General features: G+C 41.2%; 10 protein-coding genes and 1 non-coding gene across 22 annotated transcripts in view; 6 read left to right on the top strand and 5 right to left on the bottom strand.

Moving 5' to 3' along the window:
• The window catches only part of st3gal3a (ST3 beta-galactoside alpha-2,3-sialyltransferase 3a), a 28,736-nt gene extending 20,393 nt beyond the window's left edge, over positions 1-8,343 (top strand). For all 4 annotated transcript variants that reach the window (XM_086224256.1, XM_086224254.1, XM_086224252.1 and 1 more), the window contains 3 exons: positions 2,792-2,938; positions 3,290-3,436; positions 4,955-8,343. In XM_086224256.1, the coding sequence (XP_086080382.1) occupies positions 2,792-2,938; positions 3,290-3,436; positions 4,955-5,059 (399 nt within the window). In that variant the 3' untranslated portion in view covers positions 5,060-8,343. The remainder of the gene's footprint in view (positions 1-2,791; positions 2,939-3,289; positions 3,437-4,954) is intronic.
• A 57,682-nt stretch (positions 8,344-66,025) lies between these two features.
• rad54l (RAD54 like) lies at positions 66,026-73,388 on the top strand. Of its 2 annotated transcripts, none has more exons than XM_086223476.1 (18): positions 66,026-66,300; positions 66,400-66,489; positions 67,062-67,116; positions 67,213-67,273; positions 67,361-67,496; positions 67,584-67,653; positions 67,738-68,026; positions 68,317-68,441; positions 68,541-68,691; positions 68,776-68,902; positions 69,481-69,555; positions 69,691-69,821; positions 70,018-70,128; positions 71,259-71,382; positions 71,484-71,562; positions 71,646-71,825; positions 72,218-72,381; positions 73,075-73,388. In XM_086223476.1, exons 3-18 carry the CDS (start codon positions 67,099-67,101, stop codon positions 73,274-73,276), a joined length of 2,043 nt encoding a protein of 680 aa, XP_086079602.1. In that variant the 5' UTR covers positions 66,026-66,300; positions 66,400-66,489; positions 67,062-67,098; the 3' UTR covers positions 73,277-73,388. The 2 variants fall into 2 exon arrangements, with proteins under 2 accessions (XP_086079602.1, XP_086079601.1); XM_086223475.1 differs by having other exon boundaries at positions 67,006-67,116.
• A 570-nt stretch (positions 73,389-73,958) lies between these two features.
• On the top strand, positions 73,959-84,740 carry lrrc41 (leucine rich repeat containing 41). Its single transcript, XM_086224636.1, has 10 exons — positions 73,959-74,186; positions 75,216-75,302; positions 75,405-75,463; positions 75,544-76,342; positions 78,111-78,329; positions 78,851-79,015; positions 79,257-79,355; positions 79,873-80,001; positions 82,019-82,091; positions 84,406-84,740. The coding sequence occupies exons 1-10, from the start codon at positions 74,075-74,077 to the stop codon at positions 84,623-84,625; spliced, it is 1,962 nt and encodes a 653-aa protein (XP_086080762.1). The 5' UTR covers positions 73,959-74,074; the 3' UTR covers positions 84,626-84,740.
• A 1,432-nt stretch (positions 84,741-86,172) lies between these two features.
• On the bottom strand, positions 86,173-191,900 carry arhgap39 (Rho GTPase activating protein 39). 2 transcript variants are annotated; one of them, XM_086224310.1, is made up of 11 exons: positions 191,776-191,900; positions 123,224-123,649; positions 108,915-110,196; positions 102,615-102,779; positions 100,835-101,020; positions 97,902-98,115; positions 96,452-96,525; positions 94,552-94,751; positions 92,938-93,029; positions 92,152-92,321; positions 86,173-90,487 (listed from the first exon to the last, which is right to left on the bottom strand). In XM_086224310.1, the coding sequence occupies exons 1-11, from the start codon at positions 191,784-191,786 to the stop codon at positions 90,293-90,295; spliced, it is 3,015 nt and encodes a 1,004-aa protein (XP_086080436.1). In that variant the 5' UTR covers positions 191,787-191,900; the 3' UTR covers positions 86,173-90,292. The 2 variants fall into 2 exon arrangements, with proteins under 2 accessions (XP_086080436.1, XP_086080437.1); XM_086224311.1 differs by lacking the exon at positions 191,776-191,900 and having other exon boundaries at positions 123,224-123,441; positions 123,585-123,649.
• Positions 191,901-203,253: 11,353 nt separating this feature from the next.
• On the bottom strand, positions 203,254-203,325 carry trnah-gug (transfer RNA histidin (anticodon GUG)). The gene has a single exon. It is a non-coding gene; the product is annotated as a tRNA-His (tRNA).
• A 759-nt stretch (positions 203,326-204,084) lies between these two features.
• Positions 204,085-210,942, top strand: LOC147250065 (calreticulin-like). The gene is made up of 9 exons (XM_086224181.1): positions 204,085-204,282; positions 204,955-205,056; positions 205,769-205,972; positions 206,111-206,205; positions 206,299-206,508; positions 207,930-208,043; positions 208,207-208,350; positions 208,475-208,567; positions 210,125-210,942. Exons 1-9 carry the CDS (start codon positions 204,189-204,191, stop codon positions 210,338-210,340), a joined length of 1,272 nt encoding a protein of 423 aa, XP_086080307.1. The 5' UTR covers positions 204,085-204,188; the 3' UTR covers positions 210,341-210,942.
• A 4,480-nt stretch (positions 210,943-215,422) lies between these two features.
• On the bottom strand, positions 215,423-235,203 carry LOC147250064 (uncharacterized). The gene is made up of 3 exons (XM_086224069.1): positions 235,106-235,203; positions 219,876-220,180; positions 215,423-219,027 (listed from the first exon to the last, which is right to left on the bottom strand). The coding sequence occupies exons 1-3, from the start codon at positions 235,147-235,149 to the stop codon at positions 218,015-218,017; spliced, it is 1,362 nt and encodes a 453-aa protein (XP_086080195.1). The 5' UTR covers positions 235,150-235,203; the 3' UTR covers positions 215,423-218,014.
• A 6,440-nt stretch (positions 235,204-241,643) lies between these two features.
• ubxn6 (UBX domain protein 6) lies at positions 241,644-249,563 on the top strand. Its single transcript, XM_086224070.1, has 11 exons — positions 241,644-241,871; positions 242,402-242,559; positions 243,449-243,513; positions 243,623-243,751; positions 243,866-243,963; positions 244,086-244,161; positions 244,801-244,885; positions 245,169-245,388; positions 245,879-246,009; positions 246,148-246,296; positions 247,055-249,563. The coding sequence occupies exons 1-11, from the start codon at positions 241,789-241,791 to the stop codon at positions 247,178-247,180; spliced, it is 1,320 nt and encodes a 439-aa protein (XP_086080196.1). The 5' UTR covers positions 241,644-241,788; the 3' UTR covers positions 247,181-249,563.
• A 765-nt stretch (positions 249,564-250,328) lies between these two features.
• On the bottom strand, positions 250,329-264,010 carry chaf1a (chromatin assembly factor 1, subunit A (p150)). Its single transcript, XM_086224068.1, has 16 exons — positions 263,288-264,010; positions 262,166-262,213; positions 260,700-261,325; positions 260,200-260,262; positions 259,789-260,033; positions 259,598-259,679; positions 258,819-258,887; positions 258,504-258,721; positions 255,846-256,029; positions 255,602-255,682; positions 255,413-255,514; positions 255,084-255,333; positions 254,000-254,153; positions 253,454-253,775; positions 253,259-253,343; positions 250,329-251,287 (listed from the first exon to the last, which is right to left on the bottom strand). Exons 1-16 carry the CDS (start codon positions 263,391-263,393, stop codon positions 251,175-251,177), a joined length of 2,748 nt encoding a protein of 915 aa, XP_086080194.1. The 5' UTR covers positions 263,394-264,010; the 3' UTR covers positions 250,329-251,174.
• Positions 264,011-264,698: 688 nt separating this feature from the next.
• Positions 264,699-269,756, top strand: scamp4 (secretory carrier membrane protein 4). The gene is made up of 7 exons (XM_086224067.1): positions 264,699-264,849; positions 265,387-265,413; positions 265,525-265,653; positions 265,743-265,899; positions 266,838-266,939; positions 268,127-268,244; positions 268,378-269,756. Exons 2-7 carry the CDS (start codon positions 265,407-265,409, stop codon positions 268,564-268,566), a joined length of 702 nt encoding a protein of 233 aa, XP_086080193.1. The 5' UTR covers positions 264,699-264,849; positions 265,387-265,406; the 3' UTR covers positions 268,567-269,756.
• Positions 269,757-270,342: 586 nt separating this feature from the next.
• On the bottom strand, positions 270,343-288,038 carry LOC147250060 (semaphorin-4E). 7 transcript variants are annotated; one of them, XM_086224058.1, is made up of 15 exons: positions 287,739-288,038; positions 283,063-283,207; positions 281,567-282,081; positions 281,185-281,327; positions 279,993-280,055; positions 279,495-279,593; positions 276,668-276,767; positions 276,271-276,381; positions 275,979-276,130; positions 275,677-275,849; positions 275,305-275,461; positions 274,992-275,214; positions 273,915-274,030; positions 273,541-273,757; positions 270,343-273,446 (listed from the first exon to the last, which is right to left on the bottom strand). In XM_086224058.1, the coding sequence occupies exons 3-15, from the start codon at positions 281,673-281,675 to the stop codon at positions 272,692-272,694; spliced, it is 2,418 nt and encodes an 805-aa protein (XP_086080184.1). In that variant the 5' UTR covers positions 281,676-282,081; positions 283,063-283,207; positions 287,739-288,038; the 3' UTR covers positions 270,343-272,691. The 7 variants fall into 7 exon arrangements, with proteins under 7 accessions (XP_086080184.1, XP_086080186.1, XP_086080188.1 ...); XM_086224060.1 differs by having other exon boundaries at positions 283,101-283,207; XM_086224062.1 differs by having other exon boundaries at positions 281,567-282,078; positions 283,101-283,207.
• Between the last annotated feature and the right edge of the window lie 320 nt (positions 288,039-288,358).

Below are 288,358 nucleotides of genomic sequence, written 5' to 3'. Positions count from 1 at the left end.
TATTAATACACTGTGGCAAGCCAGTGGTCACTATACAACTCAAAGTTGCATACAAAGTCGTGCCAGGTGAGCAGAAAAATCTGAAGTCAATACTGGCAGCTGCATTTGTGGTTAAGAAAAACAAAAACATAGAGCGATACAACAGACAGCCATGCTGTGACTGATGATCATAACAACTGCAGAGGGATGTGAAAACCCCTGTGACAACAAAGATGTACCTAATTCAGCAAGGGAGCAACTGTGTTCCATCAGATAGATGCTGCTGCAGTTTTATCTCTAGTCTTACAAACTCCACTTATTAAGACCAGCAGGTGGCAGAGAGACATTAAGAGAAGACAAATATGTGACCTGTCTCCTTCTGTCATTTGCACAGATGCACATCACTGAGTCTATTTGAACAAGATCTTCAAGCGACTTCGGCTAATTCCATCATGTCTGTGGAATTTCATTGTCCCCTTTACAACATTTTATTTCTTACCTGTTTTCAAGCAGTCCAATTTATTACAAATGGGATCTAGCGTTCTTAGCTGTCATGATACAGTGTACTGTACTACTGTCTATATAACCGTTAACGAGCACTTGAGGGACTTCATTCCACTTTAAGCATATAAGGAGAAAATAAACCCCAGCATCTTCATCACTGAGGCCACTGTCACAATCTGTTCTTTGTCTTTGATGTGATTGCATGGATCAGGTAGTTGATGTCTGCTTTATTAATGTGCTAATCAGTGCCTGTGTTTAGGATGTGATCTCACACACTTCTCTTGAAGGTGAGATTTTGTTGGTGCAAGGTTGTTCATTCTTACTTGCTCTCACTTTCAAATACTTAAGATTGCACAGCAGTTAATGTATGAGTATATAAATGTAATAATTACATACCTGCTTGGTAATACTGCCTGTGTGCCTCAAAGATTATAATCTTTGACATCAGTGCAGCATACCTAGGCTGGCTCCTCTGCCTGTGTCTGTTCTCAGACCTAGCTGTGGCTTCTGGTTTTATAGTTGTACGTGCTTGAGTGGGAATGTAACACATTCCTGCAGCCAGAGTCACAACATACCTGCTTTACACTCAAATGTCATGTTTCTTACCTTACAGACGAGCAAGTTGGAGCTAAGCAACCTCTGCCAAGGCCAAATGCTCACTTCTCTTTTATGTACAAATCCCCGTCCGGCCCCATAATTAAAAATATCACCAAAAGTATTAGAAATATACCTGAATTATCTCATGACATTCCATGTAATATTGCCAGAAAAAAAGAATGGAAATTACACAAAAAATTGCCCTATTAAGTGAAAAAGAGCAGCCCTTTGAACCACAGTTAATTGTGTTGGTCTTGGCATCATTTAATTTAATCCACAGAGAATGAGATGATTTCCAAGAATCAGTTTATCAACACAAGTTATGATTAAGAGGAAATGAGCTTTAGATAGGTGACACCATGCAGATTAGATGTACTTTATAACAGTTGTCTTGTGTAAATGCATGTACCCATTCACTGTCAATGGAGGATTGAGGGACAGCTTGTCATTTGATCATGTCCACCATGTGCAGGTGGTTTCCATGGACTTGTGTCCTCCCAGCTCTGTCAGCAGAGGAAAGGTGTTGGGTTCTCAATTCAGAGGAGAAAAATGGTATCCATTAGACAGGATTACTGACTCATTATTGGGCAGCATGGCTCGGAGTTAGAGTGGCTGTCTAGCAACCGAAGGGTCGCTGGTTCTATCCTCACTCCCCCCAGTGACTTTGTTGAAGTGTCCTTCAGCAAGATACTGAACCCATAATTGCTCCTGAAGAGTAGGGTGAATGGGTGAATGAGACAACACTGTAAAGCGCTTTGAGTGCCTTTGAGTGCTGCTAAGGTAGAAAGGCGCTATATTAAAATGAGTCCATTTACCATCAGTCAGCCAGAAGCTTCCATTCTAACATCTAGCAGGGTAACAGTGTTATTTTAAAGCGCTAATGGCTCATACCATTGCTGTTTGTTTTCTCCTTGCCCCTCACTGCCACATACCTCTGGCCCATCCTAGTAACTGTTCATAAAGGGTCAACAGGACTTACGGGCATGCTGTGTAATTAGTGTAATGGTTCCAGGTATACTGATACAGGGGCTTCCTTTTCTGTCTGACTTTGTTTGCTCCTCTTGTTTTTCATCAGCGTTTTAATGGAGTTGACCTCCACCCCCAGACCTCCTCTCAGGTATTGCTTTTACTGGACAGCTCCAGCATCATCATGTTTTCCATTAACCTTCTGCTTTGGAGCAAGGGTTCAGGAATATTTGTATCTTTGTTGATACAAATCACCCAGCATGTACACGTCAACATGTAGATAATAAAATGTTATTAATTTATATTCCTTTTAAAATTTACTTAAGAATTTGCTGTATAAAATATTCTGTTCCTAAGTAAAGAAAATAAGAATAAAGGATCAAAGTTCACTTACCCCAGCAATCATTTATAAATTACCCCAGCATTAATTAACACCTTAGGGCATTTTTTAAATTTGGTGTGAAGATGAACTCAAGGATGAACTGATTCAATTTTGATGTGAGAAGGAATGACATCCAGGAGAAACCTGTGTGTAATTCTTGCAACAGCTTTGGAGACGTATTTTCTTGTTGTGCACCACATACAGTATATTAGCTAAAGTGACTCTGGACAGCATGAATGTGAACTTCAGATGACCTGGTTGGTGAAGGTATGAAAGCCTGAGGCTGTGATTCTACTTTGTGGTTGACGATGTTGTCTGCCACACTAACCACGCTGTTTAATTTTCTCATGCTTTGCCTTTCAGCACAACACCGATGGGTTCTGGAAGTCTGTGGCCAAGTACGTCCCGAGGGAACCTGGTGATATGCGCATCTTGAATCCCTACTTCATCCAAGAGGCCTCCTTCAAGCTGATTGGCTTACCCCACAACAATGGACAGATGGGCAGAGGGGTGAGAAACCTGCAGTTGGCCCGCCAGTCAATTTGTGTTCAGTTCTAGGCAGGGAAGTTGCAGCTACAGTGAGATATTATGGTCAGGCCTGGAGGTCTGTGGGTGGACCTCCCTGTTTGTCTGTTTGCATTAGGAAAGCCTTAGTGAACACACAGCAGACACAGATTCAGTGTTACCATTAGGCTCATAAATAGAACCATGTTTTCCATTTCCCATCTGTACGATAGCCATATAATAACTATAGTGTGCAAATGATGCTCCTATGAGAGTACCCTCACATGTATACTACATACTGCAGGTCATAGTTCACTTACCTGTTTAATGGAAACTTCCCTCACATCTGTTTTTCAGAATATTCCAACCCTGGGGACAGTTGCTATAACCATGGCCCTTCATAACTGTGATGAGGTTGCTGTGGCTGGCTTTGGCTACAACATGAGCACCCCCCATGCTCCTCTTCACTACTACGAGAAGATCAGGATGTCAGCCATCAGAGAGGTAATCAGATCTCATGAGGAGCTGAAGAAGAGCTAGTGTGAGGCACAGCACACTGAAGCCATCTGACAAACTTTTCTTTGACTGTGATGTATTGGCATGGTTGGAAGAAATGAGCTTCTGTACATTACAGTTGCATGAGCAAGGGCAAGTGCTATCTGGTTTGCAACAAGCCATGTTGCAGCACAATGAGGGCGTAAGAATAGGAAAGAAAACCTGCTTCTAAAAACTTAGATTTTTATTTTTGAATTATGTACTATAACTCAAGTTAAAATTTGGATAAGCAACTTTCACTTGTAGTGGAGCATTATTTGACCAGGAGTAGCTTTATTTGACATATGTAAGTACTGCTGGTGTGTACTTTGACTTTTGGACTCTTGGAAATTGTGATGAATTGATTAATTCATTGTGAAAATAATCAGCATATTAATGCTGCCCTAGCTGCAGGATTTCCAACCAAATGTTGGGCTGTCATGTTCAGCCCAGTGTCAATGTAAGCATGCTCAGGCTAGCAGGCGAGTGGGGAGGAGGCACAATAATCTTTCTGAATGGTGCAAGGTAGCATGACCAAATGTGAGTGCGCCCTCTCTCACTTCACCAACTCTTGAACTAATGTGCAGTTTAGACAGACTATTCTTCTACCTATTCCCCAGGAGTGTGACCTTATGTTTCTTGCAATGCTTACCACTCTGGGGACACAATACCCTCACAGTGGTCAGCCCTCTGGGTTAGGGATAGATTTCCAGGTTTACACTGAGATGGAACAGCTTTCTTTTAAAATGCCTTGAAGTCCAGGATTTCCCCAACCTCCAAGCCTCCAGGCCTCCCAGTAGACAGGGGTGTGTATGCCAAATCTTGGGTGTGTTGCTGGGTACTGTCTTTGAGAATAGCACAGTTCTAGCAGACTACAGTGGCTTAAGCAGTCATTCAATCCGCCTCCTCAGTACACAGTCTCCCCTGTGCCAATGAATCACTCTCCGCCCGGGTTATTCAGACATGCATGCATGGATAGATTTGCAGCATTTTTGAGAGTGCAGGGTGAGCAGGTTGATAACATAACTTACATAGGAATAGCTAAAAAAGGTTAAAAAGCTCAGACTGAAATGCCTCGCTGTTGTCTGAAGCCATGTGGAGGACAAAAGAATGCAGCTCTGCACAGTGACAGTGTACAAAAACAACCTGGACCAAATTTTAAAAAAAAAAAGGATACTTGCTAGAGCTTGTATCAATTTAAATATGTTCATTTAGATTTTAACACAGCCTGAAAACAGGAAAGTGTCCTTTTAACATTGCTTTTTTGTGATGGCTATTGAGGTGGGGTGTTTGTCACCCTGTGTGTAATCATGTATATGCGTAATGCCTTTGTATCGACCTTTATTCTAAATCTGTTATATGTCTGTAATGTGTTAAATATGTGTGTGTGTGTGTGTGTGTGTGTGTGTGTGTGTGTGTGTGTGTGTGTGTGTGTGTGTGTGTGTGTGTGTGTGTGTGTGTGTCTGATTCCTTGTCTGTGTCTTGCAGTCATGGACTCACAATATATCGAAAGAGAAGGAGTTCCTGGTGAAGTTGGTAAAGGCTGGTGTTATCCAGGACTGGACAAATGGGATCTGTGGTGCAGGATGCTGATGGCCTTCACGAAGCTTCATGCTGCTCCCCTCCACTTGACAGAAAACAAGAGGCAAAACAAGACTGTGTGGACCATCTACCTAGCAGAGAGCCTCTGTAACACATGGTGGGCAGTGCAAAGAGTCAGGCCATTTGTATAGGAGGACATATTAAAGCTGCTGCCCTCTGCAGTATAATCTAGTACTTAGCTCTTCCTAGTAGAAGGTCGGCTTATATTCACATGGCCATTTGTTGCCCTAGATGGGTGCACATCGGTAGCGTTGTGGATCGATCCAGCTACTGGGCCAAGCGCCCCACCGACTGCAAGTGTAGCAGGTTGAAAGAGGAGAGGATGAGGATGCGGGGTTTAAACATGAAGCCAAGAATACCTCGACAAGTGTCCTTCTGTTCATAACTGAATGTCATCTGCATCACTCATATCCTGTTATTTATATCTTGGAGTTTTTGTGTTTACCAGGGTGCCCACTACATGACACCTGATCCAACCGTCCTGGTCCAGGCTGTTCAGAGTGATATGACAGTTATCACAGTCAGGTTTGTTGAGTTGCTATGTTTGAGTCGTGAATAAGATAACAGATCTTGTTCAGCAGCATGTCCATGAAACACTCAATGATTCTAACAGTTTTCAGCCAAATTTGTTTTGTTTTTTTACACACAGCACGATATTCAAATCTATGAGGCCTTTTTACATTAAGTGCAATTATTGTGTTGATTAATTTGCCTGTTTTTTAGCAACCAAAACCTTACTCAATAAGGTGACATGTTATTTTTAAATACAGCATTTTCATCCTTTCTTCCAAATTCAGTCTTCTCAGATGGATCTCATGACAATGTGGTGTAATAGCAGCATATCAGAAGTCTGTCTGCCCTGTTCAAACCCATTAAGAATACAGTGATAATCTGCATTCTGCTCCAGTTAGCTGTCCAGTGAAATCACAAATGTATGGACTTGTAGTTTATGAAGGTTGCTCAGGTACGGCATACTTTAACACAGATTCTAGATTAGAGGCAGAGAATGCAGGTTTAGATGAAAAGCTGAACTGGCTGTTGGCAAATAGACTCTAACAGTGGCTCTGGACTAGTCTCTCCTGTCCACTGGGATATGTTGTTGTGATAATTGCCACATATGTCAGAGGCTCTACTCAAACCTTGGTCAAACCTCCCCAAGACACTTAAACCTGCTCACTGTCATCACGCCACTGTAAAAATTGACATGCATGGATTAAAAGAACACACCAACTTTGTGGGAAACATGCTTATTTTCCATCATTTCCAGAGCCAGACAGGCAGATAGTCTTCTCTTCTCTCTGGTTCATTACAGAGCTCCATGATCCCAGTGGACAGCTGACAGCTGGTTAGCTTAGCTGCAATGAATGCTAACAGTGGGGTCGTAGAGAAAAACATCTCTAAAGTAGTCAAATCCACTTTCCTCAAAAAGAGTGTTTGCCTGCATTTTTCTGTTATTTTACCAGATAAATACACAGAACTCTTTGGACTGCCTTTGGGTCCCCTTCCATCTTGTTCTCTCAGCATCCAAAGCCTGCAGATGCTCCTCTGTGTACATCCCCCTCATCCCCTCTTATAAAATCCTACATGATTATTAACACCAGTCCCTCTTCTTGTCATCAACAAATGTTGGGTTGTGTTGACCAAAGTTATAATGGGGCTTTTGAGACGCCGCTTTAAATCACTGTGCTTAGTCAGGGAAGTATTTACGGGTACGTATCCGACTCTAAAATGATTACATCAGTTTGTTAAGAAAACAAGTGGACAGAAAAAATCCATTCCACATTCAGAACCTGCAGCTTTCTATTCCAAATGCTGTAAAACACAAGGTTGGTCAAATAATCTGTACACGTTCAAAAAGCAAACCATTTGAAGACACGCTGGTACTGAAACTCACATCAGAGACCTGACAGAGCCAAAGGGAGCTGCCCTAGTGAATAATTATTAATGCGTCACACTATCAATAAATCATCACGTGCATTAATAGAGATCATCCTGTATTTCCGTCTAGCTCATGAAATGAATCCTCTCCCACTACAGTGTATTCAGTCACAGCTGATCTGGCTTGTGAAGATTTGACACGTGTCTGGAGTTGACTTGTCTTTTAACCCTGCTTAGTTTACCTGCAGCTGCTGTCATGGCAGCAAGTCCCTGAGGCTTGACCTGCAAAAAGGTGCAGCTTATTCCAGTAAAGCTGGATCAGGGGCACCACCCCCAATCATGAAAAATGTCTTCTTTTACTATGTACACCAATGAATAATTCATATTTTAAAGTATTGAGCAGGTACTAAAATGTGTTTTCATCATGTTAAGTAATCCAGGATCAAATATCTACACATGGCAGAAAAAAAATGAAATGTATAATTTTTGATCATTACATTTTTTTGATTTCATTCTTGCTTGTCTGGTGTTGTTTCGCCAATTTCTTGGTGATTTTTCTTGTATTTTTTTTCTTTAATTTGCACGTTATTTTCGCTCATTTACTCATGGCATTTTGTTTGATGCAGATATTAAATTAATATACTGCTTGAAAAAAAAATATTAAAGTGAGACAAACCCAGGTTTAAAAAGAAAAGCCATAAAACAAAACTTACACGCAGCTTAAACAAAATATCTCTGGAGTTAATCACTTTAAATGGGAATACCAGACTTATTGGGAGTCAACTTAATCTGCATTGGGAGATTTACTAAATTTCATTCAGTTAGAATAAAAATTTGGCTGCTCTTAACAATAAGGTTACATAAATAACAGTTTGTTAATGCTTACTTGAACCATGGAGAATCAAAGGGAAGTCAGGTGAAACATTCAAATCAGTAGTCCATAGTCCTACCTGTCATACCTGAGGCGTGTTGTTAGAAGAACAGGTTCAAGGCTTCTTGACTTGGGATTGCAGTACATTGAATCATTGATTTTGTATGGACATGAATAAAAAATCAGTCAGGTTCATTATGCTGATGCTGCCTTTAAAGACCCACCCACTTGTTCTTCAAAGCTGTGTCTCTTTCTCTGATTGAGCACACCTTTGTGGGTCAGAAATGTTCCCCTGAATCATCTCATTCAGCCTAACTGGCTAATTTCTCAGGCCCTCACACAGCACATGATAGTCGGTGTTACTGTTATAAAAATCACATTCTCTTCTCAGCTGTGTTCTAAACTATGTTTGCTTTGCTTTATATACACTGGCTGGCCTGCATAGGTTCTGCTCACATCACTGTTGGTGGATGCTGGTCGGACGCTTTAACCAAAGTATATTCATGTATTTATTGTCAAATGTGAACAGTTGAAAAAAATAAAGTTTGTTCAGAATAAGGGTGCTGGACCTGGTCTTTATTTGAATTGCCTCAAACATTATTCATGTTCGATATGGATGTAAGGATTTTCAGAATGCCGCCCATTTCACAGCTTCTTATTATTTTAAATCATTCTTTTGCACTGGAACTTTGCCTCATACTGCTAGTTATTTCTCTAGGTTATCAAAACAATTGTGTGTTCCGTGCATTGAGCCACTATTTGCAATGAGGTGATTGAAAATGGGCTCTTGTGCGACCGTTGAAGCCAGGCTTTTCTTCACCTGTAAAAAAAAAATGCATTGGTTTTGTATAATTTATGTGTGAAAAAAGCCATGAAGGCAGTTTGTTTTTTGTTTTTTTAGATGTTAGTGTAAATGCTACAGTAGCATAGAATATATCAAAATTGGTATGTCTGTATTGAGAGAGAGTCTCTTCCCCTGACTGGTTCAGTGAAGTTAAATGTTCATTATTCAAAAAGAATCAATTCTTTCTGTAGCATGCAGGTTCAAAAAAACATTCGAAAAAAGTGTGAGAAACAAGTAACTTCTAAAAACGTGTAAGCCTGAGTCATAAAATCACATGCAGCTCAAAATGAACATACATTATTATGTTGTGCGAGCAAAGCTAAGAGGACAAACTACTGCTGCTGGTTACCACCTTGCAGCACCCAGAAAGAAAGAAGTCATTGTAAGAAACCAGCAATTTTATAGAAGGCTTCCCTCTAAGGATTCCCTAACAGAACAGCTTCAGAGACCCTCCACAGATGTTGCACACTTTAACCTCAAGGTAGGGAGCCTTCCTCTGTACCTCATGCATATTTCTCTAGCTGTTGTTGCTGCTAATACAGGAAATGCTATATCATATCATCATCAGTAGGTTAAAACCTCTCTGGTACCTTCTAATAGTAGACCTGTCTGATCATAACTCTCATTCATAAGCCTGACCCACTGCTTATCTTTCTTGACCTGTAAAATGTAGTTTTTCATCTCCTCAGTCTTTATCGAGGAAAAAAAAAAAATTATCGACAGCATTTGAAAAAGAATGATAACTGATCTGGAATTACTCTTTAAATATCTGAGAAAGTCTGTTGGCATTTTTACAGAAGGCTGTTGTTGGTTGTGAAGAATTTAAGTTAAGAATTTGTTGAGAGTGAGGGCAGGAAATGTATGCATAATAGCTGGGATAGAGGAAAGACTATTGAAATGTAACATGAGAGTTATACACTGCAAATCACAATGCATAAAGGATATATGCAGGATCTCTATTCAAGAAAACAAATGAACATATCGCAGTGATTGTGTCGGCCTCATCAAGGCTAAGGTGCCGCACTGTACAACTGATCCTGCATTTACTTTGGTGGGTTTTCTTCTTTTGTCCTTTAAATTGGTAACCTGAGTAACAAACATTTAACGCTGCAGTTCCTCTCAACTTTAACTTTAGAAGGTTGTGATATTTACAACTTGGTGGGTTTTTTTTTCTGACTCCACTCATTCACACGAACAAGTATGCATGAAAGTTCTCAAGCGTTTCAGATTCATTTCTAGGAATTTTTCCAATGAATACAACCTTTGGTACACAATCAAAGCTCAGGGTGGCTTCTTGTTTTAATTAGTTTGAGAAGTGTAACATCGACACTTTGAAAGTTTAAGACAGTTTTTCTGGTATGGAAAATCGCTCACTGCACTTTAACTGCAGTTCATGCCAGAGCAACACAGGGATATAAACGGCACGCAAGCCAGCTTTTGACAGTTTAGTTCTAGTTCGAACAGTTTTACATTGTTCCTATGATATTTGTTTTTTGTCTTTGATCATTCCCTATGTATCTGTGTAACTTATGATAGGTCAGTTAACGTCTATGTGCTAGGAAAATGTTGTCAAAGGAACTAACTCAAGATGGAGAATAAGATATAGACCGTGGGTGCAGGGATAGACTTTCAGGAAAGAAAGGTTTCTTCATTTGAACAACCAAGTTTTGATCCATGATGGGTCTTCATCAGCTCATTAGCTAAACTATAAGGTGCTAATGAGTGCTAAGGGTTCATTTATTTCAATTCTTTACTGAAATGCTAGTGCTGAAACCAGGATATCTTGTGTCCTAACTAGATAGGTCTCATCAGCTCAGTGTCTCAGGACAGAGGGACACTTGAGAGGACCAGCAGTCTTTTTAGTAACTGAAGCATCACTCCGATTCACACCTGAGCAGCCCATGTTGGGGCCAAGAATTACCCCTGACCCATTTCAATTTCACTTGAGTCCCTTAGAGAATCTGTATACCTCTCCACTGAATGATTGTAGAGAATATTCCCATAGAGAATAATCCTCATAAATTCATGAAGCTCAAATGTAAAGTATAAAATATGTTCAAAATACTTTTGCAGAGCAATCAGCGAAGCAGTGCAGAGACAGCATGAGGACTTGCCTTGCCTGTAGCAAAAGCAGCTCAATCAATGTACCTGCATGTTGGATCAAGTTGATTTGCTGCTGGTTGTGACAGCGCTGTCCTGAAATACCTGGCAGTCAAAGAGCAGTCGTGCAAAAGCCCTGGATAATGAAGCAGATAAATACAGTGTCCTGGAAAATTGCAGATGGTTCACACAAGTCAGTTTTTCACTGATTCTTTGATCACAACAGTTTAGAGCAGGACACTCCTTGGTTTGTGTGCTTGCTCTTGTCACGTTCTTTCAGCGGACATTCCTCTGCCATGACTCACATCTTCAAAGCTGGAAATCATGCTATTAAGATCATTTCAATATCAGCCACCCCCCACCATGCACTTAGCGGTGGCTCATGTTGGGTTTTATGTAAGTAAAGAAACAACACATGGGTCAGAGTAATACTGGAAATCGAGTGGGCCAGAATCCAGTCCTCAGGCCTGAAGCCTGGGTCACTACAAAAATGTTTTGACAGGCTCCCGCCTGCACCCCAATTAAATCAAAATTAAGCATGACAGCAGGCTGGGAATATTCCTGCCTATGACCTTCGCCATCAGTTAGCATGCCTCATGTTTAACAGAAAGTGGTGGGATGCACTTCATCTGCATGAAGCAAAACATTCTTACCAGAGTTATAACACTGAGTTATTTTCGCTGTAAATAAATATGAATGACTTCTTTTCCTGAATTATCACATTGATGAACTTACAACCAAACACAGTGGTAACATTTAAGTGGAGTATGTATTGGCCATTTATCAACATTTTTTCACTCCAGTCTAGTATTTCTTCTTAAACATGATGTGCAAATAAAAATTGATTTCAGCGCAATTACATTGACATTGCAATATCAATTATTGTTGAGCTTCCTCAAAGGAAAATAAATATGTTTAATTAAGCTTTTCTAAATCCAAAAAAGCACAAGATTCACTGACATCCTGTTGAGTTTGACAATTAATAATAATCACAATATAATACAATAATGGTAATATTGAATTTTACTTATGTGGTGCAACAAATGATCTCAAAGTATTCAGAACAAAACATTGAAAAATGAGAAACGACTGGATGTAAGGGACAAATTAAGGAGAGACATGTTGTTCCTAACTACAGTGTTTGTGAATCCAGAGCTGATATGTTTAATCCCAACAGAGACGTTTGAGCTAACAGCAGATGTCAGAATGATTTGCTGACTACTGTTATCAGCAAGGGACTATTAGCAGTGTCCACAGCCAGGGTGCCTCACTGCTCATGAGCGCTGCAGCAAAACTTGAATGATAACCATTCTCAAGTGAGCGAGGTGAAGCGAAATTTGGATTTGCATTTGGTGTAGATACAACTTTGTACTGGAGTCCAGCCCAAAAACTGCGTGAAGACCGAAAGCTCATAAAGATCAACAGCAAACAAACTTTTGAATTTGCCAACAAACCATTTGTTCACACGTTTCAACACTGGAGACTTCATGATATGACCTATTTATATGACTACACATGCTGCAGTGCAAGTGATGAGTAGTATTTCTTTTCAAATAACAACTGACACTTCCTGGCAGAAACTAAACATACTATAAGTGTAACATCCCAGTGTGAATCCAGATTTTGTACTGTGGCCCTGCAAACACATTTAGACGGTGTGACATCACAAACAGCTTTGCTATGGCCACAAGAAGCAGGTGGCCACTATTAAAAGAGGATCCTTGACCTGGACATGTTCTCTGACTGTATGTTGGGGGTCATTGGGTGAGTGCACACAAACAGAAGCTCCTCACTTCTATGTAGGTGGCCTCGGGATGACAGCTTGGGAATGGTGAGGACATCGAGGGACAGCGGCCACATACCAGTAACAATGGCTAGTTTGGCTCCGGTGGCAGACAGGGTTTTCACCTCATCTGTGCAACCTGAGCCCGGTCAATCGTCCCAGATCATGGTTTTGTTTTAATTAATCCTGGGGCTGCCGGCCGGCTGAGCTCTGCTCTGCAGCTGAGTGTGGCTGCACAGGCTCAGGTAGCATTCTCCTTTATTCTTGGTGACAGTGCTTCTGTGCTGGCTTAGGCCATAGTTCAGTCCCCTGGGAAAAGCTACTCTCCACAGTAGTACGTGGGGGTCCCTGCAGCTGGAGTCCTTACGTCTGTCTTTACCTTCCATAACATCAAGACAGCCAGGAGGGACCCTGCCAACTGCTTCTTTATGTTTTGTTTTTTACTAGGTAACAGGACACTTAGACAATTGTGGTCATTCCCAAAATGATGCGTCTGCACTCACCATCTCATTTGCAGAGAAAATGCAACTCCAGCAAACACACACTCCTGCTGCCTGGAGCTTTTCAAATGAACCTCAGTGCCATAGATCATATCAAACACTTCCCCTAAACCACAACTGAGTACTGGCAGTGTTCAATCTGCCAATTTGCAAAAGTAGCATTCAAAGAGAAATGAATCTCTTTACTCTTGACTGACATTTTTGTGAAGGAAACACACCTTTGCATGGAGTGCAAAAAGCTTGCACGGTTATTTGAATGTGATCAAATCTCATGAACGTGCAAAGTTATGCTGAAACATCAGGACCACACTGCCTCTGCAATCACCATCTCTCTTGTAGAGAAAATGGTGCTCTATCACAACTATGTAGAATTTATGACAGTAAATTACACTTAGTTTTAAACAAAAGAGCTTCTGAATCAAAATTAGGATCGCTTGTGAAGAAATACTGATGTAAATGTCAAGCCATGTCGCATAACAGGACAAAAACCAAAGTAGAATGCTTCACTATTTATCAAGTGAAATGATCATATCTTATATCTTTGAACAATGAAAACTGGGGTTGTGAGTTGATTTGAAGGGGATATTAACGTTGGCTGTTCCAAAAATGGAATCACACTAAGTGATGTATGGTGACGAACAAAGCGCTGTCCAGCGTGACTACCCTCTTCCTTTTGTGTAATATAGTCATGCCAGTGTTGTGATATAGGCATGCCTCGCTGCCTCTGGACCATGGCTACTCACCAACACTGGTAGAACTGTTGATTCAAGGAAGCCAGCCAATATTCCTGTGTTGATGCCGCTCTGTAAGGAGGAATGGGTTAAATCCCTCCAAGCTGATCAACAAGGCTGATAAACCGATATGCTTACCACATGTTTAGTTGATGTTATTGCTGCAAAAAAGGGAGCATACCATTTTTTTGGACACACTTTCAATTATTTTCTTTCTATTTCTATTTATTACCTTTAGATGCAGCCAGGAATGAGTAAAACTCTTGTCTGGTAAAGTGCATCCATCCATGAGGCAGACAGTTTTAGCATCAACTCTCACTTCCCCCTTAGCCCCCACTGAATCTTAAAATTTTCACAGTCTTTTATTCTGGTCCAGGTTATTTAGAAATAACCTCTTCATCGTTTGTTTTTTTACATGTTTAGAACCTTGATTGATAAGGAAACTGAACATAAGTTACACACCAACAGAGAATTAAGAAGCCACAGCTTGCGTGTGAAACAGGTGTTTTCTATACTTTCAAGCTTGCAGGGCAAGTATAGATGACAACATCGCTGACACTGGCAGATGTACTAAGTGGGTCTGACATCGTGATAGATGTAGCATGCTAACAGGGAGAAGGCCACTGGGTCAATTCAATCAGGAGACAGAACTGAATGATGACATTCATTTATTGTACTTCCGATGTAGTGATCATTCGTCTTGACAAAAAGTATTTGGAGCTTAGACTCCTCAGGGAAATATCTATAATCATCAAGTCATCTACCCTGAGCAGTATCAGATAAGATAGAGTGCAGACACTGGTGGTGGATGCTGACGAATGAGACGGAAGGGCTGATCAAGACAAGGAAATGAATCTATGAAGACTCCGTGGTGAAGGGGAAGTGAAGGCTGAAGGGCAGAGACAGACAGAGAGAGAGAGAGAGAGAGAGAGAGAGAAAGGGAGACCAAAAATGACGGCAGTTTATGATGAAGAAGAATGAAATAGTGACCGCTGATGAACCGCTGATGAACAGCTGATACAGCGGACAGGAGGGTGCTGTCTGATTTGAATGGAGCAGTGCCTCAGTCAGTCTCATTTTATAAAAAAAACTGTCCACTTGATCAGCTTTATTGCATAAGAAATCTCCAGGCCACTTGTGCAAGGGGTTAGACTGTCCTAACTTTGGGATTTTTGAGTTCTACTATGAACTATGAATCAACTTTTGTCAGTTTACAGTGAAAAAACTGACAAAAATGACAAAACATTTCTTTAGTCAAAGTTTCCGAGGACCAAGTATTTTCTCGACTTAAGAGGAGTCTGCTGCTGATGTTCCGAGGGACAAACACATAACTCAAGATTCAAAGAGTAATTCATTCAATTTAATTTTTCCTTTTTGTGTGACTGCACATAAAGAATTGGCTGTTCAGTTTGGATAAAGACTAATGAAAAATAATGGTAAAAAAAAAAGTATAGTTAAAGTTAAATTTAAGGGTCTTTTCTTTCTCTTTTTGGTCCTCTGTGCAAAGTTGATCTGAAACATGAGATGCTGCAGCGATGCCTTTAAGTGCGGGGTGACTTCTTTGATAAACACCTACTTGTCCCAGCGTAGTGAGGCACGACTTTACTTCTTGCCCAGTCATTTGAAAACAGGCTGCATCTCTCACCACCGTGGAATAAGACATGGAACGCTGTGCACTTTCAGCAAAGGGTGCCCATCATGGGTAACTACATTTAGCTCACAGTATTGCTCATAAGTAGTCCATCAAACATCAATCAGCCACAGCTGACAGAAGCAACCTCATCCTCTCTCTAACATCATCACCACATTGAACATCAGAAATGATGGTGCTGGTCACTCACAGAAGCCATGCTTGGGCTTTTTCCACGCTGGTCTGACAGCAGGAGCGAAGCAGTACAATCGCCATGGCTGCCCACAGAAGGCTTTGGTCTGACATCAGCTCTGTTGTTAGCTTTAATGTTTTGTTACCTTTGTGGCAAGACCTAGTTGAGGGTCTGCTGCAGCCGTACCACAGCCATACATTGTATGATATTGAGTAAGCCCGTGTTTTTAGCGTGCACAGTGGTTTTGTCCCTAAATGCATTCAGATCTTAACCTAAAATATTTCATTTCAGCCAAATGCTGAAAAATGTCACACCAGCCTAATCAATGGCGTCACCTCTGCCTAACCAACAGCACTTGATTATTAGTGGTCCACAACTTGCTGGGTCCAACCACCACCCCAACCTCCCCGCTAATCTGGACTTACTCTTCTATTAACGACAGAGACACGTGACAGAATGTGATGAAACAAATTGGAATTTTAAGTTCATGAACTCAAATCACTATGTTTAATTTTGTGAGTATTACACAAACTGCAGTTGGACAGGGATGCTGCAGCATCCTGAAGCCCTTGAGACTTGGATTTTATGTTAACTATCATCTCTTACAGTCTGGGTCTCATTCCAGTTACTTGACTTTAAAGCAGAAATCCTTTAAATTAGGAAACCTGATATTTTGATATCCACAATCACGTAATCAGTTGTGCCAGTTTTGCATGTCAAAATTGGATAAAACTGATTGAAATGCAAATTTTATAAGGCATCCACCTCGTAATGTAAAATTTTTCTTGTATTTTGATTCTGATGTTCATCCTAAATTCACCTTTCCACCATAATCTGGATTACACTAACTTCAAAGATATCTCAATCCTACAAGACAGCTTTGAGCAACAAATGGATTGACAGAATTATGTGATTTAATCAAATCTGAGAAGACAACTTTCTTTGTATTCAACTTCTGGAAAAATGGTGGACCTACACATCATGACTGCAGCATTATGCCACCAGACAGGAAGGCATTAGGAGGACCATGTGTGACCACCCAAGATAAGAGTGACCCTTGTCACCCCTTGCTGAGCTCCAGGTGGCCAGTCAGTCACAAAAGGTTGGTTTAAGACATCAGGTCCTTGAGAGCATGATCAGTCTCAGTAAGGAGCAGCAGAGAGTCCCATAGTATTGCAGCATTACCAGCAGTGTTGCCTGACCTCAGGGTGTGTACTGATTGCAGGGTAACATTCAGCTTTCATGCACTCATGGATAATCAGAGTTGTTTTGTCAAGATGCTTCTGTCTCTGCCTGCCTGCTCCCTGCATCATCTGCCAGTTGTAATTGGCCATGACTGAGGATGCATGTGAAGCTCAGCTCTCATCATTCTGTCACTCATTTGCTCTTTTGAAAACAGGCACATGTGTTGCTTTTGGCTCGGAAGTCACTTCTAAGTAGTTAACAAACATAACTACATCAAATAACTCATCGGGTTTCGATAAGAGATGGGTTTGAAGTTTGTTCAACTCCTCCTGAGATCCCATTTCCTTCACATTATTCATCCTGCACTAACTCACTGTTTGTGCAGCTGACACCCCTACACCTGAAAATACATCATTGTAGCAGAGGCCAAATTGACTTTAGATGAGTATGGAAGTAAAATCATTTCAGCCATCAATTCTTTCCTTAAGGGTTAAGCCATCACTCTGTGAGCAAGAAAAAGTTGATTATATCCTTTGGGAAGTGCGGAGGAGAGGACTGATGATGTAGGGTTTTATTTTAGAGAGATTTATGGGAAAGTAATCAGCTGCAGTTGGTCAGACTCGGATGAGAAGGGAAAACTGAAGGGAAGCAGAGTTGAGCCATCATATGAAAATGCAAGTGATTGAATGTACAACTCATCACACATGGATTTGGGAACACATGGGAAGAAAAAAACTGTTGCTTGAAAGTAATTTTGTTCTGAAGAATTCAAGCAGCCTACGGCGAGGTTATAATGTCATTATCTCTTTTCAATCCTGTGGTCTCTTTCTTACTCTTCCCTTGTCTCTTTCAACACAACCAGTCAAGGCAATTGAGCCTGCTTCTTACCTGAGATCTCCATGGTCTGTAGTACAGACAGTACAGTGATTGAGCTGAGTCCAGAACTTCTCTACATGAAAAATGCTTGGAGATAACTTCTGTTAGAATTTGAATTAAAAAAGAAAAAAGAACTGAATAGAGTTTGCTCATGATGTTTGTATCCAGTGTAAATGTTTTCCAGTTTTTTGAAAATTCCCTGACTTACAGGCCCACTCAGTGGTGGTATAAAGGAGAAATGAGGCCAGGGCAAATTTACGCGGATAAATACATTTTGGGATAAAATACCACACTGCCGGTAAATGCATAGTACTTAGCTTGGAGCACAAACTAAATTAATTCTAGTTTTCACAAGCTGGTCAATTTCTAGTAATGTCACTGGGTTTTTAATGCACAGAGAGGAGGGGACAGAAAAGGGGTCGAGGGTTATAAGAATCATTACGAGAACCCTTTTGGAAACAAGAAAATGCGAGGGTCCTTGATAACACTGCCACATCATCGGTATTGGTAGATATTGGTAATACCTTTCAGTCACTGTCCAGTAGAACTAAATTAACTAAACTAAATTCATGTCGCTAAACATTTGGTGTGAATGTGATTGTGTCATTGTGTGTAAACTAGGCGTCGCTGTGACATTAGTGGTATGCCCTTGCTAAGCGCTGCACTTTTGTTGCCAGGTGTGTGACCCCGTAAAGGCAACGTTTTTTGACAACTATCATAGTAAAGTTTGTTTGTCATGCCGCTGACTTGAGTGCGCCAATTTATCAATAAAAAATGGACTTTATTTACTGTTATGCATCGTGGGCTCCATCTAAAGACTAGCCTCTAGCTTCTGGAATGCAACACTCAGCAAAAATATTTAACATCATCAGACACTGGTGATGAGGGTTAACCAGGTTAGTCCTAGGTTAGACATCATTGTAGCCTACAGTGGAAGACAGGCCTCCTTTAATTGATCTGATGGACGATATTCATATCAGTCCAGTTTACCTAAAGTCTCCTCTTCTTTGACCATCAGTGATGATAGATTTATAATTTGGGCTTTTCCAAATGATTAGGAAATAAAGAAAAGTTATTTTTCTAATTAACAAGATATACTTGTGATTTTCAGTATGTACAAACTAATACAAATAATAATAATAATTATACAAACTTTTTTTTACCTAGATAATATCCATCCATCCATCCATTTTCCATTTTCTTCCGCTTATCCTGTTAAGGGCCGCGGGGGGGGGGGGGGGGGGGGCTGGAGCCTATCACAGTGACTTTCAGGTGAGAGGTGGGGTTCATCCTGGACAGGTCACCAGTCCATCACAGGGCCAACACATAGAGACAGACAACCATTCACACTCACAGTCACACCTACAGTCAATTTAGAGTATCAATCAGCCTCGTCCCCTCTTGATGTCTTTGGACTGTGAGAGGAAGCTGGAGTACCAGAGAGAACCCACACAGGAACAGGGAGAACATGGAGACTCCACACAGAAAGATCTCGTGCTCAAACCCAGAAGCTTCTTGCTGTGAGCCGACAGTGCTGACCACTGCACCACCATACCACCCTCCAGATAATATCAACACCTTGCATCCTTGAAAAATGTCACTTACATCAATTGATTGTGACATCTATCTGTTTTCAGTTTATGATAACAAGCTCTTCAACTGTCAATTGAATAGAATTGAATTGAAGGATCTGTTTTCCAGAGTATAATTTGAAAATGGGTATGGGATCACATTTCACCAAGATCCAGAAAGTTGCGTGATGTTAAAATATTTTGGATGACAGCAACCCTGACAGCAAGAAGGTTCCGGGTTCGAGCCCCTTTTCAAGCTCAGGGTCTATCTGTGTGGAGTCTCCATGTTCTCCCTGTGCCTGTGTGGGTTCTCTGTGGGTACTCTGGTTTCCTCCCACAGTCCAAAGACAAAGAAATGGGGACGAGGCTGATTGATACTCTAAATTGACCGTAGGCATGGCTGTGAGTGGTTGTCTGTCTCTATGCGTTGGCCCTGCGATGGACTGGCGACCCGCTCTCGCCTTAAGGCTGCTGGGATAGGCTCAAGCCCCCCTGCAACCATTAACAGGATAAGTGGTAGAAAATGAATGAATGAATGGAGATGGATGGATGGATGGATACTTCTAGCAGTAGTCATTATCACTGTACTTGCAGGGAGCCTTTGTAACATATAACACCCAGATGGTCTGGGAAAGCCTGGCATGATTGGAAGGTGTTTACAAGGGAAAGTTGAAAGCCAAGACTTTTTGAGCATGTTATCTTTCTGTATTCATAAGTTCTACAAGTATCTCTGGAATATTTAGCAATAGCAGATGTTGTTGTGAAACATGTTCGACATGAATAAATATGTGGCAGGGGAAATGCATGCGGGGTCACTCCTCAGTGCCCCTCTGAGCTGCTGTCTCAAGCCCTGATGCCCCTGTCGGGCCTGGCATGATACAGCCTTTCAAGCCAGGAAGGGACCCTGGTCGACGGATCGTGGCGGGGTCAGGCTCCAGCAGCGATCAGCCAGCCATCACTGCCCATAGAAGGAGCTGCGGCCTTCAGAGGGTTTTAATCTTTTGTTTTTAGCTTGGGGGTGGTTGGAGATGCTGTGTGCGGGGGGATCAGTGCGTGCAATTGTGTGTGTGTTTGTGTGTGTTTATGTGTGTGTGTGTGTGTGTGTGTGTGTGTGTGTGTGTGTGTGTGTGTGTGTGTGTGTGTGTGTGTGTGTGTGCCACAATCAGGAGAGGGGTTTGAAAGGCTGCAGTGGAGTTTTACTTGAGTCCAAGCCAATCTTGATAAGTCACATAGGATCGAGGGTTGCACACCAGTGCTTGCTTGCAGGAAATGTGTTCTTGAGACCTGTGTGCCATTTGACTGTAGCCAGACTGTTCGCTGTCAAACAGAGTTTATCATTTAAAAGGGCACTGATGTGTTTGACCACCAGATGAGTCTGTAAGATATTATTCTTTCCGTTTTATTTACTAGTTTATACTTCAGGTAACCAAACCTGCTCAGGCAGCATTTTCTGAGTCATGGCAGTTTTGCAGCGGAGGTAACAACATGATGCTTCCTGGTTGGCACTGTTGCCTTACAGCATGACGGTCCTAGGTTCAAGTCCCGACTGTTCCTTTGCATGCTCTCCAGTATCCCCACCATCAGAGACATACATGTTGGGTTAAGCCCCCTTTTCGTGCTCCTAACCAAGACATTGGCACTGGCCAGTTGGACCTTGCGCCTCTTTGGCTGCTCACTGCAGAGGATGGGTTAAATGCAGTGGGCACATGTTGCTGTATACATACATACCTTCATACACACATACGTGTGTGTGTGTGTGTGTGTGTGTGTGTGTGTGTGTGTGTGTGTGTATTCAACAACAAAGAGTTCTCTCTTGATAGTTAGAGCTGATATGGAATGGATTCATTTACAGATTTTCCATTGAATGTCATGGTTTATTTACTTAAATAAAAGAGACGGATTTCATGTCTACCACAGTCTTCACACCACTCATTATGCCTTAGATTATAATTTTTTATGCTGATTTACTTAAATAAAACCCATGCGTATGTCACGTCAATGTAACATTGTAAGTATTAAGTACCTGCGTAAATAGATAAGTAATTACTGTACTCCTGTAAACACATGTATGTGGCTTTACCTGAATTAGGTGGGTTAAGTGGGCTGAATCCCAAGTGGGCAACATTCTACCCATATGGGCTCTGTATGGAGCCCATCAAGGGCCCGGTGCTGACCAATGAGCTGTCTCCATTAAAACTGAGGACAAAATTGGAAGGGCCAGTTGGGTATCCCAGATGGACCCCATATGAATGTGCTGGCTGGGAAAGGAATGCAGACCTCCACCAACACTAGTTTAGAAACCCGCTTTATTGCAATGCTCAATTGCAAGATTAAAGCACTGCTATGCTTTTTTTTTCATAATCTAAAGTTTCCAACAGAATTTTATAGTTACACTGGTTTGACATTCAACCTTTAAGCTCTGTACGTTTGATTCTGTTCTTTGTTTCTAAAACTAGACACAGCAGTCTTGCTAGTTAGGTGATCACACCACACAATATATCCTGTTAATGGTCGCAGGGGAGCTGGAGCCTATTCCAGCATTCTTTGGGCGAGTGGCGATGTTCACCCTCGACGGGTCGCCAGTCCATCGCAGGGCCAACACATAGAGACAGACAACCATTCACACTCACAGTCACACCTACGGTCAATTTAGAGTATCAATCAGCCTCGTCCCCTCTTGATGTCTTTGGACTGTGGGAGGAAGCTGGAGTACCAGAGAGAACCCACACAGGAACAGGGAGAACATGGAGACTCCACACAGAAAGATCCCGTGCTCAAACCCGGAAGCTTCTTGCTGAGAGGCGACAGTGCTGACCACTGCACCACCATGCCTGTCATATTGTCCACCACCCTGTAATGTCCAGTTCAGGTAAACATACCCTGATTAAAATCATCAGTGCAGAAGTCCTTTCAGATATGAAAAGAAATGGAAGAGGATGTTGTAGAGAAAGCTGAGGGGGGAAAGAAAACAGAAAATAGAACCTCACCCATTGCTAATTTGACAGCTTGTCTTGGCCCATGCTACACCCTTCCACCATGGTTAATGAAAAATGGCCATGAGATTTTTACATAATCTTGCAAATAAATAAGCAAACAAACACAGGGAAACGAGGCAGAACTTCCTGGACAGAGGTACTAATGCAACAATCCAGCATCAGTAAATCAAATTCACTTTGTCCATGCTGGGATGTAAACAATGGATGTGTTTACCATTTTCTACACACACACACACACACACACACACACACACACACACACACACACACACACACACACACACACACACAAACAAACACAACTGTTTAGTTGACTTTGAGGAGTACTTCCTTTTGTAAATTAAGGATATATCTCCCTGGTGATAGTTCATTTTGATTCCACAGTAAGCAATGTCATGACGGAGGATGGAATATGACAACACACACACATCTGGACATAAAGCTTCAGTCACCTGTCTTGCAGCAGGGCACATGGCGCGTCACGGCTCGCCGCGGTACGGCTGCTCTCTGCGCTCATTGTCCCGCAGGATCAGCTTCGCGGTCAGTCACTGAGGGTGTCTACAGCCATGAGGAACACCGACACCGGGACTGCGCCACAGGACATAAGCAAACAGCCAACGCACAGCTGCGCAGAGAAGATCCAAGAAGTGTGTGTGGATTATTACTGCGAAAACACGCTACCAGCAGGCTTTTTACACTCACGTCCATGATCGGGAGGGAGGGAAAACTCTGCCAAGGTAAGATTACTGACATTACACATACTGTGTTCAGACACTGTTAGAGCGCTTAACTCAGCTCCGTCTGAAAGTTTCTGACGCTTACAGATAAAACCCAAACCTCGTGTTGTAGAGATGTACAGTATGTAATGATCGATCTCATAGAAATACTCAAATGACTTGGACCTGATATACGTGTGAAGTTTGAATTCCACATTGCAATGATTCCTTGTCTACTATTTACACCGGATCATTATTTTTGATTTGAGCACATCTATAACTATACATAATGTTCAGTATGAAGGAATGATGAAACAGAGGGGGCAAATAATTTCAATGAACTATTATTTTGTAAGGGAAGCAGATGCGTGTTTAAATTGTTTTTTTGTGTGTGTGTGGAAGGTCACGTGCGGCATGCATAGGCCTATGAATATAAATGTGTAGATTTTATTCTCTTGAACATTGATATGAAAGAATTAACCCTGTATGTAAAGAATACACATAGCTTCATCCATCTGTTTCCTGTATCCAGCTGTCCTGGAACACAAATTATTAATCACTGGATGATATTACAATGAGTAATGACTTTTGGCTAATAGATATACAAATATAAGCCCCAGGGAATCTCCAACTGCACTTGATTGTTCAGTTTCAGTCTTATACAATAAAATAGCATTGTTAATTTCTAATTTGTCTTATGAATACAAACCTGAGATATTCAAATAACGATCATAACTGTCATAAAGTGGAAACATTGTGGTAGAAATTAAGTTTCCTCCTGTGGTAAAATTTTCACCGGTGTTCTTGTTTGTTTCTTGGATGTAGTTGTTTTTATGCTGTCAGAAAGTGCCTAATGTAGTATGGATGTACTGTACAATATCTTTTATTTTGACTTTACCTTTGTCTGTTTGTCATTATTTATATTCTGCTGTTATTTGAAAGAAGATGCAGAAATCATTTAAAATCTATTTTGGGCAACATAACAGACTATGATTTGGTAGAATGAGATCCAGCTCAGCAGTTACTCGCTTTCTTGTCCAAGAGTCTATTTTAAGGACATTAGTGTCATGTGTTCAGATAGTCTTTAACAGCTTGTGTGTTTTGTTTGAAGAACAAGAATCTATTTGCCAAGAATATTACATGTGAGAGAATTGAAATTTCAGATGCCTTCACTTAATAAACTTGCTTTTTTAAGTATACGAGAGCAAATGTTCACATAAATGTATGTGGAGTTAATTGCAGTTATTTTTAAATATTTTTTGTGATAATGAGATAAGTAGCCCGTGACAAAGTAATTACACAGCTTTCTCAGCTTCCATAGTTTTCTGCTGTTTCTGCATCACGTTACCTCTTAAATCAGTAAACAAGCCATTTCAAAGATATAAATGTTTGTTCCACAAAAATATTCAAACTTAAACAATGGAAATAAAATGATGTGCCAGCTTCAGTTAAGCATCGATATATATATATGTATATATATATACATATATATATATATATATATTTTTTTTTTTGTCTTGTGTTTTACATCCAGTGCACTGCTTCCATCTAATGGTGCACTTTTGTTCCTCTGCCAAAGCCAACAATGCTGTCTGTGCCACAAGGCAAGACACAGTGCGTTTGTTTTGTGGTGGACTGCATAATTCACCATGGACAGTGACAGTGGGCTGGCATGGCCACTACCACTGGTTCACATCAAAAATAGTGATTCTGATTTTAACCCGTAATTGAACTGCAGTTATTTTCTTAAATAAGAGATGGTAAAAAAATTGTACAAATTTATTTGACGATTCATCACATGTCCATGTCGCTTATGCAGGTAGCACCATGCCAACAAATATCAGAGTATAACTTGATTGCACCAATACTGACAACGAACAGCAGTTCCACTTTGCTGAATCAGTCGATTAAGAAACTATAAAAAATGCACCTGTACTCATCATCTAAAACAAGAGGACTTTTCCTGAGCCTAATTGACATTAGTAGTATTGTGATTTTTTATTATTTATTATTCATCTATTATTATTTATTTTCAAGGTTCACTAGTTTATCGACTAGTAGAAATTGTTACAGGCTGGAGCCTATCCCAGCTGCCTTTGTGCAAGAAGTGGGGTTCACCCTGGACGGGTTGCCAGTCCATGGCAGAACCAGCACATAGAGACAGACAACCATTCACACTCACAGTCACACCTACAGTCAATTTAGAGTATCAATCAGCCTCGTCCCCTCTTGATGTCTTTGGACTGTGGGAGGAAGCTGGAGTACCAGAGAGAACCCACACAGGAACAGGGAGAACATGGAGACTCACACAGAAAGATCCTGTGCTCTATTTGGGGCTTGAACCTTGAACCTTCTTGCTGTGAGGCGACAGTGCGAACCACTGCACCGTGTGCTGCCCCGCTAAAGATACATTTAATGATAAATTCAAGGCAATTTTAAAACACTTTAACTTAAAAAAAGGGAATTTATTCTTATTGGTTACCTCAACATCAAGCTGGATATTGAGATTTAAAAAAAATGGTCAAACAATTCAAGAGAACTAATTAATTCAGGTCACATAAGGTCCCTTAAGAATAACCATTGACATTCAGAATCTCTTTTGCAAGGAAGCCCTGCCTGCAGCACTAAAAACTGAAAATAAATAACACAAACAAGATAAAATAGACATCAATTAAACACAACTAAAATTAACAGGCAAATAAATGAAAATGTATCAAGAGTAAAAATAACCAGTATTCAGTAACAGTATGTTTGCATTCCGCATTCAAATGGTCCTTAATTTTATTTTTATTACCCTCTATACTCATCAAAGAATCCAGTTTAAGATGCCTCTGTTACTTCCACTAGGATGGGTTTAAAAGCACTTTAACCAAAAACAGTACATGTTGGAGGAATGATAAATGACCGAAGGTTACAAGTCCTGATAGCTTTAGGAGTCGAGAGAACACAAATAGGAAGGCTGATCGAGCGTTATATCCTTATAAAGAAAAATGTACCAAGCTTCTATTCTGTGATTGTGCAAAGAGGACCACCCACCTTTCTCATACAAGCTGCAGAGATCTGTGTGAAACCCAGAAACAGACACGTCTTAATTCTGCATGATACCCTGAATCCAACATTTTCAAAGTGGACAAATTTGCAGGTATATATAGAATGTTACCATAGTCAATCATGATTAAAAAAGTCACTTTTTCTCACACAAAAAATAAAAACGACTGAACCTTGAGCTATTTTTGTGGCTCCCTTAATACAATGTTTAAAAGATAGATTTTCGCTTAGAAAAGTAGAGTAGTAGAGTATTCATTCAGTCACCTTATCATTCATGAAATGTTCCAACACACAAACTTGCTGATGCATACTTTCAGACTTTTACAGCCCTCAGTTTAGTTTTATGGACAGGAAGCAAAGCCTGATGGCTATTTGTAACTTCTTGCTCCCTACATGTTTACTGTTTACCACTTGTAACATTAAAATCCTGATTGACAGTTACAAGATGTACACAGTTGATGTTGACATTGGTGTTAGAGCACATTCTACATATATTTAGAGCCTCAGGTCAAGTTTCCTTTTTGGATTTAAATTAATAAGTGATGGATGTACAGCCCTTTGCAGTGAGCAGAACGGCTTTCCCTTTGTTTATACCAGAGAATCAGATGTTCTAAAGAATCAGATCGTTTGCTAACATAACCTTACAAAATATAATGTATATAACAAAGTGAATACTGTAGTATGAAGAGGAACTAGCCTACTGCCTGTACTGGGCCACTGTTTTTTTTCCTGTGTTGAGACATTTTCTAGCAAGTAGTCACATTATTTAGTCTATCCCAGTGAAGTTAACCAGAGCAGCATCTCTGGATCATGTGGTGATGTGATACTATTATTAACAAGTGTGTATTAAAGTAGTTTGTAAAAATATTGCAATGTCTTACCACTCATTTCTTCAGCCCACAGCAGGGCAGTGACTGGCAATAGGATGAGTTATGGGCTGTGGGCACTGCCTGATTGAGTAACAGAGGCCTGTTTTATCACAACCTGCACTAATGATCAGCAAAGTTTGTCAGGCAGGAAAACACTTTCATCCTTGTGTCTGGCATAAAGCGATTGTGATACATGTGAAGGCCCCCTTAGAACATTTACATTACAGACAGTGGCTGCTTGTTGAGGAAGACCTGGATTAGTCAGAGGACTCAGCGGTAGTAAAGGTCACCAGTAGCGAAAGGGACAACGTGGAGTTCGTTGCCCTTTCAAGGAAGGTTAGTGAAACAAGGTTAATCAATAAATTTATCATCCTGATTATATCAATATACATGGAGACATTTTCGTAAGTTGTATACGTGCCTCTAAGAGCATTGATTGTTTGTGTTTTGTGCATCTTTGTAGGGGAATCATCTTATAACGAGGCAGTTGAGATAATGCCTGAACTGCTTTACATAACAAATTGGAATATTCCCAGAGAGTGTTTCCTTGCGATGTGACATCATCGTGTAAGCCTGTGCTCTTTTCCTCTTGGTCTTTAATGGATATTCCTCAGCGTTGCTGTAACACAGTGGTGTAGTCTATGTATGTGATACACAGAACTAAGTTTCATACCCAGGATTTTAGACCCACTGACAATCATGCAAGAGTAGGGGAAACCAGGGACACCTTATCACATGGGTAAGTTGTCACCTTGCTAATATTTCCACCATCAGAGGTCACGACATAAAAGTTCAATAGAAGGACTTATGCAATTAATTACTCTGATTTCATATCCTGTCTGGGAAAAGCAAAGCACACTGTTAACTGTGGTTAGCACTAATTTATCGTTTTTTACATTCTCAAATCAGTGGGAATAACTTAACATTTATTGTAATATGCTATGAATAATATATTATAAATCCTGCATTTTCACTTGGTAGAAAGGAGACTAAAGTATTGTACTTTTACTGCCTTTATGCTTTAGGCAAATTTTAAAATATATCTATCACTAACACAAATGGCAGTTTTGGGCATTTTGATCCCCAAAAATGCCCATTAGCATCACCTCATTCTTGCATACCATTGGTTCAACCCACCAATCAATTCTAGAGGATATTTGGCCATACACAAAAGCTAGCACATGAAAATGAACCCCCTAACAAAAATAATAGAAAAGCAAATTGACCATTCTCACTCACATACCTCTTATCCACCAGGCAAAAAGGTTCATTTAGCAACATGACTTGCTAATTGTGTCCATTTATAAAAACAGGGAAACCCAGTAATGGTGATGGGGATGAGGCATTCTTCGGCCTCTCCCCCCTTGACTCATAAAAAAATGGCAACATCCATCCCTCAACATCTCATAATACAAAATGGTATAAATTCCCCAATTGATTACAACAAGTAGCATAAAGATGTCAAGTTGGAGTATTGTCCTTTACGACATCAAAGCAGAACTTTTGTTTTGCTCAGCAGAAACAACTTTCTGTGACACATCTGGTAACTAGAAAGCATATACTTCCAACAAAGTCAGCTTTCAGCCACTGACACTAAACACCCGGGTCGCTTGGAGCGTCGGTGGACACGGGTGGAAATGCCAAGTCAACCCTTTCAGAGTGCCCAAACACCCGTGCTCATCTGCGTTTTTGGTGCAGTGTGAAAGGGGCTTAAGTGTTCTGTCCCTCAGTAAAGCTGCTAGCAGTGAGAAGCAGGCCAATGTACCCTCCGCAGTGTCTGGCTGTCCCGTAAAGTGACCGTTAGGTGAAACCTAATAATATTAGGGCTTTTAATGAAGAAGCAGACTGATGCTGCAATGCGGTATAAATATCACCTCTTACATTCATTAGGTGGTCTAGAGATTAAATGCACAGTTAATAACAAGACTGGGATAGTGAGTAACAAATACATGTTTAACTCTGGACTTAAAGCAGTTGCATTTTTGTTAAAATGAGGTTGGTTAACAGCAAGTGTTCCACAGACTTAGTGTTTTTTTCTTTGTTTTTCTCTTGGCATCTTAAAATTTCTTTTTCCTATGTTGTGGTTTCTGTTGTTGGATATCTGAGCTAGTTTTACTGCTTGAAAGCAGCACTACAAGCTAGGGGACCTGTGCTCTGTCGTCTCTGATTACACAGTGATGGAGGAGGCATTCAGAGCCTAGAGGAAAAGGCAGCATTCTTATCACAAGTCGATGTCCGATCAAATCATGGTTAAGTGAAAAATGCTGCATAACAATTTTTTAATTTACTGAATGGAACAGTTGGATTCACAATACCCTGGATACACACACATACACAGTTAGGCAATTCTGAGGTACTGATGAACAAAACATCGTGCTCCTCATTTACTCCAGCAATGTGATCTGATGAAGATGAAGCCTAATGATTACAGACTGTAAATGCTTATTTATTTGTGAGCTTGTTCTCACATTTTACTTGAGGTCTTTCAGTCTAACAACATAAACAATCATTATCATTATACTGATTAACAAGAGAGCGAGAATGTAATACACATATGTTTAGAAAAACTCTACCCTCCTTTTTAGAAAATCAGGCCAGTGTGGTCCTGTTTGGTGCTCTCCTAGCAGAACCCATCTGTCTCACTCTCTCTGCCACACTACTGGTCAACACAACCATCTGTCCATTCAATATATACACACGCTTAAAATTGCTGCAGCCGTCAGTTCATTACTAGCCAAGCTTGGGTGAAGATCTGTTTGCTTTAACATTGTTAAAGTATTTGTCAGCTTGACTTGTGCAGCTTTGCAGCCTAGTCACAAACCTGAGAAATCAGGTCTATTTCTGGAAAGTTGGCTGCTACTGCTTTGTCTATAAATGTCTGTAAAATGCATTCATCAGGAAGTCTATAAACAGAGGTCTGACTGAACAGTGATGATTATTTGGGATGTTGATTCAACCATGAGAATGAGACATGGTGACGAAGAGGCCTAAAATCAGTCTCCTTTATTTTTTCTCTGTGACAGGGAAACCTGAAATGAAACATCCATCCATCCATTTACTTCTGCTTATTCCTGTAAGAAAGCAGATACAGGTGAGAGGCGGGGTTCACCCTGGACAGGTCGCCAGTCCATCGCAGGGCCAACACATAGAGACAGACAACCATTCACACTCACAATCATACCTACGGTCAAGTATTCAATTAGCCTAGTCCCCAATTGCATGTCTTTGGACGGTGGGAAGAAGCTGGAGTACTTGGAGAGAACCCACGCAGGCACGGGGAGAACATGCAGACTCCACACAGAAGGATCCCATGATCCCGGTCCCATTACCCGGGAAGCACGGTGGTGCAGTGGTTAGCACTGTTGCCTCACAGCAAGAAGGTTCTGGGTTCGAGTCCCGGCTCGGGCACAGGATCTTTCTGTGTGGAGTCTGCATGTTCTCCCTGTTCCTGTGTGGGTTCTCTCTCTCTCTCCTCCCACAGTCCAAAGACATCAAGTGGGGATGAGGCTGATTGATTCTCTAAATTGACTGTAGGTGTGACTGTGAGTGTGAATGGTTGTCTGTCTCTATGTGTTGGTCCTGAGATGGACTGGCGACCTGTCCAGGGTGAACCCTGCCTCTCACCTGAAAGCCGCTGGGATAGGCTCCAGCCCCCCTGCGACCCTTAAAAGGGTAAGCTGAAGAAAATGGAATGGATGGAATGGTCACATTACCCTTGTGTTTTTCAAACAGTGGACCCAAAAGATGTCTGTGTGTATGTGTGTGTGTGTGTGTGTGTGTGTGTGTGTGTGTGTGTGTGTGTGTGTGTGTGTGTGTGTGTGTGTTATTGTTGACGGATCTTGGTTTAATGAAGCTGAGAGGTCATGGCTGAGGGAGCAGGCATGTTGCTGTCTGAAGATGAATAGTTGACCTGAGATGCAGGAGGATGAAAACAGGGAAAACACTGAGTGGACTGAAGGCATTCTCTGAGTGTTTCTACAAATGCAAACTAAAGAAGAGTGAGGAGTGGGAGTAGATATATTGTTCCGTTTTCATTCATGGATAAGCTGCAGCTGTGCAGGTTAAGAGGAGCATCAAACAGCCAAAATCTAGAAGAGAAGAGACATCATTGATATTATCAACAATTTTTTAAAAACCTTAACTTGCTCTTGCAAATACAGTGAATATTAACATTTGAGTAGTTGTATTTCTGACACACACACAAATGTAGTCTCATCAACTCTCTTTTTTGTCTCTACAAACTCCTGTTCCTCACCTTCAAGCTTCAGTTTGTCAATTTTTGGATGCAGAGTTTAACCTGAGCTTTTTGCCACAAAATGGCATCATGTCACACATTGTTGTACCGTAACTGCAACGTCTCTCACTTTTGAAAAGATTTATAATGTCAACCGTATAACAATATGCCATCTGACCCCTTGTTATGGAATAGCTCAAAATGACATGAACAGTGAAAACATGTACTGTTGTATCTGATTTCACAAGGGGTGGCACAGTGGTGCAGTGGTCAGCACTGTCACCACACAGCAAGAAGATTCCAGGTTCGAGCACGGGATCCTTCTGTGTGGAGTCTCCATGTTCTCCCTGTGCCTGCATGGGTTCTCTCTGGTACTCCAGCTTCCTCCCACAGTCCAAACACATCAAGAGGGGACGAGGCTGATTGATACTCTAAATTGACCGTAGGCGTGGCTGTGAGTGTGAATGGTTGTCTGCGATGGACTGCCGACCCATCCAGGGTGAACCCTGCCTCATGCCTGAAGGCTGCTGGGATAGGCTCTAGCCCCCCGTGACCCTTAATAGGGTAAGCGGAAGAGTAAGTGCACACTAACACAAAATTCAAAACCAAAAAAAATTCTTGAATCCAATTTTGTGTCGTTAGTGTAAATAGAAGGGTCAACTAGCCAGAAAAAATTATATTTCAAAGTAAGCCATTTTTTGTTTAATATCTACACCAGTGAAAATGATATAAATCATCAATTTGCATTAATTTCTTTATGTTTCATCACAAATGCTGTCATGCCAAACAATTCTGTAGTTTACTAGCCAGACATTCCAAGTTATTTCAGGGAGGGACATTGACAGTTCTTGTTGAACACACTAGGTTTAAACTCACTTGAAAAGTTGTTGAACACCACTTGGACAACCTGTGGATGTACTGTATGAACAAAAGTAGATATGGCATAATCACTGCCTTTTATTCTCATTTGGCCACAAAAAATTACATCTAAAGATGAAAAGCCAAAATAAAGACATGCTTTACAGCAGACACTTTGACCGGTCACACAAAGACCTTACATCACCTCCAGAGAGTGTCAGTGGCATATGCATGCATGGATGTGCACTGGAGTAAAACACATGTGTGAGCATACCCTCTGTTTACGCTTTTTAAATGTTGACGTGAACCCGAGGGAAGCATCCGAGGGTGTTGGTTCTGGCCAGGTTTTTACTGTAGCTCTGTATCTGTGAGGCCTCGCATTCACCCCCTGAGTCTGTGGGACCAATGGGACTAATCTTCCTCTGTCTTGTAGATTGTGATCATTCCCTGTTCTCAGACTGTTTGCTTGTGTCCACCCTTATAAACATATTTAATACACCCAGATAGACCTGAGTGAAGTAATTTTGAAGATGCCTCAATGGCTTATCCTGAGTACAGTAAGCCCCGTTCAAGAATGTGGGCTGGTATTTTTCAGCACTGTAACATTTTCTGTCAGTCAGTTCTTTATGATCTCTGCCAAGGGCTGAATGTCTTCACAGCATTGGTCTGTCTGTCTTTCAATTTACAGGTAACTGAAAAAGTTGTCTATAGATTTTGATGAAATGTAGTAAGTTTCAGACATTAGGCTGAGGAAAAACAACTATATTTTTGGAAAAGAGTGCTGCAGGGATGATATATTTTTGTATTACAAACCAGGACATAGCATTGTCATGAGATCTCTCAGTCAAAAGACCATGGGATTTTATGTATAACTTTTGAAGTGTAAATGTAATCATTACAAGTACAAAGCTAACTTAATGCTTTGAACAAATAATACTGAAGACACATGAGTTTTCAGCTTCTGTTGATGTTTTAATGTCTGCTGCAACTTCTGTAGTCTCGTTTAGCCATTTTAAACTACCACTGTTTTTAAGACATATAAAAGTTTCAAAATTCACAATTGAATGACAGTTTTATGCCATAGAACAAAATTTTAAAATTTCTTCTAGCTTCTGTTTATCATTGACTTTCTCCAGCCAGTAAACGAAAGACACATTAAAAAAAATCCCACTGACTTTGACACAAGAGAACATGACTTTCAATGCTAACATCCATCCAACCATCTGTCCATTTTCTACCGCTTATCCTGTTAAGGCAAGGCAAGGCAATTTTATTTGTAGAGCCCATTTCCACAAACAGTTTGTCTCAAAGGCTTCACATGGCATCATAACAACATCCTCTGCCCTCAGAGCCTCACATCGACTGAGGAAAAACTCCATAGAAAACCCTTTTAACAGGGAAAAATCTGAGAAACCTCAGGGTGAGCAACAGAGGAGGGATCCCTCACCCAGGACGGACAGACGTGCAGTAGATGTTGTTACAGACAAGAAAACAGTTTATAACACAGAATGTGGGAAACATGGAAATGTTAATAACAGCTGAAGAGGGAAGCTTCTGGTAGGCAAGGGAGGCAGGGAGAGCGGGCCAGCTTGATGGGAGGACTGGATGGCAGACTGGTTCATGGAAGGGGAGCGCAGGCCGGTGTAACAGCAGGGGGAAAAGGGGGGGTAGGGGAGGCGATGCAGGCGGTGGTTGGTGCAGAGAGATGGAGCTCTGATGGATCTGTGGAAGCACAGAGAGACTGCAAGACACCAAGACCAAACTACAAAGTGCAACAGATAGTGATAATGGCAGTTCAAAAATGTATGGAGAGGAGGAGAGAGGAGAGAGGAGAGGAGAGGAGGGAAGAGGAAAGGAGAGGAGAGGAGAGGAGAGGAGGGAAGAGGAAAGGAGAGGAGAGGAGAGGAGAGGAGGGAAGAGGAAAGGAGAGGAGAGGAGGGAAGAGGAAAGGAGAGGAGAGGAGGGAAGAGGAAAGGAGAGGAGAGGAGAGGAGAGGAGGGAAGAGGAAAGGAGAGGAGAGGAGAGGAGGGAAGAGGAAAGGAGAGGAGAGGAGAGGAGGGAAGAGGAAAGGAGAGGAGAGGAGAGGAGAGGAGAGGAGAGGAGAGGAGAGGAGAGGAGAGGAGAGGGACCCATGTAACCAGATGTGTCCCCCAGCAGTCTAAGCCTATAGCAGCATAGCTATAAATGGTTCAGAGCTACCTGAACCAGCCTTAACTAAAAGCTCTGTCATAGAGGAAGGTCTTAAGCCCAGACTTACATGTAGTTAGAGTGTCTGCCTCGCTGACCCATGGAGAGAGCTGGTTCCACAGTAAAGGAGCCCAGTAACTGAAGGCTCTACCTCCCAGTCTTTTTAGAGATACTGGGAGTCACTAAAAGACCTGCATTCTGGGAGCGGAGTGCTCTGGTCGGACAGTAGGGACTAATGAGCTCTTTCAAATAGGATGGAGCTTTATCATTGAGAGCCTTATAAGTCAGCTGTAGGATTTGGAAGTCTATCTTAAATCCTACAGGAAGCCAGTGGAGAGAAGCTAAAGTGGGAGAGATGTGTTCTCTCTTCTTAACTCCCGTCAAAACCCTTGCTGCAGCGTTCTGGACCAGCTGAAGACTCTTTGGAGAGTTTTTAAGACATCCTGACAAGAGAGAGTTGTAGTCGTCCAGCCTAGAAGTGATAAATGCATGCACCAGTTTCTCAGCATCACTATTCCTAATCTTAGCGATACTGCGCAGGTGGAAGAAGGCGGTTGTAGTCACATGTTTTATGTGGGAGCTGAAGGAAAGGTCCTGGTCAAAAATGACTCCAAGGTTCCTTGCAGTTGTACTCGGGGTCAAGGTGATGCCATCTAGAGTAATGATCTGATTAGAAAGCATGTCCCTGATGTGTTTGGGTCCAAACACGATGACTTCAGTTTTATCTGAATTCAGATAGGGGGCTGGAGCCTATCCCAGCTGCCTTCAGGTGAGAGGCAGGGAACACCTTTGATGGGTCGCCAGTCCATCGCAGGGCTAACGCATATAAACAGACAACCATTCACACTCACAGCTATACCTACGGTCAATTTAGAGTGTCCAATTAACCTAGTCCCAACTTGCATGTCTTTGGACTGTGGGAGAAAGCCAGAGAACCCAGAGAGAACCGAAGCAGGCACAGGGAGAACATGCAAACTCCACACAGAAATATCCTGTGCTCGAGCCGGGGCTTGAACCCAGAACGTTATTGCTGTGAGGCAACAGTGCTAACCACTGCACCCCCGTGCTACCCATCAATGCTAACTTATTTCTGTGTTTTAGGACTCTTTCCTGCGGTGCTGTATTGATATGGAACTGGATCTGATGACATCATATGGAGGTATGCACTCACAGAGTGCCCTCTTGTAAGCGTATGTGTACCTCTGTAATCAAACAGAAGGTAGTGATACATCTAGTGATGTGTTTAGTTGTCAATGGTAAATAATTTGGATGTAATAAGATGAAATTAAAGCTGCAAGCAGCGTTGTTAGGGCCTGAGCCCCGGCGCGGCCTGCGGGCGTGTCATTAACGCCAGCCCGAATCCAACGGTGTCTTGGCCAAGTTTGTAGGCCTTGTAGTTTAGGAGTTAGAAGCCTGAGTCTGATCAGAGAGTGAGAGCAGAGCTGAGAGCTGGCCCTTTAAGAACCCCTCCCCCACTGCTCTGTCTTTGATCTGTGCTAGAGTGAGAGCAGAGCTGAGAGCTGGCCCTTTAAGAACCCCTCCCCCACTGCTCTGTCTTTGATCTGTGCTAGAGTGAGAGCAGAGCTGAGAGCTGGCCCTTTAAGAACCCCTCCCCCACTGCTCTGTCTTTGATCTGTGCTAGAGTGAGAGCAGAGCTGAGAGCTGGCCCTTTAAGAACCCCTCCCCCACTGCTCTGTCTTTGATCTGTGCTAGAGTGAGAGCAGAGCTGAGAGCTGGCCCTTTAAGAACCCCTCCCCACTGCTCTGTCTTTGATCTGTGCTAGAGTGAGAGCAGAGCTGAGAGCTGGCCCTTTAAGAACCCCTCCCCACTGCTCTGTCTTTGATCTGTGCTAGAGTGAGAGCAGAGCTGAGAGCTGGCCCTTTAAGAACCCCTCCCCCACTGCTCTGTCTTTGATCTGTGCTAGAGTGGAGAGCAGAGCTGAGAGCTGGCCCTTTAAGAACCCCTCCCCCACTGCTCTGTCTCTGATCTGTGCTAGAATGGAGAGCAGAGCTGAGAGCTGGCCCCCTAAGAAAACCCTCCCCCACTGCTCTGTCTTTGATCTGTGCTAGAGTGGAGAGCAGAGCTGAGAGCTGGCCCTTAAAGAACCCCTCCCCCACTGCTCTGTCTTTGATCTGTGCTCGAGTGGAGAGCAGAGCTGAGAGCTGGCCCTTTAAGAACCCCTCCCCCACTGCTCTGTCTTTGATCTGTGCTAGAGTGAGAGCAGAGCTGAGAGCTGGCCCTTTAAGAACCCCTCCCCCACTGCTCTGTCTTTGATCTGTGCTAGAGTGGAGAGAGAGGAGGATCAACAGAATTGTAGTGTGGAGAAGCTGAATAAGTCGGCATACGTTGGTCAAGAGTGACACATAATACCATATTTTTGTTGGGATTTTTGTCAGGAATGCAGTGGTGTGTTTTTAAAAGGTGTGGGATGTATGGTGTAGACGTGAGAAGCATTTGTTTGACAGTATGTACCCTGAGAAGACACGGTCTCCCCATAGGTTTCCATTGTAAGCGTGAAACGTGTCTCCCCCACTTTGACGGCTTATAAAATCCAAACCGAGTAATTCATATAAAAACCTTAAGCAACTTTTAATCAGCACAGTTGGGAGAGTAATGTGTGAAAGTTTGGAAGCGATACCATTAATGCTGAGATAATTTTGTTCGGGGATTAAAAAAAGTCCTCATTTTGACAGTTTTGTCCAATTTGTGGACATTCTGTTGTAGATAGGTGAGGGGTCAGAGTGAATGAATTTTACGTCTTCATGAGACGAGTCCAACGGTGTCGGTCCCATGTTTGTGGGACATTCTTGGGAGGAGTTTTGCGCTCCAGATTATTTTTAAATTATCTTGTAGTTGTGTGGCTCTGTAGGTGGCGCTATTGACTTTTTTGTTGTTGTTTTTTTTATTAGTGAATGTTTAGCCAGACCAGACAAGTGTGCCGAATTTCAGCGAATTTCATGCATGTTCAGGGGGTGAAATTACGTTATGCGCATTATGCACATATTGCGTGCGCTCATTGACAGCAAGAACAGTCTAGTTCCAGGTTTTGAATGGGTGTGTATGTGAAAACCGGCTCCAGGCCGTCTGGCCGAGCTGCCTCGTGGGTGTTGGGGGGGGCTGGGACACTGTTTAGTGTGTGTTTTTAGTGTTTTTAGTGCTGCTAATGTGTTGCTCTGCCGAGCAAACATATTAGGGTCTTCGCCTGAAGTACCTTCAGGCTCAGGCCCTAAAAAATACTTTTGAAATACCAATCACAAAGTTGTAGTTAAAGCCACATGCTTGATGGTGGAGGCTGTCTTGCCTGGAGCTGAGCTCAACAACATCTGCTTCATACCTGTCATGCTTACATGCTGGAAATCCGTCTTCATTATGCTCCACATAAAAAGATATATGTGGACGTCTATTAAGACGTTCCGTTAGAGTATGTTGACTCAACTGACTGAGCACAGACATGCTCTGTTTTCCTCTTCTGGGTGGACTCTTCTCAGGAGGAATCTAATCTTCATATTTGTTTATCCAGTTGAATGTCAAAAATGCTGCTACCATTATGCATGATGATATAATACAATATACATTCCTTCACACACATCCATGGATTGTCAGTTTGAGATACTTACTCTAAATGAGTCCATAGTCGGGGGCGGCATGGTGGTGCAGTGATTGGCACTGCCGGCTCCAGCACGGGGTCTTTCTGTGTGGAGTCTCCATGTTCTCCCTGTGTCTGTGTGGGTTCTCTCCAGGTGCTCCGACTTCCTCCCACAGTCCAAACACATGCAAGAGGGGACGAGGCTGATTGGATTGCTTAAATTGACCGTAGGTGTGACTGTGAGTGTGAATGGTTGTCTGTCTCTATGTGTTGGCCCTGTGATAGACTGGCGACCTGTCCAGGGTGAACCCTGCCTCTCACCTGAAAGCTGCTAGGATAGGCTCCAGCCCCCCCTGCGACCCTTAACAGGATAAGCAGTAGAAAATGGATGGATGGAGTTGATAGTCGGGCTGAGCAGGTCATTCCACACTGATCTTCTCCTGGAAATGTTTCTCGACATCAGTCTGTTACCATCCGGATCAATTTCTTCCTCTTTTCTCAATAGTTCCGAAATTTGTGTGGTTCCACACAAAGATACATTGAAAGCAAAACAATGTGGTGATCCCACAGAAGGGGATATGCTTCAATTAGGTGCAACGAACAACATTTATACCTCCTAGTCAGTAGATGTCGAACTCACTCTTGCTGTACTAATCTATTGTACTGATTGCCCTTTTGACACAACTAACCAAACATTGTCAGAGTTGGGATGGACAGAAAAGTCATGTGGTCTATTTTGTCGCAATATATTTCATGATGTTGTCACACACTAACAATAACAACATTACTGTGTAATTCTTTATTCTTTATCCTTTATTGGGATCCCCATTAGCTTCCATAGCCAGGACATCTGCCTGGGGTCTACATAAAACATCACAACATAAACAACAAACAATATTCATACAAACAACAAGTGACACTCGTCAGTCTAAATCTAAGTTACACTGAACTACTAGTTATACGATTGTACAGGAATATAAATATTAGTCATTCCAGCTGTGTGGTCTCTCGCATTAATATTTGTTTGTTTCTGCTGCTTTCGGCTTAGAAGTCCTTAACAGTGTGTCAGCCAACTCACAGGAATGGAAATATTGAAAATATTTTGAACCTGATTAATTTTTTTTTAAAATAATTAATTCACCACTGTAATATTTTTTCAAATAAACTAAGACTTTCACTCTGCTCCATTCTATAATTTCTGTGACTATATTTTTAAAAATTATTTATTTGCTTAAAATTGTTAAAGTTGTTTTCTCGTGCACCTTTAAAAGAAGGCAGTGTGGAAGCAAGTTGAGAGAAGCAAGGAAGCATGGTGGGTAATGTTTTACGAAGTAAACAGCGGTGCACAGTCGGTGCGCTAGTATTTTGCCTCAGTGATCCTTTACTCAGCCTCTACACTGGTAACCCTGAGGGATCTGGATGGATCAGGAAATTAGTACAACCGGCGGCATGGCAACACATGCTTTAGTGTCGAAGATGCCAGAGTTCTGGGAAGCCCAGCAGCATGGTTTGCTCAGACAGAGGTACAGTTTGGAGAGGAGGGAGCAACGTCTGTTGCCATGGCCATGGCAGTCGTAGGATTTCAGCCTCCTAGAGTCAATGGCCCACTGGTGTATGGTTGTACTTGGACTGGGCAATCAAGTAAAATATGTAAAATTATGTTTTCAAGGCCATTGAGGGCATGATGCATTTATATATATATATATATATATATATATATAGAGAGAGAGAGAGAGAGAGAGAGAGAGAGAGAGAGAGAGATACGCATACTGTATATAAATGCGGAGCATGCTTCTTCTAAGCTAGTGTTCTGCTGCACTTCTCCAAAGACCAAACAAAACTGAAAGCTTTTGGCTCATGAGGGAGGAGGGAGACAAAAGAAGAAGATTCAGTTGTCTAGAAACACTTGGCACCAGACTAAAACAGTAACATGCTTGTGGCTGCACCACAAAGAAACATGACAGATTAGTTTAATCAGCCTTCTTTATGGACCTCTTCACGCTTTAAACTGTGTTTCGAGGGAAAGCATCGGCCATGCAGGCAGGCTGTTGTTCATCCCATGTGCTGTCTTTTGGAATCACTTCTCTGTGTAACTTGGGTGCACTGATGAGGATTCTGCACTGACGGCCACAGCCCTGCCTAGACGGTGGTCAAGGACTGCTCCATTCAGCCTTTAGGGACAAAGCATGTCAAGCTATGTCTCAAAAGCATTATTTCAGACTTTGTTCCACCAAAAGTAGATATTCCTCTCTTCAGGGCAAATTTCCTCTGTGCGTATGGGCTACTGGTGGATGTTAAGGGCCACTGTCTGATTGACTGTGACTTTTTGTTCTTATTATTGCACAATCAGCAGACCAGAGGCTCTCAGGCTGTCCAGAATCCTGGCGGCTGCAGATGAGTTCTCCACCTCGTCGCCAACGTTCCTGATCTTGTGTGGCCCACCCTCTCAGCTACCACCATCAAACATGGGGTGGAGTATCACATCACCACCTCTGGTCTTCCTATCCAGGCCCGGCACTTAGATCCAGCCAATCTCACCATTGCCCAGGCCGAGTTTGACAACATGAAGTGCCTGGGAATCATCAGCAGGCCTGAAAGCCCATGAGCTGCACATGGCACCAGCAGAGGGTGGTGCTATGTGGGGATTACCTGGCTCAACAATGTGACTACTCCAGGCTATCCAGTCCTGCACATCCAGCACTGAGGGTGAGGATGCTTAGGTCAGCTGTGACAGGGCTGCTACTTGAAGATATCCAATTTGATGAGTCCCATACCACCCTCCTATGCAACATCTCCACATGTTGTCCATGGCCTGTTGTCCCAAGTGCATGGAGAAGGCAGCTTTTCAGGGCTTTCTATAGGATTTGTGATCTAGACAGGAAGTTGCATTACTTAGTAGCAGCCAGGTTCATTTGGTGTGGACTGAAAAAAGACTTTGGGTGAGTGGGCTTATTCCTGTGTGGAGTGTCAGCGCACTAAGGCACTAATGCGTCAAGGCACTCATTCAAAATGCCTGAACAGAGGTGAGACCATGTCATCAGGGCCTTGGTTAGGTCCCTGCCCTCTTCTCACATGTTAAAACATCTTGTCACTGTGGCAGAGAGGAGTACACACTGGCCGGAGGTTGTCCGCAGAGGTGCCAGTGGGTTCATCAGGTTGTACGGGGTTCAGCATCCTATCTGATGTTTCTTATGACCAGAGGCCCCAGTTCATGACTGAGCTCTAGAATGCAGTTGTGAACAGCCTGGGAGTGAAGCATCACCACACCAACACTTACCATATTCATATTAAGCAACTTCTGACAGTTGCTTTTGAAACATATAAAGACTTTTGAAAAAAAATGTGGTGTTCTTACGGACATTTGTAGTTTTTTTTTAGTAGAACGGAACCTTAATTTTGTGTGAACCACAAACCTTATTTTAGGTATTTAACTACATACTAATAAGAAAAAATCCCATAGTCACACAAGCTGCGATATGTGCCATTTCAATGCATGAGAAACTGAAACAGTGCATACAAACATCCATATCACCCTTACAGTCGCTGGCAATCTGGCTGTATGGTATTTACCATTTTGTTCAATACTTACTAGAGAGAATTCATAATTCAAAAATTAACTAAGACAAACAGGGTGTGAGTACTTTTCCATGTATGTTTCAGAAAAGACTTAAACCTGTGAATACATCTTGTTCACCCATTCAAGACGTGGACTGGTCCAATTTCTCTAAGGATCTAAGGAGCTTTAGCCAGTAGAATTACTGGACAACTGGGCAGAGAACTGAAGACAAAAGCCCTGAAGTTGACTGGAGTTTGAACGGAACAGCTCTTGACCAAGTCAAGACATCAAAGAAAAACAGTGCTCTGTAAATCAGAAACAAAATATTCCTGCTCAGCATTACATTTAAATGTTACTTGTAGATGACTGCAGTGCAGCACAAACAGCTGGCTGGTGGCAGGGCAGGGCAGCGTCTCCAGCCGGCTTTGAGAAGAGCATCACAGCGCTGGAGAGGAGCGATAACTCAAATTGGGCAGAAGTAGCAACAGGCGCACAAGACAAAGACTGTCAAGACAAGCTGTTGAGCCCAGAGTTGAGACCAAAGCTGTAAATTTACTGATCTAAATGATCATAAAACAGGGTGAATATTTGTGGTGTTTTATTGGGGTTGTGGGAAATTACGGTACATAATTTAGGAGCGAAGAAATAATTTTGTTTTAATAATAGCATTTACTTCCTTTCATTAATCAGCTGGGTTATGATTGAAAATTCCCTCTGAACAGAGACATGTTTCTCTAAACTGCAGACATGTGAAATCCTGTCTGATGCAACTTAATTTTTCTCAATGATAAATAGAGCAAACCACAACTGTGAAATCATTGCTCAATAAAGAGGAAGCAACACAAAGTAGCTTGTTATTGTAGTGAAAGCTGTGCTTCCTCCTACTTTTTTGAGAAACATTCCTTGAGACATTTAGAAAAGATAACTGGTGTATGATAAGATTTTTCATATTTAAATGTTATTTTTCAGATGGAAAAACCTGGTGGAGGCAGGAAGCATCAAATACCCAGCATCACCTGAAGAACTGGAAGGTGCTCATATTTTATGTGTTTTATTGTCACCAAAGGTAGGAGTTCATAGTAAAAAAAAAAAAAAAAAAAAACACAAAACAATAAACATGACTAAATAATAAATAGTTTAGCCAATAACAAACTGCATGTCTGTACTACTGTACCATGAGGATGACAAAGGGCATCATGCACCATCAAGATGTTGAAGTGTTAAGTGTAATTTTTCATGACATTAATTTGGGAAGCACATTCATCTCAAATGGTTTCACATTCAATTGGGAAAAGAATTAGATTAAAATTGGAAGTGACTTGGAAGGACTTGAACTCTGGAGTGGAAGTTTAGAGGCGACTCTCCTGTTCTAGTCAGAAGAGGCAGTTATTTGACCCCTGTGGAGCCAAGAAAGCTTTGACTGATCTTAGATCCTTGGAGTGAAAGTCAAATTGGCCACTCCTGGGTTTACGGTATGACCGTGGCTTGGAGGGACAATGGAGCACCAACCTTCACTGCCCGTAGACCAATACCAGAGTCTTGACCCAGAGGGGAGCTGCGATATGGAGACAGCAATCTGGCATCAAGTCAAGCATTTTCTGAATGGCCCCTGTGAAACACTTGATTAGATAACACATAAACTCTTCCTGATCGCATCCTACTATCTCTCTGATCTCTCTCCATAAACCCAGCCTCTGCTCAAGGGCATTTATAGTGCACTCAGTCAAGCTCGTGGAAAACAAGAAAGGTGGTCTGTCTGAGGAATGAAAGAAAGCGTCTGAGCTAAAAGCTCAAGCTCTGCCTTCGTACAGACTTGTATATCCAATCACTGATTGCATGACTGTCCAATAGACATTAAAATCATAAGATGTCACAACCTGAAAGGATTTCAGTCACTACAAGACAAACAAAACATTTCATTTGTCTGTTTTTATGATGGACAGAGAGAGAGGGCACCCAGTAGATTTTTTTAGCAGCTTGTTAGCATATACGTTTCACCACCAGCAAGTTTCCACTACACAGCTCTGATCTGGACCTTAAGTTCCTGTCAGACACTACATAGAAACTAATTTAATAAGTGATCCTAAAATATTAATCTTCTCTCTATGGCAGGAAAAGTTCACATGCCACTTAAGTAATTAAAGAGGTACAGGTGTTGGCTGCAGGTATCCCATAAGGCCATGAGGCTTCTACGGGCACAAAGCCAGGCAAAGGGAACCTGGACACAGTTTCCATCTCACACAGCTGATGGAACAGAGTGGATCAGCTTACTCACAGCAGTGCTTAGTTTCAACAATGTATGTAATACTGTATCTCACCGAATACAGTACATATTGGCGTCCACAGCCATACTACCAGATCTACCAGTAGTTTGAGCTAAATGCTAACATCTACATACTAATATTTTTATAACTGAAAAATAGTTTAAGTGCTTTACTTTCTAAGTGCTGCTGGTGTTGACTAGGATGTCATTAGTCACACAGGATTTGATTGTTAACCGTTAGATGAATTATAATTTGACCTGATAATGGCCCTAGATGAAAATTCAGGAGATTCTGATTACAAATAATCCAGTGAGGATTAACAAGACTGATGAATGTCTGTAACAAATTTTCATGACAATAATAGAAATAACAGAGGAGTATCCGGGTTAAAATACCAGCATGAACTGGCAAAAGCTGAGGATGCGACCCACCTCTGGAGCAGGAGATGGAGATCCATCCATCTCTTGCTCCGGAGATGGGTCGTCATCCCAGTCAGAATGGGAAATAGCTGTGGCCATGTTCAAGCCAGAACTGGAGATGGGTGGCTCTTGGCTTGAACAAAAAGTTACTAAGGTCAAAGATGGAATCTCTGCTGGCAACCATGCAGTCTCTTGGGTGCACAAATGGTCTCAGGGGAAGTAGATGGCTGCCGTCCAGCTGGAAATGGAAATGTCTGGTTGCAGATATGGCAACTTGGTTCACCAAAAAAATAAAAATTGTTCTGTGAACTGAAGCTAAACTTGCTTTAGCTGTTGGGTAGTTGACTTGTGTGATGGCTTGAGTATACGGTATACAGTAGCAGTATTAAGGGATTTTGTTCATGTTGATGAATTTCACAGCTCATGTAGGCTACTGGTAGGATTGTATTGTCAAAATAAGTGGAGGGTATTATACCCAAATGAGGAGGAAGAAAATGAGAACTGAAATACATCTTTAATATAAAATTGAAAACAAAACACTGGAAACAAAAACACTGGAAAACTAAACTGTCACATGGACTTTGCATGGAAAACACAGGGAAGATGAGGGAAAACAAAACAGACAGTCCAGCAAAAAAAATGAATTTGAAGACAATAAGCCTGTGGGAAAACACAAGGGCAAAGAAGGAGTGAATAGAGAAGACATGGGTGATCACACAAAAAAAGGAGGGAAGACGGAAAGCACAGAAAATCCAGACACCAATGGGAGGTGAACTTTAAAACGGGGTTGGGGAGGCATGAAAATCTACACAGAAACACTGAAGAAAAATTATGGATAATTTTTCAACTTAAAAAATTATTTCAAACACCAACAGATTGCCAAATTCAAAATCCGGTCCAAACAAGTCTGTGACAGTTTAGGGCATTTGTAAAATGTTTTGTGGTTCCTTTTAATTTTAATTTACATAGATAAATCATCAAGCCTAATAAAAGAAAAGCAACAACACAAAAGGGGCAAAATGCAGAGCATTCATATTGGAACGCTTTAGTTTGAAGGGACAGTGAGTAAGCAAGTACAAAAGTAACACTTTCTATACTCTTGCTATCAAATGACCCCTGAAGTAATCTGTTTTTTTCTTTCATCAGGTGATGCTGTGGGTAGTGGCGTCATTGCTGACACTGGTAGAAGATGTTTTTTCTGAAGAGGACAATAAAGATTCTCAGTCAGACCTGCAGCATGTCCTGAAGCAGCCCCCGTGGCTTCCTGCCATGGATCTTGAAGAGGACAGTGGCATCCACACACAGTGGCCTGAAGCCTTTGGTAACTACCTGATATTCTTGTTTCAGAAGCATTTCTTCCATCTCTTTAATATGTGAAAGAGGAAACAAAAGACTTTCATTTTGGGGTCTGCACACTGAGGATAAACCCAGACCTTGTACTTGTACTACTTTTGTATTTCTCAGGGGTTTTTCTTGTACTTATACTCGGTGTCTATGCTGCTACTGGAACCTGAATTTCCTGATGACTCTGCCCAAAGGATCAATAAAGTCCTATCTAATCTAAGACTACTACTAATATAAATTCAGTTGGCAGATGATGTTACTTCTTAGACAGTAAATAACCACTGTCTTTATGGGCTATGTCACCTTTGCCAAATGACAGTGTGGGCAAGTACCATAGCTCAAGCATATATTATCACCTCACATACCCATTCACAATACTTGTCAAAACCATCTCAGTCATGGTTGGACGAGTTCAAATGGCCAGTATTTCTTGACCACAAATACATTTATCTTCCACAGTAATTTCAGTTTGAACAAAATCAGCCATCCTGCTTTAATAGAATGACATTGACAATTGCGTGTTGATAGGTTCATTTGTAAAAGATGTTTTTATTCTTATTCATCCTGTCTAACTGATTAAATCAATTAATCAATACTGAAACCCTGATCAATAAAAATGATAGAAGGAAGGCTTGTTTAAAAAAAAACAGGTTATAAAATAAACACACTCCAGTCAATCATTTTTGGCTTGAACAGAAATGAATACTGAAAAATATAATAATGTCTCATTACACCCCAGCTACACACTCCTTACTTTCTTAAATTTCTATTGATGTGTCAAATTTGTCTTGTAGCATTACTGTAACCAGAAAAGTTGATGTTCAGAATTAGAGTCAATGAATTAATTATAGCTCCTCCTGGAACCATCACCTTATTGTGGTGGAGGCGTTTCAGGGCTTTAAGGACCCTAGGAGCTATGCTGTCGGGGGCATTTTGCTCCTGGTAGGGTCAACCAAGGCAGATTGATCCTATGCAAAGGGCCATACAAAGAATGGTTCACAAGACTCTTCTTGAGAAATCAAAGAAAACAAAGAGTTTGTGTACCCAGCCTCCTCCTCCGGCAGAGCTTCGACTGCATCCTGGGGGCAGTGGGGGACATTGAGTACGAATGGACCCTGTTCCACTCTGCCATTGTCAAAGCAGTTGTTTTGAGCTGTGGCCACAAGGCTTCTGGGGCTGGTCGTGGCAGTAATCCCCAAACCCGCTGTTAGAGCTGTCAGGCTGAACAAGAGACCTATAGGGTGTGGCTGCTCTGTGGGTCTCTAGAGGCAGCTGATCGGCACTGGGAGGCCAAGCAGTGTGCAGCCATGGCGGTTGCTAAGGCAAAAATTCGGCCGTGGGAGGAGTTCGGTGAGGCCATGGAGCATGACGTCCGCTCCAAAAAGGTTCTGGCAAACCTTCCGTTGCCTCGGGGGGGGGGGGGGGCAGGAGGCAACTTGCCCACACTGATTACAGTGGGGATGGAAGGCTGCTGATGTCAACTGGGGAGATAATTGGACGGTGGAAGGAATACTTTGAGGAACTCCTCAATCCCACCAACATGTGTTCCATGGAGGAAACGGCTGGCAGAGGACTTTGGGGGGGGGGGGGGGGTCATCAAATCTCCGGAGCAGAAGTAACAACAACAACAACAAGGTATTGAAACAACTCCACGGGGGACAGGGAATTTGCAAAACCACTCCACATGTGTTTTGTGGATTTGGAGAAGGCTTATGACCATGTTCCCAGGAGCACCCTGTGGGGGGTACTCCAGGATTATGGGGTGGATAGCCCCTTACAAAGGGCTATTCAGTCTCTCTACCAGTGGAGTGAAAGTCTGGTTCGTGTTGCCGGCAGTAAATCGGACTTGTTCCAGGTGAGGGTTGGACTCAGCCAAGTGTGCCATTTGTCAATGGTTCTGTCCATAATTTTATGGACAGACAGGTGGTGGAAGTTGTCGAGTTTGGTGGTGGAGGGATGTCGTCTCTGCTTCTTGCAGATGATGTGGTCCTCTTAGTTCCATCAAACAATGACCTCCAGCTCTTGCTGGGGCAGTTCACAGCCGAATGTGAAGCGGCTGGGGTGAGAATCAGTACCTCCAAGTCTGAGGCCATGGTTCTCAGTCAGAAAAGTGTGGCCTGCCCACTCAAGGTTGGGGGGGAGGTCCTGCCTCGGGTGGAGGAGTTTAAGTATCTCAGGATCTTGTTCACGAGTGAGGGTAGGATGGAGTGGGAGACTGATAGGCAGATTGGGGCGGCATCCACAGTGATGCGGGCACTAAACCGGTCCATTGTGACAAAAAAAGGAGCGAAGCCAAAAGGCAAAGCTCTCGATTTACTGGTCAATCTATGTTCCAACCCTCACCTATGGTCATGAGTTCTGGGTAAAGACTAAAAGAACAAGATTGCGAATACAAGCAGCCGAAATGAGTTTCCTCTGCAGAGTGACTGGGCTCTCGCTTAGAGACAGGGTGAGAAGCTCAGTCATTCAGAAGGGACTCAGAGTAGAGCTGCTGCTCCTCCATGTTGAGAGGAGTCAGTTGAGGTAGTCTGGCATCTGGTGAGGATCCCTCCTGGACGCCTCCCTCTTGAGGTTTTCCATCCATGTCCAACCAAGAGGTGGCCTTGGGGCCAACCCAGGACACGCTAGAGGGAATATATCTCTCGGCTGGCCTGGGAACGCCTCGGGATTCCCCTGGAAGAGCTGGTGGAAGTGACTGGGGAGAGGGGGGTCTGGGTTTTCTTGCTGAGGCTGCTGCCCCCATGACCCGGACCTGGATAAGCAGAGGAGAACGAGACAAGATGAGATGAAATTAATTATAGCTATATACATATTGAATAAAATCCTGAAGTAACTGTACACAATATCACCATAACAATCCCAAATGGGAATCTCCACTTTTGGTCTTTTGGCTAAAAAGAAATAAGGGCTGCTATGGAGGATTACCAACACTGTGCTTCATATTATTATGAAGGTTAAGATACTCAAAGTCTCCAGTGAACACATCAGTTGGGTAGGTCTGATGGGGATTCAGATGAAAACATCCCTGCAAACTGTCCAAGGGGCTGCTCAGACAGGGCTTCATGCACTAGGAAGACATGAATGTACTTGCACAGCAATTTATCTCATTAACAGACATTGTTACTGACATCCTGCATTCACTCCTGACTTGTTAGTTTACGTTTATTCTCTGAGTAAGCAAAAGGTTTCTTGCATGTAAACATCCTATTATCTTCCCTACTGAAGTCAAATCCAGGATTTTGCAGTGATTTGATTACAACCAGACCCCCCCCCCCCCCCCCCGCCCACTCCCACCCCAACCACCCACCCATGACCTGTTAATACAACAATTTATGGATGGAGCTGTCTCTTTAGGGGACTGTTAAAAATATCAAAATCCTAGTAAATGCTTTGAAGGCAGGAACATTCATATACTCTGTACTATAAATCTAAGACAGCAGAGCAGTATTAGGTGATTATCATTATTTAATAGACCTGGAAAATCTTCAACGTGTGGTCATTGGGTAATATAAACCACTTTCTTCCTCTAGAATGTAGGGGCCATGTTACATAGGGTGCCATTCACTGCTGGGCTTTTTGGGACACTGTTTCATCTCCATCCTTCATTGTAAATGAACAGCTAAGATGTGTTACTGAAAAAAGCTTCATAAATCTGTTGTGGAGGCCATAAAATAGCAGCATGTCACTCCAGGGTGACTAATATAGCCTCTGGAAATTTGCCTGGAAGTTCTCAACACAGAGTATGGCCTTGGTCACTTGAGCAAGTTCCATGTGCACAACAGGGTAAAAATAATCAATCCAACATGCAGGATTCTGTCACGCACTGTATTCCTACTCATAACAGCCAAGACAGCATACGATGAATGGCTATGGATTGTATGCCTGTTTATTCTACGAGACTGCTGGGTATGTAATGAAGTCAGACTCCAATGTCTTCCATGAGAAGTCGTAGTTTTTCTGCTGAAAATGACAAAAACAAAAAACAGCACAGCCCAATGCTCTGCCACCCACTACTGAGCCCACTAGAGGATGACTTTTCAGCTTGTTGTTATGTTAGAAAAGTTCAAATGACTCGTAGCAGCTATATCTGCTGATTCTTGCTATGTTTTTTTTCCTGTGACCATCATCACATCTACAGTCCTTTAGGGCTAATCACTTGTGTTGGTAAGTAGTTGACAGGGAGTTTTATCCCCTCCTAGGAAGCAATCATAACACAGCTTAAAAATGCATGATATAAAACAGTTGCAAGAACTAATTCATTAGTATACTCCCACTGTTAGCTTGAAGCGTATGACAGCTTTATTGAGAACAGCAGGGACAGCACCAAAACAACAGCAAAATTGCCTCTGCAATCACTCGTCTCCTTTGTCCAGCCATCTGCTAAGTAACACTTTGATTTAAGCTAAAACAAACAAAATATGGCCCTTCCAGGTGTGTGCTACTGTGAACAAGCGCAGATGAACATGAGTGATGTTTCATCACATTAATGCGCTGCTGTTAATGGGTTGTTGTTGTTGTTGTTTTTTTGGCTGTTTAGCTGTTCTTTTGTTGCAGTAGCTGCCTTTACCCATATATCACCATAAGCTTCAAGCTACTGTAAACAAATGTTGTTTGACCTTTCAGCATTCTGGAGACACTAAAAGGTAAAATGCAGGACGGAAAAAGCATTTTTGTGGGCTTGTACTTATGAGTACTTCGGATGCAAAACAAAATGTGGTTGTTGTTTTAGGTTGGGTTTTGTGGAATAGCACTCTGGTAAACTGTGGTTATGTTTAAATGTGCTTTTAAATAAACTGCTAAGCTTGTGTGTTTCTGTAACCTATCCAACCAGATATGCTTGGAATAAATTCGAAGACAGGGAAGAAACAGGGAAATTATTGAAACGTCTGCACACCAGAGTCTGTATCATAAATCGAGCTCTCAAAAAAGCCACTGGTGAACATGAGCAGCTCAGTCTTATTTTGATTTTGTACGTGTTCCAAGAGGGGCTCTGTAATAATAAAAGTATTGCATCACAAAAAAGTAGCAAGAGTCAGAAACATACATCCATGAGAAAATAATTAATCAGTTGCCCGTAAAAGTTATTTAATGCCAGGAAAGAAACAAGGTAGTATTGGACAAAAAAAATGAGCAATATGTAAATCCTCTGCTACTGATTTTTTTTTTTTTTTGGATGAATTCTTAACTTTGGACGAATCCAGAAGTGTGTTATTTCTCTCAAATCTCTGAGTCATTGCTGTAGTTTTGTTCAGAATATATAAAACATTTATTTTTATCCTTTACTTAAGAGGAAACCTTTGCTTTGCTCCAATATGTCATTAGACATGCAGTTCATCCCAAGCACATTGAATGAGGCCAAGGAGCAGAGGACCAAAACAGGGGCAAATTGGCTGTAGTGCTTGATACAGTTACTTTTTTTCATGTACACATTAAAAGGACTTCACAATTTTCTTGTGAGTGCAGTCTCAATTACAGGAATCATAGGAATCAGTTACCTGAACATTGCCCAATTTAGCTGAACATTGAATATTTATATAATTACATAAAATAATACAAAACTAACGGCATGTTTTAACATGGCTGAAAATGTACCTGGGCAGGGTTTGACTGGGGAGGTCCTCTGCTCTTTGCCTGGGGAATCTTTCTATGCATTTTTCTCTTCTTTTTCCTTGGTGATTACATGTTTTCTTTTTGTAAACATGAAGGCATGAACTGACAAGCTCCCTGCTGTAGATGAGAATTCTACGATGTAATTACCATTCCCAGAGGAAAAACTGCATGTGCGTGAAGAGAACGTGTAGGGCAAAGCCATTCATAGGTCAGGAAGTTGAGTCAGTCATACACCTGGGCCAGGTCTGCACAGCAGAGAGGGTAAATTTAATCTGAAATGTTCCTGGCAACTGGAAAAGTAACTTCAGCTTCTGTTGGAGTTTCGCCAGCAGCTCTGCACCCCTAGTTGTAATGACCTTGCATAGTGACAGTACACTTTACACCACTCAGCTGATAACCAGCAGAATTCCACTCAACCACTATGTCTGTTTTCAATTTAATCACACATGCTCTCCCGCTCACACATAAAACTCTCCTCTAATCCAGTGTGCGAGCTAAAGTGTGAGAAGTTTTTGACTTCAGTCTCTAAAGACCAAAGCCGACATCTGGGATATATCTGGGGTCTGTATATAATTTTCCCTAATAATTCTCTATTATTATGTGATATTGTTGTAATTAGTGCCTTCTATACCTGCTGTCACTCTCATGCAGATTTAAATATAAACGCCTCCTCATTGTTGTTTACCGCTACAGCTCGTCATTGGGCAGTTGAACCACGATACTGTTAGATTAATTGAGAAAGATGAATGATTAACCAAGCAGAGTGCAGCTAACATCAGTGGCGGAGACAGAATATTTTTTATAGGGGTGACCAGGCTGCGACCATGAATCACATAGGTGTAGCCACAGAAATCAGAAACATGGTTTTATTCATTTAGCCTGGACAGTGGCTACCTGACAGTATTAGGCCTATTCAAACTAATGACATAGCTATCGGGATGGCAGAAAACTTTATTCTATGTTATTCTAGCTTTATTCTAGGTATTTCGATATGAATAAACCTAGATCAACTTAATTTAAATCTGGGAACACAACACTGATGCTGCTGCTGGCCAACAGTTTTAATCAATCACTACAAGGTATTATTCTCACAGCTTAATCAAGCCACACGAAGCGATTTGGAAAGCAGTAGTGTTCGCATAGCATGCTAGTGCTAGAGAGCTCAATTACGTTACTAAATCAAGCAAAAACACTGTCGTTTTCAAAAGTATGAGCTTATACATAAATAACGTAGCCCCTACCTCACACTCTGTACATGCAAAAAACTCTTCCACATGGGTTGCACCCAAATCAAAACTTGTCCATCAAAGTGGGAGCCTACGCATCGGGAGAATGAGTAGTGTTTTATGTTGCAGTAAAATGCGTCCGTATGACAGCACGTAACATCAGCTAAGTGGAAGTAGCATTCCGGTGTTTTTTTCCTCGTCAAATTTTGGCCCTGTTGTCTGTGTAGGTTCTCATTCATCCAGGTCATCGTAGATCGAAGCGAAGTAAAATCTGGTCAACTGGACGCTTTGGCCCTGTTGTGCAAGTTCACACTTAACAAGGGAAAGTTCAAAACTCAATTCACACATTTAAATATGAAGTACTGTAATTTACATTCATAGTTAACAATTTTAAATTAGAACTAAGTCCACAATCACAAAAATAACCAGTTCACTTGCTTCTGATATAAATGAGCTGCTTTGAACAATCCTCTTTCGGTAGAACCTGCTCATGCTGCCCATAGAATTTCTGCCACAGTACACTTCCCTAACGAAAACAATTACTGTACCCCCCACTGAATCCCAAAGAACAATTTTAGAAATTATAAAAGTAAAATAGTGTGAGGATAACCCATATGTTATAACTCATATGTTTTACTACTTGAATAATATGAAATTAGTGCAGAAAATGAAAAAAGAGCTGCAGTAGGTGTGTGATGGATATGTGCTCATAGCATGCATGAACCAAATTATGCTGGAGTTGACAAACACAATTAACACACAACAGGAATGACAACAGGATCTCACGCACACGCACACACACACTCACACACACACACACACACACACACACACACACACACCTTTTACTACAGCTTGACACGGATGTCTCCTGTGTAGTTTAGATTTTACAAGAGGAGCAACTGTGGGCTCTTACTCTTATACTTTAGTCATGATTTCTTTTGATCCACATTCCGCAATAACATTATTTATGAATGGTTGGATGAAGTTACTTGAACTCAGTGTGTCACTACAAATTTGATTCTGATGTGATTGATGTATAGACTTGACATTTGGACCCTGCAGGAAAGATTTGCATAAAAATGTGACACTTTTTCTGCCTTAATTTGTGCTCATTTTGGTAATGCATCTCCTTAAAATATTCATATGAACTGGCTTTAGAAGCCATGACAAAAGCTTTCTTAAACTGGATCGAGATCTTTAAAACTGAGCAGTGGCTTCTTCTTTTTGTTTAGTGGAGGTTGGCAGACAGTTTTCAGGGTCATTGCTGCCAAAACTGAGGAGCGTTGTTCACTGCACTGAGAGTGAATGACATTCACATACACGTTCATATCTGCAGAATTAATCCCTTCAATTCACTCTTCACTAAAAATATGAGTTCCCTGACCATGTTCTTTCAACAACACTGGATTGGCACAATGATGTACATTTAAAAAGATTTGCAGTAAAGTAATGCTCTTTTCACACCAGAACTTTTCTCTGGGACCTGATATTGAGGTCATCGAGTGCCACGGTCATTTTTGAGTCTACAGCAAGAGATCAGATATTTCGTATGTGCATGTCAAGAATCAAATAATTGACTACCCAATTTTCACATGTTTGTCCTGTGTTTGTAGAAGACTGGACAATGATGGAAGAAGAAGATATTCATCAGGGCAGGTGGCGTCGCTCCCCCCATGACCCAAACTCACCCAGAACATCACGGCGAAACCGCAAAAAGATGAAGAGCAGCCGCGATTGCCACATGGAGAAGAAGGAAATGCGAGTACGTGACCTGGGTCTTGGCTATGACTCAGATGAGATCGTTCTCTTTAAGTACTGTGTTGGCACATGCCACAGCTCCCGCAAAAATTATGACCTAGCCCTCAAGGCGCTGATGGACAAAGGGAGCATCTCTGGCAAGAAGGTCAGCAGTCACCCCTGCTGTCGGCCTACCCGCTATGAAACTGTGTCCTTCATGGACACCCAAACTATCTGGCAAACTATTAAGTGGCTCTCAGCAGCCAACTGCAGCTGTGTGGGCTGATACAAGAGCAGAGTGTAGATCTGCAGTACACAAACACAGAAAAGCTCTTGCGTTAAAAGAGTGGGTTGCTGTCAGCCAGGCCTTTGGTTCATATGGTCTGGGACCTGGAACGGGAGTCCACAGTGCAGTGGCAGGGCTTCTCTCCACTAATGGTTTGGCTGTGGTTAATGCAGGATGGATACTGTCAGATAGGGCCTAATGGCACAAACAGGCTACCTGGACGTCTGTCACCAGACTGCAGCAGGTTGAGGTTTGTTTATATGCCACCTGCAACAAGCAATGCTGCTCCAGTCCGTTGTGGGTTATACTGATTGATGTTGATGCATTATAATTTCCTTCAGCCTAGTCCAGACTCTTTGGTGACACAAACACATTCTCTGGAGGTCTTCAGGTCTTTAGCTGTCTGGCAACCATTGCTCTGGGTCGCTGATTGTTCCTTTTCTACATGTGCAGCTTGACAAACACAATGGAATTAATTAAGAATTACTTCAGCGTTAGCTCTGACTGGTTTATCGTTTACCTGTTACCAGTCGTCATGGTGTCTTATGAGCACACTAGCTAATATATTAGCTAGTACACAAGAAAAAGCAAGCAAAAGCAGAAGCTAGGATAGGTAGAGGCTGAGTGCATGCAGACATTTGTTGCTGAAACATACAGACTCCAGGTATGAAGGGTTAGCTTAATTTTTTTGATGGTTTGTTCCAATCTCATTCAAAAGGTGGAAGATTGTGACTCATTAACCTGAAATTCAAGGAATATCAGTGATAACACAATTATAATAATTAAAGACAAATTTTACTTATTATTAGAGTGTATATGTTGAAACAACATCCAGAAGCACTGATACCAAACTAACTTGATGAAAATGTGATTCGGGTAAAAGTGAATTTTGAAGGTACAAATTCTTAATATGCATACATTAATTCAAGGCAAGGATTGTCTTGTAATTTTTAAAAATTTCCTTTTGTGTACCAGTATTTCTTTAAATATGCCAAATTCTGTATAAAAGAGTCAAAATATTAATAATATTGATTTGAAAAATACACAGAGAACGGTTTGGTGAAGCTTTATCACTTTTAATTGAAAAATACAGTCATATCAATATTTTGTTTACTTCAGTGTGGAATCACCTGAAATTAATGAAGTAGTTCCTGACACCTCAAAGGCTATCACAGCCTTATACGCTTGCAGGGAGTGGTTGTATCCAAGAGCCCAGCCAACGCTGGTCACTTCACCCTGGTACTTAGAGTGGAATTAAATAGGCATTGAAGTTAAGTTAGAATTGAAAACTGTCAGTATTTTTACCGTAGTTTATGGTTGAAATGTTATTCAGCCACAAAGGTCTGCATGTCTTAGCTGGCTAATAAAGCTGAAAAAAATGTGTTCAGGTCACTTACCAGACTGTTCATTTTTATCACTGTTTAGCTTCATTTAAATTAAAATCCACACTACAGCACTGTTTAAATATTTCTCCTTGATTGTTGTTTTATGACTTACGCTATATAATTTGCCAATTGCCGATTATCCAGTGGACCTCCATGGAGGAGCCATTTGTGATTTCTGGGGATTTTTGAACTAAACTGAAGTCTGATGATCAGCATCGCATCAACAAAAAAACTCTGTTCTGTGTTGTTCAGGACAACCAGTTTCAAGACCAAATACTATGATGTGAAGACATGCTCTCGGTATTTCTGTTTGTTACCTTTTTTTGTGAATACAGTGGTCTTCATAAGACAAGATGTTGCTTTCACCATGTGATACAACTCTACCTTTCCTTCCATGGCAGCTCAAAGTCATTCTTTCTGGTAAAGGAAAACTTTTTATCCACAAACTGTTGTCAGTCTTCCAAACAGTCACCCTCACATTCACACAGAGACATACATAGTTCAGTATTATTTATGTTTTTTCTTTGCTTAACTTGTGAATGACATATACGCTATTACATACACATACTTTATATATACTCGACAAAAGCTCTGTGGCTTCCAACAAAACAGATCTGTCTATATGCAAATTGTAAATCCCACAGTAGCTCAAGTGTTCTTGTTTCAGCTTGTTTACATTTCTGTGAACAGTTTATTGTAAGATGCCATCACAAATATAGTCACGAGCCAACCATCAGTCTCAGTGACAGCTTTTCAGCACATGGGTTATTTTAGATCTGGTGTGACATGATACTACTTTCAACCAGTCGGCCTGCAGTGTGTGCAAATGCAGGTTGAACATCACTTCTGGTGCAAATTCACTAGTTTCTTTGAAATAATAAAAACATCTATCGACATCTATCAGAACTTTAACATCCACCCACCCACTTTCTACCAGGGTAATTTAACTGGTCATGTAAATGAGGTCATATCCTATTAATTTGTCACTACTTTAATATGGAATAATTACACTATTGCAGACTACAAGGATCTACAGATTTGGGACATGTGAGTGTTACAGCATTACAATCACATTTGTGCTTTCCTCCTTGCTATAGCAAAAGAAGAGATTATGCACACTTTTAAGAACTTGTAGTATAAAACTATAATTTGGGCAGCCTTTCGATCTGTGTGGAGATCCACAAGGATAAGGACAAAAAAAGTACAGTTGTACACGCTAAGCTCTTCAAGTGGGCAGGATCTCTTCATTTTGTTCTAAGTAACCATTTTTGACCACCTGTAATCCAAACCTTGTTGTGTGTGTTTTGTGTTGAGTGTGAAGAGGAATTTTTCTCATTGTTCACGATCATTACTGTTCTAAAAATATTTTGATTATTTATGAAAAATGTAGGGCAGCACGGGGTGCAGTGGTTAGCACACTCACCTCACACCAAGAAGGTTCTGGGTTCTACCCCGGCTCGAGCACATGATCTTCCTGTGTGGAGTTATGTGTTGGTCCTGTGATGGACTGGCCTGTCCACGGTGAACCCCGCCTCTCGCCGAAGGCAGCTGGGATAGGCTCCGGCCCCCCTGTGACCCTTAACAGGATAAGCGGTAGAAAATGAATGAATGGATGGATGAAAAATGTATCCATGAAATAGTTGACATTCTTAAACCAATTGTTCATGCATGTAATTCCAAGATATACTATAACATTTCACAAATTGCCTCTGAAATCAAAATGTAATAATCACAAAACATTTGAACATTAATAGGCGGCACAGTGGTGCAGTGGTTAGCACTGTTGCCTCATAGCAAGAAGGTTCCGAGTCCCGACTTGGGCACGGGATCTTTCTGTGTGGAGTCTCCATGTTCTCCCTGTGCCTGTGTGGGTTCTCTCTGAGGACTCTGGCTTCTTCCCACATTCCAAAGTCATGCAATTGGAGACTAGGCTGATTGATACTCTAAATTCACCGTAGGTATGAATGTGAGTGTGAATGGTTGTCTGTCTCCATGTGTTGGCCCTGTGATGGACTGGCGACCTGTCCAGGGTGAACCCCACCTCTCGCCCGAAAGCCGCTGGGATAGGCTCCAGCCCCCCTGCAACCCTTAACAGGATAAGCGGAAGAAAATGGATGGATGGATGTTTGTACATTATTTCATCATACAAAAAGCTGAAAGTAGCTAATGCATTTATTTGAATTACAGTGAAATAATCACATTTTCAGATTCATGGTATGGTGACTCTTTCACTGGCACTGGATGGATTAAAAAATGCAGCAGAATCAGAGGCACACTGCTTTGACCACGATCTTCACTACAATTTGTATCATTTGTTTCAAGCTTTGTTTAACCTCAGCCCCCCTCTGTACATGTCTGTTTATGAGACTTTGTGAAACCTGTGTGGAAGACATACAGTGTGACACAAAAAGCCTTTTCAGTTTACTGACCCTCCACATCTGACCAATAAAAAGGATTTGGAACCTAAACTAAAATGTTTGCAGTGTAGTACATATTTCAGAATTTTCCCAAATATTTTTTTGTGTGTTTGCAAATTCTCAGATATTTGATATTGTTGGTAGTATTTTTTTTCAAGCTTTTGTGTTAAGCAGCCTATAAATGTAGTCTGAAAATATCCAAGTGAAACATTGGCTGTTTTCTGTTTTGTAGCTTGGCAGTGTCATGTCTATGTTCCCACAGATAACGCTGGGATTGATACAGAATCTCTACACACTTTTATTTCTAAAATTGGTGCTGCCTCACACAATCTTGCTGCTGAAACATGTCCAACATTCTCTTTGTTTTTTGTTTTGTTTTTTTGTTGTTGCTGAAGATCATGTGAAAAATCCATACAAGCTCATTCAGAATCTAGAATTCACCTGACTACATCCTGACAAATTTTATACAAACCCTCAAGAGAATTCTTTTGACAAACATTTTTGAGATAACTATCCTGGCTGTCACATACATGTTGTGATGCAGTTTCTTGGACACATCATCAGTGATAGTACCTGGGGTCACAGGGGGGTTTTGGGTCTTTCAACTTCAGACCCCCTTACCCAGGTGACCTGACCGGGAGTGATCAGTGTGTCCAAGAAACACTCAACCACTGCTTGTCCCTGGATCCACAGCCATCATGAAGCTCTCTCTCTCTCTCCCTCGGAACCTTACTGATGGCTCTCCCTTTGCATGCCCCTGTGATGCCCAGGAGGCTGTAGGCCTTGCAGAGTGACTTTCCTGCAAAGCACCTTCCCCAACCTCAATGGGCAAGCATCGTTCACGTCACCCCCGTCTGCAACACTCCTCCACCAGTTCCACGTATTTCTCTTTATTCCTCTCACTGGCTTCTTCCGTTCTCTCCTTCCAGTGTGCTGTTAGCTCCAACAAGAAAACCTGCTTGGATGTCTTTGACAGCAGGACAATGTCTGGTCTAAGTCTGGTTTCCACAAGGTTTTCAGGGAATTTCAGTTGCTTTCCCAGGTCCACCCTTAGCTGCCTGTCCTTCGTTGTTCCCAGGACACCAGTTTGGACTTTTATTCAGCGAGGGGGTGGTTCTCTGGCTCGTACGAATGAAATTTTGCACCTTGGTGGTTGTAAGGGGTTGCTCTGGTCAATGGCAGTGTTGATGGACTCAGCAATCGCCTCAAGCAGCCGGTCATGGCGTCAGCGATAGGGGCCATCTCCAAGCGCTTTAAGGCAGCTGCTGAGGATGTGCTCCTGAGTTCCTCTTCCTTGGCACAAGGGACATGCTGGAGTTTCACCCTTGCCCCAACAGAAGAAGTTCAATGGGCTGGGCAGGACATCATAGACAGACTGAGTGATGCGGTAGGGTTCAGCTCTCCACAACTTGAGCCACAAGATCTTTCTGTCTATGGCTTCGTCCCATCTGGTCCATGCGCCCTGTTGCCTCAATCCAACCCACTGGCTGGCACACTTCTCTTCAACCCAAGCCCTCAATTCATTTTGGACCCAGTCCCACCTTTCCTTGCCCTCAAGTATTTTGTAGTGGGTTGATGGAATGGTTCCAAGTCCTGCCCACCTTATCGTGACAGGTCCCACGAGGTCTCTGTGACACAGCCATGATTCAGCCTGGTGCACAGCCACCTGGGACCTCCACTTTGACAGTCCTCACCTCAATGCCAGCTTGAGATACCTTTGGGTCCTTGGATTCCTTGTACTGGAGCACTTTCCTCTCTCTAGTAACCATGAACTCCTCAGCAAGGTTGTTGATAGCGAGTGTCAGCTTTGTTCTTGTTGCTGTAGAGGGAGATGCTGCTTAGACTTCTAGGTAAGCCCAACCAACATCGAAGACAGCTGCTGACTCTCCTCTCAAACCCTTCCTACTGTTGAGATTGGAAATTCATACACCAGCAATGACCACAGTATCCTAGGCAGGATACCATGCTGGTATAACCACACCTTGAATTTCCCCAGAAGACCGGACTTGTCGACTGCAGAAAGCCAACTCCCCAGTTGTTCTTTTGTTGCCCTGATGGAAGTGGCATCCTTTAGGGAGCAGTCAAAGGTTTGTTTACAGGTTTCTCTGTGACTGATGGAATACGGGTATGTCCTAGATTGAAGTTGAACCAGTCAGTCACCTTCCCTCTCCACAGGACTAGAGACCTGGGTTTTTCCGACTTGGAGAGCATCTGAGCCCAGGTGGTTAGCCTTTCTGAGCCCTGGAAGATCCAGCTGCGTCCTGGGACTGACACCGGATCCAAACACTACACTGAACTGAATAAGCATGTGTGGATCGTGATCAGTCTCTCAAATATAACAAACAAAAACTCTCCCTTTAGTTTGATGGCCAAAGATTACACTATTGTTGAATTTTGCACATTTATAATGTCTTCTAGTTTTTAAGGTCAGTCTGTTGTACTTTTTACCCATCCAGGACTCAGGCCTGTTGACCCCTTTGTTTGCTATGTTGTATTTTCCTTCCATCGAACTTTGAACTACTTGAGTTGTTTCTTTGCCTTTTTTGATGATTAAATACCTTTTGTTTGAAATCCATTGCCTGCCGACTGCATTTGGGTCCTGTTTCCCCATTTACCCTATTGACAACAAGCAGCAAGCAACATTTCTCTGTTAAAAATTTTCATAATTTAAAGGGACTCAACTACAGTAGCCAAGAAAGTTTGTCCTGGATTAATTTGCCTTGTTAAATGTAGGAAATGTCTTATGAGTTGTGAGCTAGTTATTATCTTGTTATGAGAGATAGCAAACCTTGTTATCTTGTAGATGAGCTATATTAACCTAAAGATTAGCTTTATTATCTCAGCGTAATGAAATATTATCTAATGGCAGTTATGGCATTTCTCAAATTCCTTCTTTTATAAAAAATGTTTTCGGTTTTGCTCTGCTGCCAAGTCAGATTGTTAAAATTAAGCGTAATATTCTTCAGTGATTTATCTATGAATAAAGAAGAATGGCAAAACTGCTAGCTTAACTATGTCACAATAGAACAGAACGTGCTATTCTCAAGAGCCCTGTCTTTCACTCTTCACTAATGTCATGCAGTGTTTCAAATTTATATTCATATACGCCTCAGAATGCTTTTTGACAATACAAGATTGACAACATGTTATGTGGGGTCATCAAGAAGATTTTCTGGGTAGCCAGATTAGAACACAGCTCTGTACAAAACCCTGAAAATATTCAGTTGCTGTTGTGACGACTAAGTATACAGTATAAAGATCTTTGGACTTTTTAGAAGGTGTAGTTTTACTTTTGATGCAGCAAGTTGACTAGGCTTGCTATGCTACTTTGTACTAAGCCAGGCTAAATACAGATGCTTGCTTTGTCCAAATGGAACTCCTGACTGTGTTTATATTAAATGGGAAGTATGACTTTTCAGAAAATTTCCAGGTCCCAATTCATGATTACCATTTGTCAACAGCACAGTACAGACACACATTTCGACAAAGATATTAAATCCATCTCTGACCCTAGGAATGATTGTGCACTAGCATATTTTTGCAAATTGTAAAACGTGTCTTTAAGCGCTTCAGTGCATCTAATTCATGCAAAAACATTCCTGTATTACAGACTAGCTGTACTGAGGAAGCAAACTCAAACCTCTGGACATTGCAACAAAATATTACATCTCCACTACCGTTTATGAAGCTCTCTGTCACTGTTTAAGTTAAAACTTCACTTCTCTGTGCCATGCATCACCTTGCTTTACTGTACATCAAAGTATTTCTTGTTTAAATTTTATTTATTCATTTGTATAAAATCTGTGTTGTGGATCTTATGAATAAAATATCCCAATATATTTGTTTAGCTTTTTTCTGCATAGCACAATTCATATTTAATCAGGAAAAGAGAACCATTTACAATTAAGCGAACACATTTCAAGTTATCATGACGCTGATAAGGATTATACCAAATAGTGTATCATTTATATGCTTCTACTACTGTGCAACTTACAGCAGTTGTGAGAAAGTATCAAAGTCAGATGCATTTAAAAAATGTCGTCGTCGTCATCATCCTCTGCTTTTTCCGGTGGATCCGGGTCGCGGGGGAAGCGGCCTCAGCAAGGAAGCCCAGACTGTCTTCTCATTTAAAAAATGGAATAACAAAATAACGTAATTTAAAAAATGCATTTCCATCATACAGTTTATTTATAGACAGATTAAGGAACAAAAGTTTATTGCTTGTAAGATTATTTAGGTTTTTTTTTTTTCAATTTTACCATAAATGTATTAATGCATTTTGATTAATCAAAACATATCGTTTTCAAGCCTACAAGTATTCTGGTGACACATCCCAGACTCCAAAACTGTAGAAGCCTGGTGCAATGTTTTTGTCAAATATGCTGCCTAAACACAAGTGACTGATTTTCAAAAATATCAACTGAAGCACCAATACAATAAATAATTCACTGTTTCAGATATACATGACCTGGTTCTTCCACCCTTGAGGAAAATACAACCTATGATTTAATTTGTGTCAGTCAAGTGTAAGTTGTGACTCTTTAGATTCATGATGATAATGAGCAACTGGGTTTACATGATGTGTTGAGAAGCAGTTCATCTACATGGCATGTCTACCATCGAGTGTGAAGTGTGAATGACTGGATTAAACTGTGAGCCATCATGTTTAGCTCCACACTGTCAGGGAATGCTGCCAAGTGATGAGTGCTTGTGCCTCGTGCCCATGCCATCAGAGAGCCATTGCTCTGTACTCTCAGACCCTTTGCACCAGGGCAACTCTGCCCCTGAGATGCTGGTCAGATTTTGACCTTTACTTATATTTCATGACCTAGAATACACACTCTATACTTTAGTTAGTCTGACAGGTCATAACTTAATAATTTTTGTTTTAACACTTTAGAAAAGCAACCCCTTCAAAGATGTTTTCAGTCTTTATCAAGTTTATTGTATTCTGTTCTCTCGAATATATTCATAATTTTAGAAAATATATTCCAAAATGCACATCAGGGCAGCACGGTGGTGCAGTGGTAAGCACTGTCGCCTCACAGCAAGAAGGTTCTGGGTTCATGTCCCGGCTCCAGCACAGGATCTTTCTGTGTGGAGTTTGCATGTTCTCCTGTGCCTGTGTGGGTTCTCTCCGGGTTCTCCGGCTTCTTCCCACAGTCCAAAGACATACAATTGGGGTTTAGGCTGATTGATACTCTAAATTGACCGTAGGTGTGACTGTGAGTGTGAATGGTTGTCTGTCTCTATGTGTTGGCCCTGTGATGGACTGGTGACCTGTCCAGGGTGAACCCCACCTCTCGCCCGTAGCCACTGGGATAGGCTCCAGCCCCCCCGCGACCCTTAATAGGAATAAGCGGAACACAATGGATGGATGGATTCTAAAATGCATATTGATGACTAGTTTTGTACATTATAGATAATAAAATATTCAAACTATTATAATGTTTGTTTATCTGAATTTGTATTTATCCCACCTCCACAGATTTTAAATGCATCATTTATCTGGGTTGCTTCTATATTCCACCATTATTTCTTATAAAAAAAAAGTAAATGCCAACTTAGTTAATACAGTATAATACGACACTTATCAACAGGAATTTGTCAGCAGGTGTGCAGAATTTAATCTTAAAGTCCCCTTCAATTGAAACAATTTTTTTCATGTTCTTGTTCATTTGGAATATTTTTAATGAGGCAAAAGAGCAATTGGATTGTCAGAGAGCCATGGCGTATGAAGGCCTGAAAATTGCCGTTTTCAGCTTAAATTAGGGCCCACACAAGAAGGCCAGGGGCCAAAAATTCCCCGAGGCAGAGGTGTGCACACTCTGAGTGCTTTCTATTTGAACATAATAACTAAATTTTTATTTAGTGGGTCCCTTTTTGTTGAAGCTATTCCTGCATAGTTCAGTTGAATTTGATTTTGTATTGCTTCCTTCTTCAACTGTTATTAACATTTCCATGTTTCCAACATTCTGTGTTATAAACTGTTTTCTTGTCTGTAACAACATCTACTGCACGTCTGTCCGTCCTGGTGAGGGGTCCCTCCTCTGTTGCTCACCCTGAGGTTTCTCAGATTTTTCCCTGTTAAAAGGGTTTTCTATGGAGTTTTTCCTCAGTCGATGTGAGGGTCTAAGGACAGAGGATGTTGTTATGATGCCATGTGAAGCCCTTTGAGACAAACTGGTGGTGAAAATGGGCTCTACAAATAAAATTGCCTTGCCTTGCCTTGCCTTGCCTAACACACAAAAAACACACACACACAGATAAGGTAAATGTGTGTCACTGGGAGAGTTTGAAAGAAAAAAAATCTCCAGAGGGAACTTTTTGTTTGACTTTATGAATTAATCATCATATGAAGTTAACTATAATAGAAACCTCCATGAGGTGATAGTGCTTGATAAAGATGGAAAGGAAAGGGGGGGTCAAATGTGAACAAAACGAGAGCAGATGAGGGACTTAAAGAAAAGGAAGAGAGTGGTGCTGAAGATAGGATGGAGAAGGTTGACGAGAATTTAAATGAAGGGCAGAGGAACCATAAGAGAAAAGGACACAAAGCTATGAACTCACCATCACTTTGCAGCCAGGTACACCCTATCCCCTACCTACCTTTTCACTATTTTTTTTTATCCTGCCCTTGATCTATTCTTACTGTAAAGCCTCTAGAGATCTTGCTGAAATAGCTGCCATAATGCTCACACTACATATCATTTATTAACGTGGAACAGAGAGTTCTTGTAGTTGGGGAGCAAAATGGCACATAATGCCTTGGGGGTACGTCCAATTAATGTAGATCACTTCAGAGATGAATATTCTTGGCACATTTGCACATTTAGACATTTGGCACACATTGTGTGAGGCGTTACCTTTCAGTAGAGAACAAATTCACGCATACAGATCTTTTCCACGGTACAACAATGACATCTAGTGGACGAATACTAAGTGTAACATAACACATTCAAAGAGGAGGGCCCTTAAAACATAACATGCTCTTGTTACCTCTAAGATTACCATGGCCATTGTGTGGGGCACAAGACATTATGAAAAATTGAGAATATAACCATTAGAGAATCAAAGCAAAAAGAAATTCCTTTAATATGGGTTTAAATGTTCCATGTTTTTAACCAACATTTTTAGAGTCGTCACTATCTGATGATGGCATGAAAGAACTTGGTATGATCACAAGAAGTGGTGTTGCACAGGGTTGCCACATATCTGGTGAATTTGTGGACCTTTAGTTGCAATTGTGACAGACGTCTTACTTTACATGTCTGTGTTTGTTTACCTTAAAAGTTACATGGTGTTTCAGAGTTCAGGCCTGAGTGGCCTGTGCCATATGTTCAATGCTAAAACAATATACGCATGATCACAAGATCATTCAAATATTTCTGACATTAATTGCGATGCTCAACCCCTAGATGGCGAGATGTAAAGTTTAAGAGGTGAAGTGAATGTACCTACAAGTTGTCATGTACCTCAACAACATAACATTAGGAACTCTACAATGAAGTTCTACATAGCACACCACCATTTGAGTCTGGAACATTTCACATTCATAAAGAGCCAGCCTCACAGGATAATTCATTCAGCGATGTTATCCAATCAGGCTATATGACAACTGTTATAACATTTGCTATGAAAATATGACATTTGCTTACATTCTTTTATATCCTCGTGAGGAATTCAATACAAAAGAATCAATGGTATTTCATCTGATCATACAGGATTGTATACAGTAATATAGTTATCGTCAAAGATGTCGAATGTGATGAAGCGTTTCTCTATGAAATGTAACAGAACATACAGTATATAGGAAGGAAAAGAGAATTAGAAAAAAAAAACTGAAGATGCAAACCAATACTACATTTTAGGGCAATTTTCTGCATATCCAGCAAATGAAAGCTATTTCTGCACCATAGCAATACGAACAGGAAAAGAACTTGGAGAGGGCCCCCGGCCCCCGCTCCGTATGCAAACGCGCAACATCTTTCGACCCCAAATCACTTTTTACCTTTCACGCTTGCCGTAGTGTTGTGCAACAATTAGCGCGCAGTTTAACATTTACCGGGGTGACGTTACTGAGAACTGCAGTCACAGATTTGACTGAAAATACAACGTTATTATCTCTTTCACGGCAACAAATGTGCGTTCAAGCACTTCGTCTAATCCTAATTCTGTCGCTAGGAGTTTCACAGTTACGTAATAGGTTTAACCGCCCTTGCAATACAGTTACATTATGTGGAGGAGGCTGGCGGCTAATTGAGAGCTAAATCCATCATCCGGGTGGGGAGTCTTATTAAACAGCCACCTCGTGGAAACCAGGACGATGGTAAGCAAGCCAAAATTGATACCTCTTCACGTGACGCTATGAACGACCAATGTCGTCTCATACATTTTTCTAATACCTATGTCAAATATGAACCCTTAGAGAAGGAGCCTTGCTCCCAGTCAGGTGGCTAAACGAAAGCACGCTGGGGATTCCTGTGAGGAAGAGGAGGAAGAGTGGACGTGTAAAACTGTAAGTAAACACAAGAATGTCTTTTTTGCGATAGTTACACTGTATAGGCCCGTTACTATGAAAAGCATCCAATGTTGGTCACATCTTACACTCAAGAGTTCTATATGAATATTATGTACTTTTTAATTTCATACACCATGTTTATTATTGACACATCCACTCTGGTACAACATGTCTACTTACCTGTCCTCACTTGTTAGGACCTCCTGTTATATTTGGCATTATCAAAGTGACACAGTCAAATAGGTGATAGTGACAAAGTGAATTTGACATGAATAAGTTCTTAATTGCTGGAGTAATTAATACGTGTTTGCATGAGCTCTACAATGATTTTTAAACAAGTGTTTCATTTGTGGACGAGAAAAGAGAAGAGCAATCACATGTTTTTCTCAAAATGTTGAGCAACCTTTAAGATCGTTAGTCGTTTACAAAATAGGTACAGAGAAAGATTTTATGTACTATCATCGCTGCTGTCTGTGTGGTTGGATTTGAAAAGACTTCAATATCATTCTACAGGAGAAAAGAAGAAAAAGTGATAAAGAGATAAGAGAATGCCATGTCTCTCCATACAGAAAGTCTCTGACACAGCAGAACAACCGACTTGCATTTATGGACCCTAACAAGCACGTAAGCACTGTGACATCATTTGGAGAGGGAGTATGCATTTACTGGTTTTATTTCCATGAAATGACATGGCTCACTCAAAGAAAATCTTTCCAACAGGAGGAATTTATTCGAAGTATCCTCTCAAAGCCATTTAAAATCCCTATCCCAAATTACACAGGTAGCAGTTTTTACTTTAATGACGCTTTGCATTTTGAGTTCGTTCGGTAACAAGGGCTCAGGTTGCTTCCTTTGTGATTTCTCACAGGCTCACTGGGAATCAGGGCACTCGGTCTAAAGCGTGCAGGAGTTAGGCGAGCACTTCATGATCCATTTGCAGAGGACGCACTGGTTCTTTATCAGCCCCTTTCTCTGAGTGTTCATGACCAGATCAAAGCTGACAAGTAGGTCCAAAAGCAGACTTTCTTTTTACAAGTATGAGTAAAAATGGACTGAAATAAAAATCTGTTACTTACGTTCATTCTGTCCAGAGACAAACAACCTGTCCATGTTGTTGTGGATCCAGTCTTAGGAAAAGTGCTCAGACCCCATCAAAGAGAGGTAAAACTAGGAATGTCTTGCGTAAAGGAAGCTTGCAATGGTGAGATTCTCCTCTTTGAAAAAAGTTTTCTCCCTTTGATTGAGGGGGTGAAGTTCCTGTGGGAGTGTGTGACAGGACGGCGCATCCCAGGATCATATGGCTGCATCATGGCTGATGAGATGGGTCTGGGAAAGACTTTACAGTGCATCACTCTCATGTGGACACTGCTACGCCAAAGCCCTGACGCTAAGCCAGAAATAGACAAGGCCATCGTTGTTTCACCATCTAGTCTTGTTCGCAACTGGTATAATGAAGTTGGAAAGTGGCTGGGAGGACGCGTCACACCAGTGGCCATCGATGGAGGGTCAAAGGAGGAGATAGACAGACAACTAGGTAATTGTTCTACTTTTTATTTCACTACAAGCATTCCAGGAGCTCAATTAATGCGACACTCGTGCAGACAGATTTCAATGCTGCGCACTTGTCCACTGGGATTTGTTTTATCCTACAAAGTACATTCTTGATACAGAACATATTGCAGCATATTTCTTTTTCAGGGTTAGTACAGTATCAGGTATCATATCAGGCATTCTCATGAGAACAGGACTGTATTTTGTCCAGTATCAAATGCTTTTCACAAGTATTTATTATTAGCATTGATCTTTGTTTCCTCTGATTTCTAGTGAACTTCATTTCTCAGCATGGTTTGAGAGTACCAACCCCAATACTGATCATCTCGTATGAGACGTTTCGGCTGCATGCAGCAGTTCTGCACAAAGGAAAAGTTGGACTTGTTATCTGTGATGAGGTATTTAAGATACTTAAATTCTTATGAGTGCCATACAATTCAGAATTGTCAAGTACTGCTGATGAAATGATCCAGCTTTAATGGTGGTACATACCGTAGGGCCATCGGCTGAAAAACTCTGACAACCAGACATACCAGGCTCTAAATGTCATGAGTGCCCAGAGGAGGGTGTTGATATCAGGCACTCCAATCCAGAATGACCTGCTGGAGTACTTTAGCCTGGTCCATTTTGTAAACGCTGGGATCCTTGGTAAGAAATTACTAAATAAACTGCCAAAATACATGCGGGAAATATCTGGAGTTTGTCCTGATCCCCTTTGTTCCTTGTTGGCAGGTACAGCTCAAGAGTTCAAAAAGCGATTTGAGCTTCCCATCCTGAAGGGTCGAGATGCAGATGCCAGTGATAAAGACAGACAGGCTGGAGAGGAGAAACTCAAGGAGCTGATAAGCATCGTGAACAGGTTGGTACCAGTTACACAAAAGGGGTTTGTTTTTAGTCACAAATGATGTTATTTAAATTAACCAAAGATGCGCAACATGAAAATTGTAGTTGATAGTAGTTTCTGAAACATCAGCTTGGCTGGTATCAGTATTCTTGTTCATGTTTTGTTGGTTTTGCCTTCACCAGCTTGTTAGCTTTTAATGCTTTTATTTTCTATGATACGCTACAGAGGCACCTTTCCTCTGTCATTAAAAACGTTTTCATGTTTTTCATTGTTTTTCTTTACCCGAGATGCACAGTGTAATTTATTAGTGACATCTGATCATAGTAGTTACACTAGACCACCACTGTAAGATCTCAGTGGCAGTTAAGCTTAATTCTGTTTCTGTCTTTTTTAAAAGCTGTCCTGGCGGTTTGCAGTATTTTTTTTGAAATGTCACATAGAAAAGCACAAAGAAGTAACACATCTTGTAATGCTGTTTTCTTTTCCTCATTTTATTTAATTGTGCTTTAGAAAACCAGGATCTTTTGAGTCAGTTACTCTGAAGTGGAACTCTCTTAGACACCCTCTGAGGGCTGTATTCTCTGTCACAACAGGTGCTTGATAAGAAGAACATCTGATATTCTGTCCAAGTATCTCCCTGTGAAAATTGAGCAAGTTGTTTGTTGCAGGTAGGTTTCATTTTGCAGCAGCTTCATTTCAGGTATGGAAATATTGATAGACACATTTCGTAAGAGCTTGTATTTTCCTGTATGGAGCAATGCTGGTGAAAAAAAGATACTCCATTTAAACGTCTTGTTTTGCAGGCTGACCCCCCTGCAGACAGAGCTCTACAAGCGCTTCCTGAGGCAGGCCAAGCCCATAGAGACGCTGCAACAGGGCAAAATAAGTGTCTCCTCCCTCTCATCCATCACTTCACTAAAGAAACTGTGCAATCGTAGGTGTTTACCCTGAGCACATCTTGTTCTTGTTAAAAAAATAAATAAATAAAAATGTGTGAGTAAGAGGTAAAGCACTCTGAGTACCATTAAGGTGGGAAAGGCCTGTAAAGGCTGTCCGGTTCCAAATTAAATTCCATGTATGTTTTGACTGGCACAGTGCATTAAAAGACTGTTGAATGTTCTGTGTGTTAGACCCAGCTCTCATCTATGACAAGTGTGTTGAAGGCGAAGAAGGCTTTGAAGGGGCGCTGGATCTGTTTCCACCAGGCTATTCCACTAAAGCCGTTGAGCCACAGCTCTCTGGTAAGTACACACATTTCTGCTGTTGGTAAATATTTTAGCAACGTATGTGTACAGCAAAGACATTTGAGCTGATTCTGTGTAAGACTAGTGATAGTTTTTTTTATTATTGTTGTTCATTTCAACAATTACAGTTACGTTTTATTTTTAGGTATAAAAAATACTTAAGTTCAAGAACATAGCAGGATTGGCTTGGGATAACGGTCGACTAAAAGGACATCAACACAGACGGACTGAAATTAAAGTATAAAAAGGAAAAAAGAGGAAAATGGGAGAGGACAACAGAGACAGCCTTGGTTCAGGTCATGTCACTGTACCAGTACTCTCAGTTAATATTGCCTTTTTGAGAATGAGATTACACCTGAGTAGCTCCATGTCTCTTCTTTGGCTCATCCTACACCCCTCAACCAGGTCTGGTGAAAACCTGCCTCATAGGTTTTGCATGAACCTACAACAGACAACCACTGACAACATTATTAGATTAGATTAGAGTTTATCGCCATTTTTACAGCTTAAAAACAATTTTAAACAAGTACGTTGGAATTCTTGTGCGTGATCCTGAGTCAGTTGTAACAACAACAAAAAAACCTATCCTAAAAAAAAAAAAACAGAAAAAAACACAAGGAATGAAGAAGAACAACGTGTTGTGTACGAGGTGCTAAAATACACACAAGAAATATAAGATGTGTAGGTGCAAATGTCGCAAAATTTACAGGAATGTAACAGTCAGGGATACCCTCCCCTTATACCCTCTTGAGTGAGGAAACAAATGACAACAAGGTAATTAGTGAGCTGTAGAGGTCGCGTAAGGTTCTTTCTGAAAGCTGGTTGAGCTAAAAAGTTTCCCTGTATTCCATTCTTTGTTAAGCTATATACTACCAGAGTTTTTACAGTGCTTTTGCAACATGTACTGCGGTCAACCTGCTTTATGATGCTGATACAACTTCTAGCAAGTGGCCCTCATTTTGTAAACAGGAGTATGGATGGATTCTCCTCTAAGAAACTTGTGTAACGACTTAAAATAATGTCTTACTTAGCATAAGGTCTGTAGTCTGATTATTCATTCATATACACATGGAGTAAAACATCTTGGGAAGATGGATCTTTTTAATATGACAAATGCTTCATTCAAGGGAAAATGTTGGTTCTCGACTACATCCTGGCTATGACAAGGACAACAACCAGTGACAAGGTGGTGCTCGTCTCCAACTACACTCAGACACTGGACCTCTTTGAAAAGCTGTGCAGATCTAGAAGGTACTGTGGGGAAAGTCACCATATCATTATGTCTGAACTCAAATATCTGTCAGTTACTCTATCAGCCCTGTTCCTCTTCTGTTTTTTGCTTTTTTTAACAGATACCTCTATGTTCGACTGGATGGCACAATGTCCATTAAGAAAAGAGCTAAGATTGTGGAGAAGTTCAATAGTCCGTCTGTACGTCACAAAAACCATTAAAAGATATTGTAGTTGATGGTGGGTTGCATCCAAATGCATCTTGTTTGTTTTGTTTTTTTCAGAACCCAGAGTTTATCTTCATGCTGAGCAGTAAGGCTGGCGGTTGTGGTCTAAATCTGATCGGTGCTAATCGCTTGGTGATGTTTGATCCGGATTGGAACCCAGCCAATGATGAGCAGGCCATGGCCCGGGTGTGGAGAGATGGCCAGAAGAAGACCTGCTACATCTACAGACTGCTCTCTGTCGGTTCAACACATTAAGATTCAAAGTTGCTACAATCAATATTTGCTCTTGTCGTGATTAATCAACTGAACATGATCCAAGCCTCAGAGGTCTTTGCAGTGGGTCATAGTTCAGCTCATTGCTCAGCTGATATGTGGCAATTAAACTTGTCTGGTTTTCTGGAATGCATTTTCATGGCAAAATTCCATGAAAAAAGTAACCTTGTTTGAGGTCGTTTTTGCCCTTTTTGAAGAAGCCGTAAACAGGAGATGGGAAATGTATTCGAATAAGTCTGGACACAGCAAATCTTGAACTAGTGGCTGACCAGCTGTGTCCATGCCATTGTCTTCACTGATATTCCTTAACTATTCCTTTGTCAGTAAACATGCTGGTGTTCTTGTGTGCTTGACAGACAGGGACAATCGAGGAGAAGATCTTGCAGAGGCAGGCACATAAGAAAGCCTTGAGCAGCTGTGTGGTGGATGAGGAGCAAGACGTGGAGCGTCACTTCTCGCTGGGTGAACTCCGAGAACTTTTCACTCTCAATGAGGAGACCATCAGCGACACACACGAAAAGTAAACTGCAAATTATGCTCCCAAGTAACGTTGTTCACCATCGTGAGGGAACCAAAAGCAGCACAGAGATGTATTAAGATGGATTCAATAACATTAAAGGGTTCAAAATGGCTGTTTAAGTTACAAAAAAAAATGGTCATTTCATTCTAATGTGAGGAATATGGCCTCCTGGGCAGTTCAGGGTCTATTGTGTCACCCTCCAACACAGCTGACTACTGCCTTGGTTCCCTTGGGTAGCTGTGGCTTGGTTGGCCATGTTTTCAGGTCGGAAGCAGGATGAGCAAATGTGTCCTGCTTCTACTGACAAGTTCTCTGCTCAGTCGGGACTGCTGTTGTTTCCTGGTCTGTTTCAGAGAGTAGGTTCAACCAGATGTCAGTAAAGCACTAAGCTGTTTATTTATCATTTGCTGATCTGGTGACACTCCTTACCATCAGGTAAAAAGACAGGGCCAACAACTCCATGTCATGGAGGAGGCATGCGGTAGTCCAGGGTACCTGCCAGAGCAGTCCAGTTCAGGGCAGCTTGGAAAGCTGAACTGGATAACTGAAAGTTGCGAGAAAAACAAGAAAGGCTAAATAAAAAAAAGATGAATCCACAAAACATAAATAAATAATGTGAGTAATATTTTGTAAAATCTGCATGATGTATCACAAGATCACAGCTGACTTCTTCCTCTCGTCTGTGGTTGGTAGGTTTCGCTGCCGGCGCTGTGTGAACAGCATAGAGGTCCGGCCCCCTCCTGAGGACACTGACTGTACCAGTGACCTCTCCCAGTGGAACCACTGCTTTGACAAAAAGTACTTGAGGGACCAAGTATTGAAAGCCTCCTGGGATTCTGCCGTCTCCTTCGTCTTCCACCAACGCTCCCACGAGGACCAGAGGGGTGTGGTATAGCCAAAGAAGAGCTTCCTACCTGTACATACTGATATTTATTTGTTGTTTCGTTTTCTGATTATTTTGTTTTATCAAAACACAAAATAAAGAAGAATGACTTGTAAAGCATCAATCCATCTAAAAAGTTACATTTCCCCACCTGAATACGCTGAACGCTGGGAATGGATTTTTCTTTGAGGGCACTGACCTGGTGACCTGTCCAGGGTGAACCCTGCTTCTCGCCTGAAGGCTGCTGGCATAGGCTCCAGCCCTCCCCCCCCCCCCCCCCCCCGCGACCCTTAACAGGAATAAGCGGAAGAACATGGATGGATGGAACATTTTTCTTGTGAACAAAATCAAGTCATTTTCAGTCAGAATTAACTGTATTGCGTTAGGCTGTAATTGTAAGCGAAGGGAAAATAATGCTGACTTGTTACAAGGATGATTCACAAATATGTTTTTAAAACTATTTTCAAACAAAAACAGGGTATTAGACATGACAAACACAAATTAATATTAGAAACTGTTGAGCATAATCACACTAATAAATGAAAAGGTTGATTTTTTGACAACAATTACAACTATTTGGTTAAAATAAACACTGAAGTTCACAGTTTTTATTTTGTTCTTGTGGCAGATCTCTTGGTTCTTGCAATACGCAGCTTTTCAGAGGGCGGCGCTAGTGCACTTCTGTTGTCAAAACGCTAAAACACAAGAAGAAGTCTAGCGGTTTGACGTTTCGTACCCTCGATCGTCATGGCAGCACCTTGGTGGTCGAGCTAGAAAGCTACATATTCCACTTTCCATAAATGCCACACAATGTACGGCGCGGACCACAAACCAGATTATGGAAACCAGATGTGTCTGAAGAAGATGTGTTTCCAGGCTGTGAGGAAACATTTTGCTGCCGTGTCAACTGAGGCTGTACTCGGTGAGTAGGGAGCCTGTTATTGACGCTATCTTGTGTTTTGGTCGCATTACTGTAAAAACTCAGTGTTCTCGTTTGGAAGAACATTAATGTGTCGATGCTTGCCTTCACTCAGTACTCCTTCATGCTGCCTCTGTCCTGTAAATGAAGCCGCCATATTGGGACATTCCCGTTTTGAAGACTGGAGGCAAATGTCTATGCACAATGAATATCATCCTAACTAGCCGAAGTTTAAACCGATTTTCAAGCGGCTTGGTTTGACTAGGATGTTAGACATTTACTCATATAACACTTTGACCAATTAAAATGAAGGTTTTCATTTCATTCAGCCAGAAGCTCAACAAATGCATTGTGTGTTATGTTCCAAGAATGCATACAGTGAAATACAGTGCAGGAGTTACACATTGTAAACAACCAACATTAGTGTTGTAACTAAATGATGTTCCCACAAGCCCTGGTTACACAGCAACACATTAGCGACATAGCTAATTGACAATTATCATGAAAGCATCTTAAAGATGTTGCAATTCAACAGATTTGGCCAACTTTTGTTTTCCTACCTAACGAAGTTCATGTTAGCGTTAGTGTAAAGGATAGTTCGATAGAGGTTAAATCAGAATCAAGACCATCACTGCAAGTTTAACTTGTTTGTAACACTAACATATCGTGAAAACAACTTCATCTGTGATAGGTTCCCCTTTGTCTAGTTGTTGCATTTCATTCATTCAAAATCAATGTGAATTGAAACATTTTAAATGTTGATGAAGGCCACAATTGATATAAGCCTGTAATCTGGCCTAATTAAAATATTTCTAAATTGCCTGACCGTCCAGGTAGTCACACCTACTAGAGTGCTAGATCCACTGTCAACATTTCCAACATCAACATATGACTGAGTGTTTTTCATGTGGATTAATGTCAGGAAAAGTATTCTCTCTCACCACGGTCAGTTATTCCTGTAGCCAGATGTTTGTGTGTCATTGATGTTAAATGAATTAATGCTCACTGTGTCCCAAAACTTTATCATAACAGATCTTCCAACAGCTCTCATCAAAGATCTACTACCTCACCTGACTGTGTGTCAGCTGGATGAGCTTCAGCCTTCCCTAAATCGCAAAGGTAGGGACAGTAGTTAAGGTTACATAGTGCGTTTGTGGAATATCTTTTATTTGATTCAACAAATTCAAAGTTTCTGTTTGATGTTTCTCTGCTGCCTGTCAGGAATATCAACCTACTCTGAATGGGTTGGAATCCTCGCGGAAATGTGTAAACGTGATCGTGTAAGTGTGAAGTCTTCTCATCTCTTCATGCTGTTGCATCTAAACACCTAATGTATGGTATCCTTTATCTGTTGTTTCAGGTATTAGACTTTCACACAGAAGAAGAGGCTAAACATGAAGTAATGAGAAGGCTCTTTACGTTTGTATTCTATGGCTTCAGGAAAGGCTTAGGCTTGAGAAATGGCTTTGTCAACAGAAATGCTGCAAATTTAAACACTCCGTCCTTTCTGTGGGCTGCCGCTAACTGCATCAGGCGTTTTTTGGTCATTGCTAGCCTTCATGAACCATTTCACAGATTAACTGCTGAGCAGCGGCCTGTTCTAAACCTTTTGGAGAAGCATGTCAGGATTGTTGATGTATCACAGTTTGACGTCTCCAAGAAGAAGACTCAAGCTGTGCTGTATGTCCTCCATCGCCTGATAGACCATGGAGCAGCTAAAGAACTCATTGTAGATGGACAGTGTCCCATTATGCTGGTCTGGCTTCTGCATGGAAGGGGATCGCAGTATGTTGACTCCAAGCTAGTGAATTTGATGCACAGCAAATGCTGTACTTCTCAAACTCCTCCAAGCGGTGCGGATGGGGCCATGTGCACTTCCAGTTTTGAGACCAAGACTTCAGACGATATGGATGATAAAGGCATTCCATGCAAACTCTCAAAGTTGGATAATGTGGAGGTGGATGAATCTGACCTGACGTTGGACCCACAGGTTCTTTGTCAAGCTTTCACTCCTTGTGATGGGAGTCCAGCAGGGGTCTGTTCATGGGGACAGATTGAAAGTCTGGAGATCAGACAGTGTTCTCCTGAGAATCTCAGAGTGCTGAACTCTTCCCTGCCAACATTTTTCAGCCTGCGCTCTCTCACGCTTCACAGCATATGTAAGTATGTTAGCTAACATTCCTGTAGATGGGAGGGTGAGTATACGTGTGTGGTGGTTTTCAGGGGTCAGCTGTGTATGTGTCTCCAAACTGCTGATCAAATGATTAATTAACGGAAGAATATGCATGTCCTTGAGGTCTGGTGACAGTTGATGATCCAATTATGAATAAGATTTCAAATGACATTAGTGGTTCAGGGCACGATGCGTTTTGGATGTCGTCCGTCTGTCCACTTCTTTAAAGGCTTGTGCTAACAAGGAATCAACTGGTTGGAATTTAGGGGTCGTATGTAAGAGGTTACTATGAGCTCGCATAACATTTTAGTCAGAATTGAAGAATACGTGATGTTTGTGAAACAGTTTCACATAATTGTCACATACGATAAAGTGAGTAAAAGTGAAGACATTTTATATTCAAAGGGTTCACTGTAGCCAACAGTCCCGATCTCCCACGGGTGACAGGTTGCAGTGCAGGTCATGAATTCAGCCCTCGCCATGTTAGACGTTGGGAAATTTAATTACATTTCATCAAGTTCTTCCCAAGATATTGTGTTGATGTGAGGTGACAGTGACCTTTGACCACCAGAACACTTTCAGTTCAACAGTAAGTCTGAGTAGATTTTCAAGTTGTTCCGGAGAAAAACAACAGGATGTACGGATGGACATCCCAAAAACATACAGTAAAGCCTCCAGCCTCCCAAATGTTTTTGTGTGCCTTCTGTGACCACCTGTCTGGAGCACAGTCGTCGCCAATAGGCCAGATCGAGGCATTTGTTACAGATCTGAATTGGATCATTTGATTTAAAGCTACTCCATCGTGTTTTGGCCACTGAAAACTTGTTAAATCGTGTTGAGCATAACAAACCCCTGTGGAATGACTCGTGCCACTGTCGTCACTGGATCCATTTGGTCTGATAAAATCTGGAAGGCTAGTAGAGCAATTTGCAATTATTTATCCACAATCAAGAGGAGGGCTAACAGGGCATCGCCAGCTCAGTCAGTAGAGTATGCACTGTATGCATCCTCCCAGAGTGTCATCACACCAGCACCCCCCTGTGTGAGAGGAGTTCAATGAGCTGGTGATTTTGTTGAACTTGGCTTGAACGCAAAGGATGTTCACAGGAATATGACTAGTATTAGATCGCGAGTCTGTATCTTCACTTACCGAATTTTCACGAACTTGGATCAGGATCAGGAACCAAAAAAACCAAACTTTCAGCATAACCAATCAGATGATGCAATGGGCAGGACTTTGCTCAAGACCTCAGAGTTGTGACAGACCTGAGGAGGCTGCAGCAACACCAAAGTAGCACTTTTAAACATTTATGTTGTGTTGGCGACAGGTATAATTTCAAGATCTCCTTCAAATACGTCTTGAGGCATTTAACACCTGAATATTTCCTCCATTTGCATATTCATTTCACAATATCTTAATTCTGGATATTAAGGAGGAAATTTAGATGTTCGAAATATTTAAAAATAGCAATATAAAGGATTTTTTTTTTTGCCTCATAGTGAAGTACTAATGCTTCATGTTGTGAGTGACTTTGAATAGTGGAAATAATTGCTACACACTGCTAAGTTTAACAGGTCTTTTAAAATAATAGCAATCACAAACGTTGAATGTAGCTTTCCAGCACAATGTGGACTACAGATTGAAAAAGAAGAGGAATGAAGCCTCTGAAGAAAGCAGCTTAGCATGTTTACACAATTCCACCTCCAGAGAATCGGATATAGTGTAAGTGTGATTTTATGTTCTCTATATGCAGCGACTTTCACGGACCTGGATGTGTTTGACATGGCCAGAGCCCTGAAGCAGTTATCTGAAAGCTCCAGCAACTCCCTCGTTGATCTGAGCATCAGCGTCCTACCCCACATTGAACTCATGGACTCTCTGCTGGATGCGAGCCCCAACTTGACATCCCTGTGTGTCAAGGTTCAGACCTTTTTTTGGGCACCGCACTTTGCGGTACATCCTGCTGAGTCAGGTGGAGTCATTTTTTTGAACAGTTTGTCGAGTTTCTTTCATGATGGAAAACTGCAGCATTGTGTGACGAAAACAACAGGGCTGCCATGTCTTGCTGCACCAAACTGAAAGTTCTGAAATGATCTCTTAAGAATACTGTTACCACTCAGCCAGAAGTCAGAGCAGAGCAGGAGACATTGAACCCCATAGGGGTGAGAGCCACTCTCACACCAGAAGAAAGCTTCCACACAGGGCTTGGGGTTAAGAGTCTGAGCAGGTGGATGGCCTGGTGTTCTGCAACCCTCAGCTGAGAATTTCTGTATTGATCATTTTTGCAGTTTAAGTCAGAAGACAGAATACATTTCATGTTTTTGTCAGCTGAAATTAGACCCAAGTTGCAATAAAGCAAAACTGTTCAAACTTGAGTTATACTATACAGCTGAATGATACTCAAAAGTCTCATCGACCATCCAGTGTGATAAACTGTAGAGTGTAAGTTAAAACGGCTCACGGTTCCTGTTTCCTGTTTCTTTCTCACATCAGAGTTGCGCATTGAGAAGCTGACGATCAAAGTAGCTCAGGTCCCAACAGATCTGGACTATGTCACATCCGTGCTGAAACGCAGTCCACATCTGGCCTCACTTCATGTGGCAGGGTTGAGACCACTAACCGGCTCTTCACAAAGCCAACTCCTCACCACACTTGCAGGTAATGTGTCATGTCAGTCCTGAGAGCAGCAGTTGTCCAGCTTTTTAATAGATACACACAAAATGTCCTGCCCTTTAACAGTAGACGGCTGTGGTCTGATTAATGATGAATTGACTGGTGGAGAATAGGATCAGCAAATGAACTGATAATGAATGCAGTCATTACATTACGCCAGATGAAAATACTGCTCTTCCTTAACCAAATCCATGATGTAATGATATGTGCATGTGTCATCTGTCAGAGTCAAATCGCTCTTTGAGGAGTCTCAACCTGGAGGACTTGAATCTGTCTGAATGTCTCCCTGAGATCCTAAAACTGTTAAAAGCCCACACATTAGAAGGTAAGACTTGTGATTTGAGAGTTGTCAAGACAGACTCATTCACCAGTTTTTGCTCAATTTAGATTTGATACCAACATGCAGGGGCGGCACGGTGGTGCACACTGTCGCCTCACAGCAAGAAGGTTCTGGGTTTGAGCCCCGGCTGGAGCTCGAGATCTTTCTGTGTGAGTCTCCATGTTCTCCCTGTTCCTGTGTGGGTTCTCTCTGGTACTCCAGCTTCCTCCCACAGTCCAAAGACATCAAGAGGGGACGAGGCTGATTGATACTCTAAATTGACCGTAGGTGTGACTGTGAGTGTGAATGGTTGTCTGTCTCTATGTGTTGGTCCTGTGATGGACTGGAGGGGTATGCTGACTGCTGCCTCCAGCCCCCCCGCGACCCTTTATAGGATAAGCAGAAGAAAACGGATGGATGGATGGATGGCTTGACCAACATGTGGCTAAGACCTACTGCTACAACAACTGTTGCATTGGTTGTATAGTTGTGATGGCATCTTGCTGTTTTGCTCTTTCCTCAGAGCTGCGGTTGAATGACTGTCGTCTTCTGGAGAAGTGGACTGACAAGCAGGAAGGTTTGCAGCAGCTGGTGGCTGCTCTGAAGGCTGTACCTTCTCTCCACACGCTTGGCATGGCTCAGAATCGCCTGGGTATGTGCACCATTCACATCTTTACCAGGAGCGTTCAAGTCAGGGGCGAATCACTAATGCTGCTGGAACCTCTCTGTGTCTGGGAACCCGACATTCATCAGCTGACGATTCACAACCATTTTCAAAAATATACTGAGATCGGGATTGCTGAAGTATTTATTAGGGCAGCTTTTTAAGCTCTCTCATTTACTAGGAATGCTTATTTAAAAAAAGATTTTCCTCAACGTAACCTTGTATAAACTTGAGAACAATCGAGTGAGACAGTGCGTGGGAGGCTTCTCCTATTTTAAGGCCGTTCTTTGTCTAACCATCAACTGATAACCAATCAGATTTAAATGCTCTATTTAGAGTAAACAAGTGTGTACGACCCGAATGAATTGATTCAATTTTCCATCCTGGAATAGCAGCATGAAAAACAACAGAACGTGAGGAATCCCACATCTTCTCACACCTGCATGACAGCCAGAAAACAACAGACCAATAAACTTGGACCAACAAAGATGACGAAGTGGCATTTCGTGGCCAGACTTTCTCACGACAAAAATCTCCTGTTTGTTTTGCTGAAATCATGACTAAAGAGTTTTAACTTGTGCCAAAATCTTCAATGGGAAAATATTGAAATTATTATTAAAAAAAAAAAAAAAAAAATCCAGTTTGGTGGAAGACAGCAATGGTGGTGAAACCACGGAAAGAACTACACTTCAGTGGAATGCCCATTTACCTCAACTGGTAATCTACTGATAGTGGAGCCCAAATAGCAGCAGTTAACATTAAATGATTTAAAAAAAATAATAAAGTGATGACACATGTGATTTGTGACATTTTACACAATAAGTCAAGATGCTTCGTCTCATTGCTCCACACAAATCAATGACGCTGATACCCTTTTCACACTGAAAAATGCGTGTCAGCACAGGTTTTTGGACCCGCGTTTGCTCGGCATCAGGGTGCATTCAAGCTTCCAGAAGACCCGGGTCTGAACTCCCGTGTGAGGGCTGCGTGCCTGTGTTTTTCTCTCTCGTACGTCATCGCACTGATGATGTCATCATTACACAAAAACATCCGCCGGAACACTGAGAGATAAACGACAACATGGATCATCAAACGTTAGCGTTGTCGTTGCGTGCATTGGAATGTTGTCACTTTTGCAAAGCATACAAACTCGGGGCAGATTGGAAAATGTCCGAGCGCTAATGCAGCGAAGGAGGATGGAGTTTTTGGCGAGTCTGGAATGGAGCTGAAGAAGCTACAGGCGAAGCCTGACAGGCGGCACAGTGACAAAATCAGGATGCGACAGGAAGGTCGCGTGAAACCTGAGACGACTCAGGTTGCCTTTGTCACACTGCAGGCGAGAGAAGCCGAGCCGAGCCGAGCCGCTAAACTCACGGGTCGCTTGGTGAGTCGGTCGATCCGTGTTGAAATGCAGAGTCGACCCTTTCAGAGTGCCGAAAAACCCATGTTGACCCACGTTTTTGGGGCAGTGTGAAAGGGGCTTAACATAGTCTCTACTAATCCCAGTTAATATTTAATGAACAGCTCACATCTCAGTCATTTGTAATGAATAAAAAGAATTAGTCTGCAGATCTGAGCAGTTTTCAGCTCTTAGGGTTCAACAGCAACATCGCTGTTCTGTTTCAGTCTCATTGGGTCTCTGACCTGGTTTCCTGCAGCATGTAGCTGATAAACACACCATGCAGGGCTTGGCCTGCACCAAACAGTAGATGGCAGCTTTTTCCAGTTTAGGAGCAAGATATTTTTGTAGGAGACAAACTGGAGATTAAAGGAGAGTGAATATCAGCTTGGATTCATCCGGGGAACACAAAGAGTGTGAATTGATCCAAATGTAGGCTGGTATATCCTGGATAGTCTAATTGGATGTTTAATGTATCACTCTTTTGTCCTTAGCTTGTTTCAATTTTCCAGCACTTTCCAAAAAACTCTGCTGATGCATGTTTAAACTTTCCTGTGGAGAGAAACTTTCAGTCGTACCAACTAATGTCACTGGCTGTGTTTACAGCCAAGAACGTGTGTGTCCTGGCAGAGCTGTTCTCAGGCTCGTCGCCTAGCTCAGTGAGGAGACTTGACCTCAGGTAAGAGCGGCAGACATCGCAGGACTCCTCCTCAAGCCTCAACACGCTCCACCATACCCAACATTAATTGGTTCAGAAGATACACATGATTTCAATAAAACCATCGTGTGGAGAATCAGCTACAAACAACACCTGTTTTAAGTGTTCTTTCCATCACACAGTTTCAGACAGCTACACACACACACACACACACACCTGTTGATTTGGTGGCTGCTTTGATGCAGACTGGTAGTGGATATTCAACCCTCCTGCATATTTCCTGTAGCTCAACTGTTGGTCAACAGCATGCTTCACTCCCATGGTGCATCACTCAAAGTTGAAATACATTTGAATCAGTCCCTGCTAAACATACCCACTGGTTCTTCCACTTGTCGTTGCTCAAGTCACAGAATGTCATTGGTATTCCATGATCTACACGTTGTTGTGCACAAACACTACACATTGTTGCACACACACACACGCATGCATGCACACACAAATTATCCACCACTGCCTGCAATAATTATTTTTTCTCAAGTTATAGATATGCACCCGCCCACCACCCACAGATTAAATGTCACTCTTCATTGTGAACTGTGCAGCTTCCCTTCACTGTTTTCTTCTTTCCGTTCCTGATGCTCTGCTGCTTTGTTCAGCTCAAGACGAAGCAGTTTAAAGTCTCTCATGGAAGGCTGCCGAGCTCCAACGGAGGACAAAGTTCTTCTTTCTGCATTAAGGAGCAAAATTAAAAACTGTTGGTCATACAATGTACAAAGAAACTTTACAGAAACAGAATATCAGAGGGCCGACATCTTTTGACTCCCATTGCAGTATTAATCTGTGTATAATAGCAGGCCTTTAGGACGCTAGATCCTGACTGGTCCTGTCATTGAGATTGAGATTGTTAAATGTATTTGAAGATGCACTCACTGTATTGTTTCACTTACCCTCACAGTAGGATGAGCAAGTATGACACGCACACTGAGGCGCAAGAGGTTTAAATTGTCTGATTAAGGCCTAATGGCAATAGAAGGTTAAAATATGTCACATGTCAGAGAATATATTTCATATCTTCCTCTTAAATGATGTATAATGTCACCCTCTGCTATTGATCATCTGTTTCTAAAAACTGGGGGGTCCATCGCTGTTGGAAATTAAAGAAAAGTTTCCAACACGTTTTCCACATTTTAAAAATTGGACAGATGTGCTCTGAACTGTCCTACCTCTATTTTATGATGTAATGGAGCTACCATGGATTCCACAAGACAACTGAACAAGAGGAGGGCTGGGGAATATGACTCGAGATCAGAACCACCATTATTTCAAACTTTTACATCAGTTAAGACTAATGTACAATTTGTATACAATTTTCTATACTTTCCTTATAGTTCTCTGAAAAAACTATGCTGAGCTATTTAGGGATAGCATTAACTCACATGAGCAAGAGTCAATGCTGGTTTTGCGATACATTTTTTCGTTAAAACACCCAGATTTAAAAAATAAAATCCCAATTATGATTCGTGGATGGAAAATTTGCAAAAATGTCTCCACATTGACATAAAACTAATGGAGCCATCAAGGGTCAGCTTCCCCCTCTCAACCAGGGATCCTGCATGAATGACCTCAAATACGTCAGCCGGCATCGACAGGAAGACCAGCTGTCCTGAGCCGTAACTGAAGCATCAGCATGTTTCACCGTTGAATTTCTTGTCTTTGGCTCTTGAACTCAAGATTATAATACAAAGTTACAAAAAGTAACCAAGTCTTCCTGATTTTAGTTTGGCAGTGAAAGGCCAAGTTCCCTATGATAGCTTTTTTGGCCGTTGCGAAAAAATTCAAACCAGTTATTGCAAGATAATGTTATAGTTCTACCACAAATACCTACGAGCGCGAAATAAAGGAAGTGATGTCATTTTATCTAAAAGGTCAAAGGTCATCCTCAGTGTGACAACCTAATGGTCTGAGAAAACGTTTTCTGGCTATTGTTATCATATCTGGGAATAATAATTTAACGTAGCCAAAAAATACAATTAAAATATTTTTTTATCAAATGTATTTGAAAGCTACACAACATGATACATTGTATTAGTGTGGACAAACATGGACGTAAACTGTGACCACATAGCAAGACAGCCATAGACCACCATTCATTTATTTTTCAGATTTTGACGGTGATTGACCTTTGCTTCATGAGTCCATTCATTAACTGTAATTAGAGAGCTCTGCTGGTGCTTTCTTCTTTTGCAGTGTTTTTCCCTGAAAAGTAAATGAAATGAAACTTTTTTTAATTCCAAACTTTTTTTTTTACAGTGCTGTATTTTTTTGTCCCGAACAGCTCCAACTTCATCCAACCAGCCGAGCTGCTGGAGTTCTCCAAGGCATTGAGGACACATCGCCCACTGCACCAGCTGACCCTTGACCTCAGGAGAAACCCAGGAGATCGAGACCTTCACACATGGAACATTGCATTGAGCAGGCTCCGATCATTCTGTGTTCTCCTGGTAGAAAGTTGGAATTCTACCAACATGATGGCAGACCACATTAGCAATATGTGAACGAAGTCTGATCAAGGAGTCAACGGTGCTTGTAAAGTTTGTTTTTTTTAAAGTTCCGAATTTTGTCAGTGATGGTCGACTGGTTTTTGTTAAATACAAATTTGCAGCTAAATGACTTTGATGTGATCTGAATGGTGATTCATTGGAGAGCAACAGTGCAACATGGAAACTGCACGCTTTTGGATAACACACACACTTTCATTCCAGTGGGTCACAATTAAGTCCATCCCCTTTCTTCTGGCTGTGATAATCAAAGATGGACTAAATCAACTCCTCTCCCTCTCCATTTCACAGTGGAGCCCGTGGTCATACAAATGGCCCTGCTCTGAAAAGGCCCAATTGTGCTACAAATGTCTTTATGTGCATGTTTTAAAGTACACAAACTATTGCAAATTGTTAACATGCATCTGAGGTATTTTGAGCCTCGACTTATTTCAATTTGGTCCATTAAAGCTGTCTCTACTGTTGAAGTTCCTTTCTGTGGTGTGACAATTCAACTTAACCCATAATTCAGGCACCCACGATGCATAACATCAGTGGAGGATGAGGTTTTTGTTTTAACCTCCTCATCGGTCTTTGTGCCAGCTGAGCTTGAAGCAGGAAATGGGTGTTCTGCTTCCGTGTACATCACCAGACCTACATACAGACAAGATCAGCTGCTCTGCATCCATAGATCATTAAATGACATCGACTCATTTGATCTGTTTACTCTGTATAAATAACATGTTCATTCTAAAAGCAATTTTTAAGATATTACATTTGCCTGGAGCTTTTATACACTCATGTTCCACATTGAAGATGGACCCAGTGTGCTTTAGGCAAGTGTTGATGCCTGTTGTACACCATAGATGTGCTTGGGCTCTAAGAGATGTTGTATGCTGTAGATGCAGCATCAAACTGAACCTGAACACCTGGATGTGAGGGCCAAACACCTCCTAACAGAATACAGATGAACACAATTGAAGCTGCATCAGTCGTTTGACAGAAAAACGACTTGAAGTTTCTCAATAAAAATCCATCCATCCATTTTCTACTGCTTATCCTGTTAAGGGTTGTTGGGGGGGGGGGGGGTGGAGCCTAACCCAGCTGCCTTCGGGCAAGTGGCGGGGTTCACCCTGGACAGGTCACCAGTCCATCACAGGGCCAACACTTATAGACAGACAACCATTCACACTCACAGTCACACCTACGGTCAATTTAGAGTATCAATCAGCCTCGTCCCCTCTTGATGTCTTTGGACTGTGGGAGGAAGCTGGAGTACCAGAGAGAACCCACACAGGAACAGGGAGAACATGGAGACTCCACACAGAAAGATCCTGTGCCTGAGACGGGGCTCGAACCCAGAACCTTCTTGCTGTGAGGCAACAGTGCTGACCACTGCACCACCCCTTAATAAAAATATATAATTGAATTCAATGAGTTCCGTGAATTATAACATACATGAATGTTGTTCTGTTGAAAATAGAATACACAGTGGCATGATTGGAAGAATTCAAAAAAAAAGAGGATCCCTTGTTAATTTGACATTTTAATCATTTATTAAACCAACGTCCATTAACGCCTCCAGAGTCTTCTCTCAGACAGAGTGTGAGTGACAGTGGACATGAAGATACAACTGAAAAACCTGGATTGATATTGAGGTGATGAGCACTCTGACAGCAGTGGTCTCACATATTTGAGTCATGGTCATTTTGTTTACATCAGAAACAACGGCACTGACACAGACTACCAACTCATCATTAGTAGGAAAAGAAATATATCCGGAAAAACAGAGCCTTCTTGTTTTTACTGGATGTTAAAAGCTAAATGTGTAAATTTTATCTCTTTCTTATATTGTCATCTTTTAGTAAAGAAGAAGAGAGTGAAAACCCATGTCTGCATGCTAATAGCTTGATTTGTTCAGTCAATAAAGGACAGCACTGCAGTCTAGTCTACAGTCATCTCCTACATAAAACAACATACTCAGACACACCTCATGCATACTCATACACTGCTGCAATGTCAATGGCTGCCTGGCTTTCTCTGAGGCTTCTTTGTTGGTTTTACACTAAAAATGAAACGAGAAACTTTTGCTATATTGATACTTATTGATAAGTCAGTTGCCAAATGAGAACGTTTATTCATCATTACCTGTAAAATGCAGGTAAGAGCCAATCTCTCATGAGCTCAGCCTGAATGCAACTCTCCCTCCAGACAAATCACTTCCAACCTACATTTACATTAATCTGGGCTTTAAAACTCTCTCAGGTCTCTGAATGGTGGAAGTTTAGAAATGTGTTTAACCTCAATCAGTGCGAGGAAGATTAAACTTGATCAAGACTTGGAAAAAAAAAACTGACTAAACAACTCCCCACTCTGTTACATGAACTTCCACAGCAGTTCCTGCTGTTACATATGGAACTTCTTCATCTTTTTTCTGTATATACTTATTTTTACATTATTTGTACAGTGTCAATGTACATGTCATCTTATATGGAGTGAGAATGCCAGTGAGTGAACTGCACAATACACACACACACACACACACACACACACACACACACACACACACACACACACGTTTTTTTTCCTCATACACAAATAAAGATAAGCTAACCATTAGCTGAGTGTCCTCAACCCTTAAGGTGGAAGTCAGTATTTTGCTGAGACGGTCCATGTGTATGCATGTGTGTGTGTCGAACAATCATCCTTCAGTGTGTTACGATAGACTAGTACACCACATCTTTCATACAGCAAACACACATCTTGAAAAACGCACATTCATGGCATTTTAACACACACTCGTACCATAACAAACGCACACACACTGGAGATTACAATACAATATCTCAAGAAGGCAATAAGGAAATCTCAAATAAATATAAATAAATTAAATTATATACAAAGAATGGGTTAAAAAAAACATAGAAATTCTATCAAATACATCAAATCTCCAACTAAGAGTATTTACTCCGACTGTGTGGATGCATCATGTAAACAATGACAGGAGGACGGGCACACACACGCAGACAAGAAGAGACATTCACAAATCATTCGAGAGCAGAGGGGCCTGTCGGGGCCCAAAGGTGATGACGGCGGAGAGGCTCAACATTTCAGTGATTAAATGTTGCTGTGTGGGCTCAGGTTGGGTGGGGATGCTGTGTGCGGCTCCCTGGAATTTCAAGCATGTTGAACTGAGTGTCTGAATCCTGAACGGAATGATATTGGCAGTGCTGCTGCATCCTTCCTACTTCTCTGTTGCTCATGAGCTCGTGGACGGCGGTGGTCGGCTGACAGGTTTATTCAGGAGCACCAGCTGCTGAAAGATGGCTGTTGGTCACAGTCAAGAATACATTAAGTATGTGTTGCAGAAGAATGGCCGATTGACTTACTTACAGTATGGAGGATCTAAATTCTAAGCCAAGTTGGGCAAACTTTAGTTAGGTGATAAGAACACAGACACCAAGGTCCCCCAGTTCCAGGAGGGAAGAAACAAGAAGCTACTGTATTCTGGGCTCCTGTCAGTGCAGCACTGCAGTTACACAGAATAGAACCTGCTTATTATGTAGATATACAGTACATAGCTCAATGGAAGCTAATGAAAACAGAAATCTAGTCATGAATCTTCTATTCAGCCCTCTACCATCTACAGACTGCTGTTTGAGGGTTAGCGTTAAGGCAATCACTCCCATAGATACTGAAAACTTACATTCAAAATAACGAGTTCGTATTGAGCTTCATGTGGTGTACTAGTGTAGGCAGTCTGAAGCCAGTTGGTCTTCCAGGTAAAGGTTTGCCAAGGGCAGATGTACCGAAGCCAACTGCTAAGTCCTGCTGCCCCAATTCACTCCTCTTCACACATAGTGGAAGTACTAGGCCTGCTAAGCTCCAGTGTAAATTAACAGCGAGCTCAAGCTTGGTATAGATGATGCAAACACTGATGAGTGTGTACTGATAGTGTGGAGGGCACGCGCTCTATTATCTAAATATGGCATTTGAAAGCTGAGGATATGCAGTTTCAACATTTACACAACTGGGCCGATGACTCACTGCATACTCAGACCTTTGAAACAAGGCCATAAAACAATAGCAGTTCATTCACAAGTCAACCATGTTAATTTAGAAGGATGTTGACCAGTAGAGCAGCCACACAACATTATCACCTCCAGCACAGTTAATGTGAATGTCTCACTTTACTAGGATCTTACCTGACTCAAAATTCGACTGTTTCAAAATGATGGTTCAACTATTTGTTTTTCAAAAAAGAAAAAAACTCAATAAGGGCCATCTGCATATTATTGAATATTTTCATTCTCCAGAGCTCTCCTCTCTTTCTCTCTCTCCTGAAATGAGGCCATCTGCTATCACTACAGTTCTTTTCTTTGAAACTGCAAGTTACAGTGAAATGAAAAGAAACTTATTAGTGGTGAAAATCACAGCAAACTCAGAAAAACGGAGACGCTGCGAGAGCATGAAGCTGGGCCATAGCGCTTCCATTCTCATAAAGAATGTAGTTTCATTATCATCATTGATGAGGTGTTACTTCTCCACCGCTATTCATCAGAATGTTCATTTCTATGACCGAACTCATCCGGCACCAAAGAGTCTGTTATAACTACAACCTCGGCATCGCTAATATGCAAGATGCAATTCTCACTCCACGTTTCAAAAAACTCTTTCTTCTGGCGGGGAGAGAATAGAGAGCCTCTTGTTTTGAAGAATCTCAGTCGACTCAGTGGTTTCCGACAAATGACCTAAATCATGGACCTTCAGAGGGCAGCCCGACAACTGACGTGCCATAGTGGGAATGTTTACAAGGTTTGAGATCATTTGGTGTCCATGTTCTCTTCACGTGTAGCTAACAAGCCTTTTTACAGTCAAGTTTACAGCAGACATTAAGACGCCGCATGTTGAGGGTGTGTTCTACAACATGTCGTTGACCACCGTGACCAACGTTGGCAGAAGAACAAGCCTCTGACTGATGCTGATACAGTTTGCTACCAGTGTTATAACCATCAGGGAAAAAAATGTTGGACACAACTTTGGACATGTTGGTGAGTGTGTGTTGTAAGTCTGAAAGAATACAGCACTGGTCCAAATAGTTATACTAGCTTTGTAGAAGTTAGAATCCTGGAGCAACACTGTGTGTGTGTGTGTGTGTGTGTGTGTGTGTGTGTGTGTGTGTGTGTGTGTGTGTGTGTGTGTGTGTGCGTGCGTGCGTGCGTGTGTGTGTTTAAGCAGGGGACAGTGATTTAGAATTGGAATGTGGCAGTGGGAACTAACACATGAATTCAGTAAAATTATGAGATCCCTGCAAAGTCCTGTGTACTGGATGTTTCTACTGTAGGGTGTATGTGAAGGCACACGCAGTACCATTGTCATAGGAAACCTTTAAACTGCAGTGTTGTTCTAGTGTAAATGTCAGAAGGAGGACTCCAACTACAGAAGATGTACAGCAGACAAACTAAAATCAAGGCAGTTCTTCTTAGTTCCAGAAAGTAAACAAGTTGGAGATGCAAGGTATTCACCCAGCAGCAGCAGCAGTGTGAGTGGAAGATGTTTGTGTGCCGGGGCTTGTCTAGAGGGGGTGAGACAGAGCATAGGGGAGGCTGGGGGTGAAGTACCTGTACGTGTGTGCGTGTGCATGTGTGCGTGTGTGCGTGTGTGTGCATGTTTGTGATGGGGGGGCTATAGGATTCCATCCATGAAACTGGTGTCCAGCCGCTGGATGAGCACCCGGATGAAGGACATCTCCTTGCGAGTATTTTCAAAGATCACCCTGGGGTCGTCCGACTGGCAGCGCAGACAGTTGGGAGCCATGACCATGGCTAGGTTGTTCACATCCATCTTCGTGATGGCCACATTGGCTGGCTGGGCAAATACCTGCACAAAACATACAACAGAGGTTGCCTTTAAGAGAACACATCAACTTTTTTTGGAAAATACACTTGTCCATCATCCCCAGAGCCGGACAAGACACTCCTGCAGACCCACAGAGACTGGCTGACTGCTAGGTTAGCTTAGAATAATGAATAGTAGTGGATGGCATGATAACACACCTCCATCAAAAGTCATTGTGGATGTGTATGCAATATGGTAAGAGTATGCTGACTATGCATCAACAATGTAGCATTTCATTTATTATTATTAGCATGTCCAGCCACACTTACTACACAGGCCAACCCACAATACCCTGGTTTATGAACATCATACAGAACATGTCACCAGAACAGGGGCAGTTGTCAGCACAACCACTAACACATTCTAAATTATTATTTGCTATGAAATCATTTCAAATGATGAGATATTGTAATCATAGAATCAGAAATATAGCCAGAACTACTTTACTGATTGGTTTCTGTGATGTGACAAAGAACCTAAGAATTTTGTCAAAAAAACCTTTTCACATTTCTACGAAACATCTGACATTTGTCAACAACTAGAAGATTGACTGCTGTCTGATTTACAACTCCTTTAGATTTAGAATACTACATCCACATGTGCTTTGTGGATTGCCGGCAATAAGTCTGACTTGTTCCCGGTGAGGGTTGGACTCCACTAAGGCTGCCATTTTTCATCGGTTCTGTTCATAACTTTTATGGACAGAATTTCTAGGCGCAGCTGGGTGCTGGAGGGGGTCAAGTTTGGTGGCATGAGGATGTTGTTTCTGCTTTTTGCAAATGATGAGGTCCTCTTAGCTCCATCAAGCCACGACCTCCAGTTCTTGCTGTGGCAGTTTGCAGCCATGTGTGAAGGCTGGGATGAGAATCAGCACCTCCAAGTCTGAGGCCATGGTCCTCAGCTGGAAAAGGGTGGTGGACTGCCCAATCTGGGTTGGGGGGGGGTTCCCTGCCTCAGGTGGAGGAGTTAAAATATCTCGGGATCTTGTTCATGAGTGAGAGTAGGATGGAGTAGGAGATGGACAGGCAGATTTGGGCGTCTGCAGTGATGCGGGCACCAAACTAGTCCATTGTGGTGAAGAGGGAGCTAAGCCTAAAGGCAAACCTCTCAATTTACTGTTCAATATATGTTCCAACCCTCACCTATGGTCATGAGCTTTGGGTAATGACTGAAAGAACAAGATCACAAATATAAGCGGCCAAAATGAGTTTCCTCCGAAGAGATAGGGTGAGAAGCTCAGTCATTTGGGAGGGACTCAGAGTAGAGCCACTGATCCTCCATGTTGAGAGGAGTCAGTTGATGTGGTTCAGGCTTCTAGCAAGGATGCCTCCCTTGGGAGGCTTTCAGGCATGTCCTACTGGGTGGAGGCCTTGGGATCAACCCAGGACACACTGGAGGGATTATATCTCTCGGCTGGCCCGGGAACACCTCAGTATTTCCCCAGAAGAGCTGGTGGAAGTGGCTGGGGAGAGGACAGTGTGGGCTTCCTTGCTGAGGCTGCTGCCCCTGCGATCCAGACCCGGATAAGCGGAGTAGGAGGACAACAACGACGGCTTCAAAAGGTGTGTATGCTAACATGTATGATTGATAACTCCATGTCTCACTCAGCTCCAGAGTGATGTCTTCTGTGTGTGTGTGTGTGTTACCTGTAGGAAGCGGATGAGGTAGCAGAGCACCAGTTTGTTGATGTGTGGCAGGCCCAGCACCACATTGACAGCTGCCTCTGGGTTGTCATAGTGATTGATACACTCTTCATAAAACTCATGAGGGATGAGAGGCTCCTCAAGCTCCCTGTACCAGAGCTTCAGCAGAGACGCTGGAGACAAATAGAAACACACACTGTAGTCGGAGAGGCCTACTATATATTTCTCACTATGCAGTACGACACATCTAACTGTTTTAATTTGCAGCATGTTAGGCCGGGTTTATCAGTTTCCAGGTTTGGAATTCCAACAAACTTCAACATTTGTCCAGACCCACAGATGTACCTGAATGTAAAATGTCCAACAATAACATGAACCTAAAGTTCATAGCAAAAACAAATGAAACAAATATTATTTATCCGTGAGACTAAGATCTTCCAAAATGAATCATATTCTGTAGACAGTCATATGTTCTTGAATTTACTAAATAGCTACATCATAAACCACAATTACATTGCCCTTCTATAAAAATCGCATGCTCACAAGGCACAGCAGTTTTCTTCTATTCATCCAAAGATAAAGATTTCACGTTTATGTTAACTGTCTTATTTGTGAATAGGAACAACAGAGGAGAGTTTCAGGGAAGTTGCTCAGGAGATGCTGAGGTCAAGAATGTGACAAGCTGAAGACCTCCATCAGATGAGGTGTGAGTGAGGAGGGCAGGTAAATCATCCTTAAAAATCGGTAAAGACCTCAACTCCAGCAGCTGTGTGTGTGGTGTGTGTTCACCTGGGATGTGTGGGTCCTCCAGTCCTGTGGGGATTTTCCATTGATCCACTTGCAACTTGAGGGCGTTGACTTCATCTATGTCTCCTGGTACCCTGGAGGTCAAAGACAGTTTACTCTTAACACCTCTTGACTAGTCTTATCCTCACCTTCTTTCTTTGTATTTCTTTATCTTCCTCCACAAGGTAGATTTAAATTCCCCAAATCCCCTTGGAGAGACTCACTGGAAAACATTCATTCATTCCCTCATTTGCGCTATTGCAAATTCGAAGCCATTCGTACAGCTGCCCTCAACTGCCATTTATGACACAAGCTTCTTGCTTTGTTGGTTGGGCCACTCAATGTTTCATGATCCACGGGGATTTGGGTTCTGAAATGGCTTGTATGAGGCTGGAGTTCATAAAGAAATAAGAAATTAACCAACCCAAACATTACCCATGTTAAAACAGGCCTTTAAAAATCAGATCTGAGAAGAAAAATGAAACCAAACAGGAATTAATAAAATCAAACAAAGAAAAATGTGCAGCAGTTGTAAATTGTAGGTCCAGTTTTGCTGACAGCATCGTCTCGAAAGTGTAAACTGAATCATCAATAAATAACAAGTTAAAACACGTTGGATACACCATTTGCTGTACTCTGGAGTGTCGGATGTTTATATCATCAGAATCAGAATCAGCTTTTTTGGCCAAGTTTGTAACACAAACAAGTAAATCTGACTCCGGTTTACTAAGCTCTCTTTGGGAAAAAAAATTAAGGAAATGAATAAATGCAGCCTTGTGTGTCAATGATCCTAGTGATGGGAGACCCTCTATTCTTTTCTGCTGAGGGAGATCACTGCAGGTGTTTAATGCATACAGTGTATGAATCGTAACCTGCTAATATGCGTCTATGTTTTAACTCTCACCATGTTAAACTCATAGCTGAGCAGTGATTGTTACCATGCTGCTGTAAAAGGATCAGAGAGACGTTACTGCTGCAGACACATGATGTTAAAACCTGAACGAACGATACGATGTCATGGTAGATTTGTAGACTACCATAGCCTGAATCAATTGTCGTTCAGGCAGAATTTTCCAGAGTAAAGCTCTTAATGCCAGCTCTAACAACAAGCAACAATAAGCGGTAGAAAATGGGAAATGGATGGACATAAAAGTTAGGAAAATGTGCGAATGTATAAAAATGACATTGATGGCGATGCCTATTATATTTAACACAATTCATCTGGAGCGTCTCACCTGAATGGCACAAGCCTTCAGTGCAAAATCTAATGTCAGCCAGTTGTGTCAAGGCCAGGAAGTGCAACAGTAAAAATACAACACAATACTAACATTTCTGTTAAATTTCATACGATGTAACATGTACAACAAGGCAAGGCATCAACAGCTCCATGTGGCGGCCATTAATGCACACCATTCTGTCACTTGAACACACTCTTTAAGTGACTGTGAATCACCTTCACTTGGTGCTTGTGCCAGCACCAACAGATTGTGTCAATGCAAAATGTAAGCGCCATTTGCAAGTTGGAAATGTGTATTTATTGTATGACTTTCGCGAAGCTTGAATCTGCTTAACTCAGTGCAGTGTTAAGTCTAGGTCTATGACCTTCATCTAACTGACCTGAAGATGCCCTCCGTCTGGTCTCCATTGAGACCAAGAACCTCCTCAGAGAGGCGAGTCTGCACCCAGGGCAGCTGGTGGTCTGGATAGCGCTCCTTCTGGAGAGCCATCACCTCCTCAAGGTTGGAGCCGAACATGGAGGGACTGAAGATGGCATTCCTGGCATGTTTGATCTCTTCCAGACAGGGCTTTTGCAGACCCTGAACATACACACACACACACACACACACACACACACACACACACACACACACACACACACACACACACACACACACACACACACACACACAGCAGGATAATTGCAGGACAGCTTGAATTCTTGAAGAATGTAGGTCAGATAGCAGCAAGAAGAAAGTCCATTGGGACAACACTCCTCTGTCCACAGGACACACAGCTCATTAATGTGCTGTCAGAGTCTCGCAGGTTAACAGCAGTCAAACATGCAGCCCTGGCATGGAGTCTGTAAAGTGACAAATGATGTGTGTTTGTGGCCTGCCGAGATTTTGGCATGCATCACAAGCTCTGAGCCAAGTTGCTTCCTGCCAACACCATTTCCAAATACACATGCAGTCAACACACAGTACCACACAGAAACATGAGGATGAGTAAAGATGATTAGTGGATGTGAATGTAAAGCAGACATATGTTCTTCTGAACACACTCAATTAAACCTCCATTCTACATTTAAAGGAGTTGGATTTCATGCGATACAACTTCAAAAACAAGTGAAGTTTTTTCATAGGTTGACAAACTCTGACTGATTAATCCAGTTGTTCAATTTTTTTAAGAAGCCCTAAAGGGGTCGTAGGGAGGGAAAAAAATAAGAGTGGGAAAGAAATGCTTGTGAGTTCTCCAGAGAAATATTTTGATCTGAAAAAGAAAATATGTACTCCTTACACCTAATATTTAGGTGTGACACGCAGATACAAAACCCAAGAGTAATACTCACCTGAAGCAACTGTCAACTCAAAGTATTGTAATTTGCATCAGTGTGTCTTTCTTAATAACACACAATTGATGTAAGCTACGTTTTTAATATGTTACTATTATTTCATAGTTTCTAGTCAGTGGTCATCTCTAACGTGCTTGCTGCATTGAGTTTTTTATATTTATTTTCTTTGTCTGTTCCACATTTTGGTTCATAAGCAAACTGAAATGCAGATGAAAATTTTGCATATGAACTACAATGTGTTTTGAGAACCAGTGTTACTGTAGCTGTTGTTTCATTTGCTCTGCAAGGTTAGGATCTGAAAGAATTATAATTTCAAAAGTAGTAGAGTAGACTAGATAGGGCAATGAACACTTAGTTGAGAAACAATACTCAGAAAAGTAAAAAAATACCCCAACAAATACTTACCATAGCATGATCTGTTAGTTCGCCCCCCTGGCTTGGTTCTGTCAGTAGAACAGCCCACTGTGCTTACCTGCCTGAGCTCTGACTCACTTTAAGTTGCAATTTGCATGGAAAGGCCCCAGTTTTTGCAAAATGATTTCATCTCTTGTAATATTGAAAACATTTCTAACAAGATATAGAATGTGTACGCACGCAAAAATGTTTTGGAGAGCAATGTATTATTATCCATTGAATGCACAAAAATAGCTCATGTTTATGTATACATACAATATATCAAGAAAAGGACACAACTCCCAGTAACTACGGACATACAGCAGGATTTAGGATGAAAAAGACAGTTGAGAAACAGAGGGGTCCTGGTTGCAAAGACGATGGAACATGGAACAAAGATTTGTTGCAAGAACTGAACCATGGAAGAAGCAGTTTGGTGTACACATTTATCTGCAGGCTACCTGGGTACACCATGCAGCTTCTTTTACAGAAAAAAAAAAAATTTGTTATCAGACTCTAGCAGAATGGCAAAGGACAGTCAAAATTTCTTACCTTCTTGGCTCCAGTCAGGGCAGCTTTTGTCAGTTTCCTGTAGCAGTATTTGGCATAGCTACTGATGGCCACTCCTGGAGCAAGACAAAAAGAATGATACATTTAATTTGTGTTGCAATAATTCATTGTAATTCATACTTAAGCATACATTTGTTTAATTAACAGGCCAGTGTCAGAGGGAACACAGCCTGCAGCGTTACACAGAGCAGCAAAGTCAATGACTCAATGATTCAATGGCTTTTTCCCAAATAAACTAGATTATGAGTTTTTACATGTGAGTGACTTCAGGTGCCGTGGAAACATTTACACATTTATGGCAAAAGCAGTTGTTTTTCACTATCACCAAGAACCGGACTTCCTGATATTCTATTTCAACCCCAATCAGCAAGAAGCTGAAACATGAGCCCCCCCCCCATCACCAGGATCCTTAAGGCCCTTTAAGATCACAACGTATTAATTTTGGGGCTAAACCCAGTAGAAAACAAGAACGCAAACTGGGCCACTCTGAAGTTGAATCATCCTGGTCACCTGAGCATGAAGGACAACACTAAGATTTGACCTCCAACAGCACTGTGAGAGATAGGGGTATTCTGCTATACAAACGATTGACCTGTAGGTGGAGGCAAAACGGTGTATCAAGCAAATCACTGTTTGATACACAACAGAAACAGGAGCACAGTTAGATATCACTGATAGCCAGTTCATACGAGAGTTGACGGATGGATATCTGCTGCTGAGGTTCATATAAACAGAGCGCTGGAAATACCTCTTCTTTTTTTCCTCAATATGAGGGCATGTTTAGAGTCAGTTGGTGCTATACAGCACCAAGCACAGCCTCAGTGGTAAAGCTATGGTGCGACTGATGGTGTGTGTGTGTGTGTGTGTGTGTGTGTGTGTGTGTGTGTGTGTGTGTGTGTGTGTGTGTGTATAAAGGCATTTCTCACGTTGAAGGGACAGAAATATTTTTCCACACTCACATGTGGGGCTCAACTTTACTTATGTGAACAAAATGCAAGTCCCAGTGATGTAAATCTTAAAATCTTAAGGTGAAGTCTTGTATTAGGTTTAGGGCCAGATTTTGGTTAAAGATAGGTAAAGGAGTGAGGAGTTGAAAATCCCATTCTGGAATTTTTTTAGCACTGGCTCTACTTATCTTCATCATTCAAAGATTTTTAATTTTTTAAATGTTGTATTTAGACTTTTCCAGAGTTTGATAGTTATTACGGTTTTATATTAAAAACATAATTCAGACTGTGTTAAATATTTTTCCCTCTTTTTTAATTTTCATTAAAATTCAGGGGCAAAGTCTAGGTCCCAAGGTCAATGTAATGTTCCCTCAAGTGGTGGAAGCGATGATGCAATTGATAGTGTGTGTGTGTGTGTGTGTGTGTGTGTGTGTGTGTGTGTGTGTGTGTGTGTGTGTGTGTGCGCGCATATATTGCCCTCTCACCCTTTGTGTCATTGAGGGGGTCCATGTGTCGGTAGATGTAGCCCTCCAGGTAGGTGTGGAAGCGGGGCGTGGGTGGGAAAAATGCCAGACAGATAGCCATCAGCTCCCAGCCTCGCTCCAAGCTGTCATACCGGAAGTTCTCTGTAGTTTGACGACACAGCTGGATGTAGAGCTCATCACGCAAACCCTGGTTGCTCCATCCACGCACCACCACCTGACAGACAAACAGCCCGCTGCAATGATGAGGGTAACTCTACTTCTTCTGGTGAAACATTGTGTCCCTTTAGGACCACAGAAAGCTACAGTTATAAATTCAGTTATTCATAACTATAATATGTAGAGCTTATGTTCTAATGGATTGAAAGAGGTGTTGACTAAACTTTGTTTGAAAGCTGCACTTTCAACTGCGTAAAGCCAGTTTTAGTTTACAGCATTTAAATGCACTAGCTAAGTTTAGTCTCTGTTTGGTTTAACCTGGTGTCCAGCAGCCTCAGGCAGCTTTTTCGGTTAAAAAAAAAATCCAAAATAATGATAAAAACAAACTGCTTACTAACTGCCTATCACCCAACAACCTTACTGGTGAACATGAGGCAAATGGAGAATTTATCAGCGACAGAGCATTATAACTTTCTGAGGAGTTGGTGGAGACTAAATCAGAGCTGAAAAGAAATTAACTTTATAAACAGATTATAAGTAAGTGACATGTTAACAACATGTTGCACTGCCAAAAACATTTATCACTTTTAGTTTAAATAAGTCAGGGCTCATCAGCTGACAATGCCCAACATTCTAGCATCTATATAGTTAAAACACTACACCCCTAAATACTGATTATATAATATTAATAATTAAGCCACCATGCCAGCTGATGACTGGCCTTTTGTCTTTATGTATCTAACATCAAAGATTATTGGATTTCCAACACTGTCGTACAATCTTGTACTCATGTTCCCCAGATAATGTGTTAGAATGACTCTGGTTATCACCAGACGATGCCATATTGAGGTTAACCCTTTTGGTTTGTCAACTATACGATGGATTACCGTCAAATGCGACACACTCTCAGGAGATGTGTCAAAAGTACTGTGAACACTGCTCTAACTTTGGATCTAGTACTGTTAGCAGGTCTATATAGCTATAATAAGACAATAGAAACAATTAAAGTCCAGACCAGGAATTAACACGTCTCCATGGTGATCTGATCAGTGGTGGACGGCTCTGAGTACCAGTGTGAACTCACTCAGTACTCAAGACACTTGGACCGCGCAATGGGATTGGATTGCTCTGTCTATTTCAAGTCGTATGTGCATTAAATGGGGCCATGTTGTTTTAGCAAAGTGAACGTGAATGTGGTCTGGACTGGTACATACTGAACACAGCCTATCAACTAACTTTCTCTGTGGACATTGAAAGTGCATGTCTGAACACAGTGCAGAGCCTATAGAGATCCGTCATGATCAAAACCAACATCTTGGGTGAATACACCGGGGATTAGTGTCAGGAGCGCTAGGGAGGTGACCATTTGCCCTTTTTTAATCTCTCTGGACTGGTTTTCATGAAAGATAAGAAGGAATGTGGTTAAGCTGTTTTGGTAAAATAAAATGGGCCTGTCCGGGACGTTCACTTGTGCTTGGTTTAAGTTGTGTTAATGGATTACAAGTTTCATGTTCCAAGTTTGAAGTCACAGAGATGGAACGGTGATGAACCATTCTTGTTTTAACACCAACATTTAAACTGAACTGAGAACCAAGACAAAACTTGCTTGCAACAACCAGTGCTGGCCCAGATTGTTTGTCTGAGGGGGATTGAAGACACAAACAGCTAAACCCTACTGTCTTCTCTCTCATCCTATAAAACAGACAGTTTTTTCCTTCCTTCGATCCTCTTTTTACCTCCGACAATACACACTCCAGGTTATGACGAGTTTTGATGCTTTACCTCCAGCACCTAGACTTACCTAGTCCATAAAACTAGTCCCCAGATGTATTGTTTTTCATTCTTTTAATCTAAAGCAGGTTAAGCATGGGAAGAGCATCACTGCCTGCATTTTAAAAACAAAAATGCATTTTGCCTTTGCAAACAGACATTGTATTTCGTAGTGGGATTCAATCACAAGTTTTCACTGGAAAAACATCAGGTGGGTATGAACATACTTTTAAGTATCCCAGTCATGATTGGATCCCCGGAGAAACATGAAACAGTTGCAGTGGCAGGTCTGACAAGGGTCTTTGGTGTCAAAGTGACAGGTTGAAACATATGGGTCAAGAGGGTGAGATCATGTACCCTGTTAGACAGTATGCGTTCTCGATTCTGTTCTTGGTTCTATTTATACCCACGATTCTTTCCCAATTAATTTTATGCTCCAGCAGATGATGTCAAGGTTGGGACAAAGAATGAGGGAAACTTATTATATTGTAGTGCTTCATGTGTCTCTTTTTTTAACTTTCTAGAATGAGGTGTAGAATATGAATAATATTGTGTAGACAGATGATGTGGACCAACACGTGTGACCTTGTCATTTGGGACGACTGAAGACTGTGACCAGTGAAGGAGAAGAGACATTCAAATCATCCTTGTGATATGTTTGAGTTAATTTGCTGTTCAGTTTTTGTCACTTTTGAAAAGTTTTTGTGGATGCAGTTCATAAAACTGTTCTTTCTTTTCCTTGCTTTTGAACTTTCTGCACTTCTGCAGTCATGCTGTGAACAAGGACACACAGATTCTCAGCATGACGCCTCCTGCACACTCAAGCAGTACTGCAGAGAGGAGTCATCTGCTCACACTGCTGTACAATTTCAGATTACGCTACTGTAACTATACTTGGAAGTGAAGGTCATGCAAAGTAGGTAGAAGCACTACAGAGGGATACCAAGGCTGGATAGGAAAGACAGAGAGGCTGGGAGGCCAGGTCAAAGTGATGGTCATTGACAGACCTCAAGAGCCACAGATAGGGGGTCCGCCTTGGAGCGACGGTCTCCCATGTAGGTCTGGATGAGCTTGAAGATATCCACTGCCTCTTTCTTTACTGTGCGGTCTGAGGTCACGATCATGGGCTTCTTGATAGGTTCACTGCTCCATGCCAGCATGTTGGCAATGGACACCTTTCTTCTGAATAGACCCTAAGGAAACACAAAAGGAAATGATTGAGTCGGGTGTCTGCCATTTTATATTTTCCTGTCTTTAACATTAGGACCAATATTTTTTCATACAAATAAATGAAATACAAAACAGGAAAAAAGTTTTTTTTTTTTTTTTTACACATTTCTGTCCACTGTTTCATTTCTTAATTCATTCTGTCCATAATAAGGTGCTTTATTCATATACATTTTTTCTAACACATTTCTGACATGGACTGTCCTTTCCTTTTCCTTTTCATGACTACGTAGTTTTTTGAAATCTGTTAACACGTGAAAAATAAACAGAGAAATTCATGTCAGATTTTATCAGCGTACATTTAACTAAAATTGACAAGCTGTGTGGTATGGTACATTACCATTTATTTATGTGAGTGAACTGATATTAATCAAACAATCTTTATTCTATCTTTAAATCTTATTCATTTCATATCATAGCATCTATGTGGTTCAGTTACAATGTTCAGGTTTTTGTGACACAATATCCCATGACTTTTCAAGGCATTCCATGAACTTCCTATCACTGTGTATAAATTAGCAATTAGATAGTAGTTAGTTACTCCGAGGCCATCTAGAGTTAATCCTTTCCTGCACGGTCATTCTTGTGAGTTTTAGTTCTTTTTTTTTTAATCTTATAAATGTTTCAAAATGCTCCATCTGATTGTATTCAGAAAAGATGTTTGTTTCCCATGAACACTTTCCTCAAAAAAGAAAAAAAAATCTCAACAAAAATCCCTTCTTTACACAACTGTAAAAACTTTTGCCCAATTGATTTCAATTGCAGTTGATTTCTTTGTTAATCTATTCTTGCACATCAACCTTCGCTGAGACTGCAAATTCATAGAATAGAATAGAATAGAAAAAGTTCATCGAAACATTGAATATGTCAATTTAAAAAAAAAAAAAAAACAGAACAAAAGGCAGGATTCAATAACACACTTCACAAATTATGAAATGAGAAATTAGCTTCCACTTTACATGACAGTATGAGGGGATTCATCAGAGCAGCCAGCCAGAAACACACAGGACCCAGCTGGACTTCCTACTGCCTCATTAGACTCCCCACAACCAACTCTGACCTGATTTGCCGAAGCCTTGTCAAAAGTGTTTTGTTTTGTTGTGATGAAGTTTGTTTCCAATATTTCTGGCTTTTTGAGGACATGATTTGAAAGCAAATTTCAGGATCAACTTCCATATTTTGTCAAGAGGAAATTTCAACAAACAGGCTTCGTTGTTTTCATGTTTCAATCCCATCCTGGGGCTTACTTCAGCACTCGGCGACATTCATGATTTACTCACCTCTTGTTTAATTAGTTGAGTGGCTAAACCTGATTATTGAAACTAAGTATTTAGCAAGTTTTCACACTCACTATTTATAGTGTAAAACCAATTTATATAGTAGTAAAACCATGTAGAGCAAAAGTTACAGCTTTGAACTGGTTTTGATGACAACAACTACGGGGAAATGAATTAATATTAAATTTCAGAGACCATGAACAAAGACCTGTTCCTGGAAAAAGCAGATATGTTAGGCCGGCTATGTTGTCCTTTGCAACAGAAACACAATCCTCTTGAGTACCTGTGTATGTTTGTTGAAGTGTTTTGATGCCCAGTTCTCGATGTCCGTCTCTGAGGAGGGCTTTCTCAGGGTGAATTCTGGGAAAACGCCACAGCTGGCACTCGGCATCATATTCCTGGCATTTCGACTGGCCTCAAACTGGGCACAGGCTCCGAGATCCTCTGACTGATGGACAGAAGAGGAGAGACAGAGATGGACACGCAGAGGATAAAGAAAATGTCATTCTTGTCCCCACTGTAGCTGCATGATACTTACAACGGCTGAGGAACTGAAAGTTCCTTCGGTATTCAGAAGGAGCTGACTGGGATTAATACTGACGTGTTAATACGTCAGTATCCACAAGGTTATTTCTGTGCAACAAAGGAACCATTTATTCCTCTGAGCCTTGACTGAAATTATAATCTAAAATAACATCTGTGGATCAACAAAAACATGACGCAAGGAATGCTAGTCACAGGCAGAGTTGAAGATCCAGCAGTGGCCTCAGACAAGAAGGTGTTGAACTTGCACATCATGAACAGGAGTGGGTTTTTCTCTGTTTTCACTCATAATATGAGTGGTACAACTTCATACATTTCTGCAAGGCTCAACATAAACACTTAGTAGAATAATAGTTAATGTGTTTTTACAGTCATAATGGTCAAATAATGACAGAAAAGCCAGCAGTGGCAATTAGACCTACAATTATTTATGACGTGCTTGGCTCACTGACAGTTATATTACATTTGTGACTACTTCCCAGCTGCATATAACAATGATTAGATGCAAAATGCAAACACATAACTTGTGAAATAATTAGAATTATATTGAAGTATTATCATTTCATGGTACATGATACTGTTGATTCCAATACTACATTCCAGACTGTTACTAAAGTTAGTTATTTCTTAAAACATTTTGGATTCATAGACACAATCTTACAACTAAAGCCAGAAACACACACCTGTGACAAGTGTATTGATGGCAGTTGCAGTCAATTGTCATTATAATCAATAGATTTGTGAGTAAAACTGGGATTGAAGTACACTGCATGCATTTGATTCATAAATCTGGGGAAGATGAGAGAAGGAGAAACAGGTGGCTTCAGTGGTCTCTTGTATTGGTAAGATCTTCCTATAGGATCTACACCAGTGCCTGTTAATACCATCAATATCCTAGCTCAGACAATTAGTGTTCACATTACAGACAGAATTTCTCTCAAAATGGCCAAATAGATGAAGAGACCTGTACAAAGTCGTAACTTATATTAAGTGTAATTTCTCCATCAGCATGCTGGCAAAAACTACACATCCTTCAATTTAATTTATAATACTTACTAGACTTTATTTTACTTTACGCCTAACTCAATAATACAATAATTGGAGTAGAAAATGTTATATGCCTGTTATATGTGCATGCCCAGTGTTCATACATTTGCGTCTCTGTACTGAACACATAAACATTAGTCTGACATCCGCTCATTTTACTTTGAACAAGAAAAAAGAAGACCGACTCATTCTTTTAGGGTACACAGAGTAGCTCTCTTGATATTTAAAGTTGCACTCCACTCGTCTGTTTTGTGCATTGAATTTCCTCAATGGCAGAATGCTGAAACATGGTAAATATTTGTGTCCCTCACTGAATTACAGTGATTGTATATCCCCACTCAGTTCATCCTCCATTCTCGATCTACACTACTTTCTTTTTCTTCTTCTAAATGCTGGATGCCGCTCAGCAGATGGCTCCTTTCACACTCCCAGCTTTAAACCTTTGCATAGCTGAACTTAAAAAGAAAAGAAGGAGAAAGGAGGAGCGGGAGCAGAGAAAGACAGTGAAGGAAGTGACAGCCTCATTTCCTCTTGGCTAAGTGCTTCCCAGCCCTCTCATCTGCTCTGTGCTCAGAGCCTCGGAGGGCTCAGATCAAGGCACATATATCAATCAGTGCTTTTGTATTCATCAATTTCAGCCACCCCATCACATGCAAACAGTCTAACAGTTTTTTCAGGCCAACACACGGTGCTCACAGACAAAGAGGCACGGGCAGTTTCTGACTGTCTTTCTGACAATTTACAGTGTTTATCCCTTCAAGTCTGATGAGGACATATTCAGATGTTTCTTGGGGGAGCAGCCCAAGCAGATAGGACCTATGGCACTTCTACCACAGAGCTTAAACTGGGGTTAAAAGAAAACTGCCAGAACTCACCGGTAGCCCTTTTTCTATACATATCCAGCTTTTAGTGACACAACTGTGTGTCCTCCAATTATTTGTCTCAACGTGTGTGTCTTTGCTAATGAAAAAAATGACGCTGGTTTTTTGTTGTTTTTGTTACATCTTTCACGTCCTCTATAATGTCAATTGTTATCAATGGTTTAGTTTTACCAAGTAGCCATACATTCATTCACCTGATAACCAGCAGTGGCAGACCAATAGAGAACACCATAGAAAGATGTTTTTTGATTCATTTTTAACCAATTAAAATTGTATCTTCATATGAACTGATTATCTAAGTATTGTTTTGTTTAAAATGCATGATAAAGTATAATATAAAACATACAAATCATTGTGTTCAGAAAACTAAGCCTGCTCGTGTTCATGCCTCTCTTTGTCTCTTGCTCTCCTAGGGTGATAGAATCATCACCCAGTCAGTGCAGCAGCCAATCCCTGCCCGTTTCTGATATGAGGTATGTACATAGCAACATGCCTCTGATGCCCTAGGGGTGTTGAATATATTGCCCAAAGCAAAGTCAGTCAGCTGTGAAGTTGGAACAGCTGAACACCTGACAGCCCCACCACACACACACACACACACACACACACACACACACACCCCCAAAGCCCTCTAATTCAGTAAGATCTCCCTCTGTGCTGCACTTTTGCACTCTAAAAGCCCTCCCACATATACCTCCACCCACCTAATTCAATAAGACCTCCCTCTGTGCTGCACTTTTGTACTCTAAAATTCTTTATATCTTAATTAAAACAATGACTTCTTTTGTTTAATAGGGATGCCACGGTGATTACATGGGGTAATCTGCCTATTTTGCAGCTCACTGGTATCCTGCTGTTTGAGGTAAACTCTATAGGGATGGTGTCTAAAACTGAGTGAATAAGGTACAAAAAGCCCCACCTGAAATACTTTTCTTACTAGCTGTCACTGCTGATATCTGTGAGAACATGCAACAATACATTCTCGACTCAACATCTGTGTGGCAGTTATCCTGTATCATTTGATCTCGCTGCATCACATGAGGATCAATCAGCAGTTTGTCCAGTTAGACAGTTAAATGTTCATTTTAATTAATCACGTTAAGTTAAAGTGGTAGTTTGAATATCTGCATTTCTGTGGCCACCAGGAAAACTCCATGAGCTAGTGAAGGTGACGGTCTTTGAATCATGTTATAACGTCAGAACAGCAACAGCTGCTGAGGTAAAACTGCTGTTTCCACAATCAATAATCAATTTTAGAACCTGTCAGTTAATTTTTACTCTACTAAATTTAAAAAAAATTAAACAGGAAAGGCAAAAAGTTTTTTGAATAACTTGTTAAATGTGTAACAGCCTTCTATCAAGAATGAAAAAGGAGGGTTTGACGAGGAAATAACTCAAGCCGTTTCAGACAAAGAAGCATCAACAGCAGTGGATTAAAGGGTTGCACTCCTTCAAAGACATAAGAAGGCTCTGAGGACATTTCCCCCCAATTCCCTGACTCCAATCCTCTGCAAGGTGAATTTAAACGTAGCTCAAACTCTATCTTTTTAAATGGGTTGTATTAAGACTCTGAGAACATCGTGCCTCAAAGCCAATTGTCTTATCAGCATTCAGTCTTAAGTCTACCAGTCATTAAGTTTTAACAATAACCTTGCCTCAATAGCATTCCTCTGTCAGTCATCATAACAGACCTCCGCAACAATAGAGGACCCATTGTGATTGGCTCAACCAGTTTCAAGTTGGGCTTAATTCTGTTTGAACATGAAGGAGGTCCAAAAATCTGAGATCAAGCAAATAAAACACAACCTTGAGGACTGGTCTGGTTTCTAGTAATAAAGCTGTTCCTCAAGAGGTGACACTGCAGCATGAACGAGCCTCCAGCTTCCAGGAGACGATGCTGAAATGAAATTGTTAACTAATGATCTCTGTCTGCAGAACTCTTTCATCTGGCAGTAGTGAGGTACTGAAGTGTGAGGGAGCAGTAACCCAAGCCAGCCACTCTACGGAGGAAACTCACATTGGTTACTTGTATCACTTGATTTCATTCTTTCACTTATTAGCCAAATGTAAAATGGCAGTTTCTCAGCTCAAAGAAAGTAAACATGTCTTTGTTTCTTAAAATAGGAGTGAACACCAACTTTTTGGAAATATGCTGCCTCCTATTGATGTGAAGTATGAAATACAAAGCACTTCCTCCCTCAGATTGCTATGAAAAGCCTTTAGGGCATCAACGGTACAGGATTAGTCAAGTACTGTATTTATTTGTATTCAGGGTTGGGTACCAAACTTGGTACTGTAAGGGTACCAACATTAGTACCTCACAGTACAGATTAAGGTAATATCAAACAGATCCAAATTTCAATACCTGAATGCATCATGGTGACTTTGAGAGAACAGAGAGAGAGAGAGAGAGAGAGAGAGAGAGAGAGAGAGAGAGAGAGAGAGAATGATTACGTGATGCCTTGCAGCTTCGTAACAGACAGCAGTAATGCTATGTTTGAAGGTGTGGTTATGCTTCTCAAAAATTGATAGAGACAATGCTCACTGTAACATTTGTGATGCAACATTCAAGGGTAGCCAGGGAAGCACCCGGAGAAACATCAGAAACAAAGCCAGACTGCACAGTTTTTGACAGCGTAAAAGTTAGCCTCAAATCTAAGTCTCCTGCAGTGATATGTTAGGTAGAAGTAAATATCAGCATGCCAGCAGCTAGCCTTAGCAGAGGCATGTTGCATGCACCCAGCGCCGTGGACGAGGATGATAAGGTAGTTGATTGTGACTATAACGTAGCATCAAGTTTGCCATGTCAATAAACTTCTTGCTTTATTTGTTTAAATCAAATTTTTGCCATTGTCTTGGCTGATGCTAACTTGGTGTTTTACAATACTACTAACATGAGCAAAAGCTCCGCTATTTTTTCTTGACTTTACTTTTTTATTCAAAATCCATTTTGTTACTACAAAGAAGTACTAAAAAAAAAAAAAAGTGTTGTTGAGTAATAGTACCAAATAGGTTCAAATGTGAATTTCACCTAAACCTACTTGTATACATGTTTGTTCAGGTGTGGGTCATCAAGAATGGGCCAACGATAGATGACAGTGAATAACACAAGGAATTCTGATGCAATAACCTAAGTTACACATCTATTGTATGACTGTTTTAGGAATGTGTGTTTTGTGACTGTAGTGTTAATGCAGATGCAGGGACAGGATGATACAATAGCTGCACCAGGGACTCGCAGGAGCATTTGACCCCTTTCTATTGTACACCAGGTATCTTACACTGCTTATTTCCCTATTCACACAGGCCTGTGTGTTGATATCAATTTAATCTCTCTGTCTAGTATGTATAAAGATACTTGAGTTTTCACCACTACATACAAGTCACTCCTAGTCCAAACAGCATTTCTTTTCAAAACAAGGCTACTCTGAACTAGATTGAGTCAAATTTGTGAAAAAGAATTTTTCACAATGTACCATCACGTCTGTGGCCAAAAAACAATAAACACTGTCACATCAGATCAGTCTGTAAGAATATTTTTGCCCTTACAGTAGAACTGGAGAAGTTTAAAATCCAGTTAAAATCATACCAGCCTTTTCCTATATTTTAAATTTTCATTCCTGTATATCAAAGAAATGGATATCCAGCAAAACGATATCAGAAAGCATGTGAGCTGATAGGAATGAACTGAGCCTCAAAGTAATGCCTTGCAATTTGCAGGCATGTGCATGTCAGAGTTCATATTAGAGGTAGAAGAAAATACTCTTGTATCAGCAGATGGAATGGGTTATAAGCCTCACTCACAGTCATTGTGGTCAATAAGACTTAATCCTGAGTTTTACATAATCCTTCAGTAGTTTGTAAATTATAATTAGTCATATTACTGTCAGTCACCTTAAGTTTTAAGTCATTATCCTGTTTTCCAAGAAGAGTTTGAAATGAATTAAATGTTCTTAAACATAAATTTGTTTTTCAGATGTCCAGATGTATTGTAACTGAAATATCAGACAGTGATGCCACAAGCAAATGACAAGTTCAACCACTGGAGGTCAGCAAAAACAAAATTGTTAAGGCGTGTTTTGTGGACTCATATCCCCAGCATGCCACAGTACCTGGGATGGGTGAAGGTAAGGCTCTGGGGAGGCAAGGTTGGTCTGGACTGAGAGGCTTTTTTCCAGCAGAGCCTGAGGGAAGCCAAGCCGATCGAAGGTGCTGCGTTTCCAGTGGTGCCCGTCACTCTGTGCCAGTGCCTCGTCCTCACTGAAGGCCCTCACCACTGGACCAGGTAATGGCAGAGGCACTGCTCCATCACTCTCATAGCCATCTTTAGAGCCACTGCCCTGCGCCCCCCCTCCCTGGCCCGAGTCCCAACTGCTCCTCTGTTTCATCACCTGCTGTGCCTCCCACGCCAGCCTGGCCTGGGCCAGCATTGCCTCTGACGCTGTACCTACAAGATCCCCCTCTGGTCCCCCGCAGCGAGCCAGCTCCTGGGGAAGGGAAGGTTTGCGGCTCTTGCGTTTTCGGTTTCCACCAGGAGAGAAAGCCCCAGTGGAGGAGGAAGAGAGGGAGTGAGTCTGGCTGGATGTCCAGGATATTGAGTCTTCATACAATAACCTTTGACCTCCCTCTCCACCCTCCCCACTGTAGTCCAGCAGCAGGCGGGGGTCCCTGATCAGAGACTGGCTATGCTGCAGAGTATAGGAGCCCCCATATGAGCCACCATAGCCCCCAGTGGTGCCATAACGCAGCAGACGGTCAGCAGTCTTGAAACGAGGGCTTGAGGACGACTGTTCCACATACACTAGCTGCTTCACATACTCCTTTCCTACAGGACTGTACTCCAGACTCTGGGTCTTTTCTGGACACTTCTGTCTGGTCAGAACCAGCTGGCCATAGGGGGACTGGCCCTGCTTGGGAGAGTGATAGAGTGGGGCTGAAGACTTGCGAGCAGGGGACTTGCCAGTACCATAGAAGGAGGAGGAGTCAGAGAGGTGCATGTCAGTAGGAGGCTCCTCATAGATGGGTGGTGGCTGGTATTCTGATGGTGGCTCCTCATACAGTGGGGGTTCATAGGCATAGCGGGGTGAGGGAGGCTGGGAGTCGGTTGAAGCTCGACGATGGGTGCCAGTGCCACCCAGCTCAGCACGCTTCAGAAAAGGAGACTGACGACGGTCAGCATATAGAACAGGAGAGCCATCAGGTTCGGAGGGTGGATTGCCTCCAGAGGAACGGCGGGTTCGTGAGGTGGTGCCTCCTCCAGAAAGCGCTCCAGGAGTGGGGGGGTCACAAGGGGAGTAACCATTTCCCTGGTGGGCCAAGAAGCTGGGCTCTCTGTCTGTCACCTTTATCAGCATTCGTTCCTTTGTACCAGTGTTCCACCTGAAGGGAGAAGTCCTTAGAGAAACAGAGAGGAGAGGAAAGGAGAGGAGATTTAATTAAAGTTTGGGGGCATAGTGATAAAGAGCTGTCTATCACCAAACCCTGGCCCACAGAGCTGCTCTTCATGTACCAGTTACCAATTTATATCTTTGGTGCCAGCTCAAATTCTCATGCAAATTGTAACAATATCACACACTTTATGCAGCAAATAAGTATGTAAAGTTGAAAAAGGCAGATTTTGAACCTATCTCAAGCTTTTTTTCATATTTTGAACTGATACTTTTTATCAACTTTGTGAGTAAAGCCCTTTGTCTTCAAACAAAAGTGTGCATTTTGTAAAAACAATGAAGAATACTTACTGAGAAGAAAGATACACAAAAGAGTGATTCCTCACTAACAAAAGGGCCAAAATGCAGTGATGATTAAATTGAAACTGGTCAGCAATGTGAGCCTTTAACCAGAAAAAAAAAAATGCTTTTGAACTTGAAATGACTATTTTCCTGCTAACTTCATCTCTGGCAGCGATTATATACTTTCAAACCTAAAATACAACTGGACACAGTTCATATAATGTACTGTAATCTCCCACAGGATTTAGTGACAATCATCTGTGATGCAGAATGATACAATAGCTAAAGTTCACAAACCACCAGTATCTTTCAACAACACCAGGTCATGAATGGTTAGTTCAAAGGGACAAACATTTTGGAAGAAGCAATGCTTCTTCCATACACATTCCATCCATTTTTTGGTTCAGTTTAAGTGGGGAAGTTTTTAATAATGCAGCATCTGTCTGAGTCTGTGTTGCTGGATAATTGACTGTTTTTACTGTGTGCTTTCTTTGCACGTGTAACAATAGCCAATTATTTCCATGGGTGTATATAATAATGGTGTTTCATAGCTGTGAATGTGTTGGATTGTGCTCTTTATGTCAAATTTATGTTGATGGGAATTTTATTTAATAAACTGATTTGGTGGCATTGATAAATACTTCTTGTGTGTATTGTATTTTTTAACATTTTGGTTTTCTAGTCCCTGTAAATCATGTGCGTCACAAAATTTGTGCCTATGAGTGTTAATGTGTATGTTTTGAGTTGCTATTAATTCCCTGTGGTGCTGAAATGCATGGTACTTTCTCAAAATACTCCTCAGTGCAAGTCATGTATAATATTAACTCAGCAGAGGCTTTATCTTTAGTGCAGACCTGGGTTTTTGACTGTTTGAGCCTTGAGCACCAACTGACAAAACATAAATCGGCACCTATGCTTGAGACCCATCCTGTTTTTGTATGTGTACACACTTTTTCCACTTTGAAATACAGTGGGCAGTAAGGAGTAGGAAGCAGTAAGCAGTATCAAATATTTTAGGATATACAAAATACTATAAAATGTAATTGTCTGACATGGTTTTTGCAACAACAACAAAAAAAATAGATGTATGAAGTCAATTTTCAATATTTGTCCACTGGAGGTTTCAAGCTTTGAGATAATCCGCATATGATACGCAGCTGTACTTATCAATCCATCCGCATGAAACAAATCAGCTGACTAAACTGGAGGCCTGTCTAAAGGAAATACAAACATAGATGACCCATAATTTCCTTTTATTAAACTCTGATGAAACTGAAGTTATTGCACTGGGCCAAAAACACCTTAGGAACACCCTGTCTGATGAGATAGGTACCCTGGATGGCATCACCCTGGACCCCAACACTACCGTAAGGAACCTAGAGGTTATCTTTGATCAGGATCTGTCCTTTAACTCCCACATTAAATAAATCTCCAGGACTGCTTTCTTTCATTTACGTACCATCACTAAGATCACGCATATCCGGTCTCAAAAGGATGCAGAGAAACTAGTCCATGCTTTTGTCACTTTCATGCTGGATTACTTCAACTCCCTCCCATTAGGCTGTACTAGTAATTCCCGAAAGACTCTCCAGTTGGTCCAAATTGTTGCTGCCGGCGTGTTGACTAGAACTGGCAGAATAGTCCATGTCTCTCCTGTACTGGCTTCTTTGCATTGCTCCCTGTTAAATTTAGAATAGAATCCTTCTTCAACATACAAAGCCCTCGACAATCAGGCACCTTCATATTTGACAGAGCTCTTAGTCCCCTGCTATCCAAGTAGAACCCTTTGCTCCCAAGACACAGGGTGACTTGTAGTCCCTAGAGTTTCTAAACGTAGAGTCTGGGATGCAGACACCTTCTTTACATTTTAGAGCAGGCTTAAGACCTTCCTTTTTGATAAAGCTCATAGTTAGGTCTAGCTTAGGTTAGGCCTTGCATATGCTGCTATAGGCTTAGACTGTGGGGGGATGTTCCATGGTGCACTGGGTTTCTCTCTCCTCCTCTTTGTCCTCCTGTATGGCCATCCATCCAGCCATTTTCTACCACTTATCCTGTTAAGGGTTGCGGGGGGCTCAAGCCTATCCCAGCAGCCTTTGGCGAGAGGGGTGGTTCACCCCATTCGCCAGTCCATCACAGGGCCAATACACAAACAACCATTCACACTCACCGCCTAGGATCAATTTAGAGTGTCCAATTAGCCTCGTCCCCTCTTGCACGTCTTCGGACTCTGGGAGGAAGCCGGAGTACTCGGAGAAAACCCAAAAGCAGGCACAGGGAGAACATGCAAACTCCACACAGAGCTGGGGCTGGAACCTGGAACCTTCTTGCTGTGAGACAACAGTGCTAACCACTGCACGACCATGCCGCTCCCTCCTGTATGTGTTATACATATACTCATATGTGTTACCAACTGGTCTCATTCTCCAGAGCCTTCAGGCTCCTCACATTTCAGATCCCCAGTGCTGCTGGAGGAGGCTACAGGCCTTAAGTGGCTCAAACTACCACCCTTAGTTTCACCTGCTCACGTCCACATCTGTCCATCGGTCTCTTCCCTTTCTCCTCTCCTGCTTTATCTCTGTCCCTCTCTTTCCTTCTCTGTATCTGTCTTTCTCCATTATCTGTCTTTGTCTCTGCCTCGCCCTCTTCTCTCTGGTCTTCCCCCCAACCAGTCAAAGCAGAAGGCCATCTCCATTGGGCCTGGATATGCTTGACTTTCCTGCCTGCTAAAAGGAAGGTTTTTGTCGCCACTGCTGCAGGATGTGCTTGCTCATGGAGAACTGTTGAGTGTAAATTCATTGAAGGAGTGTGGTACTAGACCTGCTCTACTTGTAAAGTGTCAGGAGATAACTTTTGTTGTGATTTGGCGCTATACAAATAAAATTGACTTGACTTGACTTGTCAGTAACATGGAGCAGCCTTGGCTTCCACAATATTTGTGATGTCAAATATCAAACTTAAGGGCCCTCCTCTTAAAATCAGATTATGACATAAATTTTACACTTACACTTACTTTACATCAATAAATGTGGAAATAGTCTCCTTAAGTCAAAATTTGCACATCCATAATTCTACACAATGAAGCTTAACATTCAACTGTGGGAACCACAAGAAGAAAAACATATCTGACTGGAGGGGGACTTTAGGTGAAAAATATACATGCTGAACATGATGGGGTGTTTCAGCCTTTAGTTTGCAAACACTCCATCATGTTCACTATATTTATCCAAATCAATTTTCAGCTCACTGGGCAGATGAACCTCTACTTAGGGAGCTGAATGTGAACCTAACATGTGGCTGTGTTTCAGATGAGTGAGTGGGACTATGCAGTTGGTAGTTCTGGTCAAGCACAGAAAGTTTCCCTTAACAAACCTTTTCAACTATGATTCTAATGATTCACTTCCCTTCCCTGCCCATCACTACAGGCTACAACAGACCTCTTCTTCATCAGTTCACATTCACTAACTCATTCCTTTCAGTGAGCGGGCTTGTTAGTCAGACAACAGGAGGAAGAGGGGGAGTACGGTGAGGGATGAAGAACAAGAGTTGAACTCGGCGAAAGGGAGGAAAGTGTGAAATCGATTGCAGCATTGGCCACCTGCCGTGTACAAATACTTCAACACGCTGATCTCCAGGGCAAGTGCTGAATAGTGGCAGTGTGAATGTGTTGTGTACTTGTGTACGTTAATATGCATGAGTGTCTATGTGTGTGAGAGAGCAGGAAACAAACAGAGCAGCATTAAGCACTGCAGCATGGTCCAGACTGAGTTCAAACCTATTTTCTCTCTCCTTCTTCCTCACTTAAGCTCCCTTCTTTATTATTCCTCTTTCCATTTCTCCACCTTTTCTCTCTCCATCTGGTACAACTACAACATGTGCTTTGTTTTTTCTCCACCTTATCCTTAAATTATTCACCATCATTTGACCCGCAAATCAATTCACACATTCCCTGCCTCTTCCAATCTGTCTCCATCTGTCTCTGTACCACCACCATGCCATCGACCTGCAGATCCCTCCTCTTCAGGGTCTTATTCTTCAAAAAAATAGTCTCTGCTGCATACACAGATCACACTAAAACATTTTTGGATGGTAACAACATTTTGAATTTGGAAAGAACGGCATCATCTTGTGCGGATGACTGATAACTCATCAAATACAATGTGGACGTGTTTTTTTCCTGTCTTAATCTTGTTAACTATTAGATGGCCAAGAATTACATTGATCCAAAGCTAATTCCTAAGGAGTAACACAAAGTTATTCAAGATGCACAAGAATATAAGTGTGTTATTGTTATTGTCAGATATTGGTAATTTGTCAAATATCTGTATTGGCACAGTTTTGCTTGTCATCTTTGCTGAGGTAATATATCCTCTCTCCAAGTGGACCTCATTTATCAATGAAGCGTATAAGCCACGTGCAGGTCTGATTATTGGAATCATCTCACGACCAGACTCCTCTTTGCTAAACCGACTTAACAGCCAGGCCACAGTGTATGACCAATCTACTGTCGATAAGAGTGGTGTCTGAAAACAGTCGTCATTTTAAATGTCATGCCCTAATATAATCTTGTTTTGGAAGCCTTGCCCCTGGATTTAACGACACAGAGAAGCATACAGTAATGCTGCCAAGAAGAGCAACTTCTACGACCTAGAAATTGAAAACTTCATGTCACCCGATCAACTGAACTATCTAGTTTTGTGTGACAGACACAAAAATGAAGTAAAAGGAAGTCAGAATATGTGGATTAGACTAAAATTACTGCTTTACGGTCAACAGGGTTTTCATCAGCAATCAAATGCCAGCAGATATTCTAATATTTAATTACAAATGATGATCGTCATTGCTAGATCATTTTTACGTAAATAGTTGGAAGGGTGCATGGCTCTGCTTACACGCATCAGTAAGTGGTGGACGGGATACAGATGCACCAATATGCACGTCAGAACATTCAATAACGCTATTGTCAGTGCAAGATTGTGAGGAACCCCACAGACATGGCAAAAAAAAACCTGATCAAGACATTCCTGAAGCAGCTTAATGCAGCACGCCACTGATCACAAACAACACGTTAATGCAAAGTGTAAATCAGGCCTCTGTGTTGATATTGTGATTTGATCCAACAAAATATGACAAAACCACACATTCATGCAAAAAAAATTGACGTGGGATGTTTAGCATTCTGCAAGTGAACAAAATGCGTGTTGTGTTCTTACAGAATAGGACACACAGCAAGAACCTCTGCTCAGACCCAGGGAGAGCACAGAAAGCTAGACAATATCGTACCTCCCTTTGGTTATTTGTTCTGGCTTCCATAAAACATCATCTCAGTGTAGCCACAACTCACCATATTATCTGATACTCGAAAAGTCACTTCCTGCTCTGATGTCTTTCGATGCTCAGAGTCAACTTAGACTTGAATCAAAAATCAGGCTGGCACATGAAATGGATCAAAATGATCTCATGTGACGTAGTGCATAATAAGCCACACAATAACACAAATGACTCAGAGAAAGCTACAGGATTTGTATCATTAGCTTCAGTCTGTCAGAGGTAACTGATTCACAGATTAATCACTAATCTTAAATGAATGATTAATGTATCAATGCAGAAAACATCTTTTTTTTCAAAACTTCTGTTACAGCTCCTAAGCATAAGGAACATGAAGGAACTGTAGGGAGTCTCTCCCATGGGCTCATTCACCATGACAGGAGCTCAACAATTTAGTGTCTTTTAATGCAAATCCTGTGTCATTCATTCATGGATGAGGGAGGAGGAAGGACTAATACGGGCTGATGTCTGCCTTTTTCATTCTTTCTTAACTTCACTCAGTATTCTGATGCAGTAATATTATTTTACTGACATTTAAATGAGATAAATACAGATATATAGTTATATGGACAGATAGATAGATAGATAGATAGATAGATATACATAGATACATGCATACACACACACAAATACACACACTGTTGCTGCTCTAGAAACTACACCCTTATTATCTAATGACTGATTTGATTTAATTTAATCAGTATGGCTATCGTTGTAATTCATTGTTAAAATCGTATTCAGCCACCATACAATTCAACACTTTCTGATGTCAAAATTTGCTGTACAAACAGAGGGCAATTCAAAGAGAGACACAAATTCAAGCCCTGATTTGACTTTGAAGGCCAAATGGGAACATATGATTCACAGCGTTTTCATCCTTATCAATCCACTCACCCTCATGCCCTATGGTTGAGAACAATTTCATAATGTTTCTCTACTCACAGATCCAGGTTATCACTTGACTGCCCATCCTTAATTTTTCTTGTTGTTTTATAATTACAGACAAGAAACATATTTAAACTGATTGGGTACTGATGTTGGATCTGAACCTGTTATGAACCGACGTTAGACAATAACAAAACAACTGTCACATTGCGTGCTGGTCAACAGAATTGATAATCAGTCAAAATGAACAAATCTTTACACAAACTCACTGCTTTCTGAATATTTTGAATACAAATCTAATCCATCATATCACAAAGTAGGCCTGTGTTTAGCATCCTCCTTGGGGCCTTGACTTGGAAGGGTCTGATGACTTTCCTATGTTTGTTCGGGAGAATGAAGTTTGTTCTTCAACATGTTTTTCCTGGAAAATCATAACAAGTGGTTGGATTAAAAAAATATTAGGAAACCTCTAAATACAACCTAGTAGAGTTAAAAAGCGACATGTTGGAGCGTTCAAAATGATCACTTAAACAAATCTACACCTCTCTGTGTATTTAGTACAGTAGTGAATAATATAATCCTCATGATGGGAACATTTATTATTAAGCTGTTGTATTATATTGCTTAGATTGATATAAGTGCACCAAATGGTCAAGTGAGTGCATATTGAAAGCCTGTAGCTGTTCGGTATGAGCTTGTTGTGGAACCGTAACTGAATTAACATTTCTGATACCCCAAGACACATCGCCGTCTCATCCCACTATGTCAATAAACAACAATCCCTTCTCATTACAGGGCCACATTTTGTCAAGCCGCTCACATCTACTATTGATATTGAAAGGCACCTTTGGCATCAGTATGACATGCAGCAGCTTTTCAATACTGTTACCCCCGATGGAGGCAGGTCAGGCAGATACGCATGCTGCTCTGCAGGGAAGGCAATTTACATGTGACCGAGACAGGTGATGTTAAAGGAGGGAGGGGCGGGAAACTGAGAGGTCTCTCTAGTGTAGAACTCAAATGCAGTTGCATTACAACAAGGACAGAATACATTTTCATCATTTTCCAGATGATTCCAAAAATTTTCAAGCCAATTTCACAAGAAACATTACAAGGATGTTAACAGAGGACATATTAGTTCTTGTGCACACCTGGTATTAAGATCCATCCTGAGTGATTCAATCACAAGTGGTTAGCCTTAATACCAGGTGAGCAGACACTAAATATATCCTAAGATTAGCTGATACCTCTCACTCGCTCCCTTGGTCTCTTTCTCCCCACGCAAACACTAGACACTATCCAAACCAAGATGATAATTCCTTGAGTGTTAAAGATTTCAGTGACAGACTCCAGGGAATGTGTTGATCTACATGATCCACAGCAGCAAAAAAACATGTTTCATCTCTGAACAACATACTTGCCTATGCTACTTGTAATAACTAGAATTTGCTGGGGTTACATATGTTGATTAAAAATCATGCACACTGAAGTACTGCATGTGTTTATTTACATACCATGCAGGTAAGTGACATCCAAACACAGGAGATGCATGTTGAGAGATACGTTAAAGCCAAGAGTGAACACACTCAAGGGAGCTGATGACTAGTGATCTGATCACATCAGGGTGAATATTAATATTCTTAAACAACCCACATGAATATTGGTTGGGTCAAAAACTCTCATGAACCCCTACTGACTCTGAATCCAAAAGCTTAAATTGACATCAACAACTAAACAAGGCGTTCACTCCCACACAGGGTTTAAAGCCTGCAACTCCCCCACCAGTCAGTTAGAACTGAAGAAGTCTTGGATTCTGTAAACAGAAACAAGTCAAGTTACCTATGACAGCACTTTAGAGTTGTTATGGTCAGGTTTATTTATGTCTATTGAATTACAATGGAGGGGCTTAGTGAGAGAGATCCACTGTACTGGAGAACATAATTGCTGGATCCCACAGGGGGGAGCTGTGTCGTGTTCCGGCTGTGATTCAATTCCATTGTATTTATATACCACCAATTCATAACAGAGGTTGTCCCACGGCACTTTTCACATAGAGCAGGTCTAGACTACAGTCATTATAAATTCACAGAGACCCAACAATTCCCCCATGAGTGTGACACCGAGAATCTCATCTTAGAAGATGAAAAACACAAGACAACTGTCTGCAGGCTACAGCAACATATCCAAGGCAGGCTTAAAGTTATAATTTGTAGGTAATTTGAAAAGACAAGGGGTTCATGTTCCACATTCCAAACCAATGGGGGTGCATACTTGTAGAGATGTCTATTAGGCTTGAGCCAGAAAAAATGGCTGTCAATATCGTGTTAATTACAACACGTGATATAGCCCCAGTATCGAGCTGGTTCACATTCCTAAACCATAGGTGAGGGTTTGCTACTTAGGATTTGTTGCAAAATTCCCCTTTCATTACGCTTGTGTTCTGCCTGTAATTAATTTTAAAAAGAACACAATAAGCAAACTTAAAGATAAATCTGACTGATCAGATTTTCATTGAACTTGGTGGAGTAGTGTTACCTTTAAGGGCAGCTGAATTTTTTTTTTTTTTGATTTATTTGATTTGCACAACTGAACATATAATTATTCATAGTATACATAGTTCTTTCCAAAGGAAAGATAACTTGTAGTTGTTGTGCTGGAGAGGTCAGAAACCCTAGGGGGGCTTATGCAGGGACCTCACCAATTACAGGATATTACATGACTTTCGTAAAAAAAACAAAAACAAAACAAAAGCAAAGAAAAAAAAGCGAACAATAATGCAGGGTGGTTAAAAGAAATTTTAGAATTAAAATTAAATAGAAGTGAATGGTATATTTGCCTATCTTCTACTTTCTGATATAGGCGATCGTGAGATCACGACGTGATCCTAAAATGTGATCCTGAAATGTGATTCCTAAAATTTCCCAAAGATTTCACAATAAATCTATTGTGAAGCCTTTTGGCCAAGATAATGCGACAAGTAAAAGTCGAGTGTTGTCAGACTACGACAAAGTGGCAGGGCCACATAATAAATAAATAAATACATACATACTTTTTCAGACTGTAGGAATTAATCTTACAAGAAAAAAAACCTATTACAGGAAAGAAAAAGTAGTCAGAATGTTATGAGAACAAAGTTGTAATTTTATGAAAAGAGGATGATATTATTACTACTATAAGAAGTAAACACTACAGGCAGCATCCTTGTCAACTTGTCTCTGGTGCTGTGCCACACAGGCTATTCTTGGGTATATACTGTAGATGCAGTTCCATTATTATGCAGTTCCAGACACTAGTACCTCTTGAGAAATGAAGTGCTGTCGTGAGCCAAGATAATCTGGCGCTAGCTTGTTTGTGTGCTAACAAATCATCCCTGTAAGTGGATAATTGTCAAGGTAAGATCCAACACAGAAAGGAGTTTCTTCATTTACATTTTAAGAAGTCAGCTTACTCGCGAAAGCCAATTGTAACTTGGCTTTTCGGTGCAAAAAGTGTAAACACAGTCAGAGGGGGAAATATTCTTGCAGTTTGCAAATACTTGTGAAGTCACAGTTATACTCTTGACAGTGTGAATTAAGTGTGAAACAATATATATATATATATATATACATATACATATATATACACACACACATATATATACATATATATACATACATATATATACATATATATACATACATACATACATATACATATATATACACATACATACATATACATATATACATATATATACATATATACACATACATATATATATACACATACATATATATATATATACACATACATATATATATACACATACATATATATATAAATATATATATATATATATATATATATATATATATATATATATATATATATATATATATATTGTGTATCCCTTCTTACATAGCGGTTATTATGATTGAAGTATCTGTGTCTTGAGATGCGTGTGAGAAGAATGATTGGAAAAGGCAAATGAAGGTTGTGATAGAGTGCCATGAACCAACATCTATACCACAGTAGACAATAAACCTAATCGGGGGAGCTAGCACTGCGTGCTTCAGTGTTTCTGTAGTAGATCTCTAGGAGGGTATATCTTTGCACATCTTTTTTTCTCTGCTCCTTGAAACGCTGTCTACATTTTGTAAAGATCTACCCAGAAAAATGATTCAGACATTGATTAATGCAGGACAAAAATACAGAGCGAGAAAACAAACAACTTTTACTCTTTATTTTTTCCTCCTCGATTCATCTGGGCCATGCCCTCTCCTCTTGCTAGCTTCTTTCAATCCATCTGTCTCTCCTAGCCTCAATCCCTCTCTTTAATAAGTTCCTTGGTGTGTGCAGAGGTAGAGCTATCTAGAGGTCAATTGCTCCTATTTGTCAGCGAGGAAGCTGTGTGGTTTATGACAAACTGCCTGTTCTGCTCTCTAACTGGCTGAAGATGCTCTCTGGAGAGAGTGAATGCTGACACACAGCCTCCACGTTAAATCCACTGCTGGACTTCCACCTGCCATCATTTGCTAATTCTCCTTCTCTATTTGTATTGAACAGTTAATAAATGGTGTTACTCTGCTCATGTTGGACAAATGCACAGACGCACAAACCGGGGGGGGTTTGTTCTGTGATGACTCAGTGAAAATATGTTGTCCTCCACCACCCCTACATTGTAAGAATTATGTTTTGGAGGCATGCTTGTGCTCATGAACCACTGTCATATTGAGCTGTTATGACTGCTGTTTTGCCGTTATGAAACATTGATAATGAACAGGAAAATGGTTGCAAAAATGCTTCAAACTCAGGTGTAACATTAGCTGGTTAGCAAGCCAGCACATGTATTACTATTATTATTTCATACTAAGTCACTTGTAAAAGAAGAGCTATATTCCTCTGAATGGTTGGTCAAATGATTGGTAAACGTGATGTTGCTTCTAAATGATATTATCAATAAAAATCAAAAGTACTTTTTGATTTCTAAAGTGTTTGGTAAACTCTGACCTCTAGTACCACCATCAAGCTTATACTTAACCATAAATATTTGAGTATAAAAGGCAGATTGCCATACAATGTATATCTAAATCATTTTTATATTAATTCACACAACACTTTTGTAAGGTGAACATTGTAGTTTCTGGGTCTGTCAGCAGCTCGTTGGCTTGATTACTCTGTGTCACTACACGTCCTCCATGAGCAGCATTAAGCAAGAGTCTATAACTGTTTCTAAAAGCAGTGATATGCTGCTCAGTCGGTCTACATAATGTGAGTAGCTAGGGGACTTGCACACTGTGCACTGTGCATACTATGCACACTGTGTGTGTGTGTGTGTGTGTGTGTGTGTGTGTGTGTGTGTGTGTGTGTGTGTGTGTGTGTTATGTCCTGCTACTGAGGCAGAGAAGACATTTACAGGACACTGTGACCCCAGCCATATCCACCACTCACGGCAGACTGCAGCAGATTACAGCCAACCTAGCCTTGTTACACAGAGAGATGATGGGGTACTGGGGGTGAGGCAGACAGAGATCAAACTGAGCAGCAGGAGGCTCTGAAGGTGAGAGGAGGGAAGGCTATGGACAGTGATAGAGTCAGAAGGAGAAAGCAGACAGTCTCCATCTGACCATGTTAAACTACAGCTGGCATAGAAAATGGGGTAGTACTACCTCCTATCCACTATCAGTGAGGACTGTTTGAGTCATAAGAAAATGCTGTACTATAGTATACTTTTTTCGATAAATACCTGAGCATTAGGCAGCACACTGGTGCAGTGGTTAGCACTGTCACCTCACAGCATAAGGTTCTGGGTTTGAATCTGCTGGCTGGCTGGGGCCTTCCTGTCCAGTGTTTGCATGATCTCCATGTGACTTTGTGGGTTTTCTCTAGGTACCCTGGCTTATAGCTAAAATTATTTTGTTAGGTTATGAGTTACTGCTAATATATTGAAAATTATTTCATGAGCTTATGCGAAAGAGACACTTCTTGTAGAATTTGTCCTTCCTGGAATAGATGCTACTGCTAACTAGGACCTATAGAGTAAGGAATAACAAACTATTACATTGAAAAATGGCTTACTAGTGTCATAGCTACTATGCTACTCAATCAACTCTGCTTGTTCCCCAAAGTATGCACGCGCACCAACCCCTCCATCCCCAACCATCTTGTCGGTGATTGGCTGGAACATGGTTTGTTATGTTCATGTGCACATCCTGAGCACTCAGTGTTTGTTCGTCCTTTGTGAGCCCTGTGTTGTCTCCAGAGACCAGACTTTTTCATAGTGTATTCAGGGGGCAGGCAGCAAGCAGGCCAAGGGCAGATTTCCATTTTTGACAAAAATTAAATTGCGCTGAAATCATGCAACAAGGCTAAGTTCACCTTTAAATGACATTCTCAAAAATGTATTTGTATGAAGGTTTTACTCACTAAACCATTATTATGTCTTCTCCAGTGCCTTCTCATCTACTTTCTGTTATGTGACTCAACACACAGTATGTTCTTACCTGTCTGCATCCTCTTTGCTACCCTGCTTGTCAGATAGTTCCTGGTCGAGTGAGGAGGAGGTGCTTCCCTCTCGACTAACTCCGCTATTGCGTCCTGGGCTGTTGTCAGCTGAAGCTCTCCCACCACCGCCTCCTCCTCCACCTGCAGGACGGGGGTTGGTGGCATCTGTGTGCTGCTTCAGCGTCTGCAGCTTCGCCAAGGGGATGATGTCACAGCCCTGAGGCCGGTGCCACACAGTGCGTTGGGTAGAGGCATTGTAGTAGTAGAACCTTGAGGTGTTGGGGTCAAACAGCTCCCACCACTGGTTGTCACCCGTCCGCTTGATGCGAACACCTTGCGGAGGGTCCCACACACACTCACCTGTTAGCAGGTTGGCATACATACGCTCCCGGGTGCGAGGCTCAATGATCTCCACCCACTCCAACCTGCAGGAGGAGAGGTCAGAGTCAGTTTTCTGTGTTCATCCAAAACTGTTATATGATTAAGACAATGATTAAATCATGGCAGTGTCCCCTCAAGTACCATACTGTGATTATACATTTAATCAAGCTCTGTGGCTGAATGGAGAACACTGATGCCCTCAGTTTAGGCTTTCTTTTTAATCAACTTGCATATGGAGATAATCTGCTGCAGCAGCACTTAACTCCTACCCAGCATTCTCATAGCACCCAGGTCTTCCTTTACTTCAATTCCACAAAGAATAAGGCTTTTATTTCTTAATTCCCCTATGAGTTAGGTATGTCCTACATGAACCTGGCTAGCTCAATGTTGCAGTTAGTGCAAACTCAACAGTCCATCAATTATCTTGGTAAATAAATCACAGCCTATGTTTCCACCAGCAGCAAAACTACACCGATAGCATATCACACTCAGCACTCTGCTAATAACACTTTAATTTCTCTAAAAGTTATATTTTCAAATTCTAATTATTCACAGTCCTTCAGATAGGCACACACTACAGAAGTTTAAAAATCCTGCCTGAGTGTTACATATGGAGAGTCTTCAAAGATGTCTGTCCCTCTAGTCTTGAACACACAAGCGATAAGATATGAAAATAATGGGACGTCACACACTAAATGATGAGAAATCACACATTACTTCCTGTCTGGAACTAGTACCAATCACATTTCTCCAGATTTGTCTCAGTCTGGATGCTTTGGAAAATAAATTAAGATTTCAAAGTGTTTTTTTGTGATGTCTAGTTCCATTTCATACAACTCAGTTGACATGTCCTCTCTCTGGTATATCAAGACATCGAGTCACATTCTCCCATTTAAATGTTTATTAATTTCAGAATAAAAAGTGATCACTTCATTACTTTTGAACAACAAAGAATTTAGATTAAGAACTATTTTGCCAAAGTCAGCTGGTTCCAGAGTTACCTCAGTTTGCTACATACCTTGTAAATCAACAGTCTACACCTACAAAAAAAATAAAATCCGACTCAGTGTCATCTGATAAGTAATATTTAAGAACATATGACAACACTCAAGCAGACTAGTATATTTTCAACATTGTCATTACAGCAAAAAATGTGGCAGCTATATGTCTGGAGATTAAATTCAGTAAAAAAACCAAAACAAAAAAAACCCCCAAAACCCTTGCACTGTTGTTGTGTGCGACCTGTCCAGGGTGAACCCCGCCTCGCGCCTGTAGCCCCTGGGATAGGCTCCAGGCCCCCCGCAACCATTAACAGGAATAAGCAGAAGAAAATGGATGGATGGATGTTGTTGTGTGTTCAGTGTCCAACTGTTCTGTCACCCACCATTCACTCTGTGGCCAAAATTTTCTAACTTATCATCCAAGGAGTTTAACACCACATGTGTTTGCACAAATTTTCAGAATGAGTCTTCTTCAGTTTTGTATATCAAATGTATGTTTTTATCAGCACACATGAATGCACTTTGGCTTTATATTAGTTGCAGGAGTTTGTAACAATATTGGCAGCTTTGCATCTCTTTCAAACAAATATATTTTTAAGTACCAAACCTTCCGCAAAGATTAAAAAAGAGGGAATTTGTGAGTTTCCCACTGTACTGAAAACTGTGTATGTCATGATACATTAATTGCTCTTACAATTCGATCAAGTATTTTATCAGATTTCAAAAAAGACAAATGACTAGCAACAAGTTCTTCTACCTTATCTTGAATTGGTTGTAATGCCTTCACCTGCTCTGTATCTATAATTTCACTCTCCTGGTCCGTATCAGCCAGAATCACATTATCTTACAAATTGGATTTGTCAAACCACAAGATCATGTGAGGACATACTGAAGCTCCTGCAGTGAAAACTGCAGTGGTAACCCAATATCTACCAGTGAATACATTTCTACCATCACACAGTATGCATCATATCCCTCAACCCTAAAACACAGGATACACACACAGACACAAGAGGTCCAACTTTTATTCAATCATAAGTGATTAGATAACTACTTTGAAGTCATTTCAACAGAGCCCCACCTCGAAAAGAGCACTAGTTTCCCATTGATCCACACATTTGTGGTACCACTCTGCTTCCCTCAAACACACTGCTGTCATCATGAAGGCAGCATTTCAAAGCATTTTAAAGCATGACGCCTTATATACACAGTAGCTAACCAATAAAGGGCAAACATTTTTCAAAAAACAAAATATAAAGGCAGATTGCGCAAATGAGAAATGATACATCAAGCCTGATAACAGTGATGGTTTCAAGGAAATATCAGTAAGTACATCCTGCTTTAAAGGGCTGAGTGCTTAAGATGTTAATGATGTACCTGACTTCCGCAGTTGTCTCTGGACAACTGCAGCAGCAGATGCTTCATTTTTTGCAGGAAACAACCATTCCTGGAAGCTGTCAAACAGCAGAAACATCAATACCTCTATGTGACTGGTCACTTACTGTATTGGTTATGCTTAAATTATTTTATCCCCAACACTAATTACTCAACAGTACAACCCACACAATTCACTGTGCTGCAGAAGCGTCTCATTAAAAACTGAACACTCCTATAACTCAGGCCAAAAGAGCAAATATTTTTTGTTCAATAACAGAAGTTATTGAAGATAAAAGTGAACAGCAGGGTTATTAATGGGACACAACTTGACTAAATTGCAAAGGGATTACACAGAGCTAGCACTATTATGAGCGATAAAATAGCTCCTGCTTTTGCCCACACACACACATTCTCATCTGTCTTTGGCTTTAATGCAGCTGTTTGTGTTCCAGGAAAAGGTTTTTAATATGACTCACCCACACCTACACACCAATGTGCACAGGAACACAAACACACTGAGAGACTTTGTTCTGGTGCACACTTGAAACCTTCAGAGCTGTTGTTGATGGGTAACATGTCAATGAAAAACTACTGAGCAGGCACGGAGTAGGTAGGTAGGTACCTGCACTGTACGTTAGTTCATTTGAGTTTAGCAGAGGGGGATGCACCAACAGGAGAGGGGGAGCCATACGGTGGAAACACCACTCATTTTTGGAAAATGTCTCTAAAGCAACCCAACTGAAGTGATACTGTGTTGATTCCCCTCTACTTATGTCCATACACAATTAATACACACACATTTTATATATATATATATATATATATATATATATATATATATATATATATATACATACACACACACACACACACACACACACACACATATATATATACATACACATATACATACATATATACACACACACACATACATACATACATACATACATACATATATATAGATATATACATACATACACACTCAATCCCACTAACTTCAGCTTCTGACAGAGAGTTACTTAAGGGGAAACAAAATTAAAAAAAAAAAAAATTCTAACATTCTATACACTGGCCAATATGACATATACAAGGAAAAATGTACATCAGAGCAATATCTCTGTCAAATGTTTACTCTTAAACAACTGTTAGGAACTGTGTCCCACTAATCCTATCATTTACAGTTACAAGTTTGCAGCAAGGACAGAAAAAAACAGCCTGCATGTCAATCAAAGCCACGTGAGCAGGTTGCAGTTGTACCCTGCCACCAGAGCAAAACCATGACCTTACTTATGGAAGATAACGATGGCACCCCTCACCAAGCTAATGACCCGGCGTTAGAGATGGATGCCTACATAAGACACTCTCACCTCCTGGAATACTAATGCACCTGGGGTGACCAGCAGTGCCCCTGCAATCATCAGTGACCATCAGCCATATTCTGCACCAATTGATCGACTAAAAAGATGACTTTCTATAAGGTTGACCATTTCTTGACAGGCCAAAACTCAGCTGCTTCTATGGTCTAGGAGATTAATCAACAACAATGTCAATGCCACCATGTCTAAGAACCCGCATTAATTTGATGGGAAAAGGGATACTTTTTGTTTTGGTCTTGTGATGGGAATTATTAAAACTCAAGGTGTGACTCAATTTAAAAAAAGAAAAAGGATATTAAACAAAATGCACTCTATGAAGAAGAAAATTTACACAGGCACTTTTTGAGTTGTTTGCTATTTATAAGTGTGTTCTGAAAGAGTTGATAAACTGCTGGCTGTATAAGAAAGTATCGTATGTGATGGATATAAAAATATAATGATCTTCACCATGATTGATAACAGGAATTAACTGAACAAATCAAGTGACTATATTTATTATTAGAGTGTGTGTATTATAATGAAATAGAAAACACTTGAACACATACTTCAGGGAATTCTTCATACGAGCAAATACAGAGCGTGACGACAGAATCTAGAGCATCAAGGATGAACTGACCTCTAAAACACAGGAGACACTGCACAAGGTTAATGTGGATGTAACACATCATATAAAGACCAGCTCTACTTTTGTTGCTAAACTACTTGCAGTTAATCTTAATTTACAGTTACCATTTTCAGTCAGTCAAATTACTGTTACTTAAAGATGCAGTAATTCAACGAAGGTTAATGGTCTTTTATTTGCGGTCCTACCCTTAATAAGAGCGAGTAATTATAAAGGGGAGAAGCCTTAAGTGACAGAGTGAGAAGAATATATGGAGCAGAATGGAGAGTTTAGACACATCTCATTTTCTGTCTGACAATCTGCTGTATAAATATTCATGCCACTGGTGCTCCGTAGGTTTTCACCTGCAATTAATATTTGTAACTGCAATAAAACATATTTCAGTTGTTCTTGGATGTCAACCGACCTTCATTTTGACAGCAGAGAACTCACATCTACGACTCCAGTGGAACTGACGCTGAGAAAGACGATCCAGCAGATGAATGTGTGCATCTTTTCAATCAAACTGAAATTTTACATACAAGATTATTAATGAAGCCGGCGCCAAGTTGGTATTTATGGATTTATGGATATAGTACAAAGGAGAAACGCATTTCTTCTAAAATGAACAGAACACAACACAGCCAAGGCAGCATCAGTACCACAATTTCACCCAGCCTGACTCATCAACTCGTGCTGAGATAGCCAGTATACAAAGGAGGCCATAATGGGTATACCTAAATGGCAAAGAGTAGCTGTGTACACGGTTAGACAGGCTGCCTAACTTCTCTCAATGCACTGATTTCCGATATTCCTGGTTGCTGGAGACACAGCGTTAGTGACATTTTCAACAACCTTTAGAGCCTTCAGGACAATTGGATTACTTCAGACTAGTATTTTATGATCTTATCTTATATTTTTCTGACACATGAAAAATGGTCGCCAGTCAGTTGTTTGGATTACTGCTATGCTCTTTCATGTGAAAATCCACTAATTTTTTGTGGGCTAAAAACTTCACCCAACTTGCCACAAAATTTTCAGGTGAACTATCCCCTTGAACACAAACCCACAGTTGAAGCACAAAGGCCAAATCTCCCACTGCACTTCACATACTATGCTTCTGACCTTTTGCCTCCACATATTATCATACCTGTGCATGAGGACAATGAGAAGGCAAAACAAAGAAACAAACACACATTCTCTCTCGCTCTCTCTCTCTCTCTCTTACACACACACACACACACACACACACACACAAACATAAATACACCATTGTACTTATATCTTTGTGAGGACCGTCACTGATATAAGGCATCTAATCTTAACCATCACATCTAAATACCTAACTGGACCTGAAACCTAACCATCACCTTAATCTAACTCCAAACCTAAACCAAGTTTTGACCTTCAAATAACCTTGCATGTTCTCCCTGTGCCTGCGTGGGTTCTCTCCAGGTATTCCAGCTTCCTCCCACAGTCCAAAGACATCAAGAGAGGAAGAGGCTGATTGATACTCTAAACTGACTGTAAGCACGGCTGTGAGTGTGAATGGTTGTCTGTCTATATATGTCCCTGCGATGGACAGATGACCCATCCAGGGTGAACCCCGCCTCTCGCCGGAAGGCTGCTGGGATAGGCTCCAGCCCCCTTGCGACCCTTAACAGGATAAGTGGAAGAAAATGGATGGATGGTTATGAGGATCAACTAAAATGTCCTCACTCTGTAGTTAAAAGCTTATTCTGTTCCTCACTATGTAGGAAGTAGAAAAACACACAAGATCAACAGAAAAATGCAATTCCACTGCTGCTCAGGCAGACAATTTCAATGAATATCTCATACAATCACACAGTTGTTAGACAACAACAGGCATACTGAGGACAGTGCAAGATCAGACCTTCAAGTTGCAAAAGACAGCAATTTCAAGAAAACAAATCATTAAAAAACAAAAAACATAAGCACTGCCAACTTAGTTACTTTGCGTGACTTAACGACATTAAATGTCAAAAGTGACTAACAAAAAATCCAGTGATTTTTTTCTGGTCTTTTGGAGAATGTTTGTCTTGACAACAGTACATTTTAGCATGAAGGCACATTCTCACATTCTTGTGAAAGCACATACTCCATTCTTCAGCTCATATCCTTAACAAGCGGGGGGCCAATTCACCCCATCATGCATAACCGGTCATTGTTTTATCACCTCTGCAGCTCTGGGGATTAACACATGCATTCTCCATCACATATGAAATCATCAGCTGCCTATTCTCACCTAAACACAAGAAGTTTCACCAGGAGGACGTGGCATTGGGAGGATCGTGCTACGCCCCCCCCCCCCCCCCCAAAAAAAAAACCAGGAAGAAAAAATTTAGTTACAGCAGCTGGGACTGGCTGTCCTTTTCACTAGATAATGCTGCCAGTGCAGCTGTCATGAATGTGACGTGAGACAGTTACTTGATGAAAAATAAAATTTAACTGGCTGAAATGTCTTTGCAAATTAACGCTGTACTCTTCAATCCAGGCATTTTTTTACGAGTGAAGAACCTCCTATGTTTCTGACCACGCTCAGCGGAGTGAAGGTATTTAAAAAAAACTCCCTCCACATGTATTTCAAGACTTATAAAATATTGAAATCCTTCCAATTAGTTGTATCTATCCTGTGTATGAATATGTAAATGTTATCTTCAAAGATCCACTGCTGGACAGTGTTTTTCTATTTTTATGCGTGAGGTGTAAATGAATGAATAAATGTGAAAACCATCTTCTAGTTCACAAACGTCACTGATGATGCATCATTACACACAGTGAAACTTGCACTTCCGACAGAAGCAACATAAGCAACCCCATTCTGCACTGATGAGACGACAAGTAAATACCTGCTCAATCTACTCAGCTCTAAGCAGTATTGACAGTAAAGCTTAACAGCTCCATCCACTCCTCTTCCTCTGGCTGAGAGGGAACACTCAGCTTTGACCACACTCCTGACAGCTAATGCACAGCAGCAGAGGGACGTTTTTCATACCAATGACGCACCTGCTTATATAGTGAAAATATCAGTGCACATCGGACACCGATTGTTTGCTGTATAGTTCAGGATGGGAACAGTTAATCCAGGTGACCTAAACCTAAGGCTTTTATGACTATGGATTTATTCCTATGACAAGCTGACATGCCTGAATAGCCTCACAAAGAGAGAGGAGAATTAAGTTTCTTCATCAAGCCATTTAATCTGTTGAATTAAAGTGAAATATAAACAACACAGACAGCCAGGTGTGGTTCTTGTGCTATGAGAGAGAGAGAGAGAGAGAGAGAGAGAGAGAGAGAGAGAGAGAGAGAGAGAGAGAGAGGGAGAACTAAATGGTACATCAGCTGTCACAATGAATACATATCAAACGGAGCAGAACGGGCCAGTTAAATAGAGAGATCCTGAGTGGAGAGAGTGGGATTAATTGGCCATAATTGGTTGATTTGTTGGTGCTCCAAATGACCCAGTTTAACTGGCGAGCCCTCTCCTTCTGCAGAAACATTGACAGCACACACGGAAAACTATTAATGTGGACTGAAAACTTAACAACTTGTAAATAACGTCACATCAATTAGCTTCAATTAAGGGCTTTCAGAGTTACATTTCACTGCTGAGTGCCACAGTAGCTACAGGCTGTTAACCACTGTCCTGAACACAGCAAATCCACCAAATAATTAGTCTTTTTTTTTTGTCTGCAATGTAAATGGTTGCACCAAAATCATTGATCATTACCATCTACATGCCTTTTTCTCACTCAACTTATGTTAGAGACACACAGGAACAAAAAAAAAAGTCTTAATATCAGGTGACAACCCAAAAAATCATCAGTAAAGCAAGAGAAAAAGTTAACACTCTGAGTAATGGATTACCTCTGTTTTCTGAAGAATTTAGGGGATCGAATCATAATCCAGTTGGAATAAATGGTCAACAATAACTATTTAGTTGTCAAAATGTATTGACACCGGTTCCCTGTCTGAACAGTAAAGTTGATGTGAGTTTTAGTTGCTGGATTACTTGTTTTTATTTGTGTCATTCGTGTGAGTTGGAACACTCGGTGCTTTTCATTAAGCACCCTGTGAACTGTGAATTGGTTGCTGTTGATGTTCCACCATTGCTTATGTCCAGTTCAAGCATTTATTAAGCAGGAAGACAGGTGATAATATATTTAATCTGTGGTCATTATATCTAGATGGTGCTTACAATTTGCCGACCTTATGTCAAGCAGTTGGCCATTAAAAGTTCGCTCTGCGCAGTCACTGTTGCTGGTGGGTAGTTTGCTAGTTAGCTTAGCTGTCCCGACTCACAAGAGCATCACATCATTGACATTATTCCACTCACATTATTCCATGTTTGACTACTGAGACAATTGAGCCAGCAGTAAACCTCAACATAATTCACACATGTCAAAACTGAAACAAGGCTACTTCTCAGCAGCAAAACATCAGTGTCACCAGTGGAGATTGCTATTATGCTCCCTGTTGACAACAGCCCCAGGCAGGCCCAACAGCTTGTGAAATTTTTTTCCCACTTGAATATCTCTGTTAAAGCTGTGGTAAAAAGGTTGTCCTTCACTAGCTATCCTAGAGGACATCTGCGATGTGTCTAGTTTGCCATTACCACCTTCAGGTCCAGAGTGTGAATTGTTCTGCTACTTCACTCATGCATGTTTCATTAATGGGGACTTACTGACTCAATCACTAAACCTTTTTCACATTTCTAGGGCCGGCTCCCTTCAGGGCCAGCCAAAAATTACTTACAAATGTCAAAAAACATCAAATTGGAAAGACCTGATGAGTTCAATCGATGGACAGTGATCATTGAGAAACCCCTTGTGATTTTCATTAAACCCAATTGTGGGAAGTGCTGTGAATTCTGTGCTAATTATCATGTGAATAATGGTTTCATTACTGGTTAAGGGTATTATTAACAAAAAGAGTTCCTTCTATCTGATGTTTGCCCGTAAGAAAAGTAGAAGATCAAGTCATATTGCTCGGATTCAGTTCTAACCAGCTTGAGTTCAGCTGTAAGAAGAAGCAGAGAGTCTGGCCAGAGCCACCACCAGCTTCAAGCTGCTGTATGACATTGACTGCCATAAATCAACATGGGGGAGAAACACTGGCAGCACTGACTGCTCCTCTTCCCTCTTATTAAGAAGGTCAGGCTGCAGCTCCTCTGCCAGAGCATTTCTCCCATTAAAATCACTGTGACACTGTTGCTTGGAGACAGCTGAGCAGTAAGACAACACTTTAATAAGGTATGAATAGGATGAGGGACTTGGACAAGGACAGATGAGGGGTGGAGGTGGTGGTGAAGCTCCCTCTTAAAATGACCCGCGTGGCCATTGGTAACAATTAACTAACTTGTTCAACCATTTATACACAGGAGAAAAATACCTCAGAGGTGTAATTTTATGTTCTACTGCCAATGACATTTAATTTTCAAATGCAAATGTGGACTGGCATACACTGGTAAAACCACCAGACCCCTTGGGATTTGTATCACTAAAGCAGCAGAACTCTCAGGAACAAAATACCATCTAGTCCTGCATTTGGCTGTGTATTTCTAAGAGGCAGAACACAGCACATCCCCCCTCAGATGTGCAGATCGAAGCTTTTAAACTCCCATGCAGTAGGGTAGACACTGACATGGAAAAGCTGTTGTCATTACTGTATACTACTCAGGTGGAGCTTAACAATGGATAGTGGAAAAAAGAAGACCGGAGCAGAAAAGGAGAAAGTAAAGATGATAATAATGCCTCAAAATCAATCAAATATTTGCATGAGGCAAACCCTCAGGTTAGTCAATGTTAAAAAAGTAGCAATACAGTTACAATTACAGAAGCATCCTAAAAGGGTTTGTGTGTATTAAGACAGTCATTCAATATTACTAACCTGCCAACCAAAATTGAACTGGTTCCCTACCACCAAAGTTTACACAACATCAGTCACATTGTTTTTAGGTTATCCTGCTGACATTACCACAACATAAATGAGAGTGAAGTAAGAGTCACACTTTTCAAATACTGAAATTATTAAAAGAATATTTTATGAGACTGTCATCATCCTGTATCAGATATATATGAAATCAATCCATCCATCGTCATCTTCCGCTTATTCCTTACTACTAAGGGTCGCGGGGGGGCTGGAGCCTATCCCAGCATCTACGGGCAAGAGGCGGGGTTCACCCTGGACAGGTCGCCAGTCCATCGCAGGGCCAACATACAGAGAAGAACAACCATTCACACTCACAGTCACACCTACAGTCAATTTAGAGAATCAATCAGCCTCGTCCCCAAATTGCATGGACGGTGGGAGGAAGCTGGAGTACCAGAGAGAGCCCACGCAGGCACAGGGAGAACATGGAGACTCCACACAGAAAGATCCCGCGCCCGACCCGGGACTCGAACCCAGAACCTTCTTGCTGTGAGGCCACAGTGCTGACCACTGCACCACCGTGCAGCCCTATATATGAAATCAATATTCTATATCCTCTTTGTTAACATCCTGTGTGCACTAAATATATGATTTAACAATTGAGGGTTGAGGCCTAAAAAAGTGGAGGTCCCTGTATTGTAACATGCTTTTAGGGAGAATATTTAGTTTGAGCTGCTGGTAGGTTTTTATTGTGAAACATCTGTAAGAACATCATTGACACAAGGAACAACAGTATAAATGCAACATATGATTTAATTTGAATTAGTATCAGTGATCAAGTGAGCAACGACAGACATGACTTTTACTGTGACCTCTCAGACCACAGACCTTTGTACAGGAGTAGAATTTTGCACAAATGCAAATAAACAGTGGAACATTTCGAGTCATGATGTTGTATTGTGAGTGACGAAAGGAAGCCCTGGACTCTAACAAAATTAGCACGACAAATAAAGAAATAAAGCATCGAATAAAAACATCAAAACAAATACTGGAGGACACGTATCAGGAGGAGTTAATGAACAAGACATGAAGGAAATGTAAATCTGTGCAAATGTGTAAATGAGACTTATTTAGATTTTCCTTTTTGAAAAAATGTCTGTACTCCGCCTAGTGGCGCTGCCTGTGTTTTCTGCCATGAGAGTCAACAGGTAGAAGAACGATGCATTTCAATTCCAACTTTGACCACAATGTGGGTTGCAATGACGGAGTGGTGCTATTTTTTTTTAACTCCGCAAAGCCAAAGCTTTGTCTAGTATAAAATTTGTCTATTTTTTTTTGTATTGAAAAAAAGTCATGTCACGGTTGAGCTCTCTCATTCTCTTTCTTCAGCATTAAAATCTAAATTTAACACATGGACTTGATGTCTAATTTTAGCAAATTCCCATTGTGTGGAGGCAAGAGGAAATCAAAGAAATACAGGTAGAATCTGCTATGATGCTCCACTAATTTAGGAAATGTGTCCTACAGAGATCTAACAAACCATCTTAATGATAGAACTATCCTAATGTAATGAGAACTTATGTCACATACACAAGAAAATGCTTTTTGTTTCATCAATGTAGGTGAACTAATATTGATCCTATAGGAATATTCATCCATACAGTCGCTGTGACAAATGTTTCTAATCCTAAACATCCGACTGTGTGCAGGACTAGCTGCCAGAGGAGAAATAACCCCCCTACTGTCACAATGCATTTACACTAAGTTATACATCCTTGCAGTCATGATAAGAACTAAAATAATAAATGGAGATTTGACAATAACTGGCAACTGAATGATAAACGATTGTTGAATTGTCAAACTTGCACCGGTGCACGGCTACATTCAGATTTATATCTGATCTGATGGTGTGGTGAAATAAAATGTCAGGAGTATATTCGTTTGGGCAGCGGGACTTGGATGAATGGTTGCAATATGCATAAACACACTCACTTGCCCATTCAATAGGTGTTATGTAATAGTAAAGGTTCAGCAGCCACAACAGAGTTTCGGTTCACACTCAGAGACATCATGCTGGCAGTACATTATTTTTACGAACTAAAGTAAAAGTACACAAGCGGTGCACCAGCTTAAACAACTGCGGTGCATTTAACAGCAGTGTGAAGAGGAAGACATTGAGGTTACACTAACATGACGTAAGCTTCACAATGACGGAAGGACCGAGGAACGAAACTCTGTATCAACTAAAGAAATGCCTCAAATCATCTCTAGGAAAGCATTTCTAGTAAATCAAAAATGACCAGGGAGTTACAAAGTGAAACTCCAGAGGGAGACGATGACCTATTTGGGAAACTTATCTGGAAAAGGTTGTGGGTGAAATAAAGTTGCCCTGATCTTTTTTTTTTTTTTGTGGCCATACGAATAACAATCATCCATGTGTGTCACTGGCCACTCTATTGCTAGTACTAATAATGTTTTGTGTCTTGTTATAGCAGCTGGTTTAGCTGTTGGTCAGTCAATTTGTTCAGCAGGGAAATGTAATCAGTATCCTACATTAAGATTTGTACCCCTTTCACAATCCACACTGCACAGATTTTCAACCTTAGTAAACCCATCAATTATAGTTGATTGATGCTGGTACCATTAGGAGGACATGAGGTGTTGTTTTTGTGATCGTGAAGGCAGTCAACATACCGAAACGAAATGCATGGCATTGTCAAAGTAGCATTGAGGTGTTGTGTAATGAGCTACAATCTTGGATAGCTGTAAAAGCAGCATGGAGAACAGTGATGCTGTTTCTTTTCCAGTTTTTGCTCCTGTTATTCAAATAATGTTGACTGTGCACGCCTATAGAGCACACCACTACTTGACTATAGGTTGAATTTATGGCTGCGGTGGCTAAATGTAAATATATTTACCAGCGAATGGTGTTCTCTAATGTGGGAAGTGTTGAATGCTTTCAGAGGGCTGATGCTCCATCTACACTTTTGCCTTTCTCTATTGCTAGCTTTATAAACTCACCATGCTCACACACAGCTGACATGTTTGTGTTTGATGGCGTGACATAATCCCTTCCAGTGAACAAGGTGGGAGGCAGTTTAAGTATTAATGCAAAAGCATGAAGCTTTAATGATGCCAATCACATATTTTTAATGTAAACAGCTGATCATGATTGGCAAACGATCAATCAGGTCTCAGGAACAGGAATCCCCAGCTGCCCTAACATCATCTGAACTATTGCTAACATGGGTGACACCACAAATGTATCATGATATTTTGCAATACAACATCAATACTAAGGGCTGGAACACTATCATAAAAATATAACAACATATTACTGTATTGACTTTATTGCAGGCAACACAGTGGTGCAGTGGTCAGCACTGTCGCCTCACAGCAAGAAGGTTCCGGGTTCAAGTCCCAGCTCAGGCGTGGGATCTTTCTGTCTAGAGTTCTCCCTGTACCTGTGTGGGTTCTCTCTGGTACTCCAGCTTCCTCCCACAGTCCAAAGACATCAAGAGGGGACGAGGCTGATTGATACTCTAAATTGACTGTAGGTGTGACTGTGAGTGTGAATGGTTGTCTCTCTATGTGTGTTGGTCCAGGATAAGTAGAAGAAAATGGATGGATGTACTTTCTTGCACAGTTTTGTCAGATGTAAAAGTTTAACCTTTCATTACATAAAGTAATTTAGATCAAGGGTTTTTATAATTGTTAGAGTAATAAACTATACATTGATCATACAAACATTTAATAATAACAAAACACAAAGAACTATATTTAGTTAGTTAGGGGTGAAACTGAACAAAATGAGCACTTGAAAAATGATCCCATGCTACTATAGCAGTACATCCCATAAAGCAGATTTTTATATTCAACTTTAGTTTTATTTAAAAAAAAAATAGACCATAGTTACTGAACCCAACAAGAAGAACACTCTTTGTACTGCAGGTTGCAAAAACTCACATTCCTATTCTAACCTGGCTCCAGCCACAGAAGCTGAAATCTTTAAAAGTAATTTAGTGTCTGAAAAGACTCCTTTCCAGTAATTGTCATTCAAGCTTTACACACAAAATTTGGGGACGATGATTAATTTCAGACTTAAAAAATTATATCTTAGAATCCCAATTAGCTCATGCAAGGCACCAGCTACTCTTCCTGGGATCCACACAGAACATCAAATGTCAGGACATTTACAAATCAGACAAAACAAAAAAAAATGCCCCCTACAGTTTGCCCCACAATTGGAGAACCTCTGCTTTAAATAATGTGAATAAATGGTTTTCTCATTTGCAAACTCTGTCATCATTTTAGTGCTTGTGTTTGTTTCACTTATCATCAAAGCCTCTGTAATTGATAAGAAAACAAAGACTTGACATGCTAACAGAAACAGAAGCAGGTCAAGCATGCACACTGTGCACTATCATAACTGAATACTATCTCAAGATACACTGGTGCTGCCTGTTCCTCTCTTGCCTCTGGCCAAAGAGAATATTCATTAGCTTCTCTCATTTCCTACCACTCCGTTTGCGTATTGGATATACTTGTACATATGCTCCATATATTGTGTAAAAGACACATTTCCACTATGTTTTATATTGTACTGAATGTAAAATGGGTCAGAATAAGTAAAACAAGAGAGATCTATAATCTTTGTGTCAATATTCAATATTTAATGTACTGTATGATCATAATAATCAGCACAATAGATCAGTGCATCACTGAAACATGTTACTTCATATTAGACAACAAAGCCCTCTGACACTGGCTCTCTGTCATGTTATGCTGTGCCTCCTGTCTGATAAAGCTTACCTCTCTGCTCCTCTCTCTTAAAACAGCCCCTCACCCCCTCATTTAGATTCCAGAAAAACAACAGCACTGCTGCAAAAGATCATCATTTATTATGCAAATGAAAAGGAATAATCAGCTGGGGAACTCTTCTACCTTATTCAGGGGAGGAACACCAGGCACTATCCTATACTGTAGTGTGTGTGTGTGTGTGTGTGTGTGTGTGTGTGTGTGTGTGTGTGTGTGTGTGTGTGTTCGCGTACATGCGCACACGTATACATGTGTCCCACATTAATATGTTGCGCAGTTCACAGAGTTTATCCTTGCATATTTATCCTCTCTCCTTGGATATAAAGAGACAGATAGGGAGAAAGGATGCATGTATAATGCATTGAGTGTATAGTTCAGTGCCCTGATCCAAAGCTTAAACATGTGAACCTGCAACCAGTTCAGGGATGGTGCCTACCACATTACATTCCCCTGCCTCTGCTCTTCCTAACGATGTTAGTGATGCTGACCTAACCCTGGAAAACAGTGGAGACTGCATATGACGGATGGGAGGAGAGCTGCCTCATAGCACACTGGTATCAGATATCATAGCTATGGTTATGGAACCTGAGGGGGATTTCAATCTTCCTCTAAAACTTCTAGGCTGGATTTACCAGTGAAAATGTACCCTTCTGGCAATAAGCAAGTATCCAAAGCTGTAATTCTCCATGAAGTGTTAAGAGTTTAACATTTTCCACACACTGGGCTAAACAATATGCCAAAAAAAATACACTTTAGCTGGTATTGCAATTTTACTCTTATTTACATGTCTGGTGGCCAATATGAATTTTCTTGTCACTCATATATGTATAAAAATGATGATGCAATTTTTGCAGAGGTCAGTACCACACAAGCAGGTTCACTTCCATCTGGGAAGTACAATTTGTAGGCTGGTGTATCTCTGTAGAACCACAGAGCTTCATTTATGATGGTATGTTTTCACACATTTCATGCTCATCAAAAAGTTGCACCAACGGTATTGTGACTGTACTGACTGACACTAACATGTAATCCAGCCAAGAATAGAGTAATTGATCAAATAATTGATTCCACTAGAGATTATCTGTGTGAGCCAGTCAGGGCGGAAGTTGTTGAGAGCTCTGACTACTAGCAGAGTAGGTCAGCTTAGCCTGGGTTTAGAATAAATTTAACCTGTAGCACTTTGAGATCTTTGACTAAAAGGATATTACAAATAAAATGTATTATTAGTATTATTATTATTGGTTGCTAATATTACTCAAGTGATATTAAGATTTAGATATCATCCATACTACAACTGTGATAAAGTTGCTAAAAACTATAACAGCTACTATTGCTACCCAAAAAATGCACCACTAGAATCACACCTGATTTAACACACACTCAGTTACCCACACAGTTAGTCCTTGAAATGACTGCTATATGTAAATAACTAGCCTGGCTGGCCAAATGGAATGCTGCATATATCCAAGAGGATATATCTAAATTTCCATCTGGATCCATCCATCGTCTTCCACTTGTTCCTATTAAGGGTCGTGGGGGGGGGGGGGGGGGGGGGCTGGAGCCTATCCCAGCAGCTATGGGTGAGAGGCGGGGTTCACCCTGGACAGGTCGCCAGTCCATTGCAGGGCCAACACACAGAGACAAGCAACCATTCACACTCACAGTCACACCTACAGTCAATTTAGAGTATCCAATTAGCCTCGTCATCTGGGAAACAGTAAATAGAAAATGTTTTCACCTGGGAGTATGTGAACTAATAAGTGTCCTCTGAGGATTTTTTATTTATTTATTACTTTTTTTTAATCCTCTGAGGATTTGAGAGTGCAGTTGTGACTATAGCAAGAAGCGCAAATAAGCTTGAAATCAATGGCAGCTGCTGCAGTTAAGCTGCACCCCTGTGTCCGGTTGGCCAGTATCAAAGCAAAGAATACTCCCCTCCTTTACCAGGGAGCCTAGAGAGTTCACTATGGGCTCCTAAATGTCTCTTGGACTCAAGCCCAACTCATTATTGCTAAAGACAGTCTATAACACACTGAAAGCAGCCAGCATGACTCATCCATGAGCAGAGGGCAGTCTGGTAAAATGCCTCAGGACTAGGGAGTGGTATCATTAGACTGTGATCGATACAAGACAATCGAGTGACTCACCTTGCAGCCAACACTACAATCATGACATACGCTGGCCTACACAGGTAGCATTTACTTATCACTATTAGCCTTATTACCTCTGTTCAGTGGTTTAGCACACAAGAGACTACAGAAATTTTAGCTAAAATTACCCAGGTTTACTTTTAGAAAGAGAGATGTAACTATTTTGACAGTTAATGGTTTCAGTATTTTTTCAAGCACAAGTAAAAAACAATTGCTTATTCTAGAGTGAATATCAGGGTTTGATAGGCCTGGGCGATATATCGATTTTATCGATTAATTCGAGTTTTTTGTTGCCGACGATTTAAAAAAAATTTAAAGATTCAAGTTTTTACTCCTCTTGCTTTAACGCACCTTTTGTCCCCCAGGAACTTCCACAGATTTCCCCCTCACCCCTCCCCCTTGTTTCCTGCACATGCATAGCAGCAACATGGCTAACAAGAGCGAGAAGTTTGTTTCTAAGAAAGGAGTACTGTAGCATAGTCAGTGGTTTGGAACTGGTTTGGGTTTGCGGCGGCAGACGTTGAACAAGTGACTACACGCTGCAAAGTTTGTCTGAAGCCCATTGCAATAAAAGGCAGCAGAAACAAACATATTTCAGCATCAAAAACAGAGGCATCCAGCCAAGTGGGAGAAATGCCACTGTTTGCGAGGGGAACAAGACCGCTATAACTGACAAACTCACACTAAAAAACAGCTAACTGTGGTGGGGAAAAAAATAAAAAAAATCGTGAATCAATTTTTTTGTGAAAAAAAATCAGAGATTTTATTTTTAGTCGATATCGCCCAGGCCTACGATTTGGGTTACAATATTTTATAGACAAAGTGATTCACTGATTAATCATGAAAATAATCAGGAGATCCATGCATCCATTTTCTACCACTTATCCTGTTTAGGGTTGCAGGGGGGGCTGGAGCGGCGGGATTTACCCTGGACGGGTCACCAGTCCATCACAGGGCCAACACATATAGACAGACAACCATTCACACTCACAGTCACACCTACGGTCAGTTTAGATCATCAATCAGCCTCGTCTCCATTTGCATGTCTTTGGACAGTGGTAGGAAGCCAGAGTACCCAGAGAGAACCCCCGCGGGAGAACATGGAGACTCCACCCAGAAAGACTCTGAGCCCAAGCCAGGGCTCAAACCCAGAACCTTCTTGCTGTGAGGCGACGGTGCTGACCACTGCACCACCGTGCCGCCCAGGGAATACATCAATGATGAAAATAACTGTTACTTGCACATCTATTCCTTGTGATTCTTAATTTGGCAAACAAATATTATTTGTCTTAGCTGATGACAGAACGGTTGCTTTGTAGGGGCATACTGATTTTTAAAGTAAGGCATAATCCAGAATACAAATATAGCAGTCAAGAAATCAGAATTTACACCATCCCAAATACCTGTCTCAATACCATGACAAAGGTCTACAATTCACCTAAATCAATATATTTAAAATGAACTCCTGCTGCATGCACAGTCTGTTTTAAACAGAACAGCTTGTCAAATAAAATGAGGCACATATGTACGTCCTTTAAGAATAGTGCATTGTTTATAATGTGCACAGTATCCAGGGAGCAAGGGGGAGATGCAGCAGCACACTTCAGTTTCGGGTCTAATCAGCTAACAGCTTCACTTTAAGCACTTTGCAGGCAAAACAGTGTCACATGGCTTGGGTGCTGAGGAGTTGTAGCATTCACATTAGGTCAGGCAATATGTTGCTACTGTCCATCTCAAGCACCTACGCTACCAGTACCATCATGTTTCCAGATTTATGTTATTTTTGGTAACTTTCCCACAACAAATATCTGTAACACCAGCAAGAGTAAAACAAGATTGTCCAGCTTACCAATATAAAGGAAGCAACATCTCAGGAATACATGAAGAAAAGCCAGACCAGCAGTAAACCACAGATGAGCATCCACCTTTGCAGCGAGGAAATCACGAGCAACCTTCAGTGCCTACTATTAGAAGCAAGGGAAAAATACGGGTCAATTTCAGGAAGTTTCTTTGCTAAGCATGTTTTGGAGGGTATTGACATAAAACATCTACACTTTATGAACATAACTTGACTAACAAATTATACAATATATGAAATTTGTATCTAAATGGAACCATATTTGTGTGAAAATCTTCCTCCCATTGTTCTCTCATGCTCTGCAGATTTTCTATTTTGCTGTTGAGTCCCAGAGGGTTGTCTTTTTTGCCCTTGCGTTCCTTCCCTTCATCTGTCTTTTCCGCTCTGCTAGGCAACATTCTGCACTGCTGATTCTAATCAAGATTAAATACTGTCATCTGCTTGGGATTATCTTTGTGTCCTCTGAAAGGTGGGATGTTCAGACAATGAAGAGGAGACTCGTATACACTCGATGTGTACAGGATGAAAGAATTAAACTGCACACCTGTGCCCTTCAATGGATTTCCAATCCAACCACATGTTTGTCAATGAACTGAACTCTGTTAGCTCTGACAAACTATTTGATAAAGTAAGGTTGAATATGAATTTTGCTGCAACTGGCACACTGCAAGGCTTGATGCCAGCTGATTTCATTTCTCGAGCACACATGAGAATCAAAGTTTAAAATGATGCTCAACAGCCACTGGTTGTTGTTTTTTTCACACTTCTTTTGACAGCTTCAAACTTTATGTTAGTTATCTGTAGCTCTGTATCTGGCTCACTGCATGAGTCTCCTCCTGACTGGAGTAAATCGCGGCTGGACAATGTTTGAGTGGACACCATGGGTTCAGTATTGACTACAATTGATCAAACAACCGGTTTTGTGTTTTCAGAATAGGAGTTAGAAAATAAAGGAACAATGAGTTTAATTGAGTAGCACTATTTATTTTCACAGATGCTCCTGAACATATTTTCAGTTCACATGCCTCGATATGTAGTGAGTGAAAAACTCATTGTTGGGTCCTGAAATGATGGTCATATCAAAAGTTTACATGTGTATGAGGTTTGTACCTTGGTTAATTGCTTCTGTGAGGTTGAACCTGCAGGGCTGGATAATACGGTAAAAACCAGAATCAAACACTCATGTAAAGGCAAAGATGGAGTCATCTATGTTCCTTTGTTGAAAGTTTTACATACACAGCACTAACTAGGAACTCTTGGGGAAAAAACTGAATGCGAGCAATTAGTTTTCACATTCTTTTTGAATGTGTTGCAGGTCAGTCAAACCTCATATTTTAAGACATGGACCGAGAACTGCAGCTTCTTCGTGATGCACTGATTGGTTCAGGTGTGTCACGTTCTCACAATTAACCTTCTGATTAAAAGCAGATTGGACACTCGTATGTGTGTCAGGATCTCAATACTTCAACAGAAATTGAGAAAAATTGCATTTCTATTTCCCCCATCAAAATTAAATCCTTAACCTGTTTTTCTCTTCATTTCTGGCAGCATCCATCTGACAGGCATCCAAAGTCCATCCATCGTCATCTTCCGCTTATTCCTTACTAGTAAGGGTCGCGGGTGGGCTGGAGCCTATCCCAGCATCTACGGGCGGGAGGCGGGGTTCACCCTGGACAGGTCGCCAGTCCATCGCAGGGCCAACATACAGAGACGAACAACCATTCACACTCACAGTCATACCTACGGTCAATTTAGAGTATCAATCAGCCTCGTCCCCAAATTGCATGTCTTTGGACGGTGGGAGGAAGCTGGAGTACCCGGAGAGAACTCACGCAGGAGAACATGCAGACTCCACACAGAAAGATCCCGCGCCCAATCCGGAACTCGAACCCGGAACCTTCTCGCTCTGAGGCACAGTGCTGACCACTGCACCACCGTGCAGCCCGGCATCCAAAGTAACAAAAAAATAAAGACACAGAGACAGATATGCGACCACAAATACATTATCATTTGCATGTGTTACCAGCCTCTTCCCTCGAATAACTGCAGTGGAATTACGTTGGCTTGCTGGTGTATTACGTGCTTCCTACTGTACATGCACATGATACCATCAAACATTTCTTTTTCAATAACATGTTTGTCACCTTCTTTAAGAAATTACTCATTGGGAGTTTTGCAGGAGGGCTGCACAGTGGTGCAGTGGTTAGCACTGTCGCCTCACAGCAAGAAGGTTCCGGGTTCAAGTCCCGGCTCGGGCACAGGATCTTTCTGTGTGGAGTTTGCATGTTCTCCCTGTTCCTGCGTGGGTTCTCTCCGGGTACTCCGGCTTCCTCCCACAGTCCAAAAACATGCAATTGGGGACGAGGCTGATTGATACTCTAAATTGACCGTAGGTATGAATGTTAGTGTGAATGGTTGTTCGTCTCTCTATGTCGGCCCTGTGACTGGCGACCTGTCCAGGGTGAACCCTACCTCTCGCCCGTTGACGCTGGGATAGGCTCCAGCCCCCCCGCGACCCTTAATGTGTAGGAATAAGCGGAAGACGACGATGGACGATGGATGGAGTTTTGCAGGAGTGCCTGATAACTTCCACACTTTATTTAATCTCTTTGACAGGGAGAGAGAAAAGGAGAGGGAAAGAGAGAGCACTGCACTGGAAGAACGCAAATCTTCCATCACATGTAGTTGTATTTTACTAATTAAAAAAACAAATATTTGAAACGTAAATTGAACAGCATAACTGAGGTCAGCTCACATTAAAAACCTATCGTTTGTGTTCTCAGCAGCCATTATCATTGCCGAGGAAAATAATAACTCACGAGTTCATGTCATGTAGATCCTCTGAGGGGAAAATGTCAGCAAATTTGAGTAAATGACATACTTTGCTTATCCAAGGAAAATGGACCTATAATAACACAGACGTCGGGGATTATACCTGGATTACATGAGCTCGCCAGGTAATTCTAATTCCCGTTCATCCCTAAAAATTACTTTGACCCAAACACATCAGAAAAGCTTGTAAAGAATTTCCCTTCAAGACAAACACATTTGGTAAATAAAACTTAGTCTGATGTGAAATCAATTAAAGTGCTCCCATCCATAATTTAATTTCCTTTTGCTGACATTACTGAGAGTTGTAGTGTGAATCAGCTTGAATCAACAACTGATAATAACTGCAACTAACCCAATTATTTTTAAATTGTTAATGTTAAAATAAGCACTAAATCTATTAAAAGATTATGGTAAAACAGTAAAGGTTTTAAGATTAAAGGCCAGTGTCTGTCTAATATATGAAAATAATCTAGCCATTAATTGAGTAAATTATTCAAAATGACAAGATGTTACTTACATAAGAATGTTAGTAGCCATACCTTAAATAACTGAATGTTCCCAGAAATGTTACTGGATAACGTCAAACTTAAGACGCAAGATGAATATGAAGAGTGTTAAAAGATAGTACTCGTACTTTGATTGTAAAACACTTGTACTTATTAACACTGACACGTGAAATAAAATAATTGACTCAATTGATAACTTACAGCAGGGTTAACGCTTCCTGAACAAGCGGCTCTTCCAAACTCACATCTCTGAATTTATGTCAAAGCTCCAAAAAATCTCCCATGTCTACAAAATGAAGCCTGAACAAGACTGGTCCAGCTGATGAGCTTACTGTCTAAAGTCTGCTCTTACTGTGTCTACAGCAGAGGAATAACTGTAGTGATGAGAGGTGCTGAGGTGTGATGGGGCTAAATGTGCATAGCACACTGCTGCCATTTGAAAGAAGACTAGCTACCATCAATACTTAAGGCAGATGGCTGACCGAGCATCTGCTGCCCTATCAGATGTCCTCTCTTCATGTCTCTGTCTTTGTTATTGTCTTTGTTATTGTCTTCCTCTCCCTTTCCTCTCACCTTCTCTCATTCCCAGTACAGTTTGTCATTCTTCTCATGTGCTCAGTCAAACATTTACAAATATCTTCATCTTTGATTGAGGTAATCACCAGCGTCTGACACTGGTGGCCTTGCGAGGCATAGGAGGATGGGGAGGAAGCAGGGGGGGGGAGGGGAAGGGGCAGGGGAGGAGCAGGAGGGGAGGCCTATTCATCCTCTGGAGAGTGAGTGGGAGGCCTGCATGTCCTCTGACCCAGAGGGGTTCTACCATCACTACCTCCTCTGTCACACTTTAATGTGCTGGTATAGAAAAAAGCTTCTCACAGAGGTCTATATGTGAACACAAGAATCATTGAGATACTTCCCACTTCTGAGCAGGTTGTTCTGGTCACGAGGATGAAGGACTTGGATAAAACTCAGATCTGCTCTGGATGTAAGACTCAGATTGTTGCTTTACATGCAGGGCTAGATGCATGCCACTAAAACATTTAACCCTGTAACAGCTGTGGAATAGATGGAAATGCAGTTTGAAAGATTTGCAGCCAACATAAAAGATCTAATTACAGAAATAGTTCTGATTAATATGCTTAATGAATTCCTGTCTTAAATAAAGATGAGAAGATAGGTATCGATCTAACGTGTGTGAAGTACAGAGAGGATGTCAGGAGGACATGAACCCAGTTCCAAATTAATCATTATTAATCCAATGTTTTACTCAGTTACCACAGAATTAGCATCTCACGCAAACAACTGCAGCAGTGCGGCATAAATTTATGACATATACTACTCCATACATGTTTCCTCCGATGTTTTTGATTTGAAGACTAGATGTATCAGACTTGGACTTAATTGATATATCTTTTTCGTATTAGCACTAAGGAAAAATATGTTGAAAATGGAATATGAGCATAAAAACTTTAGCAAGTACATTTTTGTCAGAAGACACTTGTTTGATGTTTTCAAATGTGCTGTTTAGCACAGGTTCAAAGGTTTTTTTGTGTGTGTTGGAAACATGATCTTACCTCGATCAAGCTCAACTATGAGGTGACTCCAGTCGCCAACTTTGCATTCTGGGATATACAGTATATAAAATCAACATCAGCCATACATCTGAATGTCAAGCTGAGATGAAAAACTCACAGATATGAGAGTATCTTACTGTCATCAACCTCCACATTGAGACAGGAAGCAATTTATATTCTACTGCAGTATGTGCACATAGATATGCAGAAGCTGTAGATCCATGATCCATGTGCTTAAAAGACATGCAGGTGGCGATGGGGGTACATGAGGGATGCATAGAGGCACAGAGGAGAGGGAGTAAGGTCTATAAGACTGAGTGGTGACACAGGGTGGAGACCCAGGGTCAGAGGGTATAAGAAAGGAGGAGGGCTGGTAAAGCAACTGGTGTTAGCAGATGAATGAAGAGCCCAGCAGTATAAATGTAAAGAAAGGCAGGAGGAAGATGAGAGACAATGGGGGGTAAGTCTATAGAATGTGACTTCAAACATGTAGGCAGACAGCTGCTAGCACTTGAGTGTGCTATGTCCCAAAGAGGTTTGATATCTATGAAATTAAAATGTGTGCCTCTGATCCAGTTTGTGACATTAAGATCATGACTGTAAACCCACTTCACACACACACACCACAGTATAGGATAGTGCCTGGTGTTCCTCCCCTGAATAAGGTAGAAGAATTCCCCAGCTGATTATTCCTTTTCATTTGCATAATAAATGATGATCTTTTGCAGCAGTGCTGTTGTTTTTCTGGAATCTGAATGAGTCCATCCTCCATCAACTTCAACCTGCAACCACCCACCAAAAATTCCTCTAACAATTTTGCCAGTCAAACAGAAGAATATCCTCAGGGATTCTTCGAATTCCTTCTTGAAATATCATGATCCATTCTTACATATCCTTTCCACAATAAGAATAGTTCATATTATCAGGATCATGCTATTATATTGTTGTTGTTTTGCACCTTTACACAAGTCAATTACATTTACACGTTGGACTGATGATTTATGTGTGAATGAAACTCTTTTTGTAATTATTTTGCCAATTCGATTCAAAATATCTTTGTGGGGCTTTTCCCCCAAAAAGATATTGGTGATACTATAATTTTCCATCACCTTTTATACTGTTACCACAAAATTACCATAGAATAACATGATACAATGACTTCATGTGAGAAGGAAGACTATTAAATATTCAAATAATTTGGCCTCATATTTTGCTTTAGGGTAATACTTAGAGTTTCTATTCAGATTTGTTGTAATCCATATTATCTCAGTTGAATATTGTACCAAATGTATATTTTAAGTTTAACTGCAGTTGGGACAGCTATTTTTAGCCGTGCAGGTAGAGACATTGGATCATTCCAATTCCAATTGAAAAATTCGTTAAACCAATACTGTGTCTTTAGCAAAAGTCAAGACTTCTCATCAACCCCCTTGCAGACAGGAGCCTCCCCAGAGATGTGCAATATGATACAGCATAGGGCTCAATGGTCATGAAAAATCAAGACAGCCATGAGAGTGTTGAGGTCCATTTTTCAGTCAAAACAAAAGATAACTACTTTCAAAACAAGCAAGCATGATGTTTCCAAAGTCAATTGGTAGTCATGTTTTATAAAATTGACATCAATTTTGAAAATAATTACAGCATCGGACACATACATCATCATCATCATCATCATCTTGGTGAAGCTGTTTCTGCCACCACACCCAACTTCTTCTAGGCTCTCTTTCTCTCTCTCTCTCTCTCTCTCTCTCTATCTTACAACACACACAAACGAGCTAATAAAGTTGGTGCATCTAATGAAACATTGATGGCAGCTCTGTCCATTTTCAAGCTCCCTCATGTTAAATGCATGGCCTGTTCTTTCGTTCTCCACACAAACACACGCATCCTCAGTCACTTATCTTAATATTACCAATCACAGTTGATGTCTCATGTATGTCAGCAGTGACTTAAGATCAACCCCAGTGATTGCTAGAGGCAGAATTATCTGCCTGATTGACCATCATGTCCACCAGATGTCCACAAACAGTCTCCAAAACAAAGTTCTGCCACATGCTGGCTTCAAATCTCTCTCAACAAGACAGTGAAGGACATGACATTCCCTTGTCTTGCGTGATCTGGAGACACAAAAAGTTGTTGAAATTGAACTGAAATTCTAATCAAGCATGCTTTGGCAAATGCTTGGTCTATTGCCAAGTCTGCCTGTAACCACAATGACACTTGACACTTACAGTAAAAAGATGGTGTGAGGAAAAATTAAAAACGTCACAATGATCTCACTGTTCCCACCAACTCTATTGAGCTCAGCCCAAAGGCTCTGATCCTGACCCATTCTCACATTGAACGATTATCAAGATCGATATTCCAAATCAAGAGTATGTGGAAGGATATCAGTTAAACTTGGCATTCTCAATTAATGACAAATGGAAGAACTAGAAGATTTTTTTATAATCTAGCAACAATAAAAGCTTGTGGTAAGCACTCTGAAATTGAGAACATGGGTGCTTTCAGATTAAAAAATGCATCATGTGGACCCATGTTATCAAGTTTTTTTTGTTCTGGGCAAGAAGAAAAACACGCATGGATAAAGTGCATACATTTGAAAACATATATAAATATTTGTCAAATTTGAATGAAATTAAGGATTTGGGACGGGTTCAGTTTGTGACAGTGAAACAACTCCATCTTCCACATGCACATCTAGTCCAGAATGTCTTTTTAAATATCAGCAGTTTATCAAAGGTCAGACAAAGAAACACATGTCGAGTACAAGACCTTAAACAAACTGGGATTTTTCCCGACTATCTCACTTGGCAGAGACAATGCACACCTGAGCCTGGAGAGATAACAGCTGTTCGTTTGTACTCAATGACTTCCTCACCTAGTTGTTCAATCTTTACACAGCATTACTTCCAGCTGTTTGAAATCATGATTTTTTTTTTTGTAACCAATAAACAAGTCATCATCTCTAACTGGGAATATTATGGGTAGTGTGCCTAGAAGTATAAATCTTGGTCATCTTTCTGTCACACTTGTGACACTGAGTCCAGCAGCTGTCATCAGAACTTGAGCCGGCCTGTAAGCTGACATTGGCAGCACGGAGGCATCTTGTATCAGTCAATGTGTTATATGTTTCCACATGCTCGCTTGTCTGTGTGCTCAGAAGTCAGCTGAACAGCTCTTCATCATCATCAGTGTATTATCCTGCCAAGTATTCCCTGCGGCTGGCAGCTGTGAAAATCCAATGAATTAAAACACACACACAGTGGGCTCCGTCCCAGAGGGACAGACAGTGAAGAGTGTGTGTGTCTCTAGGGTTTCCTGTCACTTTGAGCCTGTAATTACTTCAGGTCACACATGACAACATCATTATGTAGCCCACCATTTAAGTCCTCCTCAGAGGACACACAGAGGCTACACACTGGGGAGACACCCACCGCAAACACATGGCATACTATAAGCTCCACATAACACAGGTCAGGCCCTGCGATGGACTGGCGACCCGCCCAGGGTTTACCTTGCCTCTGGCCCAATGTCAGCTGGGATAGGTTCCACTCATAATCAATACCAATGACATTCCAAGAAGCATGGTGCTAAGAGTCATCTGAAACTTCGTTCACTTTCTGCATGCTGAGGTCTTGCAGTAACAAAAATTTTACCTCATTTTAACAGATTTTTTTCTTCATCAACACAACCCATTATACTGTACTGTTTACAGCATCTTATGTGTTCCTTCACTGGTGGTGGTGGTAGATTCTGCATAAATTCCATAATCTGTCAGGCCAATCCAAACCTGTCAACACCCTCCATCCATCCATCTATTTTCTATACCACTTATTCGTTAAGGGAGCCTACACCTGCTGACTTCCATCCTGGACAGATTGCCAGTCCGTCACAGGGCCAACACATATAGATAAACAACCATTCACATTCACAGCCACACCTACGGTCAACTTAGAGTCCCCGATTAACGTAACTTGCACGTCTTTGGACTGTGAGAGGAAGCAGGAGTACCAGGAGGGAACCCATGCAGACACACAGAGAACATGCAAACTCCACTCAGAAAAGCCCAGGGCTCAAACTGGGACTCGAACCCAGAACCTTCTTGCTGTGAGGCAACAGTGCTAACCACTGTGCCGCCCCCTCTCAACACCCACACAATATAAATAAAAGCAAGTTCAGCAGCACCAGCAGTTGCAGTGTGTGGTGTGTGTGGAGGAAGACAGCAGCCTCCCAACAGCCGCTTTGAGGAGGGAGCAGATTTTACCCTCTAGTATTTCAGGTGTGTGTGTGTGTGTGTGTTCTTGTACTTGCTACTTATCGAGGACTAGAATACATATTTAACCAACAGAGGGAGGACATTTTTGGAAAGTGAGGACATTTTAGCCGGTCCTCACATCTTTAAAGGGCCGTTTGAGGCTTAAGACTTGGTTTTAGGGTCAAGGTTAGATGTGTGTGTGTGCATGTGTGTGTGTGTGTGTGTGTGTGTGTGTGTGTGTGTGTGTGTGTGTGTGTAATCCTTACAGAAGATACAGAAACACCAGCAGACAACAAAAAATATGAACTGACTGCCAGAGAAAGAAAAATGTCACATCAGGCTTGTGTAGTGAGCAACTCTTTTGCCCAAACTAAAAGGTTGGAAAAATGAGGGGGAGCCATGGCATGTACTGGTCAGGTATGAGACTATTTTTTTCCCTTAACATTCAGACTGCTGCTAAAACAAAACAAAAGAAAATACGTATTAAAGCCTTTATTTTTGCTGTAGTTCCCCTCAGTGGAGCCCTGATCCATTGGTCACCATGACTGTACTGCCCTATGCCAGCTGAAACAGGCAACTAAATAGATTTAGATCTACACTGCTTGCACAATTATTAGGCAAGTGAGTATTTTGACCACATTGTCCTTTTTATGCATATTTTCCAACTCCAAGCTGTATAAACATGAATGCCTATTGGATTTAAGCATACCAGGTCATGTGCATTTGTGTAATGAGAGATGGTGTGGCCTTAGGAGATCAACACCCTACATATCAGGTGTGCATAATTATTAGGCAGCTTATTTTCCTTGGGCAAAATGGGCCAGAAAAGAGATCTAACAGACTCTGAAAAGTCTAAAATTGTAAAAAGTCTTTCAGAGGGATGCAGCACTCTTGAAATTGCCAAGATATCGAGGCGTGATCACAGAACCATCAAACGTTTTGTTACAAATACCCAACAGGGTCGCAAGAAACATGTTGGGAGAAAAAGACGTAAATTAAGTGCCAAAGATTTGAGAAGAATTAAACGTGCAGCTACCAGGAACCCCTTATCCTCCAGTGCTGTCATATTCCAGAACTACAACCTACCTGGAGTGTCCAGAGGTACAAGGTGTTCAGTACTCAGAGACATGGCCAAGGTAAGAAAGGCTGAAACTCGACCACCACTGAACAAGACACATAAGTTGGAACGTCAAGACTGGGCCAAGAAATATCTGAAGACAGATTTTTCAAAGGTTTTATGGACCGATGAGATGAGTGACTCTTGATGGACCAGATGGATGGGCCCATGGCTGGATCAGCATACAGCTCCACTCCGACTCAAACGCCAGCAAGGTGGAGGTGGGGTACTGGTATGGGCTGGTATTATTAAAGATGATTTTCGGGTTGAAGATGGACTAAAACTCAACTCCCAAACCTACTGCCAGTTTCTAGAAGAAACTTTCTTCAAGCAGTGGTACAGGAAAAAGTCTGCATCATTCAAGAAGACCATGATTTTTATGCAGGACAATGCTCCATCTCATGCATCCAAATACTCCACTGCGTGGCTAGCCAGTAAAGGCCTTAAAGATGACAGAACAATGACATGGCCCCCTTCCTCATCTGACCTAAACCCTATTGAGAACTTGTGGGCCCTTATTCCAGCTAGAAATTTACAGTGAAGGAAAACAGTACACCTCTCTAAACAGTGTCTGGGAGGCTGTGATTGCTGCTGCACAAAAAGTTGATCGTCAACAGATCAAGAAACGGACACACTCCATGGATGGAAGGCTTTTGAGTGTTATTGAAAAGAAGGGTGGCTATATAGGTCACTGATTTTTTTTTTTTTTTGGACATGTCAGAAATGTTTATTTGTAAATTTTGAGTTGTTTATTATGATCACTTTAACAGATGAAAAATGGGAATATTTTTGTTTTTCATTGAGTTGCATAATAATTCTGCACACTAATAGTTACCTAATAATTCTGCACACACAGATATTCTCCTAAGATAGCCAAAACCTCACTTTTACTTCCTTGAATATTCAGGTTTGAGGTTTATTAACATTTTGGATTGATTGAGAGCACTGTTGTTGTTCAATAAAAAAATGAATCCTCAAAAATACAACTTGCTTAATAATTGTGCACACGGTGTATTTACAACTGAATCACTCTCATATTGTTTGGGATCTTTGTGGTTAGTGTCTTCAGTTGCATTTTATATTTCTATGTTCCTCTTTCAGCTTTTGGTATTTATTCAGCTTCTCATGTTCTTTCTTCTTGCTGTTGCTTGGGACACCTACATCTATCACCACTACCATCTGTTATTTGTCCATCAGGTTAGCCATCACCATTTTGTCAATCTGGATGTGGAAGTCCCAGATCTTAGCTTGGCATTCTCCAATACCTTAGAGGGGACTTCCATTCTGATCTAGGGAGATCCAGCCCATACTCTGTGCAAATGTTCCTGTGTTTTATGCCAGCCACTTGGTTATGGCGCTCCATGTATGTACTTCCTGCCTATACCTTACACCCCACTACAATGTACTGGACTGTCTCAGGGGCATCTTTGCACAGCCTGCACCAGGGGTCCTCTCTGGTGTGGTAGACCCCAGCTTCTATCAATCTTATAATAAATGCCTTCTCTTGTGCTGCCATTAATAGTGTCTGTGCTGTCGGTCCAGAATTTTCCAGCCACTCATTACTTAAAATCAGTCATTTCTGTCAATTTATCTACTACACATGCCACACAGGGTCTTGTCCCTCCATGACAGTTCATCCTCCTTCTCCTCTTGTGGGGTTTCTGTTCTCTGAGGTATTCATTTAGCAGTTCATCTTTGGGGCCATCTTCCAGATGTAACCCTGGATCTTGGTTGTTTCATCCTGGACAGTGACTCTGATGCTCACAGTCTTCAGCCTCCCTAACAGTTTAAGGGGGCTGGACTTGGGGTGAAACTCTGCACGCATTGTGAGGAGCTTACTTGTCTTGATGTCAGTGGCCTCCATCTCTTTCTTTGGCCAGCTCATTATACCAGTGGGGTATCTGGTGACTAGCAGGGCTTACGCAATGATGGCTTGGACCTTGATCTATGGGAGGTATTCGGCTGTGGCTGCCTTCTTTGCAGGCTCCCCATGCTATCATTAACCTGTGGGATCCCAGGGTACTTGTAGCTGTCATAAACATCTGCCCTGCTGTCTTCTGGTAGTTCAACACTGAGTCGTACACTTTCTTACAGTCAATCCAGGCGATGCAGAGATTGTTCTACCTGGTTTTGCAGTCTTAGGTGACTGCTCTGTTAACCATTACCTGGTGCTTGGCTCCGCTGGTAATACTACCAATTCCTGTCTGGGCCCTACTCACATATTGGGCCATATGCCTATTCATCTTAACTGTTATGAGGCCTGACAGGTGCTTCCACAGTCTAGTCCATCTACGTCTTGTTCCAGTATCCCATTTCTCATCAGGTTTCGCTTGTTCCCTAGCACACGACACAAAACTTATTGACCCAGGCAACGCCCAAGCTGTGAGCTGTTTCAATAACATTCACATGGTAATTTAAACAAACGAACCTCTAATGTTGTTGCTGTAATAAGGAACCGAAACACATCCATCACGCAGGGAATGTTTCCACAAAACTGGCTAAAAATTGTTCTAAGGATGTCAAAGCAAATGTTCTAATCTATCATCTTAAGAAGATTTTAAAAATGTCAAAATTTGACATTCCAAATAATTTGAACTGAAAAAGGTGACTCTAACATTGGTATTTGAAAAAGTTGCACTGGCAATGAAATTAAAATTTTGCACTAAAGAATGTTAACTGAAAAATAAAACAATGTCATTTAAAAGATAAATACTAATAACAAAATAAGTTGTGTAAATATAATCTTGCAGTGTTATTTTCTTGTTTCATTTTGTTATTTAATGACTGATAGTATATTTTTCTTCATGTCCACAACATTTTTTCAGTCTTGTTTCTGACTACTAATTTGCATAGCTCATCCTAGCCTGACATCATGCTGCAGCAGCCATTCACCTATGACAGTGATAGAGAGGGTGGTAGTACAGCAGCAAGCTGTTTGTCACCTGCAACTGAATCAGAAGTCATGTATCATTCATTAAGCAGCAGAAAAGATGACAGAGAGACTTCTCACGGCTGTGATGCCCGTTTCAAAGCTGTACCATTGGCCCGAGAGCAGATAAAGATATCAAATGCCGTGCCATCACTTGTATCACTACCTAAATTGAGATTTCTAGTTTGCATTTCTACTTTGATTCTGTGAGCGTGGCTAGCAGATGCTAATATTTACATCAGTTATATTTCACCTGCGGTCAATCAATTTGGATAGGACATTCACAACCCACCATAATAATACATGGCATTTGTAGTAATTAGATATTGGTCACTAGTTGGCTTGTAAAATAGTGTAGTTGTGTTTCATCTATATAGTATACAACACGGCACATGGTAAACTTCTCATGTGTTCACACTAAGGCTGGAATTAAGATGATGCAGACTACACTAAATACAGTTTCTTCACCCATTTCATTTGATTAGAAAAGTAGATTATTATACTTTTCCTGTTGTGTACACCATTGGTTTACATCCTGATACCCAGCTGGTAAAACAACAGGGATAGCAATCCCATCCTTTGGATTGTTTGTTTTGAGACAGAGGAGAGCAACAGCTTTCTTGTTCTGGTTTGTTGGCGGTTTCAGTTGAAGGACACGCTCTCTCTTTAGTGGCAAATATTTATTTCACTGCTAGTAGAACATTTCAAAATATAAGCGTTTCAATGCCAATTTTCCTTTTCAGGTAGGTTTTACTTTCAATGACAACTAATATTTTCAATGCCAGTATTTACTGTCACTGTTCTGGCCTAATAACTAAAGGTCCACTAAGACAAAACATTTTAAATGCAATTCTTAAGGTATTTGGGGATGTTGCTGAGTATTTGATCTTTCATCTGTTGCCTCAATCAACATTTTTAGAATGTTTTCAAAAGGTAGAAGTAGTGGTAGTACAGTGGGCATGTGTGTATGCAGTGGTTTATGCTGAAGGTTCCAGAACACAAAAGTGCAGGAAGATGGTCTCCTAGCAACCATGGTTTTTGAAAGTCCATGACCGATTTGTGCTTCATGTGTCGTGTGTCTAAAGACAGATTACCACCAACAGTATTACTCTGTCACAAACACACACACACACACACACACACACACACACAAACACACACAAACAAAAAAAACTGAGCCACTTACATATACAGTAATAACTTGAGGAAATTTTGACCATTAAAAGGCCTCCAAAAAAATATTCAATCATGAATAAATGTGGGATCACCACCAGTGATAGTTTTTAAGCTAGATAACATATACATTTTGACACAAACTCCATTAACTTGATGAAGTGGAGGGGAAAGCAAAAGGCAACAAATCAAATCTGGCCTGCTTTACCTTTGGTTCCTCTGATTCTGGATCCCCTGATGTTAGCTTGCCAGGGTGAAGTGTCATCCGATGCTCTAAGGTTGCATGTTGTCATTCATCATGCATTTGGACCTTAACTTGTTGGTGGTAATCTGTACCAATGGATCAGCCTCCATAAAGGTAGACTAAACTTTTGGGGAAATATCCTTATTTGCCACCCTCTGCAGAGTCAGCTATCAAGCTCATCAACTACCTGTGTTGTGCTAAGCTAACTAGCAGTCAGCCATCTCTGGGTCTTAGTCCCCAAATGCAGCACAGATTTGAAAAGAAAATGTATCATCGTATATGGCTCTGGGGACGTTGGACAAATAGAGGGGTCCAAAAAAGGTTCCTGTGTTCCTTTGATGGAACGATTAGTGAGACTGTGATGCTAAGAAATATATTCATTGTCTGTGAAAACAGTATCAAAGCTTTGCCATAGCAATCAATGTGTAAGTATTTCTAGAAAGGTTCTATTTAACCAACAGTAACAGCATTGGCTAAACAAGTTGCCCTCCTCCAAGAGGAGCACAGGGCTGGTGATAGGACCCGGGATCAGCTCCAGAGTAACTTTAGTACTTACGAAAGACATCAAATGGAGGAGCATCGGTTTGCTTCCGTTTGAAAATAATCAAATTTAAATACTTGCATTGGCATCAGCTTCAAACATCTAGTATCATTTCTCTTCTCATTAGTACAGTGGTTCCAAATAGAACCAGAAGTACAATGCAGGTCTTTTTTGTGTAGCCCACAAGTGCGTGTATCTTCAAATGCTTTTAGCTGTGATTGACAAGGCTGAACAAAGAAAACAGCCTTCTGTAGTACAATCAGTATGAACAAGCAGCAGTAAACACACACAGACATAGAAGTAAGCTACTTGTCCTCCTACCCACTCTATTGATTGTGGGGGTTGAGTTTTGTGGCTTGATATTGCTTGAATAGTAGGTAGAATACCTGCATGTGTGTTTGACTCCAGTCACCCCTCTGCCTACAACCTGTGGACCAATCACCAAAATATGCGAGTGAAGATGGTCTCAGTTTAGTAGGAAGAACCTCTGGGTGTCAAGAGGATATATTACATGAACAAGCAGTGCAATAGTGCTATCAAGACTGAGAAGATTTTGATTGTGCCCCTATAAAACCATCATAAGCCATGTATCATGAACATCTTGTGCCAAGTGCCAAGATGTGGGCACTTGGGAATTTTCAAAATGGATGTTGGAGGAGTAGGTTGGTGGAATAACACCAAAACATTCTACCACATAAGTAAAGCCTCAGCCAAAAACACCAAACTTTGTGAAATATGGATCTCGACACAAATGTTCAGAGAATCTAAATTTGTATTTATTCTGAATGTCTTCATCTTATTCTTTGTTGGATTACGTGTTTCCATTAGACTATATACAATATATGGAGTTACACAATGAATCAAATTTGAATCGATAACATGAATTTTGGCCACCTGATATTAAGCTTTGATGATCTAGCAATATTTTTGTTCATTTAATCCCAGAAGCTTTCCAGCTGCAAATCAAATAAAGCATCCCTGAGACCACTGTCTGACCAATTAATAGATGCAATTACACCACCTGAACATTGTAGCTTTGAAGGCACTGTGTGAAATTTTGTTTCATGAGTAATGGTTGAAGAAATTGAAATAGCTTTGTAGGTGGAGCAAATATATGTTAAATAAGACAAGGGGAAACCTAGTATCTGGCTTGACACCTGGTCAGAGAGCCAAAATGTGGAGAAATAGTTGCACAGCTAAGTTTGTAGTTGGGTTCATAGTGAGTATTCCTGAATATTCTATGTTCCTTTATTGTCTGTAGTGGTTCAGTTATATAGTCTTTGAAGAGTAATGAAGCACCAAAACACATATGGTGAAGCTAGAGATGTTTAAAACAATTATAAGTACAAAACTTGTCACTCGTTTTTTCAGATGTTTCATCTGCCTATCAAAATTAGGTTATAAGAATGGTTCTCCAAGAGTAGCGAGCCTTTAAATAAACCTGTGTACCCCAAGATACTGTAGGAGGCTGTAAGATGAGAAATACCACTGGGTACCAAAATATTGGCTCCTCTTGATTAAATCAATTAGCATATTAATGTAAAACAATCTCAGAATAAGGCGAGAGAACACAGAGAAATAAGGGCAGTGAAATGCCACTGAACTGGTGGAGCTGAGGAGATGTAGCCCTGTCAAGATCTGAGCTGGAGGCGCCGTGCCCTTAGCACCCTGGTCCAAACCAGGAAGCTGTGGCAACTAACTGACTTGCAGCTATTTCCCTACCTGCTACCTACAGGAGAAAACAGGTTTCTCCTCCTTTCACTGGAAAAAGTTCCCCTACGATTCTGTCTTTGCAATTATAAAAGTCTCAACAGGAGTCGACCACCCAGGAAAATGAGTGCAATCCGCCCCTGTTATTACCACTCAGCTAAAGGGAAGCTGTAAATTGCAGGGGTCAATTCCTCTTGATACAGTATTTCAGATGTTAAACTAAAAGAAAAAAAACAAAAAAATCCCCACAAATTGGAGCGACTTTAGTGTGAGAAAATGTGACTGAGCAACTTTCATCTTGTAATGAGTCCATCACCTTTTGCAAGATGCTACTGTAGATGCTGCACAGGCGCATTTACTTTTCCACTCACCCACTCAATCAGCTACCCACAAACCACAGCTGGTAGTTATAATTACAGGTACTTAAATAAACATAACACAGGAATGAGGTCCAAATGGAAGAGGAGATGGTGAAATGTCAGTGGGCCACACTGAGGGCTCTGTCCCCGAGTGTTTGCGTGGGATGGAGAGTAGACCCATGTCAGCAGACTGCAGTCGCCACCAGAGTGTCTATGATTGGAGGAGGTCAGCCAGATACTGGGGGGCAAGGGAATGGAGAATTTATATCTGGGGATGAGGACTTTAAATGTGATACTTGACTCGACTGGAAGCCAGGGGAGGTGGTTGAAGGTGAGGGTGATGTGTTGCCAGGGTTTGGCGCATGTGGAAACCATCACGCAGCTCAGTAAAGCCTTTCTAGTTGGTACCCTTTGGCCTTCATGGAGTGGACTTGGGTATTATACTAGGGGCAGAAACTACAAGAGTGCCAGGCCAGTTTTTGAGGAAGGTATGAAAGTCAAGGCAGAGAGATCAGACAGGATCAGTAAAATTGTCAGCAAGTTGGTCAGAAACACCAAGCTCCAAGCGCTGCAGGTGGAGGGTAGTCAAATCAGGAGAAAAGCATACAAGAGAGATAGAGAGAGACAAGTGAGATTGAAGCATTCAAGAAATGACAAGAATTAAGGAGTGAAGGTGCAGTTGCTAGAGTCCATGTGCATCTTATGATCAGCAAGCATAATTACTGATGAAGATGTGGAGTACTCTGAGAGCGTTTTCTCACCTACCTCGTTTGCTCCGGACTTTCGGACTTTCCAGATAGTCCGGAGCAAATTGACAGATGTGAAAGCTCCACCGGACCACGGTCCGGACAAAGGACAGAGTCTTTGGTCCTGCCTCAGGAGGTGGTCTCGGTCCAGATTATCCTGGTCCAAAGTCCGCTGCCGTGTAACGTGAAAGCATTTTTCGGACTATTGGACCAAAAGCAGGATACACGTCATATTTAAACGTCTTGTTCCCGCCGAAAAAACATAAACAAAGCAAAGATGAGCCGTGGTAATACTTGGGGGGAGGAGGAAATTAAATATTTCATTCAGATATTGTCAGAGGACAAAATTTAAAACTGAACTGGAGAAGACCCACTGGAACTCGGAGACGTTTAGTGTTTTTTTCGGAGAGGCTTGCAGTCTTCGCCTCCTTGCCTGTCTGCGTCGAAATATCAAGCGCACCATAAGGACGTGATTCATTTGATGACATCGCACTAGTCTCACGTATTGGGACTGTAGTTGTTGTTGTTGATGTTGGAGGCGCAGCCAAAGTTGTGCGAGGGCAACAAAGTGAATCCACGGATCCATGGTTGATGGTAACTTCTTTGCTGCGACCAAAACAAATACACCACCAGAGCACTTCCGATGCGGTAACATCAGACGCACGCTCATCCACAAGCCAATCAATGACAGGCGCAGACCTTGCAGTTAATGGCATCATGATGTAGGTAGCTCCTTTGGTCCACTTTTATAATAGCAGTGAGAAAGCAAACTTTACTGGACTATATGAAAACAATGTAACAACAACAACAAAAAAGTCTGGACCTTGTACCAGGCCATTAGGTGAGAAAGCGCTCTGAGTTGAGCAGCATATGCAGGTAGTAGGGGGAGCTTTTTGGCAGGCAGTAGATGAGGATTACCAGGAGGTGGGAAAACCCAGGTAGTGTCTGAATATACTCAAAGGAGGTGGTACTAACAATATGATGGAGCACTTTCAACTGTTTTTCCAAGTACAAGGGCTGCCACTCCTGGGTAGTTGCTAGGATATCTGCTCATCTCTTATGTGCAGTCTATGGCCTTGATAAAATTGTTCACAAAGGTGGAGGTGCTGATTCCCTTGTTGAAGGCTTCTCCCACAGGTTTCAGTACCTGGTATCAAGAGTATGTGTTCCACTGTCCCTCGAGCTGTCGTGTTGCTATGCTGGGAGCCTCCACTCAGCCTTAGTTGAGGTAGTTTGGAAGATGCCATAGACCAACGAAATCAGATTATGAATATCTTCTGATGTGTGGGTGTGTGTACAATGATCTGAGTCCCACTCTAACTTCCTGTCTTGCTTTGCTGTCTTTACCCACACAACTCCCCCCATGCCGTCGACAATAACAATACCTGAAAGGGGATAGTATGTGTTTGTGGACATGTGTGCGTGATCTCCATATATACCTGATTAGATCTTCAACAGCAGCATCGCTAATTAAAATTGCCTCTTGCTTGTTAACAACCCCACCCTCACACCCACCCATTCTGAAGTACAGCTCTGAGGCTCTGGATTCACCAGAAATCCTGCCAGAGTGCAGCCTCTAGTGAATCATGATGAATTCATCCTGCCTGACACACACACACACAGTTACACACACACACACACACACACACACACACAGTTACACACACACACACACACACACACAGTTACACACACACACACACACACACACACAGCAGAGATAACATGAAAACAATCTAGCTCTACATAGGGGCCTGTGTTCACAAGATCTGATCTCGTGTTCAAAATCTCACTGAAAGAGCACTTCTCTCAAGCATTTATTGTTGCTAGGTTACCAGTCCTTCTACATTCCTTTGTCATGAACATTGAGTCCAACTGCTTAGAAATACAACATGACAAAAACACACCCACATGACATCCTGTCAGATGATCCCGCCATACCCATAGTGCCTTTAGTTACCGGGCTCCTCTACTGTGGAACCAGCTCTCTCCATGGGTCAGAGAGGCAGACACTCTGACTACGTTTAAGTTCAGGCTTAAGACTTTCCTTTATGACAGAGCCTTCAGTTAGGACTGGTTCAGGTAGCTCTGAACCATTGATAGCTATGCTGCTATAGGCTTAGACTGCTGGGGGACACATCAGGTTACATGGAGCCCTCCCCTCCTCTCCCCCTCTCTCCTCCCCGCACATTTCTGTCATTACCATTACTTGTTCCACTTTGTAGTTTGGCCTTGGTGTCTCGCAGTCTCTCTGCGTTTCCACAGATCCACCAGAGCTCCAACCGCCGCCTGCATCGTCCCTCCCCTTTTATCCCCTACTATTACACCGGCCCGCGCTACCCTTCCATGAACCAGTCTGCCATCCAGTCCCCCATCAAGCTGGCTTGCTCTCCCTGCCTCCCCTACCAGAAGCTTCCTTCTTCAACTGTTATTAACATTTCCATGTTTCCAACATTTTGTATTGTAAACTGTTTTCTTGTCTGTAACAACATCTACTGCACGTCTGTCCGTCCTGGTGAGGGATCCCTCCTCTGTTGCTCACCCTGAGGTTTCTCAGATTTTTCCCTGTTAAAAGGGTTTTCTATGGAGTTTTTCCTCAGTCGATGTGAGGGTCTAAGGGCAGAGGATGTTGTTATGATGCCATGTGAAGCCCTTTGAGACAAACTGTTTGTGAAAACAGGCTATACAAATAAAATTGCCTTGCCTTTGTTCAAATTTTTCAAGTTCAAACATCAGTTTTGATCAACAGTGGTAGAGAATTCTCCTGTTCACCTAAAGTGAAGGAGGGAGGAGTCCAGAGGAAGGGAGGTGATAAAAGTGTTGGGCTTGCTTGGTTTGATCCCCTTGTTTCATGCAGCCACACTAGAGTGTGTCAGTACATTAGATAGCTTACCACAGAACCACAATCTTCAAGTTTCAGTGAATGCAACGGCATTGTCCAAGCCAGCATCATCTCTGCAGCAGCGTCCACGGTTAGGATCAACTCAATTTGTCACAAAATTTTGAGAATTTTCAGACAACTTAATCCATCTTCATTTAAAGATAAACCTTGCAACAAATTTGACAACTTTTAGGACAAACCGTATGTACTTTCCAAAATACAATTTTTTTAGCAATGAGCAGGTGATGGGACACTAAATGTCTCTGCTATAGCAGGACACAGATTAGCACATAGGCTGCATGTATGAGACAAAATCATACTTATAAGTTCTTATTGATTGATCATTGCACTTACAATCATAAAGGTTTTGGAATATTTGTTCAATTTAACCAGTATTAATAACGGGTGACAAAGGCTTGCTGACTCTTTAGGATTGAAGCTGTATTTGACAATAATGCTCATAGATTGTCCTATCAACTCAAGTTTCTTAGCAAAATTAAGAGGAAATGTTGTGGAACTCTAAATGTTAACAAAGTACCAAGTCTATTTGTATCGGATACTAAAAATATCTCAAAAATGTTAAAAATTGAAAATGCTATTTCAGGATTTGATTTCTAAAACTAAACTAAAACAGCATGAACCAAGTCTCAAAGTTCACCTCTGGCTTTTAGTCTGGGAGAGCCACGCCAAGATTTGGAGAGGCCCCATCTGGCCCCTCCTAAAAAAAAATTCTGGAGATGCCATTGTTTACCCCATTGCAGGCAGAGAACACACTTTTGGAGCAAATGGTGCACCAGACTTCCAGTGGAAACCTGAGAGTAAACTAACATAGCAACAAGAGTACAATAGCAAATTGCTCATAATTATACTTTTAGGTACTTTAAGATAGCCCCTATGATTCCCGAATAACCATAACTGGTGCATTAATAATGGAAGAATTTGTATTTTATTGTTTGTGGTATGCATGGCATTATAGAGACTTAATTATTTTGTTGTACAAAAATCATCCTCCAGCCCCACAGCCATCCCTCTCCAACACTAAATAAATGGTTATATGACTCTTGGAGCCTTGTGTTTTAATGTGCACACCAGCAAGAGGTTCTATGATCAGGACATTGTGGTACGTCTTAGGGTCAAATCACGGTTTCAGTCTTCTGTGTTGGAGGGAAAATAATGGGCTGTCAAGTGACAGGATCAGTTTCTCCTATGCATTTGTTTATTATTATAACCCTAACCCTAATAATATTCCACCCGTTCTTTATTTTGATTGGTCAATGAGAGCAGCAACGTGAAACTCTACATTGTACAAAAAGTAAACTAGTTTCAAATGAGGGCAAATGTGCATACATAGAAGAGCAAAATGGGTTAGCACAGCTACTGATTACTTAATCAGCAAATGTAACTACCCTCTAATTGCAATTTGTGACTTCCACAACCCTAAGCAAATTATTCAACGATGGGCACAATTGAAAAGAACAATAAAATCACAGACTAGCATGAAAAAACAACACGAATAAATGTCTCTGATCAGAGCAATAATAGAAGGTGGTAATTCTACACATAATACACACAAAAAAATCAATACTAAAAAATTCCAATTTGCGCAGTTATAACAAACTCAAATGTGCAGGAAACTACCTTAAAGTGGCCCGGCAGGACCAGTTGGGAGAGCAGAGAAGGGATTTCATGTCTCTACTGAAAGTGTTTTGTGTGTCTCCAGGCCTGAAGGCTCTGAGAAGGATTAGTTTTGAGACTCACAAACAGCAGTTTGGACAAAAGGGCAACAAACTTATCAACAACAGTTTACTGGCCCATCTTGTTTAATGCTTCAGTGAAGCTGAAATGGGAGATCTAACCAGCCACACTAAAACCCTTACAGAGGTCATTGTGTTAGCAATGGTGTGCACCACAGTGTGTACAAACTGTGCTCACTACGCTATGGGTGTTTGGCTACAGCAGCTGTAGATACAATTTTGTCTCTACACATGCATTGATTGTTTGACAAAGCAGCACCAACACAGCTGCCATTATCTGTGTCAGGTGTCTCAGACATCCCAAATCAGAATGCCTGCCTGGGATTTCCCCCTAACAAAAAAGAAGCTGCTGCAATCTGTTTTCAAATTCCAAACCATAGATGAAAACTTACATGGGAAATGATTTGTGCACTAAGAATATTGGAATAAGTTGTAATCAAATAAAGTTATCTTCACTTCATGTGTCCTCCAACCCCCACCCCACACGGTGAAAAAGGGAGAAGAAACTAGCACTAGCTTTGCACCGTAAATAAAGTCAAAACGAAGCAGAGACTCCTGAACAAGAATGAAACAAAGATAAATAAGAGCACATTATAGATCTTTCTTTCCTTCTACATGCCACTCTGTAACAAAGATTCAGAAATACTGTGAGTCATGTAAATTAACTTAATGGAGTTAAGCGAGCTCCTAAATAGCGTTTTAATACTACCTTACCTAAGGACGAGTCATTTAGAACTCAGTTTATGGCCCAACTTGGTGAACTGATCAATATAAACAAGGGGTCAGTTAGTGATCCAAGAATACTCTGGGACGCAGTAAAAGGTTTTATTAAAATAATTGCTACACTGCCTTTAACCAAAAGAAAGCCTGCTCTTCCAGACTGTCTCAGCTGGAGCACAAACTCTCAACATTGGATAATTAATTACAAGATTTTGATGATCAGGTTGCATTTCAGTGTGACATGGTGAAAAAAGACATTAATGCTATTCTCAAAACACGAACCAAGTTCTTGATCCATTGAACACACCACACATATTACTTTAATGGAGCTAGACCCAGTCATCTACTCTTGTTAAGGCTGAAGGCGAATGAATATTTCTCTGACGTCACCTCCATTAGATCAGATGACGGTCAACAGAGCCCTCTAATGCTTCTTTCTGTAGTTTCTACACTGAATTGTACAGTTCAGAGGTGTCTCACAATAAAGATGGAATTCTTTAGTTCCATTCAACTACCCAAAATAATATTTCCGTCGCCACTGCTGCAGGATGTGCTTGCTGATGGAGAATTGTTGGGTGTAAATTCATTGAAGGAGTGTGGTACTAGACCTGCTCTACTTGTAAAGTGTCATGAGATAACTTTTGTTGTGATTTGGCGCTATACAAATATAACTTACTTGACTTTTATTTCGCTATCATTTCACTGTTGCTGAAAAAGATAAAGACCCTTCTCAATAACAGACCTTCATCCCTTTTAAATGCTGATATTAAAATTCCCGCTAAGCTTCTTGCAGTAGGGTTCTACCTTTTATGATAAAACTTATTAATTGTGACCAAACAGGACTCATTAGATCCAAGCAGCCATCAGATAATATGAGGAGGCAAATACATAATATACACGAGTCCTCCTTATTGCAAATACCATCAGCTTTCTTCTTCAATAGATGCCATAAAAGCATTTGACCATTTGGAGTGGCAGTATCTCTGGTCAGAATAGAGGTTTTTGAATGGGGCTTTCATTTCATTCATTTGATTAGACTTTTATATACTAATCCAGCATTTATGTTACATACAGGTAGGTCTTGTTCCATCCTATTTAACAGTGCAAGGGGTTCTGGCAGGGATGCCCTTTGACCCCAATCCTGTTTACATTCTCCCTGGAGCCTTCGGCTCATACAATTCAAATGGCTAAAGGTATTACTCCTATCTCTGTGTGTGGGACCACACGTTACATATCTTTGTATGAGGATGATATCCTCTTATATTTAGGGAACACTCATCAATCTCTACCTGATGTTCCATCTATTTTCCAATGTTTAAGTGATATATCTTGGTACAGAATAAAATAGTCTAAGTCAGCTTTCTTACCTCCTCCTGGAACTGTCACCTTATCGTGGTGGAAGAGTTTGAGTACCCTAGTGACCCTAGGAGCTATGCTGTCGGGGGCATTTTGCCCCTGGTAGGGTCACCCAAGGCAGACTGGTCTTGGGCGAAGGGCCAGACAAAGAACAGTTCAATAGACCCCTCATGGAAGCAACATCTGGGATTCTGTGTAGCCATCCCGGAGGGGCTGTCTTGGTTGACACTTCTCTGCAACATTGCATGGACATTGGGGCGGTGCCTTTGGAGTGGCAGACCAGGGTGGTGGTCCCTTTCTTTAAGAAAGGGGACCAGAGAGTTCCAACTATCAGGGGATCACACTCCTCAGCCTCCCTGGAAAGGTCTACGCCAGGGTACTGGAGAGGATGGTCAGGGCGATAACCGAACCTCAGATTGAGGAGGAGCAGTGTGGTTTTCATCCCAGCCGTGAAACCGTGGATCAACTCTTCACCCTTGCTAGGGTGCTGGAGGAGGCATGGGAGTTTGCCCAACCAGTCCACATGTGTTTTGTGGATCTGGAGAAGGCTTATGACTGTGTTCCCAGGAGCACCCTGTGGGGGTTACTCCTGGAGTACGGGGTGGATGGCCCCTTACAAAGGGCTGTTCAGTCTTTCAACCGGAGGAGTGAGAGTCTGGTCCGCGTTGCCAGCAATAACTCTGACTTGTTCCTGGTGAGGGTTGGCCAAGGCTGCCCTTTGTCACCAGTTCTGTTCATAACTTGTATGGACAGAATTTCTAGGCACAGCCGGGTGGTGGAGGGGGTCGAGTTTGGTGGCGGGAGGATGCCGTCTCTGCTTTTTGCGGATGACATGTTTCCTCTTAGCTCCATCAGGCCACGACCTCCAGCTCTTGCTGGGACAGTTCACAGCCGAATGTGAAGAGGCTGGAAATCGTCACCTCCAAGTCTAAGGCCATGGTCCTCAGCCAGAAAAGGGTGGTTTGCCCACTTCAGGTTGGGGGGCGGGTCCTACCTCAGGTGGAGGAGTAAGTATTTTGGGGTCTTGTTCACGAGTGAGGGTAGGATGGAGAGAGAGATTGACAGGTGGAAGAGGGAGATTAGCCAAAAGGCAAGGCTCTCGATTTACCAGTCAATCTATGTTCCAACCCTCTCCTATGGTCATGAGCTTTGGGTAATGACCAAAAGAACGAGATCGCGAATACAAGTGGCCGAAATGAGTTTCCTCCGCAGGGTGGCTGGGCTCTCCCTTAGAGATAGGGTGAGAAGCTCAGTCATTCCGCAGGTGCTCAGAGTAGAACTGCTGCTCCTCCATGTCAAGAGGAGTCAGTTGAGGTGGTTCGGGCATCTGGTGAGGATGCCTCCTGGTCGCCTCCCTCAGGAGGAGTTCCAGGCATGCCCAGCCGGGTGAAGGCCTTGAGGCTGACCCAGGTCGCGCTGGAGGGATTATATCTCTCGGCTGGCCTGGGAACGCCTCGGGATTCCCCCGGAAGAGCTGGCGGAGGTGACTGAGGAGAGGACAGTCTGGGCTTCCTTGCTGAGGCTGCTGCCCCCGCAACCCGGACCAACCGGATAAAGCAGAGGATGACGACAATAACAACGACAGCTTTCTTACCTCTGAATAACAAAATGAGAAATATAGTTTTTCCTGTGACTATACCAGTAGTCAACCACTTTTAAGTATTTAGGCATCAAGATTAGCTCATCATTGCAGACCACTGTCAAACCGAACTATGAAGAGTTACCTTGTCCAACATAACCTGTGATATTGATAAATGGTCCAAGCTGCCAAAGTCTCTTAGATCTCATGTGGCTATTATTAAAATGAATGTGCTTCCCTGGATTAATTTTGTGAGCACGATGCTGCCTTTACCAACTTCCATGCGTTTTTGGGACAAGGTCCAACAGATAATTTCTCACTTAATCTGGAACACAAAGCATCCTTGTCTTAGACTATCCACAGCACAGAGAGATGAAGCTGACAGGGTACTCTCATTGCCTAACCCAAAGCTATATCACTGGGCCTTCAACTGGGCCTTCCCACTAATCAGTTGGTTTGAGAAAGGTATCGAGACTTTGGGGTGATCACTGGAAGAGAATATGGTTCTTCCATTAAAATTTAATGAAATCTTATTTTCAAATAGTCCCCGAAGTGAAACTCAAATCCGCTTTGATCCCATTGTGACTCACATATTAACAGTCTGGAGGGCAGAAGAAAAAAATATTTGGCATTTCATCTAATTGGAACCCTTATTCACCCATCATTTTTAATGGTCACTGATTGGTAAATCCCTAATTAAGTTTGGTAAATGTCACTAGTGGTACAGCAAGAGGATTCATTCTCTTGGTGATACTTTTGGGGTGAGGGGCCTATACTCCTTTAAAGAACTCACATTCTGGTTTAATTTACAACTTTCCATTTTTTATTTCTACTTGCAGCTGAGAACAGCCATGAAAACATATGGCGTATCATAGCAAGGCCCACTGAAGAAGCACTCTTGGATCAAGATTTTGTGTCAAGCCTGGGAATCAAGAAAAAATTGTATCTAAACTGTGTTGCAATTTCCTAGAATAAGCGTCTTACTCTGTCAATTGATGCATCTAGGCGGGCAGATATTCCTGTCGCCTCACAGCAAGAGGGTTCCGGCTTTGAGTTCCAGCTCAGGCACGGGATCTTTCTGTGTGGAGTTTGCATGTTCTCCCTGTGCCTATGTGGGTTCTCTCTGGGTTCTCCGGCTTACTCCCACAGGCCAAAGACATGCAAATGGGGACTAGGCAAATTGGATACTCTAAACTGACCGTAGGTATGACTGTGAGTGTGAATGTTTGTCTGTCTATATGTGTCAGCCCTGCGATGGACTGGCAATCTGTCCAGGCTGTAACCCGCCTCTTGCCCGAAAGCTGCTGGGATAGGCTCCAGCCCCCCCCCCCCCCCGACGCTAAATCAGGATAAGCGGAAGAAAATGGATGGATGGATGGATGGATGGTATGTATGTGTATGCTGTGTGTCGATATAAATATTATTTATGTGCAGTTTAATGTATTGATGTCCTTCAAATCCTGTTAAACATTTGATAATAAAATAACTTTATGGAGTTGCTAGCTGCAGTTGAGGTCACATTGACCAACCATACGCCACCCACCTCCTGCACTCAATCCCTTCCAGCCACAAATCCCCACTCCACCAACAGAACTAATCAATATCCATCCAATGACAACAGGAGACCCCTGTGGCATTTAAAAAAAAAAAAAAGGAACAGTGAGCCAGATCAATGCATCACTTCTTTTTCTAATACATCTTGCTGGGATCAACCACAACAGCCTGTATGATACTGCCCTGGGTATACTTGTGTGTGTGTGTACCACACACACACACACACACACACACACACACACACACACACACACACACTTCACATTGAGTGACTAGAAAATTACACATCCTTGTGCATGGAAGGCAACAAAACTGGTATATCATTAATCTGATGAAAAATGTATGATGTTGGCAATGAAATTCATTGTTGAGAGAGAAAGAAAAATAAACAAGATAATGAAAGAATAATTTCACAAACAGGTCATCATGGAATCAGACTAAATATGATGAAAAATAAAGACAAATGCCTAAACGATGACACTGGGTCAGACAGACAATGATAAACTACTTTCTGTGCTGTTCCATATACATCCTACAGCAGAACTGCCACCATGTAAATAAGCTCCACAAACACTGTCAAAAGTTTAGACACACCTTCCCATTTATCTTTTTTCTATGACAATTTACATTGTAGATTCTCACTGAAAGCATCAAAACTATCAATGAACACATATGGAATTATGCAGTAAGCAAAAAAGTGTCAAATAACTTAAAACATGTTTCAAATTTTAGATTCTTCAAAACAGCCACCCTTTGCTTTGATTACTGCTTTGCACACTCTTGGCATTTTCTCTATGAGCTTCATGAGGTAGTCACTTGAAATGGTTTTCCAACAGTCTTGAAGGAGTTCCCAGAGATTCTGAGCACTTGTTGGCCCTTTTGCCTTCATTCTGTGGTCCATCTCATCCCAAACCATCTCGATTGGGTTTAGGTCAGCTGACTGGAGAGGCCAGGTCATCTGGCACAGTACTCCATCACTCTGATTCTTGGTCAAATAGTATTTACACAGCTTAGAGGTGTGTTTGGGGTCATTGTCTGTTGAAAAATAAATGATGGTCCAACTAAACACAAACCGGAAGGATGGCATGTCGCTGCAGGATGCTGTGGTAGCCATGCTGGTTCGGTGTCCCTTCAATTTTCAATAAATCCCCAACAATGTCACCAGTAAAGCACCCCACACATCACACCTCCTCCTCCAGGCTTCATAGTGGGAACTATGCATGTAGAGATCATCCGTTCACCTTTTCTGTACTTTTCGTACAAAGACACAAGATCTCAAATATGGACTCATCAGACCAAAAGAACACATTTCCACTGGTCTCACGTCCATTCCTTGTGTTTCTTGGCCCAAAAAAACCTCTTCTGCTTTTTGCTTTTCCTTAGCAGTGGTTTCTTTGCAGCTATTTCACCATAAAGGCCTGATTTTTGCAGTACCAGAACTCTGTGTGGTATTTATCTGGGCTCTAATCGGAGGTGCAGTTAACTTGCGATTTCTGAGGCTGGTGACTCGGATGAACTTCTCCTCAACAGCAGAGGTGACACTTGGTCTTCCTTTCCTGGGGCGGTCCTCATGTGAGCCAGTTTCAACATAGCGACTGATGGTTTTTGCAACTGCACTTGGGTACACATTCAAAGTTTTTGCAATTTTCTGGACTGACTGACCTTCAGTTCTTAAAGGAATGATGGACTGTTGTTTTCTTTACTTAGCTGATTGATTCTTGCCATAATATGACAGTTGTCAAATAAGGCTGTCAGCTGTGTATCAACCTGACTTCTGCACAACACACCTGATGGTCCCTTCCCCATTAAGAAGACAAGAAATTCCACAAATGAACCCTGACAAGGCAAACCTGTGAAGTGAAAACCATTTCAGGTGACGACATCATGAAGCTCACTGAGATTCAATATATCTTACTTCATACATCTGATGTCTTCACAATGTATGTACAATGTAGAGAGTAGTAAAGAAAAATCTTTGAATGAGAAGGTGTATCAAAACTTTTGACTGGTAGTGTATGTATAAAACATGTATACACATATATACTGTAAATAGAGTCTAGGGCTGACACAAGTGTACCATGTACAATAATGATTCCATTTAGAATATGAAGGATGACATATATGCAGTGCTTTTTTCCCATCTGTGAGTGGATTGTAGTTAACAGGAGAAGACAGGCTGACAGGCAGAGGGAGTATAAGCAGTAGTGCTGTCAGAGGGCTGTGTCTGATAAAAGAGCAAACAAATATCCTGCAGGAACAACACTGAAGCACAGCCAACAAAGTGCTGTTTTTATGATACCTTAGATGCCCACAACACTAAACATCATAGTTACATTGCAACAAGATGCTTTCCAATGGCTCTGATGATTATTAAATATTGGTGGGGAGTGGGAGAGGGTGTGATGATGTTATTCACAAACTGTAATCTGTGCCAATAATAAGTGTTGTCTGCTATTCCCCATGGTGCAAACCCATTTTTCTTTACAAATATAAATCCTTTTATCTATAGTTTGAATGGTGGTGAACTGTCTGTACACGTATGGTGTGTGTATGCTTGCCCCTTTTGCTGGAAGTACAGGCTTGCTCCTATTGCACAAAGGGATGACCAGTATAAAACCATCAGTGTGTCAATAACAGTATTTGTGTGAGGCATATGTGGCATTGGTGTTTGCATGAAGTAATAAGTAAATAAGACCTCAATGTCTGAGTCATTGTTGTTTGTTCTGATCATCTGAGTAATCAATCAAATCAAATCAAATCAAAAGCCTTTATTGTCATTGTAATGTCAGTGTAATGTAATGTCTTCGATTTGATCTCACACAGACTTGGACCAGGTCTAAAAGAGATCCTATTGTTGCAATTCTTTTTCACCATATGACAGGAATTTCCACCATTGTTTGCATGTTTTCTGGACAGTTGAATATATTGTAGCCACTGTTAGCAAATCTCCAGATGTATTTGGGGGTTTCACAGTCTGTATTCACGCCACTGCATCCCTCACCTTTTGATCCATCAGTAATTTTAACTGCTGCTGATAGATTTACTGATTCTTCCAGAAAGTGCATTAATTTGCCTCTGTCTGTTTTTTGAAGATAGCCATCAGTGTAACCTATCACTTCTTACAAGGGCTTCAGACTAGAACCAGCATTTCTCTTATGTCTATCACAGGTACAAACAAAATTTTAAAAAAGGAAAGCAAAGAAATTTCTTTCTCTTTTGAAGGCTATGTCCCTCCCTCTCACTCTGGTTACACTTGAGATTGCTTCCTCCTTTATGTCTTTGGTTTAATTTTTTTTTTGTACTGGACCATGAAATCCCATCTCATTTGTCTCAAGAAAGATGTAGAAAGAATTTAACAGATGCCTTTTCACCTCTTTTCTTCAAGAAGCCGAAACAGAATCTGAAGCTCCGGGACATGATGTATGTTAAGATTTTTACAGTATTGTATCAAATGGGTTCATCAGGTTTTGTATGGTTAATCTAATGCTTTGAATATTTTTTTTCATGTAGTTCCACTCTTTCCCTTCCGATTATGCTCTCTAGCTTACTTTTCTGTCCAACCATGTTCTTGATCTCCATCGTGATGGCTGCTTTCTCATGCGGTCATGTCCACCTGAGGACTACACTTTTGGGACTGTCTGCTCTAGTAGCTGATCACATGCGGTGCAGGTAAAGGCATATACCTGCTGTCTCTGTGCCACAAAGTCACCCGATTACAGTTGAGTGTGGATTCTTGGATGAGTATCATTTTGAACGTTTATCTCAATCCACTTTATTGACAGGAAGCTGCTTTATTTGACTATCATAGGACCACCACAATGGATGAAAAAACAGCATCACGATCATGGAAGCATGATGCTGTATGGCCCTGAGAAAGAACAGGAGATCCTCTCTGTCATTTCAATAAAAGAACTCCAAAATTGAAATATCTTACTTTGCTTCTTGTTGTTTGTTGAATGTTTCATAGCACTTGAAAACTGTACGTAATTCCACTGACACCACAATGCTGCAAAGGCCTACTCCAAGAAAGACCTCTTGGAGGTCTGTGGCAACTTCACAATGGTCTTGTTGTCGAGTCTCTAACCTCTGTAGTGCCTCACAAAACAACTTGTGGCTCAGATACTTATGTTATATTAGTGACCTGTTTTATCTCTGGCAACAGACCAAACAGCAACAAAAAGCAGCCTCAGTTATAATTTCTTGTAAGCCAGCATCCACCACATGCTTCCTGATAGAGGGCAGGAAAGCCATATAAGTGAGAAAATCCCCAATTCTAATAGTAAATCTTCCTTGTGTTTTCTACTTTTCCACTGAATCTCCTGGGCTTTAGCGTAGATAGCTTGGTCAAAGACTATCACTACCTCCTTGTTGTGTCCAAAACCTTATTTTCCCAAACAAGAGTTGATCGCAACTGCACTTGTATGTTTTGGGGATGTGTCACCTCGTATTTATAGCTGTGCTAATGCTGTGTTATGTTGAAATACCAGTGAGTTTAAGGAACAGTCCCCATGACCACAGCCATGGCTAACGCACAATGTTTTGGCATGAGCCATCTCCCTTTCATAGTGAGATTAAATAACCTGGCAGGTTGACACAATTTCTTGAGCCTCCTCGTAAATATTCACTCTTTCATGGTCGGTAGAGGGAGCAGAGAATTTTTTCTTTTTTACATTTCCAGAATAAAGCCATAATTTTATGAGAATGAAGTTTTAATGAGGAAAGAAATACTTTTAAGACTTAAAAGAATGCAGTAATTTTTATGAGAATTAAAGTTGTAATATCACAAGAAAGTTTTTGCAGTTTGACAAGAAAAGGATAATATTATGGTAATTACAACAAGGGTAAAGAAAACAGGCAAGAGTACAGGTAGCCTCCTTGGGAACCTGTCTCCAGTGCTGTGCCATACAATTATGTTTTTTTTCCGAAGACAAGATTCTTCTCTTTACATATTCATTTTTAAGTCCTGACACTGATGGTAATGCAGTGCTGATGTAAAAAAAGACTAAGTATCGCTTTAATTGTGAAACCAATACTTAAGTTTTACAATTTCCACAAGCGCTCAATGACCCTCATTTTAACGCAACGGTCTGGTATTCTGATGTATCACTTCTAGTTGACAAACCAGCAGTCCAGACAATAAAACTGATGAGTCGATGAATGTTCCCAGTTGTCCAGGTAATGTTACATGGTAAACGTTGTGTCATAGGGATGTGAATCGTTGGATGTCTCATGATTCGATTCAATTCCCATACTCGGGGTCACAATTCAATTCAAAATCCGTTCTTGATTCTAATAATTCTGAATTGAACGATTTTGAATTGATACAGTGGATAGTATATTAATAATTAGGGACATGAATGAGTGAAACATCTCATTTATGTTCACGGCTGTGTGGCTCTTGTGCATCACCCTTGTCTGTAGAACACAAGACTCAAGCTGCCGGGTTTCCGTAATGTAATGAGCGGTGAATGTGACAAAGAACTGGGTTGCTCTTGATGTCCACACATTACAGATGAGGGCTTCCAAGACTTTTGGCTTTGTTTCTTCGTAGAGCTGAGGTACTGCTTTCTTTGTTAAAAAAGACAGGTGTGACGGTATACCATACCTTGGCTCAATTGTACTGACCATGAATCTAAAACCTTTGTTTTCGACAATGCTGTAGGGGTGTGGGTCCGTCGAGATTAAGTTTTTCTTTTTTGCCTGTTAAAAGTTGGCTGGGCATTGCTGCCACCTTTGGTTACAGAATTTTACTTGACAAGCTTGCTGCTGCAAGGCAGCAACGCAGCTGTGAACGGAAGCCTGTGAGGGCGTTCAGAGACGGACGAAACGTTAATAAAAAATGTTTTTTGAAGTTTATGGATCAATTGAGAATCGTAGAGGATGAGAATCGTGATTCTTACATGAATCCCCCCCCCCCCCCCCACTCCTACTAGTCAACTGAACTGTTCAGTTCGCTTGTCAATGTTTTGCCACTTATCCAAAAGGCTTCTTCACTTCCAAGTCACTGACGGGGAGTTGCAGGCTTTAAACACTTTGTGGGTATAACCCTCTACTGTGGTGTTCATATTAGGACATCCTCAGGTCTCAGACCACAAATGAAAAAGGATCATGTGTCAAGAAAATGTCCATCAGGTGTCAGACCTCAGATTAAACAGCCTCAGAAAAAAGGACACAAAAGGCGCTTCATTATAGGTCCCGACCAATATGGATTTTTTGAAGCCAATGCTGATTATTGGAGGGAAAAAAATCCAATATCCGATTAATCAGCTGATTTGTTTTAAATTAAATTTTAAAAATTGTGTTTGTGTTGATTTAGGTAATGTAATATATATATACATATATATATACATATACATATATATACACACATATATATACACACACATATACATATATATATATATATATATATATATAAATAAAACAAATGGCCGCTTTTGAGCCTTTCAGACTTCTACAAAGATGTAAATTAGAGGCAGAAAATGAATGTCAAATCCTTTTTATTGCTGAAGCAAGCAGCATATTAACACAATAACCATCCTTAACATAAGGCCAACAACAATGAACCATTAGCTTTTTAAAATAATAATAATAATAATAATAATAATAATAATAATAATAATACTGTGCAAAACAGTAATTCTAACATCCAACTATTTTGTTCATCGTCTCACATCTTTGAAAACAAACAATGAAAAAAAAAACAACTGCAAAAGAAAGAGGTATTTTGTGTGGGGCAAGAATTATAAGAACAAAATTAAAATATTCACAAGCCCCTACTGAAAGTTAAGGCACCATTGGTGGTGTTGTTGTTTTTGTTTTGTTTTTAAAATAAAGTGCAAACAATAAAGTTAACGTACAACTCTTTTGCTCATCTTACATCTTTGAAACAAACAATAAAAACAAACAACTGCAAAAGAATAAGGTAGTGTGAGGCAAGAATTATAAGAACAAAATTAAAATATTCACAAGCCCTTTCCTTTCAAAGTGAAACCATGTCTTATTCCCTGCATTTTATTTCTGAAAAAAAATCAGCGATTATCGGCCAGTTTAGGCCGATTACCGATTATTCTCAAACGGGCTATAATCAGCCGCTTTAATCGGTCGGCCGATAAATCAGTCAGGCCCTACTTCATTATTTTTGAAAGGCCTCAGGGATAAAATGACTTTATTTATTTATTAATATTCAGAAGGGGAAACACTTGTTTTTACTCTCTAACAAATGGTAATCTATACATATACGTACATTTTTACTCGCAGAAGCAAAAAATTGTACAGCTTCCTCCTCTAGTTCAATACAGAGACTGAGCAAGGTCATTTCATGCCATCTCCCTCTGCTTCAGGCTCTTTTCTGTCCTCCAGCCTACCACTCCATCCGATCATTTCTTGCCATCTGTCCTTCTGTCCTATCTCTCCACATTCAAAATTGGCGCTCTCCCTCACCATTCCTCTTTATCATTTTTGCAGGAGCCCTCCACCACCCCAACTCCACCTCCCAGGGAAACACCCATCCACAGTGTGCCAGAATCTGTCCTAGCCTGCATCAAACCATTCATGAGGACTGAATCTGCGCCAAAACCTTCATTTTAATAAATCCTATTATTGCATATCCTTGTGGTGAAGTCTGTTTTAGTTTAATTTATATAGTTCAATCGTTAATGTCCAATTTGCTGCTGCAGGGACATTACTGCAAGCTTGGACACATTTATAAAAGGACTTAAGAAGCCTCTCCATTATTTACATGGCATCTTTAGATAAATAACAAATATCAATACAACACAGTAAATAATTCAGCTGTAGAGGAGAATGCCTGCTTCATTATGGTGTGTGTCTGTGTTCCCCTTTTGAATATAAATAAATAAATGAAGCTATTCTTCTCTGAGGCCATTTTTTTTCTGAGTGTGTTAGTTCTAAGTCCTTTTTTGCTGAGGCCATTTTATCTGAGGTCTGACAACTGACATCTGACAGAGGTTCTCCTGACACCTGATGCCCTTACATCCGAGGTCTGAGACCTGACTCTGAGACCTGAGGATATCCTAATTTGGACACTATGTTCACAGAGTTGTTAGATCACATGTGAACTCTGGGTTTCAGAGTTGTTGAAGTCACATGAAAAACAATGGTCCAGCTGGTATTCATGTGCGTCACTGATACAACTGGTATCTATGTGGGTTGTCACAGCCAGTGGTATCGAAGTGTGAATGGGTGTTGGGTTTCCTAGGGAGGGTGCTCAGGACCGTATTATAGGTGGGTGACAAGTTGTGTTGAAGGCCACCTCCTGTGTTCAGTAATTGTTGCTCCAGTTTGACATAGATGGCTTCTTTAACTCCCCTTCAAACATCTGTCTTCTGCGGGCAAGATATGTACCTCGCCCTTCTCCTTCAGATTCCCCTCCTTGTTGCTCTGTAATCCACTTTCACAAGTTAATACTCTCTCTCAACAGCAGACTAAATAATAACATTGGTCATTTTATGCACTTGAAGAGGAATATGTTTAGATATATTAGAATGTATTCCATTAAACATGCAATTTTTTTTTGTCTTGACAGCTAAAAAAAGAGGTTACTAAGTAGCCAAACTTGTTTGGAACAAAACTTAATATGCATCTATGTACCTTTAATATCCTATAGTGCTGTCAGTCCTGCACTGTGCTTACAACTTGGAGGGACCTGCTTAAGCCATGCACAATTTGTTTAGATTATTAATGTTATCATCATTGAAGCTGTCCCGGACTTTGCCTGAGCAGACTAACAATCAAAAGACATAAATGGGAATATTTATGATCAAACCAAAGCTGCCAACAGATATTGCTACATTAGATTTCATAGCAGGGCTGGACAACATTTTTTTTCCACAGGTCCACACAGACTTTGATAAATTAAGTGAGGGGCCACACATCAGAAAATGGAAAGGAAGCATGAAAGGCATGCAGAAAAATGTTGAGTCTGGTGTACTCTGAGGTTACAATGGAAAGTTCAGGGTTTTTTAATTTCTGATATATATTTTTTGCATTTATCATTAAAGAAATACACTGCCTTGTGTTATAAATGTGAGAATATGTGAAAATAAGTAACTGGATGGTGTTTTTGATATCAGTGCTCTCATCCAGCATGAGGGAGAATTATGTGCATTCAGCAGACAGCTGAAACCTCTGTTGGAATCACATTTAATAGCAGTACAGCCTCAGCCACTTACACAAAATGCAGTGTATACTGTGTTTCCCACAGGATCCAGCGCAGTTAGGGCACGACTCAAATGTGCACATGGTTGCTATCCGCCCGAGAGACAGAGTTTTTGAATGGCATACATCACAATGTATCTTATTGTCAATCAGATGACAGCGCTGGCTTTGGTTATTCTGTGGAAGTGAGCAGTGAAGAAGAAGCCTATTTGGGTTCATGAAACCCTCATGATAAGACTGGGGTTCACCTCCAGATTAATCTAAGGCTGAAAACCTCCTAGATTATTTTATCATTCATCATCATTTTATCAGTTTTTAAAGAATGGTTAATGTGTTTTTTTCTAATGAATTAATTTGCACCCAAACAGCATTTAGGTTCCAATACTGACACCACAGCAAGTCCATCCATGATGATTCCAACACCTCCACCTCCACCTCCACCTCCAACCCCCAGATTTGGAAGCTCCCGGGGGCAGCCATTCCGACAAACACATTTACACATTAATCCTATTAGAGATAGAAAGTGCTCTCTCCCTCTTCATCCAACAATACTGCCTCTATCTCAACCCACCTCCCTCACTCCCTGCATCCACAGTCAATGCCAGTCAATATGCTGCTATCTCTGCTCTCTTTCATATTCAGAGTTAAACAGGCTTTGCAAGCAGCCACGAGCAATCAGTGTCCAACAATAGCAGCAGAGAGCTCGATAGCTCAGCATTGTGTCAGATTCATTTTGGAGCACAAAATGATGAAGGCAACATGCTGTTCTCACTGCTGCTGCCTCTCCACTGTACAGCCTGTCAATACTCCCTCACAGCTTAGTGCACCCCACTAAATCCCCCCGCTCCTCACTCAGTTCTCTGCTAGCAAACAGACCAGCTAAAAGCTAAAGATTAGACTGCAGTGCCTCAACAAATCATTCTCCACGACATAGATGAAAGATGACGTACAACTGACATGACTCAAATATCTCAAATATCTGCAATGGTAGACTGTAATAGCAAGTTTTACAGATATCATTTGGTGAAATAAGGGTACTGGACAGTCAAGGTCTTCATTTTATGAGGTGACTACATTATTGTATTTGTTAGGTAGGGGATTACAGCTCCCTTATCAGCAATTATTTCCCTGTTGAGCACCAGCAAGGACAGACATTTTGCCAAGAAAAGAGTGAACCACACTGGATGCTCTTACAGTACATCTAGAGTATCTTAATAAACAAGCATAAAATGAACTAATAAGCAAATTAATGTATGTATACGTATAGATTAACATGTTTTTAAACAGGAGGAACATCAGTGTTTTTTCTGGGTAGGGGGGGTGTTGTGTTTTTGTGAGTAGATATTTTCATGAAAATAATAATAATCCCATGTTCCAAATCAGACTTCCATGCTTTCCCATTATAATGTATCTCCAATCCTGCAGCTTATTGAAGTAGCTAAAACAAGCCCCTCTACATCATGGATTGAAGTTCCAGGTGGTGTGGAAGACAAAAATGTCTGGGGAACTCGCTGTAGCCAACAGTGCATCAGAGTACAGCCCCAGCTCCTTGTTAATCTCTCCTATTTTAACACAAATAAAATCCAAAACATGTTACCTGGATATACTGTCAAACACATTTTTTAAAAATATTTTAAACTGCTTAGCACCAGACATACTTCAGATAATTGATAGTTCTCTTCAGTTTGTGCAGTTTCCTCAGGCCTTGAAAACTGTAGTTATTAAACAGCTTCTGAAAAGTCCAACCTGGATGCTTCTGAAATAAGTAAATACAGACCCGTATCAAACCTCCCATTTTTAGGAAAAATCATTGAAAGGGTTGTTTTTTTAACGAATTCAGTTTTCTAACACAACAAAAATCCATCCATCCATCCATTTTCTACCGCTTATCCCGTTAAGGGTTGTGGGGGGGCAGGAGCTTATCCCAGCAGCCTTTGGGCGAGAGGCGGGATTCACCCTGGACAGGTCGCCAGTCCATTGCAGGGGCAACACATTTAAACAGACAACCATTCACAATCACAGCCACGCCTACAGTCAATTCAGAGTATCTAATTAGCCTAGTCCCCACTTGCATGTCTTGGACTATGGAAGAAAGTCGGAGTACCCGGAGAGAACGCACACAGGCATGGGGAGAACATGGGGCTCGAACCCAGAACTTTCTTGCTGTGAGGCAACATTGTCAACCACTGCACCACCCACAAAAGAGTCTTTTCAGTGAATTCCTTCTGGTTTTCAACCACATCACAGCACTAAGACTGCACTCATTAAAGTCTTAAATGACACAGATCTACATAATGATGCATCTAAAACATGTCCTAGTATTGGTGGACCTCAGTGCTGCATTTGACACTGTTGATCACAACTAGGGCCAAACCGATCTGGATTTTTTGGGGCTGATGCCGATATAAGGGAATAAAAAATTCCTAAAACCAATAAATTGGGGTATTACCTTTTTTTTTTTTTTCATACAAAAATACCTGCTTTTGATGGCTTAAATACATTCTAAACACTTGTTACAAAGATTTAAACTGAAGGGCAACAACCACTATCATCTCAGTAAACATAAAGATGTCTTTCTGACAGTGTCAACATGTCCAAAGTAATACATTTATTGAAGTAGGATTCATGGTAGGGCTGTTATTGGTGTGCATAACATTGCACAGTGTCTAATTAAGAGGTCAGCCAGTGTATATCTATAGGTAATACGCAGATGGATAAACAACGTCATAAAAAGGTAAAACGTGATTTGAAATGCGCCTCTCGGATGCCCTCTCATTTTCTTTCCTTCATTAAGTTATAACTTCGACCAGAAATGCTCTTTCCTCCTCATCGTCATGAGTTAAAAAACACAGTCTGTGCGTTGCTGAAAATAAATGTCCACAACGGTGTGTGCATGGCGATAAAGCATTATCCTAATTTGCTTCGGTCTTATATTGTCTATTAGCATCCAGCTGCCGAAGTGAGTGAAATATTACTCTGAGGTTCTGTCACGTTACCATTACATCATTAATGGTGCCATGACTGACTATGTTAAATAGTTTACCAAGGTAGCTAATATTTAAGCTAGGTTATCCTAATTTTCTTTAGCTTGCTAACATATCACATCACGCTTGACTGATAAGTGAAGCGTGACAGACAAAACGAGGCATGCCATGGAAACTTGTCAAGTTATATTTTTCATTTCAAAAAGTAGTTATTTTAAACGTACCACTTAAGCAAACTGCTCGGTTTAAGTATGTGTACGCTGTTGGCTTTTCAGTACCATCCACTTCTCCACTCTCACTCTGTGCCGTTGCTCTCGAGTGTGACATGAGAGGAGTCGGAGCACCCTCTACTCACTAGATATACTTACTAAGAAAAACACAATATTAATGGCATTTTATTACTGAAAATCACATGTTAAAAACGGCGTCAATTGGCCAACTTTTGGCCAATTACCGATCATGCTCTAATGGATATAATCGGCTAATTAAACCGCCCAGGCGATTAATCGGTCAAGCCCTGATCACAGCATACTGCTCAAAGGACTTTCATTGGACTTTTGGGAACGGTGCTGAGCTGGTTCCGATCTTACTTAAAAGATAGGGACTACTACTTGATCTTAGTTGGTAATAATGAGTCTGAGCAAACAAACGTTAAATGTGGGGCTCCTCAGGAGTCCATTCTCAGACCCTTTCTATTTAACATCTACATACTACCCCTAGCTCAGATTACAAAACATTGCAACATCTCTTCTAATATGTATGCAGATGACACACAACTTTATATTTCATCACATAACTACAGTCCTTTACCGTCTTTAAGTAAGTGCATACGCCATATCAATGAGTGGATGTGTCAAAATTTTCTCCAGCTCAATGCCAACAAGACAGAAGTGATTATTTTTGGCCCCAAAAGTCAAAGGTCAAAGATCAGTGCTCACCTTGACTCCACATCATTGAAAGCTACAAATCAAGCCAGAAATTTTCGTGCAATATTTGACTCAGACCTGAATTTGAATAACCACCTAAAAGCTATAAGAAAATCTGCATATTACCACCTGAAAAACGTTGCTAGAATCAAGAGTTTTCCAACTCAACCAGATGGAGGAAAACTTGTTCATGCATTTATTTAGGCAGCTGCAGATGGCCGGAAAGCAGCTGCCAGAGTCCTTAGTAACAGCAAGATGATGAACTATATTACACCAGTCCTCACATCACTACACTGGCTTCCTGTGAGTCAAAGGACAGACTTCAAAATCTTACTCTATGTCTACAAAGCACTGAATGGCTTGGACCAAAATAAATCCTTCACGTTCCCTATGAAGCATCCAGAACCCTTGGGTCATCAGGGATAGTTTTACTGTGTGTTCCAAGAATCAGAACCAAACAAACTGAAGCATTGTTCAGTTCATATGCTTCTCACCTCTGGAACAAACTTCCTGAGTACCTGAGGCCTGCACAAACTTTTAGCTTCTTTAAATCAGGCCAGAAAACAAAACTGTTTACTGCAGCATTCTCATAAATTAATCACTGTTGTTTAATCATTTGTTTTGTTTTCAAAAGCATTTTTTCAGCTTAAAATTATTTAATTCAATCATTTTAATGTCTTTTTCTATCAATTTATGACTTCATTTAAATGTCTTAATAACTTATTTTACTCTATGATTTTTATTTGATCTCAACTCGACTGTTTTATGTTTTTCAATGCCTCTGTAAAGCACTATGAGTTGCCCTGTGTGAGAATGGTGCCATACAAATAAACTTGCCTTGCCTATTGCAGGATTTCCTTGATACATTCACAGTGTTAAATATTCAAACCTGGAAGCTGCTCGGTACAACAAAAGTCTGATCTGCTAAACATTAAACAGCTGTGCTGCAGCAGTTGGGGTTAAACCAGCTCAGTGGTAATGAGGGTTGGACAAGTGCCGGTTCTTACTGCCCCCACCCAAATACATCCCACTGGTCCTGGGGATTGAACTGGTGATCCTCTGGCCATTAGCTCCCAGATCTCCGACACAGCACTGAGGGTCATTTTTAGACTATTTTGACACCCCCAAAGCTCTTCTTTGTAATAAACACGGACACAACAGTCCACCCAAGATCAAGGGTAATTCCAGTCTGATTTCTGATCAGTAAATTCCGTCTGAATCGGTACCCAATTTAACAAACAGAACTGGTCAGAATCCCAACTTACTAACTGAAAGTTATTTCACTGAAGTTGGTTTTGTGTGGGTGTGTGTATACGCACGCGTGCATACCCCTGAGGCATCTTACTCCTGACAATCTGCTGAAACTGAATGCATTGGTGAAAAATTAAGGATTTTCTCAGACTGCAGCCTGGTACAAAGTGTCCTTTCATGTCCCAAAATCAATGGGAAGTAAACAGTTTGGGAAGGGGGAAGGTCATGAGCACTAAATAAAGGGGCATGGCTACTGCTTTTTCTGCAGCACACAAATGCAGATCAACCAATTTGCCAAAACACATCTCCAAAAACACCTCCCAACTCCACATTCTGTTAAGTTGTTTTTTTTTATTATTAAAAAAAGTAGCTGTCTGTGTCGGAGTGTTGAAATATGAAGTAATGAATGCAGAGTTACCTAAGCAGAAAATAGGAAAAATAAGATGATCGTTTTTAGAGATGCACCAATTGCATGATTCAAGGCTGAATACGCTTTCCAATTTTTTGTTAGTGGGACCCGCCAACACTAATTTTTCTCAATTCTGGGAATTATACAGAATATAAATACATAAAAACCTATCGTTACTACAAAAATCCATTCATCCATCCATTTTCTTCCGCTTATCCTGTTCAGGGTCGCGGGGGGGGGGGCTGGAGCCTATCGCAGCAACCTTCAGGCGAGAGGCGGGGTTCACCCTGGACAGGTTGCCAGTCCATCGCAGGGCAAACACAGAGAGACAGACAACCATTCACTCTCATAGCCACATCCCATTTGCAGACTCTTGTCTCCAAGCTCTGACTACTAGCCTTAGCTGCCTTTCCTTTGTTGTTTCTTCATACTGGGCAGGGTAAACAAGGTGACAAAGTTTTAAATGTTTGATTAGGTTTGTTGCTCGATTGGGCACCCCTGCTATTTATTTTTACCTTACATGTTTTACAAATTGTGAGCGTTATGTCCTCATTACTCGGTGAAGATCTTCCACACTGACCAGCCACTGTTACATGTTACAACTGCAACACAGATCACATTGGGCCTCCACACAGCTGCAATTTCAAGTTTCCCACCAGGTTTGTTAACTTGCTCAGATTGTGTTCATTTGGTCGTTGTCTCTTTATTTATGCGTTTCTATTGCGTGAATGTAGGGTACTTGTTTATACTGTGTCGTTTTCTTGTCTGTTTGCGATCAGGAGCACATTCATGGCATTATATTTTGAAAATTGACCAGATATAGTATGCCGTTCAGTGGAGACTTCCTTTCTAGCTCTACGTAAATTGGACCACTTGCTGTAAAAAGAATCACCACCATTCCCAGCAAGTGACCGGTTAGTAATTGGACACACGTGACACTGACCAGCTGGTCACCAGTCAGGCCAGTCACAATGAAAACCATCCTATTCCAATCCCTGCAATCCACTCGACAAACACAGTTTTATCTTTATCAGTGCAATGTTATTATTTAACGATATGGCAAGGTTTGATTGCTAATTAAGGTAACTGGATGCTTGCTAACTGTTATGTAGTTTGACATTTCTTCTCAACATTTAAACATTGAGTTAGCCTGTGTTAAGTAGTTTGCACAACTAATATTTTTTGTACGAGCTTCGAGTTCTTCATAGATCTAGCCCTCTTAGTTTGTACTGTACAAAATTATGGTAAATAATAATAATGACAATCAGCATTACAAAACATAGATAAAAAGATGGAGCAGTGGAAAGACTAAGAGAAAAAATGAGCACACTAAAGAAAGTCTATGAGAAAAAAAAGCAGAATGGACAAAATGTAGGATACAACTGGCTGTCATCTATGTTCTGTCCATTCTGCTTTTTATTTATCATAGTAGTGTCATTCATTCTTGCATACTTAATCTGTGCCTGCACATATGGGTACTCACTGCCTCTACAAAAACACACACGCTCAAACAGATGTACAGGGACAACAACTGAGCTGTCAAAAATGCCAAATGAACTGAGATACGAGTCTCATTTAGCAATCAGTGCTAATGGTATTGTGAATAACTTATTGTGGTAAAATTCATTGCAAGGTTTCCACACCAGGGGTTCAGACACCATGGCGACGTACAATACAGGCTAACGTGAAACAAAGATTGGATCCTGCTCAGCGGACAACTGAAGTTAACTTTTCAAAACCACCAGCGACTTCAACTCCTGCAACTCAAATAACACAGTCAGTTTTCTCCGGCTTCCTCCCACAGTCCAAAGACATCAAGAGAGGACGAGGCTGATTGATACTCTAAACTGACTGTAGGTGTGACTGTGAGTGTGAATGGTTGTCTGTCTCTATGTGTTGGCCCTGCGATGGACTGGCGACCTGTCCAGGGTGAACCCCACCTCTCGCCCGAAAGCCGCTGTGATAGGCTCCAGCCCCCCCGCTACCCTGAACAGGATAAGCGGAAGAAAATGGATGGATGGATTATATATTGTAGTTTTGACATGATCAGTAATGTAAATATGATTAAATATTCATACAAAGTATTTATTAGCATTTATGAATACTTTAAACAGACAGTTTTAAAATAAACACCCATGCAAAAAGAAGTTCATGTATATGCGTGCAAGTATTAACAAGTTCTAAATGTCAGCTTCAGTATATTATCAGTAAATTTCACTGCCCTGTCCCAGTAACCCCTCAAAAGGTTCTTTTGTTGCCAGTTTATTATAAAAGTATTACAAGGGACTGTATGATGATATTTAGCAGTATCTGTACTCTGTCCCAGTTGGAATTATCTTTCATTTATGTGGTGCAGGAGTCATGTTTCTCTTTCTTGGTGCTTTCCCTGATTGTTGGCTCCACACAACCACTCCTCCTGTGACGTAAAATCATTGAACTGAGAACGGTTCTGAGCATATGTTCTGAAGGCTTTATGCTGTGTTTGCAATGGCTTTTACTCACAGCAATTCAGGTCAGTTAGTGACATCACCTTTTTCAAACTATGTGGCTGAGGGAAGAACGGCTGTGTTTAGCCAAAACACAGCTTTTATCTGTCATACAGCTCGCTTAATTTTGGAATAACTGACCTTCTTCTGCCCCACAGCGGGGGCGATAGTAGGAACACCACCAACATATGGGACAAACATGCTACATAGCTGCCGACTGCCGAAAGCCTGCTGATATGAATATTTCACCCACAACACAGACACTCACTGCCCCACCCTCCCGCTGGGATCAAATGTCAGCTGGCTGCCAGACATGAAGACGCATGCAGCATGGAGAAGCCGTGTGGACATTGACAGATGTCCACAGCATCATATTTGAAGATGGCTTCAAGTTTAGGTATGACCATTACACAAATTAAGAAGAGCAAGACTTGATAAACAAACCAACTGCTTCTGAAGCTTCCACTATGACTTCAGTATTACCATTATTTTGTAGGAGAAAAAAAATGGCTAAAATATCATCACTCAAACCCAAAAGGAGAGAGTTGCTATTAACAGCTCCAATTACTTCCCCATCCACCGAGGCTCAACAGACCACAACACACGCTGAGATCTGAGTTTGGACAGCAGCTGCAATCGTGCACTTAATAGCCCACACAATCTATTTATACATACACATCCAAGGTATCCAAGGAATTATTGAGGTTCAATAACCAACCCATAAACAGCCATACATGTTTCCCTGTTGTTTTGGGCTCTAACTAATGAGGAGATAGATACATATTATGCAAGTAATATATAAATAAAATAGCTGACGCAAAAAATGTGCTGCTTTTAGATACTTGTATGACAAATGGGTTTCAAACTGTTGGCCTGACAACACAAGACATTAGTCAAATGATAACACAACACTGGTCTCGTGATACTTTTTAAATTAAATGGCAGGTTACGTGACGTAATACTATTAATCGATTATTAAATTACCCAATCTTTTACAGCTTGGCCATAAATCACATTGGTTTTCAATGAAAAAAAAAATTCCATCAAACATAGGCTTATAAATAGTATGTAGAAATGCGATCATGATTACTGCACATCAGCCTGAAAATTAAAATTATTAAATTATCATAAAAGAAACAAACATACAATTGTAATTTGAACCGTACAGCACACACATTGCAGAAATGGCTTTATTTTGTAAAGAAAAAAGTCATTGTTTTGTATTTCATTTTTGAATTGATAAGTATTCAACATTTTATAAATAGCTATTTACTATAAAACATTGTTATGTTTGTTTTTTGAGCTTGTTTACATTTGTAGGTGGTGCAGTGGTTAGCGCTGTCACCTCCCAGCAAGAAGGTTCCGGGTTTGAGCACGGGATCTTTCTGTGTGGAGTTTGCGTGTTCTCCCTGTGCCTGCGTGGGTTCTCTCGGGGTACTCCGACTTTCTCCCACAGTGACTGTAGGTGTGGCTGTGAAAGCGAATTGTTGTCTGTCTGTATGTGTTAGCCCTGTAATGGCGTGGCAGCCCATCAAGGGTGAACCCCGCCTCTCACCGAGAGGCAGCTCGGATAGGCTCCAGCCACCCTGCAACCCTCAACAGGATAAGCAATAGAAAATGGATGGATGGGACAGTTGTGCAGCACTACCATACACAGAGCAGTGTTCACTCTGAGACACATCAAGGGACCTCCTGATTCAAAGTTGAAGATACCAACAGTTCACAGTGCAACAAATTCATGATGTTTCCAAAGTGAATTAGTAATTGAATAACTTATGACCTCAAAACTGACCAAGGCTGTACTTCCTCAAAGTTTAGAGAAAACTGGTATAATCCATCCATCTAGCCATTTTCTATTCCGCTTATCCTGTTAAGGATGCAGGGACGCTGGAGCCTATCCCAGCTGACATTGTGGGGTAAGGAAGGGTTCAGCCTAGCCAGGTCGCCAGTCCATCACAGGGCCATCAGGAGCATTAAGGGGTTAAGTATCTTGCTCAAGGGTACTTCGACACTGTCACCGGGGGAAGTGAGGATCAAACCATCAACCCTTCGGTTGCTAAACGGCCACTTTACCACAAAGCCATGCTGCCCCTACTGGTATAATAAATACAGGCAAATCAAACAAGCTGCATTGCTTATTGTCCTGAGGAAATAGTGAGAGGACTGCATTCATATAAAGCTTTTCTAGTCCAGCCACTTTTGCAGCACATGGCTATTCACACTGTGTTGGCAGAGGTGGCCATGCACAGTGCCAACTCACACACATTCACACAAACGGTGAGGGCATCAAGGTCACTTCAACATGGTCTGCAGAACAGCTCGGGATCAAACTTGCAACCTTCCAAATGCTAAACAGCCACTCAATTACCTGAGCTATACCAATCAGTGTAACTGATCAATCTTATGATCATTTCCACACTTTTTATTCGGTTAAATTGCTTAACCTTGAGTGTTACCCCAAGTCAATTGAACATTGGTCACTACAGTAATCTTAATAACCTCAAGCCAAACCACCATGGTTTGTTTGATTCTCCTGCAAGAAGCAGGTGGTTTGAAAAAGTCTCAAAACAAATAAAAACTTTTTTGTTGTCAAATTCAACCAGCAATCCCAATGAATATCACCGTCCTGCTTGATGATTTCTTCAGCTAATTACAAGATCAAATACCATAACATCACCACCAGTCATCTACCGTTACTGTGAGTGAGGTTCCATTTTGAGCTCTTGATAGAACTCCTCCTTTGGTCCTGTTTGAATGGGCTCATCATCTGTTTGATACCATGCAGTGTAAGAGCCCAGAGGGAAGACCTGCAGCAGTGATTTCCATGAGACTGAAGGACCCCTGCAACACTCATTTAACAGCCATCAATTATTAACTTAAGCTAATGAGCTTGTCAGCGTCCTCCCAGAGAGGAACTGACATTGTCTTCACAAGAACTGCAGCCCACACCCTCAATTTATAAAAGACAGACTTAGTGAAACAGTGAATCCATTCAAATTCCAGCTGATTTAAGTCTGTCCTTGGGCTGTGGCTGAAGGAGGTGTCATAAATGAAACTGCAATATTGTCGGCAGTTATTGACATTTATCATCAAATACGGTACACACCCTGCTGTTTGTAATTCATGTCTTCATTCGATACATTGCACTTCTCCTCCCACCACTGGACACTTAAAATCAACTGTGACGAGTTGGTCTTGGTGTTCTACAGTTTTAGTTCAAAAACCTAAGATATACTGACCTAAGTTACGCAAATACTGATCAGTGGTAGAGAATGAGGATACCGAACATCCTTAACAACTGAGAAATAGGGGATGGACAATAGTCAGTAGGCATGGACAATAGTCACTATGTGTGGTATTGATAGACCAATAAGGCAATATGGTGTTAGGTGTCTCATCAGGCACACCTACAACATTTAGGAGGACACGAGCTCGAGGGAGTATGCATCCGAAAAACTCCATAATGGTGTAGCAGGACGGTGGCACTCGTCCTCTTCTCATGGGAGGCGCCTCCATCCATCATGAGGATGAGACTGAGGGATGTTGCAAGGGTCTAATAGGACAACCTGACAAGCCAAACACCAGCCAGCCTACAATGCTACGCGAATAAGTCCATAGGTGTCTTTGTTGCTAGCATGCAGCTAGAAGAGCAGCTTAGCTGCATTCCAGCAAAGACACGGCAATTTTAACCCGACAGGTGCAACAGCATCCCCAACCAACCAGAAAGCCAGCCGTACACAGCCTCCCTCATCCTGCCACTCCTCCCTCCTTGACGACTACCCAGAGAAACATTTCCTATTTAACGAATAACAACCCAGTGAGCGGACGGAAAACAAGAATGTATTTACGTATATGTTTTTCATTAACAAAATTGTTGAATCGCGTGAGCGGCGAGCTAGCTAACGCTCGCTCCAGCACAGCGACCGAACGAACCGCTGTTAGCCTCTTCGCAGGCTGCCTCCCCCTGCTCTGAGGCACCGACTAAAACAGCAAATAGAGAAGAAAAATCGCAGTCCTGGACTCACCTCTCTGCCATCTTCCCGGCGGTTTTTAAAATCCTTTTGGAATAATTCCCACGCCGTAACCCATATTGCCGAAATTGCAGTCGCCGCAGTCAACGAGTCATTCCGTCCAGACTAGCGTTAAATTGTCAACAAGAAGGATGTGAACATCCGGTCAATACCTTCATAATAAAAGCATATCACAGTTGCGTAATTGTGGCACCTACTACACACTTACATATTAATGTATCATGTTAGTTCGCCATACAAGTAAACTACCACAGTCTGATAGATCATGACGTGACAAAAACAGAAAACACAGAGAAAGCTCAGAAGAATTAAATTCTTAATTATATGTATATATATTCAGAATTGGCCATACTGAGTGTGTGGATTGGGTAATTCTATTTACCCATAGATTCTACACAAATAACAACAGAACTTAAATAGAAATTGAATTTAAAATTGGAAGTGTTTGGATAGGCCTTTTATTTTTGGGGTCAGGAATGAAAAGTTTGGAAACTTTGGGCAAGAGTTTGGGATCATAGATTAAGGATCGTGGTTTTCAGACTCTCCAATGATATACTTCCTTTGAAATAAATCTAGAACCCCCAGAACATATTTATCATCCAGGAATACTGAAAAGAAGGTATTCAAATTTATTATAATACATTTATTTTAATCACGGTGGTGCAGTGGTTAGCACTGTCGCCTCACAGCAAGAAGGTTCCGGGTTCAACTCCCGGCTCGGGCACTGGATCTTCCTGTGTGAGTCTCCATGTTCTCCCTGTTCCTGTGTGGGTTCTCTCTGGTACTCCAGCTTCCTCCCACAGTCCAAAGACATCAAGAGGGGACGAGGCTGATTGATACTCTAAATTGACTGTAGGTGTGACTGTGAGTGTGAATGGTCGTCTGTCTATATGTGTTGGTCCTGTGATGGACTGGTGACCTGTCCAGGGTGAACCCTGCCTCTCGCCCGAAAGCTACTGGGATAGGCTCCTGCCCCCCAGCGACCCTGAACAGGTCAGTGGAAGAAAATGGATGGATGGGTGGATGGATGGATGGACTATGAAAAGGGGCTCACCATGAATTGCAGTACTTCTGTGTGCTCAATGTAAGAATACAGTAGTTTATACGATCACATTAAAGGGCAGGGTCATGAAAGAGAGGTACCACTCCATTGCTTGCATTTTCCTCAGTCTCTAAAGTGGGACAATGATGCCACTTTTTTGTTGTTGTTGTTTTTTAAGTTCACTTAAATCAAGGGCTTTAGGACAGAGGCTGTTACATCTTTGTACAAATTGTGAAGCACAATGAGGCAAATAGTAATTTGTTTTTTGTGATTAAATTATATTCCCCTTGACAAATTTAGTGGTTTATTTTGAAGTTTTGTTTCAACAATTTACAGTATAGTCTCCCTGATTTTAGCTAACTTGATGTAGAAGGCATTTAGCACTACAGATGCATTCCTGTTCAAGGAAAATAACTATATCCTGTATGTAGGATTCTTATCAATAATATACTGCTTAGCCCGGCCTTCAGTTAGTATATTTAGATACCTTCATTAGGGCGGAGGGGATGATAGCCAATCCCAGCATGCTCTGGGGCATCCTGGAAAGTCTCCAGTGCATCAAAGGGCAGTCACTCCCACCAGTAGTCTACCTGAGGACCACCTCAAGTAATGTGCCCCTTAGGGAGCATGTGAAAAGAAAGGGCCATCCAAACACCACCTGCAAGGAAACACAAACTGATACCATCTGTGAGATTTATTGTTAAACGACAAATGTGTATTTCCACAATCAAAGTAAAACGAATGCTGAAGTAGCTCGCCATGCTCGGCATACAGGTGCCCTCTGTGATCAGTTTCAACTGCAATGCTTCGTTTGGGGCCAAAGGAGAGAACAGGATCAAATTCAAGATCTGACGAATCATAAAAAGGTTGGAACAGTTGAAAAATGCAGCTGAAGATGTATTGGCATAGACAATATCAGATACACATAAGAGATACTTACAACCATCTGTAGGTCAGAGGGTAAGGAGTTGTTTTTTAGGCTAAGGTTAGAATCAGGTTTTGTGTGTGTGTGTGTGTGTGTGTGTGTGTGTGTGTGTGTGTGTGTGTGTGTGTAAGCGAGAGAGACTGACAGACAGACAGACAGAATGAGTGTGTGTGAGTGAAAGAGACAGAGAGCGAAAGTGATGTGAAAGAGTGGGGATTAATCCTATGTTTTTGAAGTGGGTTTAGGTAAGTAAAACATGAGATTAGGCTTTTAAAATATAGTTCACCAAAAGGTTTTTTTTTTCTCTCCAGAGCTAATGGAGGCTAATGACTGACAACAGTAAAACTGTCCAAAAATGTCTTTTTTACAAACTCTCAAACTCACCATCCATGTCTTCTTAATCCTGCATATGCTCAGTAATCCACAAACACTTTGACTTAACTGAAAACAAGCTCATTGTAACACTTTTGCAGTGAGGCTATCGTGAATGAGCGCAAGTGAGTTGGTTCAGCTTTACCAGAAATATTATAATTTCTTTGTTTGCTCAAATCAAAGTGTTTGTGGATTACTGAGAAAACACCTAGATAAAAGGGTTGATGGTAGGTAAGAGGTGGATTAACCTGAACAATGCGCTTGAGAGTTGTGTGTCAATTTTTTTTGGAGAGTTTGTCAGTTGTTTGTAGTTGGTGGCCTTTAGCTTCAAGCTAAATACACAATGATTGCCATTTCTGCATGGAGCCAAATAGAAGTAATGCAGGAGGGGGGGGGGGGGACATCTCTTAGAGTTTATGACACATATATAAGAATATTCGATAGGCCAAATAACCATGTTAGCTGAAGTGTCGCTTTAAGAGACCAAGGGTGAACTCTTGGTGTTAGGCTTCCAGATGTAACTAGGGTTACATAGCTAAGAGAAGAGAATAGTTAGCATGGTGCCTCATAGCAAGAAGGTCTTGGACACAGACCTCCATAACCTCATGTCCTACCTGTGAGGAGCTCCAGTTTCCTTCCACTGCCAAAACCTGCACACGGGGGCCTCATCCACAAAGATTTGCGTGTTTTTACCATAACCAGCATACTTTAACAGCATACACACACAAAAATTCAGATGTGTAAAAGGGTGTGTTCAGCGCATTTCCTTTGTACATTCAAATCAATGTGAAATTGAGCTCACATGAACGAGTACTACACAATGCTAATTGGTATGAACTAGCCTTATGGCTCTGCTACTCCACCCTTCCCAAGATTTGAGCAGATGACATGAGCTGTCCATGGTGCTAAGAGGCCACAAAGCCCTACTTGCTGTAAACTCAGTTTCTGATGCTTTTCATTGACTAGTGTGTGTGTGTGTGTGTGTGTGTGTGTGTGTGTGTGTGTGTGTGTGTGTGTGCGCGCGCGCACGTGTGTGTGTGGGGGGGTTGTGTGGGGTGGGGTGGGGTTGCTTTTAAATATGTAAAGCAGCCCTTTGTGCTACATTTTTAATGTTTGAAAAGTCTTTGTCTTAATTGTCCTCTGCTTATCCAAGTCCAGGTCGCAGGAGCAGCGGTCTCAGCAAGGAAACACAGACTGTCCTCTCCCCACCCACTTCCACCAGCTCTTCTGGGGGAATCCCAAGGCGTTCCCAGACACAATCTCTCCAGCAGAGGGACTTAAAAAATAGTCATATTGACATCCCACAGGCACAATGCGGAGCAAATGGCAATTTTCATCTGATTTTCCAAGACAAAAATTGTAAATCCATCCATTGATCAATTTTCTACCACTTATCCTGTTAAGGGATGCGGGGGGGGGGGGGGCTGGAGCCTATCCCAGCAGTCTTCAAATGAGAGGCAGGGTTCACCCAGGATGGGTCGGCAGTCCATCGCATCAAACCTACGGTCAATTTAGAGTATCAGTCAGCCTCGTCCCCTCTTGATGTCTTTGGACTGTGGGAGGAAGCTGGAGTACCAGAGAGAACCCACACAGGAACAGGGAGAACATGGAGACTCCACACAGAAAGATCCCGTGCTCAAGCCCAGAACGTTCTTGCTTTGAGGCAACAGTGCTGACCACTGCACCACCGTGCAGCCCAACAAATTGTACAGACAATATAATTTTCGTAAACCCTTTATGTAATCTTATAAACAGAAAGCAAAGCCTGACATTCCTTGTTTCACCGTGCTACTGACATTTATCACTTACCTTTTGTAACTGTCAATCATTCAGGCATGCAAATACTTTAATGTTACAAAAGTGCACAGTAAATGTCATGAGCAAGGTCTTCCACTCATCATCAAGCTTTGCTTTCTGTATGTAATTCTCAATTGAGAAACGAAACAAAAAAAAAAATACAATATTTAAAAACAAGTACTTGTATAACAATATGACACGAACAAGCCCCAAACTTCTTATGGGTGGGGTGAAGTAAAATATGTAAAATCTTTCTAAAGTAGTTGAGTGGCTTTTCTAATATTGATAACAGGTGTTTGCAGCTTTCTGCAGAAGCGCTCATCCTACCTGCTTCACATTCCACAATGATAGCTGAGAAGTATCAAAATACTACCAGTATTACATAGCATAACGAGTACGACAGTTAATCAACATACACCTTGTTAGGCACAAAGAGCTGTTTAGAGAGAGTGTTTATGTCAGTTAGGGAAAGTTGATTTGTTGAGTGGAAATAATTTGGCTTGTCATGTAAGTGCCAAAACAGCCAGCAGACACAGAGGGGAATCAAACCCCTCGGTACCCCCCAGTACTCCATGGAACCAGGGGGGTCATTCCCAGTGCCTTTATCTTTTTGATCCAACATAGAACAACAAAAACCTGCATTAACAACATTTCATCGGAGGCGATCATGGTACAAGATGTGACAAGATGTGGATCATTATGTCACCCGTGTAGTTTGGAACGAAAGAGAGAATTTTAGGAAACATTTTAGGAAACTTCTTTTTTTTTCTACATGCTGTAGCTATGACAAGAAAAAAGTTCACAAGTTCTTCAGCCACTTCTCCAAGTTGTTGGAAGTTATTCATTTGATCTGACAAAGTAACAAAGAAATACTTTTGATTTATACTGTTATTTGACCAAATTAGCTTTTTTCATCTACTGTTAAAAAAAAAAAAAAAAAGCTGCATCCATCCACTGTTGACTTCTTATCAGCTTACATTTGGAATTGTACAAGAAATAATCACGTTATGAATGCTACTGACAATGACTGCATTAACAACCTGCATATTCACATATGTTTAGAGGTTCGCTCCCTCTTCTATTTGAATCTGGATGGAAGAAAAATACTTGAAGGGTTATAAAATAAAATTCAAAATGACAACATCGGCACAATTTTCTGAACTTCAAAATAAAAAATCAAGATAATTATCTATTAACTGTAACGTAAGTATAAACTACATTATCTTTTTTTCCTTTGTTTTCTGGTTTCTGTAATTTGTTGCTTAATACACCATCAGCGGTCAAGTAATATTGTACCTTCAGCAGGGAACTCAAAATAGAGAACTTTCCTCCACAAAGATCTAGAACAATCTTCAGTGTCTACAGTTTAACCCTGAATGTCTCCAAAAGTTCATCAGTTCCTCGTAATATAAACTATCCTAATTAGTTTCTGAGATGTTCTGAGCCGGGACAACCAACAAACAGGCAGACACATTGCTGTAGCTCCTTAGGGGAAGTAAAAAAAAAGAAACACAAGAAAAGGAAAATAAGATGATGGAAGAGAGGGAACACTACCCCCTAGTGGTCTAATTGATTCATGACCACTTACAGAAAACGACATAGAACAACAAAAACGAACTCATACACTTTTTGGAATGGAGAACGTCATTTCTTGTGCCTCCCTACAGTGATGAGTGGCACTTCCGACCTCCTCATTTAATCTTCAGTGGTCTTTAAAGTTCTGAGTGGGATTGATGCTATAAATAGTGTCATGAGCAAATTAATGTGCGTGAAAATGAGGGGACAAATTTCTCTGTTGCCATGGCCAGCGATGAGTGGGCAATCAAAATCTTTTGGCTTCACTTTCAATAATCTCTTAATGGTGTGGTTGACACCTCCAAATGGTGAGAGGTGTAGAGTATTAGGTTTTTGTGTTGCTCTTCCTTACATTCGCTTGTCATTGATGCTATATGTCTGGAACAACTTGAAGGAAGTGCTTCAAAATGACCACGCACATCCATGAAGTGAAAAGATTTTGGTGGTCAAAAGTCAAGGTTGCTTTCACCTGACTCAAATGTAGTATCTCTGGGATGCCTTGAAGGATTTTTTTTTTTTATTATTTGCCTCAAGTATCCACAGGGACTTCAGTTAAACTGTAGAAATTGTGGCGATCAAATAAGCTCAAGGACACTGTGACTGATACATCACGGTGGAAACAAGACAATTCCTGACTAAGTTGCATGTGGACTGATTGTGACCCCCAGGTGACATTCAGAAGAATGTTTAACACCCCCTCCCCCCCCCCCAACACACACATTTATAGTGGATGTTGCACTGCAAAGAACCTCATCAGGAGAAATTAAGGTTTCAGTATCTTGCCCAAGGACGCTTAAATGCGGTCTCTGGTGGAATCAGGGATCAGACCTGTAAAACCTGAACAACTACACCTGATTCACGCCGCAAACGGAGTGATGACAATTAAATATATTAATCTGTGACGTGGATATGATTTAATCTGGATAGTTTAATATGAATATTTAAAAGATTTCTAAGTCAAGAGATTGATTCTCTTTCTATAAGCCACTGATACACTCCGTGGTATGAAGTTAGTGGAACTGGTAGCATGGTTAGCATGTTTCCAACAGGTAGATCACCCGGCCTCTGCAAGTGCTGCTTGCAGCTCTCTGCAGAATGTGATATTACTAATATGAAATGATTAGAGCAGAAAAGTCAGACATTAGCCTTACCTCAACCTCTGAACATTCATACGCTGGTTGGATCTTTCATGTGTGTTGCACGCTCTCCACGTGCAAATTATGGGACATTTGTGACCTTTTTAGAGCTGAATTTGCCATCAGAGGGCATCACTCCCTGTTGTGTGCCTCCTGCAGAGTGCTGGTGTTTTCACGCTTTGATGTCTGATGTCACACAAACTCTCCCAAGGGGGGACTCTCTCAATAGGCGAAATCACACATCCCCACATACTCAATTCATTCAATAATTCAAATTTGTTCTCACACATTACGGGGTTTTCTTTGTTGATTTTTGTTATTATTGTGTAATACTTGTTATGACCAGATTGAAGGCCTGCAGGACTCGCCAAGATTTGATTAAATATTCAAATACTAACAAATACCACAATATGGTGTGAAAGTCAGTGTCAGTGAAGTGTGCGGGTGCACGGTTGCATCGAGTAATGAGTGGTGCATGTTGAGCGGCGTTCACTGTTGGGAGGGGCTACTGTTTAATCACAAGTTCATCATGTTACTGCAAGTTGATGTGATGGCTGGAAACTAGAAAAACATTGGCAGGTAAGCGTGAGTGAATGAGCGTGCAAGGGGTAAATCGTACGGTGAAATCGTTTCGTCTCATTCTTGATATATTTCAACACAGCCTGACTGTCAGTACAAAAAAACGGACGCCTCCAACCATGGGCGCGTGAAGGGGGGTGCTACGGGTGCTGCAGTCCCCCTTGTCATTGCATCAGCCCCCCCCCCCCTGGTGGGGGGCTGTGGACTCCCTTAATAGTGCAATCCCCTTGTCTTCCTCTAAATTCAGCATCCTGATTGTCTTGGATCTTTTTTTGCTTGCCTGTTGGCTGTCCACTTAATCAGTTGAACTCCTCCTCTTTGGCATGGATCTGTGAGGTCCACAACCAACTGCATTGCTTCATCCTCTTCTGTGGACACAGATTTCAGACAATTTTCGACATCAAAGTCATTATAAATCGTGTCAGCCACTTCCACTCTGACGTCATCCTTGCTTTCTGCTGTCGTCCTCCTCGAGGCACAGTTGGCGCTGCTCGGTGATGAAATTGTTCTGAAAATGTGTACCCTCATTCTGTTTTCCACAGGACTCCTGGACACATCTCCTTTGCCAACCACAGAAAGTGAAGAGAATCCATCCACTTTCTGAACACTCTTACTGGACATCGGTCATCACAGCAATGCTCTGCTCTCTGAATCTTGTTGAGACACAAAAGACAGTGTTTGTGAGGTCAGGACCTTGCAATAATTTGAAGCTCAAGAGGGTTCCTTTCAGACACACTTCACAATAATAAAAACCTCTCAGGGTTTTCTTCTTTGGGTGATACACCCCAAAGTGAGGAAGATACCAAACACTGCCATCCTTAAAGTCCAACTGGTCCTGAGGCACCACTAAAGTGTATCAACTGTTGATCATCACTGTAAGAATTGATCTACACTCCTCCTGGAGGGTCTTATTCCTTCCGTATTTTCTTTTAAAGACGTTCACTCGTAACGTGTCATTCACTATATAGAGTAATTCAATGCAATAATGACCATTCTTCAAACAAGCTGACTTCTCCAAATCTCCTTAAACCTCAGGTCCTCCCTTTACGTCTCCTGCGTCTCCTCCAGTGAATTCTTTTTGATTCCCAGTTGTTCTGGGAAGATGACAGCTCCTATAGGCGGACAATGGATATCCTATCGGCACATAGAGCTGAGCAGCCTCTCTGACAATAACCACCTCTGCACCCTAAGGTCCATCACCTTCATGGTTGATCATTTCCAAGGATTCCATGAGATTTGGTGTATTAGTTAGAAACAAGATGTCCACACCAGCCTCCAAATCTGGGATCTAACCTCTTTCAAATAGTCAGAGTTTTCAGTATCTCACTGAGTGGAGATTCTGCCTTTGCATGATACCACAGATTAAATCCTGATCCACAGCATTTTGCACTGGTGAGGTATTCTGTTCAGACTGACACTGTGCACATGCTGTTCCTGTGTAGCTACTGGCGTGAGAGATGCAGCTGTTGGAGCAGTTAACGCACGACCAATGCTTTAAAACACTTGTGTGAGGAAACCGGATGTCGGGTTGGGTCTGTGGCCTGAGAGCGGTGTCTCCATGTTGCACTTGAGCTGCAAGGTTGTTTTTGTATTTACTTTAGGACAAACATCATGTGTTAAAGAACGGTGTGATGCTCTTGAGCCCGGATCCAACGTTGAGGTATTTTCTTTTGAAACAAATTAATTTGCTCTTGGATTGAAATCAGTTCTTCACTCTCTAAGTCCTCTGCTGCTGAGCAGCAGCTTTCTCTATAACACGTGCTTTCTCTGCCTTTGCCCGTAAGCTTGCGAAATACTGGAAATGGAGGAATTAGGATGGGCTTTCCTGCTCAACCCTTTACTTTTAATTTGCCTTTTACTTTACACGTTTGATAGACCGTCCCGGGTTTTATGCCATCGAGTCTGATTTTACATTTTCATCGTCGCAAACAACAGCACTTTTACTATCATCAGCAACAGCATTTCTATCATCCCCAGCATTTTACGATACTTTACTTTCCTTCACCCATGTTCCTATTTCTTCAATAAACACCTCATGGCAGGCCTACAGCGAATGAAACCATGATTCCTGCTCATCCTTGGGGAAAGAAAACTCATAACAGAGTTTATGTTATAGAGCGCTGATGCATTTTGACACAGGGTTTTGAACCTTTTTAGATTTTCATTAACAACAGACACATTTTCTTTTGAAGACAAGAGGGCGGTGGTATCAGGAGGACGATGGAGGATGGACCGTTTAATTAAAGACTTGAAGCGCTGCGGCTCCAACACACGCGTGACTCATGGCCCCCAAATGTTCAGGTGAGATCTGTTTTTTTACTTAGGTACTATCTCGAGAAAAGTTTTTATCCACTTCTGGGTGCGGGGAAAAAAGTGTTTTTAATGTGCTTCCATAGAAGATGGATCAGTGAATCACTTTCAGCAAAGGCTCCCATTTAACCACAAATTAATTATTTTACTGAAACTTGATCTGATGGCTGGAAACAGCCTTATTTGGCATAGGATTACGTGTGAGGGAATGAGTGTGAGAGCGGTAAAAACCGAGTGATCTCCCCCAACCTCTGGCCTCTTACCTTGTGCCTCTTCAGCTAATCTAGAACACCGGCACCTAAATAGAGCAACGCACCCGTGTCAACTAAGATTTGACCTACCACCATTAGCTTTTAACTCATAGCAGGATACAAATAAATAGACTGAACCCGGAAAAAAACACAATCATAGCTCCTACACGTCAGTCATTCAGCACAACCCACAACATCTTTATTCAGCCTTATACCCAGTTTGAACAGTATCACCAAAGCACAGTCTGAGCAGAGGAAAAGTGCATTTGTTTCATCTGGTGCATAAAAGTGATTCCAACGTGAGCAAACACTTCTTCACACTCCATTCAGACAGTAGAACATTACTCTTTTAATGCCAGTGTAAATAAAAATACTTTTTTTGTTTGTTTGTTTGTTTGTTTGTCAGGGTGGACACCCAAATCCCCTGATTCAACAATGTCACACAATGGGCACTGTAGTTAAAACATACAACAGCCCTCCTTAGGCGTCAGGTTGGGGTGTTGGTAGTGGGATCCAGCAAACACGAGGCTACAGCGAGGGATTGGTGTTCAAGTTCTGTTCTAATATACAACTGAATTTCAGAACTGAAGACAGTTATTTCATCCTTAACCATTTGTTTTTTTCTCCAGGATACATTTTCCTCTGATTTCTAGATCGCCACTCCACCTCCTGAGCCATGCTGTTCCCGGGCATGTTATTGCATGACTGAGGAAGAATTTATTTTTGAAGTCCTCCGGGAAAACAGTCTCAATGTGAATCTTCATTTTAAGAGCAAGGGAGATCAAATTCAAAGGTATGAAAATATTTCGGGTCTTGGTCAGTTCCAGTGCAGAGGAAGAGGGGCTGAACCTGTCTCATAAGGGTATACTACAAAAAAAAAGTTAAAAAAATAAAAAAAAATAAGAGCCTTTACATAGCCTACTAGGATTGCGTGTCAAGGTCGACATTGTAACTGCATTCGTAAAACCATGTGCCCTTTTTCTTCTGAAAATAAATAAATAAATAAAATCTTGTTGCGTTTGTAATTTACAAACACAACAAGATTTTTGGGTTGGTTGGTTTGGACGATTCAAATTTGTAATCGTTAAAACCCACCTTGCTCTCTAAAGTGGAGAAATCTCGATCCTAGATCCTGATTGTAGATATTTAACAGTCATTAGATATTTAAAATGAGACATGAACCTCATATTCCCATTTTGAAATAAGTTGCTGAAACCACCATTCATACTGAAATTCAGCTGGAAATACCTGTAAAGCTGTCTTAGAATGTAGTTACTAATGGCATTTTATGACAGAACATTTTCAATGATATAACTCATCTATATTAAAAAAAAAAACAACGTTGGAACTACTCACATATCAAGTCATCCCGGTCCGGTTACCGTATATCACTGGATTCTTTATGGCATAACCATCACATAACCAGAAAATCATAAGGGAGAATACCTTGCTGCCTACCATTGTTTTCCGTCGCCACGAAAAAATTGCCGTGACCCGGATTCGAACCGGGGTTGCTGCGGCCACAACGCAGAGTACTAACCACTATACGATCACGGCGAGCTATCCTTGCGGATGAATTTTGTGTCATCACATTATAGTATATATAGTAAACTTCATCATTGGATTTGATTTTTTTTTGGAGTTGGTTTTTAAAGAGCATTGATGATGCGTATTCAAACCTTAATGCGTTAAAAAAGGACATTGGATCCAATAGATTGTTTTTTAAGAGATTAAAACACATTCGGCGTCCCAGGAAACTAGAGGGTTCCATGCAGTTTCAAACTGTGCAACATCGTCATCTTTTCGTTTAAAAACACTTAAAAAATGTGGTTTAAACTTATGTTACAATTCATTGGTAGTAATCCCTTCATGTGGACCTATTTTATTTTGTATAGGATACAGAATTTATTGAAGTCTGATAAAACTTTCTCCGTTAAAATGACTGGAAAAAAAGTTCAAATAAATTAACCAATTTGAGAAAAAATGACGTTGTTGGTCAATACAGATCTGACACGACGATGCCACATACTGTATGATCCTACTGATTGAAAATTTAGGAATCCACTCAAAGGACAACATCATATGATATGTGATAAATATGATATGATTTTTAAAATAAGACAGCCTTCTCTTCGAGAACTATTCAAACTCTTACGCGGAAGAAAGTGCTCATTTTGATCAGCTCGTCTCTACGGGTGACAAGACCCGTCACCGACAATGTCCGATACATCCCGAGAATTTCCGACAAGTAACTCGTGGTTTAATTTCATTGGCGAGGCGCTCATCCAATGAGCAGCAGCCATCTGTGCAGGACTCGTTTCTGGTGAAATTCTCAGGTTACATTTCCTTGTGTCTTTAAAGCTGATTTCTCTCCAGAACTGCTGTCTTAATCTCACCTGCACCGGAGACAGGCGGACAACATGAAGCTTCCAGCGGCCATTCTTGCAGTTTTGGCATCGATAGCTGTCACTATTGACGCTACTGTCTACTTCAAGGAGCAGTTTCTGGATGGAGGTGCAGTACAGATAGCTACGTCCATGTCGTGTATGCTTAAGTATGAATGGTTGGGTTGGGAAACTGCTTTGGCGATTCACCGGCAATATACGACGTTTTAAAGAGTATGTTTTCATGAAAATGTCTTTACTGCATTATTTTCACCCCCTATTTGAGGGCTAAGCCATGGTTTGACTGTAAGTGGTGAAATACATTCGCTACCAAACAGACTAGGTAGTTGTAGTTCCAATTGTGCGTTGAAGGATCGATGTTTTTAAAGTGAGACTGTTGTGACAAGAAAAGCATTTTCACTTCATGAGAAGATCAAATAATATGCCCTCTGTTTCTTGAGTCCAAATATTCTTTCACTTTTGATATCACCCAGAACTGCGGACTCTCCTTAAAGTACTGGTTTAAATTTGACAAGCCAGAGAGACTCAAAACTTGAATGCTAAATTTAAAGAGAGCTTGTACAAATACATTAAATATAAATAAAAATGGCAGCATTCAGTGTCTTTTAAAACATACACCCTCTGTTCATTTGTAGGACATTTTCTGAATTTTTTTTTTTTTTTTTAAGTAAGTGCTTCTAATACCTGCAGTGGGAGTAAAAGTGGGTATGGGAGTTCACACAAATTAGTATGTAAACTACCAGTGATGAGTCATCAACTGAACTGAAATTCTGCGTTTCAGAGGGATGGAAGGGCCGATGGGTCGAGTCAAAGCACATGTCTGAGTACGGTCAGTGGAAACTGAGTGCTGGAAAGTTCTATGGAGATGCTGAAGCAGATAAAGGTAATCCGGATGCTTTGAGTGGTGTTCTGTGTTTTTCTTATCCTGTCACAGAGAAAAAATGTAGATGTTTCGTTAATGACCTGCTCAATGCAGAATGCAGCTACTGGAAAGACAAGAAAGTGGTGGAGTATACCAGCGTTAACACGTGATCATTTGAGACTATCTGACACAAAGTGGATACACAACTTTAAAAAAAAAAAAAAAAAAAAAAAAAGATCTCAAGATTCCACACCGTCACTGATGTGACTTGATCTGTAATTTGGTTATACGTGTTCCTAAACATGTTTATTCTCGCTTAGTAATCTTGAAACACTGGTGGGATCCTGGGAACCGGGTTGCTTTTTAGGAATGGGCATATAAAATCAATACAGCATTATATTGTGATACCTTTTCCCGATGCATTATTGATATTCCAGACCTTAGCAATGATGTATCGCGATTCAGTGTGATAAAATGATATTGTGCCCGAAGTAGTGTGTAACTTGTTAAGTAACGCTCTGGTGAGCTGGAAACTTTAAATTAAATGGGTTTGACTGAATTTCTCTGAATTATCAATATAATGAAATGTATCATGCTACCCAGGTGGTACACAGGAAGTTGCATTTTCAGATCTCTTGATCCCTTATAATATGAAAATGTCAATAAAATCCTTGAGCCCTTGTTGCAAACAGTTTCTCTCTCCTAATTGTCTTTCTCACTCGCTGTACGCCAGGTATCCAGACCAGCCAGGATGCCCGCTTCTACGCCCTCTCAGCCCGCTTTGAGCCATTTAGCAATGAAGGAAAGCCCCTGGTCATACAGTTCACCATCAAACATGAGCAGAAGATTGACTGTGGAGGCGGCTATGTTAAAATCTTCCCTGCGGACCTTGACCAGAGTACCATGCATGGAGACTCAAAGTATTACATCATGTTTGGTGAGTCACTGAGGCCTGACCACAAAACACAAGCATTTAGTGAGAGAGAGCACTTTGAAGGATGCTTGTCATGTGGCACCCAGCCTATTAAAAGAAAAGGCCTTTTTAAAATTAATCAAGTATTGCCTTTGTAATCAGGTCCTGACATCTGTGGCTACAGCACCAAGAAGGTTCATGTAATCTTCAACTATAAGGGCCAGAACCATCTCATCAAGAAGGAAATCAAATGCAAGGTATCTCCTGCCCCAAGCCTCTTTGTTTATTTCGACGTCTGTCTTACATTGTCATGAATTCAAAGATTTTCACTCGCTTTGAATTCCCTCCAGGATGACGAGCTGACCCACTTGTACACGCTGATCCTGAATCCAGACCAGACATATGAGGTGAGGATCAACAATGAAAAAGTGGAGTCCGGCTCCCTGGACGATGACTGGGACATGCTGCCCTCAAAGAAGATCAAGGACCCTGAGGCTAAGAAACCCAGTGACTGGGACGATAGGTCCAAGATTGACGACCCCAGCGATGCCAAACCTGAGGTGAGAGATCAGGATCACAAACAGTTACGAGAGGAGGGTCAGGCATCAAATTGTGATTCCAAATTAGAATTGAACTTCAAATGAAAAAAACAAACCATTCATTTCCGTTTTGCTTAACAGTTTTAAGTGCTTCTTGAACGCAGCACAGTCTGCTCAGAAGACCTGCCTATCATCACAACCTTCGTCTACGTTTGTTTCATCCATTTCCTGTTCAGGCACATTTATTTTTCTAGAACAAAGTGACTGGTATAATTTACATCAATAAGATAACAGTGAATTTTTGTAAAAACTATGGCATTGAGTTTGCGAAAGTGTTTTTTTTTTGTTGTTGTTGTTTTTGTTTTGTTTCCTGTCTCTTAAAGGCCCCCTCCCCAAAGCTCCCTTTCCTCTGACTAGACAGCTTCTAGAGGCCTGCTGAGTGGCAGTATCCCTTTACTTGGGAGTTTACTGCATGGAGAAGATAACTTTTATTTTTCGGAACCCCAAATTGCTCCTGATGAATAGGTCGGCACCTTGCGTGTAGGCCTCCATCATCAGTGTGTGCATGTGTGTGTGAAAGAGTGAACGAGATGACCCTGTAGACAGAGCCCTATGAGTACCGCTACGGTAAAAAAAGCACTATATAACACATGGCAAATTATGTTGATACAGTTACACACATTTAAAATTACTAACCTTTTTTTAAACACTTTTTTTTTTGGAGTAATACCAAAAGTGTTCAAAAATGGCAAACGTGGTCCACACTCTTGTTCAACCACATGCCTGTTGGGCCAGATTTGTCATGTGAAGAGAGGCTATTGCTCAGCATGTCGTTGCTCAATGAACCCGTGGAGCTAAACTATTAATGGCAACATGATCAAATGAGTCAGGGTCCTACAGTCCTCAGTTGTGCCTGAACTAATTATGATGAATATGTTAAGCAAACATCAATTATCTTGTCAGTTCGGCTGAACACAGTTGTTTGTTTGTTTTTGGTAATGAATTCTTGAATGATTGTGGTCTTATTTTGAAACAAAGACCCCTTGAGTCGAGAGAAAACCCACATGATGTGATTGTACCAGTGATCAGCACATTTTTGCCCCTGCTGAGTAACTCTGGCTACATTCTTTCACATTTTTAAAATTGATTTTAAAACTGAGATAATCTCTTTACAAAGCAGAAGTGCTGCATTTGTTGTAGTTTAGTTCACATTTAATTGTTGTGCACAGGTTACACTTTTCACACACAATGACAAAATAAGTGACAAATTCCCATCCAATTATCTAATCACATTTTAATTATTAAACTGGGTTAACGAAACCTTTAAAAAAAAAAAATCTGAATTTTACTCGGCTTTTGTTTATTTCCATTTTAAATTGAGCTTTGAAAAACATGACGGTAGTGTAACTTTAGTGACTGAAGTGGTAATTGCTGTCCTGCAGGACTGGGACAAGCCAGAGACTATTCCTGACCCTGACGCCAAGAAGCCGGATGACTGGGATGAGGACATGGATGGAGAGTGGGAACCTGCTATGATCAGCAACCCAGAATATAAGGTATGGCTGGTACAGCTGAGGACACGCATGGGACCTCAGGAGTGCTGAAATCCTTCGACTGGTGTCTTTGAAGGGAAATGGAATGAGGAAGTACTTAGCTCATGGATCTAATCCAGTGAGCGTCACCATTGTAAGTCTGCCCCCTGCTGTTCTGTCCTTCCAGGGTGAGTGGAAACCCAAGCAGATTGACAACCCTGACTACAAGGGATCATGGGTACACCCAGAAATTGACAATCCAGAGTATGCCCACGATGCCGCAATTTACAAGTTTGATAACATTGGAGTGCTTGGCCTCGACCTGTGGCAGGTAATCATCACTACTCACGCCCAGAGTTTTGCTGAGTTGCACACACTTGTACTATGTTCTGTTCAAAGGATCTTCATGCTGTTTCTGTTGATTGCATGTGTGAATGAGACTTTTTCCTTCTCAGGTTAAATCGGGTACCATTTTTGACAACTTCCTGATTACCGATGATGTCAAAGAGGCAGAGGAGTTTGGGAAGGAAACGTGGGGAGCTACCAAGGTAGGACTGTGCTTCTTGGGGTGAGGGAATGTCTACCAAATTGGCCCATGACAATGTCCATTGTGAAACATTGCAGATGGACAATGAAATCACTGTTTCTTTTATGAGGAGGGTTAAAAAGCTGTCTTGCTCACCACTGTAGTTTCCACTGATTCCTACTCCCTCTGACGGCTGTCTTACTCAGCAAAGAAAACTCTCCAGGGAAGGGACTCAGATCCTCTATCAGTTCAGTGTCCATCATACTTTCCTGCACCAGGTTTAAACTGCTCTTGTTTTACCACACCAGATCTGTAATAAACGTAGCCCAATAGCTATACTGAGGAAGCTGAGAAGATGATGATGGAAGAAGCCTCAGTGGCTGATGACTGACTGTTTTTGGCCAAACCCTGGTGCTTACTGCATGATATACAGTACTAACAGTCTACAAAGAGAAATTAATATATAATTAATAAACATAATTGCAATTATTTAAAATATGATAGATTTGAAAATTTAGCAAGCACCATGGGGTAGTGACAACTGTGGAACTATTGAAGCCTCTGTCAGTTTCATCCAATCACGGTTGTTTTTTGTTTATTTATTTTTGACTTTGCTCTGTTGCACTATTAACTCCACCACCACCAGTATGTTGGCATGGTGTTCGATTCAGGTTGTGACATTTGTGGTGAGTGTCTTCCTCACAGGCATAGGTTACTGTGCGCTCACAGTGAAAGATTCAACAACAGCAGTGGGTGCTCTGACTGCTGGCATTCTGTTTGGTTGTGGCTGATATGAAAGAGTCAGTAGGGCTGTTGAACAAGCTGGCCATGACTTTAAATGGATGAAAAAGTATACACACCCTTTTAAAAATTAAAAATTGTTCGTGTGTATGTCGTGGCACAAAAACATCAGTCATGCATTGCTTCAGAAAACAGCAAACTAAAGCCATCAGTTTATCTTCCGTTGCTGACATGAATTCGGACAGTATTTTGCTTGGAACTTTTGTAGAGCGGTTGCTCCGGGAAGAAAAGGAGATGCTGATCTGCAGTTGGCTGTGGTTTATTTGTGCAAAGTTAACCTCTGCTCTAATTCAACTCGCCACTTTAGGCGCTGGCATTGCATTGCTGCCTGCTGCTGCCAAAGGGTTTTGAAGCCCCGTCATCAGTTGTAACTGAACAATGATCGCTGGCTGATTTTTCACTTGTGAATCCTTTGGTGCAAGTGTACAGTTGGTGTACAGCCAAGTAGCTCAGGAGGTCGCACAAACCCCCATGGAATCCTGCCATTCTTGATAGGTGAAATCTCCGGCTCCTTCTGTGCACATGTGGAAATGTTGTGCTCCTTTACCCATATTGATGTGCAGCGGAAGGATTCTCAAGCCCCCAAAAACACAAGTACAAACTTGGGTAACAACTCTATCCCGAAAAAGGCATATTTCTCATGTCCATCATTGAACAAGTTAATGTTTGTCTTGGCTTGACATCAAAATCTTTGGAATCCTTCTAAAACAGAGGCCTTCCTAACTAGGGTTTGGTAGCACCAGCAGGTTATTAATACTGATCATTATCTTTTCACCAGGAACCAGAGAAAAAGATGAAGGAGGAGCAGGATGACATGGACAGAAAACTGAGGGAGGAAGAGGAGAAGAGCAAGAAGCATGAGGAAGAGGAGGAGGAGGAAGAGGAAGAAGAGGAGGAAGAGGAAGATGGGGGGGAGGAGGCAGAGGAAGAGCAGGATGAGGACAAGAACACTGAGGCAAAACAGAAAAGTCTCGACCCGAAGATTGAGCTGTAGAGGGGAGGAGATGGATGGACTGCTGTTTGCTTCTGTCAGCAACAGCCCCATGGACTCTTTGCCTTTAATATGGCATTTATTCAGGTGTAGGGGTGGGGGAGGGGTGCAAAGTGGGGTCAGGTCAATTTATTTTTTAATCATTTCTTTTTTCTATTTTAAGTCTTCAGATGTGAGAAGGGAGAATGTATTGTTCACGTGTTTTCCTTCTGTTTGTGCTTTAACTTTTTTTAATTTAATGTGATTAAATGAATGTGGTCTGCCCCATGGTGTGTGTCCACGGGCTACTGTCATCGTCCAGTTTAGTTTTTTTTTTTACTGACTGTTGGGATATCCAACAAATTGAGGGTGTGTGACATCTGCTTCATGGACTTCATTTCTCCTTTGTGTGGTAGCTGAATTGACCTCTTCATAATTTATTAAATGGTTCTTATTTCCTGAAAACATCATGGCATGAAGTCCTTCCTCCATGTGTATGTACTGAAAGTGAGACTGCGAAAAGCTGTGATACTACAATCTTCATTTTCTCATTGATTTGAACAAGTGAATGTGTCCTGGGTGCAACCTGCTTTGGAGTTTCTGTGAATAAATTTCTGCTTCTGTCATCTGGTTACAACCTGATAACTTGTATTTCCTTACACTTCTGGGTTGGGTTGTCTGGTGGGCCTTGAGTCCCATCTAGTGAGCAAGTTCTCAATCATTTTGAGTTCCTTCCAGTTAACTGCATCCTTGCCTACAGAAAAAATGAGAAATTCCATTTCTGTGCTTGTGTTTTTACATTTAAATGACTGCACTGTCAATATTTTCACTTGTAGCCTATTGGAAAAAAAAAAAAATAGATGAAATTACAACAATCGTGACTGTGATAACATGTTGATTCCAGCAGAGGCAGTGGGACATGGAAGTGGCTTCGTGCACTGGGTGCCCTCAGAAAAACTCAAATGAGTATGAAATGTTGAAATTGAAACTGTGGAAATTCAGGTGAGTGCTTGAGGCGACTACCTTTTTTCTCTGTGGGGCATGAGGTGTAGCTGTCTAACGCCCCCTCATCGAGCTCTTTGCTAGGGACACGAGGCAGTGTGTGTGTATGTATATAGAGATATAGATATAAATTGAGTGTGTGGAGGTTGCCAGTGGACGGTGCAGAGTGACATCAGGCCTGAGTGAATGCGTCTGCTGACATCACACCCTTTAATTGAGAATGACTTATTTGACTGCGCCACGCCCTGCAGTGTCGTATTAAGATGTTTTAAGTTTCATTATTCACGCCAGGTGTCTGAACACTGTTAAATATGCACACCGACTCTTTGGCGTTGTGGCCAGTGAGCAGGTTTGGTACCCTGTACACCCCTTCCCCTACCTCTGCTACAGAGTGAGGTATTTACTCACTGATCCACAACACCAGGATCTACAGCGAAAACATCAGAATTACACTCAGACTTAGTAAGTGTATATGAATGATATCAAACGAAGAGAAGATGATCGAGGGGGTTGAAATACTAGAGGGCACCATTGCAGATGTTAGGACAGCCACAAATACCTTGGGACAAATGAAACCCATGAAGAAACCAGAAGGAAGTCGGCCACAGCCAAAAACCTCCTAAGGGTAAGGCAGGTCCCCGAGAAGCTTTGACCCCTAAATGGGGAGAGTAGCTCCGACAGATTCAGGCACAACATCTCAGACATATTGTATGTGAAATTTTATGTCTGTGAAATAAGGAGTTTGCTTATTGAAGAAAATAGGCCCAAAAAAAAATGAAGAGAAAACGATTCTGGTAAGTAACATACAAGTTAAAGGTTTCTGTGTTGCATCAAATTCTACAGTTTGTTTTTCAGCGAGTCAGATCGTTTTCCCACCGACAGGTATTCGCTTTGCAGGTTATTCCAGTGTGTAATCATTTTGAGTCTAATTTTTCAGTTTATGAGTGCATTGTTTTCAAGCGCCAGTCAGAGTACTCTTGGAGGAGTGTTGTTGAAGTTGATGTCAGATGTGTCTCCTGGTGAGCAAAGAGCAAGGGGAGAAAATTGTGGGATGCAGCAACCCGAGAGGAGAGAGTGCTTGTGAGTAATGTCCAGCCAGAATTGTTTTATCGTCACGCACTCCCGCGTGGAATGCACATAGTTGTGTGTGGTGTGTGTGCTTGTTGTTGCCGAACGTTAAGAGTAAGGGAGCCCCCTTTAATCATCTTCTCCCCTGTGTCTTGTACTTTGTGACTAATCTGGTGCTCTATGAGATGAATGTTTGAGTGACTTGATTTGGAGGAGTAACTCGCATCAAAGTGTTGGTCTAATACAGAACAATAGAGCGATGCTTTGTGCCATTGAAATCAAGTTTGGCTGTATTAACTTTGGTAGCATTCTTCGCTTGAGCAGAATTAGCTTATCTAACCAGAAAACCAGGGCTCTTTTCTGAATTGATGAGATACACAAATATTGGTCTTCACAGGCAACAGTACAGAATCGGCCAGCAAAATCAGAGGTAAAAAAAAATAGAATATACTGTATGTAATATAAAGAAATACAATTCTGGAATGCTGACAGTGGGACCAAGATGAAGTGGAACAGAGGGAAGGGAAGACAGGTGCAGAACATCTGGTTGGGACCAGTTAATCACACAAAAGGATTGGAAGTGGGGGAGAGACGGGTGACATTCTGAGTAAAAGGTGGTTTATTAATACATGCCTTTGTTCTCTTTCAGTGCCTACATTGGGACAAAGCCTTCAAGAATACATTTTCCCCACAGAGTCACGTGCAGAGTCGCCACTCTGAGTTGAATATCTCCTCCCCTAAAGGTTTGATAACTACTTCAGCAGAGATGAGAATTTATGAGATTCTCATTTGCTGGAACAGGAAGTCTTGTGAAGATGAAGTAAAGTCGAAATAAAGTTTTTCCTTGTCTTGTTTTACATCCTTCCAGAGGACAACAACACCCGAAAAAAGGAACACTTGCTTAGAGAGCTGGGTAATTTGAGGGCCCAGCAGAAGGAGCAGGTGGGGGGGGGGGGGGGGGGGGCATTATTTAAAGGAGGAGATAAAGACACAGGTCAGTTAGGAATTAAGAAAAATATTTAAGAACCTACAAGGGAGTTTGAACTACGTAAAATACTGGAAATAACTTTCTAGGATGACAAATGGGAACTCTGTCCTTAAGAGTAAAACTTGTCAGGAGTTTGAAAAGAGCGAGGTATAATTTAATCATATCGTGCTGTGTTTTCGGAGGGAAACATCCTGTTATCGATGCAGCCTCCTCTTTGTCTTCCAGAAACTGAAAGAGCTTACCATTTTGAATGCAACGGTGATGGAGCAGCAGGAGCACAACAGGTGGCCGCAGCAGGAGTTGGAGAGGGGACTGACTGAGCGGGACCGAACTGTCCACACTTGGAGAGCACGTTAACTCTGTTTCACTCTCATCACTCACTCGTGTGATATCATCCAGATGATCGAACAGAGATAAAAGTCAGATCAAAGTAAAATAGATCAAAGGTCTAAAATGAAAAGTCCAACCCTTTGAGACCAAAGTAAAACACGTAAATGCGGCTTTCAACTCATTCATACTTTGCTGTTCATGTTCAACTTGTGTAACAGATGTATTTTTTTTTAATGTAACTCACAGAAAAGGACAGTGTCTCAGGAGCTGAGGTAAAGACAGCTCCTTTTCCAAAGTGGGGAGAGCCAATGGACGCTGGTGGAGCAGGTCAGAGTGAACCAGGAGGTCAAGCTTGCACAGTGCCACGCATTTTTAACAGTCCTGTAAAACATACACTACATTTCATTCTATGTCATTTTCAGGATCAGATAGGCTGAAAAAATGGGTCCATCTTTGATAAGATGAGATCAAAATGGGAAAAAATTGTCAAGAGGCCTGACAAAAGGAATGATGGAGCAGAAGCTGGAACATCCAAGACTGCCCTGATGGCATTGCCGAACGGTGCATGATAAAAAATGTAAAAATAAGTGACACATTTTTGTTTTCCATACTCGCCTTTTAGAATATAGCTTAAATGAAATAATCTTTGAGTGTTTAATTCCTGCCTCAGTCGTGCCTGCCTCCACGACACTATAATCATGATACTTGCAAATATTTATACATTAAAAAAAGGTTGAAATGAGACAATGTCAAAATAGAGGTCAGAAAGAGAAAAGAAGCCAGTTTCCAGAATTTCTTACGAAAGAGTATTAATACAGTTTTACAACTGTCATTAAAAAAAAAAAAAAAAAAAAACTCAACACATACACACAAATGAAGACACACTGACACACATCATCTGTGCAGAGGGAGCTCAATTTGTGGCTGCCCGAAGCTAAAGTTCAAAAATGTCTGCACTTCCTGACATCCCTGGGGTTGCGTCTTGTTAAGGGAGCACACCTGCATTGTAGGAAATAGTCAATGCTTTTTGTCCCCAGAATGTGGACCTTCTTTTTCTTTTGTTTTTCTCTGTGTTGGATCACTCATTGCCGCACAGCTTCAAGTGTTTTCCCATGTTTCCCATCCACGTGCTGCTAAAATTGATTGGCGAGATTTCTAAATATGATGCACTATGACGGAAGGCTATTTTATAGGATGAAGTCTGTGACGTGATGATTAGTTCCTACATCTGAATCAACTCAAATAATATTGTCAGTTATTACAGTATGTATCTATATTATGATCCACTTGGGCTGATGTATATTGACAGCTCAATGACATTGCCAAGCCCCTAGATGGTGGCAGACTTCTACGCTACTGAGAAAATCTTCGTTGTGACCCCATAACAAGGATGGCTGAGAGAAGCATGTCGACCACTGGGTACATCCACTGATAAAATTAGCATGAACTTTTCAGACATCCAAACAGATCAACGTTATATGAAGTCAAGTTTGGAATGGGTTAGCATCGGCATCCGATAGGGCTTAGAAAAAATATATCAAATCAGGGAAAACAGCGCCGTTTTTCTGAATGGATGAGATCATTTTCCTAAAAAAACAACAACAGTTCTTCTGAATGAGTGAGATAATTGTGTATTATTAGAAGTGTACAGATTAAAAAAACAGAAGTAACGTGTGTAGAATAAGGCAAACGGCGTGGTCTGCAAGTGAAAAAGCTGACAGCGCCGGTGTTTCCCAGGCAGTACAAAGTACAAACAAGTCCCAACCTCATTTAGCTATCAAGATCAGACGAGAGCAGCGTATTCTGGGTGGTCTGGCCACAGTTGACACAAACACACACCAGCAGCTTGTGTTTATCAAAGCAACATATTTTATTATGTATTGATAATTACATTACAAATATCCTCCAAACCCCCAATACATACGGTTTTCAATTCATTCACACAATCTATACATTATTATGTGTAATGTTACAAATCAGACTTTGTTTTGTAGGGGTTGTAACAAAGGTATGATCTTTGAATGACGTTAAAAAAAAAAAAAAAAAAAAAAAGGCTCACGAATGCAAAGGCTATGGATTTGGACCCCCCACATGATTTCTTGCTCCTTGCCTGTGCAGGATTTGCCAGATTGTTGTTACATTTAAAAATGTTCTGTTGTTGGGCAATGTAGTTGCACAGAAAGCTCAGCGCTTCAAAGCAGTTTAGTTTTTGTTGAGTTTGATTCTTGGGTTTATAGTTTTGCAGTAGATTTTGAGATGATGGAGTCAAGGGATTTGAGTCATTGCAGGGACAGCGCAGAAGGTTGCCCTTTACTGTTCAGGGGAGTGGATTCAAATTGAGGTTGACTAACAAGGCCAGCCTGGAGGGAAACTCCATTCCCAGACATTCAATATTACCTGTGCAAGGAGAGAAGGATGGTTTTTGGGCTGCTGCATCCAAGTTGGTCGTACTGAGTGGCAGAATTGTTGATTTGAACCTGTTGGCTGTGTAAACTGAGATTAAGACCAAAGCTTTAATGAGGCAAAAAAATTTTTTTTTTTTTTTTACAACTATTACAATACAGGGGGAATCAATTTATTCTGCCTTTAAACTATAACCACCAGCAAAGCTGTGCGAAATGGTCAAGAAGATCTTCCAGTATAATACATGTCATGTTAATCCAGCTGTATGCTCATTAAAAACAACAACTGAAAAACAAACTATGTCAATGTTCCAGTGAAAGTTACACAGGTTTCTCATCAATGTCTTCCATGTCTGAGAATCTTTCAGTACAACTCCCATCCATCTATTTTCTATACCACTTACTCATTAAGGGTTAGGGGGGGTGGGGGGCTGGATACATTTTGGTAAGTTAAGGAATATATGGCTGCTTTTGGCAACTAATCTGATTTTGTTGGCATCATTGGTCTTTGATCTGTCTGTCAAGCTCTCACTGGATGGTTCACAGCTGCATGTGAAGCAGCTGGAATGAGGGTTAGGTTTAGGGACAACAGCTGCTCTTTTGTGTTGAAAGGAGCTAGTTGAGATGGTTCAGACATCTGTGTTGACTCCAGCTCCAACTCCCTCCCAGTCCTGATTGTCATCCGCCTCTCGGTCAAGTGCAACAGCTGTGTCCCATCAACACCAGGGATGCGGACCGTATAAGAAGGGCCACAGTTTGCAGTCCAGCGCTTGACTAGTCGTTGTGGTTAGTCACAAACCTGCCACAGAAAGGCTTGCCTAAGTATCCCTCCTGTAATACCATTGGTCCTTCCGTTAAATCCACCTGTCTCCCTCTCTCCAAGAGACCTCTTCTCTGGATCCCTCTTCCCTGGGACTGAACTTTCCCCATTGCTCTGGACACGGATCTCTCCTCGAATTCCCCATTCTTGGATCACGGACTCAGTTAGGTGCATCCACATGTACGACACTGCCATCATTTACATTTACATAACTGCACCACACTAGATTTTACATGCTAGACACCAGCAGCCACACACTGGCATCACACACTTAGTAAAATAGCACACACATTTAAATTCCTTTTTTCTCTTGACATCCACACATATCCCCCACTTATGCCCTGTTTGTTTAGATTAAATTTAAGAGTGGAAATGTATCTTTTAAAAAGAGTATTATTATTTTAAGTTACCTCTTTGACTGTCTGCTTCTGGGATACTGCCACATTTGACTTGTCAGTTCTTGTTCTGAGCCTAACAATCTGGTCAGGATGCCACATGGACACCTCCCTAGGAAGGTGCTCCAGCCACTTCCAGCTGGAATAAGGCAGCAGGATAGATCAAGGATTTTGTGGAAGAAACGCATTTTAATACTGGCCTGGGACAGCCTCAGGGTTGCCCAGTCAGAGCTGGTCAATGTGGTCAGGGAAAGGGAAGTTTGGGGTTCCCTGCTGGACTTGTTAACCCAGCAACCTGATTTTGGATAGGCAGCAGATGATGCGTGGATGAATGAGGTGTTCTCATGTATATTTTCATGTCTTCCTTGAATGAGAATGTTATCCTACAAACTGAGCAGGGGGAAAAAATTGTCACCGGTGTGTGTTCAATGTTTTGTTTTTGTTTTTTTAAATGGTACTCTTACATGAAAATTTGTCAACAAACTTAACAAGGGAAAGGTTTTCACCAGGGTGTGTTCATTTTTCCTTGGGTGAGACTGTTTTCCTACAAACTGAGCAGGGGAAGGGTTTCTCAACAGTGTTTGTTCTCAATATTTTTTCATGGCACTTTTTCTTGAGAATTTTATCCAATAAACTCAACAGGGGAAAGGTTTCTAATCACTGTGTGCTCTCTAACGGTTTTCGTGTTTCACTTTAAGGAAATGTTTTCTGATAAACTGAACGAGGGAAAGGTTTTTCAACACTGTGTAATTTCATATGTCTTATTGCGCTACCCTTTTGTGAGAATGTTTTCTTACAAACTGAGCAGGGGTAAGGTTTCTCACCAGTGTGTGTTCTTATGTGTGCTTTTAAGAAGTTGTTCTGTGTGAATGATTTCTTACAAACTGAGCAGGAGAACGGTTTCTCACCAGTGTGTGTTCTCATGTGTGCTATCATGTAATGCTTTTGTTTGTATGTTTTCCTACAAATTGAGCAGGAGAAAGGTTTCTCACCTGTATGTGTTCTCATGTGTCTATGCAAATAGCTTTTAAACCTACACCTTAAACCACATCTGGAACACCTTAACTCACTACGGTCTTTAGTCTCCAGTTTAGAAAAACCATAAGTTGTGTTCCCGATATTTTCTAATTTCAATTCAGTTTTAACTTTAAGGTTGTTGATACTGCAGTGATCTGGTTTCTCTTGAGTGTTGACTTTTTTGATGAAATTCAGATTAGATTTTTCAGACTCAGAGGAGCTCGTGTTACTTGGTCTGATCCAGTCATCCTGACTGTCTTCAGTCTCAGTTTCAGAGAAGCCTGACATTGTGTCATCAACATCTGGTTGTAAACGTGTATCTGGAACTAAGTTGGGGGTTGGTTCTGATCCTCCACAGTTGTCTCCATCAGCTTCTGTTTTCATGGGCAAGGTTGAGCTGATGGTCAGAGGCTCTGCCTGTCTGTTCTCCTCAGGTAGAGTGTGGTGGAGCTGTGAGAAATTAGGTTTTTCCTCATCATCTTCACTCTTTGGAGGGACAGAAGGGAATTTTAAAGCATTGATATCAGTTTCCTTCAGCCCTTGAAGCTGCTCTCCCTCCTGAATAGTGCAGACTTCCTCCAGTTCCTCTTTAATGTGAAAGGGCTCTGGGTCCTCCTGGTCCACACTGGAGCTATGAACCAACTGCTTAGGGGGGACCTCCCTTTTACTCATCAGCAGCTGCTGGATGTCTGCAGGACAGAGTCAAAAACAAACAGCGATTTTAAGAAATCTTTTCATATGACTGTTAGGACTGTCATATATAGCAGTTTTGCCAATGGCGGCAATCAAACCTGCAGCAGCTCAAGCAAGTGAGCTCAACTTTCTTCACCTCTGTGTGTGTGTGTGTGTGTGTGTGCGTGTGTTAAGTGCTGCAGGTGGCTGTGGTGGTGATCAGACAGGTAGAGCCTGGCGTTTGGATAATTCAAGTGGAAGCTGATCAAATCAGTGACATAAAAGTTCAAGATGACAATGCTGAAACAATGTACCATGCAGAAAATTCTGCATGGTACATTGCTCTGGCTCTGGGAGTAGGCCAATCAGTGAGAGACCAACCAAAGTATGGGCTACCGTTTTTCTTTTTTCTGTTGTTATACTTGGTTGGCTCCACGAGCTTAAATATACCACTGATTTATAAGTATACTTTATCAAGCAGAACCGCTGGCTCTGCTTTGATTAAATGATCCAAGAATGATTGTGACTGGTGGTTCACACTGAGCTTGCCTAGCCGGCAAGTCAGTCATACTCAAGCCCCCCTGAAATGAGATCCCTGTGATCTGCATATTTTCCCCCCAAGCAGCCAAGAAGTTGTCGCATGACTTGAGGAGGTTATCTGCCTCTGCTAATGTAACTATTGTTCATGTGCATCTTGTGATGATGATGTTTAAACAAAATATATAATGCAGCAGAATTTGACATCAGCCAATCAAAGTGCCGAAGGACATACAAGGTTTGCATTTTTAATGTTAAATAAATGTTGAAAATTAAACTAACTAAACCCCCATCTGGTTCTTTCTGGTCCAGTGTATATGGGACTGACCTGCTCTGTACAGCCTGACTTTGGGCTTCAGCACAGCATCGAGCAACATCCTCTGATGGGAAACCTTCCGCTCGTATTCTTCCACAGTCTCCCCCATCAAAGCAAAGATCTTCTCAGCGACTGCCATTAGCCGCTGGGTGAGCAGTGCTCTCAGCATCGGTTTAGCTGCTGCTTCTCTTTTCTCCAGCCGATATAGAAAGTCTTCAGCATCATCTTCAACAGCATTTCTGATCCACGTATGTACCTTCATCCACAGCAGCTGTACAGTGGACATATTGCTGCTCTTCTGTGAAATTTCAGGCTTCCTGCAAAAACAGACAACCAGCAGAGAGATTTTGAGATTGTTTCTCCAAGAATGACTTCAGATTCATTGGAGATTATTTCCTGCTTGCCACAAAATCAACCACAGACACACAACAGGGAAGCTTCTCAATGTGTTGGCAAAGCCTCTCCCACTGTATTATTCTTGCTCTGGTATTTGCCTCAAGTATTACACTGCCTGGCCAAAGAAAAAAGTCAGCACCAAAAAAAAAAAAAAAAAAAAGTCACACACTCTAATATTTCGTTGGACCCCCTTTAGCTTTGATTTACGGCACGCATTCGCTGTGGCACTGTTTCGATAAGCTTCTGCAATGTCATAAGATTTATTTCCGTCCAGTGTTGCATCAATTTTTCACCAAGATCTTGTATTGATGATGGTAGAGTCTGACCGCTGCGCAAAGCCTTCTCCAGCACATCCCAAAGATTCTCAATGGCAAAGCAAGGCAAGGCAAGGCAATTTTATTTGTATAGCCCGTTTTCATAAACAGTTTGTCTCAAAGGGCTTCACATGGCATCATAACAACATCCTCTGTCCTTAGACCCTCACATCGACTGAGCAAAAACTCCATAGAAAACCCTTTTAACAGAGAAAAATCTGAGAAACCTCAGGGTGAGCAACAGAGGAGGGATCCCTCACCCAGGACGGACAGACGTGCAGTAGATGTTGTTACAGACAAGAAAACAGTTTACAATACAGAATGTGAGAAACACGGAAATGGGTCAATAGGGTTAAGGTCCGGACTCTGTGGTGGCCAATCCATGTCTGAAAATGATGCCTCATGCTCCCTGAATCACTCTTTTCACAATTTGAGCCTGATGAATCCTGGCATGTTCTTCTTGGAATACGCCCGAGCAGTATCATCAGAGTACTTTGGTACATGGCAGGACTCAAAATTGTATTTAAAGTTTGCTGTGTAAGGAGTGAACAGAAATGGTGCTAAAGCCGTCCCCTGTGGGGCCTCAGTGCTGCTTCTGACCTTCTTGGAAACACAGGTCTCAAGTCTGACAAACTGAGGTTGCTCAACCAGATATTCTCTTATCCAGGAGGGCCGCATCCCCCCAAACTTGCCTCTCAGTATAAGGGGCAGGATAATACTGAATGCCCTTGAGATATCAAAAAATGAGATCCTCACATAACATCCTGGCTTCTCTATATAGGTATAGGCCGGGTGTGGCATATGGAGCACTGCATCCTCCACCTCAATGTGCTCCTTATACACAAACTGGTTGGGATCCAGAGCATGAGTGACCTCTTGCATGAAATGGTAGACCATATGCTCCAGGGTCTTCATAATGTGTGATGTTAAGGCCAACAGTCACTTGTCATCTATCCCAGCCAGTCATCCAAATTTGGGCACCAGTACCTGACAAGTTGTTTGCCACTGCACCAGGACATTGCCATTGTGAAGACTCATATTGAATCTTTTCTAGAGGGAGCTCAGCTAGCTGGGGTGCACAGTCTTCCAGAGGTCTTGGGGAAACGCCATCCAGACCTTCAGCTTTCCCAGTATGCAGTCTCCTGAGGTCCGCCCTCCCTTCATCAGCTGTAAAAGACAAGGGCAGGGGAGGATGGTCTTGAGTGATGGGCATTGCAACCGCATTGGCAGTGGGGTGCTGCATTTAGGAGACAATGGAGTAGAGGCTGCAGCTGAGTTTGTGGAAAGTTGGACAGGTGTTGGAGCAGGGTGGGCACTGGCCAATCCATCAAACCTGTTGAAAAACAGGTTGAAGTCAGCGGCCTTGTCCACATCCCCATCCATGACCTGGCTATTCTTCTTTTGAGTAGTCTGTTATGTTTCTCATTCCCTTCCACACTTTTCTGGTGTTTTTCTGTTGCAGCTTACTCTCCACTTTCCTTTTATAATCCACCTTTGCCTGCTTCAGCTTCCTCTTCAGCTCATGTTGTACCTGCCTGGGCTTCACGTTGTTACCCTGCTTTAACACCTGTTTTTTCAGGTTGAGAAGCTTCTTGATTAGCTCTCACGACAGTCTAGTGTAATGGCGACACAAAACTTTATCAATACATAATGTTGTCTAAGACCCAATGCCAACATTTCAATATCCCGACAGCAAATCTTATCTTCACCATCATATGTCCAGGATGACACCATCCATTGTTTATGAGCAGAATCAGACCTCCACCTTTGCTCTTGCCTCTCACCTTCACATGAACTCACCCAATTTCACAACCACAACCTTGACCTTGTCCTGACATATGTAATTGAAGCTGATAATTTAGTTGTATTTCTGCATAACTCTCTTTACCTGACCATCAGTTAATCACTTTTGAATTTGTAGAACTCGACTACACACCACGAAGGAAAAACTGTCTTTTCCAGATGTTTGTGGCGCTAAAGTCGGTGTCATGTCCTATTTTTAACAGGACCATGTTGTCAACCTTAGTCCTTCCCAAATCGATCATTTTTTCGATGGCGCAACAGACACAAACAACTTTAGACTCTGCTGCCCCATTAAAAATAAAATGATGAAACAAAGGAAATAAGCACCATGGTACAATTCTGATACCCAACAGTTTCCACATAAAACTCAATAACTGAAGAGGACATGCCACTCCTCCAAACTGGAAAGGTCATGTGCAATCTGGCAAGATAGCCATAAAATTTATAGGAAAGCACTTCATATCTTCAGCACTGTAGCCAGACTGACAGAGAGCCACAGCTCTATTGAGCCAAGTATTCATGTTTCTCTGAGTAGCAATTACTTCATGAGCATTTTTAATGATAAAATTCTACTTACAAGAGATAAAATTCTTCTCCTCCTGCCATCCGCTGACCCCATGTCACTCATAAACTCAGAATCCTTAGAGGCAGCTGTAGGCCCAGACATACACCTGGATAGCTTTTCTGCCATTGACCTTCACAAACTAAACCATCTGCCTGACACCTAGACCCCATCCCAACTAAACTGCTTAAAGACACTAAAGCCCAAGTTAGAGCCTCTCTCTTAGATATGATCAGTGTTATCTGGTTATGTTCCAAAGTCCTTTTAAAGTAGCAGTAATTAAACCCCTTCTCAAAAAACAACCCTGGAACCAGACATTTTGGCCAACTATCAACAACATCACATCTTCCTTTTCTCTCGAAAATTCTGGAGAAAGCAGTTGCTAAACAGCTTTGTGAATTCCTCCACAGCAACAGTTCATTAGAGGATTTCCAGTCAGGTTTCAGGTTCATCATAGCACAGAAACAGCACTAGTCAAAGTTACCAATGACCTCCTACTAGCATCAGATGAGGGACTAGTCTCTGTGCTGGTCTTATTAGATCTTAGTGCAACTTTTGATACCATTGACCACCATATCCTTCTACAGAGACTGGAACATGTCATTGGCATTAAAGGAACTGCACTAAACTGGTTTAGGTCATATTTATTAGGTCAATTTGTCAGTTTGTTCTTGATGATGATTCCTCTGAGACCACTACATTTAGCTGTGGTGTACCACTAGGTTCTGTGCTTGGACCAATATTCTTCACACTATATCTGCTTTCAATAGGTCACAGAATAAAGAAACACAATTAATTTTCACTGATATGCAGACAATACGCAGCTGTACTTATAAATGCATCCACATGAAACAAATCAGCTGACTAAACTTGAGGCCTGTCTAAAGAAAATAAAAACGTGGATGACCCACAATTTTCTTTTACTAAATTCTGACAAAATTTAAGTTATTGTGCTGGGTCTAAAACACCTTAGAAACACCCTATCTAATGCGATATCACCCTGGCTTCCAGCATTACCATAAGGAACCTGGGAGTTATCTTTGATCAGGATCTGTCCTTTAACTCCCACAAAAAGCAAATCATTCATCATTTCATCTACATAACATCGCTAAGATCAGACACATCCTGTCTCAAAAAGATGCAGAAAAACTTGTCCAGGCTTTTGTCACTTCCAGGCTGGATGACAGCAATTCCCTCCTATCAGGCAGCACCATTAAGGCCCTAAGGACCCTCCAACTTTTCCAAAGTGGAGCTGCCCACTATTTACAACAAATAGTAGAAGAGACCATATGTGTCCTGTAGTGGCTTCTCTAAATTGGCTCCCTGTCAAATTCAATAGGATTCTAAATTCTTCTTCTTCTAACATACAAAGTCCTCAACAACCATGCACCTTAATATTTGAGAGAGCTCACAGTCCCCTGTTATCTAGATAGAACCCTTCACTCCCAGGTTGTAGGATTACTGGTGGTTCCTAGAGTCTCTAAAAGAAGAAGGGGAGCCAGAGCCTTCAGTTTCAGCCCAGAATGCAGACACCCTCTCTACGTTTAACAGCAGACTTAAGACGTTCCTTTTTGATTAAACTTATAGTTGGGGCTGGCAAAGGCTAGCCCTTTGATATGCTGCTATAGGCTTGGACGGCTATATGGCCTCTTTTCTCTCTTTTTTATCTCTGTCCCTCTCTTTCCTTCTATGTATCTGTATTTTGCAATTATCTGTCTTTGTTTCTACCCCCCTTTCCTGCTCTTTCCCCCAACCAGTCAAAGCCAACGGCTGTTCCCATTCAGCCTGGGTCTGCTCAACATTCCTGCCTGTTAAAAGGAAACTTTTTGTCACTGCTGTTGCAGGATGTGCTTGCTCATGGAGAATTGTTGGGTGTAAATTCATTGAAGGAGTGTGGTACTAGACCTGCTCAACTTGTAAAGTGTCATTAGATAACTTTTGCCGCAATATACCAATTAAAAACTGACAACATCCCTTGTAGAGCTGGCAGCTCCTTTCCAGTACCAGCAGCTTGTTGCACATAGGAAGTGAGTTGACATTCACCTTCAGGATGGATGGCAGAAAAGATTTGTATTTCCACCTCCTAACCTTCAGTGTAGCTCCTGCTCTGCAGCCTCTCAACAGCTTCCTTGGCTCATCTGATATTACATGTCTGACCCAATATCCAATGTTGTTCGGAGCCAAGGGTCATCCCTTGTGTACCATGCTTTACTAAGAGCTGTGCTCATCACATTGGAAGAAAAACACTGAAATGTAACACTTAAAACAATAGAGCTACTGAGACTTGCTGCCACTCCAACCAGCGCATGCTCATAAGTAGTAATATACAGGCACTTTTGCGTGTGCGTGTGAAGCGCGTGCGCATGCGTGACCGCACGCATGATTACAAATGAGTTTCATATCCAATATGTGATATTTTATACAACTATTAAAGTATGATTTTATTTAGCATAATTTGATCAATTTGTGCAGAGCCTGTTGGATTATGGGAGTGGAAAAGTTCGCCAGTGTTTGAGCGTGACTTTGTCGTTCGTTGTTACCACTGCGGTAGCGAGCGAGCGTGTGTGTGTGTGTGTGAGTGCGGCTCCGCCATTGGACTCCTAGCATTGGAGCGCGGACCGGCTGCTGCGAACGGAGAGGTATGATAAAATCAATTTTAAAACGCCGACGGGCTCTGAAGCCTGGCTTCGCTGCCTGCAGACGCTTTCTCATTAGGGGTTTTCAGCAACTCATCCTGACAGAAAAACGTATGTACAGAGTGAAAGCACCGATTTAGACAATAAATTATTTAATATATATGATCCTCCAATGTTTCAAACGGATGGTTTTAATTGACCTTGCTGTAACAAAATGAGAGTTTCTATGATGCTTTTATTCTTTACTTTATGTGGTGACCATGTCATTAAACAAATAAACATCTACTTTAGTCAAACTTTTAGCCTGATGGCCTGCAGAAAAAAGGTATATTCATACATGTTCAGACATGTCCTCTCTCAAGCCTCAAACAGACCATGTGGTCGTGTTTGGTGTTACAAGTCACACGTCTGGCCTTTTGTTTTAGGGGAGAAAGGTGTGGGGAACCCAACCCCTTTATTTACTTGTAGATATATCACAGCCGACTTGGCTCACACTTTGTTTCTTTCTGACCGAAGACACAACAAGACCTCAGAGGACCGTACGACTCTTTATTTCTTTTCACCAGGAGAAAAATCGTAATTTTTTGGGGAAAATGGCTGATTGCAACGGTAATTTCTTTGATTATGTATTGTTGTCGTTAACTGATACAATGATAAATTACTAGTATGCTTTTGAACATTTTTTGTTAAGGAAAAGTCATCATTCCTGATCCGCACAGTGTCGGACCCGCTGACTCTCAAGACTGTCTGCCCAAGACCTGTGACCTATCTGAAACCATTTCTGAGCACAGCATGGCAGAAGACTCGTGTGAGTATACAGCCAACGGTGCTAGCCTGCCATGTGGATGCTCATGGCTCACCCGTCCATTGACGTACTGCACCTACTGGGGACATGATCCAAACATCAAAGACTGGCCCTCAACAGTGAGACTCTCTGAATGATCATATCATTAATCAAATAAATATCTGATTTAGTAAAAAACTAAAACTTTTAGCCCATGACCTGCAGAAAAAAGGTATTTCCAGACATGTTCTGACATGTCCTCTCTCATGCTTCCAAACACCCATAGTGACCACGTGTGACGTCCCGCCTTTTGTTTTGCCTTTGAGGTGCTATGGCTATTTTAACTGTATGTTTCATGGTGTTGTTATTTCTGTTTCTTTTTTACTATATCTAACAAAACAAGCTGAGGGCAAGTGAGTGTATTCAGCGATGGAGACTAGGCAGCTGGAATCTCCGCCAGAGGATGCTTTGGGGTATGCAGGACTACCTGGATAATGAAGACGAGTTCATGTATCGCAAAATTTCAGCCAAATTCATAGAGCATCTAAGAACTGTTGTCTTACTGCTGCTCAATGGTTCGATGAACATACAGTGGACTGATGATTGTCTGGGCTGCCAAATGAAGCATTCATGCCAGAGCAACCACATGTGGGGAAGAAATACCTGATGATTATTTTGAAAGAAATTATGAAAACATACTATGAAAGCTTTGGAATAGAAACTTCATCCGCACGATAAGAAATGACCTGTTTCTGAAACACATGCTCATCAGTCCTGCTGCTGAGACACTGTTGGCGACACAAGCACAACCAGGTGTGGCAACAAAAGCGATTGATGACTATTTTAAAAGTATACCGGTAGGTGACCACTACTGGAACATTTATGCTGAACAACGCATGATCTCAAACACTTGGAAATCTAATTAGGTGTAGCTACAGCGTTGTATGTATTATTTTGATTACTCTGACTGCCCTGTTTTTCCCTGTGTGCTCTGGTGTGATAAAATTTATTTTATTTATTTTTTTTACACATAGTGCTATTACCGTAGTGTTTTTTTTTATGATGCCTGAGGTGTTTGTGGATTGTTAAAATTCAAAAGTAAAAGAGGAGGAGGAGGTTTTCTGTATCAGATTGAAAGCAACGCCCCCACACGCTGGTCAGACTATGAGGAGACAGGCCCAGCCCATGGACCCGAGATTGAAGTTATAAGAAACATGGCGCATTGCTCATTTCACCAGCATCACCCCAAACAACATGACCAGACCAGACTGGCATTTTATCAGTACCAGAAAGGTGACTCATCAGAATGGCTATGCATCCCGACAGAGAATTGGACTCTAGCCTCGTTCTCGAGGGGAGGTCTGAGCAGCATGTAGACCATGCCGGTCCAAAACGCAAAAAGAAGCAGGCAGATGAGAGCGCAACGCTAAAGTGCAAGGAGACTGTTGCAGGGTTTTTTTTGGTATGTGTATGAAGTTAAATATGTAGATGGTAAAGGTTATCTGAGTGTGGGCGATGCATGCGTGGAGTCGTACGGGGTCGGCGCCATGCATGGCATGTCTGTTCGCGATTGGGCTCATTTTTATGACATTACACTCAAAGTTCCACAGTAGCCCTGTAACGAGCTATAAGGACGCATTTGCTAAAGGGTTTGCAGGAGTTAGAAAACACCTTATTTTTGACAATTTGTGGATTCTTGAGGGAGATAACGCATGTGACGGCTTCCTGCATCCGTCCGAGGAACACCAAGGTTTGATGCCTTCCTTCATCTGATAAGAAATGGTTTAAATGAGATTAATGCAAAGCTCAACACGCACACCGCGTATGGACTCATACACTTTGCATACAACAACATCAACAATAGGTAAGATGGTTTGAATCGATTACAAACAAACTGCAAGATGGCTCCTTTCAAAATACTACCGTCACACTGAGAGGGCGACGAGCTGAAATACTGGGTTTTATCCCGGGCGAGGAGTTTGAGATTTTTTCACCGGCTGTTTCAAAGAGACACATAGCCCCCCACCCAGCAGACATTCACGGTGGGCGATACAATATTTTTTATTTATAGCGATATTGTGGTTTACCAGCTGGTCGGTGACAGCCACGTTCCGCTCTTGCGGTGTATAAATGTATCTGACGAGCACAGACACATGCCCACATGGACTTTTGACAAGCCACACTACACGTCGCTCTCCAAATCTGTTGTAGACGACATAGAGATATCATTTAAAAACGATCAAGGGTTGTTGTTTTTTTTATAAGGATTTTTAAATTCAGAGTTCATTAAAAAGAATTGCATCAAATTAATTTACCAAGCACAAACACGACACACTCTCTGCTCATTCTCTAATATCTCTTTATGTATTTCAATACAGGAAAAGAATATGGAATATAATAAAATAATTTCGAGATGCAGTTTCTTTCTTAATTTCATTCTTTATTTAATAGGGACATCACATTTCAATGAAAATATATATGTGAGATGGAGACATGGACAGTGGAGAAAAATTCCATTGTTCTGATCACTTCCTTGTGGTTGACAAGCCATCAGCTGTTGCCTGTTCTCACCACCATCATGGCCGTGAGCCTCCGTTATGTCTAGTACCAGGACAGTTGTCCTCCCTGATGAAGTCTCTGGGCCTCCTGCAGCTTCTCTTCTCAGCTTGTTAATTCTTCTCGGTGGGTCCAAGTCATCTTTGAAATGAAGAGAACGGCGTTTTTCCCTGTCTGCTTTGTAGAGTGGAGGATCATCCTTGTTGTTATTAATCATAATCTGTTCAGGTAAAATTGGCTTCGGAGCCGCTTTATTCCTGATAAAATCAGGACAGCACAAATCAGTCTGATTGGTCAGTCCATCCTCTCTTTGCTGGTTTTGGTTTGTCTGATTATTCATATGTTATATATGTTAAATGGAGGCATGGATAATGGAGAAAAATTCCATTGTTCAGATCACTTCCTGGTGGTTGAGATGCCATCAGCTGTTGCTGTTCTCACCACCGCCGCCGCCATGAGCCTCCGTCATGTCGATCATCAGGACAGGAGTCCTGCCTGATGAAGTCCCTGGGCCTCCTGTTGCTTCGCTCATCAGGTCATCACCAGTTACTTCTGTCTGGTGGCTTCTGTTGCGATCCACAGTCTTGTAGCGGCCACCATCACAGGAAGGTCCACTGAGCACGCCTCTGGCCTCCTCTGGTTTTTTCCAACCACCATTTTGCTCATAAAGATGGCGATCATGATTTAAGTTCTCCCATCGGGAACTAACCTCCTCATCTGTCCCAGGTCTCCACCAGTTACTGGTTTCACACGGTGATTGGCGACTGTTGCCATGGTGAGGCCTTGACCTCTCTCCACTGGTCATCCACTCATGCAGGACACCAGGTTTACTGAGGGGCCTCCATGTTTGGTTATTTTCCCCCTCAGTCCTCAGACAAGGCTCGTCATCCTTGCCTTGTGTTCCACTTATGTCCTCATGACGTCTTCTTGGTGGGTCCACGTCAATATGGAAACGTATAGAACGACATTTCTTCTCATCTGCTTTGGCGAGTGGAAGATCACCTTTGTTATTCACCAGAATCTGGTGAGGTAAAATTGGCTTAGGGGCCTGTTTATCCCTGTTGAAGTCAGGACAAGACAAAATGGTCTGATTGATCAGTCCATCCTCTTCTTGCTGTTTTGGGTCACTCAGACTGAATGAATTAACAGCAGTGGTCAGTCTTTCCTCTTCATGCTGGTTTGGAGCTTTATGACTGGGTTAATTCCCTGGAGGGGTCAGTCCATCCTCTTCTTGTTGGATCCGGTTTCTCTGGCTGGGTGAATTCCCAGGAGGGGTCAGTCCATCCTCTTCTTGTTGGATCTGGTTTCTCTGGCTGGGTGAATTCCCAGGAGGGGTCAGTCCATCTTCCTGTTTCTTGGGCTCAGCCTTTTGCTGACCAATTTGCCCATTTTGGACTAAAAAACTCATTCGTCTTAGGGTCTGGTGTTTTCGCTTCCCTGGCATTTGACTGTAAGTCTCATATTCGATGTCAGGCTCCAGAGGATCTTCGTCGTATTTGTCACCCGAGTACCACGTGATGAAATCAAATGCATGCTTCGTAGGATTGGCTGGTAGAAAGGAAGTGGATTTCTGTTTGTATGTTGTTTGATGATGGTGAAGCAGAGAGGTCATGACTGGGATCACAGGACCCTGATATCGTTCAGAAATGGGTTGTCAAAGTCGGGACGGCTGAGGTCTGTGATGGATGTGAAGGTTATGACTCAGAAATGGCGGGATGTCAGGAGCTCCAGTGGTGGCTGTTACCATGTGGTCCTATGGCATACAGCTTCTCTTTTTTTTAATGTTTAACATTAGCCCGGTGGACGGCAGGGTAGAGGTGAACGGCAGAGAGACGACACAAACAGAGCAAAATTTAATTGAGGTCAGTCTCACTGCAGCTTTTGGGATCATAATTCCCCCCCTTTTTTCATGTAATGATGATTGGTGATGGAGCACATGGCTGTTATGAGACAAACAGCTTCAGAAGTGTGGGAAATGTGCTTCATAGTAAGTAAATGTGCAGATGGCTGCAGACAGGATTTAGGGCTGTTTTACTCTGAAAGGAATCAAATAAAAACATTTAATACCGATGTATTAAATGATCTGACAACTAATTTTAGTCCCCTCCTAATGAATAATTAGGAATTTCATTGTGTGTCTCCTCTAGACTTGACAAATGTTATCAGACCAAATGGTTCAAATTATGGTTGTAGAACGAGTGATGTGAAGCTATTTGTCCACCATTTAATAACCAAAAGCGTGTATTATTATAGAACAGCGTCCATCCTTCTCTGGGAACAGAGGACGCTGGTTTCAAGTCAGTTTGTGAACCACATTACATGATGATGGCCCAAGCCATTGTGGAAAATGATTTATTTTCAAATGTGATCACAGTAAATCCAGCTGGCCTTACCCTGAGTAAACACATTTTGTACCAGATATATGCAGCTAAGATTTCGATGATAAACATATTTTGTAAAAACATTTTGAACTTCTATATTATTGCATGCATCATTCATCAAATCGTCTAGAATTAATAGATTATTTTTGTCAGGTGGTAGCAGAGAATCGTCACACAACGAGTGCGGTAAACCCTCCACAAAGTTTATGTCCATTGCACATACAAAACATGCCTCATGCTTCCCCTCATGGTAACGAGTCTCGAAATCATACAGGATGTATTTTCTCTGGGGGTCTTTTTTTCCAATAGGCTGCATATAGCACACGTGCTCAGAGCCACCGTTAATAACACATTCATGACAGTGTTCACATTTTGATGGCTTGCAGGAATGTTTTTTTTTTACCAACTTTGTAAAATTTACCGCACCTGCTGCAAAATTTTAGGCTGTGGCAGGGAATCAGGCTGTGTGTTTTTTCAGGCTCTTTGTGTGCTTCGTAACAAAACTCTGATTTTCAGATGCAGCTACAGTCCGTGCATTTTAAAGTGGTCAGTGCTCGTTCTTTGCAATATGTAAAACACACATTGCACAAATATTTGCAGTTGTGCATTCGAGGAGCATCGTAAGTAGTAATGATTATCGTGTAAATAAAGCCAGATTGTATTTGATTTTGGGGTGGTGTTAGTTTGGAAACATTGTAGGCGTTTACGATCCTCTGCGTGGTGGTAAATCACTATTTTGGCGTTTACTATGGATTCATATCTGGACACGTGTGTGAATAAAACCGGTGGTGAGGGATTGAGACCTACTGACGCATGCAGACGCTCAGCCTGCGCCAGTTTGTCTGGATCAGACGTTGAGGCATTGATGGCATGGGCAATGCATAGAGAAAAGCAAAGACTGTCGTCCTCTATATGGTTGTTGGGGTTAAAGAGGCAATTTGCCTTTTTAGAAAGAATCTCATCGTAGAACACGTTCCCCAAATTCAGACGAGTGTGGAGCGGTTTTGTGCAACTGTAACAATAAACTCCAATTCATCGTCAGTCATGGATGTGTCATTACTCTGAATAGCCTGAGCGACCGCATCTATAAATGTATCTTGGCTGTACTTGTCGTCAGATCGTAACACAGCTAGCTTGTACGTCGCTAGCCAGGGACGGCCCTCTCAAAACAACATTTAAAACACTGCCAGGTTGTGACATTTCTAATGCCCGGCCAATCACCCCAGACAGTTTATCTCTAACAACAGATGGCACATGGTCGGGGCTGTCGACAACTACATTCCTGAAATCAACTTTTTGATGCAGTTCTACAGCATTAAAAGGCCTGATTTCCCTCACATCCGCTTGACCATAGCCACTTTGTCTGGCAACGCTTCTAGAAGGGATGTTTGGTGTGTTAATACTGCTACTAGCGATGAGTTCAGACCCCTGTGTGATGACAGCCTGTTCAGTATGTTGTGGTTGTTGTGATGGTATGGTGTGACGCCTACCATTTAAAAGTTCTTGATCTCTTGTGGCTTGTGATGGTTCAAAATCCTGGGCAAAAATCTCTTCAAGATTTTTCAAATCCTCGTCTGTGGACCTTGGTTGAAGTACGGTCTCCAGCGCCATCAAACCCATTCACGTAGCAGTAGATTCTGTATTCCTTTGCCTTCTATCCGCATCTGATGTCAGAGATGGCGAAATGATGTTGGATGTGGGAGCGGGGTGTCTTTCAAGCATCTCAGCCCCGAGCTGCAGATGAGATGGTCCTGGTGTTGGATCTACAAAGAGAAAAAAAAATTGTTTCGTTAAGGAAGCATGCACCATATTGGCTGCATATAAAATAATTTTAAAAGAACACACACACACACACACACACACACACACACACACACACACACAACCTACCAGCATAGCCTTCGCCCAGGGCGTTTCTCGTAGTCGTGCAATTCTTCTTCTCCACGGGTCTGTATTTTTAAAATTAAACGTGTTGCAAAGCAGGCTGAATTTTCCAGGTTAATTTTCATACATGATAGGTGGTTTCGGTCTGTTAGCAATTACTTTATTCATTAATTAATATAAGCCTTACAAACCATATGGGAATGTTGTTTAAATTGTTTTACATGCCTTGCTCGAGAAGGGGTTGTGGTTTGGGAGGTATGATTTCAACATCTACAGTCATGACACAGTCACCGCACGAGTCTTCTGCCATGCTGTGCTCAGAAATGGTTTCAGATAGGTCACAGGTCTTGGGCAGACAGTCTTGAGAGTCAGCGGGTCCGACACTGTGCGGATCAGGAATGATGACTTTTCCTTAACAAAAAATGTTTAAAAGCATACTAGTAATTTATCATTGTATCAGTTAACGACAACAATACATAATCAAAGAAATTACCGTTGCAATCAGCCATTTTCCCCAAAAAATTACGATTTTTCTCCTGGTGAAAAGAAATAAAGAGTCGTACGGTCCTCTGAGGTCTTGTTGTGTCTTCGGTCAGAAAGAGACAAAGTGTGAGCCAAGTCGGCTGTGATATATCTACAAGTAAATAAAGGGGTTGGGTTCCCCACACCTTTCTCCCCTAAAACAAAAGGCCAGACGTGTGACTTGTAACACCAAACACGACCACATGGTCTGTTTGAGGCTTGAGAGAGGACATGTCTGAACATGTATGAATATACCTTTTTTCTGCAGGCCATCAGGCTTAAAGTTTGACTAAAGTAGATGTTTATTTGTTTAATGACATGGTCACCACATAAAGTAAAGAATAAAAGCATCATAGAAACTCTCATTTTGTTACAGCAAGGTCAATTAAAACCATCCGTTTGAAACATTGGAGGATCGTACATATTAATAATTTATTGTCTAAATCGGTGCTTTCACCCTGTACATAAGTTTTCGACAAAGTTACGCTCAAACACTGGTGAACTTTTCCACTCCCATAATCCTTTGCAACAACGCCGCAGCAGCAGGCTCTGCATAAATTGATCAAATTATGCTAAATAAAATCATACTTTAATAGTTGTATAAAATATCACGTATTAGATATGAAACTCAATGACGTGGGGGCGTGGTCACACGCGCAAAACCACGTGATCGCACGGACGAAGTCTAAATCTAAAAAGGGTGAGTCTTCTACTTAGCTCCTTTAAAATGCTGAAATGACTTTGCAGTGGATTTGAGGACTAACATTCCTGTCATATTCATTCACGTGTCAATCCTTTCATGGATTAATGACTGGAATTTTTATGTTTAACATGATTGAAAGGGGGATGCGTGAGAACCAAGATTCACAACGTGACGATCAGTTCGTTTCACTTAATAATAATAATAATAATATTTTATTTGTAAGTGCACTTTACATCTCAGAGGAATCTCAAAGTGCTACATCCCGCACTTCATCCCGTGACGTTTCCATAGGGTTCAAGAAATAGTGGAAGGGAGCAGGAGGGCCTGTTCGGATCCAGTCTAGCAAATTCCGACTGATGTTTTTAGCCCCCGGCTGGTCGGGAAAGGAGAGGACAGAAGCGCCTCTAGTTAAAGTGTCACAACATAGGTTTTTTCTTAAGTGAGAAGCAATTATCGAGGTCTGAATAGTGATCAGGGTCATTCCATTTTATCATACGATAGCTCCATGAATCGTTTGTCAGTTAGAGACCTAGCTACGAGTGAATGCTAACAGGCCATTAAGGCTTCTTACCGAGACCTGCCTTTATTAATCATAATATACGGTAAAAACCCGGCGAGTAAACGGGACAGGCGTTGAATTTGGACAAAGCTTTTAAAAGGACAACGGCAGTGATGAGCGAGCGGGCTACTTTAATGCTTACCTTTTATCCGTTCTCTCAAACTGTTGTGTGGCTGCTTCGCGCATGCTCTGTCGCAGCTCCGTCAAGCGAACGGAGTGAGGTGGCTCAGCACTTATGGTTTAATTTTTTTTTTTCAAAATAAAACTAGTGTCTGATGACACGACTCACGTGGATACGGGTCGAGCCAAGGACTCTCCTGGGACCTGAGCGACTCTGAAACCTCACATGCTACGAACAACTCACCCATGCAGAGTCTCAGAGGTCTGGAACTCCCTACCAGTTACTTAGAAATAAAGAAACCTTTTGGAGCAGCAGCGAAGTGTTTTCAAGGAAACTGAAACAGTTCATTTGACTATGACATAGCACTTAAAATATGGACACTTTCTGGCTGAGTTGGTATTTGAGAACCTTTACTCAAATGGTTCAAAGCATTCGTAAGAGTTTGTGGTTCAAACCTGAATTAAAAGCATCTGTCTTCAAACTCTTGTATGTATATGCATCTTGTATGTATGTGTGTGTGTGTGTGTATATATATATATATATATATATATATATATATATATATATATATATATTTATTAGTGTATACGCGGTAATAGCTGATAGCTGATGAATATTTTTTTTTATCGTGATTAACGCGCACGGTGCTTTTTGACCCTTTGACCATGCCGTAGTTCGCGGGAAGCCAGTAGTGAACGTATCACTCGTCAAACACGCGAAATGCATCCGGTTGTATCTTGTAAACAAAAGGCAGATGAGCGTTAAGGTAGGACTAACATGGAAAAGAATACGTCAGTTTTAAATGGAAAGTTCAACTTCAAAGTCCTGCCTGATAGCAGTCTCGACAGGAAAAAAGTGATATGCATACACTGTAAAGCTGAATTTAGTTTCCACCGGAGTAGGAGCAGTAAGTTCTTCTGTTCATGGCTTATAGTTCAAGTACTTCAGTTAGTACTAGTAATCATTACTATATTTGTTGGGCTTGAGTTTAATTTTTTTTTTTTTTTACCCTGTACATCTTTTGTTTTGGGGCAGCACGGTGGTGCAGTGGTTAGCCTCACAGCATGAAGGTTCCAGGTTCGAGCCCTGGCTGGAGCATGGGATCTCTGGAGTCTGCATGTTCTCCCTGTGCCTGCGTGGATTCTCTCCAGGTACTCCAGCTTCCTCCCATGCAGACATGCAATTGGGGACACTTTAAATTGACTGTAGGTGTGACTGTGAGTGTGAATGGTTGTCTGTCTCTATGTGTTGGCCCTGCGATGGACTGGTGACCTGTCCAGGGTGAACCCTGCCTCTCACCCAAAAGCCGCTGTGATAGGCTCCACCGCCCGTGACCCTTAACAGGATAAGAGGGAGAAAATGGATGGATGGATCTTTTGTTTTGTTTGTACTTCTGGACAGAACATTGCACCAACACCAATAAACATGCTGCATTTGCAGAAAGCAACTATTTGCCTACTCCCATGTTGATATGGTTAATTAAAAGACTAAAAAAAATATCAGCTTAAGGTAGATTTAGAGCAGATAAAAAATATGTGATTAATCATGAGTTAACTATGGACAACCATGCGATTAGTCAAGTCAAGTCAAGTCAGTTTTATTTCTATAGCGCCAAATCCCAACAAAAGTTATTTCCTGACACTTTACAGGTAGAGCAGGTCCAGTACCAAACTCCTTCAATGAATTTACACCCAACAATTCTCCATCAGCAGCACGTTCTGCAACAGCGGTGATGAAAACCTTCCTTTTAACAGGCAGGAACATTGAGCAGATCCAGGCTCAATGGGGACGGCCTTCTGCTTTGACTGGTTGGGGGAAAAGAGAGCAGGAGAGGGGGACAGAGACAAAGACAGATAATGGAGGAAGACAGATATGCAGAAGGAAAGAGAGGGACAGAGATAAAGAGAGAGAGAAAAGGAAGAGACTGATGGACAGACAGGGACGTGAGCAGGTGGAGCTATGGGTGGCTGCTTGAGCCTCTTCAGGTCTGCAGCCTCCTCCAGCAGCACCCAGGATCTGGGATGAGGGGAGGGCCCTGGAGAAGAAGACGAGTTAGTAATATGTATGAGTATGATTTATGTATGACAAATATAGGCGGACAGACAGGAGTAGAGAGAAGCCCAGTGCACCATGGGAGATCCCCCAGCAGCCTAAGCCTATAGCAGCATATCTAAGGGCCAGCCTAAGCAGACCAACTATAAGCCTGATCAAAAAGGAAGGTCTTAAGTCTGCTCTTAAAGGTAGAGAGGGGGTCTGGGTCCTGGACCGAAAGTGGGAGACGGTTCCACAGGAGGGGAGCCTGATAGCTGAAGGCTCTGGCTCCCATTCTACTTTTAGAACTCTAGGAACCACCAATAACCCCGCATCCTGGGAGCGAAGGGTTCTAGCTGGATAATAGGGGACTATGAGCTCTGTCAAATATGAAGGTGCCTTATTGTTGAGGACTTTGTATGTTAGAAGGAGAATTTAAAATTCTATTCTGAATTTGACAGGAAGCCAATGCAGAGAGGTCTGTATAGGAGAGACCTGGTCTCTTCTAAGAGTTCTCGTCAACACGCTGGCAGGAGTGTTTTGGACCAGCTGGAGAGTCTTTAGGGACCTACTGGTGCAGCCTGGTAGGAGGGAATTGCAGTAATCCAGCCTGGAAGTGACAAAGGCATGGACTAATTTTTCTGCATCTTTTTGAGACAGGATGTGTCTGATCTTAGCAATGTTGCGTAAATGAAAGAAAGCAGTCCTAGAAATGTACCTGCAATCTGCAATCTACCCTCTACCAGACAGAACAGTAGAAAAATTTAATGCAATAAGTCAACATAGCACCTTGACATAATGTGCTCAGGAGTGTTGTTGCTGATGGGTTCACTCCCACATGATGGTGAGCTGCAAAGAGACACTCACAGGGATTTAGATTAGTTTGTGTCCTTTTTCTGAACTCATATACATCAGGACAATAGGCAGTGCTTTTATACAAGATAGCCCTGTGCTTTCAAAACATTACGAGAGTTCGTTTTTGTTTTAACATTCCGCTTTCACTTTCCTCTACACCTCCTGACAATGGATGGTAAGTAGAGTGCTGTCCCACATAGTTGCCCGTAAACTCAGTGACTTGTCATGGAGCTTCATTCACAAACTGGGACCCATTACCGCTGGAGATTTTTTGCTGGAATGCCCCAGTGAGGAACAATTTCTGTGAGCAGTGTTTTTGCAATATCAGAAACATTTTAGAGTTTTGCAGGAAATGCTTCCACCCACGTAGACCCACATGTCTACCATTACTAAAAAGTATATTTTCCCTTTGGTGGGGGTCACTTCATTGGAATCATTAGGTGATCAAAAGGTCTGGTTGATGGGGGTTGTTGAGTGATTTTTACTTCTTTGCCAGAGTTGTGTGTTGCACAAATCATGCAGTTATTACAGAAATCCTGAGCTGAGCTGGTGAAGCCCTTTGTGAACCAATTTTGTGTTATCAGGTCAAACATTTTCCCTTTTGACAGATGGTCTAACACATTGGTCAATATAGTGTAGGTAGGCAACAGGGCCCCCGGCAGGCAGGGTTAATCATTTGGGCCCCATCACACACCCTTCCTCAATGCACATTGTTCCCAATGCCATAGGGAATGTTCTGCAGAGTTAGATAGTGTCTGCAGTTCAACAATGGAGTTGGGCAGAGAGCTGAGCGTATGAGAGTGTGTGGAAGGAGTGGGCAGACAGGAAGCTGCTCCAGTAGCTTCGTCCGCCCTTGGTGTTGGCACGTGAAACTAGGTTAGAGGATTGTATGTGTGCTGAACACATACAATCTCCAACAGCTAATGCTAACAAGGAGACTGAAAGGACAGAAGATACTTTGTCAGAATGTGGGATAAGGCAGATTTCAGGAATGTTCAGGTATTGACTTTCCAGAGTGAGCCAAAATCATGCACAACACCACTGCTGTCAGTATTTATGGTGAAACTTTTACCTTCCACAACTTCACATTCTTCTTAATGAGAAAGAAGAGGACCAGATAGAGTGACTTTATGTGACTGCTCAATTCTGTGCATGGTCGGCCAGTGTCCCCGTCTCTTAAGGCAGAACTGTATCTTTCATGTATCTGGCAAGAATCTGCTCCACGAAGATTTTGGTGACTTTGGGGAACCGAAACAGTCAGAAAAGAATAGCCCACAAAGTCACATGAGGCAATGATGGCCTTCTCAGCAGTGGCTACTGCTCTCTAACATTTCTGTTAACCTTGAGCCACTGGATCAAGTTTAGACAGGAGAGGCCTTTATCGCCATTTTCCAGGTAATTACTGATGTCACACAGCCATCACCTTCATCCATGGCCTGCACAAAAGGTTTTGCAAGGTCAGAAACTCCCAGAGTGGGAGTTTGTTTCATGGTAAGCATAAAGGGATCGTTAACCCAGAAATGAAAATTCAGTCATCATCTACTCATCCTCATGCTGATGGAATGTCAGGTGAAACTTTTTAGTCAACTAAACAGTTTAATACAAAAAAAGGCTCTGCAGTACTCTCTTGAACAAGGGAAGTGAATGGTCACCGACTTTTAAATGTACAAAAAATACTTAAACTATAAAATGCCTCCATACACCTCGTCTGAAGTAATCGATATTTGTATATTATGTTGCATGACACTGTGCATGTTACTGACTTGAGAAGATGTCCTGAGGAAATGATGGGACGTACAGTGCCTCGGTTAGTGTCACTTTCACCTCTTACTGTTTCTCAGGTGAGCCTCTGCAGTACCCCTCTTCAGCACGATTCCAGTAGCCCTCATTCCATAAGCCAACTCCAGGACGTGTGTTTTAGGCTTGAAGGTCTCATCAAAGTGTTCATGTGGTTTACTTTGAATTTAAATATGTGGTCCTCTTCATCTGCTGCTTGTTTCACTTCATCTTTTCTTTTTCTTTGGCAGTTTGAGACTTTTGTGTGTGGAGCTCTTGCAAAAACTGTGCCACTGTCCCTTGTCTTTGCACTCACCAGAAGCACTGCCTTCGCAGGCTTTATGTCCTCTCTGGCTGCAGTTGTAACATGTCCATTTAGCACCAGAGTCGTCCTTTTCTCTGCCCTTCGTCCATTAATTCGTGTGCATCACATTGTCATCAGCTGAACCGGTGTGAAGCTTTTCTGTGCTCTCATGTTTTAACCAAGTTTGGCTGAGCTTGATGTGTTTTCCTACATGCCATGCCACCACAGGAAGTCCTCCCTGGTTCACATGCACATGTACATTGTTCTCTAGACATAATCCTGATGCTTGCGGAAACTGGATATGTGGTGCAGATACCAAACACTGGTATATGAGTCAGAGAAGAGCCATTAATGTCAATACATACGCCATACATGCCGCTGATTCTCCATTTTTGAGTACCACAGTCTATATAGAGACTATAGGGGCCAATGGCCTACCTATCCATGCAAGTCATTGGCCTAAAACTGTTTGCAAGCACATGGTGTTGAGGGTGCATTAAGAACTGCAGCAGACTCTTAAGTGAACATGCAAACTCCACACAGAAAGACCCCGTCCCCAAGCTTGGACCTGGAACCTTCTTGCTGTGAGGCGACAGTGCTAACCCCTGCACCACCCCCTTATGGATTACCAATAATGAAAAATAATAAGAGCCAAATAATATACTCTAATGGGAAATCAGAATTACCCGTGCAAATCTTTGTTAAATTACACAGCACTGAAAATTTGAGCACTGAAGTTAAAAGGTGTGATGAAGAAATACAAAGAAATACAAGAAATACAGAAGCACTGCAAGAAGAGTAATACAGAAACTCATGACATTTGAGGTTTTCAGTGACAGTTCCAAATAATGCATTAAGCAATCTGGAGAGATATCTCCAGGAAAATCAAAAATATTGTATGTGAAACAATCTTAGCAATATAAGTAAGAAGTATTGTTGATATGAAAAACAAAGTATGGAAGGAGGGATGGCTTGGAGGTAGAGTGGCCGTCTAGCCACCAAAGGGTCACTGGTTGGATTCTCACTTCCCCTGGTGACCATGTCTGCGTGTCCTTGAGCAAGATGCTGAACTGCTTCTGATGGCCCTGCGACAGATTGGCAACCTGTCCAGGGTGTGCCCCGCCCAATGTCAGCTGAGATAGGCTCCAGCCCCCCGTAACAGGATAAGTAGTGTAGAAAATGGATGGATGGATGAACAACAAAGTCAAGCACAGTAGAAAAGGAGTAGCTTTTGTCATACCAGAATTAAATTTAGTGTCAAATAGAAGATCCATTGATAATCTAGTGGTAAATAAAATAAAGTGGAGCTGTTGGCTCATTTGCTCTCAACAAACTTCTTTCTCAAGACAGAGAAAGCTAAACCAAGTAAAGTGTTAATAGGAATAATGCATTAACAAGTATGAATTCAGATTCCAGGCAACGAGCTCCCACAATGCTGAGAACAGGAGTGGAAGTTCAACTCATTAAGGTTCCTGCGCTTATCATTCTAGTCCAGAAGGTGGCGGCAATGTATAGAAAAGTTGTTTGCCAACTGTCACTAAAAGACAGAAGAATATGAAGAACAACAGAGGGCGGCAATGCGCCGCAAAAGCTTTGAGTCGAGCAAATTAAAAGAGGAAGAAGAAGAAGAAAAACGCAGAAGAAGAACTCTCCGACTCCTCCTAGCAGAGGCTAGCTAGGTGTTCTTCATCTGTTTATGTTTTTGCATTCAGAGTTGTTTAACTGACCGCTGAAGAAAATGAAGAAATTTTTCGACGATATTAAAAAGGACATCAAATTTAAATCAGCGGGACCTGGGAAGAAGTTAACCGAAGAGACAAGGCAAATAGCAGCATTTCTCAGTTGTTAATGTACAATAATAACATAGAAATTAGCTGTTGATAGCTGTCAGACGTTTTCCGAGTTGAGCTAACAAACTGCTTCTGTTCTGTCAGATTTCTAGGTTGTAGAACAACATTTATGATTAAAGTTGTATTTGACTGTGTCAGATAATGTTAAGGGTTAGCTCACCGTTAACAGACGTATTATATAATATCCATTTATCTCGGAAGGAGGCGTGGACTTCTAATTTCGGGGTTGCTAACCGTTAATCCCTGAAGAAGCTTATTTAGCGAGCGATAATGATCTAAGTAACTTACGGTGACTTGTTTTGGATTGTTAGACAAGCCACCTAACTGCCCCCTTGGAAAAAAAAAAAAAAAGAGTTGCTGTGTCACTGCCGTTTGTGGCATTAAAACTTAGCCAGCTAGACGCTGCATTTTTTACTGAACGTGTGTGGGTGCTCATGGACGTTTTAGCGTCCGAATCTGAAGTCATAACATACTTTCTCTCAATCGTCTCTCACACAACAGAGCTGTGGTCGGGGTGCCGCAGAGCAGCTCTGGATCCAAGCAGAACCGCCATGCTCCCAGTGAAGGAGCCCAGCGGGCAGGAGCCGCCGCCCTTGCCAGGATAGAGCAGCAGCACCGGCCGAAGGTGCACACCTCCCAGGACGCGATCAGGAACCAGGGTGAAGCACACTCACACGGTCACCCTCTCCAAAAATCACTCATCAGTGAGACGAGGCATATCCAAAGTAAAATTACTCCAACCTAGTAGTATTTTAATTTCAATTTAAAAAAAAAAATTTATAACCGTACATTTGTGGTCTTCAACTGTAAATTGCTTGGAAAACTCGGTAAAGCATTTCTTGTAGACCATGTAATTTGAATGCTGTGAGCTGCTAGAAAGTTGATTACTTTCAATTACTGATGGGGATGAAACATCAAATCTGTTAGCTGAAAGAGCTGAAAATACAATTATGTTGTTTTAAAAAATATAAAAAGCAGACACTTTTGAATAGTATTGAATGTGTAAACCTGGACTACAAACGAAAATGTCATGAAAGAACTGAAAATTATGATATTTGAATGGTTTGGAAGGAGCATAAATATTCACTTAAAAAAAAACATACAGAATAAATTGTAGGATCGTATTCTGATCACTTGAAAAAAACTATTCCTGCAGAAAAATAACAATAGACCAAAACAGAATTTTTTTTCGAGATTTTTTTTTCTCATCATAATTATTATTATTTACTCATAGGCATTGTCCCTAAGACATTATATCATTATATCTCTGGATGTGATGGTCTCAGGGTTTTTAAGTAGCTCTATGAAGAGTTGAGATTTCTTGCTTTGCTATTTGTTTGCATGCATTTCAAGAATAGTGTGTTACTTGCTTTTCTATCTATGTGTTGTCATATATATTTCCAAGTATCCAATCACATGAGAAAGCGATAGTGGATTTTGTCATGGTGTTTGAGATGACATAGGATATGCTCATTAATAATGGTCAGATAATTCTGTGAAGACAAATGTTTACGTGCAGTAAGATTGATTTTCTGTGGTTGCGTTTAGTTAAAAGAGAGCTGGAGGCCGAGGCTGCAGCACTGGCTGAAAAAGAAAAGGCAGCCACAGCAGAGGTATGTTTTATTGATATGTTAGGTTGAATTTAGACTTGCCAACTATCACGGTTGTTAGATTAGTTTTGGTCCACAGTCTTAATCTTGGTAAATGACAATGTCTCTCCAGGGATCCAAAGTGCCAGTGAAAGATCCTGCCTGTCTCTCAGTGTCAGGAGTATATTTCACCTGCCCGCTAACTGGCGCCACTTTAACCAAGACTGACAGGGAGGTACACATTAAAGAAGCCATTTTTATGGTACGTCTACAGATATTCTCACATTTGACATTTTTAGCATTGTAAGTGGTATAATCCAAATTGGATTGAATGATGTTCCACTGTTGATAAAACATGCACTGTTTTTACCATCAGCGGTTTGAAGAAGATGCAGTGGAGGCTTCTGTTATGATGATACACACGTTTAACAAAGACCGAGAGAAAGTGAAGGCTGCAGTGGACATCATAAGCAAGTAAGAGACTTGGTAATGGTCAGTGATATCTGGAAAGACAAAATGCATCTTAAACTGAGACTTTTGGCCTGGTTTAAATAATTTCATACATGTAATTCATGGTTTTTAAATATTGTCAACAGGTATGTTGAAAATATATGTAAGAATCCAACAGAGGAGAAATACAGGAAGCTAAAACTCAGCAACAAAGTGTTTCAGGTGTGTATGACACAGGAGTTTCTCAGTAACATGTCCAACATTTGTCTTTTGTTTCTCAGCACTAATTGAACTGGTTTCTCTCTTCTTAGTGTTCTCTTAATGGCACAGTGTAGAGCTAATTAGTCAAAGCTACAGTTTCTCCAGATCTGAGTCTAATAAAAGGCATGTAAATAGAGGCTACATCTACTTATGATGAAATACTCACACAGCTGCAGAAACAACACGTCTTTTACATGGAGCAGTTTGCTCAACAACACATCTTTTACATGGAGCAGTTTGCTCTAGACACGCGGCTTCTGTTGGATTAATACCAAGGTCAGGTATTCATACAGTCCTCATAGATGATGAAATGGAGCTAGAGACACATTGTACAGAGGGGAACCGTCTTTATCTGATTATCAGGGGTGTGAACAAATACTGACTGTGGTTTAGAAGTGAATTCAGCCCTCAGGTCATTGCTGTGTTCTATAAACCACACTTTCATGGTTTATCTTTTGAAACATTCCATATTCGTAGCAAACATCTGTGGCTGCTAGAGCTAGCAGCATCTTTTGCGTCTGTCTCATTGAACACAATAACATACAAAAGGTAGACTGTAAGGTACAGACATGATATATTCTATTTTTTATGCTACTTAAGGACAAAGTACATTGTGTGGAGGGCAGTAGAGAGTTCCTGCAGGCCCTGGGATTTACAAGCACTTTGCTGCCTGTAGAAGGTCAAGGTAAGATGGTTTTTTTTATAACTTGATTTGTATAGCACTTTATACACAGGTTACAAAGGGCTTTGTATAAGCCATAAAACATGAGAAATTAAAGCAATCATTAACATGTCCTCAAATACATGCTAAAATGTGCCAGTAACCAATGGAGATACTGTAAAATAGGGTATTGGTGGCTTTTGTTGGTGGACTTGCTGCAATTTTGATGAACTAGCTCCTCATTAACAGGGTACACTGGTCAATTATTTTTGCCTCTCTCATCTGCCTATTTTTTCCTGGAGATCAGAGGAGGAAGAGGAGTTCTTGGTGTTGCCAGAGCAGAGTCCTGATGCTCTGGAGCTGATGAAAGAGAGGAGGGATCGCCTCCAGCGGGGAGAACCAGTCAGAGCTCAGCTGGACAGACAACCGCAAGTGTTCAGACCCTCAACCAATGCTACTCGCTTTGAACTACCGCCAGAATTCTACAACCTTACGGCAGAGGAACTGAAGAAAGAGCAGCAGCAGCGGTACACACTGCTTGTTTACAGAAGACCCCATCTTAAGTTTTAGACATTACATTCCTAACATAATCAGTGATAAACACAGTATTGAATATGCCTAGAAAGCTAGATCTACAGCAATGTGCTCTGAGTTCTGCACAGTGTAGAAAGGGTGTATTTTGTCATGTGAAGGCAGCTAAAGCATGCGCATGTTTGTAGTGCAGCGTTTGAATTCTTCACTGTTGAAGGAGAGTTGGTTGAATAATGGTGAAAAGAATGAGTTTTCTGCTGCTGTTAATACTCAACGTGTCAATCCTCAACTGAAAATAGTGCCGTTAAAATTCTGTTTTGGTTACCGTTGTAGTCATCTTTAGGTCTTTCCCTGGGATATGTTGACAAATTACTGCCTGTGGTGTTTTTAATTGACTTTTTTTTTTTTTTTTGTTAATACTGAAACTATTCAGGAAAAAGGAAACCAGGCAAGTGTGTGTGTGTGTGTTTTCATGTTTGCGTTCAGGAGTGACCTGGTGGAGAAGAACACAATGCTGCGTACCAAGGCCATGAGGGAGAAAGAGGAGCAGAGGGAGAGACGGAAATACAACTACACTCTTCTCAGGATCCGACTGCCTGATGGAAACCTGCTGCAAGGTAAACCTTTGATTAAGTACTGAGTAAACAAGGAAACCTAGTGTCTTTTTTTTTCTAGAAAGCTATTTTTTTCATTTTATTGATGTAAATGTTGCGTCTTTTGGAAGTTGATTCAGTAAAGCTGATGTGTGGCTGTAGGGACCTTTTATGCCTGGGACCGGCTTCCTGTGCTGTTCAGGTTTGTAAGGGAATCCCTTGTGGATGGCTGGCAGCCCTTTGAGCTCATTGCTCCTGGAGGTCAGAAACTACAAGAGTCAGAAGAAGTTGCTCTGGCTGAGTGTAACCTGGTGAGTAGAAACCAAAAATTCTGCTTTCAAAGTTCACAAAGCAACTTATCTAATAAAAGAATGCACTTAAGTGCTGAAATGAATTGGAGAGGCCAACATTTGTGGACTCAATGATTTTGCTATTCCCAACTTTTCTGTGTCAAATCTCTTAAAAATACCAAAAGCGACGCTGAATTGAACTTCTTGGTGTTTTTATGTTTTGAACCTGTTCTAACTCACTCATCCTGAACTCAACACTGGAAAGAATTCAAATGTTCTGTCTTCCAAAACATCGTACAGATATGTTTTTGCGCCTGTAGCAGCTGCTGCTCGACATTCACGTCTGCATTTAAAAAAATAAATAAATAAATCTCGTCAAATCTTATGAAATCTTGTATCTATTCCGAGTCTGAGCTGGATGCTTTTTTCCTATTGCCGTCTTCCTGTGGCAGCAATATTGTTTTTGTTGTTGTTTTTCCTGTAGCGTTTGAATTCTTCACTTTTGAATGAGGGTTGGTTGAATAATGGTGAAAGGAATGAGCTTTTTCTGCTGCTGTTAATACTCAAGGTGTCAATCCTCAGCTGAAAATAGTGCCCCCCCAAAATTCTGTTTTGGTTACTGCTGTAGTCATCTTTTGGTCTTTCCCTGGGATATTTGTTGACAAATTACTGCCCGTGGTGTTTTTAATTGAATATTTTTCTTAATACTGGAACTATTGATGACTAGGCCTACATTTTGTGATCTATCAAACTAACTACATGTGTATGTTTGTCCTCAGGTCCCTGCAGCTCTGCTCTCTTTTGCGTGGGACGCAGCCGTTCAGGCAGATATTGCAGCTGCAGGGGGATCGAGCCCCGCCCTCCTCAAATCAGAGCTTTTGGAACGAATTACGACTCTTAGCTGAGCAGACCGTCCCCGCTGACCCCACTGGAGTGGAACTGCCCCTCACAAATGACTAATAATATGTTTATTTTTACAAAAGCTGACAGAGCAGTGATAGATAAGGGGCAACTTCACGCTAATGTGCTTGATTAGTGGAGTGTCCTCAAACCCCCACCGTATCTCAGAAACATGCTGTTCAGGTATGAACAGATTCGAGGGTAAATCCAGGGAACAACTGAGAACGTGCTTTGACAATAAGTGAAAGCTAATTGATCGCTCCATCGCGACATTGGTGTGCAGCATTCTTCGCCATCTTGGACTGAAAAACTCACAAGTGATATATACATGCGGTAACTTGTCAAGGATCTTCATGACGCCACAATTTCTTCTCATCTGTTATTCTGCACTTGTAGTCGGTTCAAAATGGTGGCAGCACTGTTGCCAATAAAGCACTGTTTTTTCCTCTCCTCTGGGCTAGTATAAGAGCCTTGTGACAACAGTCGGCTGGTAAGGCAGACACTGCATGGCACGTTCAGGTTTTCAAGTATACAAACCACCTTGCTTCCACCACAGAGATCAACCAAGTGCAGCAGATATTTCAATGGTAAAGAAGGCAAGTTTGTGAAGTGAAATTTGTAATTGTGTATGTTTTGACACGCAGCTACTTTGATTTTAAAAGCTGCCGGGCATCTGCGCGCTGGTTCTACGCATGACTTGAAATGCTGTTTGTTTTTGTTTGACAAGTCTTAAGGTGGAGTTTGTGTTTCGTTTGATTCTTGTGTGATATGAATCTGGCTTTGTTACTGTAAACACTCGTAAGCTCCCGTTTCCTGTTTGCCCTCTGTTCTGCAGCAGGCGGCCTTGCACCCTTCTTGTAAAAAATGACTATCCTGGTGGCTTCGAGTTCTTAAAACCTCAACTGTAATTTAGTTTCTATTTAGTTTTATCTCGTCTTTTGAGCACAAACCCATCATGAATCCTAAAGTTTCCCAAGTGTTAGCCATGTTATGATCGTATAACACAGAAATGTCAGCACGTTCAGGACTATCTAGAAATCTCTTCAAGGAACATGCCAATTTTTATGAAAGACATTTTTTAACCATCCTCCCCACAGTCATGAGGGTAAATGGACTAATTTTTACATAGCACTTTTCTACCATAGCTACTCAAAGCACTTTACAATGTCATCTCATTCACCCACTCACCCTCAAACTCTGATTCGGAGGCTGCTTTGCATAGTGCCAACCTACTCATCATCAGGGGTTCGTTATCTTGTTCAGGACACTTCAGCAAGGTTACCGGGGAAATGAGGACCAAACCAGCGACCCTTCAGTTGTTAAACGGCCACTCTTATCTATCTTAATCATGCCATTTCATTAGGGAGCTGAGACCTACAGAGACGAGCTGACCCACAGTTTGCTTAGTATAACGAATAGTGGTTGATTGTCAAGTTAACATAACTATAAAATTTAAATTGATAAAGTTCAAGATCTTAATTTGTCCAGATGTCATGCTAGTTATCCTGTCTTACAGTCCACCATGATGAGGAGCAGCACTCACTCCTCCACATGTCAGCAAATGGTTTTGCTGCATGGACCTTTTATGTCCAGAGAAGTCGCTTTACACGTGCCTGATTCTAAAATTACAGCTTTGTTTCTTTTTTGTAAATGTTATTCACGGCCAGTTATATGAATGCAACTGTGCCATGCTAACCTGCTCATCAACTACCATTCAATGTGCTAAGCAAAGTGGTAGCCAGCCAGCTGGAACTGGGGAGGATGGAAAATAAGTGTATTCCCCAAACCATTGGCGTGTTCCTTAAAGGCAGCGATACTAGAATGCCTCTTTCACTCCTGTTTCGATGTTTGTAATTACCTGGTCTTGTTTTTGTTTGCATCAAACACATTAGCTTGAAACAGAAGTTGTCCATTTTTCGAAAATAAATGGTCGAAAAATATGAAAATCCTTAGAACACAGCCAGCCCACTGAAGACCTTTTAATAGCAACCAGTTTGCTCTGACACACTACATTACGTCACGAGTGATTAAAGTTTTGTTCAGGTGCCAAGCCTTAATGAGACAAGTTACAACTGTGTTCTTTACCTTGTAGGTTGTCAAACTAGTTACAGTGACAAACATCTAACATAGAATAGACGTAAAGGAGCTTTTCTATTCTTCTCCCCTAAAATATTGTAGCTAATAGTTTGCTAGTGGTTCTGCATCACATGAATTCAACTGGTTAAGTCAGTAAAAGGGAAGAATGCACCTTCTTCTGTAGAAAAAAGTTCCCGCTTGTGGTTGAATTGACAACAGACTACCTCTCACTGCTCTAATCTATCCCACACAGCTGCATTCATCTAGAAAGTCACGGGATTGTATTTAAACATGTTTTATATATAAATTGTACACCCAAAAACTAACTTGTAACAAAGTGTGGAAACTAGCTCAATGTTTCAATCCCAGCATTAGAAAAGATCCTCACTTAAACCCCGTTGTCTGCCACAGGCATTCGATTACCTTTTACAGATGAGCATTGATCCGTTCAAATGTTTTGTTCTATGCGCTGCCTGTAATAAAGATTGCTTGCACTGCATTTTTACTTTTGTTCCACTAAAAAAAAAATGATTGTGGCTCAATACCTTTGTAGAAAACGTATTTATAGACAATTATCAAAAACCTTAATGTCATGTAAAACATAACTTGAGCCTGCTCAGGCCTTGTCCTAGCTACCTAAATATTAATCATAGATTTATCATTAGGAATACAGCAATATGCAGCACCTACCATAAGGTGATCACAACTTTGGATGGAATTGTATTTATCGTAGAGACGTGAAAACAAACCTCAACAAAATCAGTTTGAAATTCTATCAAAAAATGGAGGACAGTTGTTTCATGCTACATTTGGCACAACTCGACAAGCATCTCCACCTTTAAGCCTGGCAGCAGCAGCTTCACCACACAATAAAACACCTGCAGCACTATGCTTTAGTGCCCCCTAGTCAGGGCTTCATCATTTCTTTGTTATTGGGAAAAGAAGTGAAAGAAGTACACACTTCTTAAAATAAAACAATTTCCACCATTTCATCACATTATTTAAAACATTGGGTTTGTATACAAAGGCCTTTTTTTTTTATTTGAAAGTCCTACTTTAGCAAGGATGGACTGCAGCGTGTTTTGTTTACTTTTTCTTCTAACAAGGAAATAGTGACTGTCAAAATAGTGATGGCACCTCTGGACAGCATGGAATGAATAGTTTAAAAAATGCAGCACTTTTATTCATGTTTAATGAATTTATCTTGTTCAAGTATTCTTGTAAAAACAAACTTTAGACAATACATATTTATAAAAAATGATGACACTGGACCTAACATTATGAACTGTACAGGTACAGATCTAGCGACTACATCAGTGAGTTGTCAGGATTAGAAATTTCAGAATAAATGCACAAAGGAAATATACGGAGGAATTTTGAAGGTTAATTTCCCAACTAACTTCTGGTCACTTATATATACACATTTAGGCCATGACAATGAATTCAACATTTCAAAAACTGTCTATAATGCTGTTCTTAAAGTCTTGGATGCTTCTTGTCATGACAGTTGTGCATTTCTCTGTTCAACACAATCAGCTGTAGCCAACCTAGGAGAGCCAGAGACTTGGAACCTGCCCACACCAAACATGCCTGAGGGAAACTTCAGTGAAACATCAAACCCTTGATGAAAAATTGAACAAATCAGCCTTTGATACCAATATCAACCACTCTTTTACCACATCCGCATTTTAATGGCAGGACAGCTCCTGTCACTGTAAAAATAGGAGACAGGACTCCATCTTACTGAGCAGATGGTGGAGTGACGTTTCCTGTACCAGAGTATGGTGCTCCACTTTGCTTGAAGGCTTCATTCCGTTTTGGGCACAGATAAGTTCAGGTGCTGGAGGGAGGAGTTTTAAAGAAGCGACAGGTGTTGGGGCAGGTGCAGGTTTCCCTGGTGATGAGTGAGGACTTGTAGCCTCCTCAGGAAGTGGCAAGTGTAGGAGCAGCGCTGGCTACAGGGAGAGCAGCAGTGTCGGAGGGGGTGACTTCCATTTCATCATCTTCCCCCATGGAGGAGTTTTCTCTGACTGAGCCTACAAAGACAATGTTGGACAAGTTCTCATTTTTGATGGGAGAAATATTTTACCACCTGATTCTATCAGAGCCTTGCAAAGGAAAAGACAACACTGAATCGTAGAGCTTCAGCATTCAACCCTAGAATCCTCTCATTGGTACATACCAAAGACCTTGGTTTCCACTTAATCGAATGCCAGAATGTTGTTTCACAGAGGTCACACATGTAGACTTAGACTTCTCTTTATTGATCCTTTGGGATGGCTCCCTCAAAGAAACTGAATTTCCAGTAGCAAAAAGATAATACACTGACAAAAAATATATATAAAATAAGATTCAGGTAAATAGAAATCTGATAAAAACAAAATTTAAGGAACAAATTAAATTAGCAGTTAAAATATTGTACTTGATGTTATTGCACAAAGAAAGGCAGAAGAAGAGTGTCCAGATTATTGTTACTACTGTCCTTTTTCTCTAGTTCCTCTCCCCCTTCAGTGAGGAGTTATAGAGCCTGATGGCATGAGGGACAAAGGAGTTCCATGTGTCCTACATTTGGGGAAAAGCAGCCTTCCACTGAACAGGCTCACAGCAGCAGGTTGCTACACCGTTTGAAAAAGGGACACTTAAAATACTTTAAGTGATTGGATGAGCTGTATGTTCTAACTTAGACCAATCAGAGCAACAATTCACATAGAGGACAAAAGCCAGTCGACAGAAGAGTAAAAGCATCTTTTCAATGAAGTCCTCTGTGATTTCCTCTCTCAAAGAAGTACTCACTAGTTCTGATAGAACTGATGCCATAGCAGCATCGACACAACCTCTAACAATCAGTCAGGCAAAACAAAACAAAACAACAATTTAAAATGGGAAATTATGTTTCACGTTGTAAATTCTGGGTCTTTTTAATTCTTTTGCCATTACATACCACCTGTACATTGTAGTAACATTCAACTGCTTTGTCCATAGTGAACTCTCATCATCGTACTTTAACAAGAGCCGTCTTTGTATCAGGTTTCCTGCATCTTTCAACAGGTTTAATTTAAGACCCATTTAAGATAAACCTTTATTTGTCCCTCAGTGGGGAAATTGGCATTTCACTGTCAAACAAGCAAAAGTTACTCTGTAGTCTTATACATTTACAACACCATCAGTAATTTCCTCAAATACTGAATCAGGCTATCTCAGAATACTCCAGCTGCTCCAACACAAAGCTGCATGTACCCCTGTCTTGTGGTTTGAGTGCTGGTTGAAGCTAAAAATAGATATAGCTATATTCAGTGATAATTTTATTGCGAACAACAAAAAAATACAAACACACAATTACTTAACAAGACACATTAGTTAAAGTTGTTTTGCTAATCCAAAACTGTATCAGTGCAGTGTACAGTATTAAGACAGTAAGGCAAGACCACTGCCACCTCATATCCATCCACCCATTATCTTCTGCTTACTTTGTTAAGGGTCGCGGGGGGGGGGGGGGGGGTAGCGGCTGGAGCCTATCCCAGCAGCTTTTGGGTGAGGGGTTCACCCTGGACAGGTCACCAGTCCATCACAGGACCAACATAGAGACAGACAACCATTCACACTCACAGTCACACCTACAGTCAATTTAGAGTATCAATCAGCCTCGTCCCCTCTTGATGTCTTTGGACTGTGGGAGGAGCCCAGAGTACCAGGACAGACCCACGCAGGCATGGGGAGAACATGGAGACTTCACACAGAAAGATCCCGGAAACCCGGAACCTTCTTGCTGTGAGACGTCAGTGCTAACCACTGCGCCACCCCCACATCATATTGCATAACTAAAAATTAAAAAGACAAAAACCTAATACTCTTGTTGAATCAATCATTTTCTGTACAGATTTATTTACTTGTTTTAATTGTGTTTGATTTTTTTTTTCTTTTCCATTTTTGCCTGGAGGGGAGTAGTGTAAATGCATAATCTTGTAATGCTTCTCAAAACTGTGTGGCCCCCATCCTGGCTAACTCACCACTCTGTGTGGAGATGATGATACAATCTTCCTCTTCATCATCTTCAGTGTCAGCTTGAAAACCGTCTGCCTCCACTGCCTCAGTCTGGCAAAAACATATAAGACAATGAGACAGTAATAGACTGTATACAACTTTTCATCGGGTGACAACTTCAAAAAGCCACACTGACAGCCCAACATCTGTTTCTAGGATACCTGCTCTGGGTCAGTACACCTCTTCATAAATTTAGTGATTGACATGCTGCCCGTGCTCTTCCTTTTATTGGAGGACAACGATGTTGTGGAGGAGGTCTGGGGTGTCGTAGGAGAGTTTCCCTGAGAGCCTGTGGCTGCCTGGGGTTCCTCGCGGGACTCTTCCCGAGCTCCAGAGGTGAGGTAGGTCCACTGGCAAGGCACAGGAAGAGACTCCAGCCCAAAGCGGGACAGGACCTCTGCATGGACATACCAGCAGCAACGTCTGTAGGTGGAACGCTTCTCATATACAGCATTATTCTTGATGAGGCGCTTCAGACATATTCTGATGGGAGGAAACGACGAATAAATATAAATATATATGCATTTCAAGAAGTGTTAGAGTACAGCAAAAATGGAGACATTTAAAAGATTAGAATTGTTTGAGTAAGTGAAGGCAGATGTGGTTAGAAACTTTCGACTCAGTGGCCGAAAGATAGTAAATGTTGCAGGTGCTTATTGTTTTATTCATTATCGCTTTCCAAGCAAAATAACCACAATTAATTTAACCTGGTGGGAATGTTGTCTGCTGGGCTGTGGGGGCTCGACAGCTCGGGAAGCGACGTAGATGAAGACCGCTGACGACAAAATTCCTGAAACTCTGAGATGATCACCTTGCTGCTGTTAAGATTGCCGTGCAGCAGAGGCAGCAACTGACTGAGCACTGTGAAAGATGAGGAGAATTTCAGACAACAATAATGCCAGTCCCTGTACCCACCTTTTACTCTGATCACCTGAGTACGGGCAGTTCATTTTTTGTGCTGATTTGAGAGACCAGCACGACCTATTAGAGTGACTATTACTGATATGGATGCATGGATTCATTGACTGTCAGTCGTATTGGCTGATATTTACCTACTTGACTATTGCTGGACTACTGCAAATAACATGTAATCCACAGATGGCAGTGGCCAATCTATCTGTTGATTTGAAAGGTTGTGTTGCCCATTAAATTGAACTGTAACCCAAATTGCATTATGGCCTACGGCAAGCCTCACAATGCAGGAAGCCCAATATCCATGAGACCATTTGTGTAACAAGTAACACTTCAAAATTAAATATCAAAGTGTTGCAGAGATGTAATACACACCATACTCCCGAGTAATAGAACTCCGCACAAAAATTACAACCATAACCTTGGATTTTTCAATGAAAAGGACAAGAAAGATGTAAAAAATAATTACACTTCCTCAGACATTCCAAATCCTATCTCAATCACTGTCAACATCATCACAATTACCTATATTTTCAAAATCGTGCAGTCATGTGTAGGATTGGATTTGTCCTACAAGATGGTGCAATAAAGGTCCAAAAGACTTTAAAAACAGTTTAGTTTTGTTTTTCTTAAGATGGCTTTGTTTCCCCCAGGCACAAAGTGGGAATTAAGATAAACAAAAACCACATAAACATTGAAAGATCCATTGTATCGGCTCAATTATTGTTAAAAACATAAGTATCCACCTCCAACTATAGCCCCAAATATGAATGTACCATGCAGATATCAATGCAGCTCCAAGCCCAGTGCCATCATCTCATGTACAAGGCTGTTTTTCATCCTTTTCCTACATATAATTGAATGACATGACATACTTACACTGTGCTTCTCTCACACTCTTCTGTGACAGTTCCTCGGGACTGGGGCTGGTGTCTGGTTTTGGTAAAGCTTCTATCAGACACACAGCATAAGCTTGAAAAAGGTCTAATCCGGGTCCATCTCCCTCCCAGATGCAGCCCTTCACCACTGGCTCCAACACTTTCATCTTCTTCTTGGTGGACATCAGCTCATCCCACTCCCTCGCCTTTAGTTTCTGTTGCAGTTTCTGCTTCTCCAGGTCTCCACCATCCTGAGAGGTTGCACGTGGGTTGAGAGAGGTGCAAACAGATAGAAACTTTGCTCAAGTAGTTTTTAAAGGAGAAGAATACCTCTTCTTCCAGTGCCCCTTCATCATCTGAAAGGTAACCATGAGGAACAAAGAAGCCATCGTCATCGTCATCATCGTCTTCACCTCCCTCCTCCTCATCCTCCTGTAAATTATAAACAGAATCAAAATCTTTTAAAAAGTTTATTACTAATTATTAGCTGTACTTTTTCCACTCTTCACCAAAACTCACCCCTTCACTGTGTGAAAGGGACTCTCCGGGTTCCTCTTCTTCCCATTCCTCATCGCTGTCCACCTCATAGTCCAACAAATCCTGTGGTGATGGAAAACAACTGTTTGAGAATTTACTATGTATGTATGTATATGTATATATATAAAATAAAAACCAATACTATCCATTTCATTAACCATTCCTTGGAAAGCAACTACTACTACTAAAGGGATGTCTTGATTCAGAGGTGACGAAGATGGTTTACCTTGTCTTGTCTGAAGGGGCAGCGTGGTGAGATGTGTGAACTCTTCTTTCTCCAAGTGCCCCAGTAAGCTGGACGGTAGTTCTCATGAAAATGGAACAGCTTCATGGGTCCATATAATTTACGGTCTGGGATTCCTTCTGGTTTGGGACCATCCACCGTTATACAATCCCTGAGAGTGGAAGATCTGTCAACAAATACACAAATAGTAACTTTAAATACAGATTTTGTGTATATATACACACGTGCGTATACACACGCGTATACATACACACATACACACGTGCGTATACACACACGTGTACATATACACACACATACACACACGTGTACATATACACACACATACACACACGTGTACATATACACACACATACACACACGTGTCTATACACACACATACACACACGTGTCTATACACACACATACACACACGTGTCTATACACACACATACACACACGTGTCTATACACACACATACACACACGTGTCTATACACACACATACACACACGTGTCTATACACACACGTGTCTATACACACACATACACACACGTGTCTATACACACACATACACACACGTGTCTATACACACACATACACACACGTGTCTATACACACACATACACACACGTGTCTATACACACACATACACACACGTGTATATACACACATATACACACACGTGTATATACACACATATACACACACGTGTATATACACACATATACACACACGTGTATATACACACATATACACACACGTGTATATACACACATATACACACACGTGTATATACACACATATACACACACGTGTATATACACACATATACACACACGTGTATATACACACATATACACACACGTGTATATACACACATATACACACACGTGTATATACACACATATACACACACGTGTATATACACACATATACACATATGTGTATATACACACATATACACATATGTGTATATACACACATATACACATGTGTATATATACACACATATACACATGTGTATATATACACACATATACACATGTATATATATACATACACATATGTATATACACACATACACACATGTATATATATATATACATACACATATGTATATACACACACATACACATATCTATATATATACACACACATACACATATCTATATATATACACACATACACATATGTATATATACACACACACATACACATATCTATATATACACACACACACACATATGTATATATACACACACACATACATATATGTATATATACACACACACATACACATATCTATATATACACACACACATACACATATCTATATATACACACACACATACACATATGTATATATACACACACACATACACATATCTATATATACACACACACATACACATATGTATATATACACACACACATACACATATGTATATACACACACACACATACACATATCTATATATACACACACACACATACACATATGTATATATACACACACACATACACATATCTATATATACACACATATGTATATATACACACATATGTATATATATATACACATGTATATATATATACACACATATGTATATATACACACATATGTATATATATACACACATATGTATATATATATACACATATGTATATATATACACACATGTATATATATACACACATGTATATATATATACACATACACGTGTATATATATATATATATACACACATACACGTGTATATATATATATACACATACACGTGTATATATACATACACACATATACACATGTATATATATATATATACACATACACGTGTATACATACATACACACATATACACATGTATATATATATATATATACACATACACGTGTATATATATATATATACACACACACACACACACACATATACACATGTGTATATATACACACATATATACACACACACGTGTATATATATATACATATATACACACATATATACACACACACGTGTATATATATACATATATACACACATACATATATACACACATACATATATATTCATATAAATGCGAGCACATATACACACTCACTCAAGTTAAACAAAACATGATTGCAATCTCTCTGTTATGCCTTCCTACCACAACCTTTTACCATACGGAAAAGGATACAAATCCAGTTCCATTAATGTAATCTGCCATTGAGAGTTTGAGGCTGACTCAGAAGCTTAAATGAATATCTTAGCTGACACTTTTGGACTACCTCCGAATCAGCACAGTGGTTTGTTCTAAATCAGATTAACACACCTGTTCAGCAATCTGAACTGTTTCAGTGTTGTGAACTCCTCCACATGTAGTCCTTGCTGCCATGTTGATATTTTTATTACCCAATTAGCCCAGGGTAATAATTAAATACTTAATACACTTCATCCTTTTGTAATGAAATGTAAATGAAAATAATTTCTAACCCTTAAAACCACAAATTCTAAATACATCAAACTGGTTCATTTCCCAACTCTGTTCATGGCAAGAAAAATGCATTATATTCTATTATTGTGGATGATTATGAGATGCCATCCCCCGACTAGGTCCTTCATCTAGCAAGTCCTGTCATGACAGTAAGATATGTAGACATTATCCCTAGTCTCACCTGATTGAGTCTTCCTGTCTGGGTTTGGTTGGGCCTGACCGGCGAGGTTTCTGCCCGATCCAGTCCTTCAGTTGACTTGGGTTTTTAGCAGGATTCAACAAAAACTGGTCCAATTCATCCAGAACAGAGTCCTCACACTGGACCCGGCACAGTGGTGCCATACACATGTTGTCTTTGATCTCAAATGGAGCAAACTTCCCACAAGCTGCTGCAAGTGTCTGAAATGGAAGGGATAGGAAGTTGAAGTTTCATTACTTTATAGTGATAAAACAACCTGACTATAAAAATCTGAGGGAAACCAATATTACAAGGTACCTTTGGAGCCTGCTGGATCTTGGGCTTCTGTAGAAACCTTGTGATTTCAGCTTTCTCAGCTTTGAGACGCTTAAAAACAGATCAAATTATCATAATTATTATCCACAGAAATTTTGAGACATATCTAACCATTCACAAGCACCATGAACTAGGAGTGAACCTTAGGGTTTGACGGTATCTGTTTTTTCATACTGTCTAACATTTTATAAATTATAAGTCAGCACAGGGTGAGAGGAGTTTGGCTGTTAGCTGACATGTCAATTTACACAGAGCAGCTCACACCAGACAAGACACCCCAACAAACCTGCCACCAAAACATGGCTCTGCAGTAAAAGTCGGAAAGATGATGCAACAGACACAAGCTACAACCACCATGTCAACAGGCTGAGGTCTCTCACGAATGGTTAGGTAAGTTTGGATTTTTGTGAGGTTGGTACAGTTTTCACTTTGCTCCGTAAATATTAACATGCCCTTAGGAGACGATTGCCATAAAATGTGTAGTGGAGTAGAGCTGTGTTTGAGTTGGCAAGGGTAAAAGACAGCTCCTGTTCTGTCGCGCATCAGATTTGATTTTTAGTTTGTACTTGATTTTATTATATTGCATGAATGTGTTTCAACAAAGTAATTCTCCACTTGGCAGAAATGGCTATACTAGTGCTTTACCTCAGCAGAAAAAATCCTATTGAATTTTAATAAAAACAAATAAACCATGCCTTTACTATCATATTACACTGCAATATAAATTTAAGGGAATACCACCCAGCCGACTTCCAACTTACATCTTTCTCTTCTTTCAATCGCTTCTCTTCTTCTTTCATTCGCTTCTCTTCCTCTTTTTTCCGTTTCTCTTCCAGCTTGGCCCTGAGAAGAGTTGGAAGTGAATTTTGTGAATCAAATTAAATAGGCAATCTTTGGCAAACACTGAATTTTGATGCTGCAGAACAGTCAACAGGAACATTGCTGGACTCACTCCAGCTTTGATTTCCGTAGCTCCTCCTTTGCTTTTAACTTTTCTGCCCTTTCCTTTTCCTCCTTCTCCTTTTTCTCTCGCCTCTCACGTTCATCTTTTTCCTTTTTCTCTCGCTTTTCTTTTTCTCGTTCCTCCCTTAGTTTGCGGACCTCTTCCCTCTTTTTCTCTTTTGCGGCTTTAGCTTCTTCCTTCTGCCGTTCCTTTTCCTGACGCAGCTGAAGCCTCTCCTCTTGTTCTTGTAAACTCTATAAAGACCAAAGTTTAATTTCAGTTATCCTTTAAATAATGAGAACTCAAGAATAAGTAATCCTGTAGGGAAATACTACATATCATTGAAACAAATTCATTCATTGCATTTCTTTGAAACATTAAGGTAACAAGAGTATCAGGAAGTGAAGGAGGAAGTCTCACTTTTAATGAGCGTCTTTTTACTTTTTTCTCATCTGTTGGTATTTTAGGGGTGGTCGCTGGCTCCTATGAGGAAAAACAAAAACAAATTTAAAAAAAGCAAGCCTGATTATCATTGTCAAGGTGGGTTTTTAAAGTCTTACTGTATGATTTGCAATGTTGTGTGTACAGCAATGGACTTCCACAGTGTTACTTACTCCACACTTCAACTGCATGCTCATAAGATATCAAGTTTAAAAAAAAACATCAATGTAGCATTTTATAGACGAATCAAAACTTATGAAATCTCTGAAACCAACATCCTCTTGTTGAAATCAAAATAATGTAATTTTTATTTCTTTATTATAGTTTATATTTTTACTTACACTGTATTACTATGTTATAGCTCAAGAACATTTGTATGTCTTTTATGTTTAATTGACTTTATAGTGAAATGATCAATTTGTCTATAACACATAACTCAGTGGGACTGAGCAAAGAGCAGGTAGTAGATCTGTACATACTGAAGGTGTAGCAGCAGGAGTGTCCTCAGCAGTCTTTGTCTTATCCGGTGAACTCTCCGACATGGAGCTGACTGATGAAACTGACAGAATGGACCGGTTTCCCAAACTGGAAACATTTCCTGACTCATTCTGCTCATCTGGCTCACTGTCAGATTCTTGCGTTGTGTCAAGCAGTGAGATCACTGTCTGATTCCCATCTTTTTCTTCCATTTCTTTGACTTCGTCATCGACCACTGTGCAGTCTGAAGTGTGCGTTTTAGGAGTGTGACTGACAATACTTGACCTCCCAGAGGACGTGGTTTTGTCTTTGCTCTGATGCCTGTCTTTTGAAGGGCAGCGAGGGACAGGAACATCTGACACATGATCCTTCACACGGGACGATGAGTCATCATCAGTTAGACCTGTAATGTTCTTATCTGAGGCCGCAGCACACCTGTGGCTAATGAAGCCATCAAGGGGCCCACGACCATTGACCAATGGCGGTCTGTTGCGCACTGATAGTGGAGAGGACTCGTTCTCAATTTCCATGTCCAAGACTCCTGGTTCTGGGCAGACATGTTCACAGGGGCGTTTAGGCGGCTCGTTTTCTTTAGGTTCAGGGTTCAGGCGCTTGAAAGGGAGACGAGCTGTATGCAGAACACAAAATAGATGGTCAGTATCAATGGCTGTTGTGTTATTTGTGTGTGTGCACAACAGGCGACCAGACTTTGCCGGCTGTCTGAACTTCTTCAAGTCTGAAACGTTGTAAATCAACAGCAAGCGAATGTGTGGGAGCTTTCTTCTACTTTTTAAGTTAGCTTTTCTCTAATGCACCCATCCGACTCTGTTTCCTTAAAACAACAAAAAAAAACACCAAGTAGTTATTAAAAATGAAAACATGTTAATTAAAATATAGGGTTAGAACAAAATGAATAAATCTGTATCATAGCTGTCAGTGACTGATCTTACCATGCCATTGTTCCAAACATATGCAATGGGAGTATTATTAACACAGAACACATTCAGCAAGGTTCATACACATTGTTACCAATAAATGTTGATGTCTTTGATGCAAATTTTCATGACCATGTATTGCTTCAATTGTATGTACTATACACCTGAGAAATAAGGGGGGGGGGGTCCTTCTCCAGTTTCACCTCAGTATACTGAACTAAAATGAATGACAAGCTTCATGTTTGATGCAAAATATACAAACGAGTAACTAACAAATAAAGAAAATTTACATCACTGCCTCGAGTAATTAATTTTTCCAGCTCTTCTCTTGGCCTGAAAATTCAATTTCTTAGCCGTTTTTCATGACGGCAGGATACCTGTAAAGTGCGCAACAATCATCTATAATAATTTTATTGACAATGTTCAATTTTATAATAGAATACTCCAATATAAGAATATAGTATATTAATGGTATAATGTAAATAATTTCAGGTGACAAATTTTGTAAAAAGTAAAATAAATATTTTATTTACCTTGTATAAGTTTCTTGTTAGCATTGTTTTGGGGCTTACAGTCCATGCCTGCAAAGAAGAGAAACAGCATCATTATTTCAAAATGTTAAAGTTTGTACTGACATTTACTGAAACTGGACAGCATAACAGACAGTGTGTTCATATTGCAGACAAGCCAATATTAGACGACTGATGAAAAGACTGCATGAGTTGACTTCAATTGACTGCCACTGCATCGGAGATCCTCTCCATCCAGTATAATTCAGAGAAATTATTTGGGTGGAAGTTATTAAAATAAAAACTTAAGCTGCTGTTCAACCCCAACAACGAAGCAGCAGACAAGGATGGTTGTGTTAGATTTGCTCTCCCGCCAACCACTGTGTAAGACGGGGCATTGGGCCCAGGCAAGCCAATAAATTCGCATCTTGTGGTTGTATATCTGGGTATACCTGACCGACAGCGATGCTAATGTGGAAACTTAGCGAAACAACTTCAACTGTTCCATGTAACGACAATTAGGATTGCAGTTACGATGAATGGGAAGGGAGTTCGCCGAATAATTCAGGTCGTTCACCTTAGGAAACAGCTAAACATTGTGTGGTGCTAATGCTGCACAGGGACGCTAATAAAGCTAGCAGCTGCGCTATACGCAGCATAACCATTGGAACCTTAAGAGCCGGATAACTTTGCAAGGTTTGTCATCGGGTTTACGAAGAGGTTAAATCCCCTGAATGGAAAACAACCCCCACTAAAGTTATTGTACTGGCTGCTGAACGTGAAAGTTGACACAAAGTGACTGTATACTACAAAGTGGTGGCAATTAGCAGTGACCGGTGGTATCTTGACTCTATAAAGCTAACGTTAGCTCAAATGTTTGGTAGTAATTACAGCGGAACTTCTTGACTAGCCAAATCTGACAACGTGTTACTCGTAACAACGTCAATACTCACTGTTTATGCAACATTATGCCGATGGGGGGAGATAAAAACCAGTGGAAAGATTTACTGTAATATTAAATCAACCACGTTTGTCATCGTTCATGCTCGGTCAAACGCACAATCGAAACCAGTACACGTTACAATGGTAGACAGATATGTCGTTAAGAGTACTGGATAAACCTGGAAGACATGACAGTAGCATTACCTCTTCTGCGGGGAGTTGATGCTGCTAAATGTCCGTCCACAGACGGGTTTTCCGCCGCCAGCATCTCGCTCACTGGCCCCGGCCCCCTCTCGTTCGCAATACTCATGAGTGAAGCAGCTTCACAATAACCTAGCAGGTTGTGTTAAACATCCGAAAACGGCCCCGACAATGAAGCGAATTCAGTTTCGCTCTTCAGGCGACTTGTATTTCGAATTTATCAGACATAGACCATCGCGAGTCCTCCTCCAGCAGACTATATCCGTGTGCCCCGCAGCCTGCCTCGCGCTCGTGAGTCGGAATTGGCGGGAGTGTGTCACTCGCATCAGTAGCCGCAGCTGGTTGGTCAGAGCCAGTCTGCTGCGCAACGGCGGAGGCGCTTGTTTTGTGTGACGGTGTTGGGCAATTGTCCTGCCTCGAAATGCAGCAAGTCGCTTAGCTGTCAAATTAATCGAGGAAGAATTGCAGACTCTACCACATGTTGAATTTTACCCTAGAAATACCACATTTGAGAAACTCAATTTATTTACTTAAACGAACGCACTTTACTTTTGTCTAATTTCAGACTATCGCCAACTCTTCTCCGGAATACCCCGCGTTATAAACTGAAAGATACCGGCCGTACGTCATAGGACACGCCTTCTGACGGATGTTTTGGGCTTTCTGATTGGCCACAAACTATGACTTTCAGCAGTCAGGGTTGCCATATTGCGGAACAGTCAATTTCATAAGCAAAAAAAAAAAAAACAGTCGGAATGAAGTTTGATGTGGATACCAGACTGGAGCTCTCGAGATGGCAGTAGATGACAAGCACGACATCGTGCACGTCATTCCAGTTGCACGAGGCCCATCCATCCAATTAATTTATTATTTCAATACTGCATGTGTTTGTAGTAATGTAAACTAAAACATTGGCTACTTTGTCAGTTCGTCTCCCCGTCCACGGTGTCTGAAAAAGTGCGACGATGACAAATTCCAGGTGAAGTGAAACGTCATAACTGCCAACTTCCAAATCGTCCCTGCGTGTAAATCGCTGTGTGGGTCTATCCGTAAGTGTGAACTCACAGGTAGAACACCATGCATCACTGCTTCAGACGAGTTCATACTGTAATCAATCAATTCCTCACGCTCAAAATCTAAAAGTTATTAAAATTATTTAAGAGAACATCTGTCCGTCTATCCAACAGTTACACTATTTAACGCGTAGTGTCACTGGCGGTGTGTAAGAACCGTTCACTTTGTTTTTTATTTGCCATGAAATCCCCCTGTTACTGTAACTGAAACTGCTCCTTGAAATAAACAGAACGAAAAAAAATTGTACGTTTGGATACGTAGGAATGGCGTCACGTTGGAGTCACGCGTATCCCGTTTGCTGCTCTTATGAATCCTAGGACTTGTAGTTTTCCTGTCGGCCGAGCTTGTTGAATGTAAAAGCTTTGGAACTACACGTTCGTGGATATTGCGCGTGCGCAGTATGTTTGACGCGGTCGAAAAGGCGCATCCTGAATGAATCTTGGACCCCTGTGGGTTGTCGACGGAAACGTGAGGAGACCGTCCATATCCCGGTAATGTTTTATGATATTAAACGATGACTTTGTTGGTTATGTGTAGAGTTTTTAACTCTCTTTCAAGTACCGGCCATTTATTCAAATGAACCGGCGACAGCAACGGTAGCTACGGTCACACTTGGGCTCATCTGAATTGGACAACCCAGCTCCCGTAAAACACACTTCAACTGCAACATTCTTAATAATATTACACACAAGGCAAACAGAAAACTACTCAGTGTTAAAAAAAAAACAACAACCCCAACAACACATTTTGACATTGACTAAATATATTCCTGAAAACTGTTGGAACCAAACTGCAATGTGTAGCCACTTCATGTTTCAAAGAAAATATCCTAGTTGAATGGTTATGACGGTGTTTGAGTCGCCATCAACAATTGTTGGAGGTTGGGTATTACCTTTGTAAAAAGTTTTCAATGTTTGCAACTTTGATTTTCCAATAAAGCATTTAAAAACAAACAATGAAGACAAAAGTTTTAGAAGCAAGTTCCCCGTTGGCTTACATCTGTTTTCTTCCTATTTTTTGGTTTCTAGGAGCGAGGTTACATAGCAAAATGGCAGGTTGGTCACGTATCTATCTATCTATCTATCTATCTATCTGTCTATCTATCTATCTATCTATCTATCTGTCTATCTATCTATCTATTGTTGACATTTAGCTCTTTCTTTCAGAGCGAGTAAACAACTTTCCCCCTCTGCCTAAATTTGTGAGAATCAAGCCATGTTTTTACCAGAACATTGAGGAGGAGATCCCTGCTCCCCATCAGCAACTGGTGCGCAGAGTCTACATACTTTGGATGAGTGAGTGTTATTCCCTGCAGCAGATACACCCTCCACTGCATTGTAGTTTCGAATCTCTCACTTCTCCTTTTCGCTTCTTCGCTCTTCAGTGTATTCAGGCACACTGGTCATCAATGTTATCTCCTGTATTGCCTGGTGGGCTGGTGGAGGAAGTGCCAACAATTTTGGCTTCTCTCTGCTTTGGCTCATCCTCTTCAGCCCCTGTAGTTACACCTGCTGGTTCAGACCTCTCTACAAAGCATTCAGGTGGGTCAACATCTGATAAATACATTCCTGAATTCCTTAATTTTTTTGTCCCTTAATTTTGGATACTATGATCTACATTATTAAATTTTGCCCACCTGACTTTTCTATTTCCATCCATTTTCAACCGCTTATCCTGATTAAGGGTTGCGGGGGGCTGGAGCCTATCCCAGCAGCCTTTGGGCATGAGGCGGGGTTCACCCTGGACAGGTCACCAGTCCATCACAGGGCCAACACATAGAGACAGACAACCATTCACACTCACAGTCACACCTACAGTCAATTTAGAGTATCAATCAGCCTCGTCCCCTCTTGATGTCTTTGGACTGTGGGAGGAAGCTGGAGTACCAGAGAGAACCCACACAGGAACAGGGAGAACATGGAGACTCCACACAGAAAGATCCCGCGCTGGAGCCGGGGCTCAAATCTGGAACCTTCTTGCTGTGAGGCGACAGTGCTGACCACTGCACCACCGTGCAGCCCCACCTGACATTTCATAAAATGCTAATTAAATGTCTTATTCGTGTACGTGGAGGACAAGAGATCATATGTTTCTGTCATCACATAAAACTTGAAATACTGAACTAAAAAACTGAGACTGAATCACCCAGGCTTGCAGAGACAGTTACAAGAGGTGTGCAATAGATGGAAAGAGTTCCAAATGGCCACCAGACTTTGCTTCCTGTCTCTAAGACTAAATCGAAGGATTAAAACAGTCTGAAACCAAATAAGTAACCGATCAAAATTAGATGATATCCCATTGAGCAGTTAATAGATTGAAAGATGAGCCAGAATGGTCCCATCAGTGTTATTGCAGACATTTCAGTGAGACCTTTACTCCAGTCAGATTAAAACGGTCAACTTTTTGCCATTGAAGAGAGAAAACTTCTCTTTCTGTATCACTTAATTCTTGCCTGTCTTTTGTTTTTTTCTTTTCTCAGGGCCGATAGCTCGTTCAACTTCATGGCCTTCTTCTTCATCTTCTTCCTTCAGTGTGTCCTGGCCCTCATCCAAACGATTGGCTTCTCTGGTTGGGGAACGTGGTGAGTAGAAACCAATCACCCTTCTAAACTCTGCACATGCTGCCTTGCTGGAGATCCTTTGTATTTTAAACAAACTGTTGACACAGAAACTCACACTGTCACTCTGAGATGTTTTAATTTCTGAGCACGTTTCAGAAACTTTTCCACATGTTTACAGAATTCAAGTAGAATTAATTTTACTTGATCAGTTTGAGGTTTACTGAGATGACTTGTCAGTTATATGATTGTTGCGCTCAGCTTAATTAAAATCAGCTCAATGTTAGAATTTTGATTTAATTTAATAAACAATTTGATTCAAAGAGAATTCACGTCTTTGTGTGGTATGAAATATAATTCATACTTACACCATATTTAGGGTTAACAAATCATTAATATATGCCATATATTTAAACTTTTAATTTCGCTCTGACATATTTGCAATATTAATCCTCATCCTGATTCATAGATTTTCTGTCCGATTGCTCTGAGAAATGGCTCGTAAGTAACAGCACTGTTACACTTGAGTCTTGTAGCGTTGCTATGTTTGATTACAGCTGCTGTAACTGCACTTTACAAGCTGCTGAGCCAGTGTATTAATGTTGGAGGATGAGTACTGTCCATATGTAGATGAAAGGGAAAAAGACGCTTCCACTTGGTTGAATGTAGGTCTCTAGTGAGGTGTTGGACTATCAACACGACTGTAAAGTTCTTAAAGAGGCGAGTGGAGCCTCGGTTTTCTTACTTATTTGTAGCAGTAACACTTGTCATCATCATTCAGTTTTTGAGTGGAGACATGGAAATCATGTAGTTCTAATACCTTTCAGCAGCGTAGATTCATAATTTTCGGTAAAATAAAGTTGATTGAAATATGCATGTATGTGCTTTATAATGCACATTGCGCCACAATATAAGATAATGTGTGTTTGCATGTAAAGTTACAATCCTTCTTTATTTATATTTCACACAATTTTCTTAAAACTGAAGAATATTTCAGTCCAATAATTGAAAATCTGCTGGATAAATGCTAGAAGTTCACTCACTGATTTGCATCACAACTGATCATCATGACGCTGTTTGTCACTGCAGCAGTTTCCTCACTTCTTGCTTGCTCCAGCTCTGGGTTGTTGTATGAGACCACATTGCTAATTCCCTACTGTATGATACACTAACCTGTACTACTCCATCTCACTCCCACCTACTCATTAAAGCGGCTGGATTGCGACAGTGTGGTTTTTCAGACACAATGTGGGCTCGGCTATAGTGATGCTTATCACAACTCTGCTCTTCACTCTGGTGACTATTTTAATGGCTCTGGTTCTTATCAAGGTAAGTGAACGCACTCATACACTTAGATTTAGTGTTTTGCCCTTCATGCATAGAGACACAAAAGGGCACCTGAAAGCACACAGAAATACAAGTACTGAACCCTTCTTCGCCTCATTTTTTAAAAATATGACAGGTACACAGATTGTACCGCGGTGGTGGCGGGAGTTTGGAGCGTGCTCAGCAAGAGTGGAGCTCCGGGATGTGGAAGAGTGCACCTGTGAGGGAAGCCGGGTTCAACGCTGTTGCTCAGACTGCTCAAGGCCCGAGCTTGCCTCAGTACCCTGCAGCAGTGCCAAGCTATCCTGACAACAGTCACTGGTAATGGTTCAGAGTCGCATCTAGGTGGAGACAGCCTGCCATTTCGTTGGCACACCCGGAAGTGACTAAGTGCTGTTGATTTTTGAGTTTGAGTGGAGCGTTGTAAAATTGTTTCAAAGAGTTAAACATCTCTTGCTCGACAAAATTATGCCATTCCGTTTGTTTACATGTAGTCTGTTAAAGTGACTAAGACAGAAACACAACTTAATGCTCCAGCAGTCTGCTTAGAAAGATGTTCTTTCTTGCAAAAATGCAAATGAAACCCAAATAGAGTGTCAAGTATTTCAGAATAGCAGTATGTGAAAGGCATGTGCCTTATGTACTATTACACGATTGTTTTATGTGCTGCCAGATCTGCATGCTTATAGAATACTGAAGCCCAGCTCCATTTTTATATCTGCTGGACATTTTGTCTCTGTGTTTTCTGGCAGGAATTTAATTCTGAATATGTTGTGCTCAATGCTTGCCTGCAATTTCTTGAATTGCGCCTTAATATTGTGTGCAATTTCTGCATGTGTCTAGATTAACTTTTGCCTTAGCAAGCCCCAATTTTCTACTGTTAAACTGGACTTATGCTTCAGTGAAGCGATGTTGTAATCTACTTTATTTCTCATATGCCATAACACTTTTCACACCCAAGAGTATTGCGCTGTCCTTTGTATTTTTGAATTCCTACAGTTCCAAAGCGGCACTATTTGCTTAAGTGGTGAGGGACCTACCATGCCAGCACCTTATCAGTTGTCAGTGGTTCTCTCACTGTCCTCCCACGGATACTGATGGTTTGTGTGTGTATGTGCTGGTGTGCCCGCGCGCACACTGCTGAACTGCCTTACCGAAGGATACAATTTTTCAGCTGGATCGTGTGGTGGAACTTTCAGTTCAGTCTGATATTCCAGCAGATAATCTGAATCTCATTTAAAAACCACTGAATTTCACTTTTGTTCAGGTCATTGCACATTTCAACTCATTTTATTTGATCTAGAAGGCCTGTATGAAGTGTAAACACTGGCTTGAAGAAAAAAAGTGCCAGATAGGAATTTATTTTACTTCTTACTAAAGTGTCCTTCATGGCTGACTGCCAAGATTAGTATTTTAATTTTTCTCTGTTGTTTGATAAGTGACTGAATATTCTGAATGCGTTGGAATAATGCAACATTTCAATAAATATTCACATTCACAGTGTCCATCTTACGTTTCTTCCGGTGGCCAAGAAATCTGTCATAGGAGTGTTTTTCTTTTGTCTTTATATAAAAGTATGCTTAAATGCAGGCTGTCAAATAAATAGGATGAACTCCCAAGATAAAGGGGAAACTGCACAGGCACAATTTGATGCCCAAATTGAACTTGGGTTTTCTGTGGTTGAACTAGCTGTTTTTTTCTGTTTGTTTGCTCTTTTATGTTTTCTTTCCATTCCTTCAAACAAAAATGTGTTTGCCAGGCAGTGATGTTGCTATGTTATTGAGATAGAAAATATTAGCGTGGGATTAAGACAACAACAACAACAACCTCTGAGCATCTCAGAAAAACTCCAAAAATAAGAAGCCTCATTAAATCTAGGATGGAGAAATGGAGCTGGTGAACAGGAGAGGGTAGCAAAAGGAAAAATAAAATCTGAAACATTCTGAACTTCTTTAGAATAAAGCAGATAGTTGCTCTGCAGCTCAATTCCCGAGTGTAAACCCAGGCTAAATATGAAAGTGAGTTTTTTTAAAAAAAATAGAACAATATTTTATTAATGTATTGCTTGATAAGACCAATATAAATCCTTGCTTCTGTTCATGGTAATTTTATTTGGCTTTTAAATAATGAAGCAGACTGCAACACTGTCACAGATCTTGTTTGGGATGAAACCTATACAGTACACCTTGATGCATTATAATGACAGACTGAAAAAAAAGAACCCACATTCAGGCTGCATTCATTTTTGCATTTTTTTCCAACTATGAGTCATAGTGTGTTGTCAGTGTTGATGATTCGCTGTACAAACTGAAGGAAGGAAGCATGTCAACATAAAACTCCCAGCAATGCTTTTTCAAAGAAATGTCTCAGGGAAGTGAGAGATGTTTTATTATTACTGACATCAACACTTTAAACTTGTGAAGTTTTTTTTTTAAACACAGAATGGTTGCATTTTCCAACATTTAACAGAAACATTTGTATCGATGTACTCAGACAGAAAAATACGCCAACAAGCTTTGGAATTTGCGTTGTGTATATATGCTCAGGATCTGAGCTGCAAAACCAACCTGATTACGCTCTCAGTGAACATTTACTGACTGAAAATTCTACGGAAAACTCTCACCTAGATCTTGAATTCAAATGGTTAACTTTCTCATTGTTAAGCCTAGTTCCCAGAGATATTCTAGGTTATGGAAAGAACCTAGGGGCTCTTCCAAGAACTCAGGAGGTTCTGCAATGCTGTTGCTCAGTATGAAAAGTGGATCCTCAAAACACCCAATCAAAGTTCCAAGGGGATCTTTAGGTTACAATTTGTGAACCCTACTGGGAATTTTTAGAATTTATTTCCTTGCATGTTTTTGATCGGAGTAACAAAGTCAGAGTAAGTTGACATCCATCCATCCATGCATTTTCTATGCCGCTTATTCGTTAAGGGTTAAGGGGGCCTGGAGCCTATCCCAGCTGACTTCAGGCGAGAGGTGGAGTTCACCCTGAAGGGGTCGCCAGTCTGCCACAGGGCCATCAGGAGCAATTAGGGACTCAGAATCTTGCTCAAGAATACTTCGACACGGTCAACAGGAAAAGAGAGGAACAAACCAGCAACCCTTCAGTTGCTAGACGGCCACTCTACCTCTGAGCTGTGCTGCCCCCAAGTTGACATCCTAATAGTGATAATTCTTGAAGTGCATTTCTTACAAGGCTGTCCAAAAGTTTCTAGGACTTTCTTCTCGGAAAAGAACACACCAACTTTTTAGGAAATACACTCACTGTCCATCATTTTCAGAGCCAGACAAGGGGACAAATACCATTTTTGGTTTTTTTTCTCTCTTTGTTGATATTACAGACCTCCTGAAACCCTCCAGATAGCTGATTGTTCGTTAGCTTGACTGGAATGAATACCATAGAGGGTGGGAGTGAATAATCTCAAGTCATCGGATACACTTCATTCTAAAACAACCCTTGCCTGCATTATTAGAGTTAGGGTTGTGTTTACCATTCACTGTAAAAAAAAAAAAAAAAAACTGGTAAATGATACAAGCTTTTGTCATTTTATTCATTTACAATTATTTGATACAGCTTTTGAGCCGCTGTGTTATTTGACACAGCAGCTCAAAAGCTGTATCATAATTTCAGTCAACTAAACAAAGCGTATGTAACTGATGAAAACAACAGCTTGTCAGCTCTATTCATGGAGGCAAACTCTGTTATAGAGAAAAGTGTAATTGATGACTTTTGAGAATGAATGCTACCACACCCCACTGCTAGCATTCACTGCAGCTAGACTAACAAGCACTCAGCCCTCCAGTGGCGGTCTGGAGCTCTGTAATGCACACAGAGAGGAGAGAAGGGAATCTATTGGATTTTCTGGCTCTAGAAATAATAGACATGGAAAATGTTTCCCAGAAGGTTGGTGTTTTTCTTTCACAAAGTTGTTTATTTTTTTATTTTTTTTTTACAGCCACCAATCATTAAGACATACAAAACTGAGCAGTACTCTGACTCATCAATGTCATCTTAAAAAAGTTATCCGCAAATGTGCTCGTATAGAGGTCTCAATGTTTGCTACTTGTCCGCTGATGCCCCCCCCCCCCATTTTTAAATACAAGACCACAAATATCAAAAATCGCTGAAATAAAAACGTACTTGAAACAAATAAATAGTCGTCGATAAAAATCACTTGGCTGTACACTGTATATTACACTAAGTGTATTCACAATATATCATTGTACAAAAAAATACATATATAAAAAAAAGGAGATTTTCCAACAATTTCCTGTAGTGAAAAGTCTACCAAAAATTGTCTTTCAGAGTTTCAGCTGCCTGGTTCAACTGAGGAAACAATAAACTGACTGTCGAGGAGAAACAGCACAACTTTTCTAACTACAAGTGCACATACAGGGAGTTTGTGCACTGGTGCTGGTCCTGGACTGCAATTTAAACCTCAGCAGTGTCAAATTTCTGACTCATCATTTATGTATCCCAGACCATCAAGACTTGAAATGTTGGCCATAGGTGTGAAGTGGTGCTGCCCATTGCCTTTGAAGTCAACAGCAGAGTGATTATTATTGGCACTACATGGCCCCCCAGACTCGGGCCCCACAAACTGTATCTCAGAAGTTTTGTTCTGTATGTGCATGTATTCAGCTGACTGTCTTTTCACATCACTTTCATGGGAGCTCTGTGTGAACTTGAAGCACTGCAAATGTCCTCTACACCAGAACCAGAATATGACCCCCACCAGGGAGAGGCAAAGCAGTGACAGCAGAGCTACGGCCACTTCTAACCGTGTTATCCTGCCAGTATCACTTTGAGTCTCAGGGGACAGCAGGTCCCCATCGTCCCCCTGTGGCTCCTGCCCTGGGACATTTGTGTGAGCATAGTCTGAGGAATTTTTCACCTCATTGCCAGGAGTGGTGCTTCCTCCCACTCCGGGGCCAGAGTAGAGCTGTAAATGATAAACAGCCACAGTCCGGTTGTATGTTCTGCTGTTGATGCGCTCTACCGAGTCACAGGTGTACAAGCCAGCATCCAACTCAGAGGTGTTCAGGATGAGGAGACCCCCGCTGTAGATGTAGTATTTGTTGTTAGAGTGAAGTATTCGGTCAGAGAATCGCCACAGGACCTGTGCCAAGTTGGAGTGGCGCTGGCAAGGTAGCTGGATGTTGTTCTCTGGAACCAGGGTAAAGTCCACCGCTTCTAATGGAACTAGAAACACATGAACACAAGGTCACTGTGTACTAATAATAGCGCTTGTGAGAGCCTATTTCACACAAAGAGAGCCATGCATACAAACCCTCACCTGGTTCAGGACATTGTGATGCATCTCCCTCCTTCAGACTCTGTATGGCATTATTTAGAGAGGACGAGCTGTGGATGGAGGAGCACCGCGCTATGGAGAAGTCCCAGGCACAGTAGGGATCCCTGGCAAGAATGCAGTCCACACAAGTGTCATGGCGGCTGCAGTTACTGACTGGCATTTGGACTGCACCAAACTCTGAACCTGCAAACACTTGGCCCTAAAAGAAACACACCATCATTGGCACCTCTCTAGTGCTTGTGTGAAATAACGTATTCAAATGAATGGCTTCTAAATCAATACTGGCATAGAAAATGACCAATAAATAAGAGTTATCCAAGATACTGATGAGCTCATACTGCAGCTATATGTGATACCTTGTGGGATGAGAGACGCAGGATGTTGATGGGCTCAGGGGTTTTGTACAGTTGAATTTCCTCGATGATGACCATCTCTCCAGCGTAGTTGACAGCCTTCTGAACATAACCATTTTCTATTGGGACACGAAGAAGTCCAATTACATCAAATAATCACAAATTAAATCACTGAGATGGTAGACTCATATCCAACATGTGCCTTAATCAATCGGCAAATGAGAAGAGGATTGACTCCAGAAAACTTATGATTCCTTTAAAAGCCTACAATTAAATCTCCTTAAATGTTTTCTTAACTTTGAGTGAAGACGTAAGTATTTGTTTTATTTGCCTCTTTGCACACAACTTTTAATGATACAGTTGGGAAAAGGTGTCACATATTTCTGAGCACCATCAGAGTTTAGCAGAGCAGGAATAAGTCAAACGTGCAAGTCATAAGGAAGTCCCAAGTTACCACAGTTGAAATCAAACAAGTCCTGCTGCAGGCAAGAAAGTCAAGTCATTGCTCTAATCAAGTAAGTCATGATTCAAGCTGCACTGTTTCACATATTTAAGTCATGTGTCCTTTTTTCCTCTATAAGGTAAAAATTAATTCAAAGCCTTGTCAAACATAGCTTAAGCTTAATGCCAGCTTTATTAATAAAGTCTGACCAGCCAATCAGTTGGCAAAACATACTGGCCAACGAAACATAACTTAACAGAATGTAAAATGGTGCAAATATTTTATAAAGAAAATAAATCTTGTCAAGTCATCTGCCTCAAGTTATGAACACCAAGTCAAAGTCAAGTTTAAAAGTCCTTAATTTGCAACTGAAGTGATGTCACAGGACTCGAGTTCCCTTCCCATTGGTGTTCAGAAACAAAAAGAAAATGTGAATGCAATTGCAGAACTGTTTGCAAAGTCCTGGTGACACATATCAGCTAAGTTTATTTTTTGGTGGGGAAAATACTTTTATGGACTCTTCCTTAGTAATGAAAATGTTGTATTATTGACTGTTTTCAGGTGCTCTAATTAAACACAATATGGAAACATTGCTAAGAAACTAGCATCTTCAATCTCAGTAAATAGACATAATTTACCAGTGCCAATGAACATGACGGCGTATGTCTCGCCATCTAGTGCCTGCACATTGTCCACCACAATCCGAGTCAGCAAGGCTCCCCTCTTGACCAGCAGCGGCCCTCCTGTCAAAGGACGAACCGCCTCATCCATGAGGGGACGGTCCCTGATGAACTGGAGGGTTTTGTCAGGCAGATCCAGAGAGCGATTCATCCCCATTTCTCGTGCCTTATTATTGATGCACTGAAATACAAAGCAGCTCCTTAGAATAGAGGCTTTTTCAGATTTGACATCTTTGCTTCTGTGTGGATGTCAAATATCATCAGCACTCACTGCTCCTGGTCGGGGGACTGGCACCTCTCCTGTATACATCACCCACTTAACATGGGATGTCTCCACAGCAACAGGTGTCTTAAACTTTCCCTCATTGAAGATATCTCTAATGGCAGACACACTGTATGCACACACCACGGATACCTGGGAGAAGCTCCTGAAAACACAGCCCACACACATTTAGTCAGATAAGCCCAAGACCAATTAACTCGAAGATTCTACTTGAAGCTCATACTAGACACATGAATTCTGCTTGTAACAAACTGCTCATTTTCAAATCTTTATCACTCTTCCAAATTGACTGCTCAGGATGCTCCCCTCCTCGCCTTTGCAGCTCAATAAAACGGCAGAATTTCACTCTTAGGTGCTTACGACTGTGGAGTGAAGACAGCGTAGAAGACACTCTTCCTCCAGTCATCATGCTTCAGCAGGAAGACATCCTGGACAATGGGGGGCAGGCTGGGTTCAGGGAGGGAACAATCCAGACGAGCTTTTAGGAATGACGTCCATTTCCTCTGCAGTGTCCGTTGGCCACCCATGTCCCCCTAAACGGAGACACAGAAAACTCGGTCAAGTGTATTTATTGACAAGCGTATTTCCCTGAAAAGCAACCAGAGGTGTCCAAAGACTTTTGGATATGCCAAAAGTAATGCAGAACCTGTGTTTAAATGTACCTTACAGACACGGGCCACTCTGGACACTGTAACTTTGCTGTAGAAGTCATATTCCATGGCGTTCTCACTGAAGAACAAGTATACTTTATCATCATCACCATCAGGACTATTTAAACTCTCACCCACAGAGTCCATGTAGACAAAGTTTGGCTCTGAAATCACAAAGAAAAAATACATAAGAAACACAACCGATCATCTTAGATCATGCATTAGTGCTGCAATTCTTTTTTACTGAAAAAATTTTTTGGGAACTGCTGTAAAGTATGCATACCATGAAGTAAGAGGGACTCACCATTTAGCCAGGAGCTCTTAAACTCTGTTCTGAGAGCCAAGTTTGAACTGCGCAGGACCACGGGCTCTGAGCCCAAGAAGTTGATGGATGTAGCAGAGTACAGGTCACTTCCTATTTGACAGGAACAAGAGATGAGGCAACATTCCTAGTAGTCCATTTTTCATATTAAGTTAGACAAATATCTCTTGTATTTGCTTAATATTGAACTGAAACTGACTGTTTTCTGACTGGCTACTATATGCTTTAAGTTTTTGGGTGACATTTGGTTCTCAGGTCTTGTGTAGCAAAATCTGGACACAGTAGTCATGCTCTGATCTTTGGGGAACTTTGAAAGTTCAGCAGTATTTTTGTATTCCCCTGTTCTGCTGTTGGCAGCAAACCTGACTCAGACACTCACCAACCATGAGGGAGGAGTATCTCTGGAAGGGATCAAAAGGACACTTCCCCTTTCCCTCCTCCTGCTTTCCCTCCAGCCTCAGCTGTCCATTAGCAAAAGTCTGTTGGAAATAGAGAGAGTTAGAGGGAAGTATTCTTATCAAGCTTAGATCACTCTACCAGTGGTTAGTATGTGTTGTTAGCCCACACGCTCTCTATTCAAACTAGCACGCAACAATTTATCTGCCGTTCAAAAGAGATTTACTTTTAACACAAATAAACTGCCCTTTTTTGCAACTAAGTGCCACAACATGAGAAAATCTGTCAACTCTGTATTACAAGAGAGAGGATGATTTTAATTATGTTGGAATTTCTCGGAGCATGCACAGTTGCACAGTGGCCATTTACAGAGATACAATTTAAGGCCTTGTACTATTGACTGGAACTTTCAACCACTATTATTCAAGGGAGCCAATGCCACTGAGCAAGCCAGACTTACAGTGTTAAAATTTGATGGAATATAGTGAAAAATTAACTTGAGAGTTTGTCAACTGACGTTTTTGGACAGTTTTGCTGTCATTTGTAATTGGTTACGCCATTAGCTTTTGGGCAAATGTATGTGGCTGGATCTTTCTGCATTCTGGAGTAACAAAGATGTGATTCCGCTGAGAAAATAAACATATTTGTGAGCTCAAGACAGCTATGTGTGAGTATTTCAACAGCAGCATACAAGTTTTGGATGATGTATCGCCATAAGCAACAATTTTGCTGCATTTTAGCTTAATCCATCCATCCATCCATGTTCTTCTGCTTATCCTGTTAAGGGTCATGGGGGGGGGGGGGGGTCCTTTGCAGGACCAACACATATAGAGAAACACACTCACTCACAGTCACACCTACAGTCAATTTAGAGTATCAATCAGCCTCGTCCCCTCTTGATATGTTTGGACTGTGGGAGGAAGCTGGAGTACCAGAGAGAACCCACACAGGAACAGGGAGAACATGCAAACTCCACACAGCAAGAACCTGTACCCGAGCTGGGACTCAAACCCTGAACTTTCTTGCTGTGACGCGACAGTGCTAACCCCTGCAGCACCGTGCTGCCACTTAGCTTAATCTACAAAAGAGATTAAATCATTTTGATGGTATTAAGCTAAGGTGTAAGCAAAATTTACTTTTATTTCTCTCTTTTCTTTCAAAAGGACTGTATCGACTCATATTCTAAATTGCCAGGATGTAAGATAAACTGACACAAATCAGAGGCTATGCCTTTATCAAACACAGGCTACTCCAGTTATATCACTTCATTTAATTTCAAGTGGAAACCTTCAGCTATGAAATGTTTGGGTATTCAACTAAATCCAAATTTAGATGAAGTAGTGCCATCAAATATGGAACCTCTCCTCCAAAAATTCATCCATCAATCACCAACGCAGTTTAGCAATATGACAGGATAATCAAAGACTTTTTGTGGGACAAGAAAAGACCAAGGATCAATGTCAAGAAAATTTGGTCACCAACGGACATAGGAGGGATGTCTCTACACAATGTCAGGCTATACAATCTATCATTTGAAATGTTCCGATTGACGAAGCACTGGAAGGAAGCTGAACCAGATCTGAGCTGGACCAAAACTGAGCAGGAGCTAGAAGGTCCCTTCAAGCCTTTGGACGGACTTCCGCTTGGTTCAACTACTAATGGACAGGATTACTTTTCAAACGCAGTATTGGCTCATTCTAGGGCAACCTGGAGAGAAGTACACTGGATGTGTGGTGTGTCACACTTAAGACAACCACATGCCTCTATATGGCACAACCCTTCCGTATGATCGAGAAAAGGAATGTCTACTGGAATGAATGGCTTATAACAGAGATGCACAAGATAGGTGACCTATATTCAGATGGAGTGTTTAGTTCTTTTTCTGAACATAAGCAAAAATATATTTTGGAAAGTAGAGATAAATAGGGAACAGTGCCTCCCTTGAGTTCCAAATGCCTGCTCCCAAACTGTTATTTGACCTGAGCAAGCATGGATCTGCTGATGTTGGGTAAGATAGCTTATAATTCTGAGTACAGACTATGTGCAAGAAGCAAAAAGACAGAAAAGGCCACTTAAGGAGGAAGTCAAGAGACACTTAGCTACTGCTACTCACTCAGTAAGTGTAATGGTAGTTACTTGCAGCTTTTGACACACAACAGCTGTAAGTTCAGACCTATGGTCTTGTAATGAGATCCTCATTAACATGAAGGATGTCACAGTAGAGCCAAAGGTCATTTTAAACCATGTTAAACCATATTTCCGTCCACCGCTGTCCCAACACCTGCCAAAATCAGGTGTTTTGCTAAATATTATCTCAGGTAATCTACTAATTCTCAAATGAAAAGATATAAAGGCATCCTTGTTGTGTAAGCTGCTGCTGCTCAGCAAAATTACATGTTGCTTTAAATAAGCACAACTGAAATTCATTCAAGCCAAAGGCAGTTCTTTCTTTAAAGGAATGAAAAAAATGAAAACTATTTTCACATGATTTGAATAACTCAAATAGCACCATCATATCAGCCAAAAGGAGAGTGCATACTTCCACCAACGAATACTCAGCCAAAGCTGATGTCAAAAAATTGAATTATTATCTCTGTCAATTGGATCTGCCCCCAAATTCAATGGATTCTTCTTGGCCCATTCTACACACCTCCACCAAGTTTGTTGAATTTCTGCCTTATAGTTTTTGTGTAATCCTGCTAAAAATCAAACAAACGCTATCAAAAACATGACCACCTTGGCAGAGGTAATCCACAAAAGTCCTGCCTATAGGCATAGTTTGCTAACATTCCTGTTAACTTCATACTTACCATATAATCACAGATGGGGCTAAAGGCATTTGTGCCACACACATACGTAGATGTGTGATTCACTTTGTGAAGCGTTCGAATATAGTTACGACATTCCACCTGCAACAAGATCCAGCAGAAAGAATTCAAGGGTCAGAGCTTTGTTGGTTCTGCCATGAACACACAGACACATATACTGCACACGACGCCTGAAAATGTGCTGGTGACCAGGAGGTCAAGGCTGTTTGTGCATTTTCTTCTTATGCCTTTATTTGGACATCAAGCCCAGAGCTGTAAGCACAACACTCTAAAGAGAATTCTGTATAAAGACTTGAAAAGCAAAAAAACAAAACAAAAAAAACAACAACATAAAAAAACCAAAACCCCCCTCCCACATAAATGATTTACAAATGCATAGAGAAAAGTTACATGGAGGAGTAAAATGCTTTCACTCATCCTCGACATTTGTATTCCCGCACTAGATGTAAAAGTAACTGCTTTGACAGACATTACACAAACCTCAGCATGCTTTCCCTTGTACTTGCACTCCCTCTGCTTTTCTTCTGTAACTCGCCAGTACACCTGCATCAACAGAAGCAAAACTCTCGTGTCAAAGCACGCAAACCGAAACGTGACAGTGGTGCCATGGCCGGTTTACCCTCACACATTTCATTGTTTGTCTAACATCAAAACAAGTCTGTGCACAAAACTCTTTTCAGTCATGACGGTTACCTGTGTAACTACAAACATGAATCAACAGACTACTGACTCAACAGGACCATTTCCTTATATAGAACACAGCCCGATAACGCACTCTTGTACAGGGCTGCACAATTCATAGATTATTAATATTTCAAATCCGAAATTCTACTGTAATTTTCAAAAAGTATTTGCTAAAGGCTACTTGTATGTGTATATATATATATATATATATATATATATATATATATATATATATATATATATGTATATATATACACATACATGCACATATATAGTATTGCAAATTAAAAAATTTTAAAGCTGCAGACTCAAGAAAACATCTTTGTTTGAATAAATATTTGAATAGATTTCTCAAGGAAAATGAGAACAATAAGATAAATATCAACATCATCTTCTATACTGCAAATCAGAATATAAACTCAGTGAAAATATGTGAGGTAACAGTGCTTAGTACTGCATAACCGTGCCTGAGATGAAAGAAACAATACTCCTAAAGACTGTTAATGTGATGATAGCTAAGACAATAATATAAAGGTATTTACAATATTGAGGTTTCTTCTCTAATTAGGGCCTGAGCCCGAAGGTACTTCAGGCGAAGACCCTATTATGTTTGCTCGTTTTATTTTATTTTCCTCTCTTTAAAAAAACACAGGAATTTATGGGTGATAAAATGTGTAAGCATGTATTTATACATGCTTATCCTATTATTATTATTATTATGAATTCAAACTGTAGTGTGTAGTACTTTATAACATTATTTAGTGATGACTATTGTTTTCTTGTTTTTCTTTTTGCTGTACTTATTCATAATCTCTAAAGAAGTTTTTCATATTTAAATCAAAACTCTCAGAGTTAACAGCAAAGCTATTATGCAGCGGGCCATGTTTTATTGTGCATCTAACTATAAGTGTTTTTATCACTTCACAAGTTCCAACCAGTAAATGCTGTAAACAAACTTTATTCCATAACTCTCTACACGTGCTCTTACCGCAGCCTTCCTGAGAGAGATGTTGTTTATGTCGAGAGCGTAGACAGCCTCTCTGGCCCCAAGCAGCAGCACACCCAAGTCATCTCTCATCAACATGGTGGAGTAGTTGAAGATGCCCTCTTCTCTGAACATCTTTAGCTCATCTAAGCAGAGAAGAAGATCGCAACTACATCATCACACTGTTTCTCCTGTTTTCCAGTTGTAATAAAAAAAGAAAAAAATACACACAGCACAGAGACACAGCAACAACAAAATGCAAGTTTACTGAAACTAATCTGGCAGTGACCTGTGGTTAACTTGGATTTAATCGCCAATAAGGACTCTTCATCTATACAAACCCCTTAATAAGCATGTCACGGTTGAATCCAGTGTTGGGACTTACTCTGGTAGTGGACAGTCTTTCGTGGGACACAATAGCGAGTGTTGAGTGCACCGAATGAACCACGGAGCATCAATCCACAGACAATGATCAGGGCTGACAGAAGAGACATGGCTTAGTGTCCAGCTTCATCTAAGTGTGGAAGAGCTGCAGCTCCACCACCAAAGCAGACGATCAGAGACAGAACATGGTCAAAGGTCCCAGTCCAGATGTTGCTGTTGTTACACTTTGGGGCCGTCACTGTCCTGGACATGTGCCACTCTGGCACAGGCCATCTTTCCCAACAAAGACCCTCGCAAGAAAGCACACAGAGATGTTTATTCCAGCCCGTTCAGTATACCGGAGTCTGCTTCTTTACAGTACAAAGTGTGTATCCAGCGTGATGACTATGTTGGGGTTAGCCTCCAGCGCAGTGCTAATGAGCCACTGGTGTCCTCTCTGGAAGGAGGAGGTGAAGCCATGGCGCACAGCTACAGGAAAAGGGTGCTGTAGAAGATCAGCTTCATGGTGCCCCCCTACTGAGAAATATATAAAGATATATATGAGTTTTATGGAGGAGATCTTTGGCAGACTGAACCTGAAGTACACATTACAAAACGAAAAAAAAAAACTCAATTCAATTAGAATTATTCTTTCACCATCAAGGGCGGGAATTAAGGCAAACACTTCGCAAACAAGTACACATGTACAATGAACTCACACACATTGAAAAATCTTAAAAACAGACATGTGACAATGTCAAAAGGAGTTAAAACACTCAAGTATGTGGTCTGCAGCTGGCTGCAGGCTAGATCAAATACCAAGGCTACGACAGAAGAAGCATCAAGGTGAACACCAGCTAACCTGACCATTGTGTGTACTGTCGCTGCTCACATATTTAATGGCAACAGGGATCAAATTAACATATCTTCACATACTTTTCACCTCTTTTTATATGCCTTTAATTGTTACTGCTGGATAGCACAAAGAGGTACGTAAAACTTATACACAAAGGTGGGAGACACTTTTATTGCTTGTTAATATAAACTACAGTCTCCAGTCTCAGTGACACCACAGCAACAAAGCATCACACTTTGACAAATCTAAAGGGGGCTCATGACAAAAAAAAAAAAACAGAATGGTCAAAATGGAAGGAGAAATCCTGATATAACTCTATTATGGGTCCAGCAGCATAGATAATTATAATCCTACAATTCTCATGATGCATCTGGAAATGCATCTGCCCCTTACCTGTTAAATGTTCATACATTTATTTGGTTCCACATTCTTCTTCAAAATTAAGTAACAGTAATTGTGAATTAAGTAATTTTGACTCCATCACTCTGTTGAGTTTTAAATATAATATGATACCATATTATTAGATTATTGAGGTAGCACACAGTAAGTTGGCTTTTCAGCTCTATTTTGAAATTCTCAGTAAATCATGCAGAGGGGTGTATTGTGACCCATCAATTCCAAGTAGAGACTTTTTGTTAGAAAGTCTTGTTTCCAAGCCTAACCTTGGATGCGGTGATGATCGAATCGTGGTGATTCCTACCGTTGTCTTTCAGGGCTACAGAGAATATTAGAGTGTTTTCCCAAGTTGAATGGTACTCCTCCTGACAAGTAAAATGATCTCCACAGTGGAAGCAGTGAGGTTACTGTCTGTCAAAGACACAGGGACACGGACAAATATAAGTCAGGCCAGGTCAGGTCGATGTTATAAATAGATTCCACTTAGAACAACAATTACTGACCAACATGCTACCCAAAGATATTTGGGCTCATCAAAAAACTGTATTTACAAATTAGAGACAAGAAGTTCCTGTCAGGGCCAGCCAAGGCTGACGCATGCATGAACTCTAACAACCTCATGGTTACGTCAGAGTCCACAAACACCTTGAGTTAAAGGCCTGAAACATCAGAACTGTAAACTTTACGAGGAAATTTGTGAAATCCTGTTGAGTGCCACACTACCCCCCCCCCCCGACTCTCTCTTCCTCCTCGACACTCTGTCTCTTCCTGTCCTCCTCCCTGATAAGACCCTACTTCCTCTGGGCTCAGCGGGGTTCAAGCACTAGACGATCCGCTTAGGTTTGGGCATGCATACAGATCACACTCAAACTCACTGCTTTAACACACCACTCATTCCCTACTCTGAGATTCAAGCTGAATTGAGACTTCGCACTTTGCACAAGTTTCTTTCTCTTTTGACTAAGTGAGCGGTGCAGCCTCATTCAAAATTCATCAAGGTGTGTTTCCTCAGTATAACACACAAGAATAACATATTCACAAGGTAAAATCTATATGCTTACCTTTATGGTGCACACCCTTCAGAAGCAGCACACATCTGCTTTGCTGATAGAAACAAAAGTGACAGCACCCAAATTTCATCGAGAGACAGCTCAGCTCTCGATCCCCTGTTGTCTCAGAACAAACTCAAGTTTTGAATGTGCGTTTTGCAACAAACTGCCATGCTCCCAACCTTGTTGTTACTTGATACGGTGGGACGAGCTGCTGCATGTATAGAACTGCTCATCTGTTGTCAGAGCAGCAATGTCTCACATACTTTTACCCACAGGCTGTACAGGGAGGAGGAGGATGGGGGGGGGGGGGGGGGCTAGTGGGTTGAGTGCTACAGCTGTGCATGGAATGACTGCAGGTTGTTTTTCACAGCAGAAACATCCCAAACGGTGTAGACTGACAGGTATGGCTCTCATAACAGAAGAACATGCAGCAGTTTTCCTTCTTTTCTGTACATTTGTTCATCCAGAGTCACACTCAGTGTGTGTGTGTGTGTGTGTGTGTGTGTGTGTGTGTGTGTGAGTGAATGTAGATCAGGTATGTTTGGGGGGGAATTGCTTGTCATAAGGTTTTTTTTGTCATAAGTTTTTTTTTTTTTAAAGAAAGAAACCTTTGAGTACAAGTTGTCAAGTGATTCACGAAAATAACACGACTTTAATCAAATATTTTCAGAATTTTACTTGATGAGGCATAAAAACTGAATTCAACAGCATTATAATTTAAACACTTCAAAGAAATAAAGAAACTTGGTAGCATTCCCTTAGATTAATTCCTGAAAAATATGAAAATTGTGGCTGCCAGATAACAATCCAAACTTTATGTGAGGGGTCTCTTTGGATGACATAAATCTTCTCCCTTTTGTCCACTTAATTAATCAGGAAGGACCCTCCCATGGACTTTTTGACCCCCTCTTCCTTGGTATCACTGTCAAAAAATCACCATGACAATGACAACCGTACACATGTTGGCATCTTATGAGCTGACCCTTAATTAGAGGACACGTGTTTGATAGAATAATAGAACGAGAGGCAGGTTATCACCTTTTCTTATAATCTCCGTGTTCTTTCTCTAAGGCTCAATCATTTTCTTTTCTTTTCCCAAAACAATACTAATCCACCATTAGATTAGTTTTTCTCTCCTCCGAGGGAGAGGGTATGGACAGACGCACTGCTGTGAAACTCATTTATGTCATTTTGTTTGTTTATAAGGGAATGATTCCAGTACAGCCAGCAAAACCTGCTTGCTTGAACCGTCATTAGAAAAACAGCTGCATTAAACTACACTGATATTCTGCTTTTGTCAGAGTACAAAACTCCCCATCGCATGCTCCACATAAAAAAACGAAATCAAGAAAATTGTAAAGACTCTTCAACTAGGGCTGTGCAATAAAAGAAATGGAGTCACGTATCATTTTTTTCCACATAACTCTATCGATATTCCAGCCCCCTAGAAATTGTGCAACTTTGCAAAATTCCTTCTTCTTACTGTCTTAATTTCTATGCTGGATGTATCAGTACAGTGTGATCTACATACTATTAGACTACCCTTGTGGTATCCATCAAATTCTATTGAAGTTCTGTTTCTAATACTCAGTAAATTATGTGCGTCAATGTGTATCGGAAAAATATTGCAAGCTCCTTGCCCATAACCTGCTCTGTCTTCAACGCCCAACTCAAAGTCAGAACTTCTACGTAACTAGAACAAACAAGGTAAATGTTGGAAAAATATTTATTTACATCTCCATATGTCCAAATATAGAGCAAGAGTGTGTTATATGTCTCCAGCAAGTATCTTTCTTGTCTATCGGATAATAATCTATAACACTGTAGCTGCTGCGAAGATTTTTTTTATGTGCCAACTGTGAGTTCAGAGGCTGCGCCTGAACTACATTGAAGAAGCCCTGTAGCCATATCTGCACACACTCCAATCACTTGAAGCACAAGGATATTTATAGACCGTTCAGGAGTATCTACAATACTCTACAAAGAATTCTCATGATAACTACGTGCTGTGCTCAAAGCAAAACCCCAAACAGCAGCGTCTGAAACATGCACGCACAAGCAGACTGTTGTCATCATGGTGAGTCACAACTAATTTAAATCAGAAAACTGAGTGAACTGTCAGATAGCTGGAGTGAGCCATGACACCCTCATTTGTTTGACTGTGCTGGATGGGTGAGGTTTCCTCCGGCTGTAACTGACTCACCAGAGACCTGCATACCTAGTCTTTGACTGTCTGAACTCATTGGTGATGATGTAGTCGATGTGCAGTTGAATGTAAGCATAGCTGCCTGCTGGCAGGCCGGCCGGCTGTGATACACTGTTCCATCACAGAGGCCTGAACAGGAAACTGGTTGTGGGAGGGTTTCCACCTTTGACACTCCTTGTTTCACCAACCCTGTTGTGAAACAGTCACTGGAAAACACATTCCCAATCCAACACCTGGTTATATTTTTGCAAACTCAGATGGCTAAAACAAACCTTTCTTTTATTATCATGACAGACATGTTCCACATTTGTTTTGATGTGGAGGACAAGAGTTGTAATTAGCTGAACAAACATTTTGAAAACAGGTTGTGTGTACAGTTACAGCCTAATCTACATAAATGGACTAAAAGTCTAAGTCACTGATGTGCATAAGGATGACAACCATACTAAATCTAACAAACTCTTCAGGATGACAATTGCTCTGATGAGACAAATTACTGGTCATAGAGGCACATCATAGAACTACATGTTGGAACATACAAACCACAAACACACACACACACACACACAGACAAGTCTGAACACGAAAGGAAAAATATGAACAACATAGAACATCTCTGCCTGTGTTGTGAGACAAGTTCATTGACAGATGGGAACACCCAAGAAAACAAACTGGGGCCACCTTACCTAGTTAGATGCAAGACAAATTTCATACAAGTGAATGAGTTCTGAATACCATCAACCTTGTATTTCAATGCAAGTCAAACAGCTTTTTTCCACATAAATGTGATATATCCATTTGATATATCATGGGGGAAATTGGATTCTCTTACACTGGAGGAACAGGTATTATATTGTTTACAAATGAAGGCACACACCATTAAAAACAACCCCTAGGCCTGTCATGTGACATGTGATGGCTTTTTTTTTTAAACATATGTGCTTCTATTAAACCTTTAAGACAAATGTGAGGCCATCTGATCAGGACTCCCTATGAGTACCAAACACAAGTTATACTGCTTTATGCATGTGTTCGTGCAAGTAAACACATAAAGCCAGCGTGTTATTTGTGGTTGCTGTACGCAACCGTGCCCCAGCACCCTCATGACACCACTGAGCTGGCTGAAATCGAGCAATCCTCTGAGGCAAGTCTTTCCACCTTTCTCTGAGTCTCAACCAAAGATCATGTTTTTATCTCTCACCATCAAACCATTAAATATCATACTGAAGTTACCATATCCCTCACAAATTGCAAACACAAGCAAATCAAATATTCTGCCAGCAAATTATTCATGAGGAAAAAAACGCAACGGAAATTTTCACCAGAAGCTGGTATCTTTTCATTGATGGGATTTTAGCTTTGCATGTAGATAAACCAAGTGACAGTTCATTAATTTCTAAGAAGTCACTGCGCCGTGTGTGACACTGATGTGAATCTGCACCAACATGTTAGAGGAGCGTTTCTACGAGCGTCAGTCTTAACGCGTATCCTACAACAGCTTCGTCCAGCTCTCAGCCGCTATTATTAGTTTAGGATATCCTATAATCTTAGGATAGAATTTAAAGTGCGCTATCTGTGCACCTATCCACCCCACAGTTTGCCGCTGCATTTCCCACCATCAGCTCCGCGTAAAATACGCATGTGGAACAAATGTGTACAAGTTTATAAATCACAACACACTTACTCGGGGTTGCCAACGTCGGAAATCGATTAGTTTGCCGGTGTTTTCCTCGTCTTCTCTGATCAGGTTGACGGTTTGTGCTCCACCTGTAACGTTCACAGGGAGCGATAATCTGGCAGCTCTCGGTGGTAGGCAGCGCCTGATCATGTGACTTTTGATTGTACCTTTCTTCAAAACATCTCACTGGATCCCAGCCAATCAGTTGTAACCGCTAAATCAGGCCAATGTTATTCACTTTCCATCTATTTTAGCGTAAGGGGAATTAACACCACGTTCAAAATGCGTAGTGCGTGCGTGAAGTTATGGTATATAAGTGCGCGAAGAGCATTTTTATTATTATTCAATTATCACTGGAATTATAAGCATTAATTCATCATTATTAATTCTAAAACAAGCTGCGTTTTGATAAAGGTAACATATCCAAATACCGTCAGGTGTGAAAATGTGAAAAAAAAAACCACGGAATATTTACAGGTTCTACCACGCCATCTAGTGGCTCATTGCAATTTTTACTAAACATATCTGAAAAAGAAACTTAATACCAAACATATGGTCCAAAATGTTTTTTCAGAAGAATGATATACAATCAACAATAGTTCTAATTAAATGCAGAATAGCTGAAG

Source organism: Aulostomus chinensis, chromosome 14 (assembly GCF_037954235.1).
Source record: "Aulostomus chinensis isolate RoL2024-O1b breed Wild chromosome 14, RoL_Achi_v1.0, whole genome shotgun sequence".
Lineage (NCBI taxonomy): Eukaryota > Metazoa > Chordata > Actinopteri > Syngnathiformes > Aulostomidae > Aulostomus > Aulostomus chinensis.
Note: the sequence above shows the minus strand (reverse complement) of the source record. Positions and strands in the feature narration are given on the sequence as shown.

What these genes read in the sequence shown, in the direction of transcription:
- rad54l (XM_086223475.1), top strand. An exon ending in GACCAGATCAAAGCTGACAA is followed by an intron (nt 67,497 to 67,583) that starts GTAGGTCCAAAA and finishes CATTCTGTCCAG; the next exon opens with AGACAAACAACCTGTCCATG. An exon ending in ATCAGCGACACACACGAAAA is followed by an intron (nt 72,382 to 73,074) that starts GTAAACTGCAAA and finishes TGTGGTTGGTAG; the next exon opens with GTTTCGCTGCCGGCGCTGTG.
- lrrc41 (XM_086224636.1), top strand. Translation starts at nt 74,075, where the DNA reads ATGTACGGCGCGGACCACAAACCAGATTATGGAAACCAGATGTGTCTG. An exon ending in GCCTTCCCTAAATCGCAAAG is followed by an intron (nt 75,303 to 75,404) that starts GTAGGGACAGTA and finishes GCTGCCTGTCAG; the next exon opens with GAATATCAACCTACTCTGAA. An exon ending in GTGAGGAGACTTGACCTCAG is followed by an intron (nt 82,092 to 84,405) that starts GTAAGAGCGGCA and finishes TGTCCCGAACAG; the next exon opens with CTCCAACTTCATCCAACCAG.
- arhgap39 (XM_086224310.1), bottom strand. An exon ending in AGCAAAGAGGATGCAGACAG is followed by an intron (nt 110,197 to 123,223) that starts GTAAGAACATAC and finishes TGTTTCTCTAAG; the next exon opens with GACTTCTCCCTTCAGGTGGA. An exon ending in CCCTGACTGGAGCCAAGAAG is followed by an intron (nt 94,752 to 96,451) that starts GTAAGAAATTTT and finishes GTGTATGTTCAG; the next exon opens with GGTCTGCAAAAGCCCTGTCT.
- LOC147250065 (XM_086224181.1), top strand. Translation starts at nt 204,189, where the DNA reads ATGAAGCTTCCAGCGGCCATTCTTGCAGTTTTGGCATCGATAGCTGTC. An exon ending in GGAGCAGTTTCTGGATGGAG is followed by an intron (nt 204,283 to 204,954) that starts GTGCAGTACAGA and finishes TCTGCGTTTCAG; the next exon opens with AGGGATGGAAGGGCCGATGG. An exon ending in TCAGCAACCCAGAATATAAG is followed by an intron (nt 208,044 to 208,206) that starts GTATGGCTGGTA and finishes CTGTCCTTCCAG; the next exon opens with GGTGAGTGGAAACCCAAGCA.
- LOC147250064 (XM_086224069.1), bottom strand. Translation starts at nt 235,149, where the DNA reads ATGCGCGAAGCAGCCACACAACAGTTTGAGAGAACGGATAAAAG. An exon ending in TTTGAGAGAACGGATAAAAG is followed by an intron (nt 220,181 to 235,105) that starts GTAAGCATTAAA and finishes CTGTTTTTGCAG; the next exon opens with GAAGCCTGAAATTTCACAGA. An exon ending in AGTCAGGCTGTACAGAGCAG is followed by an intron (nt 219,028 to 219,875) that starts GTCAGTCCCATA and finishes TCTGTCCTGCAG; the next exon opens with ACATCCAGCAGCTGCTGATG.
- ubxn6 (XM_086224070.1), top strand. Translation starts at nt 241,789, where the DNA reads ATGAAGAAATTTTTCGACGATATTAAAAAGGACATCAAATTTAAATCA. An exon ending in GCTGCCTGTAGAAGGTCAAG is followed by an intron (nt 244,886 to 245,168) that starts GTAAGATGGTTT and finishes CCTGGAGATCAG; the next exon opens with AGGAGGAAGAGGAGTTCTTG. An exon ending in CTCTGGCTGAGTGTAACCTG is followed by an intron (nt 246,297 to 247,054) that starts GTGAGTAGAAAC and finishes GTTTGTCCTCAG; the next exon opens with GTCCCTGCAGCTCTGCTCTC.
- chaf1a (XM_086224068.1), bottom strand. Translation starts at nt 263,393, where the DNA reads ATGAGTATTGCGAACGAGAGGGGGCCGGGGCCAGTGAGCGAGATGCTG. An exon ending in GAGTGTGAGAGAAGCACAGT is followed by an intron (nt 254,154 to 255,083) that starts GTAAGTATGTCA and finishes CATCTTTCACAG; the next exon opens with TGCTCAGTCAGTTGCTGCCT. An exon ending in GGTGTACTGACCCAGAGCAG is followed by an intron (nt 253,344 to 253,453) that starts GTATCCTAGAAA and finishes TGTTTTTGCCAG; the next exon opens with ACTGAGGCAGTGGAGGCAGA.
- scamp4 (XM_086224067.1), top strand. An exon ending in AGTCTACATACTTTGGATGA is followed by an intron (nt 265,654 to 265,742) that starts GTGAGTGTTATT and finishes TTCGCTCTTCAG; the next exon opens with TGTATTCAGGCACACTGGTC. An exon ending in TGGCTCTGGTTCTTATCAAG is followed by an intron (nt 268,245 to 268,377) that starts GTAAGTGAACGC and finishes AAAATATGACAG; the next exon opens with GTACACAGATTGTACCGCGG.
- LOC147250060 (XM_086224058.1), bottom strand. Translation starts at nt 281,675, where the DNA reads ATGTCTCTTCTGTCAGCCCTGATCATTGTCTGTGGATTGATGCTCCGT. An exon ending in CAGTCCCCCGACCAGGAGCA is followed by an intron (nt 275,215 to 275,304) that starts GTGAGTGCTGAT and finishes TTTGTATTTCAG; the next exon opens with TGCATCAATAATAAGGCACG. An exon ending in ATCACAATGTCCTGAACCAG is followed by an intron (nt 273,447 to 273,540) that starts GTGAGGGTTTGT and finishes ATGTGTTTCTAG; the next exon opens with TTCCATTAGAAGCGGTGGAC.